The following is a 261,644-nucleotide window of genomic DNA, read 5'->3' as shown; positions in this document are numbered from 1 at the left end:
CTGCCCCAGCTGCAACAAAACATGTCTCTTCCATATCTACAGCCACAGCAGGCGCTGTGACCTTCCAACAGTGTGACTTCACTCCCAAAGGCGCACTCCTCCGTTGTCTCCCGAGACAGAAGGATACCAACAAGTACCATATATGGCAGAAACCGATTTCAATGCATTCATAGCATGAGGGGTGGGGGTGGGATCCTAAATTCCCCTGCGTAGACTGTTTGGTAAATCGTACATGTAATTTTGAAGTAGTGCATGGGAAAGCTTTTTAATTAAACTGCAGCCAACAATTGGAAACTCACAAGGGACTAGCAGCTTGATCTGATAATTAGAGTGGAAGCACACATTACTTTAGCAAACATGTATTCCCAAACTCATGCTTGTAAAAGTAAACACAGATGAGGAGGCAAATGGAACATTTCTAGAGAAGAATAGGGAAAAGGGGTGGGTACTTAATCCCTCTGGTACCCACCAATCCTGCTCTGTAAATGTACCCTCCTCCACCTAGGCTGCTTCCTCTCGGCCAACCTTCTTCTCATTTTAGAGCTTGGATGTTGAAAAGGCTTATTAAACATGGCCCAGGGAGGGCATTTTTCCAGTGAGAAGTTATGGTCATGAGAAGGGTTAAGCCCCCTCTTCCTCCTGGCTGACAGAGTACAATTCAGTTGCCCCGTTGTGCAGCCCTTGCCTGGTGACAAATAAGAACCAGACAAAAACCAGACATTCTTTGGCAAAATGAAATCTCTTACAATACAATCTGCGTCACATTTGCTCAGAATTAAGTCCCACTGTGTCCAGTGGGGTGTACTGTTTAGTGAGTGCGTCTAGGAATGCAGCGTGACACATCCAATGTTGTCGTCGCCGCTTGTTACCTAAAGGGACCCCAGATTGTGCAAACACAAACATATATACATTATACCATGGGGGCAAAGGGACATTTATATAAAATGTTAACAAGAGGGGGGGGGTCTTATTTCTTATCTGAAGCGCCACTGATGGTGCAAACCACCAACTGTTTTATTTTTGTGAGTGAGTGGGGGATGCTTTTGAAAACATGGATCAAAGTAGGCTGTTAGCTGGCCTGACCTGGCTTGATTAATCTCCCACTGGATAAGTGAGAGCTTTGAAAGTGCAGATTGTGCAGCTGCCAGAGGAGAGCTTAAGGGCCAAAGCATACCCTCCAACATTTCTCCTGTGAAAATAGGGGCACCCTATATTAATAATAATAATAATAATAATAATAATAATAATAATAATAATAATAATCTGCTCATCTGACTGGGTTGCCCCAGCCACTCAGGGCAGCTTCCAACATATATAAAAAAGTAATAAAACATTTTTAAAAACCTTCCCTGTACAGGGCTGCCCCGTAAAGGTTGTATTGTTACTTATCTCCTTGGCTCGGGGGGGGGGGGGTCACATAACTCCATACCCTCCAACACTTCTCCAATGAAAATAGGGACGTCCTAAGGAAAAGCAGGACATTCCGGGATCAAATCAGAAACCAGGACAGCTTCTGTAAATCTGGGAGTATCCCTGGAAAATAGGAACACTTGGGGGATCTGACAAAGCAGTGGTGTAGTGTGGGTTGTCAGTGTCCAGGGCCGCGTGGGACGGTATCTGCATCACGCAAAAGACCGTAGCTGCAGAGATAAGGAAAGAAGGGTCGTTCCATTGTCTGGAGAGAGCACTTCCTGGTTCGCATGGAGAAGCTGTTTTGAATGGAGCCCAGCAATAGAAGAAGCATGCAGCTGTATGGGGGAGCACCGGGTGTTGAAATTTTGTGCCCCTAACAATTTTGCGCCCAGAGCAACCGGGGACCCCCATGCTTTGCCACTTGGCCAAAGGACTAAACAGCTGGCTTGTGGCCTGGAGGTTCCCTGCCCCTGGTTTCAAAAGACCTAACCATAAAACAATATTCTCGGGTGAAACAGGACCGGAGCCTCTGCAACAAGATAGGCGTTTGGCAGGGGGCAGTATGTGGAGGCTGCGTTCTCCTATCAGCCACCATGGCTACGTCTCCAATTTTGCCATCAGTCAAACATGGAGCGTGATGTAAGTTAGCTACTTATTCCACATATACAGAGCAATGGCCTAAGGGAGCCAGCACCTGTTGGGTGGTTTTAAAAGGGCAATGGTTCTTACTCTGCTTACATAAAAGAGAGGGCGTGACAAAATAATTGCCTAGCATCAGAAACAATGCCGGAAGAACACTCAAATGATATCATACGTACAGTAATGTTATGCTTCCAGCACTGATATACATTGCAACAATAGCACACTTCATAAAAGCAGGAAGAGTTGCACAGCAACAGCACGGCTCCCAAATAACTGTGTTGTAAGAGTTGGGGGTCGGGAGCTGGATAGGGGAGGATTAATGGGGCCAGCATGACTGCAAATTTCCCTTGATAATCACTGGGAAAAATTGTCAGCCAGATCTTAAGTTAGGGAAATTACAGGTAAACGGTCCAAAAAGGCTAGAAAATTGTTAAAGAAAGTAAGTCTTTCTTCTGTTCCCCTCCCTCTTCCACCTAAGTAAGGGGCAAGCTAGGCATGTGTGGAAAAATTAATAACAGCATATTCAGAGGCAGACTACATTTTTGGAGAGAAAATGCAAAGAGGAAGCAAATGCTGGGGAAAACATCAACACTTTTTTGGAGGGGATGACCCTCTTTGGAGAGCTGAGAATTTTCTGCTGGCATATTTAAGCTGTGTGCTTCCATTTATGTTCACCCTTTATATTTGTAAAATATTACTAAATAGTTACACTTTACAAATGCTATAAAATGCCAGAAGCTTCCAGTGGCTTCCTTCCAAAGGAAGCCAAACAGGAATAAACATGCCTGGAACGTCTCACTACTCCGGGAAGTCATGGGTTACAATATGCTCAGAGTGCAATCTCTGTCACATGGACTAACAAAAAATATGCACTCATCAGGCTGTAGCAGAAGTAGTGCAACATGCACTGATGCACCCCAAAAGAAGCATCAGTTGTACAACAGGTGTGGGGGAGAGGAACTATGGAAATTGATATGTTGCCTTCATCCTAGCATTCAGACCCAACTCACCAGACTCAGTAGGGATAATTCAAAGAAGGTGTTACTTCTCATGATCAAATCCCAGAGTGGACACACCTTGGCAAATGGAATGTGTGAACTGGGTGGTTGCATGTTTAGTCAACATTTCCTGTGGTCTGTGAGGGAACAGGAGTGGTACCCTGTTTCTCATATTTTAAGACATACCCATAAAATAAGCCATAGCAGGATTTTTAAGCATTCAAGGAATATAAGCCATACCCCGAAAATAAGACATAGTGATAGGCGCAGCAGCAATGCCGGCTGCGGCAGGAGGAGGGAAAAAATAAGACATCCCTTGAAAATAAGCCATAGTGTGTTTTTTTGAGGAAAAAATAAATATAAGACATGTCTTATAATATGAGAAACACGGTATTGTATAGGCCAAGTGAATCCAGGACTTTGTACTTCCTTAGCAAGAGATACCCATCCAAAAACCATTGCGCTTGTGCATGTCTTCCTCAACTGAATGCTAGCTCTGAAAAATAAGACTCCTTGGCTCAGATTTATAGACACAAAGAGTTGGAAGGGACCCTGAGGATCATTCTAGTCCAATCCCCTGCAATGCAGGAATATGTAGTTGTCCTATACGGGGATCAAACCTGCAACCTTGGCATTATCAGCACCATGCTTTAACCAACTGAGCTATCTACGCTAACCTGGCCAGATGTAGCAGAGGATAAGACTCTTGCACATTTAATATTCATCCAGGTGAGATAAATTATCTCTTCTACACAACTATTAAAGGGACAGAAGCCCTGCCCCCTTTTGCATTTGCGTAGATCTTCTAATAATTACATCATCGATTAGACTGAAATCCTATCTCAGGCATCCCCAAACTGCGGCCCTCCAGATGTTTTGGCCTACAACTCCCATGATCCCTAGCTAACAGGACCAGTGGTTGGGGAAGATGGGAATTGTAGTCCAAAACATCTGGAGGGATGAAGTTTGGGGATGCCTGTCCTATCTTCTTCCTTGGTGATCACTCGTAACCAAGTAAAATTGTCTTCCATAAACATGGTTTTAACAATGAGTCCGTAAGTGACTGTGGAAGCCAATTCTGAATCCACACGTCCTTCCACAGTGGGGACATTGCTTTCCGGGCAGGAGTTGATCACAGTGTAGATTTGCCAAGAGTGCCTTCCTCTTAGCATGGTTACAGGTAGGTAGCCGTGTTGGTCTGGGTCGAAGTAAAATAAAAAAAATCCTTCAGTAGCACCTTAAAGACCAACTAAGTTTTTATTTTGGTATGAGCTTTCGTGTACATGCACACGAAAGCTCATACCAAAATAAAAACTTAGTTGGTCTTTAAGGTGCTACTGAAGGAATTTTTTTATTTTACTTCCTCTTAGCATGTTTCTCCCTTGCATCCTGAGATCGAGTGTCTTCAAAATCCATGACACCTTTGGTAAAGGCTGTTCTCCAACTGGAGCACTCGCAGGCCAGTGTTTCCCAGTTGTCAGTGTTTATACTACATTGTTTAGATTTGCCTTGAGACAGTCTTTAAACCTCTTTTGTTGACCACCAGCATTACGCTTTCCATTTTTAAGTTTGGAATAGAGTAGTTGTTTTGGAAGACGATCACCAGGCATTCGCACAACATGACCAGTCCAACGAAGTTGATGTTGAAGAATCATTGCTTCAACACTATGTACCAAGAGCAAACTTCAGTCTCCAAATGCAGATACCTTTGTAATTCAAATAACACCAACACAAGAGGGAGGTATTGGCAAGCTGGGGTTCGGACTCCTGGGTTTGCAGAAATACAAAATATTTTAGGGAAAAGCAAAATGTTGGAGATGGCAAAAACAGCCCAATGAGGACCAAGCATCCTCAGCTGTCACAGAATAGTGGCTGACTCTCTCTTTTGGGGGGGGAGGATGGGAAACTGGGGAGAGGGGGGTGCAATGGAAAGAAGGCCTGGGCAGCTGGAACGCTGAGCCGGTAGACTCTGCACTATAACTTTTTGTTGCAGCCAGGTCCCACTTGTAGAATATCTGACAACTTTGAAATACAATCATTCGGGAAGGTTAAAGATTTAGCACCTGACACTGCCACAAGTTTTAAACTAATTAATCCACAGGAGCACAAGATAATTAGAAACCAAAGAGTAGCAGGGCTATCCTGATGGGTGGTCGTTTTTAAATCAACTGTGGCAGAAGCTGGATAATTCTCAATAGATACATCATTATTTTTTAATGGCAAATGTGTCATCTCACAATTGCATGTCAAAAGTAAAATGAGTAGAAATTATGTCTGCCTGGCATTCTATGTTCTTTTGCATCATAGGCTTTATTATGTGTGATTTTGTGTTGAGCTGCAATTATGGCCACTGTGTTGACCCCTATCTTTAGGCTGCACACTGAGAGATATGTACCTCATGAAGAATGCCTTACAATACGCTGCAAACCACAATTATAATAATTTGCAAGGGTTGAGTGCTATGCCTTTTAATTAAAGCTACCAAAAACACTGTTTTCATCCTGTCCTGATGAATTAATCATTTTTTGCAACATTGTCTATATACAAGTAAAAAAAGACAGGGTGGTACTGAGCTTATCAAATCCAGACAAAAGATCTTCCACTTATTAATGAAGTAAATATTTGTTTGGGAGAAGTGAATTAAAAATCGAAACTGGCAAGCTGGATCAAACCAGAGGCCTTTGTAGCCATGCTCTCTCTTGTAACTTGCAGACAGGATTATTGCAATGCATTCTATATAGTGCTGCTCTCGTTACTATGCCATGTATTTCTGTGTTTTTATATTGAAAACTGTCCTGCGATCCTCAGCGGAAGGGCAGTATAGAACTTAAATAAATAAATGTAATAATAAATAAAAAAGATCCATCAGCAAGATGACAAAACCCACCTGTGTTTCCCTCAGTGTGGTGTAGTAGTTAAGAGCAGTAGACTTGTAATCTGGTGAACCGGGTTCGATTCCCCGCTCCTCCACATGCAGCTGCTGGGTGACCTTGGGCTAGTCACACTTCTCTGAAGTCTCTCAGCCCCACTCACCTCACAGAGTGTTTGTTGTGGGGGAGGAAGGGAAAGGAGATTATTAGGCACTTTGAGACTCCTTCGGGTAGTGATAAAGCGGGATATCAAATCCAAACTCTTCTCTTCTTCTTCTTCTTCTTCTTCTTCTTCTTCTTCTTCTTCTTCTTCTTCTTCTTCTTCTTCTTCTTCTTCTTCTCAGCATACAGTAATCAGAGAGAGTACTCCTGTACATGGAAGCACAATTAACTAGCTATTGAAGCTAACCAGTGTTGTGCAGAACTAAAAATGCCTGTGTTCACATGCCAAGGGAGGGTCTTCTGAACTTATGGACCCTGATTGTGGAACAAGTTGCCTAGGAAGAAGCGCCTGCCTCCTTTACTGCCTGCCTTTTGACAGGCAACAGAAACAATTAAGTTCAAAAAGCAATATTTCTAATTTGACCTGGTGGATATTTCCCCACCCCCCATTTATTGTTGGTTTTTATTTTATGATTAGTAATTATTATTCTGAGCAGACTGAAGGATTAGGGTAGCCAGATGTAAAAGAAATTGGGGGTTCTGCACCATTAGTAGTTGTGAAAAAGAAGGAATAGCTGCTGCAGCTGCTGAAAATTTTGTGGTCTGCTTGGAAGAATCAACACACTAAAAGCTTCTTTGTCCAAATGGGTCAGACACTACCAAAATATTCTCAGAAAATAAAAACTCCACCTGAAGTATGTAAGAATTGTCTTTTTGACTCACAGGAGAACCAGCACGATGTAGAGTGAGTTGTCTCCAACTGAGTTCTAATCAGAGTAAACCCATTGAAATTAATAGACCTACGTTAGTAACGCCCATAGGTCCACTCTGGGTAGAACTAACTTTGGATACAACCCTTTGTTTTGGACTGGGAGACTTAAGTCCAAATCAATACCCAGACTTGAGTATCACTAGTCCAGCAAGTTGATTCTGACAGTGTATAGCCAGATGCATCTAAGCACTCAAAAAGGGCATCAAAGGCGCTAGTCCCTCCCGTGTTTGGATCAAAGGTGCTAGTTCCTCACCACCTTGGATGCACAAAGTATGCCACGCCTGCACAAAGATCTATTTATAGCTATCCTGACTAATAAAATTAAGGAGAGCATTATCTACAGAGTTACAATGACATAGAGGGCACACTGAGTTTTGGACAACTAGGAGTCTCACATAACCAAAGCTCAAATGACAGCCGTTGCACTACTAACTTAGTGGAAAAAGCTGTTTACCCATGTTTTATTTATATAAACCAAGTAACAAACTCTCAGTAAGATTTATTATTTATAACGCATTGGTATACACAGACAACTCTCAGTTTCATTAAAGAATATCATGGGATTTGGGGTCTTTCTAGAAGCATTTTCTCCTGAAGGGTAAGAAATTTCAGTCAACTTGACACAAAACTGGATTTTTAGGAGCCATGCAGCTGTCCCATTGATGTTGAAACAATAAAATGTATTTGTAGGGCTTGCAGACTGCATACAGGTGAGGCTATGTACACATTTAATTGCTGCATATCTGTTTACTTACTGCTCTGAGGTAGATGATCAAACATCTCATGGGAGATATTGTTTTTCAGAGTTATTGATGCCCTTGAAAATACTATTAGCCTGCAAACATCACGAAATGCTATTACAGCACAAACTCTTATGCAGCGTATTTAAAATGAACAGGATTCAATTGGTTTAATCACACACACAAAAATGAAATGCATGCTTCTCCTTGGCATTCAATCTGCTAGACCAATTCTCGTTTTGTCTCACTTACCTTCAGTAAAACTGAGAATTAACAGACTCAGTATTTTATTTGCTTGGGGCGATCGCTGCCAGCTAAATCAAGTTGAAAGTAAGAAACAGGGCTCCATAATAATAATGCTCAATGTGACTTTCGTTTCAGGGCAGCTAATGATAGCTAAGAGACTGAGCTATGAACCACAAAGTATCTAGTGCTTTCCACAGTAAGGCATTTTTTAATTGTCTAGGCCAGGCATAGGCAAACTCAGCCCTCCAGATGTTTTGGGACTACAATTCCCATCATCCCTGACCACTGGTCCTGTTAACCAGGGATGATGGGAGTTGTAGTCCCTAAACATCTGGAGGGCCGAGTTTGCCTATGCCTGGCCTAGGCACTGTTCTCCTGCAATTTGCTGAAAGTGGAATTAACTCGGTGATATATTCTCCAGAAACTTCCCAGAAACCAGACCCTTCAAAAGAAAGAACAGGGAGCACTGGAAGGCAAGAGGTTGTCTGTCTGGGTTCTCTGAGTGCAGGAATTATGTACACTCTGAAGAAGCGTGTGAAACCAACCCCTTCATATCTGACCTCAGCCAGCCGTTCATTCGCTAGGTGCCCTTTGATCAGGAATCTGTGGCCCTTAATGTTGTTGTAGTTTAGTTCCTAACAGCAAAAGCCAGTGTGACCAATACTTGGGGAGAATGGGCAATGCTATCCACCAGCTACTGTAGCAGGGGTGAATTTTAGTAACCTCTCATAACATGACACCCAGTGCAAGGCCAAAATTTGGTACCCCCCCCCAAAAAAAAATAATCTTCTCAATTGTGGATCTTATCAATTTTGCCCCCCCCCCCCGGGCTCGGCTCCTTGTGCGTGGGAACTGCCAAAACCACCCTAGATCTGGTGCTGTCCATAGGCCTCCCAGGTATCAAATGCCTGCCTTAGGGAAACCATTCTCTTTGGGTAACCATTCCTTACCCAAAACATGGGAATAAAACAGGCCAACCTTAAAAGGTCACTTTTACAAATGACTGAAATCATACCTTGCAAGTACTTTACGGTTTTAAAGCATTTCACATGTACAACCTATTTCAAATGCAAAGGATCGTTAATAGGAATAGGCAAAATTCCCAGCCTAGGTGGGTTCAAGCTAGGTACCTGTCCCAGGTATTTAGCACAGGCGTCCAGTTCTGGTAGGTGGATGGGGGAGAAGAACGATCTCATGCCATGAGAAATTAGGAAAACAACTTAATTAATCCATCATTGCCTCAGGTTTGCCTTTGCAGGAGGTAGTTAGGTCCTAAGGTAATCTCACCTGCAGGAGGGCAAAAAAGAAACTCGGGAAATGCCTCTTTGGGGAAGAAGACTGTAGAAGAAATTTATTTATCCTCTCACAGGCAAAGTCCCTAGGCTGGATTCTCACCTGCCTGATTCCTGGCTTGGTTTGTGCTGACACAGATGTCAGCAAAATAACTTTGAGATGCCTGCCCACAAACAAGCAGCTGGGAGAAAAGGCAAGCAAGCAAGCAAGATGTTATGTGCAGGTGATGGGTACAAAAAAAAAAAAAGGTTACATAAGGAACTCCGCCCTGGCCCCTCGAGACACCAGCAGAGAAAAGGGACTGCGCAAAACCTCTGTCTAGAGAAATAAATCCATGGGCAAGTTTGTACTCTTGAACAAGGCACAAATTTGTGTGCATATAGTAAACACCTAAAGAAACAGGAAATGGCATTAAACAATGACAGGTAATAGAAAACACTGAAGATTGTGCCACCTCTTTATACAATTAGCAGCCTTCTCAGGTCTCTCTCGGCCTCAGGCACATAAACTGAGAACATGTGGGTTGTTGCTGCTTGAGTCCATTTCAATGCAGAACATTAGGATTCATGTCACCAGAGTGCGCAGGCCCCGCCACCGACTTTCTATAATAAATCTGTTTTATTATCTACAGAGAAGGGGGCCCTTGTTAGAAAAGAAGAAGAAGAACTGATATTGCCAACGCCCCCAAATAACTCTTTAGGGCTGTATTCGCTCATGTGCCTGGGGAAGAGGGAGAATAGAGAAAAGGTCAAAACAATGTTAATTTGCAGTGCGCATTATATAACAAAGAGCAATCTGTCTTATTATACAGAAAATTACACTGCATTGAAAAATATTGCCAGCATCATTCTGACATGGCAAACAAATCCAGAAATTTGGAGCATCGTGCAGTTTTTTTAACAAATCAATTTTGGGAGGGGGGGGGAAACGATCACAAAGTGCCACAAATTCTCCATTATTATGGTATTGCTCATCAGTCATATTGATATATGACTACATAGCCAAGGGCAGAGGACTCAAATTTGCTTTCAGGCTGTTTTACCATTAAGACCAAACTCGAAGTGTCATGGGAATTGCTTGACTGCAATAAACATGCAGTTTTTTTAAAAAAATGTAAAAAGGATGAGAGGAAGTTTGATCATAGAGAATGGAGATGAGGGCTTTAACTCTCTCAGTCCCTGAACCCCCCCCCCCAAAAAAAATCCTGACCCAAAAAAAAAAGTTTATCCCACTGCTTTATTTTCAAGAAAAATAGGTGCCGGAACTCACCATGAAGCTGTTACAATAAGTCAGTGGGCGACTCGGAGCAGTCCTGAACAGATGCCAGTTTGACACATGGACATCTTACTTGCCCCCAATGAACTGAATAGAATTGGAGAATTGCAGAGTTGGAAGGGACCCCAAGGGTCATCTAGTCCACCCCCCTGCAATGCAGGAATCTCAACTACAGTGTCCATGACAGATGACCACCCAGCCTCTGCTTAAAAACCTCCAAGGAGGGAGAGCCCACAACCTTCTGAGGTAAACCGTTTCAATGTCAAACAGCTCTTATTCTGAAGTGTGTGCATAAGAAGATTGCAGTCTGGCTGCATAGTTGCAAGCCTAAAACAACTACCCTTTTGGATGCAAGTTCTGTGGAAATGAACGAAGCTAACTTCAAAGTAAACATGGATAGGAAATGGGCTGCAATATGTTTAAAAAAAAAACCCAAAAGAAACACAGCCCATTATTAGATAAACTAACCAATAAACTGAAACTGACTCAGGGACAAATTGTTTAAACCAATTCATGAACCAATAACTTGTACATTGACCACCAATAATGAAACATGTGTTATAGATATTTTTCCACATTTATTATGCTATTTTTGTGATATACAAATGACATTGGGGGGGGGACTGGGACCATACACCATTTTTGCTAATTTCATTTACTATTTTGTTAAGAAAAAAATTGTTAAATGGTCTTTTTAAAGTTAATGAAGTGGGGCTGTGTAATATTTCTTGGTTGGAAATTTTCAAGAACTCAGCTAAAAGCCAGCCAGCAAACTACTGTACAGTACATAAATTCACCTTACATTTAATAGGTACCAATGGACACAGATCTTCCTTTAGACTGGTGGAGAGAAGGTGCAGGATGTTCTGAAAAGAACTCCACAAAACCAAAGTACCCAGTTTTAAGAGGTGTTTCCCCTTCCTTAAAACAAACAAACAAACAAACAAAACCTAAAGCACCACCACTACAAAATCAGTGTTTTGAGTGCTGTTGCCGAAAGAATTGCAGAAGGAAAGTTTATCTGAACAGACTCAGAAAACCCATTTCTAATCCCTCTCTGCTTATTAGGAAGAGCCCCCCCCTTCCCCCATGCCATGGAGAATTCGTCATTAGGCCAGGAGCCTGGGGACTCTTCCTTTACTACCATGGCAACTTATCTGCATCATCTACAATGCCCTGTGGATAGTCTTCCTCAAGTCCTAGTTTCAGCGAAAAACAGGGAGTCAAGATAACTCTAGTCATCTGTCTTTTGCATTAATACAAGTCTCATTCAGAGGGAGGGGAGGCTGAAGAGGATTAAAATCGACAACAAATTTGTCAAGAAGCATTATGTTTAGGGAAAAAAGAAGCCTTTTAGATAAGGCTCTGCAGGATTCCCTATACGCACAAGTACAACACAACTATAGATTTTTCTTTCTTCCTTTGAAAAAGGCTCATGAAAGGGTCTCCCTCTGCAAAGCTTTCAAACGAAACGGTGCTGGCTAGCTTGTTCAAACATCTCTGGCCGTTCGAAGTCACACAGAGAAATGGGCCCGTTTCTTAGCTACAGAACTGAAATGGTAGCTCCACAGGAAGGCCGTCAGAGATCATGAAGCACTTTCTTCCCTGCAGGTTTAAGAAGTCCGAATTTGGGTTTCTGTAGACATGTGGCGGTATTTGCAACTATTTTGCCTCACTCACTTCCCCCATTTTATTCAAGACCCATGAATTGGGGGCCTGTTTTGTCCACTAGCTTAAATGGAGGCAGAGAAGCTTTGTAGTAGTTAAAAGTGGATGGCAGACATTTTCTTCTCTGGTCATCCTATTAAGAATGTCACCTGACCTTAAAATGACATTTGTCACAGCTGATGGCCCACAACGGGCCATCTGCAAACTGGCAGTCCAGTCCAAAAGCAATCGATCCCTTTCCCAACAGCCCGCTGGGTGGAGAGAGGAAGAGAGGGAGCCAGGGGTGGCCCCCCACACTCTTGGCTTTGGCCTTGCCCACAGTCACCATGAGGCCCAAGGCAGATCACTCCTGAATGTATGTGGGCCTCTATTTTAAGAAAATGTTGCCCAGCCTTGAGCTAAGAGAGGCAGCTGCTTGAGGCTGTGCTTGCAGACCCTCCAAGTGTCCCTATTTTCCATGGGAAAGTTCCCGATTTACAGAAGCCATCCCAGTTTCTGATCTGACCCCAGAGTGTCCCGCTTTCCCTTAGGATGTTCCTATTTTCGTTGGAGAAATGTTGGAGGATATGGAGTTATGCGACCCCTGAGTCAAGGAGATAAGTAACTATACAACCTTTAGAAGACATCTGAAGGCAGCCCTGTAGTAGGAAACTTTTAAAAAATATGAATTTAATGTTATGCAGTAGGCTATTATGTGTTGGAAGCTACCCAGAGGTGCTGGGGCAACCCAGTCAGATGGGTGTGGTATAAATAATAAAATTGTTTTATTATGGTGGAATAAAGGTAAAGGTAAAGGGACCCCTGACCATTAGGTCCAGTCGTGACCGACTCTGGGGTTGCACGCTCATCTCGCGTTATTGGCTGAGGGAGCCGGCGTATAGCTTCCAGGTCATGTGGCCAGCATGACAAAGCCGCTTCTGGTGAAACCAGAGCAGCACACGGAAACGACGTTTACCTTCCTGCAGTAGCGGTTCCTATTTATCTACTTGCATTTTGATGTGCTTTCGAACTGCTAGGTTGGCAGGAGCTGGGACCAAGCAGCGGGAGCTCACCCCGTCACAGGGATTCGAACCGCCGACCTTCTGATCAGCAAGCCCTAGGCTCAGTGGTTTAACCCACAGCGGCAGGACATCCCTATTTTCATTGGCAAATGTTGGAGGGTAGGCAGCTGGACTGTGGCTTTGAGGTTCCGTCCTTGCTTTAAAAAGACCTAGATATCGTATACAATAGTCAGCAGGTAGCAAGGTACGTGTGTGGGGGACTACCCTGAGCCCCCTAACCTTGCCTGCTGCCCTCAGTCCTAGCAGCAAGATTCAAGAGCCAGTCCTGTCAGCTTCTATATGCTCAGTGGGACATGGGAGAGAGAAAGAGATTCCACCTTGTCCTTTGCCTTGCAGTCTATGATGGACCCTATTTGACTGTCAAGAGCCACTGTTTTCCACTAAGAATTCAAGGGAACATGACTGTTGAGATTGCCGATAAAGCCTGAGGCTTTCTTTGAACCACAGGACTGCTTTGACCAAAGCTATTGAAACTGAGGGCTTGCTGAAGGATCAAATGACACAAATACAGAGAGTTTATCATGCTTCTGGTTGACCACTTGCACAGGATATCGTGGCCCGTGGCCATCTTTCTTTCTTCAGGTAGGGTTCAAATGTGTACTTAACAGCATATTGAACAGCAAATGTGGGGATTTTCCCAGCATGGAGATGAATCACCAAGATGTGCTATCCTACGCATATTTAACACTGACCCGCTTCTGAGTGCAGACCCCTTTTTCATTTCGTGTGATAATATGGTTTATGCTCTACACAGGAAAGCCGCTCAATAAACTTCAGAGAAATGAGTCTTTTCTTCATTGTGCAGTTGGGTTTTTAAAATTCATCCTTTTGTGCTCCTAATTTGTCATAGGTGCACACACCCCCTTGCAGGAGCAGCAACAAAAGACCAGAATGATGACATAATAGATTCTGAACACCCTCCTCCATCCTCTAGCGAGAGAGGTTTGTTTTCTTCCTTAAGAATAAGCTGGTTGGTTAAAAATGAGACACGAGAGATGATACTGAGCTCTCCTCCACAACCACCCACACACATAGTTGGTTTTAATCACAGATGAATGTGCTTGCTGCAATGCTGCATGTTTGTGTAAGAAGAAATTGCTTCTTAGTAGCTGTAATAAAATAAGCCCTCACACCTTGTAAGGTGGGAAATAGGCTGCAAGGCAATGTATGTAATTCACGACTGCCCCAATGACACTGGAGTACTAAATCTGGACATTTGGAACGCCCAATCTGTAGAAGTTTTTATTTTAAAGGGAGGAGCCAGAGAGAAAATGCACTCCTTCCAGTGTTAAGTAGTGTTAGACAGGGCAGTGGGCTGTTGGTGAGGTCACTGAAATAAAAACTCTGTAATCAATTCCAGGTTTCTGATTTAAAATGCTTCATTAACTGATTCAGGAGAAATCAGCAGCTGTGCTGAAACAAAGGCAAACCATATTTGCTAACTAGTGCTTACACTTGATGTAGATCCTAAAACTATTTTCAAAAAACCTATGTATGAAAGCATAGTATCCTGTTGTGCACAAATGGCAGAGTTCTCCTTCTAGAAGGGAAACACTCAAAGAGCTTCATTAATGTGCGACTCCAAAATTCCAGATCCCCCAAACTGATGCCAAACTTTACTGCTGGTTTCATGCTGCGAACCCCACATTTTGTGCTGCCCCCCCCCACCGAGTAATTGAGACAGAAAATTGGGGTCACAAGTTAATGCCAAAAAAATCCAACCTTGTCCGATTGACTCTAAACAGGTGCCAAAGTTTTGAGCTCGTTTTGTGCTGCAAACCCAACGTTTTGTGCCACCCCAGAATCCAATCTTGTCTGATTGATTGCAAACTGCTGCCCAAGTGTTGTGCCAGTTTGGTGCCGTTTTGTTAATGAAGTCCAAGCAAAGCTTCTCCAGCCAAAGACAAAGACATGCCCATTCAAGGTTTTCCGCTTTTCATGCATACACACTGGTCGTGATACTGAACACGTTGAGAGCATTCACACATAATGTGTGCAGAAACTAGCATACAGCGCAAAGACAAAATTCACATTATTGCTCCACTCACTTTGGCCTCTGACCCCACCCACCACTGGCATGCGGGGCCCAGCAGGTTGCTTAGAAAAAAATGTGGCCCTCCAGTCCTGGCTTACCATGCCACCCAACCCTGGCTTGTGGTTTAGTTTTGGGCTTAGAGTTTCTGTTGGTCTGAAGGAGAAAGACCACAAGCCTGGGTTTGGATGGCATGCTGTAACGAAATAACCCTTGGATATACTGTATTTGGTCACAGCCTGGATGTATAAGGGTTAATGCATCTCCTACCCTGAGTTACGTCACATGCTTGTGGGGGCGGGGTTACGAACATTCTATGAGGAGAAAAAACGGCAGTTAGTGACAGTTGACAGTTGGGGAGAGAGAGGGAGATGAAGCAGGAGAGTGTGAGCGTGGGTGATGGTAGAATAGGTTTATAGAGTAGTGTTAGGTGAGGAATTAGTGAGGTTTGAAGTTATATGTTTAACAAGAACAGTTCCATTGAAACCACATGCTTGTACACATGAACCTTGAATGCAACCGTTAAGTTCATAAGACATTAAATGTTAAATTAAAGTTCCATCCGTACCATCGTCTGTGTGTTCTTTCCAGCAGAGGTATCTATTGCTCATCTGGTGGGGATACTCATTAAAAGGACAAAACCCCTTATCTAAGGCAGAAAGGATAGGTTGTTGTCCCTTGAGTGCACCGAGAGGAGGAGGAAAAGGGAGACTGGTTCAAGGGTGACACAAAGTTTCCTCAGGTGGGAGGAAAGCTTCGAGTGGGGGAAAAGCTCGAGTGAGGAGAACCCCTTACTGTTGTGTACATTAATAATAGTCTCGTATTTCCCCTCAGAGCTTAAAAGAAACCGTGCCACGTTTTGGGCTGGAAAAGCACTTTCATTTTACCTTTAAACTCCAAGCGTTGTGAGGGGGTTTATAAGGAGAATAACTGGGATAGTGGGAGGTGAACTTTACCTCAGGACATCCCCATTAAAGCCTTGCACAATCTGAGAAGTAGGTTGTACAATAAAGACGGAAAGTAGAGGACTTTCGTCACACATGCCAAGCCAAATCATGGCTTCACTCTTGAGCAACACAATAAAAGGAGTTACATGTAAACCAGCTCATTGTTGAGCTTCTGATGAGGTTATTCTGATGCTTCTGCTAAATGTGGAAGAGACTGCAGTAGCAAGTGCTGCTTTCCCCCCAGCCACGGCTGGCTTGCAGAATTCTGTACAGCCCTTCCAAACAGCCTTGCCAGTCATGCCATATTCATGGACTAATTCATGTGGCTGCTCTTAAAGGAAAAAGAAGTTTAAACTGCAGTTTCTGCTCAAAGCTGTAGCCAGGGGGCTGGTGGTTAATACTGCCATGCTTGTTTTATGTGATCTGCACTGGTTTCTGATTAGTTTCCAGGAGCTGGCTTTGACGTTTGAAGCACTTAAGTATTTTACTCATTTAAAACCCTTTATAATAAACCACCTTTCCAAATGATTCTCTGCCAAGGGCAGCTTTCTTATTAAAATTCTAAAACATATCATTTCTACCCCTCTCCCCCACACAAAAAAGCACATACCCATGTATCATAACGCAAAGCTGTTGAGGAAGAATAGGGTTATTTGCAGATGAAGTGATTGTTGTAAATTCCGTTCCTTTGGGTGACATTCCTGTACTACATTTTAAGAGAGTGCTGCTTAAAAAATTATTTGAAGCTGGCATTATTGCATGCACATCCTCAACCCCAGAGGCCCCCAAACTATGTTTTGGGTTCCTTAGATGGAAGGTGATTGTTGACAAGAGCTGCTCAGTGCGAAGAGTGCTCAAAGGAAGCTTGTACTGACCTCTACTGATTTATTGGAATAATTAAATTGGGGGAAATATTTTCCCCGTTGTAATTGATGTCAGGGATGGTCAGACTTCAAGCTTATTTTTTTTACTAGGACCCCTGGTATCCACCAACCTGAGCCAAGCCAAACATACCATTAGAATCAAATAATTCTAAGATTAGGAAACAGTATTTTTTTTATAAAAAAAATCTGAATTCAATCAAACTTACAGTACAGTGGTACCTCGGTTTATGAACACAATTGGTTCTGGAAGTCTGTTCATAAACTGAAGCGTTCATAAACTGAAGCGAACTTTCCCATTGAAAGTAATGGAAAGTGGATTAATCCGTTCCAGACGGGTCCGCGGAGTACTCAACCTGAAGCATACTTAACCCGAAGCATGGGTGTAATTGGTTCCGGAAGTCTGTTCATAAACTGAAGCGTTCATAAACTGAAGTGAACTTTCCCATTGAAAGTAATGGATAGTGGATTAATCCGTTCCAGATGGGTCCGCGGCGTTCGTAAACCAAAAATTCGTAAACTGAGGTGTTCATAAACCGAGGTTCCACTGTACTGTTTCCACACCAGCACCTGTTCTTTATGCCCCTGCCCCGCCACACTTTCTTCATTTCAGCAGAATAACTGGGAAGGGGGCGAAAAGCAATGCTGTTGTTTCCAAGTTGGGAGTCAGAAATCCTCATGATATACTTCAAGCCACCCACCCCTTTTCAACAGTACACATTCAATTCACACAAGCACTTTGGAAAAAAGCATGCAAGTATTCCTCTCTCGTGGGTCACGCCTCTCTAAAACTGATTTTACAACCTCTGTAGAAAAAAGGCACAAGTAAGTTATAAACACCAACATTTGTTTTGTTTTGTTTTGTTTTCTAAAATAGTACAATGCTGCATTTTATTTTTTTGAATTGCAAAAGTATAAAAAAACTCTTTAAAATTCATACAAACCATAATGAAACTCTAGAGAAAGATTATCTTTTCTGAAACATGTAGGAGAACAGTTGATATCAAAGTTAAGTTTGCAAGAAAAATGAGCACTCTCATTATTCCTTGCAGTTTCCAGGAGACGCCAGGAAAGGAAGAACAGGCTGAGCTTCACAAATTCGCAGCTGCTTCTCACTTGCATAAGGTATTTCTGAACATTCTGCAAAAGTTAAAATTCTATGAAACTAAAAAAAAAACACGAAAAAAACCTCTCTTGTTGTTGAGGATGTTCCTAGCCCAGCTTGTAGGCACATATTTAAAAATGGAAGGTAAAGAAGATGAGAAAGGAAGGGGGGAAATTGTTCTCTCTCCCTCCACTCCTAACTGCTTATGCATTGGCTTTGTTTTTTTTTTTTACAATCTATTTTTATTAATTTTCCAATTAAAATACAACTATATCACATCCATTATTCCAAATTATACAAATCCATATCAATTAAGCCGAATATTATACCAAATCATATACAATTTTGGAGTTCCCATGCTTCAAAAAATTGGGGTTTTCTCGCAACTGCTTACTGCCGTCTTTATTCTAAAGTCCAAATAGTCACTCATAATCCATGATAATCCCGATCTTCCCCTGCAGTCACTAAAATATTTTCTTCTTTCATCCATTCATCCGATTTTTCCACCGCTGCTGAAATAAGCATCAAATGAGATTTCCCATATATTCATTCTCCTGTGTGAGTTTTAATCAGTCCGGCCTCCCCCTAAATCCCCATAAATCCTCTTTGTCTGGAGTGCTTTCTTCTTGCGTAGGTCTTTCAACACAAAACAGCGCCATCTTGAAAAGCTCAGATCACTTTCGTTTTCTTCTCGACGTTTTTTTTGCAGACGATCATAGTAAAATTTACAGCTTTCCGGGCATAGGCACAGCTGTCACATTATGTAGAAACTCTGAACAGATTTATAGCTCTCCTTGCCCTATAGCTGAACTTAACTTCAGATCGCTGTTCAAATTCCAAGTGCGTCACACCTCATAAATCCAAACGCTTCCAGCCGCACTCCGATTGTCCAGTTGGAGGGGGGGCCCTCTCTTCAACAGTTTTACAGCTTCTAACCATATCATATCAATAGTTTTATAGAGTCTAACTCACACAGTTAAGTTCCATTTCTCATTTGTTCCAAACAAACAGGACATCACGTCCGGGAAGGTATAAAATAACTCGTAGAGTGTATGAAAGAATAAAGAAGACTCACTTCCCTTCTCGTGGCGTCCCAATCAATCTTTCTTGCCAATGATATACTCCCTCACTCCTCACGCTCAGCAGCGAAAATTCCTTGGCAATAAACAGAGCTTCTGCCCTTCCCTTTTGAAGCACGTCCATGAATTTAAGCCCAATTATCTTCTTTGATCATGGAGATCCCGCTACGCAGGTCGGTGTCCGGGGAGCTCCGCTCCTCCATAAGTGCTTTCAGCCCTGGCCCCCCCGCCCCTTGAACAGTCGGGGTGGGTTTAGGGGCATCTGCGGGCCTGCGGCCCCTCTCCGTAACCCCCGGAGAGGTGGGGAGGTTGCCATTTACTCCCCTAGCAACCGCCAAATTCCTTATGAAGGTCGGAAAGATGGAAAAAGGGTCAGCCATTCCTGCGACCGGAACCGGAACTCGCTTATGCATTGGCTTTGAAAGGTAGAACGACACATCTAACAATGGCAGGAGCTTTCAAAAGCTGGACTTTTGCCAAGCAACTGCAAAGCAGCAGAGGGAAGGTGCAATTTTAAATCGGGGAACAGGAAATAGGAAGACATGTTTTCCCCTTAATGCAACCAATATCCATCTAGGACACTGGTGGTGGTAGGGAAGAGTTACAGCGGAAAGTAGGAGATGAGCCAAAAAAACCTAAGCATCTACCCCTCCTACCACTTCTGAGTTGAATTGTGTCCTCTCCCAACCACTTTATGTACCAGCAGGGACATGGGACTCCCTGCCAGATATGTTGCTCCAGATTCTTTCCTGGTTGTGGAATTGACTCTATTCTACTTTAAGCTTCTTCGAGTACTTAAAAAAAAACACCCAACCCTAAATGACTATAAGCCGACTGCTAACCTTCTATCCAAGTTACTATAAGGGGGGAACCTTTGTTGGCAGGTTTCACCTTCCAATTTAATTTGTGTTTTTACATTTCAATACTCAAGTTATAAAATGTAAACAAAATACAACTCGAATCAAGGGAGGAATAAACCTCAGCTTAAAAATAATAATTATTATTATTAATTATTTTCTGCTTCTCTTCATCATCTTTCTTGAGGGCTTCTTGGGGTGCAGCTCTTCAAAAGTGTCCTCTTCGCATTTCACTTCACTGTCCAAGTCTTTGTCATGGTCAAACTCTAAAAAGAGGAGAGAGGAAGAATTGTTCAATTTTAAAGACAAAACAATGTGTCAAGGAATACTTACTAAGCTGCATGGGGGGGGGGTTTGTGGAGTCCCACAGAGCCTCTCTTCTTAACAGAGGGAAGGTGTTGTGAGCCGGAACCAATTCCCGCGCCCACAGGGGGGCGTAATCAAGCCCCCTGCACCTTTGAGCCTTGTGCCCACGTCACGCCCCCCCATCCGGCCAATCCGGCTGGGTGTGGGGTGTGGTTTTGCCATTTAAAACAGACACGAGCTCACAGGCTCCTCCTTCTTGTTCCTGGCTTCCTTGTATCACCCGCCTCCCTCCCTCTAGGTTTTGCTCCTGACCTTGCTATGGACTTTGGTTAGTCGCCTTGGTTGTCCAAGGTAGGAATTTTTTCCCACTTGGCAGATTGGCACAAGCCACTTGGTTTTTCGCCTACCTTGTAGCAAATCGTCACAACTTTGTGAGGTTTGTCCGTTAGGCACTGGAAAATGTGTTGTGTGTTGGAGGGGAGGTTGTGGCCATCACCTACCACTCCCCTTGACTTGTATTCCATTAAAGGAATCCGGCAGTCGTGGTTCCTGTCCGATGCCCAGGTGTGGCTAGGGCCATGGCACGACACACACACCCTGACTCTAGGGGAAAGCTGCCAGTTGATTTGCATCAACAAGCCCCCCCTTTTTTTTACAGGTTGTTAACCCTTTCATGACTCCCGGCAGAGCGGGCAGGAGTCAAATATAGTCTGTTTGATCCAGTGCCTAAGCCAATACCACTCACATTCTGTAACCAATAAAGTTGTGCCCTATTTTAGCCCATTAACCTAAATACTTGTGTCCATGTGTCTTATTTTATCTCCAAGCAGGGGTGGGGGCTCAACTCACAACCTTGTTGTTCACATTGTCATTGGCAAGTACACCAGAATGGCTGAAATTTCTATTGTATCCAAAACCTTTTTCAACATATGTAAGCCTTAAGCCATCAAAAGGAGGTAAAACTTGCACTCATTAGGTGTCACTTATGACATCTCCCTTTGCACGTGCCTTTGCACTTGTGAAAAAAAGCTGCTAGAACTTTATGGGGTTGCTTTTTTCCCTTCTTCACTAATGAAGCTGCTGGATCTCAACCTGTTTCTTCTCTGGTCGCTTAGCCCCCATTCCATGAGCTGCTCTGTGACAACGCATGAAAGATATACTTTCCCATTACTGTATCACCTAACGAGAAGAGCCAGTGAGCCTCTGTCAGAAAATAAAAGTGAGGATCCTAATCTCCTTTCTCAGCAAGTTCATCTTGACCCTGATTCAGAAAACACACAATTTGGGGTGGGTTGGCGGAAGGGTTGTGTGTGAAAATAATCCAACTTCAATAGGACACTTGAAGTTGATGCTTCTGTTTCAATGCCTTACTGCAGTGGTTTTCAACCAGTGTGGTGTGGCACCCTGGGTTGCCATGCTCAGGGGTACCACGGGCACCACTGGCCTTCGTCCCTCTTTCCTGCCCTCCCTCTTGATGCTCTCTTGCGTCTCTGCCTCCCAAAGGCTTGTATAGCTGTTTGTATAGCTATGTACAAAGTTTGTATAGCTGGCTACAAGCTCTGTAGGTGAATGGTGCCTCTGGAGCTGGCTAGGGGGTGCTGGTTGCCAGGAGCTGAGGTGGCCAAGGAGTAAGCAAGCAAGTGGGTGAGGGAGGGAGTCCAGCCTGCCAGCCCTTGGGGGCAGTGTGAGGAGGCACCTATCCTTGGGGCAAAGGTGGCAGCTCAGAGACCAGGGGTGGCGGTAGCAGCTGCCCAGAGGACTCGCAAGGAGAGGAAAGGAGGCTGAGAGAACATTCCCCAAGGGAGGGTGTTCAAAAAGGGTGACAGCCTGCCAGCTCAGCAGGCAAGGGGTGACTTAACAGGGGTCCTGAGCCCCACAGGGGTACCGCAGGAAGAATATAGTTGTTCAAGGGAGCTGTAGACTCAAAAATGTTGAAAACCTCTGCCATACTGAATGGCCCATGTGTCAATTCTAATTGCCAAAAGGAGGAGAAAGAAAATTTTACAACCACAAGATCAGATTATTATAAAGCGTGCTTTCTTTGTTGCATATTTTTGTTCCTGTAAACTGCCTTGTGTACACTAATATAGAAAGGGGGTATACAAATTAAAAGTGCAATGAAATGAACAGATGTAGTGATGGCCACCAACTTTGTTCAAGGGTGGATTAGACGAATTCATGGAGTTTAAAGCTATCAGTGGCCACTAGTCATGATAGCTTTATATAACCTCCAAGGGGAAAAAACAGCTGGAGAAAGGCGGCTGGTGCATTCATGTCCTAGTTGTGGGCTTCACATGGGCATCTGTTTGGCCACTGTGAGAACAAGATGTTGGGACTAGATGGGCCTTTGGTCTGACCCACTAAAGCTCTTCCTGCATCCTTAAAAAAAAGCAAGAAATTGATGAACTATTTCTCTTAGGCAACAGGGCCTCAGGTTCCCCCCAGGTAACAATCCAAAGCTATTTGCATCGAGTCTGAAGCTTGGCTCGCTCCCACATGGCCAACATAAGAAAAGGGGAGTGAGGATGATTGAAAAAAGCAAAAACAACACAAAGCAAGATCACCACGTGAGGGATCTGCTCCTGACAAGACACAAAATACAGGACGATACAGTGTTTATCTGGATAATGAATGGCAAGGGACAACTCCTGTAACTTAAACGGCTATGCATCTATTGAAATTCCTTTTTTTCCATGGCTATGGAAAGAACACAACTGTGCTCACTTTGGCAACTGGTCTTCAATTAAGACTGTATAGATCCGTTACACATGTAATGTGAAATGGCCCATGGGTTTGTGTTAAATAATTCCCTTTTCTTTGCTAGGAAGGCTTGCATCCCAGTTTCCCCCACTTTTTATGTGCAAGGTCTGCCATGCCATAGGACACATGTCCCTTCAGCAGTTGAGCAAGAAAGGAAGAATTTAGTCAAGGAAAGCTCCTGACCTAGCAATAAGCTTGCATAAATACTGAATCCACTATCTCAAATTACAAGTTCCATGCTAAGTAACTGAATGGGCTGCCAGCATGGTGTATCACTATTCTTACAAGCTCATCTCTAAACAATACAAGGTTCAGTTTTAACAGATGTAACATTATATAGTGAGCTGCATGTATTTAAAATTTAACACATACCTTCCTCCTTGAGTAGGCGGGACTCTGTTTCCTTCAGCCAATTAGAAGCTTTGTCTAAATTAGAATTCAAATTGCTAGCCAACTTGGACATGGTTTCTTCAGCTAACACATAAAACAGAAAGATGTAACCAATTAGGACCATGGGTGTAATGGGAAGGGGTAACACCCCATTTAACACTTATTATAGGAATGTAGGAAGGGACCCAGGTGGCGCTGTGGGTTAAACCACAGAGTCTAAGGCTTGCTGATCAGAAGGTCAGCGGTTCGAATCCCTGCAACGGGGTGATCTCCCGTTGCTCGGTCCCAGCTCCTGTCCACCTAGCAGTTCGAAAGCACATCAAAAAGTGCAAGTAGATAAATAGGGACCGCTCCAGCAGGAAGGTAAACGGCGTTTCCATGCGCTGCTCTGGTTTCGCCAGAAGCAGCCTTGTCATGCTGGCCACATGACCCGGAAGCTGTCTGCGGACAAACGCCGGCTCCCTTGGCCTATAGAGCGAGATGAGCGCCGCAACCCCAGAGTCAGACACGACTGGACCTGATGGTCAGGGGCCCCTTTACCTTTATAGGAATGTAGAAACAATGGACGTTTGGGATGGGGTGGGCAGGAAATCACTACTTGCGTTTGAAAGGGCAAGCCATTATTTAACTGTATATGTGCATGATGGCTAGTTACTTATGAAGTGCTAGGCATTAGATCTAACACTTCATTACTGGAGTGGACTGTTGCTGTTGAAAAATCACATCTGCATAGTGTGGGTTCTGCCAGAATTCACTAAATATTTTTTATGAATGACATTTCAGTATCATTCCCTGCAAAGGAAAACATTCCCTGACTGCTGCAATGATAAGACGTTGAAACAACTGAGATGCCTTACCATCAGCCCATGCCTTTCTCCTATAGATGTCCTCCACCATATCAGAAATCTTCTTAATAGCCGCTTGGATTCTATTTTGCATGAGATTAGATTGCTCATTGGATGCAAAGTGGCCTTTGATGCACGTGTTATCGGCAATACTTTCCATCACATCCACCCCCTTTCGGATTAATGGCTCCACCTTAATTCTGAAAAACTCAAAATACCTCTGGTAAGAGGCAAAATTATTTCCATGTTCGTCCAGGATGATGTGATTTTCAAAAGTTTCACCAGCAGCAAAAATTTCATTTCTGTCCATGTTCTCTTCCCAGTCTGCCTCAGTTGGCGTTGTCACTTCTGTGGGTTCTTTTTCAGAAGGTTCTGTCTGAGCAGCAAAGTTTGTAGGCCTTTGGATAAATTTGACTCCACAAAGGTCACACTGTGTTGGGTCAATGTCTGCTTTTTTGAAGACTCCCGATGTCATATCCGGGGATTCTTGCTTTGAAGAGGAAATCCTTTTCCATCTAATGCAACAGTAGACAAACAAGAAAAGGCCCCGCAGCTTCCGCTTGGCAGAAGCTTTTTGCTGTTGCTTCTGCTGCCTTATCAATGCTATATTGGCTAATGGGTCTTCTCTCTCTTCAATGTACATGTCCTTTTCAAGATCTATTTCTGCCTCTTCGAAATTCCTTGCCTGGCTCAGATATGCAAATCTGTCCAAGTCAGCAACCTTAAAATAGATACCTCTGACAGGTTTGTTGTTCTCATACTTAGTAATCCTTGTTCCTTTAGGGTCCCACCTCCAACAACAGTCCGCTAAAAACTCTGCATCTCGACAAAACAGCAGCTCCTTGAGGCCATCGACTACTTCTTTAACACTGGAATTCTCACTCATCAGATCCACAATCTTAATCAATCTTTCAGGCACCTTAGAAGGGTAGTCCCTTTTCAGTTCTGCAAGGTTTTCTCGGAGGGTGGGGAAATGTTTGGCTAAAAGATCTTTATATTTCCAACCAAGCACTTGATCAGCATTCACCCACATCACTAAGCAAAGCACCACAGTGCGCTCAGCTTCCCCAGACATGATGAAGCCAAGGTCACCAAAAGCATCAAAGAGTACATTGAAGTTTTCATACCCACACAGAACATTGGCTAAATATCTCAGGTGAAGCTTAAATTCATTTATGGCTTGCTTTGTGTCCTGTGGCTTATACTCTTGTATGACAGAAAAGGTGAAGGCGTCTTTATATCGGTCCCCTCTTGCGAATAAATAGTCCCAATAATGGAAGAGGGCAATATAACTCTTGGGAAGGCAGAGAGTCATGGTTTTGCAGAGGTGCATGAGGACAGCACAACACAGGATGAACTGAAATTCCAGCAAAGCCACAGTGTTCCCTATGCTTGGAATTAAAGGGTCAACACATTTCTTCACCAAGACATTCATGAAACGATAAAAAAACCACCTGCACTGCTCAAGGTTTCTGTGAATGTAAAGCGAGTCCATGGATTCCTGCAAGAGTCTGATGAAACACAAGTATGTGCTTTCAGCATTCCCTGCATATTTATCAGGCAGCAGCATTCCATATCTGCCCTCTATGCCTTTGGATCTCCCTCTCCCCCTTTCATCCGCCATCTTCAGTTCTCTATTATAGTCATCTTCTTCTTTGGAAAGGAGTCTCTCAAACTCTTCAGGGTAAGTGGAAGTAAAGGCAAAGACCTCCATCATTCTCAGCCACAGATCCGTCGATTCTCTCCTGTTCTGGGCCGTCTCGTTTCTAAATTCATACCGGATGCATTCTCTCAGAACCATCCTGCAAGGATTAGAATTTTTATGACTGAAGTGATAATGGCTCAGGATCTGTTTGCATGCCACTGGATTGTCAGATACCATCCTCAGGTGGAAATGCTTGGGAAATATTGCATTGATAAGAGATTTGCACAGTGCATACTTATCAGCGGTCAATAGCTCATCAATGGCATTGGGTTCATGAAGCAAATCTTTTGGGAACACTTGCTTGGCTTCTAACAGTAGCCCATTTATTGCAGCCAGGTGCATTTTACATTGAAATATAGATTTTATCTCGTGGCGTAACAGAGCGCTATGGAAGTCCTCACAGGTTTTGTCCTCACAATTCAAGCCTGCAATAAACTTTGTGCAAATATTTGGGAAGCTCAGACCATGTAAATGGTGAATAATGGCAGTAAGCCTATTCAACAAATGTTTATTCAGTGCAGATTTCACCTCTTCCAGGCTTACACTGAGCTGATCGCTTGTTCTCTTTTCTCTCTGGTTGTAACTCTCGGAGAAATGTTCTAGAATACAGCCGGCTTCGTTCTGGGAGACCTGACAATTTTTCCCGTCTATCAGCACAATTCCAAAGTATTCAAAACACGACTTCACCATTTCCTTCTCGGCATTGGTGCCTGCTTTTTTGAAAGCTTTGACCAGATTTAGAAGGGCTTCGATTCCATAGGATGTTAATTGCAAGATGGCCTCACTCTTGACATCACAGCTTGTTGCTCCAAACAGAGCTTCCACAGCGCCCGCACTGTGATTCACACGCAAAAACATTCCAAAGGCCTTCTCCAATGTATAGAAGTCTTTCTCTAAAAGTCCTATCAAGTAGGTAGTCTCTGCACTACCAGACTTTTGGTCTGTTCGCTGAAACAGATCCAAGGCTTCGCTCAAGATGACTCTTACATTCTCCACCTTACAAATGCCTGCTACACTAAGGCGAGCCGCAGCAAGCAGACACGATGCTCGGAACTCTTTTTGGTTAGTGAGCTTGGCTGCTTCCAGTACAAAGCCATGCTGCATCATCAACTTTGCAGCTTCTTCATCTTTGCCTTCCCTCTTCAACAGCTCAGCAGCTTCAGCAAAGCATTTGTGCGTTTTCAAAAACACAAGCTGGTCTTCAGTGTCAAGGTGAGACAGCACCTCCTTCATTTCACTCATCTTGTTTGTGCGCAGGTACTTGGCAGCAGCTTCCAAATAAAACTGGTTTGCTGTGTATGAAAGTTTGGAAATTGGCAGTCCTTCTTTTCTCATCATCTTTTGATATCTGAAACAGACATATGTAAGTAAATTTCAACAGAGAATTGGAAGTAGATGCACAACTTAACATCCAATGAGATGTTACCTAACCCTGCTACAAGTTGTTCTGGAGACTCAGAGCTTAATATGAAGTTGAGCAAGGTCTGAGCTAGCTGACAATATTTCCAATTTCCCTTTCTCCATATTACTGGTGTTTGGTTTCATTATTGGTGTATATTTTATATTATGGTTTATAGTCTGGCAAACGGTAATGAAATTGTCATGGCATTTGGCTAAAACAATCAACTCATTGGTTGAGTGACTGAATGATTTTCAAAGCGGATTTAAAAACAAAAAAAGTACTGGGCATTGTTTCTCTTTTTTTAAAAAAATCAGCACATTTACTTTTCTATTAGATCTTTGTATATGCACTGTGGAAATGGCTTAAACCAGGGGTCAGCAAACTTTTTCAGGGGGCTGGTCCACTGTCCCTCAGACCTTGTGCGGGGCCAGACTACATTTTTTTGGGGGGGGGGGGATGAATGAATTCCTATGCCCCACAAATAACCCAGAGATGCATTTTAAATAAAAGCACACATACTACTCATGTAAAAACACCAGGCAGGCCCCACAAATAACCCAGAGATTCATTTTAAATAAAAGGACACATTCTACTCATGTAAAAACATGCTGATTCCTGGACCATTCGCTGGCCTGATTTAGAAGGCAATTGGGCCGCATCCGCCCCGCCCCCCAGGCCTTAGTTTGCCTACCCCTGGCTTAAACTATATTTCAAAGTACAGTATTAACTTTTTCATAGGCTATTTAGATATGCGGTTCTAAACAGCATGCATTGCAACCCCAGGACACAAATCAGCAATCTTTTTTTAAAAAAACTGGCAAGGCAGAAGTAATGCAATTTTTAATGAAACAGGTTCTTAAAATACAGACCTTTCAACAGATTTTGCTGCTTCTTCATACAGCTCCTCGTGGCAACACATTTTAAGTGCTAGATCAAACTCTTGCATCTGCTCAAAACATCTGTATGCATCTTTGTAGTATTGTCCTCTTTTATAGTAATATGCCGCTTCTTTCACCTGTACAATGATGACACCACATAGATGCTTACATCAAGCATACAATAGCTAGCAACACCTCTCTAATTCTAGCAAATAGGGCTAGACTGACTGCAAGATGAAACAACTTGCTTATGCTAATAGGCTATCATCAAACATCAGATAGGAGTTTAGTTATCACCCGGAGTTCACTCAAGCACCACATATTTCAAGTGAATAAATACGCATTCAACAGCAAGTCACCAAGTGTACCACAACAAATGTAAAGGAAATCAAATCATGTGCGTGCGTGCATGTGTGATCTAGCTCTATCTGTGACAAATTTCTCCCTTTTAGCACTTCTCACAATAGAAAGGAAATTTATTTGTCTGTCCTCATCACACAACAACACAAGGGCCAGCTTAAAATATTTACTCATTCCTAGACTTTCACCACACTCTCTCCCCCCCACCCTCTGCTTCTCCATGGCTGACCTCAAATTAAGTCTCACCCACTTGCATAAAATTAAGGCTTCATATGCCCATATCCACAGAACACACATATTCTGTAGGGGCAACCAGGTGTACACCAAGCTAGGTTTCATATCTGCCTACCGACTATGCAAAAGTGAAGTAATATGAACAACAGAAAATATGAAATAAGAAGCCTTTTGCATGCAGAGTAGGTGTAGGATAAAATATACTGACCCAAACAGCTCTCCTGAGTCAAATGTCACTTCCATTAACTGTTAAAATAGCTCTCAATGCAATGCTTTGATGAGCAGAGATAAATCAACTTGGATTTCTTACTCCCTCATAGTGAAATACTAAAGAGCCCCCAAAAATAATTCGGACAATAAAAAATAAAGAAGTAGGGAAACCACATTTACCTTTCCTAATTTTTCATAAAGTTGTGCACAAAGCTGGTACTCTTTGGCATGGATTAGGCATTTGAGAGCCAAATTTGGTTCATCACATTCTAGGTAAGTTTTAGCCAGTTCCATATATTCCATTTGCTTCTCTCTGTTTATATATATATAGAGAGAGAAATAAAACAAAGCAATTTTGAAAAATAGGCAGCCAATTGATTCAAGGTATTTCATTCCATTAGCTATCTTAAAACATTAACAAGCTGAGACAGAAATAGATTCCAACATAAGGTCTTCATGCAGGCAAGAAATATAATAAACAGTGACTTCATTGCTCTAAAAGCAACCTCAAGTCTTCCTTTTGAATCAAGCCATGGTCTATGTTACATCCATCACAACTGTCTTTATTGGAAGCGAAAAGGAGTAAAGTAGTCATGACAAATTTGTTCCATTGGCTTCAAATGGAAGCTCTAAATATGGAAAGGCCAGGCAGCAGGAAATCTGATGGAGAAACTTTGTGGAATGATAATTGTAGGAAACAGAGCATCCTAGGAAGTAGCAGCATCCTAAAGAGCTGGGTGTGCACCCTAGAGTAAGGCAAGATATTTACTTTTTATAGCATCTAAGATAGGAAGCATAATACTGCCACAGATTCCCTATCACCGCCATGTTAATTTGCAATACGCAGATAGTTCTAGTGATTCTCTACTAGCAAGTGCAAAGAACAAAGCAAGATTCAACCTTGGGCTGCAAATCATGGTTTGCTTGGAGCGAAATGAAACAACTCTGGTTCAAATTAACACTAAACCAAGGATTGAGGTTTGTTGCTCCTGTGTGCTTAGTTGGGGGAGGGCAGTGTTTGCTGCAAACCAATGTTTACAGCGATGCATCAACTAACCTTTAATCCAAAACTTTCAAACAGATTTATGTTTTTTTTACGTCTAGAAAACATTTACCTGGGGTTCATTTTCTTTGACTGTACTTTAAGCACAGCGTCATGTGCCAAGGCTAGTTTTTCCTTCTCAGTTGCTCCTCCTTTTTGATAGCATTTAGCAGCCACCTGAAATAGGAAAATAACATTTATCTAGAGCACTGGCTGCTTCAAAGAGGAGCAGTGCTACCCACTTATTTGAATGGCAGACAACAGGCCAAGTAGGCTTGCTAATTGTTGGGTGTGTTGTTTGTTTTTAACCATCCTGTGCCTGTAACAGTATCTTGACCTGTGGCCATTTGAGATACCAGTGCTTCCCAAAAAAGCAGCGCTGCTAGAAGGCTTCACAAAATGACCGAACAGATGCTTGTAGGAAGCCCACAAGCAGATCGTTGCCCTTCTTCACTGTTGCTGCCCACCCCAAAAACAAAACTCAACATGGAGCTTCCATCTAGTCACCATAGCAAAGAGCCACGGATAGACCTCCATGAATTATCTGTTGAAAACCATCTAAGTGTCGGGGGGTCTCCAGGAGGCAGGACAGGCCCCCAGGCAAATGACATATACGTGCCAGCCCGTCTCTCCCTTCTTCGTGCCGTTCAGGAGATCCATCAATCTACTTCCCCGATGTGCTTCCGTAACTCATGTCTTGAGACGATGAGCACACATTGACTTAGCAGAGTCAATAACAGCAGAGCTAGGCTTGAGGTGTGAGTACTAAGCTACTTTTATTATATACAAATCAGGACAAAGGAAAGCATGGCTCCCCTCTCTCTCTTCTTCCTCAGAGAGAAGGAATACAACAGTACAACAAAGTGGAACAGTGTAAAAACAACATCCGCTCCCATGACTCCATCAGTGACGGAATGTAAACACAGACATGTGATAAAACAATCCCACATAACTGCACAGTGGGCGAATGGAATTCCAACACTAAGCAAGTATTGCTCTTTACATCTTGGAGCAGTGAACTTCATGTTAATTATAAACTGCGGAAAGATGCAGAATCAGAGTTGGGAAAGGATTTGAAAGGTCATTTGGCTCGTCCCACGTGGGAGGCGCTGTGGGTTAAACCACAGAGCCTAGGGCTTGCCAATCAGAAGGTCGGCGGTTCGAATCCCTGAGACCGGGTGAGCTCCCATTGCTCGGACCCACCTCCTGCCCACCTAGCAGTTCAAAATAAACAGGCACTACCCAGAATAGACACGGGTGGTGCTGTGGTCTAAACCACAGAGCCTAGGGCTTGCTGATCAGAAGGTTGGTGGTTCGAATCCCTGCGGCGGGGTGAGCTCCCATTGTTTGGTCCCTACTCCTGCCAACCTAGCAGTTCGAAAGCACATCAAAGCGGGAAGGTAAACGGCGTTTCCGTACACTGCTGTGGTTCACCAGAAGCGGCTTAGTCATGCTGGTCACATGACCTGTCCCTCGGCCAATAAAGCAAGATGAGCGCCACAACCCCAGAGTTGGACACGACTGGACCTAATGGTCAGAGGTACCTTTACCTTTACCTTTACGCTTCAAGAGCCACTGCGGCTACAGCATCCATGAGAGGTGGCCACCCAGCCTCTACTTAAAAACCTCTAAGGAAAGATAGTCCACCATATTCTGAGGCCATCTGCTTCACTCTCAACCCAAACATTTGCCCAATGTTGGCTTAAGGCGTAAATTGGAACATGCAATTAGTGTGCATGCAAAGAAATTGAGCAACTACGACAGAGTTAGATCCAAAGAAGTGTAAATGGAAGGAAAAAATGGAAGGAAAATAGCAACAAGCCCTGTTCCACAAACGTTGGCACAACAGCTTGATTTGGAGTTCACTCAGTGCTTTATGTAGCAGGGCAAGCTTCTACAGCAAAGAACAGCATCTTTGAATTTAGTTTCATTTCTTTGCACACAACTCTGTAACCCTTGCCCTTCCATAAGCATAAGCTGACTTCTGCATCTGGAAAAGCACATCTGGATTCATTCCTAAATGTACACGCAAACCTCTCAAGAACATTGGTGGTTTTTTAAAAAAATTCTTAATATAAAATCCAGGCTGCAAACAAAAAAGAAAAGAAGCTTCAATACACACTGCTTTTCTATATGAGAGAGAGAGAGAGAGAGAGAGTAAAGCACACCCAATATTTCAAGTGTACCAAAACAAGTTGAGCATGCTCTATAGCATTTGGTTAATTAAACTACTGGGTTAAAAAACAAAAGCAGCACTGGATCTACCCTTAATTCTTAAGCATTTCTCAAAATTGTGCCAATTCAGCTATGACACACTGGTACACGACAACAAAGACAAAATGTGAAATTAGTTCCACAATTATCGGTCTACATGCTACAGTATATAGCTTTCACTGAGTGACACTTTACCAATGAAAGCAACAAAAATAAGCCTTTGTGTTGCACTGCAAAAAGAAAAAGAAAGAAAAAACACCATTTTAAGTACAGCAAACATTAACAGGGCATACAGACTTAAACATAGTGACTCAACAGGATTTGCAGGTGTGTTCCCAGTTGTGAATGAGAGGGGCCAAACCCATCTGCAAAATTATTGAAAAGCATTTTAAAAAAATTAAATGAGGTTCTGCCCCACCCTGTAGAAGCCTGCCCCTCCCCAAAAAAGCTCTACAGGTACACGGGCTAGCATAATTCTATTCTGTATTGTTGTTTGTTTGTTTGTTTGTTTGCAATTTCACTTCTATGTTTCATTGCCAGAGTTAATGTATTTTTCCTAAAATGCCCTCCCTTTTAAGCAAGTCTGTGAACTTACCTTCCAACACTGATGCTTTGCATAATATTCTCCTTGCGCAATCCACTCTTCTGGAGTTGAAGTTTTAACAAACATGCTGTCATCGAAATCTAGGAGGCAAAACAAGGATGGAAGGAATTGTTACACTGTTAAAATTCTTGTGACATCAGCTCAGCTCACTTTTAATTCAGTCATCTGAGCAGTTCTCTTGACCGTAAGCCTGCTTTGGGGTGGAGAAAATGGGGCGTTGGTTCCCCAACTCACATCCCCTTCTCAAAATGGCCCTCTGACAAAGCTAACAGTTGACCACAGATATAAATGTTCTTGGATATGTGACAGCCTTAGCCAATCCTTTCCTAGTATGTTTAAATTCATTAATGTTGCAGTCAGTTGTGAGTTGGTTCCAAGGAACTCTTGAAGAGACAGAGATAAACTACCAGAGATATTAAGAAACCAGAGATATATTAGACACAGATCTTTTTAAGTCAGACTCCCCCCCCTCCCCCAACCTGATGTCTGCCAAATGTTGAATTACAACTTCCATCATCCTGACCTTTGGCCATATTGGTTGGGGAGGATGGATACTTCAGTTAAAAACAGGAAGGCTGTTTTTAAGCTCATTAAACTAGCCGTAACATTATTGAAGTCATTGGGAATTTCCTAAAATGTAGGCAATGAAAAACATTTAAGCATAAAATTCTCCTTCCTTAATTATTTGCACCTTCTATGCAAAAATCAAACGTTGATCATGAGGCAGTCTAGTTTGCAGAATTTTGTAGCATAGACCTTACCTTTATCTTCCTCTGTTTTGACAACCTGAACAAGTTCTCGCTTGATGAAATATCGAAATGCAGGCGCACGTCTGTCACTGTTTTCGTCAAAGATCCACAGATTGACTCTGGCCCTTGTAATAGCAGTATATAACTGCTTTAGCTCTCCATTAAGCATCTAGGAATACAATGTTGATATGGGCAAAAGGCTATCATAAAGAGCAGTGCTGCAGCTAAATACATTTGGACTAATGTTTCATCAAGAGAAATCAAACTGTATGGCGCCATGTTTGAAGACACGGAAATCAAAATAAATTTACTAGTGCGAACTAACATGCCATTAGATTGCCAAGCCAAGTGTGGCCTTTGGTTTAAACTCGCCCGTTTGGAATTCACTGCTTGTTTATAATACAATTATTTTCCCAGAAGTCTGAGAAATCAGCAGGTAACTTGGTGAGCATGTTCAAAACCTCATTATAGGCTTGAAGTTCACATATTAACCTGCCTGCCCGCCAATCAGCAATTTTTATGTGTAACCCAGGAAAGAAGGGCAATATATTGTAATGTTGTAGTTCTCTTGGACACTAAGATACTTAAGTGAAACTTGGAATGTACTTTTATAAGCACAATTTGTATCCAATTTAAGACAATGGATGAAAGATTAAAAATGCTTTACAATGCAAGATCTTCGGTTAGTCCTCAAAGATTGGGATGTCAACTATTTAGAGATTTGTATGTATTCTTTATTTATTCTACAGGCTGATTAAGAGACAAAACGGTCACAATGACTTATTTAAAAATAGGTTTAAAAATAGGAACATGATGATTGCTTCTGGTTTTATTTTGTATTCACCTTGTACATTTCTGGATTCAGAACAGGAAGTTTTCCTTGAGCATCAGCAACTTTCTCCAAGGGTGTTTCAATGACCATTTTGGTTTCTTCAGGTAAAGGAGAGGGAGGTTTGAAAGAAGAAATTATTTTCCATTCTTTGTAAGCCTAAAGGGGGGGGGGACAGAAAACCATAACTTTAATAGCACTACTGCACCCAGAAAGCTGTAACCAAGATTTCAATTTTACTTGCATTTGAAGTCAACCTCAGAAAGCAAAACAATCCAGAATCTTCAAATCAGTGAGCAAAAGCACACAGTGCAAGGGTTGTAGGGACAAAAAAAATCCCTTATCCAATCCCAGATATGAAAATGACTCCAGCTATAAGCTAAGTGGAACTCATTTGTCAAGTGTTCCCAAAACAATTTACTTGGGGTCAACGTCTTCACTGGTCCTGAATATATTCTATAAATTAAGATGTGCTGATATTGAAAGAGAAAAAAACATTTAGTACAAACAAGCACATGTTATTTGAAATCAAACCAGCAGATAAAAGAACATATTGTTATTAGGAGGAACAAGTCAACCTGGTCTATTTGAGTTGTTCAGCTCTCCCCTAAAGAGAAATGAATGGTATCCAGTCTTTCTCTCCCTGTATTTTACATACCTCTGAATCTGTGAAAAAGTTGTAAAGGAGCACATCATCAAATTCCAAGCCTTTTGCTTCGTAAATTGTTAGCACAAGAGCTAAACTAAGTTCCTCAGGGATCTTTTCCTTTGCTATTTCATTTGCTACAAGAATCACCTACAATCAAAACGGGAAACATTAGATCACCAAAACCATAGCAACCCATGAAGATAAGGCAACAAGTAGAAAGTTGCCTGAAGTTGAATCTAGGTCTTCAGATTCTGGTGATCGATAAGCCTAGACAGATACTATCACTGTGAGAAGAATAGCCTCATTTAGGTGCCTAGGTTATTGTAGTTATCCAGGAACAGTTTCCACACCTCCATCTGAAATTAGGGCTGTGGTCTTTTCTTGAAGATTCAGACCTGGTGCCCATAATTTACAAGTGCAATGTATTCTGATGCTCCCAAATGAATAAACAAGAAAAACAAGTAGACTTCTCAATTACTACAGAATACTTAGTTTTATTAACATTCTGAAAAGCTGTTCGAAGAACTCAAGACAGCACACTGTCACTTACAATAGTGAAAACAGCAATGTTCTGATCTGGTACAGAACATTATGTGCTGAGAAAAGCCTACCTGATGCGCTCCAAACTCTATCGGCTGTGTTTTTCTTTTGTTTCCTCTCAGCAGAATTGCCAGATCGCTAACACTGCAAGATTCCAAGACGGTGGGTTTGGGCCCATCAAAGAGGCCTGAATCCCTAGGAAGACGATCAAAGGATTCTGGGAAATAGTACTGAAGCAAGTCAACAACTCCTGAGGCCAAGTGGAGAATACCTGCAAATGATAATGAGCAAGTAGAATTGACCTATTAAAGTTGTCTTCTCTCGGGTGGGAAACAAAATTAAAGGGTAACTGAAAGAACAATGTTAATCTTGAAAAGTTAGCAAATGCCTAGCTCAAAACCGCAGCTGGGACACAAAGCTGTTTTACAGCTATGGCTTAAAAGCTGCTTCATCGAGGGTGGCCACATGAGGGGACAGAGAAGGGCAGAACATGGCCGAGTCATATATCCTCCTTCCACATTTCTGATAAACTCATGTTAAGGGGCAGAAAGGTGCACAGAAGTGGGTATCACGGAATCACCGCTTTTGACCCTAAGGAACCAACTCAAGCTGGTGCCAGTGCCCAATCCTGCACAGCAGCAGCTATGAGAATCAGTCACCAAAAGCCCCAACAGTTCTGTGAGAAGTCATGTGGGACTGATTTGGGTTACATCTACGCCATACATTTAAAACACTATTATACTACTTCAACAGTCATGGAGAATCTTTGGAACTGTACCTTGTTATGGGTGCTGGGAAATGTCACTCTGCAATGTCAGCATCCTTAAAAAAACCAAAAAAAAACCAAACCTATAGTCCTTGGGATTCTCCATGACTGTTAAAATAGTGCTATGTTGTCTGTGTCCCCTACAGAGAAAAGAGGTGGAGAACCATTGCTCCCAGTAAAGTCATGGCTGATCTGTTGCAAAGATGGGTAAGAGAAATCACACAGGTCAAACAGCAGGATTACAGGAAAATCCTCTGTAAAGCAGTGCTTCAGTATAAGACTGCAGAGGATATCTGTACAAACTAAACTAAATTCTCATTCAGCTTGAAAATTATTGTTTTGATTCTAGATCAGTGGTTCTCAGTCAGCAAAGTACTGTGGACCCTGTTTTTCAAAAGCCAAGCCATAAGCCCCCTACTTTTAAAAACGATGCTATTTTTATGGTAGTTTTTGTTATGTGAATGGTGTCACAGACCCTCTGGGTGGCTTACACAAACCCCCTGGGGTCCGCAGACCAACAATTGGGAACCACTGTTCTAGGTTGTTCAACTTGAATACTTTAAAGGAACTTTAGTTTCATGAAGTACAGCTATCCTCTCTTTTAAACCTCTGTCTCCTCAGCCCACCCAATGTAACATATGTATATAAATTTAAGATTTTGATACCTGAATGAGACCTGTAGTTCTGATAAAGCTGGTATATCCTTTTTGGTTTCCTAACAATACTCTGTTTCTTGTCAGCAGAGTTTTTGCTGGCATAGTGGAAAAGTGATTTCAAGTCACTGAAACGAAAAGCAACTCCTTGCATAATGCTCTGTGCTGTGTCGCCAGTCAGGAACATCGCATTCGGATCATCAATGGATTTCATTAACAATGCTAGCTCTGCCTGGGTGAAATCCTGTATTTCGTCCCCATAAAGCTCATGGATGCACCATGGTAGATCACTGAGCTTTAAGAGTCTTTGAGACAATTTGTGCAAGACATCTTCTTCATCAAAATAATTTCCTTGTGATCTTATTTGTTGGTAAAGGCTGAAGAGTTGATAAATTTCGCTACGGTCTTCTTTGAAGTTTGGGGATCTCTTCCGTCCTAGTTTTTTGTATTCCTCTTCTGTAAGTATGCCTTGGTGGCTGCTTAAAGCCTCAAAAGACCCTTTCAAGAAAGATTTTATTTCTTTCCAAACTAACGCTGGGTTGTAGGGGCATTTGCCTTTTACCATTTTGGGCCAGATTTCATTAGCAAATATACCGTAAGTCACAAAGACTCGAGGATCACTCTCTCTAATATGGACTTCTGCAACCTTTTCATCCTCATCATAATCTACTTCAATGTCAACGTCTTCCTCTTCCTCCTGCCAATTTGACATGGCGAGATCTTCTTTAGTAGACCATCCAGCAATGGTGCGCTTGAGACTTCCATCTTCATTTCTCAGAAAAAATGGTTCAGGCATAGAGGCATCAAGGAAGAGCAGCAATTGTCTGGATGTGAGGAAGAGAGGAAAATTTTCGTCTTTAACATCCTGAAGTCGGTGAACATTTGCTTCAAGGGGCTTGAAATGACTAGTTGCCTTTGAAGACTTGCTAAGCTCAATGAAGTTCCTCTGAACTTCTTGGCACAGAACATGGTTTTTAGTAACAAAGATCTGATGCAAGTGTTCCAGTTTGTCAGTTTCTTCTGCAGCAGGCTCCTCATCAGAGTCATATTGTAAATTCATTTCTGGGTCTCCTAGATTTGAACCCTGGTCGTCTTCATCCTGCTCTTGCTCATCTGTACTTAAAGATGTTTCCAGTTCAGATGAATCAGTGGGGTCGCTGCCTTCTTGCTTTTCACTATCTTCCTCCTCAGTACTGTTTTCAAAATGCATGTTAAATTTCAATCTGTGCCACGTCTGTCTGACCAGCAAGGGACCTCCAGCCAACTCTGCTTTCTCCCAGTAGGAATAAAACTTTTTCCAAAGCCTGTACAAGCAACAAGTAGTCTTCCCAGTTCCACTCCGTCCAATTAAGATGATTGGCTCCAATGGTCTGGGGTTCAAGTCAATGACTGCATATTCTAACTCGCCCACTCTGAAGGGGTATTCAACAGCAGTGGTCATGTCGCTGATGATATTAAGTGCCATGTTAGTACTGAAACTGTGAAATTTCATTATGTTGTATTCCGTTTCCACCGCACTAGCTGGGGGAAAGTATTCAGGCAGGACATGATCTTTTGACTTTTCTGGCTTAGTATCTTCAACATATATGCGAGGGATGCGCTTTTGTAAATTCAAGTTAGAAGAAATTGGAGTGGCATTGATACCTTTAAGCTTTTTCCTCAAAATACAGGACAGCCCACGATTGTATGCTTTACATATCTTTTCAACAGCAAGCTTAACGGCACGGTCCGCAGCAAGGTCAACAGCGCGGTCAATTGCGCGGTCAATGGCTCGGTTGAGTTTGCAGTGATCAAGCACAATGTCCCATATCCTAATGATTTCTGTGTAAACCCTCCCAGTTTTTTCTGTGGGATGTGTGGAATTCTCATTCTCTATTATCTTTTCCGCAGCCTCGCTACAGCGAGGAGAAAAGTCTATGGCAAGCTCCCAAAGCAGCCTGGCCCCTTTGTCCAACTTTGCCTCGTAGAGCTGAATGTCACCTTTCAAATGTTTCAGCCTCTTTTGTAAACCTTGGGTCCATTCACCATTTCCTAGCTGCTGAATTGCCAATACTACTTTCTTCTTCATATGGTGAGGGAAGCTTTTGTCTCCTAATTTCTTAAGCACCTCAGAGGTGCACTCAATTTCCCATGTCATATTATCAAAGTCCTGAAGGGACGTCTCAATTTCCTGAAGCTCTCTATTGACTTCAGCGTCCTCTTCCTCTTCTGCTGTGGCCTTCTCAAGCTCATTCTGTGCCTTCTCCCCCAATTCATCTTGGTCTGGGCCAGCATTATAAGCCTCGTGGGCACATGCCTGCCGGTCTTCACTCTTGTGATCTGCAATCCTATTCATAGAAGGTGGCTGCTTCACTACTTGGGATGCCTCTGAGTTCACTTTTGTTGAGACTTCATTCAGTTCAAGTCTTTGGATTAACTGTGTGATTGCTTGTACAAGGCAATCTCGCAGAGTCAATGGCTTACTGATATCTCTGAAAGATGAACTTTGAACTCCAGCAACTTCTGCCTCTTCCTCTTCATGGGAAACACCGCATAGATTAAGTTCTGTGTCTGGTGGCAGTTCTTCAGGCGGCATTTTGGATGACTGTGCAGCTGAAGAATGGGTTGAATTTTTGGACTCTGACTTGCCGCAAGCCAAAGTGGATTTCGGTATTTTAGTTTGATGCCCTGTTGCATCATGTCGGGACCTCTTCTTGTTCTCAGCCACAGCTTCATTCCAAGCTATAAGCATTGGATCATTTTTTTTAATTCTGTGACGCACATCTCTGCCAGATTTATTTTTTAAATTCAAGTTAATTTCAAACTTTGCAAGCAAGCCTAACATTTTCTTAACATGCTTTGTTAGGTTTTTCTGAAAAATAATGTGCATGACTGTGTTCCCATTCTTGTCTTGCCTATTGGGACTAAGATACGAAAATGTGGATGGATCTGAATCGTACAATTCTAGAAGGTGACTCAATAAATGTAAGCCGTTCTCATCTAGAGAGAGAGAAAAACCAAAATATACAAAATTAAATTTTGTATTTCCATTCACACAAGCCACAATAATATTTTAGATTAAAGTTGATCCTTTTTATCCCTACTGTACAATGCTCAAAGCAGTTCATAACAATCTCTGTTTCCATCCTTCAAGTTAACTTACTTCTAATGAGATGCTGCCTACAAGATGCAATAAAATTTCCTGGCCTGAGAGAAAGCTATGGAGGGCGAATATTTCATTCCAAGCGGAAGGAATTCTCCACAGCCTTGGAACACATTCAGAGTTCTGCAATTTCTTGATCTAGGGAGTGTTAGGTGACCTTTAAAAAAAATCCTTTTGACCCACCCACCTTAAGGAATATTTATTTCTTTTCGGAAGGGGGTGGGGTGGAAGAAGAGGAAGGGTGCTTCAAGAGCTGCACTCTGCATACACTACAGGTTGTCCCCGTGTCCCCATTTTACTCCCATCTGTCATCACCAGCATATAGATTCTCCACACAATGCTATGGTTCATTTGTTCCTAATTAACTTTGCTAAATCTCTCGGCTCTGTTGAATTGTATACTTAATTGTTCAGGTAAAGCTTCCAAATGAGGTAGCTGTACTCTAAGACAGGACAGAAAGGAGAATAAAAAGTGCCACATTGTGTGCTTTGATATTTGAAAGAACTAACGAATATTACACATAATGCAGGAGGTTTCATCAGCCTTTGTTCATGGAACCCCATGTTGCCTATTTCAGCTCTGGGTTCTTTGGCAGCGATTCTTCTTATGATTTGCTGCCCACAATTCTTCCCAGCAGAAATCGTGGGGGGCAGTATGGGGTAGTGGTTAGAGTGATGGACAAAGACCTAGGAAACCAGGGTTCAGATCCTCGCTCAGCCACACAGCTCACTGGTGACCTTGGGCCAGCCACTGCCTCTCAGCCTAATCTCCTGCCACAGGGTCATTGTGGGGATAAAAATGGGGAGGGGGCGACCTGTGCATGCCTCCTGGAGCTCTTTAGATAAGAGGTGGGGTATAATTGGAATAATAAATAAATATGGACTCTACACTGAGCTATGGGACATTCCCATCCCCCTTTCTGGTGGTTTTGCACACCACGCCACTGACTTTGCAATGGTGAGAGGACAGCAAGAGAAGCTGCCGTCAACACACTTGATGAAGGTTATAAACTATTTCAATAAACCACCACCAACAAAAATACCAAAGTCCTTACCTTTCTTATCAAAATAAATGGACAACGCAGCATGTAAAGGGGTATCGCCTTCTACCATGGATATATGGCGTGGATTTGCACCACAGCTCAGGAGCACATATGCCAGCTCAAAATCATTGCTCTTCAAACATTTCTGAAGTGGTTTTTCATGGCTTGCTCCACTCCCCTCAGGTGACGCTTTGGGAAATCATAATTACAAATACCAACATTACAAGCGCATGCTACCGGGGATCAGGGTAAACAGCAGCTGAATTTCAACAGTTCTAGAAAAGGCACAATGCATCCACAGAAGCTTGTGAGATTAACAACAAGGGTTTCACTAGGACTGCATGCAAGCTGCCCTTTGCCTACTAGCGTTTATGTTGGAGGGGAGAATGAGATGAAAGGGCAGCTTTCATAGCGCATCCCCATGATAAACAGGGCAGAGGTATGGAAGGCATAATGGGAGCCTCTCTCTTAATCTTAAGGCAGGCTTAATAAAAATGCGGCTCCCTTCTACGATTGGATTGAAGACTTACACAAACTTGCAACATATGAACAACTTGCATATAAACACAGACTTGTCATGGACAGATTCGATGATATTTGGAATCCACTCTTACAAATTCTGTAACAGGTTAAGATCTTGTGAAGTACAATAACAACTTTGCAAAATATACAGTTCTGGGTTCCCCCCCCCCTTTATTTCTCTGTTTCTTTCTCAAAGCAGCTCAAAAGCAAAGTTTATTTCCATGGGGGCACCGTGGGTTCTTAGCGCTCTGTACCACAGTAATTCCTAGCTTCTTAATGTTCCTGCAGCCATCTACAATCAAGTTAAACCCAAGGGTGGGTACATCACGCTTGCAACTGAGCTAGCCGTACCAAAGCAGCTCATAGCATCACAATTCAATATCGCTTGATTGTATCCCACACCATCAAGCCTCTGCCACCAATTTTGATAAAGCGCCATCTTATTATGAAACACAATACCACAGCTTTTATACGCCATAGTATAAATACACGGCACAAAAGGCTATTTGTAGTTACAGCCGTATCTTGGTTTTCGGACAGTCTAGTTCTCGAACGTTTTGGCTCCCGAACGATCGAAACCCGGAAGTGACTGTTCCGATTATTTAACGTTCTTTTGGAAGCCGAACGTCCGACGTGGGTTCCACAGCTTCCGATTGGCTGCAGGAGCTTCCTGCAGCCAATCAAAAGCCGCACTTTGGTTTTAAAATGTTTTGGAAGTCGAACGGAATTCCGCAACTGACTCCGTTCGACTTCCAAGGTACGACTGTATTTCAAAAAAAAAAAAAAGCAGAAGAGATAGACTGGCATTAGTTTAACTCAAGAACACAGAGATATTCAGATCTTCAAGGAAAGTTTGGTATCTGTGAATACTTACCTCCCCTCTGGATCAAGCATCTCACAAGATGTAGCCGCCGCCCATCTGACCTGTTCATATCTTTCAAGACAGTGCCAATGTCAACATCCGAAAGATTACAGTTCTTCATAAGGCAGTCTCCCAATGCCATATTCCCTGAGGTTTTTCGGGTCAGCAACAGCATAACTTCATGCCACTTTTGCTTCTCCAGCAACAGCTTTATGAAACTGCTGGCGCATGCAGGGGGAATGTCACAAACTATTTCTTCGGGAATTTCTGAAAGAAGTAAAAATAAGGCTGCCATTATGCCCAGCAAAATTAACAAGATCTTTGAAATACACTTGACTAAAAAAAAAAACAAGTTCCTTGGCACTTCGGATTTGAGTACTGCATGTCTAAAAGTGGGCAACCTGTTTCACGCAAACAACACCTCTTGAAGCCACCCCATGGTTTCGTTCCATCCAAGTTCCTTCATTCTCATTTGTTCCCTTCTTATTTTTCCTAGCTTTTTAAAAAGCCTTTTCTTCCTTTTGATGTAGTTTCCAGAAGAATTAAAAGAGGTAGCATTTTACCCTATTTTTTTCCTAGTTGTATGGAAGTTTCCCTCCAGCTGTCTGAGAACTGCTATGCTTCTGCTGGCATGTGTTTGTGGAGCACATTAATGACAGAGATACAGTGGACGCTCTGGATAAAAATGTAATTCGTTCCAGGGGTTTGTATGTACCCCGAAAAATCCGCAAGTAGAGGTGCTGCTTCTGCGCATGCACACACGGCGAAACCCTGAAAAATACACTTCCGGGTTTGCCGCATTCGCAACCCAAAAGTTACGTTACCCGAAGGTAACGTAACCCGAGAGTCCACTGTAAATTACTTTAACCCGTTTTCCATAAAAGTAGTCGGGGGGGGGGGGAGTGATGTATGTATCTCTTCTGGATACTATACTCACTGAATCAAACCTAATCAAACCCAGTGGGGCTTACTTCTGAGTAGGCCTGGATGTAAACTGGAAATTCTAATCTGATTTAGACATGGTGAAAATTTAAGGCGGCTCTTCGTTGTTCTAGAAAAATCCAAAACACTTTCACCTTTTGCTCTGTCCGTAACAAGTCACAGCTTCTATCTTATTTAAATGCCAACTGAATACGTTGACATACAAATTGTTGCTTAGCACAAGAAATGCATTAGAAAGATGGGCATTGATTGCCCTCCTCAAAATGCTTAACACAGCTGTGCATTAAAAAAGCTACAAGCCTAGGGAAGAAAAAAACTGAAAACCCCGTAAACCTGCAAAATAGCCAGTGTGACGTTTTAGTTCTCAATTTATTTAACACAGGAAGAAGGCAATGAAAATACATCAATTGTTTCCCCTTTTGTTTCTCAGAAAGATTCCATTGGTGCCTCCGATGTGCTACAAACTGTAGATCACAAACTAGTGCTAGGGTACATCAAACTTTCTGCCAGGCACTGAAAGGCTTCTAAGTGAGGCAAGAGCTACAGCACCCAATAACAAGTGCTTTCCTTTTGTTAATCCAATGATGCGATACAATTCTCTATGTTCCTCGACTCAGTTGGTTACCTTTCACAGAAAACCAGTTTTCACAGCATATTAAAATATCCAACTGGACAACTTTTGCCGCCTAGAGGACAATATAAATGCTTTGCAATAAAGACTTTCTATCTGATATGCTGATCCCTCTGGAGACCAAAAGTGGACATGCATCAGGACTACAGCTGTCAGTTTGGGGTTTTATGGAGCACATCAGGACAGGAAAACAAAGCAGTTAAAATGTCAGAATGTTCAAGTAGATAGCAAGCAGAGGATTGTATTTCACACTGCTCCTATGTAAAATATCCCCCAGTGTGCTAATTTCCTACAAACAGCAGCGGGGGGGCAAGAGGCGGCAAGACTTGAACAACTGCGAAAATAGGTTATTAAATGAAGCACATGAACGCTCAAGTTCTATAAATATTAAGTAGTTGTCTTTATAGCAAACGTTTTACTTGGTTTCCAAGTCATCCTTGTGTTTCGGAAATGATTCAAACATGTCCCTGGCATCTATCAGATACTGAGAATGAAACATGTTTACCTCTTACTGATTTCAGCAGGTTCAGGAGCCTCTGAACTTTTTCATGCCTCAATACTTTGATGTTATGAACTCTGTTTTCCGAACGACAAAACTTCACAAACTGCTCAAAAGCATCATGAAGCAAGGCAACGTTGTCTGCAGGGGGCGTGCATTCAGTCTGCTCTGTGGGGAACAACATTGAAAACCTTTCTGAGACATTTTCTCTCTCTCCTTTTTCAACGGGAACAGAGCTCATGAATTTGCAATCCATGAAAAGGAGATACAGGGCCGTCTCAAGCAGGTCGGGCGCCCTGGCGCTGTGGCGCGGAGATCGCTCCGGCGCCCCCGCCCTAGTGGGACTACCCCTAGAGCCCGACCTGAGGGGATATGAAGGAAAAAATCAATAGTAAAGTGGCCCAACATTTCTCCTTCCAATAGCCATTTATTTCCCCAAAGACCAGTGGTTTTCAAATTTTCCCATCATCCAAAATCTTCCGCTGTAACCATCTTGAAAGAGGCAGCTGTGACAACTTGGGATAATACCTCATGCATAAAATCATGCTTATAAAATCATGCCATATAAAAAGGGTTACATCTTTTAATTGCTGTGACATGGGACTTTTGTTGTTTTTCTCTGTAGAAAATTCTAGGAAACCTTCTTGGATAACTCTTTCTGTTAGACACATAACTCTTTTGTGTTGCCTATATAGTTGTGATGTATGGAAGTGAGAGCTGGACCATAAAGAAGGCCAAAGAATTGGTGCTTTTGAATTATGGTGCTGGAGGAGACTCTTGAGAGTCCCATGGACTGCAAGAAGATCAAACCTATCCATTCTTAAGGAAATCAGCCCTGAGTGCTCACTGGAAGGACAGATCCTGAAGCTGAGGCTCCAATACTTTGGCCACCTCGTGAGAAGAGAAGACTCCCTGGAAAAGACCCTGATGTTGGGAAAGATGGAGGGCACAAGGAGAAGGGGACGGCAGAGGACGAAATGGTTGGACAGTGTTCTTGAAGCTGCCAACATGAGTTTGACCAAACTGCGGGAGGCAGTGGAAGACAGGAGTGCCTGCTGTGCTGTGGTCCATGGGGTCACGAAGAGTCGGACACGACTAAACAACTAAACAACAAATACAGTGTTATGCACAACAAATACCTCTAGTTATGAACTTAATTCGTTCCAGAGGTCCATTCTTAACCTGAAACTGTTCTTAACAAGAGGCGTGCTTTCACTAATGGGGCCTCTTGCTGCCGCTGCACTGCCGGCACACAATTTCTGTTCTTATCCTGGGGCAAAGTTCTCAACTCGAGGGAACTCTTCCAGGTTAGCGGCGTTTGTAACCTGAGGTATTTGTAACTCGAGGTACCACTGCAGATAGTTGTTGGGCCTCAGCACTGGGCCCATAACCAAAGAACATGCCCTGGAATAGGACTGAGGAACCTGTGCCTCTCCAGTTGTTTTTAGACTCCCATCTGCCCCAGCCAGTGCTCAGAGATGACAGGAGTCTTGAAAAATCTGGAGGTCCATCCCTGCCCTAGAATATACCGCCAACACTTCTCAGCTGCTGTGAATTGTAGGAGTGAGCAAGATTCTTTCAGAGAAGAGTGTCTGGAGTCTTCTCTTTGAAGATGACCTGAAAAGTTTCAGAGGAACCCCAGAGTTTCCCAAAAGAGCTTCAGGGGAAAGCTCCATCACTAGCACATAACAACACACAATTAACCAAAACAACACTGCCACACAGCCCTGTTGCTCAACTGGTGAGGTATTAGTGCAGTAGCGGGCAATGCCAACACACACAAGCCCAAAGGACTGCACAAATCTCCTCGGCCTATGTATGCTTCTCTCACCTCTGCCTCAGTACTGATAGCTGTCCTAGTGTAGTAGCTTTGGGTTTCCAGTATCAAAGCCCAGTTTCAAAGCTTTGGCTACAAAAACACTTTGCGAAAACCTAACAGAAAACCATGGTTAGGGGTGGGCAGTTGGGACATGGATGAAATTATGGAGAGGAGCAGAATGACCATGACATCCAGTGCCTGAATAATGGTTAAGTGTTACGTCTACAGCAGGGTTTCCAGCTGTTTTTGGACTACAGTTCCTATCATCCCCAACCACTGGTCCTGCCATGAATGATGGGAGCTGTAGTCGAACAACAGATGGAGACCCAACCTAGAAAACAAAGAGGACACTTTTGTCAAGTGAGGGCTATTACTGAATTGAACAAGCAGGCCTGCCTCTGAAGTACCTGGTGACTCATCCCGGTGTAGATTACATCTTTCCATGTGCTTGCTGATTATATCTATAACCCTGAACTTCTTGTGTTTTTTCAAGATATCCATAGCAGACCTTGACTGGGCATCACAGATCTTTGGATCCACCCCAGCGTTTAGAAGCATCACAACATTTTCTATCAGATCTGAAATACAAAACAAATAAAAGGAATCTGCAATATTCTTGACTTGAATCACAACAGGCTTCACATCATGAGTTCAGCTTTGTGATTTGACCCTTGCAGAAAGGACTCTTGCAATAACTGATTGCAGCAATCCATGCTTGCCAGAAACATCAAAACACACCACTCATTCATTTACCCCGGTCTGTCACACAGGGAAAGGGGGATAACAAAAACTGCAAAAAGTTCCCAGGTCACCAATTTGGGCTGGGAAATATATGGTGGAGGATTCACATTTTGGGTGCCCACTAGACTGATAAATTTCAAAAGAAAAAGAAAATAAGAAGAGGAATATAGGTGCATTTTTCAAATGAAACAGATAGATGCTTAGTTTCTCCCCTTCAATCTCAAAAAGGATTGCAAAACAGGAAGCCAACAAGACACCTGCTTCCCCGCTTCCTCACAAGACTAGTGCAAAGCAATATGAATTGTTATTTCAAAAATACTGGGAGCACAAAATCATTGCTTTTCAATGGTGGCTCCAGTCTTATAGAACTCCTAGGTTTAGATGGCCCCATTGATTATGGGACCTTCTACGCCCTGAGCCATTGTTCTATTAGTGAAATACAGTCCTTCCTGAGCACGTCTTTTTCCCATTATTCATTCCCTTTCTGTGACAGCTGTGTATTTATTACTCATGTTATTCCAACTTTTTGGTCACCTAAGTGGCTCTGGGAAAATCTCTTCCATTAACACGATGGTGCTTGCTACTGCCAACCCACTTACCTAGGAGTAAGCCCCCCTGAACTCAATGGAGCTTATTTCTGAGTAGATCTACCTAGGATTGCACTGTAAATGAATTAGAAGCCTATTCTTGATGCTGGAACAGACACTTGTTTTCCCACTGCCACCTCGTGGGCAAAATAAAACTTGCAGAAACTATCATGCTACAATTCTAGAGATGGTCTCAAGGAAAGCTGATTCCTAGTTTGATTATTCTGTTCAAAATGCAGCAACACAAAAGCCAGTCTCTGATCAAAGCACAGTGTTAGCCCTTAGCCCTTTCTAGGCTTTCCGTAATGTATTGTATTGTCCAAAAACAAGGTTACCTAAACACACACACACACACACACACACACACACACACACACAACCATCCACTTACTTTTCAAAGGATATCCAGGTGAGAGGGATGCCACAACGTGGAGAACTGTGGCCCCCTCTTCATTTTGCTGGTTGATGAGATCCTTCAGTTCAGGCTTAGTATTCAATAACCATCGGAAAAGGTGATTTCCATCTAAATAATTAAAAAGAAGAAAAGCATATGACATCAATTTAAGATGAAGACTGTCCTTAACCTTTCCAGAATATATAAAAAGGATAGGAAAGTATCTATGCAATATAATTTATTTTAACTGCTTGGGTTTATCTAGTCTAGTTGGTGTATAGCAAAGAACCTTGCAGGGCAGGGATGGCCAATGTTCTTGGCACACGTGGCACAAATCAAGTCCAGAATATGAAATGGTGCCACTCTAGTTTGACGGTACAGTATTTTTGCTGCTCCTCCCTGCCTTGGGGTTCATTTTCTCTTTAAGTCCAGTTTACAGATTCACCAATATACTGAGCAGGGGAAAGTACCAGACTTTATAACATAGCTACTTCTACGCTGCCCCCAACAAGTGTCCCCCTGCCCAAAGGCTGGCCAGCCTATATTGTAGGTCAGACTTGAATAATGCCATCTCTCACCATGTTCATGGGACCATAGCTTTATGTTTTGCATATAAAATCCATCTCCAAATTACCTGCAGCACCATTCAGGACATCATTTATTTTTATTTATTTTTAAAGCACTTACTTGCTTTGATACAAAGCATGATGATAGCATGAAGAGGATAGGTTCCAACACTTCTTATATTTGCTCCAAGGGAGACAAGCCACTCCACCAGTTTGGGCACCCTTTCCATTTTTTCGTACTGGCCAAAGAGAACATACTTCTGGTTCAAGAGAAACAAAGAATAAATGTTTAAGGCTCTGGTCACTTGGTGCACATAAAATCCATCATCACTGCATTATGATAAAATCCCCACCACATAGAAATGTGGATGATTAGGCAGCCTAACTTGGATACAAATTTTATTTCTGTTGACAGTAATATTTTATTTAAGCACCATGTTTGCCTTAAATACCACGCCCACCCACAATTAAGGGAAATCAGACATGTCTGTTAAAGCAAGCTACCCTGTTTCTCATATTTTAAGACATACCCATAAAATAAGCCATAGCAGGATTTTTAAGCATTCACGGAATATAAGCCATACCCCGAAAATAAGACATAGTGATAGGCCCAGCAGCAATGCCGGCTGCGGCAGGAGGAGGAGGAAAAAAATAAGACATCCCTTGAAAATAAGCCATAGTGTGTTTTTTGAGCAAAAAATAAATATGTGTCTTATAATATGAGAAACACGGTGGTAATGGAGTTTAAAAGTTTGCTGGACTGCATGCAGGCTCCTCTTACACCCTTCAGTTTGTAAAACAGATATTGGTTACCTATGTTACCTGCCATTCATGCAAGCCCTCTGGTGAAATCCATTTCCTAATTCCATTCACCCAGGCCCCAGTAAAGGATTTCTACTGGAAGATTTCGACAAACCTCAAACAGCTCTCTTAGTGATAAATTGGTCACTTGCAGATTCCTTGGCAACCGGTCTTTCTCAGCAGCCAACAACAGGCAAGACTAGGGAGTGGGGGAAAAAGATTTTTTCGTTAGAACTTTAAATGCATTTAGACCTCACATCTTTTTCAGATCACAGCGACACCTGGTGCTTTTGCTAACAAGAGCAATTCTCTGAAACTATGGTATTCCAGTGACACTGGAAAGGATGAAAAGTATTACTTCAGTATACTTTTCAGTATTACTTCCTCAGAGATTGCTGGCATCAGCAGAAAGCTGAGAGTTAAGAACCACCGCATGTGTATTGGCTGAGCAGCGGGTATTTGCTTCCTTTTGCTTACAGATCAACACAGGTTACTATTGCATCAGGCTGCAAGAATGTAATAACCTAAACATCCATGAAACAGCGTTGGTATTGCTATGGGAAGTAAAGAAAGTGCTTTTTGCTGCACTATGACCTACCAACATGGAGAAAACTGCAGCGGTTGTCCTTTCCTACTCATGCTAAAAGTTTGGTTTACTGTTCTGTATGAATCTGACCTCATTGTTGGGTCTCACTTCAACCAAGCCACCAAGTTTTGTCCTTGGCTTGCCATTGTGGTTTGCTTGGAGTGAGACAGACCACCAGACAATGCTCAGACATAACACTAAGCCAAGCCACGGCTGAGCTCCCAGTAGCATGGCAGCAGGAGCAGAGAACGACTGCAATGGCTGTGATTTTCTCCCAATGCACCAATATGCTTGCCTATTCACAGCAAGCCATAGTTTAGCCTACTGTTCCCTACATGGTCAGTCTCTCTTTTTCCTTCTTTAAAAGGTGCAAGCAAAAATAATGAACACTACACCAAAAACTGTGCTAAGCTTACAAATTAAGGAAGCACACCTACAATTCACATCAGCTTATCCCAATTCTAAGCTGAGCTACGCAATCACAGGGCTGAACCATCGAAGCAGACAGAATCCAGAACCTGCGATCACCTACTGTTATATAGGTTTTGAAAAGCCAGCCTGAGCTCAGGAGGGGGAAAAAGATGTCATTATTTACAATGATAAGATGCCTACCTGCCACAGTCCTTTTCTGGCCAGCTTTTCAATCACTTGTTGCCAAACTGGTGGAACGAAATTATCGCTCACAATTTTTTTACAGACGGATAATAAATTTGGGGTAATAGTCCTTTCATCTAAAGGGGGGGAACGAGACAAGAGAGGCTTAAGTTTGCATAATCTTCATCATCATCATCATCATTTACAGTTTGTGCTCTTCCAACTTAGGAAATCCCCTCATGGCATCAACAAGGATGGGGAAATGCCATTACACAACAGAGAAAACAAACTGCAGAATCACCAATGCTCTCTCCCTAGGGCTCCCTTCAGCTGGTCTATACAAGCAACAGAACAAGGTAGGAAGTTGATGGCAGAGTGCTATAGTGGTAGAATGGACTGAATCATTTCAGCCTGCAAGTTTCAAATGCTCTATCACAGACCAAAATCTATACAAATACCATGGAAAACTAACGCAGTGGGGGGGGGCGTTGTTCTTTTCCTGCTCTTGGCTTTCTGTTTGCAATGAGTTTTCAACGTGGGGAAGCGCTGAAAAACATTGTCACCCACCTGCAGATATAGCAGGGGGCAATGCCAAATATGCAGAATCTGGGCATAGGGATTGGAGCACGTTGCGCGAAGGGAAACACCAGAAATTGTGCGTCTGAAAGCTCATTGCAAACATGATTCTTCCATCTGCTCCCTGAAGCTGCTTCTACGCAGCTAACTCCCTCGCTGGGTCAGGACAAAGATCTTGCCGTTTTAACCTAACGTTGCAGACATTTTACCCACCAGCCCGAGGTGACAAATCCATTTTGCAAAGGTTACACTATAATAATGACTGTGGACAATGACCTGGTTTGCACATCATTGGAAGCAATACTCTGAAACACATTATAAATGACTGCAAATGAGAAGCCCGCTGCTGCCCGCTGCTCAATTATGACCCACTTCACTTTGCTAAGCCTGTAAAAAAGACATGGACTGGTTGGCTTAGTGCTGGGTGCAAACCAGTGTAGTGGTTTGTTTATCTCTGAACAAAACAGATAAACAAGCCAAGTTTCTTTCTTGGTCTACTGCTTATAGGTTATTTGGAGAGAAATAAACTACAAGCGTTGGGTTTGCACATAATGCTACGGCATCCACTCCAGTTTCTTCCTCAGCTCAGCAAAGGGAGTACAGTAGTGAACCACTTGCATGTTGCTCATTGATGGTAATCCATAGTTTCTTTCAGACTATGGTTTACTGTGATTTGCAAATAAGGCCATTCATTTTAAGCACCCACCAGCCATCAGCTGCTCCCAATCCTGTCCTTGTTGTGACAGTTTAATGAAGACAAAATCTCATGTTATCACTTACCGTTAACGCTTGAGAAGATACCGACTATAAAGTCAGAAATTTGACCCACATCTGATGAACCATGGAGGTGGGCTAAACCTTCATAAAACATTTTAACAGCATCGAGAGGCTGTCTCAATTTAATCAGGGAGTAGCCAGCTCTATAGTACCCCTAAGAAAGAAAGAAAGAAAGAAAGAAAGAAAGAAAGAAAGAAAGAAAGAAAGAAAGAAAGAAAGATCCCAAGAGTCAGTCTTTCACTTCTGGAATATATGTGAAGGCTAACAGACATTTAATAGCAACATTTCAATATAAGAAAGGAATAAGCTAGTAGTAAATACATTTAAAATGGCAGGGTTTAAACAGAGGACACTTTTGCACCAAATACAACAGGCACTAGTCAGCTATATTTTACTCAGAATATACCCACAGATATTAACGAACATGATAAAATTAAACATTCATTTGTTTTATTAAACTATCTATGGCCTTCTAAAGTAACTATGGGGCGGTGATTGCTTTTGTTTGTTACTATGATGCTTTTAAAAAACTTGGATACAAATCTTATTTCTGTTGTCAGTAATATGTTATTTAAGCACCATGTTATGTATTTTCGTGTTTTTATATTGGAAACCATCCTGTGAGCCTCGGATGAAGGGTGGTGCAGAAAATAAATGTCTGAATGGGAACACAGTTCTGAGCCATCAGCTGCTCTGTAAATAAATTTATGTTCATATTAAGTTAAAGTGACTTGCAAGCCAAAACATGGAGCTTCCCAATACAACAAAATTTAACAACCAAATGCAAGTCCAAAGTTCTTCAAGCTTTAATCTCCTTTAATGTCAGTGCTCAGATCTTTGCATTTTTGGTCTTGAAATTTCTCTATTTCAGAGTGAAACCACACATTGCTTCAAAATATCTTATATTCAGAACTCTTAATCCTTATTTTAATTTTTAATTAAAAACAACAGCCCTGCAACCTAGGCTTAGAGAATCATAGAATTGTAGAGTTGGAAGGGACTACCAAGGTCATCTAGTCCAACCCCCTGCAATGCACGAATCTCATCCATGACAGATGGCCACTCAACCTCTGCATAGAGTACAGAATACCTTAACGTAAGTTGGATCCCACTGGAGGCTCTCTCTTGCTGAGCAGAAGGCTTCTCCCCATTTATTTAAGTTGTAGAAGGCATTTGATCGGTTGCAGAGTAAAACTGCCACATCTCGCGGATGAGAAACCCTAAAAGATGAGAATGTTAAATGTAGTTGCGTCAAGAGAAACAGCGTTATAGTTTTACAGAACACATGGACTGTGATTCCCCCACCTTCCTCTACACAGAAAGAGAGTAGAGGGGGGATTGTTATACCTTATGCATTCCCTTTATTAAATCCCAACAGAACCCTGCTATGAAAAGTTGAATAAAGAGTGTAAGGGGAAACGGCAAATAATTACTGCAAAGATCACAGATAGGAAGAGCTTACTTTGCTGCTTGGTGTAAATAAACCAGTACGTTTATTGCTTCGTCATACTTTCTGATGGCAAGAGAATAGTTTCCATTTTTGAAGTCTTGATTCCCTTGCGCTCTCAAGAGCTCGGCATAACCAAAGGGGTTCCCAAAGCTGAAGGGATCCATCCTGACATAAAGAGGAAATAAATATGCTCTGAGTGACAGCACAAAATATTTCCCTTACCCCACAGCACCAGAGGATTTTCAGTTACTTAAGCAACACCACATATATTTAAACACCAATAAAGTGTGTCTACTATCGATGATAAGCTGACGTATTATCAGGACTATTTGGACCAGTGTTTCCCAAACTTGGGTCGCCAGCTGTTTTTGGACTGCAACGCCCATCCTCCATGAACACTGGTCCTGCTAGCTAGGGATGATGGAGACCAAAGCAGGCTGGAGACCCAAGTTTTGGAAACACTGGATCTAGATCCAACATAAAAGGACACAACGCTTCATAGGAAGGAAGCCTTTTGTAGCAGGAGCTGAGCAGAAACCTGCCCTCTCCAACTTTGGTTTGTTTCACCTCTTATTTTAATTGCATCTGTCTTCTACCACCACCGCCCAAATTATTAAGGGCGTGGGAGAAGGAAACATTTTTATAAATACAATTTTAGAGGTCAAAAAGTTTGGCACGTAAGAAAAATCCCAAAGTCCATATTAATGTAATACTTTTATTAACCCAAAATATCACAAAGTAATGTACAGTACAATCCTTTGAGCTCTGCAGAACTCTCCCATCCAGATAGATGGTAAGCAAAGCAAGAAAAGCAAGAACATGGGGCAGGGAGACTCAAAGTGCCTAGCTGGTGATAAAACCTGTACTGTATCCCTGTCTGCATCTTGTAAGGTTCTTAAGACTGAGGATGCTATGCAAGTTTTAGGCTGCTTGGAATGAAAAGAGTAACAATGCGGTAATTTCCCCATCTCTGGGACTACAGAAAAAAGTTATTGCCCAGGTCTGTCTTCATCCTTAAGCAAAGCACAGAGATTCCTCCATAGTTTTCTTCCTGTTTTTGAGCTAAGGCAATCTTCATATTAGCAAAGGTGAAAATTAGTATTAGATGGTTTGCCAAGTCTAAAGAAACTAACGCGGAAAACTGTGCCTAGCCATTGAATGAAATGTTTCCTTGGAAAATAAAGCCCTGCTCTCAGATGGTATAACAAGCATCTTTCTTCAGTTTAGGATTCTGCTGTTAATACAACCAAATTCATTATTTTCCAATCACAACCAGTCTTTCCCTTACTGCCACCTCTGTAGCACCTAAAACACCTACCTGCTCTCTCCTCCTCCCGCCTTAAGACTCTTAGAAGGTGCAAACATAAATGCATAGCCCCCCCTTTCTCCTTCCCTACTTTTTTGCTGCGTTTACCATCTAGTCTGATAAAAAGAGTTCCAGAGTACTCAAAAGACTGCATGCTATTTTGCAATATTTTGGTTGGCCTAGTAAAGGCATTGCCTTAATATGAACTTTAGAGATGAAACATCAGTGTGAAAGGGTGGGGGGAGGGAGAGAAAACTCTGTCCTTTTATTTGCAGCAAAACATAGCATTTGGCTCCAACAGACTCCCTCACACTGTACAAGGAAATGGAAAACAATTTCTAAATTCAAAAAATATAATTTTTGCCTAGTGAGCATATGAACAGTGACCAAAACAGCCAGAACCACTCCAAAATAAACAAAAAAGTGATTAAAAGTACAGTAACTGACAAAAGGTGAAAACTGTATTCATTTACAAGTGAAAGTATGAGACAAAATAAACACAATGTATAAAAATGAGTGCATGAATAAATAAATAAATAAATAAATAATAAAGCAATTACAATGAACTAATAAAATATAAGGCTTTGCATTAGCTGCTTCAAGTATGTAAGAAAGCAGTTATTTTCTTAGCACCCCCTCCCTCCAGTCCAGTTAAAAGCAATAGTGTGTGCGCACGCACACACACACACACAATGTGCTTTATAAAGGTAATTAAAAAATACAAGAACAATTAAATGGGATTTAGCATATGTGTGTGTCTCTCTAATATTGGGATAGACTCAGGGGCTTTAGGGAATGATGTGTCCATATCTACCAGACCTGCTGTGGTCGATTGGTTTCCACTACAAGACTCCTGAGCAAAAATAATCCACAAGGATTAGAAAAAATCAAAACGCGATCAAAGAAGGAAAAACCCTAAGAAAAGCCAACATCTATGAGGCCACTTCAAAAGCACAGGCCTAGTCTAGTCTGTTTGCCTCCAAGGAACTGGCTGAGGCCGTAGCAAGAAAAATACGGTATCAATGGAGAAACACAAATGTGAGCTAAAAGTTGTAAGAGAGAGAGAGAGAGAGAGAGAGAGAGAGAGAGAGAAGGAAAGAAAGAAAGAAAGAGAAAGAAAGAAAGAGAGAAAGAAAGAAAAAGAAAGAGAGAGAGAGAATGAAAAAGAAAAAGAAAGAAAGAAAGAGAAAAAGAAAGAGAAAGAGAAAGAGAGAGAGAGAGAGAGAGAGAGAGAGAGAGAGAGAGAAAGTGAGAAAGAAAAAGAAAGAAAGAGAGAGAAAAAGAAAAAGAAAGAAAGAAAGAAAGAAAGAAAGAAAGAAAGAAAGAAAGAAAGAAAGAAAGAAAAAGAGAGAGAAGCACTCCAAAGTCTTTGTTTTTCCGTATTTTCCATAATACAACTCTTCTCATTTCTCCAGCTACGCTCCAAATTGTTCTCTTTTGTAACACTCCTGTACAATTTTACCCCTCATCAAAACGAGTCATTCTTAAATTTATGACTTGCACCAAGATTCTCTACCTTCTTTGGTTCTTCTTCACTTTCATCCCGAAATCTTTCAAGCTTCCTTATCAAAACCACAACACAAATTCCACCCAGCCTTGGAAGAACGACCTCGAAACCATCTGCTTTCTAGCTAAGATGGTTCCCTCCTTTCTCGGACTAATTGCCCAAAACAAAGGCTTCTCTCTCTCAATAGGGACAAAAATGTTGGTTAAGAAAAAATAATAATATTCTAACGCAACTACGGTAACATATCGTATAAAGGTACACACCTGGACAATTATCAGATAACGGTATCACTCACCACCACAGGCTTATAGTGCCCAGTTCAAATATTATACCCCTCTTTTCACACATACCCCATAATTTATAATTGGGATGTTTTTCCTTGAACAGATGCTTCCCATTTAACCAGAGATATAGTGTAACTTAAACTCTGAACAGGAAGCATGTAAAATCAAAAGGGACCCAAAGATGCAAAGGCATCAAAGTAATAAGATAGAGGAAACATTTGTGTAAAGGGTCAGAGAGATACATATTCTCCTTTTTCTTATTTTGAATTAGAATGGAGAGTAATCAGAATTTGCTCCTCCAGAGACTCCTTTGGTGCTGTTCCCAGAGAACTGTCAACCACACAGACACAAGTCAAAGTAAGTTATAGGGCTCATCTCTCTGTTTATCTCTTTTTAAAAAATAATAATTATATTTAAAGTTTTATACATTTCAATAATTTTACAATCATTTTACGTTTCAAAACTCGAATTCCTTTCCCCTTTCTGTGGTTCCTTAAATTTATGTTTCATATTTTCTGCATATTCCAAATTAACTTAATTTACTGATTTATTCATCTACTTTAAATATATGCTCTTATAAAACTGCAGGTTATTACAACAATCCTGCCAATGTTCTTATCGGTTTACAGTTTATTTGTAAATATTCAATAAACCATTTTCATCTATATATAGATATAAATGTAAAAAGGACATGTGGGTGTGTTTCCTCTTTTCACCAAAACCACTTAACCGATTGAGGTGAAATTGTGACACAACATCACATGCAAATGTCCGAAGGATATAGGAAAGTTTGCTAAGACAGATGTCACACCTCTGCCAGGCAAAACCCCCCCAAAAAAACCTGTTCCAGAACGCACTCAGCCAAAAGTGCATGCTGGGAAAAGAATCAGGTTACAAACCAGAGCCCTCTAGCAGCAGCTACACTGGTACTACACCTATAAAACCTTCTCTCTCAATAGCACCTTGGCTCCCGTTTACATACCTTTACAGACTAGGCCGAATGGATGTACTGACTCTCCTGGGAGGGAGTTGGGGGGGAGGGGATGGGATAGGTCAGGACACGGTGGGACCAGTCACAGGGATGAGCTGGGGGTGGAGGGAGAAGGGGGCATGATACATCATGGGTTGGGACAGAGGGGGGGGAATCACAGGGATGAGCCACAGCAACATGTGGCAGGGCCAGCTAGTTATTTTATAAAAAGTTTGCTATCTTGATTTCTTATTTTTCTGGTGAGTTTCACCATATCTCTCTGTTTATCTCAAAGCCTGTAGGGTACGAAGAAGGATCCAAGTATTTTAAGCGTCTCATGGTGCAATGATAACATCATTTCCACTCCTTCAGCCTTCAGCACCTGCAAGTTGATCATCATGGGTTCCTGAAACCATGCTTTGGTGCACACAGTATGTGGATCTGCTCCCTGTGCCCAGCACCACAGAAACCAGAACAGAAGGACCTAAGTAACTACTTGCCACTTGGCAAGTAGCAGGTTCAGTAAAGGCTCTCCTTAGAACTAGCTGCTGAAGGTGCATGGAAACATCTTGAGCTGTTTCCTTAAAAATAAAATAAAATCAGTCTGTCTTGGGAGCTACGTAGGAAGAGATTGTTGAAGTACCAGACACCAAAAATATATTGAAATGGTTGCTAAATTTATTTTTGTCTGCTCCCAGCAAATCAAGGGAAGGACAATCTAAATACTGTGCTTTCAGGATTTATCATAACAGAATGTCAGGCTGGAAAGCTAACAGAAACTTAAATCACCTTGCTAAAAAGTGCACGGTTGGGTGTGTTTTTTGCCAGCATACAAGAATAAATATCACTGGCCCACCTGTCTATGCTTACCTATGTTAGCTATTTGTGACCTAAACATGGAGGGGAGCCTTTGTAAAGTTTCCCTGCCTGTCTGAACCAGCTCTAAGAATGGTAAAACAATAATCTCTCCGCTTAATATGCCAATATACGAACAAGCATTTTCTTTACAAGCCACAATTAAACTAGGAAGCCTGTAATTAAACAGTGTTTCCATATTGTCCAAACCAAGAAACTATGGTTACCAACTTCAGAACAAGCCACACTATTAAAGGAAGGCTTGAAGTTGTGTATAATATCATGGCTTGTTCCAAAGCTGGCAACTATAGTTTCCAGCCTTGAATGGAAGGCTTTCTGGTTTGGTTGCTCATGCTACAAAAGGAGGAATGAAGGGACAAAAGACTAGCTTGTTTCTCAGCTTATCAAGGCGACATAGTATTCATCTGGTTATGGCCTTAGTCACCACAGATCATCAGGCTAGTGGCTATTTACAGGCCTGCTTCAAACTCTCAAACATGGAAATTAAAGTTCATTTGTGAGGTCAAGGAGGACCCTTGCAGATATTCCACTATCCTCTGGGAAACGGATGGCAGAACACAATTTGCCAGTAAAGGCTGGAAGAGAAGGAGACAGAGGCTGGAGAAGAACTGTGAGTGGGAAGAAACCAGAGGCCTTCTTAATGGGGATAGTCGGAGAGGAAATACCCAAGAAAGATGTTACATTTTTTCTGTATGCCACAACAGCAGCAAGAATATTATTAGCCAAGAATTGGAAAAATGAAGAGTTACCTACGATAGATGAATGGCAGAAGATGATGATAGAATTTATGGAGCTGGCAGAGCTAACCTGGAGACTCCGAGACCAGAGGGAAGAAGTGGTGGAAGAAGAGTAGAAAAAATTTAAAGAGTATTGAAGAAATAAACATATTATTGGAAAGAATTAAGAGAAGTTTAGGAGGTACAGGGAGGTTGTAGAAATAAAAAAAAGTTTAGATAAATATTGATATTGAGATGTAGTTATAAATAAATAGGAAGTGTGAGATGTTGTGTTATGATATAAGATTAGAAAAAGAATAGTTTTATGGTATATAAGGTATACGGATAAGATTTAGAAATTACTAAAGAGGATTTACAATGTAACGCAGTTGGAAGGGATATGAGGAAGTCACAGAATTAGAATAGATATAAATTGACGTTTTGGAATTTTTCTTTTTGTGTACGTGTGTTTTGTCTTTTTTTTTGTATTTGTAGTTTTTATATTTTGTATTTTTTGTATTCTGCATTTCTTGTATTTTGTATCTTTTGTATGTTCCGTTTTTGTGTTTTTTGATTGTTATAAAATAATAAATATATTTGAAGAAGAAGAAAGAACTGTGAGTGGAGGGGCACTTTTTTTTCATCCTTGGGACCCCCTGGCAAACTCACCAAACCTACTGCACCTGGAACCGGGTGTGGAGAGGGCAGGTGACTGTTGAATGGGACACAGCTGTGGGCAGCCTGAGGAAGCGCCATCCACCCCGGGGTTTGCCCATAAACAGCAAACCTAGAGGGGGAAACTAGGGTGATGCCCACAGCAACCCTTCTCCTAGCGGCACTTTTTGTGGCTGCACTGAGACCATGGGTGACAATTAGGGTGGGAAGGTGGAGTCTAGGGTGAAAGCAGGAAGCTGAGAGGAAGGGTGCTTCCAAAGGCAAAAGGACCAATAATTTGCTGATACATATTAGCAACACATTCATGTAACTTTTTCCTATGTTGCCTGTACAGTGGTACCTCTGGTTACGAATTTAATTCGTTCAGGGGTCCGTTCTTAACCTGAGGTACCACTTTAGCTAATGGGGCCTCCTGCTGCCGCCACGCCACCACCGCACAATTTTTGTTCTCATCCTGGGGCAAAGTTCTTAACCCGAGGTACTATTTCTGGGTTAGTGGAGTCTGTAACCCAAGGTATCACTGTATTTTTATAATATTTGCTACTCTTTAAGTTGTCATTAGTTGTTTTCTGTTTGCTCCTTATATTTTTTTTTTTAAAAAAATATCCCTCCCATGCTTCAAGCAAATCTGCAACCGTTCTCTTTCTCCAGTTGGACACTAAATCAAATCAGAAGAACCTTTATTAATCCAGAATGCGGCAGCCAGACTGGTGACTGGGAGCGGCCGCTGGGACCACATAACACCGGTCCTGAGAGATCTACATTGGCTCCCAGTACGTTTCCGAGCACAATTCAAAGTGTTGGTGCTGACCTTTAAAGCCCTAAACGGCCTCAGTCCTGTATACCTGAAGGAGCGTCTCCACCCCATTGTTCAGCCCGAACACTGAGGTCCAGCGCCCAGGGCCTTCTGACAGTTTCCTCACTGCAAGAAGCAAAGCTACAGGGAACCAGGCAGAGGGCCTTCTTGGTAGTGGCACCCGCCCTGTGGAACGCCCTCCCATCAGAGGTCAGAGAGATAAACAGCTACCTGACATTTAGAAAGAGTGGCGGGGGAGGGACCCGGCCAAATGTGCGGGGTATAAATATATTATTATTATTATTATTATTATTATTATTATTATTATTATTATTATTAGCAACTAGCCATGGCAACAAAATAAAATATACTGAAGATAGAGGCAAAAACTTAACTAGACAAAATACATTTTGGAAGGAGTTGGTCACTACACATTTTGGAGAAGAGATAGAATAAGCCTTCGCTTTTTCTAAGCCTTGCACTGCAAATGACAGTATTCGCAACTAATGCATTCTGAACTGACAAAGCTCAGTGACATAGCTGCCAAGTTATCCCTTTTTTAAAGGGATTTTCCCTTATGCTGAATAGGCTTCCTCGCGGGAAAAGGGAAAACTTGGCAGCTATGCAGTGAGGATTTTACCACACCCCCTTTCCAAACATTTGAACCACCCCCATTACACCCTTAGGACAGAGCAAAAGTTTGGACTAGATGTACTGAGACACACTGCTCTAGCTTTTGAGGTTTTGCAAAACATTAATACATCAAGCAACCCACCCACCTAAGTTAAAATACAAAATGACAACTGTCCACAGTCCTCATAAGGCAGCCGTAAGGTCAGGGGCAAGAAAGAGCTTCCACTACCCTTCCACTAACAACAAGATATATTGCCCCTCATCCCCTTCAACAGAAAATTAGTAGGAAAGGAGTGATGTGAAGGTCCTTTCCACATAAAAGAGTCTAAACAAAATTCATTTACATGGTCCAAAGTTTTCCATTTTGATGTTGCTAGTTTCATTCAATATATTTTGTATTTGTGATCCTCCGGGGGGCTTCTCCATAGCTCATACCGAAGCAGAGCCCAGTAAAAGATACAAGTTTATCTGATTCAGAAAGCAAGGTGTTTGGCCTGAATTTTGTAACTCGCCAGGAGTCACAACGAGGACATACCCTCCAACATTTCACCGATGAAAATAGGGACAGCCCATTACATAATGGTAATTTTATTATTTATACGCCACACATCTTACTGGGTTGCCCCAGCCACTCTGGGCAGCTTACAACATATGTAAAAACTTAATAAAACATTAAACATTAAAAACCTTCCCTATACAGGATTGCCTTCAGGTGGTTCGGGGGGGGGGTTCGGATAATTCCATACCCCCCCAACATTTCTCCAATGAAAATAGGCACAACCTAAGGAACAGAGGGACATTCCAGGATTAAATCAGAAACCAGTACGGCTTCTCTAAATCAGGGACGTCCCTGAGAAATAGGGACACTTGGAGTGTCTGCGAGGAAGCAGATCATGCCCTCTGTCCACCACATCCATGATTATACTGTCACTCTGATCTGTTTGTTTACACACAATTATGCATTTTACTCTGGCAGGCTTTTGTTCAGTTGTTTTATTTTTATTTTTAACTGTACAACCCTCTCCGAAGGAGGGTTTGAAAAATATTTCAGATGAACAAGCGGCAATAAAATTATGTGCCAGGGGAATGCAAATTCTGCATGAAGAAAAACTGGAATATAATTTAAGAAAACTTGCACAAACGGGATCCAAAGAACAGTACAACTAGCACCAGCCATCTATGTGGACCTTTGCCACATTTCTCAATCGTGTAGTTCTTCACGCTACATGGAAACTGAGATTTTCAAAAGCAGCTTGAGACACAGCAGTTCTTTATCTTACACAAGTCATTCTGCTCCTGTTGGTTATAGAGAACAGCTATGCAATATGAATTAAGTACTACAGTAATCCTGCTCTGTCTTCGGAGATTTCTTGGTTAGCCTTTATTTACTCACACGTTTAAGTGAGGCTAGCAGAAAGCTGAAACCTCTATTCTGTTCAATCATCCCACACAGAATTTGCATGAGAATTTTAAAGGAATTTAAGGGGAGGGAAGGAAAACATAAAAGGACCCAGGGCATAGTCAAAACTTCCCTTCTGGGCATGGACTGATGTAAGAAGCAGCAAAAATGAAGTTGGCCTAAGCTATGTTTGTTTGGAATAATTTTCTTACATTCCGGAAGCATTGTTTTTTTAAAAGAAATACATTTTCATAAATCACCTGTATATGAAGGGAAATTGATACATCACAGTATAAAGCAGTTAACATTGGTTTGCTTCAGGAAAAGGAAATATTATACAATAATCAAAAGACTATCTCAAAAATCTACAAACTGTTACAAAATGGACAATCAGAAAAAGAAGAAAAGGGAAATGCCATTAAGAAGTGGGAACAAGATTTAGGCCATACAATAGAATACAAAGAGTGGGAAAAATTATGGACGAAAACCATTAACCTCACAGCATGCTGTTTAATAAGAGAGAATTATATGCAAATGTATCATAGGTGGTACTTAGACCCAGAAAGGCTGGCTAAAATGAACAAAACACACAAAAATAAGTCCTGGAGGTGTATGAAACAAAACGGAACCTTTAATGTGGTGGACATGCCCGGAGATTGGGAAATTTTGGGGCATGATCCATGAAGAGATAAAGAAAATACTAAGAATTACTTATAGTAAAAGTCCAGAGGAATTCCTATTAGGAATATTAAATGATGATATTCCAAAAGAAGTTAAAATATTCTTATATGTGACATCAGCGGCAAGAATCCTGGTAGCTAAGTACTGGAAAAGGAAACAAATACCTACCAGGGAAGACTGTAAACTTTGTGAATACTTGGAGTTAGCTAAACCGACGGACATAAGAAGACAAAAACCAAAAAGTCTAGTGAAGAAGGAATGAGACTATTTGAATTTTTATTTTTTTTAAAAAAAAAAGGTTCAAGGGTAAATATCTGGTTGAGTTTAGAATGCCCTCGTGAATAGAAAGGGGAAGGAATATCGATAGATAGATAGATAGATAGATAGATAGATAGATATTAGGATTGAGATAAAACGGAAATACAGAAAGATATAACGAGACTGAAATTAAGTGTGAGGTCAGTGGAAGTCTTTATTTTATCAATTTGGTTATGTAACAATGAATATGGTATTGGGAATATGTCTGTCTTTCTTTTTTCTTTGTCCTTTATCTTCGTTTCTTTCCCTTTTTCTTTAATTTTCTTTCATTCTTAGTTTTGTGTTTTAATCTGTAAGATTTGGAATGGTTTCTTGTTCTGGCATATTGTTATGTTTTGTTGTTAAAATTAATAAATATTACTACAATAAAATAAAAACATTGGTTTGCTTCAGGCCTGTTGTTGACTAAAGGGTCAGTAAGGTAGATGGCTTCTGGACAGTGCTATCACACTTTAAACTAAAGCAATAAAGACAACCGTAACATTTTTCAAAATGCCCTTGCTTTAGATAAGAACAATCTGCCTGCAAACAACAAGTAGGAACAAAACTGTACGATTTTGCAATTCCATGCCAAAACTTAGATAATATTCAATCCCTGGAGAATCCAGCGAATGGTTACTAACATTGTTTGGCTTGACTGCTTGTTTTCCAATGCAGATTTTTACTGCTTAGTTATTGGCAACATTTTCCCCCCGCAGTAATGCCAAGGATTCCCAGTTGCTTCTATACGGGAACACATTGCTAATGAAATTATTAAAGAGCTAAACTAACTTGGTCTAAAAGAAGCCAACTCTCCAAACATGCACTCTAGTTTTTCAGCTGAAGTTTTATAACGGTGCTATAAAATGCAAATAAAAAAATTCCAAGTTCATCTTCGCTTGAAGAAAGGCTGTTCCAAATTCAAAACCAAAGCCCTTGAGAAAATCATATCCTAAGCAGAATTGACTGGCCTAAGCAGTCAATCTTTTTTGGAAACAGCTTTACTTGCAAATCTTTAAAAGTTGCCAGAAAGTTTCAGGTAACTGTTCTGAATGCAAGAAAAGCAGAGTGGGTTGGTTTTTTAAAAAATGTTGACTTGATAACAATCACACCACTACTATTTCTAGGCTGGTTAAAATTTTCACTATTAAAATAAATGTATACAAGGGGAAGGGGAACAACTTCTGCCTTACGATTTCAGAAAGGAGGATTAAGGGAAGCAAAACTCTTGCAAAATCTAAAGAGAAAGGAGAAGTTGCCTCTCTGCCCTGTTTTCCTCAAGGAAGAACATATGGCATGCAATGAATGGAATTGGTGGTGGATGTAACATTTAATTTCTAATGGACATGGTACAGACTAGCGACAGAATAACGTGGAACTGTATCTTTAATGACCACTTCATACGTCTCATAAAATGGGCTCGGGCCTACAGTAAAGGTGACAGCCTTTTTTTAAAAAAAAAAAGATTCCATGCTAGTTTTCAAAACGCCCTGCATCCTTCTTTGAAATCTGCATTTAGCATGCTATCAACTTCTCAGTTCTCAACAGACATTCAATGCCCCACCAACATCAAAGGCCAACTCAGAGGCCTCACAAAGTTGCACAGAAACCAGCTGCTGCGGATAGGCTAACAGGGGCGCTGCATTTTTCTTGGACCAGCTTCTGGTAGTTTGCAAGCACGAGGGTTGGTCGAAGCTCTCATATTAATTTTTTTATTTGCAGGACAACTACAGTGGTACCTCGGGTTAAGAACTTAATTCGTTCCAGAGGTCCGTTCTTAACCTGAAACTGTTCTTAACCTGAGGTACCACTTTAGCTAATGGCCCCTCCTGCTGCTGCCACACAATTTCTGTTCTCATCCTGGGGCAAAGTTCTTAACCCAGGGTACTACTTCCGGGTTAGCAGAGTCTGTAACCCGAGGTGTTTGCAACCCGAGGTACCACTGTATTCTGAAATAGCCAAGCCACCAACATTAGTCAAATGGGTCAGACGTCACCACCAACATTTGTGTGTCATTTTCCTACAAAGGATGTGTCCACACTTCCTTTTATTTACTCTGGTTCGGGAGAGCAGCCTACACACAAGTTGAACCGAAATACAATCCAAGTTGAAAGAAAGAACAGCCTAGGTCTGACATGCTCACATGTTCTCTCAAGTGCGATCCTAGTGTAAATAATACCCAGAGCTGCTCTCCCCCAGTGTGTGCCTTGGCAGGCAGGAGGCAAAAAAAATCTAACCCAGGCAGTGCAGGAAGTTATGTTTCTTACAACCTAAGCTGGTGATCAGTGAGGCAACCCCCAGGGCCTAATCTTTGGCTCACAGGATTATGTTGGACTCCAATTCCCATCAGTCCTGGCCAGTGGTCATGGATGATGGGAGCTGTAGTCCAACAAATATGTGAAAAGCAGCAGGTTTTAGCCACTCCAGCCCTGCAGAAACACCCAAAGAAACCTGTGGGACCATGCCACTTTGCTCTCTCCCAATTCCTTTGGTCCGCTTGTTGCTTGCTTGCCTTCTAGTTATACTCAAAACCCGACTCACTTCCCTGCCGCCCATGACTCACAGCTGTTGGCTGTGCATTTGCGCACAGAAATTAAACCAATTACCAGTGAGCTCCATGAAACTTAATCTCGAAAAGGATTGCACCCTGAGGCTCAGCCCTCACGCGAATCCTGCAACCATCCAAGGAGACGCAAGCCCCAAAAATTTCTTCCACCCTAATAAGGGGCGTGCAGGATTAGGGTTTACGTGGCAAAAATTTAAAAGTGACCGGGGGGGGGGGAGCCATGCAAACCAATTGCTTCTATTGCCCCAGGACAACACACCTGCGCAAGGAAAAGCTGCTTCCGATTTTTGGCTAGTTCGTTTGCTAAAAACAAAACATGCACCACACATGCATGCATACATACGCTTATGCAAAGACGCGCCTCTCCTTCTTTTCTTCCTGGACTAACCCGGCGGCCCCCCAGGCACTCCTCGCTGCTTTAAGGCGCGCGCGCCCGGCGAAAGCGGGAGCTGCAGCTCAGCTGCTGCGCATCAACAAAGCCAGCCATCCTGCAAAGGCGCGCGCGGGTGGGAGAAGAAGCGCAAGCCGCGGGCGAGCCCCGCCCCCGCGACGTCATTTCGGGGAAAGTGGCGCTTCCTTGGAGGCAGCGTTTCCTTGCTGCGAAAGCGAAAGCGAATATTAAGCTTTCCCAGATCCATCGCCGTTTCTCCGCCTTCAAGCGCAGCGCCTGGGTTGCTGTTGTTTAGTCGTGTCCAACTCTTCGTGACCCCATGGACCAGAGCACGCCAGGCACTCCTGTCTTCCACTATCTCCCGCAGTTTTGGTCAGACTCATGTTGGTGGCTTCGAGAACACTGTCCAACCATCTCGTCCTCTGTCGTCCCCTTCTCCCAGTGCCCTCAATCTTTCCCAGCATCAGGGTCTTTTCCATGGAGTCTTCTCTTCTCATTAGGTGGCCAAAGTATTGGAGCCTCAGCTTCAATATCTGTCCTTCCAGTGAGGACTCAGGGCTGATTTCCTTCAGAATGTATAGGTTTGATCTTCTTGCAGTCCATGGGACTCTCAAGAGTCTCCTCCAGCACCATAATTCAAAAGCATCCATTCTTCCGCGATCCACCTTCTTTATGGTCCAGCTCTCACTTCCATACATCACTACTGGTAAAACCATAGCTTTAACTATACGGACCTTTGTTGGCAAGGTGATGTCTCTGCTTTTTAATATGCTGTCTAGGTTTGTCATTGCTTTTCTCCCAAGAAGCAGGCTTCTTTTTATTTCGTGACTGTTGTCACCATCTGCAGTGATCATGGAACCCAAGAAAGTAAAACCTCTCACTGCTCCATTTCTTCCCCTTCGATTTGCCAGGAGGTGATGGGACCAGTGGCCATGATCTTAGTTTTTTCTTTGATGTTGATCTTCAGACCATATTTTGTGCTCTCCTCTTTTACCCTCATTAAAAGGTTCTTTAATTCCTCCTCACTTTCTGCCATCAAGGTTGTGTCATCAGCATATCTGAGGTTGTTGATATTTCTTCCGGCAATCTTAATTGCCGGAAGCGCCTGGGAGCTGGATGTAAAAAGTTGGTTTCTAGTTTGACCTTCCACCCATAAACCCACCCTGTCTTTTGCCCGTCTCTCTCATCCAAGGTTTCCTGTCTCAAAAGCAAATTGGATTATAGGACACAAGAGTGATTTTAACCTCTGGGAGAAACTTTGGGAAAGCGACTTGAAATCTACAGCATGTTATTCTTTGAAGGAGAATGATCTGAAAGTGATTCACAGATGGTCTCTTAACTCCGAGTGGGCTTGCTAAGGTTTCCAAGACAGAATCAGGTAGGTGCTGGAAGTGTAAAGAGGTAGAGGGAATGTTCTTTCACACGTGGTGGACATGTAAAGGAGTATTGGGAAATGATTTGTAATGAATTGAAAAAACTGTTTAAAATTACTTTGCCAAAAAAAACAACAACCCCAGAGTCCTTTCTGTTGGGGATAACCCAGACTGAAATCCCCAGGTGTCAGAAAAGGATATGTATATATGCAGCAACTTTGTTAGCCCCCAAATGGAAAATGAGTGAGGTCCCAACTAAAGAAGATTGGCAACTTAAGTTGACAGAATATGCACAACTTGCAGACTTAACATATAGAATAAGAGAATCAGAAGAACATACGTTTAAAGAAGATTGGGAAATGTTGGCAGCATTAACATAAATTCAACAGTGTAAATAATCTGTGATGGATGTAATAATGAAAAACTGGTATAGTTGTTGTAAAATATGCAGAGATATAAGAGATGCAAAATGAACCATGAAAAGTGACAAAGGGAAGCCACTGATATTTTAACTATGTATAATGTTTATTTGAATTTGTAAAACAAATTTTAATTAAAACAATTATACACACACATGTAAATTGCATTATAAGGTTTATATAATTAGGGCAAATGTCATAAGGCAGCATACAAAAGCCATACAGAAGCAATTTAAGGCAATATTTAGCCCCCTTTAAAATGAGGAGTGGGCAGTGAAGGCACAGGGGATAAAAATTGATGAAATGTGGATCTAATTAAAAGCTGATCTGAGAGTCAAAAAAAATTTATTAGGGTGATAGAAGAGGGCCTCTGGCCCTCAGTATCAATTAGGCCCAACATGGGTCCCCCAGTTGACTGTGATTGACTAAACCATGCCTACCTGCCCTACAAAGGGAGAAAATATTTAACTTTTTTATTAAAATCAGAAATCTAAAGTGATGGTCACTGGCAATAAGCCCCCCTGCTGCGGGGGTGTGCTTTCCCTTTTCTCCTTCTGCAGGAAACAGTTTGGATCCAAACTGCTTTCTCCAAACAGCGCTTTCTATGCTGAGGCAAAACAGGATGTTTGCAGGTTGGATCTCCAAACAGACTTCAAAGGGGCTTTCTGGAATCTCCATTGAATTTAGCAATTACAGTAAATCCCTTTGCAAAGCCCCAATGAACTCATTTTAAAGGCTCTTGCGTAACCACTGATAGGTTCAGTGACCCCTTTTGAACTCTGACCCCTTTTAATTACTTGATGTCATTGCAGTGGTACCTCGAGTTACAAACCCTTCAGGTTACAAACTCCGCTAAACTGGAAGAGTTACTTCGAGTTGAGAACTTTGCCCCAGGATGAGAACGGAAATTGTGTGCCGGCAGCCAGGGGCATAGCCAGGATCAAAATTAGGGGGTCAAGGGGCGGGGGCAAGGGGCGGGAGGGGAGGGGCCACAGCGGAAATGTGGGCGGGGCCACGGGGCCTGCGCCTCCCAGGTCTTCAGAGGAGGCGGCCCCAGGCTCCCGCTCCCGGCGCGAAGCTCCAGAGTCGCGCAGGGAACGTGAGCCTGGGGCCGCCTCCTCCGCGCCTCCCAGGTATTCACACCTGCGCCCCTCAGCCTTTGCTTCTAGAGGGGGGCAATTGCCCCCTCCTGCCCCCCTGCCTACGCCCATGCCGGCAGCGCAGCAGCAGCAAGAGGCCCCATTAGCAAAAGCACGCCTTTAATTAAGAACAGATTCAGGTTAAGAACGGACCTCCGGAACAAATTAAGCTCGTAATTAGAGGTACCACATACCAATTATTGTTAGTTTAGCGCTGCTGAATTCAACAAACACCATCAAGCATCCATGAAGGTCCAATGCTGGCTTTGATTTTTTTTAAAAAAACACACAAACCTGTTAACCTATTTGCAAAGCTAAGCAGCACCTACTATGGTTTCAAATTGGATGGGGGACCCATATGTTGAGATTCCAGAATTTGTACCACATGACCCCCAGTGTCCTTTCCAACTCTAGAATTCTGACATCAGAAATATCCAGCTTGTATCCTTTTGCTGGAAGGCTGAAAATGAAAATGTGTGCTTGGAAAGTATTTCAAACACCACCGTAGTGAGAAAAAATCACAACACACTTGGTTTTATTTTGAGAATATACTGATTATGCAATGGATTTACATGATTGGTGTGAGCACAGATAAAATGTTCTTTGTCGCATGAGAAATTCTGGGCATGTACTCAAAGGTGGGAAACTCCCACTCACGGGCTCTATTCCAAACTGGTATGAAGGTCTGGTCCTATTTCTGATCAGTACAGTAAAGTGGAAAAGATCCTTCTCTCTGCATTCAAGTCTTTGTCTCCTTTCTCTTGCTTTCAGTACTAGTGGGACTGAAGCCCTGATGGGGTGTTATGCCTGAACGGGAAATGTTTACTCACATAGGGGCCACAGGACCTCACTCCCCACATCCCCATACCTATTCCCCCACATGCTCTGTTCTTGACCTGCCTTTGTTGTGCAGGGAGAGTCTTAAAGAAGTTATCTGAGTGCGTTCACATGAATGCAAATATAAGTCTTTGCAGGATGGGAACCTCTGAGGAAATGTAGGGAAATCAAGCTGAAGCACAAGTTCTTCAAGTCGTATATCCATTTGCACTATCGGAGCATGTCCGACTTAACTGTTCTGTTCTTTTAATCATATTGCACATACTTATTACATTGTCCTGCCTTGTTTTTATCAGGCGTATAAAACAGCACAGTGAGTGCCTATATTTAACAAAGTATTAGCCAGTAGGCATTTGAACACGCCCCTCCATTGCTGAATTCCTTGGTTTATGATGCAGTGACTTTCTGCATAAATCCACACCTATATGGTGTTTCTACCCAAATGCTGTATGGCGTGAAATGCCTGAGTGACTTTTCATGCTGTTTCACAATGTCACACAAGTGTTTCCAGTAATTGGTCCCAGTACTCCCCCAAAGAAGAACTGGTACTAGCAGAGCCACCATCTGGATAGATGATAGATAGATAGATAGATAGATAGATAGATAGATAGATAGATGATAGATAGATAGATAGATAGATATAAACTTTATTTGCACATTAGCCGCTAACCATAGCAATAAGATCAGAGGTTTAAAGGTAAAGGGACCCCTGACCATTAGGTCCAGTCGTGACCGACTCTGGGGTTGCGCGCTCATCTCGCATTATTGGCCGAGGGAGCCGGCGTATAGCTTCCAGGTCATGAGGCCAGCATGACAAAGCCGCTTCTGGCAAACCAGAGCAGCACATGGAAACGCCGTTTACCTTCCCGCTGTAGCGGTTCCTATTCATCTACTTGCATTTTGACATGCTTTCGAACTGTTAGGTTGGCAGGAGCTGGGACCAAGCAACGGGAGCTCACCCCGTCACAGGGATTCGAGCCGCCGACCTTCTGATCAGCAAGCCCTAGGCTCAGTGGTTTAACCCACAGCGCCACCTGGGTCCACTAGGTCACTAGGTCAATGCAAATTATGGAAGTGATTCATGATCCTTTAGCCACAGATAAAATATTTGAGCCAATAGGTTTTCTTTCGGGGTTGTGGTTGTGGTTGTTTTAAGATGAGGAATGTTAGAAGTTGATCAAATAATATATCTTACTCTAATTGCCCCTGCAAATGTTTTGCAGCAGAAGCAAAAAGAGAAACCTTGTTGATACCCTTTGAAAGACAAGCCAGCACCTTCTCAGCTTCTCACCATTGTATCAAACCCTTTCAGCAAAGGTTTCTCATCTGGAGGAAACACCATATCCTCAATTTCACTTGGCCCATAGGAAATCACCGTATATTCAAATTCAGGATGCATTACTTCTGGCCATAGTGCAGGATCAGAAGTGCTGTTGATAGGTGTAGTATTTGGGGGGGTTCCTTCTCTTTTTCTCCGCAGAGCATGAGACTCTTAATCTCAGGACTGTGGGTTTTCTGCATCTCAGGGGTTTGGACTAGAATGACCCTCATGGTGCTTTCCAACAAATGAAGAATGCTGAAGGAATCCTACTACTTCTTGCTGAATAATCCAGAGAGTCTCCCCATCCTTCTGCGACCAGCTCCCTGCCGGGATCACTAGGCCTGTGCTGTATTGGTTTATTCAAATAAAGAGTTATCTTCACGGACACCGTGTTTGTTAATCCTCACCTACACCAGTCTCCAGTTACTGACACCATATAAGAAAGAATGAAGCACACCTATAATATCATTCTGCTTGATCCCAGGGCAAGGAAGAGCTGCAGGGGAGAAGGCGTCACATGTGCCCAAATGATGTTGTTTTGGGAACGGAGGGGAGAATCGCACTGCGACATAACAGCAGCTGTGGTTATCTGACTTGGAGTGGGAGAGAACCAAACAGGATGTGTCAGTATTGTTGCAACATCGCTTACTTTATTGGGGTAAAGGTTGCCCTTCTACGCTGCAGTATTGTTGCTGTGGGGAAAGGAACAGCCGGAACAGAACCAAAATGGCAATAGCTACTGTTCATGAGATGAAAGGCAAATGTGAACAGCAACAAGCTGCTCCTCAAACCTATGGAGAAGAAAATTACGGTAGAAACAGCAACACCTCTTTCCTTTTGAAGCACCTAAATTCATATATAAAATGCAGGATAGAAGTTAGAATCTGAAACTAGGACTGAGTGCATCAATCAACGAAAAGTTTTATATGATTAACCACAGAAGGTTTTTAATCACTGCAAACAAATTGCAGCTATGCTGGCTAAAATGTAAGGGTTAGTAATTATTTTTAAAATTATTTATATTTTTAAATTCCCTTGCCTTCTAACAAAAGGTTGATCTACACTACCTTCTGTGTCAGTTGGGATACTGCTGGGGGCAGGGGGGCAAGACACCATAGTCTCTGAGGCCCAGAACAGTGCTACAATCCCCTTGAACTACCAACTACTTCCTGAGTGGCCGGCAAACACCATTTCACGAAATGCAATTTTATATCCCCTGTATGGCTTGGAGTGTTCTCAGAGTTTGTGGCCATAACTCAGTGGCAGAACACCTGCTTGGCATACAGAACGCCCCAGGTTTATTCCCTGGCATCTCCAGGTAGAGCTAGGAGATCATGGAAAGCTGCTGTCAGTCATTGTAGGCAGTACTGAGGCAAGAGGGGTCTGTGGTGGTCTGACTCCATATAATGTATTCTCCGAAGTTCTTATATCTGCAGCAGAGCAGAGCCCTGCCTCATTACGGTTAATATTCTGTAAAACTGAATGGTTAATGTGTACCAATCTGTTGGCAAAACTGGATGGGGGAAGGGCACTCTAAAGCCAGCTCACCTGCCCTCTGTGCAGATCAAATGGTCCCACGTGGAAGCTGCTTAACAGGGCTGGACCTGAAAGGAGGCAGATAGGCTTATTGCCAAGCACTGCAGAGGAATCTACTGTGGCCGCGTGACCTCACACAGAAACAGAAACTTGCAAGTTTCCACACTTTGAATAAGGCAGCTGCTAAAAGAAACGAAACCTAGCTTTATTTACGTTGATAGGTCTAATCCTTAAACGAAACGGAGGTATCTTAAGTATTCGTAATAGTTTCTCCTCCCACTGAAAGCATGGGGTGGGGGAGGTCAACCCTTCAAGCTCTTGTTTACATTTGTGCTTTACATAATTTATTGTAATGCCTGGACTATTTGCCTTTATAGAATCATAGAATGGTGAGTTGGAAGGGCCCCCAAGGGTCATCTAGTACAACCCCCCTGCAGTGTCACAATCCTACCCACAGCCTTCATTTATACATTGTTCCTTCCTTCCTTCCTTCCTTCCTTCCTTCCTTCCTTCCTTCCTTCCTTCCTTCCTTCCTTCCTTCCTTCCTTCCTTCCTTCCTTCCTTCCTTCTTCTCCTTTCTTTCTTTCTTTCTTTCTTTCTTTCTTTCTTTCTTTCTTTCCTGATGATATACATATCCTCCCACCCAAGCTACCTATTTCACACAAAATGAAAAAAAGGTTAGGTTTAAAGGTCTTATTCAGACCTCAGGCTTCTCTGGGTTCCCCCACCAAACAAAACAAAGAGTAGTGCCTTTTTGGTGGTGGCACCTTCTCCTTGTAAATAATACCCTCCTCACAGAAGCAAGCCTGACACTTGCCTGTCACTGTAACATCCATACAGAGAGGGTTTATTAAGGAGTGGTTTTACCACCCCCTCTCATAAAGAAGTATGAACCACCTCCCTGGCCCAGCCTGCTGTCCCCTCCCTACTGGTTTTTAATCAGTCAAGAGGGGCAAGGGTCTAGAGTGCAAGTGGTCACCCTGACCGATCTGAGCACCTTGTCCACATCCTCGAGCCTTACCAACTGAAACTCGCCCAACACAGCAGGACTAGACTGTGCTCTGGGCACCCCATGAGATTCATCCGCTATCTCAGGGGATTCAAGATCTTGGTGGATACAAGCGATTTTATCCTCAAAATGCTTCGCAGACAAGTCACAGCGAGCTACCACTGATTCCAGCACCTCCTTTGGGCCAGATTGTAAAAGGCCCCGCACTCCCCAGAAGAGCTCTGCTGGATGGCATGAAGATGCAATGGAGGCAGGAAAGATCCAATTGAATGCAACCAAACACTGGTGAGGGGTCATTATTGAGCCTAGCTAGCCAGCGACGGAGCTTCATGCTCCGCCACCGGGGGCGGAGAGCAGGCGCGCTGCCCCAAGTGACGTGGTGTACGTTCTGGGGGCGGGGCACGCGTTTGGGGGGCGGGGCAGGCAGCGGTGATGGTGCCCCTAGTATCCCACTTGTGGGATTCCCATAAGCATCTGATCCAACGGGGCTCTTCTGTAAGCTCCATTGAACTCTGTGGAATGTACGTAATTCTACTCTATTACATGTATTTGAAATTTTATTGATTTCCATTAGCTCAGAGCATTCTCAGCCTCCTGTTACACCAGTGGACAGGATTGAGAGCAGTCCATGTTAGACCTAAGAGCTCCAGGTTATCATAGGGTCAGATTGAGGACAACCTCTTCCATCTCCTTTCCTACAAAAACCGTAGGTGTGCTCGCAGCCTTCCTCTGAGATGTGTTTCTGTTCCAGCTTCTCGCGTGGCTCTCTATACCCGCATTTCTTCCTCTTTCTCTGCAGCTTCCAAAGCAGGGGGGAGGGAACCCCTCCTTACTTCTGTACTTTCAGCTCTACCCTTCTGAAGTACAACTGAGCTTCATTCCAAACAGCTGGTGCAGTTGGCAGCCAAGCAACTCCTCTAGCCTCACCCAAAAAAACAAAAACAAAGGCAACTTAAAGCTGGTCAACTGTGGGGGAAATAAACCAGTCAAACGTGTCTGGGGGTTTCATTTTCATTTGAGGAAAACTGAAACATTGATATGCTTCAAAACTGAAAGCTGAGCAGCTACTACACGTCTTACAATATGTGTTGTGGTTGCAATTTCACAAGAAAACGGGTAATTTGTTTTTCTGACCATTTACACGTCTTTTTAGAGTGGGGAAGTTTTCACTGGTTTGCCAAGTGATTGCACAACAGTTCTGATTCACATTTACAGCAAAAAGAACAGGAACACTAAACAGGGAAACAATCCTATTTTTACTGTCTCTAGGGCAGGCACCCCCAAACTTCGGCCCTCCAGATGTTTTGGACTACAATTCCCATCATCCCTGACCACTGGTCCTCTTAGCTAGGGATCATGGGAGTTGTAGGCCAAAACATCTGGAGGGCCGCAGTTTGGGGATGCCTGCTGTAGGGCCATCCTAACTTTGGAACCTAACTGTCCACAAAGATCCATGGTCACCTTCAGAAGTTTATCTCTTTTATACAACATACAAACCAAATTCCTTCAAACTTAGCCTTCCTCACACTGTTACTCAGTTTTTCAAGGAACTTCATATTCCGAACCGAAGTTGTAGTCACAGTCCTGCTCTGACTTCCTGTTTCTCACAACTGCTAATCTTGCTGCCGCAGAAGGAAAATTGGCAAGTCTTCCTTTTATGGTATGGTATTGAAATAACAGGGGCCCAGGTTGCGCTGTGGGTTAAGCCACTGAGCCTAGGGCTTGCTGATCAGAAGGTTGGCGGTTCGAATCCCTGTGACGGGGTGAGCTCCCGTTGCTCGGTCCCAGCTCCTGCCAACCTAGCAGTTCGAATGCGCGTCAAAATGCAAGTAGATAAATAGGTACTGCTACAGCAGGAAGGCAAACGGCATTTCCGTGTGCTGCTCTGGTTCACCAGAAGCCGCTTTGTCATGCTGGCCACATGACCTGCACACTGTACGCCGGCTCCCTTGGCCAATAATGCGAGATGAGTGCCACAACCCCAGAGTCAGTCACGACTGGACCTAATGGTCAGGGGTCCCTTTACCTTTACCCTTATTGAAATAAAGGAAATTTATTATAGAAAGGAGCTTTATGTAAAAAAAAAAAAAGCTCCTTAGGGCTGTCCTAAACTATGGTTACCAGATCTTTTCAATGAATCCAGGGACACTTTTTTTTGAAGCTGAGTAGCAACAAGGAGTCAGTACAGTCATACCTTGGTTTAAGTACGCCTCGGTTTGAGTATTTTCAGTTAAAGTACTCCGCGGACCTGTCTGGAACGGATTACTCCACTTTCCATTACTTTCAATGGAAAAGTTCGCTTCAGGTTAAGTACGCTTCAGTTTAAGTACTCCACGGACCGTCTGGATCCTCGATCCCCTTCCCCCTTTTGTTTTGACAGATCAGGGGAGGCTCGGGAGTCACGGGCGGGCGGCTGTTGCCCAGGAGGGGCCAGCCTGGTAGTGCAGTTGGCTCTGGCTGGCTTCAGGAGATGCTCGCTGCCTTGGCGCATGAAAAATTGCAGGCGCCATGGAAGTGAGCAGCTCCTGAAGCCAGCCAGATCCAACTGCGCTAACAGGCTGGCTCCAAGCTGCTGAGGCTGCCGCTGCCATGTTTCCCGGGGACAGATTTGCAAATATGGGGACATTCCGGGGATGGAATTTGTCCGGGGACAGATTTGCATCCCCGGGGACTGTCCCCGGGAACTGGGGACGTCTGGTAACCCTACCCTAAACTTCTCTCCAGGACTTTTCCATACATGTGATTGGTGTCTAGCAATTTAAGCTTGTTGAAGGGCATGAGCAGAGGAGTGGAACAGTTCTGGAGATGAGTCCCTGGAGCAGATGACAAATCAAGTGTGTGCTCAGCCACCCAGGAGGTGAGACGAACACACACACACACAAACACACAAAGTATAACATAACAATATGCAAAAACTGTAGGAGAATCACAAGACACACCCACAGAGTCCTGGAAAATGCTAACAGTGTCTACTCAAAGATTGTTTCAGTGGTGATGCCCACCAACAGTCCACACTGATGGAGCCAATGAGGGGGGGCATGCATCACAAACAATGCAGGTGCCTACTTAGCACAGTACCTGAGCATCCCTACAGGCAGGAGTTCAGATGCCCTTTTGCTGCTCAAAACTTCTTCAAGCACAACACACACACAAGAGGAATTTGTTATTGGAATATCTCTCCTATTTTGTTTTGTTTATTTAATTATCAAAAGTTCACATACTTTCCCATCAACAATACCTTTAATTCCCATCACCCCCTCCATGATGTTATATGTTTATCCTTTAATGCTGCATATTTTAACTTAAAACACTTCCTATATACATCAGCCTCAATGTCTTTCTACTGTGCTCATATTTCAACTCCTACTCTTGTTTTTGTGCAATTATAATAGTTCTTTAGATATTCTACAAAGGGTTTCCAAGCCTCAAAGGATGTTTCATTGTTTTGATCTCTAATATTTGCTGTTAGTTTGCCAGATTGGCATAATCCATCATTTTAATAAGTCGTTCTTCCTTCATTAGAACGTCATCCTCTGAATTAATCTCTCCTGTTGCCCCTGACCTTTGGTCCTGCTCGCTGAGGATCATGTGAGGTTGTCCTCCAACATCATCCGGAAGGCTTGCTCATGCTCTCAACAAACAAAAGCTATGAATAGAAACAAAGCCAAAAGCAAACTGAAAAATGTCTGAAGATACCCTTTAGTGCAAAATTTCCTGCTTTTCTTGGCTTGCAGAAAGCGCAGTGGGGGGCATTTCACTGCTCAAACTCCTGTGTCCCACATGCCTTGGGCAGGGGTGGGGAGCCTGTTGCAGGAATTTACGTATAGGTGGGGGTGAGGGGTTTGCCCCTCCAGCAGATACCATGCACATGCACCCCACTACCAAAATCAGCACAATCACTTTTGTGACGCCTGTGATTTGTCCCCACAAAACACTTCATCACAGTTTCTTCCTATCTGTTCAAAGGGCCTCTGCTGCACAATACCAAATGTAACAATTCACTGATAAATGCACCTATGTACTGGCTCACAGGGAAAACTTCAGAAATTCATATAGACATGTGAGCTCAGCTACTCAGCAGCCCCTCTGCCTAAGTGACAATCCCTGGCATCCTGATACCTGAGTGCCATTCCAGAAATAACAAACCCAGGTGAAGACGAAAGGGTGTGGCTAACTTGGCTGGGCAACAGGAAAATGTAAATATCTCTTTTGTTTCACTTGATGGGTGTGTGGTGGAGGGCAAGTGGAGGAATGCTCAGATTACTGCCACCAGACCTCCCCTTTCATGATGTAACCATGATGTATTTGTGATGTAGTTTTTTTTGGGGGGTGTATCATGGGGATTAGCAGCTAATAAAAGTTTGGGTTCTCTTTTGTACGTGGCTTCCATCTTGTTTCACCTTGTGGCAGGTGGGAGTCCTGTCGCGACAGTCTTCAATAAAGACCAAGCCTACTGGCTGCTGTTTTGCTCTGGTATTACTGGCTGGTGACCTTGTTTTTTGTCCAAGGGAGCCCTCAGATTTCTCCGTTAACAGCCCTCAGACCAGGAGACCAGTTGTGGTCTCTCAGTCCGCTCTATTTGGCCCTCAGGTCTCTCTCCAGATGTCAGCGTCTGGTTGGATGCAGAGGAATAGTGGGAGGAACCAGCTGGGGAACCCCCAAGGGAAGAAGGCTCAGAGCCTGGCGATTGGTGGTGGGTCCACAATGAGTGGTCAGAGAGAAAAGAGGGAGAAGTATGGGGAGAGGAGGTGTCAGAAGCTGAAGAGATAACAGGGCTTAGTGAGCAGGGAGACTCTGTGGCAGATATAAGTCCAGAATCAGGGGCAGAAGATGAAGGTGGCAAGTCAGAGGACAGAGGTCAAGAGGCAGAGAGACACTACCAGCTACAGTGAAATGTTAGCTGAGGTTCAGAGTATGGCTGGTGGGGAAGCCACATATCAACCCTTTAAGGCATGCCTCCCTAGAAATGCAAAGGTTTGTCTCAGTCCTGCAGTGTTTGTTTAACTAACAAAGCTGAGCTCCTTCATGACAAACAAGCAAAACCGTACTTGAGATAAAGGCAAGCTGTAGCTGATAACAGAGCACCCTAAATGAGCTTACGCAAACTTCCTTATCACTTTCAGCAGGGATATACAGGTATATTATGAGGCATACAAAGGTAAGCCACCCTTCACCAAGCACAGTTCTGCAAATCGCAAACTTTACTGGAATTTATTAAAAACGATTACCAAGCACAAAGTGTCTTTTCCCAGGACAAATGCATGTACAGATGTTATGGTACATCTCGTATGCAGTCAGCCATGTGGCATCAAAACAGACTTGGAAAAATATGTTACATTACAGGTTATCCAGAGAGTACACTTCAATCTAAAGCAGGGGTAGTCAACATTTTTATACCTACTGCCCACTAATGCATCTTTCTTGATGGTAAAACTTTCTTACTGCTCACCAGTGCTTGATGGAAGGATTCAGCTTGTGCCATAGAACCCCTACCACCCACCTAGAATCCTGAAACACCCACTAGTGGGTGATAGGGACCAAGTTGACAACCCCTGATCTAAAGCATTAAGATAATTCCTACATAGCCTGCTGCTGCAGCTGAGATGGAAGCAAATATTATTGCACTGTGTTTAGCTGGAAGAAGAGGAGGAAGGGAGCTTCTTCTTCTTTGGCGATCACTCGTAGTCGAGTAAGATTGTCTTCCATAAACACGGTTTTTACAATGGGTCCGTAAGTGACTGTGGAGGCCAATTCTGGATCCACACGTCCTTCCACAGTGGGGACATTGGTTTCCAGGTGGGAGTTGATCACGGTGTGGATTTGCCAAGCATGCCTTCCTCTTAGCACGTTTATCCCTTGTGTCCTGAGATCAAGTTTTTTCAAAGCCCATGACACCTTTGGTAAAGGCTGTTCTCCAACTGGAGCGCTCGCAGGCCAGTGTTTCCCAGTTGTCAGTGTTTATACTACATTTTTAAAGATTTGCCTTGAGACAGTCTTTAAACCTCTTTTGTTGACCACCAGCATTACGCTTTCCATGTTTAAGTTCGGAATAGAGTAGTTGCTTTGGAAGACGATCATCAGGCATCTGTACAACATGACCAGACCAACAAAGTTGATGTTGAAGAATCATTGCTTCAACCCTGGTGATATTTGGGAGGGAGCAAGCTGGGGGTGGCGCCAGACTACATTTCCCAGCGTGCCTTCTGCTGTGCAATCTACTGGGAATTGTAGTATTTTCCGTCACTCCCTACCTTGCCCATAGACATATTAGAAGACAGGCATATTTTAGAAGATACATAGCTTCCAACCTACGGGAATTATTTTTAAAAGCTGTTCTTATTTTTATCTCAATAAAATTGAGTCCCTGTTAGGGAGAAAGCTGGGATAATAATAGCAGCAGCAGCAGCAGCAGCAGCAGCAGCAGCAGCAGCAGCAGCAGCAGCAGCAGCAGCAGCAGCAGCAGCAGCAGCAGCAGCAACAACAACAACATAAAGCTTTACTCATCAGACCAGTGTGCCAATACTGTAGTGAGTGACGTGCCTGTATGCAATTGAGCTTCGGGTTTGAGCTGAAAGGAAGCAATTTGAGTAAATTGACTGAGGGGTGTTTTATACAGGGGGAAGCAGGGCGGCTGCTGTTTTGTTCGAAAGAAGTGCATCTTAGGTTACTCCCCACCAAGGTATGGGGGAAGGGCCCCCACGTTTAATGTTTTGTTATGCTTTTATATATGTTGGAAGTTGCCCAGAGTGGCTGGGGTAACCCAGTCAGATGGGCGGGGTATAGATAGTATATTATAATTATAATCATGGTGAAATAGGACGTCCCTATTTTCATCGGAGAACGGTTGGGAGGCTACGCTTCCTGCAAAAAAAAAAAAGGGCGACAAAAGCACGCAGGAAATATATTGTTTCGTTTTGTTCTTAGTATTATTATTTCATTTTATATCGCACCTAAAACAGAGAGAACAAATCATAGCAAAAAAACAACAGCAGAAAACTACAAAACTGGCAGCCAGAATAACAAGCAGCTGCAAGTGGGTTAAATAACGACGTTCCAAGCAAAGACTTATTAGCGTCAACGGAGATCGCCAAAGCGAGTCCCGTGCATAGCTGCCAAGTTTTCCCTTTTCTCGCGAGGAAGCCTATTCAGCATAAGGGAAAATCCCTTTAAAAAAGGGATAACTTGGCAGCTATGGTCCCGTGGTTGCGCAGTGCGTGGGCCACTCTTCATTTTTGTTTCTCCTTTCGTTAAAAAAACAAACAAAACTCTATATCCTTTCCCTTTCGACGGAAACGCTTCTCTACAGGCGGAAGCAACTTTTCACCCCGGCAACCGGCCAACCTCGATTGACATGCTCGCGGACCAATCGGCTGCGCGCTGGAACCTTCGCGCGAGGCCGTTGAGGCGCGAGTTTGGCGGTTGAGGCGTCCGTTGCTCTGAGGGAGCGCTCGCCTCCGCACGGCTTTCCCCGGAGCTTCTTGGCAAGGGCGGCCCCTTCCTTTCTTCCGTCGGGCCAGCCCTGTCTCACAACCCCGGGGTAGCCGCCCGTCGTAGCCCCTTCGCCGTCGTTTCCCCAGTGGCCCCCGAGTCCCGCCGCCCCCGCCGCCCGCTTCCTCATGGCCTTGATGGCGGGTGTGATCCGCCGGCTGGACGAGGCTGTGGTGAACCGCATCGCGGCTGGAGAAGTCATCCAGAGACCCGCCAACGCCATCAAGGAGATGGTGGAGAACTGGTTGGTTGGTTAGTTTTCATATTTCTACGCCGCCTTTATCTTCCAAGGTGGTGCACATGGTTCCCCCCCCCTTGTTTCATCCTCACAACAACCCTGTGAGGTAGGTCAGGCTTAAGAAATGGCGACGGGCCCAACGTCACCTAGGGCGCTTGATGGCTGAGCGGGGGATTCGAACCCTGCTCTCCCGCGTCTCAGTTCAACGCTCTTAACCATGACGCCAGACAGGCAACGGTATAAAAGCAGACAGGCAACGGTATAAAAGCCCCAGGATACATGTGTGTATCCATCTGCTTCGTGGCAGGACGAACCTCCTGCACCGAGTCAGATCTCAGGTGTCCAGGGCGGAGCTGCTAGTTGGATTCCTGCGCCTTTGATTATAGGGGTTTGCCCGATTCTGAATCGTGGCAAGAAAGTAGTTAGAGTGGGTTTATCCTTATTACAATGATATCCTATTTGGGAGTGACGCGAGTCTAGACCAAAAAAGGTGTTTATAATCTTGTAAACTGCTTAGGGGTGTTTACAATCAAGTATTTAAATCTTGCTACCGGTAGATAAATAAAGGTATCCTCTGCTGTTCAGCACATATTGTTGACTTAACACTGCCCCCTATCATTCTTAACTTTAAGACATGTATGGGGAACCTGCCATCCCTGACCATTGGTCATGCTGGCTTGGGCTGATGGGAGTCATAGACCAACATTGGGAGGACCACAAGTTCTCCAACTCTGCTTTATGGTATCCCTAAAAGCACAGGCAAGACGTGCTAGTGCAGTCTTAGGGATATTTACTCTGTAGTTCAATGGGGCTTTCATTCAAGTAAGTGTGTTTAGGGTTGTAGCCTTGTAACAGCAAACATTTGCACACACTGAGCGACAACTTCCATTATGCTTATTTAAGATAAGTTTGTATTTCTCATGAAATGTTTAGTGTATTAATGGTAGGAGATTGAGAATGGGAGCCTAGAACTACTAGACTTTGTGCGTCCTAAAATTGTAGAGGAAGAAAGCCCCTAAAGTCATCATAATGAGCTCTAGAGCCTGATTGCTGAGAAATTTTACTTCTATGGGGTAAAATAAAATTCTGTACAGTTGACTGCTTTACAGAAAGCTAAGTAGGCATAAAAAGCAGGCACATAATGTGTTGCTGTCAAGGGAGTAGCTAAAACCACCCCTCAGGCTTATTCAGTAAGAAATGCAATCAAGGATTCCAGCAGGACAATACCCTTTATTAAATTTACTGCAGTAAAGGACAGTTTCATAAGTGATGGGTGCTGTACCGATTGCAGATTTCACACAGACTTTTATACAGCTTACACATGCTAAGTACATAACTAGTTCCACATTGCCCATTCCATGTCAGCCCTGCCATGACATCTTCATGTTCTATCAAGACCTCCTTACAAGTCATCACTAGTACAACAGACTGACCTTAGATCAGAACAGATCAGAACAGCAACAGCAAACAATAAACAGATTACACACAAAGATTAATGTTTAAACTAAAACATACAGCTTCTTTATCCTTGGTTCTAGTCTGCATAGTTGTAATATTGGTGAAAGTCTCTGTCTCTCTCTCTCTCTCTCTCTCGCCATACACACACACACACACATGGTTGCTATATACAGTGGTACCTCGACTTACGAGTGCCTCGACTTCCGAAGTCCGCTGACCCGGAAGTATTTTTGTCGCGCATGTGTTCTGTGCTGAGCATGCGCAAAATGGACGCTTCGACTTCTGAAGGTTTCGACTTCTGAAGAGCGCCACGGAACGGATTGCCTTCGGAAGTCGAGGTACCACTGTATATATATGGTTGCCATATTTCAAACAGTAAAATCCGGACAGGAAACTGGCAAAGTTGTTGAGCTTTTTTGGCATTATTGAATATGACTAAAGCAACAAGAATGCATATTTATACATTGAATCATCTAAAACATTAACATCTTTATTGCTAGGCCCATTTCTTATTCTTATTAGCTGATTTGCTACTACTTGCACTACACAGAGCCTGGTCCACAGTGGATAGATAGATAGATAGATAGATAGATAGATAGATAGATAGATAGATAGATACTTTATTGTCATTGTACTTTAAATAGTACAATGAAATTTAATGCCCTCCCTTAAAAACAAAACAAAAACAAAAATTCAACAACCCTTTCCCCAACACTGCATTAGCTATGCAAGAGCAAATATTCTCAGACATTGCCCAAAGCAAGGTCAGTCAATACTTTCATTACTTCCATTTCCTGTGTTTACTATTCTAGAGACTTTATGGTAACTTGGGGAGCAATAGAGAGGGGTACAAGCCATTTCCCCCTTCACATTGCTTTCCTACAGAGATAAGTGTTTGTGTTGGACTGATTTGGAATAGAAATAGAATTGAAATAGGCTGTGTTGTCTCTGTCACTGAGATTTATTTCTTGTATCTATAGTTTGGATGCCAAAGCTACCAGCATCCAGGTAACAGTGAAGGATGGTGGCTTAAAACTAATTCAAATCCAAGATAATGGTTGTGGAATTAGGGTAAGTAAATCTATTGGTCTTTCTAGAATGTAAACCTCATTTAAAACAATACAAACAATATTTGAGATAATTCTGGCTCATATCTGTCTTCCTTCTGCAGAGAGAAGACTTGGATATTGTGTGTGAGAGATTCACCACAAGTAAACTACAGACTTTTGAGGACCTAGCTAGTATTTCTACATATGGGTTTAGAGGCGAGGTATGTTGTTGACTTAAGTTTAAGAATGTTTATCATAGTGCATAAATTTTTTTGCCATTTCCCCCCTTTGCTCTTCTATTCCATCCAGGTTTATCAGTTCTGTAGAACACAGCTTGTCACCATTCAATAATTATATCTTTCAGTAACTTAAGGTGCACTGAAAGTTGGTTCAAATGTAATCAATGTGACTGTAATGCAGAACCATCCAGAAGGTGGCTGCAAGGGTTCAGTTGAGAACTGCCATTTGGACTGTATTGCACCAAACCTCTATCATAGGGATGGAAAGCCTGGTTTTAGGTAGGCAGTAAAGACAATTGTATTTAAATTGATTTGGGATTTTTTTGGGGGATCGTGATGTTATGCTGTCCTCTGCAGCCCTAAATTGTTGTTTATATTGTTATAGCAACCTTGTACCAGGCATTGCTCAGGAATTCTAAGAAACAAAAAAATCAGTTTTAAAATCAGTCCAGTTGGAAAAGGTTCAGTCTGTCATTTTGAGTCAAAATGATGTCTGATTGTGTCCAAATACAAGGATCTGTTCCTTGATCTCAGGAATCATCGTGCAAAATCTCATTACATCTTATGAGGTATGCAAATGCATAGCAAGCAAACAACTTTCAAAAATATATAGTAGATGAATTGGCTTTACGTTATGGGTTTTATCCTGTTTTCATTGTGTTGATTTTTTTGTATGTTACTTTGTTAAAGTAGGCTGAATAAATAAAACATTTTATTTGTACAGAATTTGTATCCAGCTATGCAGATCATTATAGTGAGGATTACAAATGCAGATAATTAGTTGGGATGTAATTAGTATGTTGTTACTGTGATTACTGAATGCTTATTTTGTACCAGTAAATAACTATGTACATTTGCATGTTACTGTTTGTTACTCAGTTTCTAAAACTTATTTTTTTCTCTTTCAGGCTCTGGCAAGTATAAGTCACGTTGCCCATGTGACTATAACAACTAAGACAGCTGATGGAAAGTGTGCCTACAGGTTGGTATATTCAAATATTTGTTTACTGTATTTATTCAGTCTTCAAATATAAACTTTTAGAAGATAAACAATGTCTCTAAAAACATTAAAAGCTATTCTTGGGAGAGTCTGCTTTGAGGACAAGGCACAAAGTGAAGAACCCTATACTCACTGAAGTGTTTTGTAGAACAGAGGCAGGCACAAGACTTCTTATTGTTTAAGAATAGAAACAACAAACCCCAAGAGAGAAATCAGCATTGTGCAATACATCACTTAGCCACAGGAGGTCACTCATTGCACCATTGATGCAAACAAAACCCTTTTTTAATGAGCGTCAAGTATGAGCAGAATTTTTCTGTTGCTGTTTGTAGAAATCATTTTAAAGATTTGTTATACACTGCGTTCTATATCCAGTGTAGATTATATGCAATTACAGGTTATAGCCATTCTATTCCCTCTCAATAGAATGTACAAATGTAGCAAAATCCCTAGAAAAGTTAAAGGTACTCTTTAGGTAACAGGAATCTGTCTTGTCTTATATTGAGACAAGATGGATGAAGCGATAACATGTTGTGCAATCTGATCCTATGTGTGTTAATTCCCACACTAGTCAACAGTACTTATTCTCAAGTAAGCTCTAAACACAGAGACTGTGTGTGTAAATTCATCTCATTTAGAAAGGAAGTCTAATGACATTTTTTGGGGTGGCTCAAGACAAGAGCATAAATAATAAAACAAAATTTGAATACAGTATCATGACTCAGAGCTACAGAACAATGGTAGAGGATCTGCTTTACTTGTAGAAGGTCCCAGGTTCAAATCCTAGCATCTCTAGGTAGGGCTGGAAAGACTTCCTGTCTAAAACATTGGAGAGCCACCACCGCTCAGTGTAGACAATACTGAAATAGACATACCAGTGACAGATTCTGTCTTCACTTAACTTTTAATGCCATAGAAATTGATGAAAACATTGCAAGTGGTGGTGATAGTTTAATGTCTCTTTCTAAAGCACTGCTGTCTTGAAAGAATCCTATGTGGACCAATCTAATAACTAATTGAAATAGTTGACCATTTGTTTTGCTTTGCTTTTAGGGCAAACTATTCTGATGGAAAATTGAAGGCTGCCCCCAAACCTTGTGCTGGAAACCAGGGAACTCAAATCACAGTGGGTTACTTGCTTTTTGAAATTTTTGCAACACTGCAGCAGATACATTCTTAGCTAATCCTAAACCCTGAAGCAGGAGATCTGTGTATTCCTTTGTGGAACTTTGTGGCACTAACATTATCTTGCTCAGTTGGTTAGAGTGTAGTGCTGATAATGCCAAGGTTGCAGGTTCAATCCCCACAAGGGACAGCTGCATACTCCTGCATTGCAGGGCGTTGGACTAGATGATCCTCAGGATCCCGACATTACAATTCTATGATTCTTGGAATAGCCTTATTCATAATACATGCATATTTGAGTACATAAAAAACTGGAATGTAACTATCTTAGTTACACATTCCTCTTGCATAAAACACTAATTACAGTGGTGCCTCGCTAGACGAATTTAATTCGTTCCACGGGTCTTTTCTTATAATGAAAAATTCGTCTAGCGAATCCCATGGGAATGCATTGAAATTTTTTTGAATTTTTTTTTGCCCATAGGAACACATTAATTGAATTTCAATGCATTCCTATGGGAAACCGCGATTTGCTAGACGGATTTTTCATAAAACGAATTCGTCTAGCGAGGCAACCTCCGCTCGAAAAATCCTTTCGTTAAGCGGAAATTTCGTTAAGCAGGGCATTCGTTAAGCGAGGCACCACTGTATTTACTGCTTTTAAAGCAGAACAGTTGCTTTGTAGCATCTTTCTAGATACATAATGCAACCATATGCACTTATAATAATAGTGATACTGAGGGTTCACTAATGGCATAAGTTTGAAGTGCATTTAATACAGGCAACTTCAATTTGTGCATGTTTGTGGTCCATGCAAATTTGTGCACGTTTGATGCTTTATTTGGGCTTCAACAATCACCTTTTAACTTTACTGAAATATATTGCAGGAACTCTTCTTCACAAGTGGTGTTTAGAAATGTATTTGTATTTCCAGAGAATGGTACTTTTTAATCAAGGGGGCAGGCAAGAGAGAAAGTCGTGTTTTAATTAATTAATTGATTAAAATTCTGCTTTTCCTCCAAGGAGTTTAAGGTGGTTTGTGTAGTTCTCCCTCTCCCCATTTTAGCCCCATAACCTGTGAGGTGGATTAGGCTGGGAGGCACTAAGTTGCTCAGAGTCACTTAGAAAGCTTCATGGCAGAGTAGGGACTTGGGCTCTGATCTCACTGGTCCTAGTCCAGCACTCTTAACAAATACCTTATGACTCCCATAATTTTGTAGCATTATAATTAAAATGGATTTGAATTTATCGTGCTTGTAAGTTGCATGGGAGAGCAAGATTGACCAGAGCATTTGAATTAAAAATAGGGCTTTCCTGTTTGTTAATATTCAGGTGTTCTCCTTCATGATAATGTCCTGCAGCAATAAAAGAATCCTACATTTAGAACTGGGCAGCTGCAGGGAACAGACTAAGGAGCAGGGAATGCAGCTTGTGGGGGCTCCTTCTCCCATCTGTCACGCAGTGAACACTGTGAGCTGACAATGGAAAACATATGTGAAGTGGTGCAGGCAAACCATGTGCACACCCCATGTACTTGGATGCAATTTTCTTTCCTTCTGCCAGCACAAAAGGGCATTGCAGAGTGATCCATGTTTCTGTTTTGAGTTTGCTTTAAACTGCCTGTTTGATTCTCTCTGCAGGTTGAGGATCTATTTTACAATGTAACCACTAGGAGAAAAGCTTTAAACAAGCCTAGTGAAGAATATGCAAAAATTATGGAAGTTGTTAGCAGGTAAATCCATTTTTAAAAGGAGCAGAAGCTCCACCTGCAAACCTTGTTTTATGTTAGATTTGGCATTTTTCTCCTTCTAGCCAGTAATGACATCTTTGATAAATGAGGAACTCAGAATAGCAAGAGGGATGCCTTTTTACTGATGTCAGTATACTGACACAAATACAACTTGACAATCTTTTATACTTGAGAAGAATCTACTGAAGCCAGTTTTACATTCACTTAACATTTGTGGCTGCTAACATTCATATGACAGTTGCAAAAGGCCTCCAGATTTGTTTGTGTGCAAATGTCTGAAAGAGACCGAAAGAAAGTGCAAATTCCATTGTACTTAGCAGCATGATGAGGTTCTTCTGCTCCCAGGGTTGTAAATCCAACAAAAGAAGAAAGCCAAGAGGGCCTTTGCCAAGATGGAAATGTGTGGCTTGGTCTTTTTGTTATGAGTCACATAGCTGACAGCAAATGATTTAGTATTCCCAAGTCAGATCTTGGTTAATTTTAGATGTTACCAGAGCTTTGTGGCTGCCTCCCAACTCCTCCTCTCTCTCTCCCAGTAACGTGATAAAATCAAATGTGTGCTGTGACATAATCACTCAGAGTTTCTTCACGTCATGTTCTGCTGGTTCTGGAGGCATGGAAATTGTGATGTCATGGTAGCCTATTTGTTTTACCACACTTTCACCAGGGGAGGGAAGAGGAGGTGGTTACATAGACAATATGGAAGCCACATGACTGCCGCTGACTAACTAAAAACGCATGTTCAGGTGTGAGAAAGCATAGTGAGTGAATGTGAGTAAAAGCCCTGTCCCCGAGAGGGGTATATAGCAGACAGGGTGATGTTTCATGTGCACTCCTGCCTCTTGTCCATGGATCCAATATTTGTGTGTTTAGGCAGATGCTTGAACAACCCTTATGAAATCAAATGCTGGTTTCTCTTGACTTGAAATGCTAAGAAGTTCAGTTAGTTTCCATACACTTCACTATCAGTTCATAAAGTATGCTAAAAAATCTTTGTCATTCACAGGACAGGGTCTTGTCAGTAGCCATAGTTATAAAACTCTGTTCAGCTATATTCAACAGGATATTAAAGCACCTTTCAACAGGACTTTCAACAGGACTTAAAGACCTCTGTTTTCACTGTTCTTAATGGCTAAAGGCTGTGACTGGCCTTGTGCATGCATTTGCTGATATTAGTTCATGCTGGCTTTAATGTTGTTTTGTACTGTTTTGAAATGTTGTTTTAATTTGGCTTTCAAGTTCAATTGTGGTTTGTTTGGGAATATTGTAGACTGAATTCAGAAACTTTGCTGGAAAAACAGTTATATTTTTTTAAAATACATAAATATAGACTTGTGTATTTTCTCTTCCCAGGTATGCTATTCACAACTCTGGCATCAGTTTTTCAGTTAAAAAGGTGAGTAAACTTTTGCTTCTTCAGTATTGCTAAATAGTGGTTATGGTAATATTATAGTGTCCAAACCATATTCCTTTATATATACATTTTTCTTAAAAAAATATGTAGCATGGTCAGTTAAAGAAATGAAGCTCAATATAGTTTTAAACATAAAGGGTGGTATTAAATGCTAGCCTTACTCAGAGTAGGCCCGTTGATGTTAATGGATATGACTAACTTAGGTTCATTAATTTCTATGTGTCTGCTCTGTGTAGGACTTTTTTTGAATGCAACCCAAAATCTAGAAATTCAGGTACAGGCGCAATGACCAATTAATGCACATCCAAAAGGCATGTGTGCTCAGCACCAGACCCGGAAGTGACCAAAAACTTCACAAAACAAGTCATTAAAACGGCAGAATGGGGGTGTAGCGGGACATAACATGGCAGGTTGTGCTTATAATGCACTCCACCAACACACACAGGGGCCAGGAATGGAACTCCCATGCGAAATGGTCATTAACTGTATTCTGTGGTGATCACAAATTTACCGAGGGCTCTTTTTTAAAAAAACTATGAAATTTCTTATTTCAAACATACCGTATCTGTTAGAATTCTCAAGGCTACACAATTTTGCACACTTACCTGGGATTAAGCTCCGCTGAATACAGTGAGTGATTCTGGTAAATTAATTGGCAATCAATATACAGTGGTACCTTGGGTTTACAAACTAAACGCGTTCCGGAAGTCCGTTCTTAAACCAAAGCGTTCTTAAACCAAGGTGTGCTTTCCCATAGCAGCGGGGGACTCAATTTACAAATGGAACACACTCAACAAGAAGTGGAAGATGTTCTGCTTCCAAGGCAAAGTTCACAAACCAAAACACCTTCCGGGTTTGCAGCGTTCTTAATCCAAGTTGTTCATAAATTAAGCTGTTCTTAAACCAAATTACCACTGTATAAACCAGCAAAACAAAAATAGTAAAACATCCTAACTTTGGAATGCTTAGTTTAAGTAGCAATGGAGATGAGATCAGACCCTTTTCAAAAGTTGAGTTTTTTTGACAAAGTATAACAAATGGCAATTTTATAACTGTGAAGGCTGTCTTGGAGACAAGAGGTAATAGAGGGAGGAGTGATGCTGCAGCTAGCCCCAGCTTCCTGGAAGAAAAGTGGGTGGGTGGGGAGAATTGGAGTAAAAATGGAAAAGCTGACAAGATGGATAGTTATACCTTTCTTTCCTTTTATGAGCTATCCAAACATGGTGGGGTGCAGGAATCCTTGGGGGAAATCCAAAATGAAGGCATGAAAAAAATTCTTTCCTCCGCTGTGGCAGATTTTACAAATCAGGCTACATGGGAGTACAGAAAAAGGGCATTCAAAGCTGGAGTTTTAGACAAAATCAGGCAACATTTATCTAAGCAAGGACACACTCAGAAGACTGGGGGGGGGACTTGTTGAGCTCAGTGGTTCAGAGGTAGTTATAATCTTGGATTACAAGACAAAAAGAATGCATGGTCCTGGGTGGCACAAAAGAAAGTCAGTTGTCTTGTTCCTGCTTAGTAAAAAAGTCTAGTTTTTAGGTAGTGTTGAAAGTACTACTTTTGAAGGACACGCTAAATCGTAGGCTCCCCAGAGGCTTCTTTCTCTCACTGAGGCTTCTTTCATTAGGTTGGACCGAAGGGGTGCCTGTGTCAATGCTTTTCCTTGTCCATTGGCTGGGAATGTAAAGTGCGCTATCTCCTGGTTTGTTAGATCCTTAATATTCCCCCCCCCCCCAAAAAAAAACTCCACACCTTACCAGTTCTCCTTCCTAGACAGAATGGCCTTTTGAACCCAGGTTCTCATGAGGAGATGCACAACAAGATGGCAAAATATTGTTCACTGGCAGTACAATTCAACTGTTTTGATAAATCCAATTTGTTTTGATAAATATAAATTTCCATTCAACATGCCTTTTAGGTTGCCTAAATATCTTCATATAATACATCAGAAACATTAGTAAATGCAAATCTAAATATTCTCTTTTTAGCAAGGTGATACAGTAGCAGATGTTAGAACACTGTCGAATGCTACAACCGTTGACAATATCCGCTCCGTCTTTGGAAATGCTGTTAGCAGGTACACTGATCTCAAAATTCAATTTAACTTAAGAATAAATCTCAAACACTTAATAATAGTAGCAGACAACCCCCCCTCCCCCGATTATGACAACAATTGTCTTGACATTAAATGCTGTGGGATACATTTGAGAGTACATTTTAACAGGCCCAGGAAAATTTCATATGGGAACAGTTCTAGTGTACATCGATTTTTCAGTATACTTCCTAAAGAAGATTGAGGAAAGCATAATCAAGAAAATCTAGAATTTGACACAGGGCAGCAGGAGGAGAGGGAAATGAAGACATAGTAAATGGTGAAGAATATGTTGTTATTTCAGATTGGCCTACCTACTTAGAATTGTAGAATCTTAGAACTGTAGAGTTGGAAGTGACACCGAGGGGCAACTAGTCCAACCCTCTGCAATGCTGGAATCAGCTAGATCATACATGACAAATTGCCATTCATCCTCAGTTTAAAAACCTCCAAGGAAGGAGAGTCCACTACCTATAATGGGAAGTCTGTTCCACTGTTGAACAGCTCTTACTATCGCAAAGTTCTTCCTGATATATAGTCGGAATCTGCTTTCTTGTTACTTAAATCTATTGGGTCAGGTCCTAGCCTCCGGAGCAGGAGAGAAAAAGTTTGCTCCATGTTACAGGTAGGTAGCCGTGTTGGTCTGAGTCGGAACAAAATAAAAAAAAATTCCTTCAGTAGCACCTTAAAGACCAACTAAGTTTTTATTTAGGTATGAGCTTTCGGGTGCATGCACGAAATCTCTGACAAAGTGTGCATGCACACGAAAGCTCATAGCTAAATAAAAACTTAGTTGGTCTTTAAGGTGCTACTGAAGGAATTTTTTTATTTTGTTTGCTCCAAGTGACAGCCCTTTAGATATTTGAAGCTGGCTATCATATCTCCTCTCAGTCACTACTTTACCAGGCTTAACATACCCAACCGTTCCTCATAAGGCTTGTTTTCCAGACCCCCAATTCCTTCATCCAAGTCATTAATAAACATATTGAACAACAACAGGCCTAGGACAGAACCCTGCAGCACCCCATTTGTCACTTTTTTCCAGAATGATGAGGAACAGTTAGGGAGCATTCTTTGGGTTCAGCCAGTCAACCAGCTGCAAAATCACCTGACTGCTATCTGGTCCAGTACACATTTTATCAACTCTCTGCAAGAATATTATGGGGGACTTTTGTCAAAAGCCTTATTGAATTCAAGGTACACTACGTTTACAGCATTCCCCTGATCCATCAAGCTTGTAACTCTATCCAAAGAGAGAGATGCGTCTGGCATGAGTTGTTTTTGGAGAAACCCATGCTTGTTCTTAGTAATCACAGCATCTCTAACAGTCTAGTCTACTTAACAGTATATGTAACAGCCTAGTATTGAGGCCAGGGGGCTGTGTCAAGGACTTCACAGAAAAGACAGCCTTTTAAAGGCTTTTGAACCAAGTTGGAGAAATAGTGATTTGAATAATTAAATATCTCTTAAACCACTGCTTAAACTGGCCTCTCAATGCATTTTCAGTTGTATTTGTAGAAAGAGCCTCTCTCCTGTCATTACAGTGGTACCTCTGGTTGAGAACTTAATTCGTTCCAGGTCCGTTCTTAACCTGAAACTGTTCTTAACCTGAGGTACCACTTTAGCTAATGGGGCCTCCCGCTGCTGCTGTGCTGCCGCAGCACAATTTCTGTTCTCATCCTGAAGCAAAGTTCTTAACCTTGAGGTACTATTTCTGGGTTAGCGGAGTCTGTAACCTGAAGCGTCTGTAACCTGAGGTACCACTGTACTCAGACAACATAGAGCAAATCAGCAGAACTGTTTGCTGCCTGTTGTTTAGGATTCCTGCCAACACTGGCATAAAGGTCAGTGTGAGACTTTCTAAATTTAGAAATGACAGATATAGCAATAGGGCTGAACAGTCAATACTTCCACCATGCTGGCAAAAGCAGTACTGAACAGAAGGCATTGCTTTTCTAATGAAAACTATACAGAATAGCTTTTTCATTGCTGAGTTCTGTTTACACAGCTGTGAATCACCCTCCCTTTTCTGTACAAAACATCTTGATCTGACCTTTGGTTTCTTAAATAATGTTGGTGAAGGCACCTGCAGTAAAAGTTAATGTTAAATCATTTCTAGGCTATGTTGGATAAAGTTGTCTTAGAAGGGAGAGGAAAATCACTCAATATATTAGTGAAGCTGCACTTGAACTATTGTTCCTTCTTTGTCAACATTGTGTTTAGATTACAGGTAGGTAGCCGTGTTGGTCTGGATCGAAGTAAAATAAAAAAATTCCTTCAGTAGCACCTTAAAGACCAACTAAGTTTTTATTTTGGTATGAGCTTTCGTGTGCATGCACACTTCTTCAGATTGTGTTTAGATGTTTAATTACAAGAATAGGGGTTCAGATAATAATCTATAACACCATTCCTCAACCTACTGCTTTCCAAATGTTTGTAGGACTGCCACTCCCAAGTGCTGGCTGGCGCTGATGGGAATTAAAGTCCATCTTCTGGGGGGTACCGGATTGGCAAAGGCTAATCTACAGCATGATTTGTTTAACTGGTTTGTTAACCATGGTTAAAATAAATCACAGTTCCCTGGCTTTGTATTTAACAGTCCAGTGGATATTAAGGTATATGCATTTGCAAAGTAAGGGGGAAGAGCAGAGAGCTTGCTAAGTCTTATGCTTGGTTTAGACCATCATCTGAACCAGGCCATAGAATGTGTACCTATGAAAAGGTAGTGGTGAATCTGGCCACTCTCCATAAATGGCATTACATTGCAGTAAAAGGAGAAAAGTAATTCTGATGAAGTAATTCTGAGGTGGTACAAATGTCCACCATTTAAAGAGGCAATATATATTGGTATCAATTTATTTTTGTACAATGAAATCTTACTCATTCCTGTGTTTGGGCCATTGTAACAACACAGTCTCTAATTAAGAGTAATTTGACAAACTATATGATGAATTTACTTAAATACAGATAATTATCTGTGTGGCATTCTGAAATTTGAATTTGGAAGAGATCAGGCCTTTGTACCCATAGCTGGGAGCAAGTTCCAGTGAACAAAGGGGGGCTGGCTTTTGAGTCAACATGTATAGGATTGCCCTATGAAAGACATAAAATAGCTTTAATAAGTATGTTCCATTGCTCCTTAATTTTTGGTCAGATTAGAGTTACTGAATAAATACATGGATATGAAGTTCATGAAGATTTGATTATGTCCTAGAGAAATGGTTTCTAAGAATACAGAAGGGGGAATTAATTACTTTTTAATTTTATCCAGAGAGTTGATTGAAGTGGGCTGTGAAGATGCAACATTGGCTTTTAAAATGAAGGGTTACGTAACCAATGCAAACTATTCAGTAAAGAAATGCATCTTCTTGCTTTTCATAAACCGTAAGTATCAAAAGTACACATTTCTCTGTGTTCTAGGGTATTGCAGGGGGTTGGATTAGATGATTCTTGGGGTTCCTTACAGTTCTATGATTCTATGAAATTTTCTGTAGTCTTAACAGTAACACTTTCTCTATTAAACAATGGTGGTGAGCCGTGCTTAACGTTGCTGACAGTGAAGTGCTGTCTAGAGAAAGAAGGGGTTGCTTTTGTCTCCTGGCTTTATTTCTTGATTTTATTATGTGTTTTAAAGGGTCAGGGATTACGCCCTAAACTCCCAAATTTTGCTGTTTTACTGCATTGTGCATATTAGTCACATTTGCTCTGCTTTGATAGTAAGGGTCATTTCAGACAGAGGAGCTTGTAAGGGTCAACCAAGCAGAATCGGCATGCCAGGCATTTCCAAGCCACATGGAAGCTGTGCTTTTGCAGCAAGAACTGCTGCTGCTGCTGTCCCAGTGCATCAGGTTCAGCTCAGATGGAAACAGTGAGACTAACCATTTGATGCTGCCAAACTCCTGTACTAAACAATACTGTTTCTTGAGGTGGTGGTAATTCTGTTTCCCCTCTGGTGCCCAGCAGCTGGGGCAAACTGCCATCTGGAAACCCACTCACTTACTTTGTCAGAATTTACGTGTTTTTCTGTATTTGTAAGAAACTGGGACTGGCATAGCTGAGAAACAGTTTCAGACAGGATGTTATAGTGGGGTAGGAAACTCAGGTGGGGGGGAATCACATCTGGGAACGAATGCTCTCTTTTGCTTTCAGATAGTTCATTAAAAAGCCTAGGCTCCAAGGAAGCTTAGTTTGGTCAGAATCAAGTATATACTTCAGAGTTACCGTAATGCTAAATACATAACTTCTGGTAAATGAGCCACCATAGTTGCTAGAGGGCCATGAAAATATGTGTCATGGTCTTTTTAGACTCATCTACCCAAGAGGTGCATTGGTTGTCAGATGTGAAATATATTGGCCTTATTTACAGTTCTCCTACCATATTTGAGTCTGAGTTCACACATAACTGCAAACTGACTTGCCAAAACCAGAATTACATTCAGACAGTGCCACTGTGTAAGGAAGAAACAATGAATTAAGTTGAGTATAGGACTACTGTACTCAAGGTCTTTGTAAGAAATATAAGCCCCTGTTTGACTTGCTTAACTTTCTACTTGATACAAAAAAGTAGACCTAAAATATTGCACCTCTCAGTGCTCCAGCTTTGTCTTCCAATGTAGGTATCCTGCTTGATTAGGGCAGGGCGGTTAATCTATTCTTTACACTTTCACTAGATAATCCTTTGCAGTACAGACATTAGCTGTTAATCCAGAGAAAGTGAAGTGCATTTAAGTGTCATTGAAATAATCGGTTCCAAGGCAATGTGTTTATTTATAAAGTAAACATATGTATGGGAAGGTTATTTTCCTCTGGTGGTCATGAACATGCAAAATTGCAGATACATTCTGAGGACTGTTGATGATAAAGTCACATTTGCTTTTTAAATTGTTACTATATATTTCCAGTTGGTTTAAGTACGCTTCGGTTTGAGTACTTTTAGTTTAAGTACTCCACGGACCCATCTGGAACGAATTAATCCACTTTCCATTACTTTCAATGGGAAAGTTTGCTTCAGGTTAAGTACGCTTCAGGTTAAGTACAGACTTCCGGAACCAATTGTGTACTTAAACCGAGGTACCAATGTATAAATAAAAAAGTGAAGGTCTAGACTGATCAGAGACAGGTGTAAAAGTTGTATTATACAGAAAGTAATGTATACTGTTTACCTGTCTCCCCTGATTTTTATGTTTTTCCTCCCTAGATCGACTGGTTGAGTCAAATGCTTTGCGAAAAGCAATAGAAACTGTATATGCGGCTTATTTACCTAAAAATACACATCCATTTTTATACATAAGGTAAAATGTTTTTTTCTATGTAGGGTCATGTGACCAGGAAAAAAAATAAAAATGCATCTAGGCTGCAATCATATGCACACAAGGAGTAAGCCCCACTAAACACAGTGAGCCTCACTTTTGAGTAAAAATAGTTAAAAAATTCCTTCCAGTAGCACTAAGTAGCACCAACTAAGTTTCTCATTGGTCTCTAAGGTGCTACTGGAAGGAATTTTTTTTTTTGTTTCAACTACGTCAGACCAACACAGCTACCTACCTGTAACGAGTAAAAATGGGTAAGATTTTGTTTAACCTCAGTTAAATAAAATTAGCGTTGCTAAGCAGTGATTGCTATTATTTGTTTTTATTTTTTAAAAAACCCAAGTACAAATCTAGAGTTAAGGTGCAGGCATCCGCAAACTTCAGCCCTCCAGATGTTTTGGACTACAATTCCCATCATCCCTGACCACTGGTCCTCTTAGCTAGGGATCATGGGAGTTGTAGGCCAAAACATCTGGAGGGCCGCAGTTTGGGGATGCCTGGTTAAGAGCAATGAAAACAGTGGAAACAGTTTATCATTACCCAAACATGCATGTACATCAAAAATATTCCTAATGTCATTGCACTATGAGTACTAAGTCATATTTTAGTTTTTTTAATTTCCAGGTGATACAAAAGGTAAATAATCATCAGCTCAATAATAAATAAGAGGCTTGAAATGTTATTATGAGTTTTTAAAACTCAGAAGCAGTACAAACAAGGATCCAATCTCTGAGAAACACAGAGCACCCTAAACTTTGTGGCTGTGGCACTCACTCTAACAAATCTGCTGAATTGCCGTTCTTTTGATTAATTTAGCATGGTGTTCTCAAAATGTCTTGCAGCCTAGAAATAAACCCTCAGAACGTAGATGTGAATGTGCATCCCACAAAGCATGAAGTTCATTTCCTTCATGAAGACAGCATCTTGGAGAGTGTACAGCAACACATAGAGAGCAAATTGTTGGGCTCTAACTCATCAAGGGTATATTTTACACAGGTGAGTGAATCTCTGAGCATGCCACCAAAAAGGAAAAAGCTAACCAGTCTGCTTTGTTGGTGGTTGCGAGAGTGAGTGCTCTGCATTCAGGATTTGGATTTCTTTTGTCCAATGAAATGTTTTGGAAAAGCTGGACTTAACAATACAAAATGTCATTTTTAGGTGTGTTCTTTAATATAGATTAGTGGTTTATACAAAAAAGGGTCCAAGGACAGACCAGTGCTTCACACAAAGAGATAGAGTGGCCTAGAAATCAGTTGAACCGACAGAGGTTTCATGCCAAGCAAATATGGAATATACTGATGGTGGGACATTTGAAAACCACTGATAAAGGGCATTAACATGATTCTATCTGACAGAAAGGGGATAATGGACAGAATCAATGTTAAGTAGCCAGTTGTGATTCACTTTATATGTGCAAATGGGATAAAGATTTCTCTATTCATTTGATCTTCAACTAGAAGGCAGTACTTGTAGAATAATACAATTGTAGATTTGGAAGGGACCCCAAAGGTCATCTAGGCCAATCCCCTCCAATGCTTTTGTTAGAGCCTTGTAAAGAGCAGGCTGTTACGTTTGGCATAATCTGTAATGGCTACTCCACACAGGTAGATTATGTTATAGTTGCAGCTATGTGATGCCCGTGAATTGTGCTTATCTGGCTCTCCAACTAGCTTAGAAGGAGACTTGTACAGTTCCAGTGATACTGAATTGCTTCTCTTTCATCTCTACAAGACATTGCTGCCAGGTGCTACTGCCTCTTCCGCCGATGTTGTTAAATCAGCAAGTTCTTCAACTAATCAAGGGGGAGGCAAGGTCTGTGCCCATCAGATGGTCCGTACTGATTCCCGGGAACAGAAACTGGATGCTTTTCTTCAGCCAGCAAATAAACCCAAGCCTTCTGAACTTTCTGCAGTGACACCCCAGGATAACAACAACAAGCAAAGTTGCAAGGGAACTGGACTACAAGATGCTGAGATGGAAGATTGCAGTGACTTGAATTCAAGAGATCAAGCTGTGGAAATTGCAGAAGGGTCAACAGAAAGCCAGCCAGCACCTCCTGAAGCTCTACCTGCTAGGTATGAGTGATCTCTGTGGAATAGCATTTCTAAGTTAACTACCGTTGATGAGAACTTGGCACCGTCTTCTCCCTCCTCTTTGCTAGGTGATGCTCCTGAATCCGAGCACTTTTCTGTCTTTGATGTTCTTTTTGAAAAAAAGGCTTGCCCCTAGACTGAAATACGAAATGTTTTCTTTTTATTTCTCTTTAACACATTTATCACCTCTTTTTGGAAATAATAGCACTAAATAAAAACCACACAAACTATCCTCTGTAAAACACTTGGAAATGTTAAAACCAATAGCAGAGTGAAACAATAAATACATCTAGTTAATAAAAAGGACCAGCATAATAGGTCACCTTGGCATCCCAGATTAAGACTGGGTCTAGAAGCACTCACTAGCATCTGTTTCTGCCTGTGGCCAAATTTTTCTGGCATAGTTTGGCTCCATAAGACTAGGGCAGATTTTCTGGTAAACGTAGCCTTTGAGTGTGAAATATATTTTTGAATCTGCTTAACCAAATAGCTGTTTAATTACTCCAGAGTTAATCACAGCACTCTGCTTTGACTTGTATAAACGTCAAATACAACAAAATGCATTTCCTTTTCATATTCCAGAAAGAGGCAGCGAACAAAATGTGATGTGGAAATGGAAGAACAGCAAAAACAGGAAATGACTGCTGCTTGCGTTCCAAGAAGGAGAATTGTGAACCTAACTAGCATAGCAACCCTTCAAGAGGAAATTAGTAATCGGGCACATGCAAGTATGCATGTTCTGCTATTGCCGTTGTGTTTCATGTGCAGATTTAGACCCACTAAGAATAATGTAACTTGCATTACAGGATTTATAAAAACTATCTCCTATGACAGGAATGCTCTTTATTTTTATTTTTTTTACTATACTATGAAGTATTAAATTGCACTCAAGGCTAATACTCTGCTAAAAAATCAGCCTGGAAAATCAAAGCTTTATATACTTCAGCTAGAGATGTAGGGATTGGGGGGGGGATTCTGAACAGCACAGAAAGGGTCAGAGTTCATGGAGACTAGGTTGCTGCAATTTGTTGATACTGTTTTGGAAATTGTCACTCATGAAGTAGGCATTGATTGAGAACACTGTTGCCAGCTGCTCATGACCCATTACGTAAGCAGTTCAGAAGAATGGAGCAGAATTCTGCTCTCAGGTCTTGTAAATATTTATTTTGAAGGAAACAAAATAGCTTGCAAATTCTTTATGTGGGTGGCTTCCTTTCAGCTGCTGCTTGTATTGTTCAGGGCAAAATTCTTCTGTAATAGAAGCAGCTAAAGTTTAACTGGCGTTAAATTAATTAATAGTTGTATTATGAAGTGGAAGTACTATGGATCCAGTACTCTTTCCTTCATTTTAGTACCTGGACACAGGTAGTTAACACCAATAGGCTACCTATAGTCTGGCAGCTAGGTCTGGAAAAATATGGACTGGCACCCAGTGTTCTAATTTGCCAGCTCAGCTGGTTGGAGGCCACTGAGTTTTAAAGAAAGCTTAAATGGATTAATACATTGGTTAAAATGAAGTTTTTGGATTTAAACAATCTTATAAGCTGCTTGAAAGTCAGTTCCTGGTTTGTGGAATGGGCTTCTTGAGATTTTTGGCAGGGTAGCAAGTTCAATACTCTCAGTAACTGTGTTAACTATTTGGAGTACTTTGGACTATATTGGCTTGAATTCCAAAAGAGGTCTGATATAACTGCTTTGTAAATTGCCAAAATATTTATTGGAGGAGACTACTAACTTCTAACACTTGAAAATTAGTGCACACGGGAGCATGTAAGTTTGCAGGAGGAAGCATATTTCAAGGAATTTCACAGAAGGAAAGTACATGCAACTTTACAAACAGCATGGGCAGTGATTAAACCTCTTTCCAAAATGCATTTTTTCTGAGTAAAAAGGATTAGACTGCAATTGGGTTACGTATAATACTTTACATATTTTAGTAAATTGAATAGTTGAGTTCTTAAAGGGAAAGATATTCTTCTGTTGTACTAAACACAAGTGATTTGGGTTATTTCAGATCTTCAAGAGATGCTACATGATCATTCCTTTGTTGGATGTGTTAACCCTCAGTGGGCATTGGTGCAGTATCAGACAAAACTGTATCTGCTCAGTACCACAAAACTCAGGTAACAGAACAAACTTAAATATATTGTTTTAGTCAAAACAAATAGTATTCAGTAGCTTGAGATAGGAAGAAAATAATAATCAGTGAGTCCATTATTCCAAATGGAGTGGTGTGGGCTGTGCTGTAGTTTTTAACATTTTAGTACTTTTGAGTCACTGCCCAAAAATAACAGGAACACATGGACAGCTGCAGCCGTGGAGGAACAGTGAGTGAAATCATAGGTAATTAGGACCCTGAAGATAATTGTCTGGATTCTAGTCATCAGAGGAAAAAGAGTTGATGAACCTTTCAGAAAGGCTGGAGAGAGAGAAACTATATATATAGGAAGTAGAAAACAGAGAGGGTAATATGATTGGAATCTGTTCCTAGAAAACCAAAGAGTGGTTGATGTCAAAGGCAGCTGTGGGTGCAGCTGGGTTATGTTGGCCTCACCCTGTTCTGTAGTTTGAGGTCATTGCATCTGCTGACCTAAGAGATGGTAAGATAACTTTATAATGTATATTGTGAACTGCTTTGAGTTTTATAAATGGAAATGGGTATGGCAGTTTTTAAAGTGATAAACTTTCTAACTTTATTTGTAACATAATTGTGTTTGCCTTTTATGATTACTTATATATATCTTGCTTTCTTATACCATCTCCCCTTTATTAATACTTTTAATGTTCTTACGTTTCACAAGGATTGTAGTCAGTGATGTGTTCTTGCCCTTTAATTAATATTGGAATACATAGGAAGCTGCTTTCTACAGAAGCATTAGTACATCTAGTTCGGTATTGCCTGCATTGAGTGGCAGCAGCTCACCAGACTTGTCAGTCTTTCCCAGCTCCTGCCTGGAGATGCCAGGAATTTAACCTGAGATCTTCTGTATGAAAAGCAGCTGCTCTGCCACTGAGCTACAGCCTTTCCCCCTGCATCTGTTCCACTACTGGGAAGCTTATCTGTTTTATTACAACAATACTGGATATTTTATCTTAACTGCTGTGCTCTAGAAAAATACATACTTCCCACTTGTAGCTAAAACCCAAAGATTTTAGTTGCCATTGGAATTCCATATTAAGGCTTCCTATTCATTGACAGTATTACAGAGTGGACCATGAGCAAATAGCAAACTCTTTGTTTTTCCTTTCTCAAAGTCAAGAAATGTTCTATCAGATCCTTATCTATGACTTCGGAAACTTTGGAGTTTTAAGATTGTCAGTAAGTATACACTTAAGTTATCTTATATATAACTTACTAAGATATTGGGTAGAGCAATCCTACCCAATATCTGGTGGTGGTGCAGGGAGGTTTGTGGTGCAGCCACTTCTGCATCCAGAGCCCTAATATAGTCCTTATTTCATACCAAAACATTTTAGCTGTCAGTGATTTCAAAGATTATCATGGGGCAACAAAATTATTTTGATTAGCCAATGGAAAAAATCCTAACTAAATTGAATGGCTTGGGCTGTTGACACGTTTGCCCCTGAGCGCCCTCTCCCACTTGGTACAGCCTGCTTGGCTCTGTGATACACTTCAGAGCTTAGGGCGAGGAAGCAAGTTGGGAGATGGTTTGAAGGCAAGTGAAAGAAAACTCCAAAGGAATGCAACTGAACACTGGTGAGGGCTCATCATTGAGCCTACTTAGTGGCAGTGAAGGCAGCAATACTTTGCTGCTTTCATTGCATCCTTAATATGCTGTCCAGCAGAGCCTTTCCAGGTAGTGTGGGGTCTTTTACAGTCTGATCCGAAGGAGGTGACAGAACCTAAAATAGCTTGCTGTGACTTTGTTTACAAAGCATTTTGAGGATAAAATCACTTTCATCCGCGAGGACCTTGACTTCATTGTTACAGCAGATGAATCTCAAAAGGTGTCCAGGGCACCGTCTAGTCCTGTTGCATTGAATGAGTATCAGTTAGTAAGGCTTGAGGACGTGGACAAGGTGCTTGGATTGTTCACTTGCGCTCTGGACTCTTGCCTGCTCTTAGCTGATAAAAGCTAGCAAGGAAGGGACAGCTGGCTGGGCCAGGGAGCTGATCAATGCTTCCATTCAAGAGGGGGTGGGTTCCTGCCTGATTGAAGGAGGCACTGGTTAAACCACTCCCTGTATTTGGAAAATTAATTACTGGCCAGTTGCCAGTCTCCTCTACTTGGGCAAGGTTCTTGAGCACATGGTCACGGACCAGATCCAAGTGCTTTGTCTGAGTTAGGGGTTGTTGGCTCCACTTTGCTGTGGTTCCAGTCCTACTTGGGTAGACGTGTCCAGAGGGTGGTGCTTTGAGGAGCCCTGTGGAGCCTTCACTGTAAGGTTCCCCACGGTTTGATTTTATCCCCTTTGCTATTTACAGTAACAATGAAACTTCTTTACATCTGCAGGCAGTGGATGTGCTGGACTGTTGTCTTGCCTCAGTAATGGACTAGATGAGAGCCAACAAACTGAAGCTCAATCCAAACAAACTAAAACACTGTTAGTAGGTGGTTCCCTAGACCGGATGGATGGGAGGTGGCATCCTCGATAGGGTTACAGTCCTTTTAAAGAAGCAGATACTTCTCCATCCCCCAAGCTGTATGTAATTGTGGAAAAGTCAGTTGGGTGCATGAATGACAGGTAATGATTTGTGCTATTTTATTTTATTTTGGCAAATGTAGGAACCAGCTCCACTCTATGATTTAGCTATGCTAGCCTTGGAGAATGATGAAAGTGGTTGGACAGAAGATGATGGTCCAAAGGAAGGCCTTGCTGAATACATTGTTGACTTTCTAACGAAGAAGAGTGCCATGCTGAAAGACTATTTCTCTCTTGAAATTGATGAAGTAACTGCCTTTTTTTAATCCTAGGGTGGTTTAGTCGTTAGCTGCTATACTGTGCATTTTACAATATCCATTGAGTACAGAGCAAGAATGAATTATCAGATGATCTTAAGAAGATAGGAACAAGTACTGTAATGCACCTACAAGCAACAGCTTCACTCATTTCATGCAAACCAAAAAGTATTCCGTTAAATATTGCTTCCTATTATGTCTGAACCAGGAAACTATGCCTTAATGCTAGGATAATAGTGGTTGAATCTTAACTACTGTTTCCCAGTATGGAGGTAACACAGAGCTATTGTTCTGTAAATTCTTCCACATGTCTTCACTTGCAGTATATTGGCTGGACATGCGAAAATAAGACTTGATCGTATCTGATTATTCATATGAGTAATGATCACCTGAATGCTGTCAATAGAGAAACTATATAAATAGCAGTTTTGGGCCACTGGGGAGGAGTGGGGATACAAAAGCTACAGGAAAGCAATAAATTTATTATTACCAAACAGAAAGGCAGAAAGTAGTAGTATGTCACACCAGCTGAGTCAAAATCTTTTTTTTATGTATGAATTTTGTTTCACCTTGTTAAAGGATACAGATAAATAAAACGGGATACTATGCTAGTTCCAAAGAACAGAAAATACAAAAAATGTCACAAGCAGACAGCAGGTAGATTTTGCCAGGTTCCTTGGCTTAGGAACCAAATATTTATGTGTACATAGGAGAATGACCATTAAAATAATGGAGAAACGTTCTGTTTACAGATGGGAAATCTTACAGGACTACCACTTCTGATAGATAATTACGTCCCTCCACTGGAAGGGCTGCCTATGTTTGTCCTTCGTTTGGCCACAGAGGTATGTCAATATTCAGCACATATAATTATTTCATTTTGACTAATGCAGTTGGGTCAGTCTTAGGTACTTGCTTAGTAACATTCCTTTTTCTCACAGAAACTCATTTTTTGTTCAGTCTAAAATGAAACTCAAGTGCTTATACAAGCTGCAAAAAAAAGTTAACAGTTCAGCATTAAGTAGATTTTCTGTCCTGATCAGTTGAGCCAATACTAGTCGCCTACAAGAGTGCTGCGGAAAACCTCCCCCGATGTGACTGGTCTTTGCCTGCCCTGTAACATTTATAATTTGATGTATAACTTTTGACCACCATATTGTGAGTCTACCCATCCATCTGCAACAGATGCCAGGAAGGTGGTACAAGACCACCACCACAAATCCTTTAAAATATTATGTGCCATGTGAGAATCAGATACCATGGTGTTCCTTTATTTGTGGTGGCTTGTCAGCTTAGGTCAGTGTTCTCTATTAAAAACCCCTCACAAGAATGCTGTACTTTATAAAGGTACTAGAAATTTACAATAAGAAAACAGATAAAGATTGGGATTGAGTTATATAAATGCTGCATATAGTGTATGCTCCCTCTTCAATGTAAATATCTTAATCTTTGCAAATCTTAAGACTACAGTTTGGATATTTGAGCACTTAACTTTCCCCCGGAAAGGAGAGCAACTCAATATTTTAGCACACATAAGACACTACTTGGTTGCTGCCAGAATACCATTTTTGTCCCTTAACAAACTACTGTTAAAACTGAAAGCTGTTAAAAAGATAGGATGAAATCCAATTACAGAAGCAAAACAGGTTTCTGAGTGTGTAAATGAACACCCCCCTCCAACTCCACATTGGGTTTTCCTATGTAGAAATAGCTGCAACTGGATATGTATCTGCTGTAGGCTTACTTTATTTATTGAAGTTACATTTTCTTTTCCAGGTAAACTGGGATGAAGAAAAGGAATGTTTTGATACTTTGAGTAAAGAATGTGCCATGTTCTACTCCATTAGAAAACAGTATATAATGGAAGAATCTGATCTTACTACTCAACAGGTACAGTCTTCATTTGTTATTTTTCACTGTAGCAAAACTAAATTTTGAAATCTTACATTTAGGGATGGGAATGGAAAGAGTGAGTTGAAGGCAAGAGGAGTTGAAGAGAGAACTACCTTCCTCATGAAACCAAAGCTACTTAGGCCAACTGAGTGGCACAAGTACAGCCTTTGTGGCAGCCACCTTTCCCCCTCAATGGGGGAATTTTTAGAAAATGTGGGTAACGGATAGATGCTGAATCTCTCACTGCCAATCCTGGGGAGAGCACTATGAGCTCTGAGGGCACCTTGTATGGAGATATATAAATGCTGCTACCAAACCCTGTTAACTTTTAGGTTAATAAAAGTTGGATCAGGTTAATAAAAGTAGCATCTCTAATAGGTAAAGATCCTTACATGGCAGAGCTTTGCCCTAAGTCTAAGGCCGAGGGAGCTGGCGTTTGTCCGCAGACAGCATTGACTAAACTGCTTCTGGCGCAACGGGACACCGTGATGAGTGCCAGAGCACATGGAAATTTACCTTCCCACTGCAGTGGTACCTATTATCTACTCGGGCTGCTATGCTTTCAAACTGCTAGGTTAGCAGAAGCTGGGACAGAGCAACGGGAGCTCAATCCGTCACGCCAACCTTCTGATTGGCAAGCCCAAGAGGCTCAGTGGTTTAGACCACAGCACCACCTTCTCCCTTTTAGAAAGGACAGCAAGCACTGTGAATGCCACAGATTTCAGTCTATATTCATCCTTAGTTATAAGCCAAGTGCTACCTGAGGGGGTGGAGATCCTTCACTGACACAGTCATTGCTGTCAGCAGAATGTTCAAACAAGGGTTCCAAACAGAAAAGTATGGATGTCATCAGAAAGAGTGACGCTCAGAAGTGGAACAGCTGTTGCCAGAATGGTGGCACATAAGAATGAATAATCCTTTCAGAAGAATTAAGCCTCATGTTAACAATGCATGACTCTGACCATTACTTCTTTTGGTAGAAATTTCGCAAGCTGAATGAGCAGGAGATAGGGAAACAAATAAATACATAGAACTCTAAAAGGAGGTAATGCATTAGCCACAGAATTATTGAACACAACATTAGTAATTACTAAACCTAAGTCAAACTGCTTTATTTAAACTTCTTTGCAGGCTGAAGACTCTGGAGCTGGTATGAGATCATGGAAATGGACAGTAGAACATGTGCTTTATAAAGTTCTTCGGACATACCTTTTGCCTCCTAAAAACTTCACAGAAGATGGCAGCGTTTTGCAACTTGCTAATTTACCAGACTTGTACAAAGTGTTTGAAAGATGCTGAACGCAGATATATGTAGATCAGTACCTATTACACAGCTTTCCCTGCAGTGGTGCTAAGCAGCAAGCTGTTATCACTGAGAATTGAAGAAGTGACTGAATTGCAGACCAGGAAGTGTTCAGCTTTACAAGATGTCAAAATACGCAACTTTTGTACAGGATGACTAGCAAATACCAAAGTTTCCACCTGTGGCTGAAAAGTGGACAAGGTAGCCAGGTCAGAGATCTGTAGACAAAGGTACGGAGCCCTCTTCACTTTATCTTATGAACTAATAATGAATTAGGTAGGTCCATTTGGGGATGGATTGGATAAATATAAAAATCTGACAACAGTATCCTTAAATGCTAGTCATCCAGGACTATAAGAGGTTACCATATTCAAATTGAGGAACTAGCATCTTTGCTTCTGAATGCAAGAAACAAGGTGAGGCAGCAGTAAATGCTCAAAGCACCTATCTATATAGGGGCTAGATAACAGCAGTCTAATGTTTCTGTGACTCCAGGCTCCTGGGAAAACAAACTGGTCAATTAATCTAGGTGAGCCCAAGAACAATGTAACAAGCCCTAGACATTTGGCAAATCTGCAACTGTTGATTGAACACACTTAAGCCTCTGTTATAAAAAGGTTAGCCACGGTCAATTGCAAAGTAAGGTAGCTAACCTGTGTTACAATTTCATAATGCAGTGAAGCTGTTTGTGTCACACATTTGTTTTTAAGTTAACATTGCAAATACTTAACACAATGAAAAGTTGCTAACTAAAGTAAAAACATACCCAGACACATTCAATGTTCATTTTGTTAAGCAAATTGTCCATTTAATGTTTGTATCCTTCACCACATTTTTCCTACCCACCCAGTGTTCCACTCCACGCTTCAGCAGCTGCCAACACCAGGTTTACAATGTACAGCAAAACGTAAGTCACCACTCTTACATAAAGAGTAGTTACGAATAGTATTTTAGGAAGTCTAACTCAGGTTGTGCATCACCCATGCAATAAAGCAAATTTTATACAGTCATTTCTATTTTATATAAATTTAAATATTTTACAAAAGTGTTTTCCATCAAAATGTATAAAGTTTAGCAAACATAGAACCCCCAAAGGTATCTTAAAATAAATGTTATGATTCCAAAGGTTATCTTAATCATTGAAGTCTACATTGCACCATATAGAAGGCACTTGTGCCATGTGATGTCTTCAGCACATAATTGGTTAATTTGTAATGCAGTATTCACTTGAATTCATGCAGTTGTCTCCAAGCACCAAGCATTATTAAAGCAGTGGAAGAAAGTTTCAATGAATACATTTGATTTCACAATTGTGAAATAACAGCATTGGGCTCCAGCAGACTCTAGAATTAAGCTGCAAAACTCATTCGCATAAAAGTTCAAAGTTTTTTTTCATCCACTCGTTACAAAATATTTGCCACTTAATTATGAAACTAAAACTCATTGAACAACTCAATGTTCAAAGTTTATGCCAAAGAAAGTCTGTATTAAAACAAGCTAGGGACAAGTTTTCAAGGAGCAGTGCAATTTTTTAAACTAACTTTCTATTGTTGAGATAGGAGTGCAGTTCTGTTTGCCTTCATTTTCTCCAACCGTTTTACTAAGTGGCTGTTGGTCATCTCCATCTCTTCTATCCTATCCAATGCTGTTCTTAACTGAAAAGAAAAAGCCAATACTTTGTAAGTGCAACAGTTTTGAGAGGACTAAAGAATTTTAAAGCAAGCCAATATAGTTTCAAAAAACAAAGGAAAAGCGAAAACTTTAGTGGAGCTTTGGTGCAGTTTAAAAACATGTTTACACAATGAAAGTCCCGATGCCATGTAGTTACTCGAAAACAACCCCTTCTACAAACAGAATTTCCACTCTGCCAGTTTGACTAAATTAGGTAATTTGAATCCAGAAAAGGGTAGGTGGGTAAACTGGATCTAAAGCAATTATGTAGAACCTGAAAGGATATCTTAACCGCAAGGAGGGGCATAGAGGTAAGTGCAGAACCTTCCATTTGCCTCATCACTTCTCCAAACTATGATTGATTATGGTATCAAACCCCAGCAGAGAGGAAAATAATAATAATAATAATAATAATAATAATAATAATAATAATAATAATAATTTATTCATAACCCAGCCACTCTGGGTGGCTTCCAACAGAAATATTAAAATACAATAATTTATTAAACATTAAAAGCTTCCCTAAACAGGGCTGCCTTCAGATGTCCTGTAAAAGTCTGGTAGTTGTTTTTCTCTTTGACATCTGGTGGGAGGGGTAAGTCCCCTAAGAAGGGAAAGGGAGCACAGGCACTTTCTCTATTAACATTGGGACACATTCCCCCAATTTCTCAATTCATTAGAGCACACACAGGTTTAAAAAAGTAATCTGTTGTGATTTTCAGTCTATAGTATTTTTTCCACCAGAGAACCTCCTAGCTATTGTTTGCTAACAAGCCATCGTACATGAGTATGCAGTAATGACATACTGATTTTGAAGCACATTTACTGATTTTGAAGCACATTCATCTTCTGATTTGTAAATGATTGGACATCTCCCATGCTAAGAAACCTCAATCCCTCAGTGCCAAATGAGCAAAGCCCTAGAAATCACTCTCTCATACTGGTAGTTAAAAGGACAGAAATCTGCTGTTCCAGCCATCTCATCCTGTAAGGTACTCTAGAATGTTGCTGCAGCCTTTATTGACCATGAAACAGCACAATCTCTGCTTCTCACACAACTAGTCAAATTGGAACACGGTGGAGGGATGGTTGCAAGCTGACACAGTACCTCATTGAGCCAGATGCACTGGTCATGGCAGGCGTTGGGAGGGGGGTTGTTAATCCAAGTCTGGAGGAGAGCTTCCCCTCAATTGTAGTGGTAAGCCCAAGTTTCTGGCTGCTTATCTGGGCATTTACTTACTAGCAAACGAGACGAGGGTACAAGAGGACAATTTCTAAACCAAGTCAATAAATCACGGCCAAAGCAGGCAAAAATGAAAGATTCAAATTGTTGTCAGACAATTAATTAAAGCTGTTTGCAAATATTAGAGGTGGAGAAATAAATAATCAGGCTCCCTTCCCATCTTGACTATATTATGTGAGGCAGAGAGAATAGAAGCTGAGCAGGTAGGAGCAGAACTGGGTGGAGTATCCTAAAAGTTTTTGATGACTGACTTGTAGAGCCAGTGGAAGGGGCAACCCATCTCTGGAAACCCATAATTCCAGTTCCAGTGCTACAGCAAGCTGCTCTCCTGACATCTCCCCACAAGGAGGAATTGAGTCCTACTTCCTACAGAACATAGGGAAGTATACTGCAACAGCAGAAGATCTCTCTATATAGTTCCTCAGTAACCTCGGTAACTTTTTTTTAATGTAACAGTCCAAAAAATCCCACATGACAATCTGTGCTCACCATTCCCGTAGAGACAGTCAACAGGAACAAAATTTTAAAGACTTAGATATAAAAATAGCCTCATCCCATCTTAAATGTCATTGCCTCCTATATTTAAATTCTAAGAACTTTTTTACACTGTGTGAAAGAGACAATTACCTCTCGCTGAAGTTTTCTCTTTTCTGCTTTGAGTTCATCTTCTACCTTTTCTGCATTCTCAGCAGCAGTTTTATATCTTACTACTTGTCCTTCAAGTCTTACAACCTAAAAGACCAAACAGGTTTAAAGCAATGATTCACTCATGTTCCTGTATACAGGGAATGCCCCCTTTATCTGTGACCTAAAAGGGCATGAAACTTGTCACCTTTACTGCCTTCCTTGAGGCAGCCAACTCACATTGTTGTATTCAAACTATCATGTCTCAGCTTCATCAGCCGACTTTTGAACAAGCCTACTTGACATCTTCATGCGAGTGAACAAGGCAGGAAGTCTTCAGTTAAACTATGGCTCCCTATTGGGTCAAACATGCCAGAATATTAAGCCAACAGCTTAATATCTTGGCTTGTTCACAGTGAAGTAATGATGGTCTGAATGTGGTCAATATTTGCTGAATAGAATAATGCTTCAAGAATCTTACAGGATACCAATGAATTTATGTGAACGGTGAGACTAGGCTCAACTCTACCAAGCACTTTTATAATAATAATTTTATTATTTGTACCCCACCCATCCATGTGGCTTGTCCCAGCCACTCTGAGCAACTTCCCACAAATATAAAAGCATCAAACATTTTTTAAAAATCACTTTTACAAGGCTGTAAAAGCATTATTTTTAAAATGTGTATCTGTTCCCCACAAATTTTCACGTGCACTATATAGCTGTGTTTTCATTTTGTTAGCTTAGAATACAAGTGGCTATTTTCTTGCAAAGTTCACACCCACCAACTCATTTATATACCAAATAGCTCTGGTCCTCTGAAAGGATGACACTCAAGTTCAGGGACAAATTCTCTATAGGAGCATGAAGCCCTCAGGATAATTTGCCACATTGGCTCTACTGTATTATGACGTGGAGACATTGTTTCTGCAGTCCATTATATAAGAGGATAATACATGTATGTGGTATCAATAAAAGTTTAGGAAATATGTATAACGAAAAGGTACCTACATTTTGTTCCAGAGTAGTTATGTCTTGTTCAGCTTTTGAAAGCTTAAACTTGAATTCACTTATTTGTCTGTTGGCATCTCCTAGACACAAGAAAATTAAGCATTTAATGTCTGTCAACTGAACATTTAAATCAAATGTCAGTGAAGATTATATTTTTCTGCTTTGGCTAAAAAAGGAAAGGAAATGTTGGGTGTACCTGTACAATTTGTTATTTGATGAAAGGATAGCACATAGTACATAAAATAGACGACTTTGAGGAGTGAATTTCCTGTGGGTTTTTATCCCTCAAAATCTAAGGAGCTCAAGAGTTGTAGCCATTCATTTTATTGAAATAAAACACAGCATCCCTGGTTAATGGGCTCTTCGTTTTTAGCATAGTGATGGGTTGGCGATTAGAAAATATAGTCAACTGGTTACATAATGATCAAGAATATTTAAAATATTAGATGTTTCCTATGGTGATGGGTTTGTCCTTGCTTGCTGAAGGGGGCTTGTGGGTGGAGTATAAACAGTCTTACGGAGGTTTGAGGGTAAACTTCTTTAAGACCTGATCTGAGAAAAGTTGTAACAGGCTACCCTTTTGTAGAAATTACTCTGGAGACTTTCTTTCCTAAATCATACCTCATCCAGCATGTGCTGTAAGTCCTGCTAAAGGATGATACTTTCAGAGAGAATGAATGGGGATGGTAGTAAAATAAATTTTACTGAGAGTAGACCCACCTTAGTTGTGTTCATCAATTTCAATAGGTCTGCTCTGAGTAAAATGTAGTTAAAAGCCACCCAAGGAGCCCTCATTGGTACTAGTTCTTAAATGAAATATTCCCTCAACTGTAGTCTTCTGTTAAACCTCCTGAACCACTGTAGATCTTCGCGCTTTAAACCCTATCTCATTTAAGGTATATCATATATCATATCATATCAGGTCCAAGTGCATTGTGGGGAGTGTGCACTAAAGTAAAATGAAAAGGGATGTTTCCTAACATGGTGAAATGATTTTGAATACAAATAAACATTTTCAAATTCAAATGGCTAGATTACACTCCAAATCTACTAAAAGTACTTAGCACTGTATAATTTCACTAGGGTCCAAAGTTTACTTCATTCAACAATTCATAGAATTGTGTTTTCATAAAATTCAACCACCTGCAATACAGAAATCTTTTGCCCCCTTGGAGCTTGAACCCACGATGCTAAGATTAAGTCTCATGTTTCACCAACTGAGCTGTACCTACTATATATGAAGAGATGGGTACAGATGACAATATACGCAACAGACATGAAAGATCTCTCTCTCTCTCTCTCTCTCTCTCTCTCACACACACACACACACATACATACACACCGTATGTACACATTGTAGGAAATTCACTGCCTTCTGTGGGTTTAGGGTGTCCATATATGAACAACTGCAATCTTCATATTCCTAATGTAGATAAAATGTACAGTCATACCTCGGGTTTAAGTATGCCTCGGTTTGAGTATTTTCAGTTTAAGTACTCCGCGGACCTGTCTGGAACGGATTAATCCACTTTCCATTACTTTCAATGGGAAAGTTCGCTTCAGGTTAAGTACATACTTCTGGAACCAATTACACTCATACCTCGGGTTAAGTACGCTTCAGGTTGAGTACTCCGCAGACCCGTCTGGAACAGATTAATCCACTTTCCATTATTTTCAATGGGAAAGTTTGCTTCAGGTTCAGCACAGACTTCCGGAACCAATTGGGTTTGTAAACCGAGGTACCACTGTAATGTGTGATGCAGGCTTGACTTAAAAGCCATTGGAAGATGAAATTCAACTTGCATATCTCAACTGTTCAGTAATTCATTACTGACTAATAATCTCATTCTACAAAATACGTTTATATTTGCTTCTGTCTACTACATCATTTTGTTGAACAAAAATCCAAAAATTTTGTGGAAAATGAGGAGAGGTTCTTGGTCCCACTCTTGAGCAATGGGTTCCCTGCTTGAGCCATGGGGCCACAAGCTCTGCAAACCTCTAGACCAGGGGTTGTCAACCAGGTCCCTACTGCCCACTAGTGGGCGTTTCAGGATTCTAGGTGGGCGATAGGGGGTTCTACAGCAAAAGCTGAATCCTCCTTCCATCGAGCACTGGTGGGTGGTAAGGAAATTTGACCATCAAGAAAGATGCATTAGTGGGCGGTAGGTATAAAAAGGTTGACTACCCTTTCTCTAGATGTTTCTGAAATGCTGTTCTGCACACATGCAGATCCCATATGTGTAACTGCAGAGAAACCACAAAGACTAACAGGGATTGAACTATGCTACAAACAATCTAAGTGTTCCTACTCTCATTAAATTTTCTCAAAATCTGTGTAGCAGCTTAAGCAAGAACATTAATCCAACAAATTCCAGGAATTTAAACCAAGGTCGCCTTATGCTTCTATCTACTGTTATTTTACTGTATTCTATATATTCTATGGGACATGGGTGGCGCTGTGGTCTAAGCCACAGAGCCTAGAGCAGGGGTCCCCAGACTTACCGCGCGGCGGGCTGGTGCCCGCCGCGCCGACCGCACGGTGGGCTGGAGGGTAGGGGAGTGCGCGCGCAGCGGGCCGGAGGGCGGGGGAGTGCGCGCCCGTGCGCATGCGCACACGCACACGGGCGGTAAAAAAATCACCGAAAATCGCTTGTGCGCATGCGTATGGGCCTCCCCCGACCCGGAAGTGCACCAGAAATGACCTCTTCCGGGTCGGGAGAGGCCCGTACACATGCGCACAAGCGATTTTTGGCGATTTTTTGGCGATTTTTTAGATTGTCGCTGCGCCGCGCGCCGTGAGAGCGGGCGGCGGGGGTCGTCGCGGGCCGGATTGGAAGGCCGATTGGGCCGCATCCGGCCCGGGGGCCGTAGTTTGGGGACCCCTGGCCTAGAGCTTGCCGATCAGAAGGTCGGCGGTTCGAATCCCTGTGACGGGGTGAGCTCCCGTTGCTTGGTCCCTGCTCCTGCCCACCACCTAGCAGTTCGAAAGCACATCAAAGTGCAAGTAGATAAATAGGTACCGCTCCAGCGGGAAGGTAAACGGTGTTTCCGTGTGCTGCTCTGGTTCGCCAGAAGCTGCTTAGTCATGCTGGCCACATGACCCGGAAGCTGTCTGCAGACAAACGCCGGCTCCCTCGGCCAGTAAAGTGAGATGAGCGTCGCAACCCCAAAGTCTTTTGCAACTGGACCTAACTGTCAGGGGTCACTTTACCTTTACCTATATACTATATTTTGCTATTTATGTGGGAAGTGGCAACAGAAAAACATTCAGGCATGAATGTTCCTACCATGTGCTCTTCAAAAGTAGAAATGCCATACGGAATTGAAGGATGAAAATATACATACTCTGCATTTCAATAAACTGCAAATCTGAACCGTTTTCCAATCCCGTTAAATTAGTATTCGTGCCATAATTTCCAGAGGATTTCTGCCGTTCTTCCTCCAACTGTAATTTCATTTTTTTAATCTGAAATGAAAATATAGCATTCTGTGTGTAGTTCAATATTATATCTATTTATACCTGATAAGGTGTATTACAGTACTGGCATTTACAACCATTTTTCTTTTTATGGCCATTGTATGCTGCTCCCAGAAGCAGTTCATAGTAACTATTTTCAACCTAAAATAATGGCACAGTATGTGTCGGAACAAGGTTATTAGAATGCTACTGCTATTCCAAGAGAATAGCAACTTAGTTGTGGATATGTATGAAGGGTGGACTTCTTTAAATAATAATAGTATCACAGGTTTCCACCAGTAGCACCTTAAGTGACCAACATTCAGCAACAAGGAAATATTGAGAACAGTTTTACAATGGGGTGGAAGGAGAGAATCCTAGTGATAGACAAATGCTACAAGCACTTCTAATTTCAGGGTTGTTGTTTGCTTAAGTATATATTTTCTAGTTTAAGTATCAGGGTTTGGGGTACATAGTTCTCATGACATTAAGATTGTAACATTAATTTATTCTTTGGAGCATGAGGCAAAGCTATGGAAGTAGATGCAATCCCTGAAGTCTGCAAGAAACATTAAGCAATTCAATGTAGTGAAGTTTTTCAGTAGCAAGCAGTGTTGCTCAAGCACAGCAAGGGCCTGGTACTGTTTTCTAACTTCCCCCAAATTGAAAAGAGTCTTGAGTCTGAGCTATTCAATCACTTTTCGGTTGCAGGAAGGGGAGAGAGACTTTACCTGTGACAATAACTCTTCCTTTTCTTCTGCTAGCTTTCGTAGCCTAACATCTAAAAGAAACAAATAATTCAGTTAGAAAATTCCAATTCCTTCCATTGGAAGCTTAGCAAAACAAAAAAGGTTAAAAGGAAGAACTCTCTTGGATGAACAGAATTTCATTTGAAATTTCATCAAGAAACAGCAAGATCTGTAAGAAGAACTTCAAACAGTGTAAAATTGTGTATTAAGTTCTAAATTGAATGATACTTATTTGGAACTAAGAGACTTGCTTTCAAGAATGAAGGATTGGGCATACTACAATTGAATAGCAAATAAACTAACAATTCCATATTTGGTACTTTTCACATGCCTGCTGAAAGTATGGCAATGACTCTTTTTTAAGACATAGTGCTGTAATGTCCACTAACAAATATTCGATGGAGTATAACTGTTGCTTTTTGCACACAATTTGAATTCTGACACTTCCATATGATACTGCTTTATTTATCTTCTTAGTAAGCTATATAGGTGCATTACAATGCATCTATAAATACCATGATATCTCTGAACAGATTCCAAGACTGCTGCAACTACAGTATGTAATTCACACAGAACTAATAGTTCCATCTATTCAAAGACAAGTAAAACTCTGACTGTGGAAGGGGGCCTAAGTTACTCCTCCTTATCTATACATATTGAAAATGAAATTCAACATTCTGAAGAAAGTGGTTCTCTGTAAATTTACCTAGTGGTCCTTCTCCTGCGGATTCCAAGACCTGAGCAGCTTCTTGCGATACAACTGTTATTGAACCAACTACTGGTTCATGGTTGACATCACCATTTGGAGTGCCATCTGGGATGATAACTAATCCATGCTTCTGGAAAAACACAAGATTAACAGTCTCTAAGAGAAAGCTTACGTTTATTGGTGAACGCTTTGTTCAATAGAAGAAGCACCACTGCTCCTGTTCATGCTTTAGCTTCAGTGGAAAAGTGGCATGCTCAAGTAATGCTATGTCCCTCTCCAACACACTGACTATGGCTTCATCCAGCAGTCAACATTGCCAAGTGCTGCTACAGCTAACGTACCTCTCCTGTCTTCATTGTTTCCTTCAGGTCAGCCAGCTCATCTCTGAGCTCATCCCGCTCAATCCTAATGCAGTCAAAGTACTCTTTCTGTCTCTCTAGGGCCTGGGTGCAGGCAGGTAGCAGAAAGGAACAGCATAGAGAGAGAATGTGCGATAGGTAAGAAAGATTTCTTGCAAATAAAAGATAATTAGCTGAACAAAAAGTGAGGCAAAAAGGAGAAAAGAAAGTCGTGCACAGTCCTGTGTTTGCCACAGAAGTTCATGCTTGGCATAAATATCCACCACCACCCCGACATTACAAAAGACCTGGGAAATGCTAAAAAAATCTCAGCGATTCCATGTTACGTGCTAAACTATAAATACAATTCATGTCTATTTTCATAAAGTAACCTTAGGCTTTCTGCCTAGTGCTTGTGCCAAGCTGAATGAGTCCAACAATCCCATAGTTCCAAAAAACATTTGGATTTTGAAAGATCAGTGATAAAGCATGTTTAATTTTTGCAACCTATTCAAGCATAACACTTTGTGCAAGCAAACACAGCCAATTGTGTTGTAGGAGGATACAGTGAGCTGTACTGATTTTTTTTTTTAAAAAAAAGGATCTGGGACTTTTGGTAGCAGTCCTAGAAAACCCTATCCGTTACACTAGAGATGGGGCACTTGTGGCCCTCCAGCTCTTGCTGGATGCCTAAACAGCATGCTCAATGATCAAGGATGGAGGAAATCCAAGAACACCTAAAGGGCCATGGGCACCCATTCCTGCAATACAATACAACTTTTTCAACAGGAAACGAGCAGTGGCTTTTTATGGGAAGATATTGATATATGAAAGAAATGAACCTGTATTGTGCCTGCTCAGAGGTTAAGTTTCCTCTAGAGGGGAAAAATGGGCACTAGGCCTTCCCTCACCATGAGGAGAAGTTAATACCCAAATGAGAGATTTTTTCAGGTACTTGAATGCAGAATTTCCTATAAATTTGGGAGATCAGGATCCTGTTTGTTAGTAATCTACTTTGGATCCATTTATGGAATCTCATTTTAAAATATTTTTACATGTAGAAAAGGTAGTTCACAAGATCTGATCCATGGAAACAATCCTAGAGAGAAAATAGTGTCCAACAGACTCTAAATCTGTTTAGAGTCTGTTTAGACCCTAGCAAAATAAAAAAATTCCTTCAGTAGCACCTTAAAGGCCAACTAAGTTTATATTTTGGTATGAGCTTTCGTGTGCATGCACACTTGTTTAGACCCTGGCAGCTTTCGATTATGCTATAGGCCAGTTTTTCTACTAAAGTCGTACCTTGGTTCTCGAGCGCCTTGGTATTCATATGTTTTGGCTCCTGAATACCGAAAACCTGGAAGTAAGTGTTCGGTTTGCAAACGTTTTTGGAAGCCGAATGTCCGATACGGCTTCCGCTTGAGTGCAGGAAGCTCCTGCAGCCAACTGGAAGCTGTGCCTTGGTTTTGGAATGCTTTCGGGAGCCAAATGGGCTCCCGTAACGGATTAAGTTTGAGAACTTGGGTTACACTGTACTAACAAGTTCTAACACTTCTCAAATTTATAGTGTCAGTCTCAGAATCTCTAATACCACACAATCGTATACACCCATTTTGCATATTACTTGCATGAAGGGGTATCATGGATGTCTGCAGGGGAAGCAGGTGCTGTGAACCATGCAGATGCACAGCACCTTTTCCTACACATGACGCCTTCTTATATGATTCGTATGTGAATGGGGTACAGTTTAAATGAAATCAGTGGGTATTAAGTTACAAGTCCAATTGACTTCAATGACCTTTAACTTCTTCTGGACTAATACCTATGTGTGTGCCCAACCAAGCAAAATTGTTTTTATGCCCTATCTGAATGCTTTAGGTTTTTCTGAGGCTGTCTCAAAGCTCTATTTTTAATCAGTGCAACGAAAGGTCTAGAACAGGCCTATCATCCAAATCCAAAATAACTGTACTAGAATCTAGCTATAACACTGGAATTAAATCACTGCAGTGCTTGACTATGTTTATCTTTATGTTCTAAATCTGCTAATTCATGAAGTTTTAGGTTCAAGCTGCAGGTCTTATTTATTTACTCTCAAATATTCAGCATGAAATACTTTTATCTGCAACACCCAATTCAACACTGGAACCATCAACAATCCTGTTGCCAACTTATACCAGTCTATTCCTAATCACTCTTCACCTCAGTATTCATCTCATACCCCAATTTTTTTATCTTTCCAATTAACTGTTTCCTGGAGGTCAAACACCTCTTTGGTTATAGATTCTATTCTCTGTTGCATGCGTTGGTTCTCCTGCAGTAAACACAGGGGAAAGAATAAAAGAAAGGAAAAGACAAGTAAAGGAAATTACAAGGAGATACGAGGAAGTCAGTAAGGCAAGTCAATGAAACACAGAAGATGAAGGTTTTGTGAATAATAGTTTGGCTAAGAGGTTCTCTCCGCTTTGTTAAATAAAACAATGAATAAGATCTATATTACATCGAAGTACACCATACAGCTCACATTGATTACATTGGAACCACAAGTTTAGGCATAAATCTATGTTGCCATTCAGCTTTAAAGCAACTACTAAGCCCAACAAACCAAATTTAATTTTACTCAAACATTACTGAAAGGACTTCTGCTTAAATACTAAAACTATATTTGCTACCTAGTTCACAACAGCATAGCATAGCATACCTAAACAAAAATACTGTTTAAGCAACAGATGGACAGTACCAACTCATAGGGCTGAAAAGCTCATTGACAAAAGTCATTGATGAGCCAGACATTCAACGTGCTCCCAAACAGGGCACATGTGACACATTGCTTTTTGTCTGATGGTGTCATGACTTCTTTTGATCCCAGCACACTGCTCTAGCTCTTTATAAACCGGCATCCAAGTGCCAGAAACAGCACATGCTGCAGTCTTTCCTGAATGAAAGCATTTTAGACAACAGAAAAAGCAGATTTTATCTTGAATGCAAGTTATTTGCCAAGTATGAACATGTACCTCTATTAGTTCATCTCTCTGGCGAAGACCCTCTTTAAGTTCATCCATCTTATGCTGCAGAACGGTGCACATATGTTTCTGCCTTTCCAATTCCTGTATTAAGGAAATATAAATTAAGCAGCTGAAAAGTCCAAGCATATTATATATTAGTTAATGAAATAATGATAGGAACATTAATAGTATAATTATTTGCTATTTAATTGGGCTTATTCACAAAAATGGACTTAGCTTATATGAGTATAGATTTGTTTTAGCTGCTCTGTCTGTTCTCCAACACTACTCTCTAAGGGGTGGGCTGACTCCTGAAATAGGTGGGCTATTTCCCAAAAGTGGAAATCACAGGAGATACCAACGATTGAGGAGTGGCAAACAAAGATGATGGACTATGCTGAACTGGCAAATTTTACCTGCGGGATCCGAAACCAGGGAGAGACAAAGTTCCAGAGGGAATGGAGTAAATTTATTGACTATGTAGAGAAGAACTGTAGAAGTTTGAAGACACTAATTCTACGATGTGAACTTGTTAACTTCTACAAAAAGGAACTGCAAGATGAGACGAGCAATAAAGCTGAATGGCGGGAGGGAGGGAAGTCACAAGCTCGGCAGAGCGAAAGGATTGAGAAGGGCGAATTTAAGATGAAATGTAATTTGTTTTGTTTATTTGGAAAATTTAATAAACACTAAACCACTGAGCCTAGGGCTTGCTGATCAGAAGGTCGGCGGTTCGAATCCCTGTGATGGGGTGAGCTCCCGTTGCATGGTCCCAGCTCCTGCCAACCTAGCAGTTCGAAAGCACATCAAAATGCAAGTAGATAAATAGGAACCGCTATAGCGGGAAGGTAAACAGTGTTTCCATGTGCTGCTCTGGTTTGCCAGAAGCAGCTTTGTCATGCTGGCCACATGACCTGGAAGCTATACGCCGGCTCCCTCGGCCAATAATGCGAGATGAGCGCGCAACCCCAGAGTCGGTCACGACTGGACCTAATGGTCAGGGGTCCCTTTACCTTTTATTTAAAAAGAAGAAGAAAAGAAATAGGTGGGCTATTTTTAAATTTTATTTATTATTGGTGAATATTCTGGATCCAGAATTTTAAAAAGCAAGAGTACACACTCAGAATCTCTTTGCAGTAGAATGATCCCAAGCTTAAGAACTTAAGTGGTGCCCTGCTGGCTCAGATTAAGGCTCATGTAGGTCCCACAGTGGCCAGCCAGATCTCTTTGGAAAACCACAAATAGGCCATTTGTGACCCTACTACCTACTTGTTCCCAGTAATCAGACAGAACAACTATCAATGAAGATGTTTCATTTTGAATTATTATAGTTAATAGCCATTAACCTCTGCCTGGCATTTGTTTAATCCTTTTTGAAGCCAGAGCATCATGATTTTCTAAATTCCAATTCTTAAGAGGAAACAAGGAAGCAACTTGCCTATAGCTATGTCCACAGGCATTCTCCATTATGCTTCCTAACCAAAGGAAAGCAAAGCAAAAGCAGTGCAGTTAAGATAACTGACCAGTACAACTTATGCCTACCCTTAACTGGGAGCCTAATAACTTTCAGGAGCTAGATCAGGCATCCCCAAACTCGGACCTCTAGATGTCTTGGGACCACAACTCCCATCATCCCTGACCACTCGCACTGTTAGCTAGGGATGATGGAAGTTGTAGTCCCAAAACATCTGGAGGGCTGAGTTTGGGGATACCTGAGCTAGATGGTTTACTGGCAGATCTCAGTCTACCTCAGTCACCTCTACAGTCAAGACACCGCACTAAACAAATGGCTTGGATGCCTCTTCAAGAAGATGCTCTAGTGAGCCTGTGAAGTCTTCATCAACCTGTTGCCCTCATGATGTTTTGGAACACAGCTCCCATCTAGTCTAAAACATTTGGTGGGTATCTGGTTAGAGAAGTTTGAAGAAAGCATGATAATCAAGTTATGCACTTAGCTGCAAGTAAATCTCTTTACTGATGCAGTTACTGTGTCTTAAGCCTCTGCTTGCAGCTAAGGACCAGAGCAACTTTCAACTTTGCAGACAACTGGTTGCTGCCTTTTGAAAAGAACCTCTCATTCTGAAAACTATTGGTCAATGTAGCCAATTAGTTTAACAGAGGCCAGACTGCTGGTAATTCAAAGGAATAGAAAGTAACTAACCTAAGATTAAACAAGCAATGACCTGGATTACCCCAGGATAAGTTATTGCCTAAATAAGCCTGAAAATGGTTGAATGCAAACCAATCTATTTGTAAACTGCAGAAAAACATTCAATGGTCTTAAAAATCATTACATTTTCCTACTTGTGAGCCCATCAACAAAATTAACCTTGTAAAGTTTTCATCTTCATTAAAATTACAGAGACCAAGTTGTTTAACAAATTACAGGCGTGCAGAAACATACTCTTAAGCTTCTTAATATTTAGCTATTAATGCAAATTCGTTATTAGTAATACAGAAAATACAAATACCTTTGTCTTATCTTCATTTTCTCTGTAATATTCTGCTAACTGCTCCTCTCTTTCCTCAATGACATCCTTTAGAGTATCCACTTGATAGATTAAGTTATTTTTCTCATTATCCAGTTGGGCATTAGAAACCATTGCTTTTTTAAATTTCTCCTCAACTTCAGCAAGTGACTCCTAGATACATAATGTAAGATCTTATTAAACTTAATTTTACTCAACTTACCATATTAAACATTAGAAATACATAATACAATTTCCCTAAAATAGCAAACAGACTTATGTTTTATATTTCACGGACTCAACTATCTTTAACAGAACCCAATAATAAATCTGCAGAAGTCAAATAAATAGGTACCTATAGAAAAATGTTAATCACATAACTTATTTTTCTCTTATTCTTCTAGCAGAATGCCAGTAAGCCAAGCAATTGTTTTACACATGAAAGCCTTTAAAAAAGCATTTACAGAGAGGTAGTTGTGTTAATCTGCTCAGAAAACAGCAAAAGTCTTGTGGCACTTTAGACTAACAATGCACTTCGGCGTAAACCTTTATGGGCTAGAGCAGGGGTCCCCAGACTTACCGGGCTTCGGGCCGGTGCCCGCCGCGCTGATCGCGCGGAGGGTAGGGGAGTGCGCGCGCAGCGGGCCGGAGGGCGGGGGAGTGCGCGCCCGTGCGCATGCGCACACGGTCGGAAAAATATTGCCGAAAATCGCTTGTGCGCATGCGTATGGGCCCCCCCGACCCGGAAGTGCATCGGAAATGACCGCTTCTGGGTCGGGAGAGGCCCATACACATGCGCACAAAGGATTTTCGGCGATTTTTTCATTCAAGATGAAACGGTAACTTTAAAAAAAAGGAGTTGCTGCTAACATACTTTGGATGGCCTAGTACACAGAAGTACATAAATTTGTAAATTAAAAGACAATAGTATTTAAACAACCATCTCCAAAACTACCTGTCAAGAACCTGTGAATTTACACCGTTGATGGCAGTGAAGGAGGAGTAACGTCTAAAGATGACAGATCAGGCAAACAAACTCAAGCATTTTGACAGACTACGTTAAACGACTTCAAAGGGAAAATGGAGGCTGGATAAAAAAGCAGGAGCAGATCTACTCAAGTCCCAGATAGCATGTAGTATCTTGGAGGGGGAGATTGGGTGTTAAGCTTTCCTAGCTTCAGAGCTGTATCTTTCCAGCTACATTGCTATAAAATACGTGGGTTTGGGGGTAAGAGCATGGGAAGACTGGGGGGGCATTATTTACAACCCTGAGGCCTAAACAGCATTACAGGGCTCCTTTTGCAGGATGGTTGGAGCCCTGAACAGGAGTAACCCACTCGGGGGGTTGAGTTTGCACTTCAACATTATGCTACAGGTCTCACTGGTCATCTAACTATAAATAAGAAGTTTTTAAGGCATTAACAATGTAATTTATGGGTGAAGCACAATTATGCCCATCTGCTAGTGAAATGAAACTTGTCATTTCTCGCATCCAGCCCCTGCAGACCCAAATCTGCTTGAGGGTTTCCCAATCCACTGGGGCAGATTTTGGGGACACATGTGGTGTTGGAGGAAGGAGAGAATGGAGAAGCACAATTACACTACACTGGATCTTGACTTGTACCTTTATATGAAATATTGTAAAATCCCAAAAATGCAATAAACATCAGCTTTAAAGCAGTCTCAATATAATCAGTTCATGTCTACCTTTATTCACTCTCCAAAAAATGGGGAGGGGTGAATACTAGCATACACTCGGGGAAATAAACTTCTAAATCAGTCAGTTTTTGAAAATGGTATTTCCTTCTAAAACATACAATTATTTCATTTTTACATGCATGCTTTCCTGTGAAGTACAGAACATTAAACTATATTGTGGTGCATTGCAATATTACCTTCACTTCAAAACCGACTTCTACAAAAGTGCCAAATGAAATGCAGAATAGGACAAGCCCTGCCCCAAAGCATTTTTGCTCTAAACAGACAAGCAGACAGTGTGGGAAAGCATGAACAATTATGGCTAAAAGCATCATGTTAGTTCTCTGAACTTTCCTCTTTTGCAAGGTGTGTACACACCATAATTATTTAATGGGTGTATCTATTCAGGGATGACATATTTTTACGTGTGATTAGCTAGAAAGTGGATGGGAAAGGAAGAGAATAATGCAGATGGGAGGCAAGTAAGGTAGAAAAACTTGCAAAAATACAGTGGAAGGAACTGGCCTGAGTTGGCAAATCAGTGTCATAATTTATTTCAAAACACACAACTATGTCTCAAAATTGGTACTACTTTTTATACCAACATGGTCAATTTATAGTTTCAGTTCCAATAGGTTTTTCAGAAGCTTACTACAATTTTGTGACATTTTGGTTGGTCCTAATAAAGGTATTGCCAACTGTACATTTTCAGCCCCCCCCCTTACAAATGAATATAGTTACATTTGCTTTTTATAGATATGATTTATATAGCACCAAACAATGAAGCCAGTACAGACAAGGGTAAGGTGTAAAAGAAGATAATTATATCACCAAAATTAAAAGATAAAAGCAAACAAGTGGATATGCTAGCTATTATATTTTCACCTCTTTGGAACCCAACCATTGACTATCAGTTACTCTGCATGAGAGATCATGAAAAACCTTAAACTGCAATAGGATTTATATTATAGGCAAAATTTCCAGTTACCTGCACTTTTGGTTGAAGTTTCCACAATGGTCCACTTTGGACATCACAGTAAACCACAATTAATGGTTTGTTGTGAATGCAGAAATCACTTCTACTTTACTACTCCCCTAGTGCATATAGGAACAACAAGCCACGATGCCTGGCTCAGTGTTACATCCAAATGGGTGGAATGGGAGACTAAGTTTGTTTTGCCTAGACACACCACAAACAGCCAAGGACAAATCCTGGCTTTATATCATGGCATGTTTTGACCTAAACTACAGCCCTTGGTTCAGATGTAATGCTAATTCAGGATTTATGGTTTGTTGCTCCTGCTAGGGAAGGAACAGAGCTGAAGCCAGCAGTGTGTTCATGATAAAATTGTGATATGTAAATGTTGCCATTTATTGTCAAGCCATACAGTAGCTCCTGCAGTAGAGAGATTCCAATATCTAAAGTGGTAACTGGGATGATTAGTGAAAATGGAAAACATTTTTACACAAAGTAGTTGTTAAGGTTCACAGAACCAGGGAAAGGGCTCACATTCTATACCAGCTTGTAGAAATATCTTTAACTTGAGCCAATTGGCTAGGTTACCCAAAATTCTTTGGGAGTATAGTAAGCTTTCTAAGAAGACATTTAGGTTTGACCTTTGTATGTTTTCTAGTGAAAAGGAATTCCATAACTGAGAGGAGCCTCTATAAATGTTTGAATAGGAATTGCCTCTGCAATTTTTAATCCAAGCTGGTAATCCACGTGAGGCAAAAAGATATATAGGATCATTCCAAAGTTTTCTGTGTTTGCTTAAATGGATCACACCAAAGTTTTCTGTGTTTGCTTTTAGCATGCCAAAAATAAAATAATAAATTGTACTTTTATGTTTTTACAGTCTATGAAAGTGGGAGTTTAAATAATTATTTCTTGGAATAAATTTCGGGTCCAATATTATTATTATTTTGAAACTCAGCTGCGCCCCCCCCCCCCAGTCCCTAATCATACTATTGGTAATATCCAGTTGCTAATTAAAAAAATAAAATGGAACTGCAAACAATACAAAAGCATCTGCTAAACTTCCTATATTATTTACTTTAGTGGAACAGAAAGTTCACTGCCTTTTTCACATACACATTAAACACTTAAACATACGGGGGGGATCATTGGCAGATACATATATATATTAAAATATGAACCAATTTTTAGTTTGTACGTTAGGCAAGATCTTTTAAAAAGTGAGGTGTTAGTAAAGCTCTGTTAGTGAAACTGGCAAAAACTTAATTGCTGACATATTACCATAGAGAATGCATGCTTGGGAGAAACCCTGCTATACCTTTAGTTCTTTAAGTCCCTGCATGTATCTCCCTTCTACATCTTGTATCTGGTCCTTAAGATCATAGATATCCTGCAGGACATAGGAATGAACCATTGCATAAGAACATTGCAAAGAACTTACTATTGAACTCTGTGATTAAAGCCCAGGAATTTAGATTAGTGTGTGTTTCACTTGAACAAATTAAATTACTGCTGTATTCTTAATTTTCTAACTTGACTGACATATGTGGATTTTTAATTCAGTGGTTTCTACAAAGCTAAAAAATGGAGGAAATAATGTATAATGTTTGTAAATTGAAATGTTTTATTACCCAAATCTCACACCCTCGAAGTATCATACCATCTAATTTCAAACATAAAAGGCACCACAATCTTATCTTGGATACTATACTGAAAAGATATACCCATCAATATGAACTAAAATCTTTACAGCTAAACAATTACAGCCATTTCTAAACAGTACAAATAATTCCCTACTTCTTTCAGACTGCTAAGGGATGGTTAAGAATAAGAAGCCTGATCTTGGAAAATTAATAAAAATATTTTTTAAAAAAAAAAAGAATAAGAAGCCTGATCAATAGGTGATGTTTTAAATGCTGAACTCCTACATTTAGCACTAATTACACAGATGAAACCTCCAGAAGTCTGAGCAATGTGCCGGACATGCTCCTTGCCTCCCCCTCTTCTCTTCCCATGTAACCAAGAGTAAGACTGCTGCGGAGTTTAGTTTCTTTTTCAAACAGCATTGGCATAGTGTTATGTATAAACAAAAGTGCCTGGTATGTTATTAATTTTATATCCCACACAGTCCTGCAGCAAGCATTTTGTAATCAAAGGAAAATTTAAAAACCCAAACCCCTGATTGCTTTTAAAAAGGTGCTTTGATTCTGTTTTGTAGTCTTATTCAATGTCTATTTCTTCCTCTCCAAATGAAGGAGGATAACCTTTTATTTTTAGCCTATGAAAGTCTGCTCACCCGCAATTCACTTAAGGAGGTATCAGGATCCACTAGACTGCTAGTATCTCCACTTCCTCGTCTAGATGAGTTTCCACTCAAAGGAGTTGCTGAATTGCGAGACGCTGGCTAAAGAAAGAAAAACATGGCATAAAAGCTCCCATACATTTCAAGAGCTTTCCCCAACACACTATGAAGTTCAGATTTCAACATTCAAGTGTCTCTCCACTTACACACATTCGAGTTGTGTGTGACCGTGTCTATGTGTGGGGCCAGGAAATAATTAAATAAATCAAATTAAACTCTGAAAAGATGCAAAAAATGGCAAAACCGGCCTCCAAAGAAGAGGAAAAGTGCAAAAATGGCGTGAAAAGAGCAGGAAAACAGCTAGCAATCCCAAAAGCCTTTACAACTGCAAGCCGGATACTTTGAGGTACTGCTTTATCCTCTTGTCGTTGTTTCTACATCATCCTCCAGTGATGAGGAAGATTGAGTCATCACTGCCACCATTCATGCCAGTCTGAGAAGTGATGTTCGTTTTTTCAAGGGTTTCCAGAGGTTTAGGAGTTTACAGGTGTTTTAGATGGCATTCCCCACTATATACGATTTCACATATAGGTGTGGTACATGGGAATGTAACCCCTGTGTAAATGGGGAGATGCCTGTACTAAAAACTTCCAAACGAGTTTATCAGTCTTTTCAAGGAAATATATTCTCTAAGTTCCCATATAGTTCAGTCTATCCAAATGTCCTTTTTCATCAAACAGCTCTTACAGGAGCAGAACTTATTTTAAAATTATCTTCTTACAAATGGGTTATAGATCTGGCACAACATTATTTGTAATCTTCTCCAGTCTGGTGCCCTCTAGATATTTTGGACTGCGTATCCAATCAGACCCAATGATCACAGCTGATGTAGATGATACACCATATCCTGTCAAACAAATACTTGAAAAAATATAATGAAGACAATCAGCAACACACAGGAGGTTGGAGAATCTCCAGATATCCTACCATGTTTTTTTGAATTGGCATCAATATGCAGACTTTGGTATGTTTTAAAGTTGTTCAAATATCTTTAAACACTCACCCTTGTATACAAGTCAGAATATGGCCTGTCACTCTTTTCTTCCAGCTGAAAAAAAGAAAAGTGTTAATAATATTAAATTTGAATCATTTCTTTGAATTAGAAATCTGAGTAACTGGGACCCCTTTTTCATCCATGTCAATACAAAGCTGAAACAGTATTACACAATGAAAGTTTCCTTCTTCCTTTTCCTCCACCTGACTATTGCATTTGCATTTAACAAAACTTCAGAATCAACAGCTCCGCACAAGGTAGTATCAGTCCTACAAATTAACACAATGCCTTATTGACAATAAGTTGCTTCTTAGGCTAGCCTTTTGTCAAGCCAAGCACACAAAGTAAATTCAATGAATATAATTTCAGTAATGGTTGTGTGGTTGTTGTTTTTTTTGAAAAAAGTCTATTGACTACCGGAAATTCACTAAGTAATATATTTTAAACATGTAAGCTTTACTAATTTATGAACATTTTTCTCCATTTCTGCTTTCCAAAATAAAAGTTTAGTAGTAAATGGGTTAAGAAAAGTTTTTCATTATTTGCAATTGCTACCAGGACAGACAACATAAACAATGCTATTTCATTAGTAATCTGTTGTACGAATTATGAACAGGAAGCATAATTTATGAAAAACTAGGGCTCACTGATCAGAAAGTCGGCAGTTCGAATCCCCACGATGAGGTGAGCTCCCATTGCTCGGTCCCTGCTGTTGCCCACCTAGCAGTTCGAAAGCTGTACGCCCCCCCCCCCGGCCAGTAAAGCAAGATGAGCGCCACAACCCCAGAGTCATCTGCGGCTGGACCTAATGGTCAGGGGTCCCTTTACCTTTACCTTTATATATGGTTTTAATTCATGGTACTCTAGTTCAGGGATTGCTGCTAACCCAGCACCCAGAGACACAATGGCACCTGCAAAGGCCTTCCACAAAGGCCTCTGACTCTGAGTTTTCGTTTTAAAAAGATTTTAACCCTCTCAGAAAGTTATGAAGCAAAACATCATGATTTAGCTCCATAAATTTTCTTCACATGTTCAAATATTTATTATCATTATCAAAAGTTCATTCTTTCCCTGCTTTCTAAAGGAGCCCAGGGCAGCAAACACTATCTGGAAAGTTAACTAACTATCAAGGCTAGCAGGTATTAATGGCAGGCTGCAAGAATATGCAATTTTCTTGTAATGCTGAGCTGGTCAGGTTTGAATGTCTTTCTCCACGTCTAGCATGCTATGATGCATTTTGAATGACTGTAGCGACTGCACCTCCAGTTTCTATAGCCAGCAGAATGTTAACAGTATCTCAAAGTATTTATCCAATTTCTTGAATCTCTAGGTACTGGAAACAGGGAACCAAGCTACTAGCTAGCAACTGTAACCAACCACTCAATGTCACTTCATCTCTAAAAATGGTGTTTGCAATCAAACTTTCAGTTGTGGCACAAAATCTCAAAAAGAATTAGAATGTGACTTATAGCTTTTGTAAATAGCTTTCCAGTGAGCTTACGCAGTCTAATGAAAACAAAGAAAGTGAGGTTTTCTTTTTACAGTGGTGGACATCTGGGTGACGTCATTACGGCTGAAGGAGTGGCTGAGGATAACCAACCAAATGAAATTATCTGTATATACTTATCACTAAATTTGCAGCTAATTCCCAAAATTAGATATACATTACATTCTGAACAAATGAAAATATATTTGCCTTTGTAAACCATCATTTAGCACAAGAGTTTGAATCATTCGCCCAAAAGCCAGTGTACCTATTATAGCTGCCTTGGGTATTTTATGAAAAGACAGACCAGGATTTAAGCAGGGATGGCCCTACAACTCCCATCATTCCTGACCATTGCCATTGCCGACTGGGAATGATGGGAGCTGCAGCGTAACATCTGGGGAACCATTGTTCCACATCCATGATCTGAAGGACCACACACACACAAGCCCTCTTAAGCCTCCCACTTCAATGCTTTCCAAAAATCTGTCACTGAAGTGGCCATTTCATGAATTTTGACTGCTACCAGAAAAGCAGGAGAGGGGAGGGCGAGGGAGGAGGGGGGAGAAGGATGGGAGAGAGAAAGTGAAAGAGAATCAGAAGCACAGTGCACAAAGCTCTCTTGATCCTAGCCAGGATTTATGTATGAGCAATAGCAGATACTAGGCCATGACTGGCGAATGATTTATCATTATCTCACTTTATCGCAGGTATCATGAATCTAAGTGCTATATGCCTGTCATTTTCTTTGGGGGGAGGTACTAGCAGACTTCTCTTGCACCATCTGGTTTGCTATGCCAGCTTGATTAAATTAGTGAGAGGATCTGGTTTTTCACTTTCTCAGGCAGTATCAGTCTTCTCCCAGCTCCTTTAAGAGGTAGTTTATAAACAAGAGGAAGAACTGGAATTCTTGAGATCAGAAGCAGATCAGAGAATGTCCTTTCTCATTCTAGTCCTTCCCTTCTCATGTACAAATTGGCCCTACCAACCTAGACTTAATCATCATTAAGGAATTAAACACTGAGCTCAACCACAATCAATGCTAATCAGGTTTCATTAACAGCAATCAGAGTATCAAGTGCCAAAGTAAAAAACACTTGAGTAAATTATCAGAGTGTTGTGTCAACATTTGCCCTATATATATTATTTTATTTATTCTAAGTACTTTTATGACACCTTTCAGAGCAAAGCCTTCCTAAGGCATCTTAGAAAAGATAACTAGTTTTAAAAACGTTAACAGGATAATTTGGCTTCATGTACATAGTAGGGGTTCACTGCTGTAGCTGTATCTAGGCATGATGGAGGGGTGCCTAAGTGCTGCTTCCCCTTCCTTTGATGGCAGTTGGTATAGGAGGAGGAAGGCTCAGCTGAAGTCACACCTGAGAAGCATAGCCTTAAAGTGATGCCTTTGTCAATTTTTGGCTATGATTCATGTTGTGTACCTTCTTCCCTACAGAAACCTGTCAAGGGGAGGGGCATGTACCATAATAAATGAAAACCAGGTTGCATAGAAGTTGGAATTTACAGAAATCTCTTTAGAGATATTTTTTGTGATCCAAATGCAAATGAACTTACAAGCAGGAATGCTATAGTTCAAACTTTTTCTGTTTTTAAACCATGCAGTCATTTATAGGGTTGTAATGAATATCATGCATGTCTGTTACATAGCATCGGACAACTTGTTATTGGAATTTGAATATACCGGTATATAATTATATTCAAATTCCAATAGTGCCATTAAAAAATTAAAGTGCCATTAAAAATTATAGTACTATTTACAAATGTATGTAATTAAGACAATCTATAATTAAGAACAGTTTTGCATGCAAATTTAGACCTTGGTATACAGATATTAAAGTTAAACACTCTGCAACATGATCAAGTTAAATGGAGTTTCTTTTTAAAAGACGAAGACCATGCAAGTTGGATTCTATATTTTAAATAAGTCTTATATATGTAATATTCTGCACAGCTAGCAACATTTTATACTAAAATCAGCAAGCATTACTAGAATATTAGTACATTTACAAAAGAAAAAGGACAGTCATTAGTAAACCTACAGTGATAACATCAGCACATTATCAAACACTCACACTGTTCATGTCTGGAATGCTGACATCATCCAACTCAGAAACAATGCTTCCCCTACGATTAGAGCGGCTAAAATAATCAGCTGCAGTTTCACTATGATCAGAAAAATCAGTTGACTTTGATGACAAACACAACAGATGGAGAGAGAAATGGTAGAATAATACATCTCAGATACATGAAATAAAATGTGGGTATGTTAATCTTATTTGCCAAAATTGTTTTAGATGAGATTTTTCTTTGAAGAGTGAGATCTCTCTCCTTTCTGACTGGGAAAACCTTAAGGAAATTTATATTTTATTTTTATGGTTTTCAAATTCTGTTCTGTGGAACCCAGGGGTTTCACACTGAAAAACAGCTTAATCACAATCACCAACCTTCTCACAATGCCATGCATTCACATATATTTGTTTCTCATGAGATTAACTCCTTATGTAGTTTCAAGCAGATGACAACCTGAGGACATCTGGGACGAGAACATGATGGAATTTGATGGTACTATCACATGTATGAATTAATTTCAATCTCATCAGCTTCAGAGTTTTAAAGGATAAGAGGAGAATGGTATCATTACTGAATCTGGACAGGGTCATAAGTCATCTTTCTCATACACCCTAATAGCTTTTATCCTTTCTTTGGCATCAAACCTATGCCCTTACAAACCTAACCAACTCACATTGCACCTGCTCCAGCATCTATTGGTCCTCCCTACTGGTCTTCAAAACACCTTCCTAGCCTAGCGTAAGGGTGGAAGAAGAATATAGTTCTCATTGGAGCAATACATTTAAAGCTAGTATCTCATTGTCACATTCAGGGGCATTTTAAGAATGCTGCTGAGTATCAAGCTAGTGTTTTTGTAAGTATAATTAACAGCAAGATATTTAACTCACACATTTTACCTTCACTACAAAAAGTCTCTTGTTAGAGAACTAATTATAAGACACATTACAAAAAATGCAGGTTTTGAATCATGTGTTTCCACTACACAGGAAGAGTATATAGAATAACTATCCAGTATATCAAGAGAGTTCCAATTTATTATGGGCAATGCCACTGCCATATCAGACACAGTTTTATACCCTAGCCAAAAACCACCAGCTCACAATTAGAAAAGCTCTCTCCAAAATATTTAAAGTGTTAGACTGTGAAAAGAAAATTAAATTTAAATAAAATTGTGTGGAATATCATATTTTTGACTAATATATTAAACAGTATAAAAAATCTTAGGGAGAATAACATTAGGACTGTGTATAGATGGGACTTCACACCTCTCATATTAAATATACAACTATTCAAGAAATATGCCCGCACTGCACAGAATTCACTTCTGTTTGGATGGAGGTCTTGGTCACTAATTAGTAAACAATCTACTACACTCAATGATATCCAACTGATTTGTCTTCAGAGTTGACTCTTTAATATTAATAGACTTCAGTAACTAAAATCTATTAATTTCAAAGGGTCTGCTTTGAGTACAACAATTGGATATAAGCTATTATATCCAGTCATCTTTGAGACAGGATATTTAAATGACCGGAAATCTACAACTCAGCAAAACGTAACCAACTTATTGCTGTTTAAATAAAAATCATTTACAAATGGAAGAGAACTGAACCACTTCTTAAAGCCTGAGTAGAGAGAATTTGGAATACTCTAGGTAAAACTGATGCCTTTAGTGACATTTATATGAGGTTGTGAAGGAGTAGTCAGTATTAATAATTTTTACTTCAACTTTAATCAGTTTATCCAGTACTGAGAAAGGCATTTTAACCAAAATATTCCCTTGGGAAATTTATTACTTTAAGACAGGCATCCCCAAACTGCGGCCCTCCAGATGTTTTGGCCTACAACTCCCATGATCCTAGCTAACAGGACCAGTGGTCAGGGATGATGGGAATTGTAGTCCAAAACATCTGGAGGGCGGATGTTTGGGGATGCCTGCTTTAAGATATAGAAGGAAAGTAAATTCATTTATTAATGAACACAGGAGTAACTAGTGTGAAACCTCAGATGTTGTGAAACTACAGTTCCCATTATCCCTGACCACAGGCATTGGTGGCTGAGGCTGTGGTATTTATAGTTAAACAGCATCTGAAGGGTACCACATTGGCCAGCCACAAGCTGATTATTTTCATTCATGCCTCATTTCCCATAAAATATCTCAAGGTCATTTCACAACAACCCTCTACGTTTTTGTAAACCACTTTGAGGGTTTTGCTTTGTTTTTGTTGTTTAAATTTTAATAACTTTTAATAAAAATAAAAATAAAAACCATTACAGAGATGGGGTTCCAGCCTGGGTTCAATAGGATTCTGCAGGTTTTAGAACAGTGGTGGGGAACCCCCAGCCAACAGGCCTAATTAGGGCTACCAAGTCTCCCTATTCGGCCCATGACACCTATGGCATGCCTTGGCCCAAACAGCAGCATGCAATTCAGCCTTAAGAGATAATAAAACAGAACATGACTACTTCCAGCTCATATGAGCACACAACGTGAAGAGTGACACCTAGCTTACTCAACTCACTCTAGGACAGGCATCCCCAAACTTTGGCCCTCCAGATGTTTGGGACTAAAGTTCCCATCTTCCCCGACCACTGGTCCTGTTAGCTAGGGATCATGGGAGTTGTAGGCCAAAACATCTGGAAGGCTGCAGTTTGTGGATGCCTGATCTAGGACCTGTGATACTTCATGCAACAGAGTTCATAACAGCAGAACAAAAAGCACAACCAGACAGCCCTGCTCACCACACTATCCCTCCTGCCTCGAACAGCACGATCAGAGGATGCAATGCTCCCTGCTTCATCATCTGTAAACTATAAGGTTCAAAGACAAGTAATTAACTACGGTAACTTATTGTTGGATAAACATTTTTTGGATTAAGTAACATTCGATGTTAATGACTCATATCATAGGGCACACTAAAAATGTGCAAACCGATGGAACATGCTGAAAGAGGAAAAAAAAGTATTTTAATGCTGCCTTGAGGACACCACTATTGATAGTGAAATGCTCATCTTTGGGACAAGTGGGAAGGCATGTGGAGGGTAGCAAAAGGATCCAAGGGGGAGTGAAGCAGTCCAACGCTGTGCAAACACATTAGGTCCCCAGCAGAATGACAGTCAGTGGGAGCTGAACTACACAATTTTCGGGTAAAGCACAAGTTTTGTGCACAGAATCTTCACTGATGGGAATACAGCATATGAAAAATATTTGCTTAGAACACAAATAAAAAGTGGAAGGGTTAATTTGGGGACATGTTTTGCTAATTTTGTTCCCTACGTCTATGGCCCAAGTCACTGAGAATTAAGTACAATAAGTCATAAAGATTAAAACTAATTCACATTTTAAATGTAAGTAATCTGCCTTTTGGGTGTCAAATCCAAAGCAGAATTCATAAAGCTCTCAGAATCATGAACTCCAAAGATCATCAAGCTTGACACTGTAATTTGAAATGACCAAAATACTGGAAGGCCCCAGTGATTCACTTCTGCCTGACAAAGTGGAAAGTCATAGATAGTGTAAATTGTGGACAATTAAACACTTTGGTCATAATCTTTCCCTGCACAGATGCCACATCCAGGCATAGATAGATTCCAATTAGATATAATGGGAAGCCAGAGCATTAGAAGGATTATGAAGCCCTATCATGCTTTCCATATTCTCATCTGGTCCTCCCAAGGGGTGGGGAACCACTGGTTATTGAGCCTACTAAGACCCACCAGGCCTCCTCACTTTGGCCATGCCACAGCCACCTCTACTACACTTGACATCATGTATTACATCAGTTGTGGGGCAGGTAAGTTATGATATTGGGGGGGGGGGGGTTGCAGGTACATGCTGATTGTCAGGGCTTCAAAAGTACAGCCGAGCTTTCTGCAAGCATCATCAATCGGCTGTTTGTCAGTGACTGAAGACAGTTCTGCACCAGCAACTATCAGCTGATTGTTGGTGCCTTCAAAGTGCAGTCCAGAAAATAAGCTTGGGTCAGATTCACTAAGCCAAACTTCGAATCCATTTCTCTGCAAAGAGTAGCATTTCCCCCTCTGTAGACTTCAGAAGGGGCTGTCTCTCTGTAAGTCTGATCAGCAGGTATAGCAGCCCCTTCAAATTTTGACATCAGTTACCTGACATCATTATATCAAAGGTGGTGGTCCCACTCACCTGTCAAAGCTGGCCTACAGAGGAGTGGGACTGGCAGGATCTAGTTTCTTATTCCTGTTCTACATTGACAAAGGGGCAGTGCTTAATGGAAAGGCTGAAACACTCTTTCTGGTCACCATAGATCTCCTAGCAAACAGACTCAAGTACTAAGAGGATACAGGTAGAAGAAGACATGGTAGGCTGTGTCTGCTTCAACTGTTGTACAGAAACACATTAAACTGTGCTCCCCCCCCTAGCATTATGGTAATTCTGAGAGGCATCCTGCTGAGGTATATGAATTTTTCATATTCCACATTCAAAGACATAATATACAGAACTAAATAACAACATAAAATCACTGAATGGCAGTCAGAAAAATGCTTATATTTCTGATTAACCTTTTAATATCTTGCTTCTGTCAAGTCAAACTCCACAACCCATGCATTTATGAGTAAGGTGATTCACACAAATGGTTAAAGAGAAGAGCATTAGTCAACGTTGAAAAACTCTAATGCGTGCAGAAAACTTCTCACCACTGGACTACTTCGTGCTGAACTTGCTCTTGAAGAGTAACAACTGTATTCTGAAGGCTAAAAACAAGGTTGCAAAGGGAAGGAAAATATTTGGTTTTTCAGCTACTTATCTTCACAGAAAAGTATTTTGTAAAAACCAAAAGAAAGCCCTGCAGACTTACTGTATGATAACTATATGGGTTATAGAATCCATCACCACTTAACGATGCCTAAAGAACAGAGAAAATTGTGTTTGCATTTACAGTATTGCAGAATGAAGAGTATTCATGTGGCCTGTAAGCATTGCTGCTATGCAGACAAACATCACCATTAGCAGAAGTACACATGCTTCTTTCACTAAAAACTGAAGCATAATGTTATTAAATTCTAACCCTCCAGGCACATTTAAAATACTGCTTGGAATATATACTATATGGTAGCAATAATATTTACATGTTCTTTGACATATACAATGGAATAGGTTATTTCTTTCGACTTCCATTTATCAAGGGCTCTTGCCAGCCCAAAGCTATAAAGTTCTAAGCCAGTGGTCCCCAACCTGCAGCCCATGGGCTGGAAGCAGCTCACAGAGGCAGTTTAACTGGCGCACGAGCAGCCCCCGAACCAAGCCACCTGCTAGGCGAGTCCCCGCGCACTGAGCTAAACCAGCGCAGCGCAGGGACTCTCTTCAGTGGCTCCAGTAATTGCTTCTGCGCATACCCAGATGCCAGTAATCGCTTCTGCGCATGCCCAGACGCTGAAAATTGCTTCTACGCAGATGCGCTTTCCGGCGTCTGGGCACGCGCAGAAGCAATTTCCGGCGCAGGCGGACATGCACAATGCGCTTTCCAGCGTCGCACTGTGCCAGTCCAGCCCACAGAGGATCTCTGCGGGAGTGATCCGGCCCATGCCCGTTGAGCCTTGCCGATTCCTGTTCTAAGCACTGCAAACATAGGAATTGGTTGTTGTAGTTTTAAGCAATAAATCATCCATGTAGTTGAGTTTTTATTCCAGTTAATCCACTTTAAGAGATGCAATTGTTCTAACCTAACCCACCATTGTAAAACAGCACAAATACATAAAGCATCTTATCCACTTGCTGAAAACCTCTGAAGATTCTGCATCCAAAAGCAGCTTTTTCTAGAAAGTTTGTGAATTTAATACACAAGCTCAAGCACTAGCAATGTGTTTATTACCCATGCAATGCTAACAGGTTTACCAATAAACCAGAAGCTTGCCTGATTTTTAAGAAGCACAAACAGTGTAGATTTCATGCTACACTGCAGAAAAATAGCAATTATAACCAGGGCAGCTTAATTTTCTCTAACACCTTCCTATTAACTTCAGTTTACTACTTGCTTCCAGAAAGGCAGGCAGTACGGCAGAGGTCATTGCTTGTTTTAAGCAATATACTCCACATGGTTTGGATGCAGCCACATGGAGCAAGTGGATGTAAGTTGACAGAAGCAAATTTTCTGGCAATGATTTGCAGAAATAATTTTTTCAGCATATCGCTCCCATTCCAGTCAACTACCTTAGCCCATACAATATTTTCCTCAGTTGTTTGGGCCTCTCCTTTCTTCATCACCCTGTTTCTCATGTTGTACATTCTTATTACTTTCCCTACTCCTCTGACAGCAACCAGGTACAGAAATCTAGCAAATGAAGCATTTTCCATTTATTTTCATCCCCAGAAAGCCTTCACTTCATTTATGAATAACAGGTTTCCTTTATAGGCACTGGAGAGGTCCAGTTAAAAAACCTGTGGCAATTCTACTAGTTGTATAATATTTTCATCAGATACTTATTTTTTCAGTCTATTTTCTCCTCTCTCTTTTTTTTTTTTTTGGCTACCCTGCATTCCTAACTGTTAACTTGCTTAATCCTGAAACTTCCTGGTGAGCTTTACAGTCCTTGGTCTTTTGACCTTATCCATACAGTTTCGCAAAGGCCTGTGTGAAAAATATTAACCTGATTGATCTTGAGTTTCAGCTCAAAAGCAGGATTGATGCTGACAATTATCCACAGCAGACAGACTGTTAGTAAATGCTCCACATAACAGATAATTACTAGGGAAGGCTTGTTCAGTTTCAGTCACAATATTTTTTCCAAAATATACATTGAACCTTCTAAAATAAATTCTTGGTGAATAGAGCTCTTTGCTTTGTACTTTATAAGATACAAATTTGCACAGTGTCTAGAGTTAACTTGTTTGATGATCGCAAATGAACTGAAGTTGCTGGTATATAAGCACTGATCATAGATGAGAGCTCTGTGTATTTGCAGGACAACTACTATCCTGTACGATTTGCCACTGAAAGAAAGGCATGACCTGAGATTTGAAAACCTACACTGCACACAAGCTTTGCCTTCCTTCAATATGATTTTCAGATATTCTCCATCTTAATATTCTTGCATGCTTAACCTAATGTTTTCTGCAATAGAACACACAATGTTTTCAAGCCAAAGGACCCACAGAATGCAAGCTTAAGACAACCATGCAGATCTGCATACAAACCAAACTGGCACTTCTTATCAAACCAGTGTTTACATCTGGAGACACCTATAGAGGAGAGCATTATTTTTAGATTTACAGAACCTTATTAATTCCTAAATGTAGACTATTCTATCACACACTACTAACCCTGTAATTCTTAGTTGTTGCCAAAGGATCACTGTATAGAGAAGATGACTGTGACAAAAATAAGACATCGTATTACATTTAATACCATACAAATGAAACATACTGTTCATAAAATGCATGTTAGTATTTTAATAAAGTGACAACATAAAGTGAAAGGGGATTCAAAACTAGCAGGATGTCATCAGACCAAACATTCAATTTAATTAATTTTCAGCACAAATAGCTTTAGAATGGTTACCCAGAGTTCCAAAATCTGTCAACTGCACTGTGGCAACATATACATAAGTTAAAAACAGTTACATCAGAAAAGGTTTAGTGGACGCAAGCCAGAATTCAACCGCCTAGCATTACTTCTAACCCATAATTTGATTCTCATAGCAGTTATGTATGTAAAATATACGAAGAGTCGGACATGACTGAATGACTAAAAAAAAACAACAAAAAATGTAAAACAAAAGAGAGCAGTTGATTTGGAAATCACACAAGTCCTCAAAATTGAGTTGTTAATCCAAACACCAAAAATCAAGCAGGGCTTTTCTGTTAGACTAGAGCATGGCAGCTAACATTGCAATAACTCTTGTCTAAATAAGATTGTTTAGTAAAATAAAATAAGTCACACAAACCCGAGGATGGTAGGTAGAAAGTGGTTTGCTATGCCTAAGGCTGCTGTAGTTTCGTTGGTCATGGTAAAATCCACTCTGTCAAAAATATATTACAAAGTTGTAAAAAAGTATTCAAATTCAAACATGTAAGGAAAGATTGATGTTTACTGCAGTATTCAAGTCATATGACAAGTTGTGGTGCTCTGAAGCACCAATATATATTCAATTTTGCATGAGCAAGCAGCTGTTTATATATCAATGTGCTCTATGTCACACAATGATCCTCATACTGTACATAGTTTTTAGGCCCAAATGCAGCTAAATGTATACATTAGACTCTACTATTTTTATCCCTTTTTTAAAGAGTGGACAAGAATGGTATCCACTGGTGTCCCCTCCATGAAAGTTGAGCATCTGACAGAAAAATGGAGAAGCTGGCAATTTCCCCTTCCCCTAATGCTCAACCACCATACCCCTCTAAATGTGTTCTGGAGGGGTTTGGGAACTTGTCAAAAACTGCCTCCCTCTTCATTTGCTGATGGACGTCTTATTTTTTAAAATTATTATTAAATTTCAATACTGCCCTTCATCAAACGATCACAGGGCAGTTTGCAATATATCAACAAACAAACAAAAACCTATAGCAACAAACAAAAACAGTACCCACTCTCCACAGTTTAAAAGGCCATAAAGGTAAAGTTACCCCTGAACGTTAGGTCCAGTCGCGGACAACTCTGGGGTTGCGTGCTCACCTCACTCTATAGGCAGAGGGAGCCGGTGTTTGTCCACAGACAACTTCCGGGTCATGTGGCCAGCATGACTAAGCCGTTTCTGGTGAACCAGAACAGCGCACAGAAATGTCGTTTACCTTCCCGCCGGAGCGGTACCTATTTATCTACTTGCACTTTGATGTGCTTTCGAACTGCTAGGTGGGCAGGAGCTGGGACCGAACAACGGGAGCTCACCCCATTGTGGGGATTCGAACCGCCAACCTTCCGATAGGCAAGCCCTAGGCTCAATGGTTTAGACCACAGTGCCACCCGCGTCCCTCCTTAAATGGCCAGACTGTTTAAATAGCCAAAGGCCTTGGGAAAAGAGGAATGTTTTTGCTTTACACCTAAAGGTATGTAATAAAGGGACCAGGAGAGCCTCCCTGAGAAGAGCATTCCATAAACAGGAAGCCATTGCAGAAAAGGCCCATTTTTGTGTTGCCCGTCCTCTGGACCTTTCGTGATGATGATCACACTAAACCATGGTTTAGTACAATGCATGAATGTGGGCAGAAAGTACTGAGAACATCATTTAATTAGAATGAAAGTAGAACTACTTATTGCAAGGTTCTTATAAGACTAAATAGCAACTTATGCCTGCTTCATGAGAAGCCAAGCTTTATAATCAGTGACCATCCATAAAACAAGTTGTCCTAAAAGTCTACAAACTTGTTTGTCCTAAAAGTCCACAAACATAAGTGTTCTCAAACTTTGTACAAATGTTTTCTTAGAAATCCAGACATTTAAACTGTGTTGCAATAATTCATTTAAGTGGTTTCATATGTCTACTTCAATTCAAATATCCAACCTTATATAGGCTGTTCCTCAATGAAATCTGAAGCACTCATTACTGGGAGGCTTAACAGATTCCTGTGCCCACTGAGAACAGATACAGAACTAGAAACAAAACTTTTTCATGAGGGTCAATAATTCAAAACATTTCAGAAAAACCTCAAACAGAAAAAATCCAAGTGGAGAGAAGTTAGCTTAGTACAGGCATCCCCAAAGTGCGGCCCTCCAGATGTTTTGGCCTACAACTCCCATGATCCCTAGCTAACAGGACCAGTGGTCAGGGATGGTGGGAATTGTAGTCCAAAACATCTGGATGGCCAAAGTTTGGGGATGCCTGGCTTAGTAGGTAAACTTCTTTACCATTCCCGATGTCAACCACCCTGTTGCTTCAGGCTTTTCATGCTTCCATTGCATAATGCTGGAAGAGTCTGCACAGTAAGCAAGATCTCTTTTTAACATAGATGAAGTACCTTATACAACCAATATACCAAATATGTGGGGGAATAATGTATAGAGAAACCATGAAGAGGTAAAATTATAGCAATCCCTAATTGAAAACACTAACCAAAAGATCTTTATTAGAGCTAGAAGACTTCTTCCCACCATAAGAGTCTCCATGAGCATGGCTCTGTTGAGTAAAGATTTAGAAAGTTACCATCAAAGGAGCAGTAGTATCCACAGAAACAATTCTAAACCACCCATGTGATAGTTCAAAAACAATGTAAAATGAAACTTTATTAACCACTGATCTATCCAATGAGAAAAAAAGAAAAGGAAATTAAACAAAATGGTCTGGCAGAAACAGCACATAGATTAGACTTGTACTCTGCAACATACTGAATTTACTTATTTTACCATTTTTGCATTGCTCAGAACTTTGCTTTGACATGCATTTATATGATTCAGCACAGGGTGTAAACACAGAAATCACAGATGACATTAGTTTTCATTCTTTTTAATGATATGCAGAAAGCCATTGGCAGAAGTGATACAAGTTTGAACACAAACGCAAGAGCTGAAACAAAAGAACCTCTCACAAATACAAACCATTAAGCATAATTAAAATTAGTATGCAGAGATAAAGATGTGTTCCTATTTCTATTATCCTTCACACACTGCTATTTGACAGATGTTCTATACATAATGCAATCTGCAATAGGCCTCCAAAAATGTGATGAAATTTAGACAAAAATGTGTGGTTTCGTGTAACACTGGCTTTAAGCTAGTGGAAGTGCTACTACTTGCAAAGGGCTCTCTAGTAGAAGAATTGCAAAAATGGGGTGTCTTGCCCTGTACAAATGGAAGTGTTTCAGCTAGCCTAAAGCCATCTCACGTTTTTGTCTCTCATTTCTCTTCTCCCGCCCAGGGCTCACGTAAATGCTCAAGTTAAATGTCTTGAACTTCTAAGACCAAATATTTTATTAAAATTGAAATATTGAGGGGGGTCCTCCAACATTGTACTAGAGTTTTCCTTTCTCTGCTCCCCTCCCCTCTGTAGTTCCCAGCAACCTCTTCATGTCATCTGGAAGGTTGGGATCCTCTGAAAGTGATTGGGGTGGGGTGGGGCTTCAGGGGGAGACAAGGCGGGGGGAGATTTGTTTGTGACAGCAGAAGTCTGCTGCACAAGTGACTGGCAGTGGCAACAATCAGATAACACCCTTTGCCACCAGTATTCATCATCAGTATGCACAAAGTGCTATGTGAACAAACCACAGCATGCTCATCAATACTACGCACCACAAGATCTCTTCGCCTGGAAGTACTTGCTCTGCTCCTGTGTGACCCAGTGGCATCCAAGGAGGTGCTCTTAAGAACCAAATTGTAAAAGACAAGTATGTGTGCAGTTTTCTTTCCTTAGCTATTGATAACTTAGTCATTTAACATTGACTATATTAATTTTCAATTGACAAAAGGGAAACATTTGTTCAACTTTGACATTCAGGTTCTAACCCTTAGAATACTAGCATTCAATGTTCTTCTGACCAGAGGATTCAGTTTCTGTTCCCATCCAGAGTTACAAATCTACATAGGGATACAGACCCAATGTTGAGTTTATGATGGCAGCCCAGGTAAGCACCAATGCAGATATAACACTTCACCACATTTAAAGCAAGTTACCTTGATTGAAGAATCCACCGAAATCAATGGGCTTAAGTTAGTCGTGACTAACTCAAGTCCTTCCATTTCAATGGGCCTACTCAGACTATGATTTAGTAAGATACCACCAGCTTTCTTTGCAGCTTTAAAATATTCTGTATCAATTCCATAAAAATTAAAATTTTGGTTGAAATGAGAAATCAAAGAAACAATCTGCATGAGCATAACAGAATGCTTTATGAACTTGATCTAAGGCAAAATAGGAGTACTAACCCTGTGGCTACCAGTAGTTCGAGTGGACACCAAGTCACCAGCACCCTAATTACAAAATTAAATAAAAAATGAAGTGCTACATTTAAAAATGAACAAAAATGAAAAAAGAAAGGAAGGAAGAAAAACAGATCTGATAGGTTAGTACAAACCAGGTATGACCGCCGGCTGGACCTGTGTGAATCCCTAGCCTTCTCTGAATCTTCCTAAGAAAGGAAACACCAGATGATGCTACTTAAGAAAAGGAGGAAAAGAAAGAAGACCAAAAACAACACAGCTAAAAAAAATTCACAAAAATTACCCAGAAACAACAGAAAGTACTGATTTACTGTTCACATCAGACACCCATTCTTCCTAATTTTCAATGTGTTATTAGTTCACTTAAATATCTCAGATTACTCAATAAATTACGGTAACAAAACAGTTATCATTAGGGTTGCAACCAGTTTTTTTTTAATACGAAAACCAAGCATGTAAATATTTATGAAGCAAAATGTTTAATTTGTTTATAGATGGTGTACATGTAAGTCACAGCAGGCATCTTGGAAGAGGTATTCTTATAAGACAGAGCTTTCCAAACTGTGTGCCGTGACATGTTAGTGCGTCGGCAGCAGTGTGTAGGTGTGTTGCACAAACGCTCTCCGCATTCCTCCCAGGGCTGGAAAGAAGGGGTTATTTTAACCTTCAGTTTGCTAGTAAAATTGAATTACTGTGTCATGAAATGATGCATGAAATGAAGTGTGTCACCAACATAAAAAGTTTGGAAAGTTCTGTTCTAAGAGAATGGAAATATTATTTAAGATTATGTTTGCCATTTGTGTAAGCACCAGTTTTAATATTTTTTAAATAAAGGTTTGTTGTCCAATTCTCAATCCCATTTTTACCCATTTAAACACCAATTAATCCAACTGATTTATCCATAAAACGATTTGATCCATCTTGCATGATAGTCTTAATTGCTGGTTTGCAATAGTCACCTATGCAACTAGAAAAGGTGAACATATACTTTGGACATTTGGCAGTCTGCAGTTAACCAGGAGATGGGCCTCCATATGTTGTTGGATTCACTCTTCCAAACCAACACAGTCAATGGTTGTGACTATAGTTCAAAAACATCTGGGACACTCACCATCCCTTCAGTAAGCCATTGCAAGTACTCCGCCATTTCCCTTAGAGAAATAGCTGAAGACTGCTTTTTGCACAATAATGTGTTTATTTTTTACATTTTTATCTGGCTAATTCTCCAAAGATATTAGGGTAGTGTCCATGGTTCTCCATCCTTTCACCTCCCACCCTCCCCCTTTATCATCAACCCATTGTGATATAGGTTGCATTGACATACAGTGACTCGCTTAAGGTCACCTGGTGAGTGAGAATTTGAACCTGGGTCTCCACAGTCCTGGTTAGTGTTAACTATTGCAGCATACTTCCTCCAAATTATTACATATAATTATATAATACATGCATCAACAAGATTGTATGGTTGTTCAACAGCAATAAAAGCAAAATTCCCAATCACAGCAACAACATTGTTCAATTCAAAACCCTACAAATATCATAATGTGCCAAAAACAGATTTCTATAGTACTATAACCACAGAAGGAACACCACAAGACACATTCTATCAATGGATTAGTTTTTAAAAACCCTCTTACAGGTTATAGGGGAAATTAGACTTTTTAAAAAATTAAGCCTCTAAATTGTGTCAGTGTGTATGCTTATACAGATATATACCAGCTTTCCCCCATAATAGCACAATGAAACAAGTGTCTTCCTAGTGCACTTATTACATGATAATGGTAGCAGTTCTGAACTTAATATCACTTAGCCTTTATAAAGACTTTCTCTTTCAGATTAATACTTAAATAGCTTCTGTAGCTATCTATGCACTACAGTGGTACCTCGCAAGATGAAATTAATTCGTTCCACGAGTCGTTTCGTGTTGCAATAATTTCTTCTTGCAAAGCGCGGTTTCCCATAGGAATGCATTGAAATTTAATTCATGCGTTCCTATGGGGGGAAAAGAAGTGCCCCCCCCCAAGGAGTCGACTCACCCGCCACGGCCAGAAGTCTTCAAGGCTCTGGGGAGGGGGAAGCAGGAGGAGGGCCAGGGGTCTCCTCCTGCTGCAGCCTCTCCTCCTTCAGGCGCTGACGCTGTTCCAAGGGCCGCCTGGCGAGGGCCGCCTGGCGAGCCCTGCTGCTACTCCTGCCAGATCCCGCCAGCCCACTGGGGAGGAGCCGCGGATCCTGCCAGCCCACCGGGAAGGAGCCGCGGAGGCCGGCATGGCCGCCGAGGAGGGCAAGGCCGGAGCCGCAGAGGCCGCCATGAGCGCCGTGCCACCGCAGGAGGCAGAAGTGGCGGCCGTGGACGTCACTGGCGGAGTCCTAAAGGTAAGCGGCAGCAGCTTCCCTTTCCGTCACAAGGCTGCTTCGTCTTGCGAAGCACAGCCATAGATGGTTTCGTTTTGCGAGTCGTCCAAAAAATTGCAAAACGCTTTCATTTTGCGATTTTTTCGTTGCGCCAGGCGTTCGTCTTGCGGGGTACCACTGTACTTTATTTTGGGACACAGGAACAGCCAAAAATGTTTGTATGAATTACATATTTGCAAACACTTTTGTCCAGTGAAGAGCAACAAGTATTACTGACAGATATCTGCCATCTACATGGAGAAAACATCTTACAATTCAACATGGTACAATTTGGAAAACAATATGAATTGAGAGTGAAAGTAAGGGGAAAGCTTGTCTATGCCCAAACTTGCTCAGGAGAGTTCCCAACCCCCAACAAAGACTGTTTAGGGTGCAGGACACTGAGTGCAGGACACAGAGAATCTTTTTGCAGAAGAGGTCTTTGGCCTGCACAATCTTTGGATCTAGCCCATAATATCCAGAAAAATGGATTTTGTATTTCAGGTACTGAGAAAATGTGTTTTTCCAAAAAAATATCATTCATTCTAAGTTTAACTCAGTTGGTAGAACATGAGACTCTTAATCTCAGGGATGTGATTTTGAGCCCCATGTTAGGCAAAAAGATTCCTGCATTGCAGAGGCTTGAACTAGTTGACCTTCGTGGTCCCTTCCAGCTCTACAATTCTATAATTCTACTTATTGATACATTTTGGGAAGAATCCTCAAATGAAGAAAGGCCAAGGAAATGTTGGGACCTCATTGTCTTTTTAATTCATATAAAATGGACAGTGTTATTAGTGATATGAAATTATTTCCCTTAGGTTTCCATTTATTCAGTACTGGAATGATAAAAATAACTAAGGACACAACCAAGCCAAAGTTAAATATTTGTAAATCCCACAGTTGGGAGACACGTCATTTTGATACTCGAATTTCACACACTGTACAAAATATTAGTAAATAAACACATCAATCATGTTAGTTTTCCAAGTGCAAAATACCACACAACAGGCAATCCTGGCCTACCATCCACCTTTGGATATGTCCCCATTTTCTATCATAAGAACGTCGAGAAAGCTACAAAAAGGTAAAGAACATCTTATTTCTTCGCAAGAATAAACATTTCCAAAAAGAAAATTTGCGCATTACATATATTTTATTTTGTTTCTACCATAACTGTTTATTTTATTTATATTTTGGATTTTAAAAAATACCTGTTTTTTGCATTTGTCTTTTACTGACAATGTTATGTCCCCCCCCCTTTTTATAGAATGCTTACAGGTTCTACTTACAATCAAGCAGAACAGAATACAGTGGTACCTCTAGTTGCGGACTCTAGTTGCTGTTCGCAACCCGAAAATCCGCAACATGAAGCGAATGCAACTAGAGGTATGACTGTAGAATAGAACAGAATAGAGCTTAAAACCACCAAAGAAGCCCTTAATCAGGGCCTAACTTTTATTTTACGTTCGTTTTTGCATAGATTCTTTATCTAAATGTGATGGTAGAATTGTCACTATTTTCACCCAAAATTGTTTAAAATCACCAATGTAATTAATTATATCGTAATCAATTATCTAAAGAAACACTGCCTATACTTCACATGTTTCTTCACTCAAGTTCTGAAAGCTCATTACACAAAAGTATTTGCAACCGAGGACTCTGTTGCCTTTTTGGTGTCCTCTTCCAACAAGTGTTATAAGTACAGTAGAGACTTTTCTCTATAAATCACATGAGATTTACTGAACAGTATATTTTGCAATAAAAGTTCCCTTTGAAATCATTTACGTTAAGTTTTTAAGTTGAAGACAGTCAAAATGTTTAGGGACAATATTTATTAAAGCTTTTTGCTTGTGTGCAGATTCCCCCATTTTGCCAAATTATAACTGAAATTAAAACTGTTCACTATCCGTTATTCATCCAGAGTCACTTTCATTCACTAAGAATACATTCTGCAATTTATCTGAAGAAATCTGGCCTCACTTCAAGCACATGCCATGATACAGTGCTGAATACAGAAATATAAAAATATTTTAAAATCATCTGAGGCAGGAACAAATATAGACAATTGTAGAAGTTAGCCAAACCAAACCAAAAACAAAAATTGCAGTTGATGGCCACATTCCCTTTTCCCTGGAAAACTGGCAAATGTAAGTTAAGCTGCATGGCTGATAATGCAACATACATGTTTTATTCTTAAATGTAAAGATTCTGAAACCTAAAGCAGAACTCTTTAATTTCCCACAGTACAATGAAGTCAGAAATATGGTTGTATGATGAAAACCTGGCCAAAATAAAGTAATGCCTCTGCCTGAATTTTGCTGATTCCATATGCCCACTGCAGTACTGTATCACACCCAAGCCTACGAAATGGGGGAAGAGGAGCCTGAACAGTCATCTGCTCATGGAAAATTTGGATTCAAAGCAGCTTGACTTTGCCACTTTTCTTGCTATTCTGCAACAGCATAACTCCCAAGAACTTAAGAGACTCAACATTGTTTCAGTTTTGACAGAAACACCATCATATTTTTAAAGCTGATCTTAGAGGCTTGTTGCAAGTCTGGTTTATGTGTTAAGTTTTCCAACTCCTAGGCATTAGTTGTCAATATTCCTAGTCCATCGAAAACATTTCCAAGTAGTACTCAAGACACCAAATTTCATGTTCACTGGCCATTCAGTCTGACACATATACAACATCTTATGTTTTCCTTTATAAGTGCAACACAACCTTAATATTCAAGCTGAGCTTGAGGTCTGAATGATGTTCTACCAACTGAAAAGAAAATCACCCCAGCTTTCAGAGTGATGCTCATGATGTCTAACAATGTCAAAGTAAGGGATTACTTAATGTTATTTACTCTGATACACTGTTCTTAATTTAAGATTACCATAATTTTGTTCTATATTTAATTGCTCCATTACCTCTTTCTGTTGTCGTTCCAATTCTCTCATGCGTATATCCCTTGCTTCCGCTCGTGCTGCACGTTTGGCTGCAAGCCGTGCTTCTGCCTGTTAAATTGAAAGAAATTTCATTTAAAAATGAAGTAGTCAAATTTGATTCAATAATACTTTTATTAAATGTGAGCAGACTACATTTTAAGTGACTAATGGTCAAATATATCATTTTCAAAATAATATACAGTACTTGGTGATACAGAACTGCAAACACAGTTTAAGAAATAACTTTACAAGAATGAATGTAAGGTGCACCTACTAAGCAAAATGTGAATGTGTGAATTCTTGTTTTCAAGATGCTTACAGTAAGATAGTAGTTTTACTAACCTCTCTAGCAATATGACCCAAAGCTTCATCTTCTGCAGAAAACCTATCTTTCACAGGAGTTCTTTTCCTTCCTGATCCAGGAGTTCCCATGATTAAATATGCTCTCAGTAATTTTCTTGCAAGATTTGGTTAGATCCAAGTGCTCAGATCTGAAATAAAGTGAAAATATTATCAGGATCAATGTTTAAAATACATACATATTTTCATACCTTGAAATTAGTTGCCAATAATTAGTTTATTCTGCTTATTGGTAGTAATCATGGAAAAATGAAAAAATCACCACAATGTTTCACGATCTTATTTTCATGACAAGATTTATGAATGGATTGGCTGCATTCACTTTGCAATAATTAGGAAATGAAGAAAAATCAAGATATATATGGGGTGTTGGGGGGGGGGGGGAACAAGACTGATACACTTGGACAAGTCTCTTCTTCACTAGCAGACACTCAATATTTTACTTATCTAGCCCATGCCATTTCTCTGCCTGACTCAATTCCTCCTCCATAAATATTTTCTTATTTTTTTAACTTATTAATTGCAATTTTCTGCCTTTTTACTTCGATGTCCGAGACTGATTAAATGTTGTCACATATAAACTGTCCTAAATCACACTGAATTAAAAATAAAATAAAATCCTTCCAGTAGCACCTTAGAGACCAACTAAGTTTGTCATAGGTATGAGCTTTCGTGTGCATGCACACTTCACTGAAACAGAAGTCACCAGACCCTATGTATAGTCAGAGGGTGGGGAGGGGTATTACTCAGAAGGGTGGTGGGAATGGGTGATTGGCTGATAGGAGTGGTAAACCTGTAGATGACTGTTAACGACTGTTAATGACTGCAATTGGTCTTGCAGGAAAAAGCAAGGGGGTAGGTGCTAAAGAAAGCTTTATCATGTATAATGAGATAAGAATCCAGTGTCCTTATTCAGACCAGGTCTGTCCATGGTTTTAAGCTTGATAATGAGTTGCAATTCAGCAACTTCTCTTTCCAGTCTGTTTCTGAAATTTTTCTGTTTTTTTTAAATTTATATTTAAATTTATATTTTTATTTTTGTTTTGACTGCGTCAGACCCACACAGCTATCTACCTGTAACTCACACTGAATTCAATATTTATTTCAAGTCTGCAAGCCTAATACCAGAAAGTACATGAGATGGACAACTAACATTTGCCATGTTCCAAAGAAAGCAAACAAATAGCAACATGGAAATTTCTCTGAAACAACTGTATTTTAGGACCAACATCTATGTGTTATGCTCAGATAATGTTCAATGATTAAAATTACCATTACTTTTTAATTAAGCTGTAGCAGAAATTAAATAAAGCTCAACAATATTCTGTACTAAAATGATCTAGAGTTCACTGGGAAACAACAAAACTAAAAATGTTTTGTTTTGGAAGCACACCTATTGATACAAGGGGGCATACCTACTGATGGAAGAAAAGCATTACTAGTCTTGACATCAGAACCAATACTTCCAATATATGACACATACAGGGCAGTATCCTTTCTTCCACCATATTCTTCCATCCCCCTCATGAATACCCTGCTCCAAATGAACACTTTTGTCCCACTGCTACACTCTCCTGCTTAACTGCAGGAGCGCATTTCTAATTTTAAAGTATTAAATCAATCATTAACAATTAAATAATTAATAGACACTTATTACATTTATATGCCTCCTTTATCTTCCAAGGATCTCAAGGTGGTTACATGGTTCTCCTCCTTCCCATTTCATCCTCACACAACCCTGTGAGGCAGGTTAGCCTAAGAAATGGTGACTGGTCCAAGTCATTCAGTGAGCTTCACGTGAGTGGGGAAACCTAGTCTCTCGGGTCCTGGTCTAACACTCTATTAAACCACACTAATAATAATAATAATTTATTATTTATACCCTGCCCATCTGGCTGGGTTTCCCCAGCCACTCTGGGCGGCTTCCAACAGACATTAAAATACAATAATCTATTAAACATTAAAAGCTTCCCTAAACAGGGCTGCCTTCAGATGTCTCCTAAAAGTCTGGTAGTTGTTTATCTCTTTGACACCTGGTGGGAGGGCGTTCCACAGGGTGGGTGTCACTACTGAGAAGGCCCTCTGCCTGGTTCCCTGTAGCTTGGCTTCTCGTAGTGAGGGAACTGCCAGAAGGCTCTCGGCGCTGGACCTCAGTGTCCGGGCAGAACAATGGGGTGGAGGCGCTCCTTCAGGTATACTGGACCGAGGCCGTTTAGGGCTTTAAAGGTCAGCACCTATACTTTGAATTGTGCTTGGAAACATAGTACTGGGAGCCAATGTAGGTCTTTCAAGGCCGGTGTTATGTGGTCTCGGTGGCTGCTCCCAGTCACTAGTCTAGCCGCCACATCCTGGATTAATTGCAGTTTCCAGGTCACCTTCAAAGGTAGCCCCACGTAAAGCGCATTGAAGTAGTCCAAGCGGGAGATAACCAGAGCATGCACCACTCTGGCAAGACAGTCTGCGGGCATCTAGGGTCTCAGCCTACTTATCAGATGGAGCTGGTAAACAGCTGCCCTGGACACAGAATTGACCTGCGCCTCCATGGACAGCTGTGAGTCCAAAATGACTTCCAGGCTGCGCACCTGGTCCTTCAGGGGCACAGTTACCCCAGGAGTCCTCCACACCTGCCCGCCTCCTATCCCCCAAGAACAGTACTTCTGTCTAGTCAGGATTCAACCTCAATCTGTTAGCCACCATCCGTCCTCCAACCGCCTCCAGGCACTCACACAGGACCTTCACCGCCTTCACTGGTTCTGATTTGAAAGAGAGGTAGAGCTGGGTATCATCCGCATACTGATGAACACCCAGCCCAAACCCCCTGATGATCTCTCCCAGTGGCTGCATGTAGATGTTAAAAAGCATGGGGGAGAGGACAGAACCCTGAGGCACCCCACAGGTGAGAGCCCAGGGGTCTGAACACTCATCCCCCACCACCACTTTCTGAACATGGCCCAGGAGAAAGGAGCGGAACCACTGTATAACAGTGCCCTCAGCTCCCAACCCCTCTAGGCGGTCCAGAAGGATGTTATGGTCGATGGTGTCAAAAGCCGCTGAGAGATCCAGCAGGACTAGAAAACAGCTCTCACCTTTGTCCCTAGCCCGCCAGAGATCATCAACCAGTGCGACCAAGGCAGTTTCAGTCCCATGATGAGGCCTGAATCCAGACTGGAAGGGATCCAAATGGTCCGCTTCTTCCAGGCGTGCCTGGAGTTGTTCAGCAACCACTTACTGCCTTAGAAGGCAGTAAGTTACACAGAGCTTATTGAGAAATGCTTAAAAAGATATTTTCAGTCAAATTTCAGAAGATATTAAAGGCAGCTCCTAGTGAATTAGGCTGCAATCCTAATCCCATTTACCTGGGAATAAGCCTCATCTTCAAGGATAGACCCACATACAGCATGCTGTAGTAATCTGGGAAATTACCAGTGAATTGGTTACTGAAACCAAGCTAACCTGGTTGAAAGATGGCTGTAGGTGGCAAAGGCTGGCACTACTTGAGCCACCAGTGGCAGGTTAGACTCAAGGAACACCACTCAGAATACACACCTGCTCCTTCAAGAGGAGTGCTATTCTATCCAGAACAGGCCACCTCCCTAATTCCCAGACATTAGAAACTAAAGACACACAGCTTCAGTTTCCTGGCCCTCACCCAGCCCAGTCCAGCATTTGCACAGCCACTCCTGATTCAGATGAATAGAGAGACCGAGCTGGGTATCATTTGCATATTGGCTGACACTTACTCCAGATGACATCCCCTCAGTCACTACATACAGATGTTAAATGGTATAGGAGACAATGTATTGAGGACAGGTGGTCGGTTTTCTTAGCCATGGCACACATAATCACTAAAAGACTGACGAACTACATATTCCACAACAGCATCTGACAAAGTCTGTATTTCTAGCATGCAATAACAACAATTTTTTTATTATTTATATGGGTTGCCCTAGCCGCGGTGGGCGGCTCTGGGTTGCCCTAGCCACGCTGGGCGGCTCCCAGCAAAATATTACTTGAAGATAAAATCAAATATCTAGGTTGCCACTTCTTCCACCTTTAATACCGCTATGACCCACAGTCATTACTGAAGTCTTAGCTGTATGAGATCATAACACAAATGCTATCTCATAGCACAAAACAATTGTTTTATCAACTTCTTCAGAGACAAAGCATCTATTATTTGTGGGAAGGGAAAGATGAGAATGAAAGATGAGAATGAAAGTAAGAGATCAACAGCAGTCAAACTATGATTTGCATGAAATACCAGGATCAAACTCTGCAAGCTCATGCAAAATGTATCTTAACCCAAAGGGTTTCCAGCTTTTTGAGTCCATGGCTCCCTTAACTAACTAAATTCTTTCTGCGGCACCCCTGTGGGGCTCAGGAGCCCAGTTATGTCACCCCTTGTCAGTAAAGCCGGCAGCCTCTCACCCCTGTTTGAACACCCTCCCTTGTGGAGTGTTCCCTCAGCCTTCTATCTGCTCCCCTCTCCTTGGGAGTCCTCTGGGCAGCCACAACTGCCACCCCTGATCTCTGAGCTGCCCCACCCACCCCAGAGAGATTCCTCCTCACACTGCCCCACAAAGGCGTGGGAAACCCCCCTTGCCCAGCTCGAGACACCATTCACCTGAGGAGCTTGTAGCCAGGGCTGCTGCAACAAACAGCTGTGCAAGCCTTTGGGAGGCAGAGATGAGATAATGCATCAGAGGGAGGGAAGAAAAGAGGGACAGAAGACAGTGCTGCCCATAGCACCCCAGGGTACCATGGCACGCTGGTTGGAAACAACTGTCTTAACCATTCAGATACTGAGGCAAATTATGCTGTCTCAAACTAGGATTAAGCAGCAGGACATCACTACTTGCAAGAGACGGGAGTGTGTAAGCCCAAGGCTCGTTCACATCTGAACACATGGCTTCTACAAATTAGCACACAAATTAAATATATCAACTCAGTTTCATTTTTTTCTCAACTTCAACTTCCAAAAATGCTGGCTTTGTGAAGATCTTGTAACCACCCAAAGGCAGAGAGCAAAGGATATATCACTCTCAACCTCATCTAGTACCATCTGCTCTGATGCCTGAGCCTGTGCCAACAGAATGTGTATCAAGTGCATACAACACATTGAAGTATATTGGTTAAGAATGTACTATAAATATACAAGACATAACTTTGCTTTTTTTTAAAGGCACATATGGTCTTTAAAATCCACCTAGACAGGAATAAAGTGATATAGTACGTGCAGCTTCTCCTTCAAAGAAGCTTGGGACCAAATTATGTTACCATACAGCTACACGTAACACTGATTCAACACAATCTTGTCCTTTGAAATGTTTCCTCTGCCAAAGGGCCAGAACTGAACCAATGTTGCGTGCCACTATAAATGCAGTTTGGGCTTTAAACAGCATAACCACAATATGAGGATTTCAATGTTAGAAACAGTTTTTAAAATAAATTACAACAACAGGAATAGGGTTGGTCCTAAAAATATGCCTCCTGAGTGTCAAATGTCAGGGTAAAGAGATGCATCTTCAGCATATGGTGCTAGTCACACCTCTGCGGGAAGGGAAATTCCACAACATAGGATCTGCTACAAAGAATGAAGATGCTGGAACTTCAAAAAGCCCTCTACTCATTATCTAAATACCTGAGGGGGTCTTTACAGAAGGTGGCCTTTTAGGTATTTGAGGCCTAAGTGGTTTAGGGCTGTAAACACTAATGTGAGCACCTTAAACCAGGCCCAACTCACTTGCAATGACTGATTTCTATGTAAGATCATGAGATCAGCTGCCTTTGGACCTCCCTCAACTGTCACCTATCTGCTGACTGTTATAAAAACTAGCCTGCTTTGTTCCTTCTTCCCCCTTTCCTCACCTATCATGTATTTTAGATTATAAACTGAGAGCTAGGACTGTCTTACTGCTGATCTTGTAAGTCACGCTGGAAACCTTTTTTTGAATAAAGACTGGGGCAGAAAATAAAAAGGTAAAAGAAAAAAACAGGCACTACCCAGAATAGACGCAGGTGGAGCTATGGTCTAAACCACAGAGCCTAGGGCTTGCTGATCGGAAGGTCGGTGGTTCGAATCCCTGCGATGGGGTGAGCTCCCATTGTTCGGTCCCTACTCCTGCCAACCTAGCAGTTCGAAAGCATGTCAAGGTGCAAGTAGATAAATAGGTACCACCAGAAGTTTGCCAGAAGTGGCTTAGTCATGTTGGCCACATGACCCGGAAGCTGTCTGCAGACAAACGCCGGCTCCCTCGGCCAGTAAAGCGAGATGAGCGCCGCAACCCCAGAGTCAACCGCAACTGGTCAGGGGTCATTTTCCCTACCCAGAATAGTATCAGCCAGCAGGGAACAGCCACTCAGCTCCCTTAAAAAAAAAAAAGATATACCGGTATAATATCTGAGTCCTCAGGCAGATGGCTTTAGGGAAGAAAAGTGTAACTAAAAACAGATTTTCACAGCAGTGAGATATATCAACAAGTGAGTCAGACCACAAGTCCATCTAGTCAAGAGGGGGGAAGCTTTTCCAACCAAAGAATCACATTCCATCAGAGATAACCTTTTAGGGGCTGCATGCCAGGGGTGGGTTGTGCTAGAGGCAAAAGCAGATGAGACAATTAATGTGGCCCATTTTTTATAGGCTACATTCCAGCCACACAAAAGCAGTTTCTACATCACCACCCCAATCTCTCCAATCCCCAAGCTTTATCACAATTCAAGAACACATTCCAGTCAGGCAAACACACTCAAGGAGGGCATGTAATGGGACTGGTGAGAGTTGTAGGGAGGAATCGCACAGGCCATATAGAGGTGGGCTGCACCTATCCCCAATACAGCTCAATATTATCTGCTCTGTTTAGCAATGTCTCTCCAAATCCTGGTATTTCCCAGCCCTGGTACTTTTTAAGAGGAGATGACAGGAGCTGTACTTGAGGCGTTAAGTTTGCAGTGTATACTGTCTAAGAATGCTGCAAAATGATGTTTGGAAATTCAGAAAGGTTACTGAATAATTTAAAAAAATCTGATTTTTGGCTGATTAACATTCCATGGCTTTTAAAATGTATTTCTGGGAAGGTTACTGATTTGCTTTTTTTAAAATGTATTTTGTATTTTCATTTTATATTCTTCTGATGTGAACCACCCTGAGATCTTTGGATGAAGAGTGGTATACAAATTTAAATTAAGTAATTGATGATGATGATGATGATGATGATGGAAAGAAAAAGAAAAATACAAAAAGCACTTCTGTATTGATACCAATATTATATAAATAGGCTATAAACTTGTTGTTGCCTATATCTGGTTTCGCCTGCCTCCAATGTTTCCCTCTCTGCCAGAATGGATGAATGCTGAGATGTTTGTGAAACATCTAGTGTCTCTAAATTAGAATGTTGATGTAACTTACATAAGGGAAAGATCAATAGATATGGATATAGCTTTAGAGTAAGTATTTCCACTGCTGTAGCATTTTCATTCTTGTAACATTTATTTCCTTTCTTGGTGCAATGTAATGAGCTGTTAATTACTTTTAAACTCCTAGAAGTGGAATAGCTAAACCTTTTTGGCCTTAAGACCACACTGATGGTTGACCAACTCTCTAAAGACTGCATGGGCATGTTCAGAATGATCAATGCACACTTCCCATCCCACACTCACATACATAGACAGGTAGGTACACATTCATAGTGCAGTAACAGACAGAGAAAAGAGCATTTTCCCCCTTTCCATCACAACACTGAACTAAGAGAGGAACTTCTCTTTCCTCCACATACCTTGTAAAGGAGTGCCTTCTCCCCCTGGTGCAGTGTCACTGCAACAAGGGCTTCGAGCTCAGAAAATAGGAAGCTAAGCTCCAAAGGATTCTTGCAACAGCACAGCACCAGAGGGAGAAAAAGCTCCTTTGCAAGGCAGATTGAAGCAGAAGCACCCAATTCTTTTGAGGGCTGGCAGCCCCACTGTATATCACAGTGAAATAGGAGCAGAAAGGGGCACAGAGTTGAAGGAAGAAGGGAACAAAAGCAAAGTCCTCACAATACTTGAGAAAAGGGGAGAAAATTCAATGGCACTTCAAGGGGAGAAGGCATAGGCTAATTAAGCCTGAAAAGGCAATGGGACAGAATGAATGTTATGTACTGTACTATACCAATTTTACTAACCAGTCAAATCTTTGGTTAGTTACAAATGATTACAGAAAGTGTTGCACCACATCTCTTCTTCTACCCAATTGAACAAAGTTTGATTGGCAGATAGTTTGGGGGGGCAGAGAAGAGTGGGATAGACTCCTCATCCCCTGTGAATCCCAATTATGAACAATATGGCTAGTTGGCAAATGAATGACCATGAGCTCAATGGCTAGTGCTCCAGGCTGCCTTTTCACCAGGCCAAGGTCTAGGCCAGCTGCAATTCTCCCACCCCAAGGACACAATCTAAAGCAGGCATGTCCAAAGTCCGTTTCGGGAGCCTAATCCGGCCTGCCAGTCGATTTAATCTGGTCCCCCTGGCAGTATATGTCCTGGGGTAAAATCCTTAAAAAATCTCAACAACTTTGGAGTAAAATTATAAAGCTCAACAACTTCAATCCTAAAATAAGCTCAACAACTATGGTCGGCCCTCACGTGTTCACTTCATCAAATCTGGCCCTCTTTGAAAAAAGTTTGGATACCCCTGATCTAAAGTCACTGTAGATCTAAAGTCACTGTACAGTGGTGCCTCGCTAGACGAATTTAATTTGTTCCATGGGTCTTTTCTTATAACAAAAAAATTAATCTAGCGAATCCCATAGGAATGCATTGAATTTTTTTTGGAATTTTTTTGCCCATAGGAACACATTAATTGAATTTCAATGCATTCCTATGGGAAACCGCGATTCGCTAGACGAAAACGAATTCGTCTAGCGAGGCAACCTCCGCTAGAAAAAACCTTTCGTTAAGCGAAAATTTCGTTAAGCAGGGCATTCGTTAAGCGAGGCACCACTGTAGTACTTATAGTAATGGAAGGTAGTCTCTACATTATTAGAGGTCAGGTCTCTATATTCTATTCCAGCCTTCCAGCTGCAGGGCTGTAAGTTTTAATTCTAAACTTTCACTAGGCCTTTTAACTCTCTCCTGCAGTATCTATGAAGGCCATTAATAATACAACTTTAAAGCTCCAACATTTCTAGCTATTGGTCTTACATGCCACTGACACAATGCAAGCTTTAACCAAGTTCTCAACTGGGTCACTGCTGTTGCACCCGGCTCTCTGCCCACTCTGCCTAACATTAAAAAGGCATGCAGGTAGAGATGAGAAATAATAATAAGTGCACAGCCAGATGAACTTTCATCCAAGTGCCAAAAGTCAGGGGTGTGAGAAGGGATTAAATAGCCACAATGGCCCAATGAGAACTGGTGAACTGGCTGCCCCAAAGCAATATTTTGTGCCATAGGAATGGAATCAGCAACTGAATTGTCTTTTATAAGATAACTTTGGCATCCTTCTATGTAATAAGATGGGTTAGAAATCTTATAGTTCCATTTTTTAAAACTCTAAAGGTTCGGCATTTTAACTTGTATTATGTGGCTATTTTGTCACTTATTTGAAGTGACAAAATAGCCACATAATACAAGTTAAAATGTCAAACCTTTAGAGTTTGGCAGAAAAACTTAAGTTTTATGCCTCCTGATTATTAGTATTTTTTTTTTACCATGTAACAAAAATGAACATATACTCTTCCTCATCTTGCATTCTGTGGTACATTAAATGAATATTCTCAAAGTCTAGCCATAGTCCACCATTAGAGACATTGCTTTTCATTCTATAACTTACTGAAATATTTTTAAATAACCATAGCACCAATATTAATTTATTGGGCTTCTCCCTGAATCATAGGCCTGTAACAGTAGCATAGCATCCTGTTACTTTGTATACACTAACTAGAGAAAAAGTCATAATGAAAATCAAATCATTCGCTTGCAGTGCTGCCAAAGATTGTTCTACAACTGGAAACTACCACAACTCCAGTCATCTTTCATGACTCACAATGAGCTGACTCAATATGCTCAGAAGTTCTTGACTTTAGAACACTCTGTGACTTAAAGTGGAAAAAAATTCAGTCTCCGTGTTATCTCAAGTCTCATTAGATAAGAAAAATACCACCACCTATTTCAGTAAGTTTGTGTTTACATCACAAATTTCATTCAAATATCATACAGCTGAAGTTACTGGAACTATCTGTGGAATTATTTTGTACCAGACAGAGTATTATTCCTGAGGAAAACTTCCCAAGCTGGTTTTTTTTTTAAAAAAAGGAACTATAATTAATACACAGACTGAGAACATAGAGTAACCAGAAGAGTGATGTTTTTGGTATCTATTCTGTACCATGATCCACACAACAATTCTTAAACCACAGATAGACACATTTTTATAAAAGTTAACTCTTTAGTCCTATTATAAGGTTCAAGGTACAGCATGGTGAAAATTACGGAAATTTGCAGATTTTAGCAAGACAGGAATTAAATTTCCAGGATAAAAATTAGCATCTAATTAAATTAATATGGCAGTTCACAGTGCTTAACATAATTATGTGCTGGACATCTACTTCGCTGGCTGTATGTGTGGTAACAAGTGCTTTTCTGGGTAACCTTGAGCACTTCCAGAAAAAAAAGCACTGCTGGTAACCATGAAGCACTTTGGATCATTGATGAACATACCACAAATAATTCCGTTTCAACTGAATAGTTATAGCTATTTCCCCTCTTATTATACAAATTCATATATCACTTAATATAAAACTACCAAAGTAATATACAGCTTAAGAATACAATTTATCATAAAAGCAATGTACAAATAAAATAAATATTGATCAATGAAACATATAGCTGGAGTCATACTTCAGAAAAGCCTATGTGAACAAAAAGTCCTCTTTGAGCAATAGCACAAATTTTCCCAAGGAAAAGGGTACTTGACTCTTTTCCCCCATAGCAAAAGAATAATGTAGAAAAAGAAGACAACAGTAGACAGTGCCTTCCTCACACTCTTGAGGAAAATAATTTTAATGCTTCCCCACTTTCCCCCTTCTTTAATAGCAGGCCTCAATAAACAGAGGAACAAGAGAGATATGACTACATACCAGTACAATGTAAAGAGTGGGATAAATACACAATGTGAGGGCAGGAGACACCTCTGCCCAGCTCTTTACAAGAGTTTCAGGGCACTTGATGCCATTCTGACATCACACAAGCACACCCTTGATACTCTCAACTCATTAATCTGAAAGAAATAGTTCTCCACTCACTGTCAGTATTAGAGACTGCAGCTCCCATTTCAACTATCAGCACATTCATCTTACTGAAATCTTGTATTTGTAGAACATGTATGTGTACCTAGTGTATAAACTGTAGGCCCTGTGTTACAACAAAACCCATCTACTCAAAGGGTGGAAAAAATCCCAGTCCCTTTCCCACAACAGAGTAGAACTGGGGATTAAAAACAATTGAAGGGTAATTAATCTTCGTTAAGTGATCTTGAATATACGCCCTGACAAGGTATTTAAACAATGCATAAAAGGGTAATGAACATGGATTAACTGACAAGTCCATACTTCAATATTACCACTGTGCCAGCACACTTAAAAGTACTTTCTAAAATGTTAAGAGACAGAATCAGTTACTTATGTCCTACTGAAATCAATGTGAAACTTTAGCTGGGACTCAAGCGCAACTAACCTACTCTGCATCCAACCCATTGAGATTATTGGGATTTGCCTCTGCATAACCAGTTTAAGATCGCAAAAGTGAGGAAATTTCCCTTTGTAAAACTGTGTCCACAGATCTAAAGAACTCTTACATCTCAATCCTAGACATCTTTACGGAGTGTAATTTAGATGCTATACTCAGCAGGAGCTGGGATCTATTTTTTGCCTATGGGAGGTTAAAGATCTACAACAGAGACCCAGAAATTTCATTCACCACGATGGAGGGGGCGGCTCCTCCCTTGCCTACAAGGACAGCTGAGGCTGCACCACCTGGAAGGGACACCCAGATTCATCTAGTCCACCCCCTGCCATGCAGGAACCTTTTGCCCAACGTGGGGCTCGAACCTACCACAATAATATTAAGAGTCTCATCCAGCGCTTCTCAAACCTGGGTCGCTGGCTGTTGTTGGACTACAACTCCCATCATCCTAGCTAGCAGCACCAGCGGTCAGGGGTGATGCGAATTGTAGTCCAACCACAGCCAGGGGACCCATGGGTGAGATTCTTCGGGCGGCTTCGAAGCCCACGTTAGGCGAAAGGTTTCTACGTGAAAGGGGGTCGGACTAGATGACCCTGGGTGTCCTTTTCCAACCAGAGACCGCAACGAATCAGCCTCACGGCCTCGCCTCGTCAGGAACGCCGGGAGTTCCCTGCGCGACGGCCAGCCTTCTTCCCTTCCTCGCCCCGCCGCCTTCCGGCATGCCCAGGGCCACCGTCGGGATCCCCACCCATCCCTTCGGGCAACGGAGCCCGCCCGGCCGCCCCAAAGCTGCCTGATTCCCTCACCAGAAGCCGCCTCCGTCCGGAAGGGTCAGCGAGGGCGACGACGGGCCGCCAAGCCAAGCCAAGCCGGCAAGGGCGGGGCAGTCGAGGAGGGCCCGCAGCTCCCGAAAGCGGAGAGGCGCGGGACGGGGCGCCCGCCGGAGCTCAGCTCAGCCTGAGGGAGTCTTTGGGCGCGCGACGCCGACTCGGAACGGCGGTTGCCGGGTGGCGGTTGGGCTCCTTCGCCTCGCGCCGGCGGTTGGGTTCGAATGGCCCTCAGGATTCCGAGGAGGGCGCGAGCGACCGCTCTCTTAAGCCCCGCCCCCTCGCGGCTGTTCTTCTTCTTCTTCTTCCTATTGGTTTTGTTTTTTGTTACGGCCGCCGTCGCCGCGCGCTCGGATTGTCACCGCCGGCGACCCGACAGCTCGGGCAGCTGCAAGCGCGGAGGGCTTTCGCCACACACAGGCGGCGACGCGCATGCGTTACTCCCTGAGCAGATCAGGAGTAGGAGGAGTCTCAGGAGGCAAACGCGTGCGCAGAAGTGGCGGCGGCGAGAGGCGTGGTTTGCTGCTGCTTTGTAGGACGCGGCCGGAGATTGATTGCGGCTCCGCGGGAGGGAGGCAAGAGCTTTGCTGCCCGCTGGTTACGGCGAGCCTTACGGCAGGGTCACACGCAGCAGCTGGCACACATATCACCATCATGATTCTTACTATCCCATGTATTTATACCCCATCTTTTATACTGGTGAGGAATCGAGGCGGCTCACAGATAAAATAAGAACAGCTAAAACATGGGTAGGATCATTAAAAAAAAGAATCAAACATTTATAGGTGTAGTTACAGGTAGGTAGCCGTGTTGGTCTGAGTCGAAGCAAAATAAAAAAATTCCTTCAGTAGCACCTCAAAGACCAACCAAGTTTATATTTTGGTATGAGCTTTCGTGTGCATGCGTATCTGAAGAAGTGTGCATGCACACGAAAGCTCATACTAAAATATAAACTTGGTTGGTCTTTGAGGTGCTACTGAAGGATTTTTTTTATTTATAGGTGTAGTTACAGGTAGGTAGCCGTGTTGGTCTGACGCAGTCAAAACAAAATAAAAAAAATCCTTCCAGTAGCAGCTTAGAGACCAACTAAGTTAGCCATAGGTATGAGCTTTCGTATGATTTGAACCTGTGGCAACAATTTTGGAAAATAAACTTAAAATTCACTGTTAGTTATGCACTAAAATATAATTATTTAAAAATGATCCACAGGTGGTAGTTGACACCAAGCAAACTAGCCAAAATGTCTATATCTAAAGATGACCTATGCTGGAAGTGCAAAGAAACAACCAGCACATTTTATCATTCATGTTAGTCTTGTAGAATAATAAAAGAATTTTGGGAGATGGTATATACGGTAACAAACTTAAGAAAATGTTTAGAAGAACGTCTCCCAAAAACTCAGAAGCCCTCCTTCTGGGATTAATAACAACAGAAGTCCCCCAAAAATGTACATGACCACAGCTGCCTGTGAGGAAACCAAAGTGAGAGAAGGGACTCATTCAAGAATGGATTAAACATATTCAGCCAGCCGAAATGCAAATTTAGCATCTAATTAGGAATGCTATCTTGCAAATAATTCTTAGCATTTAATCCAGGGGTGAGGGACCTCAGGCTCCAGGGCCAAGCGCAGCCTGCTTGGAACGAAGTACTAAGCAACCGTACAAATGTAACATTTAAATATGTTGCTTATGTCATTGTCATTAGAGCTAGTCTCACATATCAGATCACCCAAGGTGAGAGATGGAACCAGAGTGGGGGAAAGTATAATAAGCAGTGCTCTTTTTCTGGGGGTATGCAGGGGTATCAGGGGACGCAGGTGGCGCTGTGGGTTAAACCAGTGGTCCTCAACCCCCGGGCCATGGACCGGTACCGGTCCATGGATTAATTGGTACCGGGCCACCCACGGAACATTAAATACAATTAAAATTATTAAATCAAAACAATCTAAATAAAATATAAGCAATCAACGTCCCCCCCTCAGCGGGCCGCAGTAAAATTATCAAACGTTGACTGGTCCGCGGCAATAAAAAGGTTGGGGAGCCCTGGGTTAAACCACTGAGCCTAGGGCTTGCCGATCGGAAGGTTGGCAGTTCAAATCCCTGCGATGGGGTGAGCTCCCGCCGCTCGGTCCCAGACTCCCAGCTCCTGCCAACCTAGCAGTTCGAAAGCACGTCAAAGTGCAAGTAGATAAATAGGTACCGCAACAGCGGGAAGGTCAGATCGTGAAGCTGAGGCTCCAATACTTTGGCCACCTCATGAGAAGAGAAGACTCCCTGGAAAAGACGCTGATGCTGGGAAAGATGGAGGGCACTAGGAGAAGGGGACGACAGAGGATGAGATGGCTGGACAGTGTTCTCGAAGCTACGAACATGAGTTTGACCAAACTGCGGGAGGCAGTAGAAGACAGGAGTGCTCTGGTCCATGGGGTCACGAAGAGTTGGACACGACTAAACGACTAAACAACAACAACAACACAGCGGGAAGGTAAACGGCGTTTCCATGTGCTGCTCTGGTTCGCCAGAAGCGGCTTTGTCATGCTGACCACATGACCTGGAAGCTGTACACCGGCTCCCTCGGCAAATAACGCGAAATGAGCGCCGCAACCCCAGAGTCGGTCACGACTGGACCTAATGGTCAGGGGGCCCTTTACCTTTTACCTTTTATGCAGAGGTATGCATACACCTAAACATTTTGTGAATCTTTGTACTTTTGTCCATTTACTGTATTTATTTTCCCCAATTTGAACTATAAAATGGTGAATTTCTTGAGTCAAAATGAGGGTGCCCCTAAGCATTTTTTCAAGAAAAAAAGCACGGGTAATAAGGCAGGGGTGGAAGAAATGCTTCAACCTGAGGGGAAGCTGCCAAGGGCCAAAGCGGGTGAAACAACTGAAGTAACGCTTACCTTTGCACAGTCACAGTCCACGCAAAAGTCAAGAGCTTTAAGGAATGAGAGACAGTCATCACAGCTCAAGGAGGCACTCCAACCACAAGGAGTTGCGTGGAATGAGGCTGGTGAGGGGAGAAGGGGTGTGGCCGAGGGAGAATTCCTAGGGTCAGATCCAGAGGCTGGGAGGGGTGCATTCAGCTCCAAGCTGGAGGTTCCCTACTGCTGGTATGTCTCAGAGTCATTTTGGTGGAAGCACATGGCAGTGTTTAGCACAGGGGGATGTGTGTGTAAAAGGGAGGCCATTGGGGTCTTGGGACTGGAAACCCAGCAAGCAGATTTTACGGTAAATCATTTGGATGCGTGATGTACCTGTTTTGTATTTTAATGTTGTTATGTATGTGAAACTAATTGTCTTTTGCAAGCTCCAAGGTGGCATAAGAGCATATAAATAAATATGCTCTCACCAGCAGAAACTGAGCCAATAAATGGCATCACTCAGCCAATATGCGTCTTTGCCAGAAACGTGATATTTAAAGCCGGCAGCCAGCCTGTCATCCTCACAATTTGGTGGTATGATATTTCTTCCAATTCCCTGGAAGTGAATAAAGATCCAAGAACATAGGATTACCCTGTTAAACTCCAGGTGACCTAGGAAATACCAGGACAAATCGCCAAGCTGTATCATTTGCTCATCTATACCACAAGATGGACGGAGTCAAAACAGCTGGACAGAGAAGCAGGTCTGTAAGTGTTTCTGTTTATAGAAGCTTATCTATGTTTAACAGAGTGGTCTGATTATGAAAGTATTTGGCCCAGGCATTATAACCCCTGCATCTTTCTCATTGACTTTATTTTTCCCATTTGATGGTGGTGGATGGTGTTGTGAGATGGCATTCATTGTCCCCTTCTTCCTGGATCCCTTTATGCAGGGCAGTTGGTGGCAGATGGCCTGGTGGCAGGGGTAAAATGTTTAGACACAGACAACCACAGTTCTAAAGCACGCCAGTGCAAGTAGATAAATAGGTACCACTGCAGTGGGAAGGTAAACGGCGTTTCCATGCGCTCAGGCACTCATCACAGTCCTTCATGCGCCAGTAGCGGTTTAGTCCTGCTGGCCACATGACTCGGAAAACTGTCCGTGGACAAACGCTGGCTCTCTCAGCCTGAAAGCAAGATGAGTGCCACAAACCCATAGTCCCCTTTGACTGGACTTAACCATCTAGGGGTCCTTTACTGTACCTTATTTTTATATTGGATACCGCATGCAATTTTCTGAAAGCAAGAGTTTGCTGTGCAATCTGCAGAATTTTCTGCCGCCAGACCCTAGTTAGCAGGGCCTTTAGTGAGCAGAGGGAAGTTGGTCACAGGGGATAACAGCAAATTTTATTCAATGCTGGGGAATGTTCCTTGCATTTAGTCCCATAGGGAGCATGAACCATTCAAAGAAAATAGGCAGTCACTGATTACAAGAGCTCTGTTTTTAAACATCAAAGTCTAATAGAACTATTGGCCGCCTGTTTTAATACTATAAGCTGCCTAGATATTTTTTGTTGTTTTGGGGCGCTGTACATTTTCTTGTTTGTTAATGTTATACAATTTAAACCCTGTTTTTCAGCCAAAAAAGGCTAGGAGTGGCTTGCAAATCACTACAGGCAAGACTGTTCCTGCCCTCAGGCTTACAATTTAAAAGATTTAAAAGATGTGACACAAAAGGAAGATTGATTGGGAGGAAGGAGTGAACTCAAGTGCCAACTCTTAGTTTCAAGGTCTTCTAATGATCAGTTGGAAAGGAAACAGCTGAAGGAGAGTCAGAACCAAAAGGTGCTGGTCTCAGTTGCACCCCTGAAGTAGCTCTGCATCCCTCCCCTTTCATAGCTGGATGGAAGGGCTGCTCATATTGTAAACATGATGGCACTTTGAGCTTCTGTTAGGAATTTCACAACCATTTTTACTTGTGGTAAAGGAAAGAGCAAGCTGCTACTTTGCTCATCGTGCAATATTATCAGTGCACATTGTTTACAACACCACTTGCTTTTCTGTGGAAAGAGACTGCAATCTCACAAATCTAGAAGTAATGACTCATCCACAGTATTAAGCAAGAGGAACAGCTGCATCACTAAACCAAAGAGCCCTTTCAAGTTTAAGTGGTTAAAGCAAGGGAATCTGCACCAAAGATCTGGTTATTTTTATGTTTCAGGTATATTTCAGGGAGGTGTAAAGACCAGCCCAGAAAACTTTGAGGCTTTGATTATTGCTGAGAAGGTCTCTCTTTTTTTCTGAGTTGGTTTAAAGCAGGCATGGCCAAACTTGGCCTGCCAGATGTTTTGGGACTACAATTCCCAAGATCCCCGACCACTGGTCCTGTTAGCTAGGGATCATGGGAGTTGTAGTCCCAAAACATCTGGAGGGCCAAGTTTGGCCATGCCTGGCTTAAAGCATGAATTCTTCAAGGATGCAAAGTATGGTATCTCTGGGGACTTACAGCAAAATCACAGAGGTAATGTCTTTAGTTAAGTTTGTACCTATCTCCAATGAACTGGCATAGCTTGCCAAATTGTGTTTGTTCCATATTATATGTGGCACATGTTCTTTTTTAATGACACAGCAAAAATGTTCCTCAATTCAGAGCACACAGGAGGGGTGTGTGTGTGTGTGGGTGTGTGTAAGAATTAAAAGAACATTTGTTTAAGTCCCTGGGAAGCAATACACAGTAACTTAAGAATCCCTAATACAGTGATATTGTCTTATGCAGTATATTAAAGCTGTTTAGTTGAGATGTGTGTGTGTGTTTTTAATGCTGTCTAGACAATATGGGAATATTGAGGCTGGAAATTAAAGCAAATTAACAAGAGTTTATTAAATCAGAGAAATGTAAAGAAAACAAAAGGGTGTTTTCATTTCCTATAGTTGATTTAATTAGGTGGTACTCAACTGAGTCATACTCTGAGTAGAGACACTCAAATCAGTGGACTACCAATGAGTATGACTAATGTTGGATGATGACTAATGTTGGAAATGATCCATTGGGATTTTAATTTGCTGTAAGACAGCCTTAAGAATGTATGTGTATCAACAAATAAACATGCACAATACAACAATTGTGTGACTGTGAAATCTATGGGCACAATTCAAAAGTTGCAAACACATTTGGGAAATGGGAAGTAGAGTTAGGAAATGCCTGTGAGGTAAGGTCTATGGGGCATAGTTCAAAGTTCAAATATCATAGGGATTTCTCTGTTCACTGAAGAGAGATAGGAATGTCCCTCAAAGACAGAGTGCTTCACAGATGGACTGAAAGCACACCCACACCATACATGTTAAAGCACATGGTTTCAACCAGATAATTCTGGGAACTGTAGTTTATGCTTTACAGTACTATAAATCCCAGCACCCTTGACAAGCTATAGTTTCCAGAATTCTTTGGGGAAAGAATGTAAATGTATTGTGCGGATGTTACTATGGAAACCCACCTTGTTTTGTTTTACATTACAGCCTAAGGGAAGCAATTGTTTTAGACCAGGGTTTCCCAAACTTGTGTCTCCAACTGTTTTGGGACTACAATCCCCATCATCCCTGACCACTGGTCCTGATAGCTACGGATGATGGGAGTTGTAGTCAAAAAACAACTGGAGACCCAAGTTTGGGAAACCCTGTTTTAGACTCTCCAGGACAGAGACTTGCCACTGTATTTTCACCTTACACAGCATACAAACGTGGTATCTGAAGAAGTGTGCATGCACACGAAAGCTCATACCAAAGTAAAAACTTAGTTGGTCTTTAAGGTGCCACTGAAGGAATTTTTTTTATTTTGTTTCGACTACGTCAGACCAACACGGCTACCTACCTGTAACATAGTCATATGTGGTGTTATAGGCCTGGATCTAAAAAACCAGCAACTGATTCTGCAGGCCGAGACTTGAACAGCATAGATCCCATGCCACATAGCAAGTCATTTCTGAAAATGACAGGTTTCAAAAGCAATTTTAATAGGGCATGGGACCTTGCTCAAAGAAAACAAAGGTGGGGGAACCCCACTTGGTGTGAACAACCCCTGTGGTGTTCCCAAAGAATCTAGATTGGATCCAATTCCATTTTGTTTTCTATTTATACATTTACAGGTGAAATATTATTCCTGGTTACATTTTACAGGGTTGGGCATCATTTGTTTTTATCCTCAAGAAAGAGCAACAGTGGTTGTATCACTACTACTGTATAAGTAGTTTACAACTGCTGCTATTGTTTTTGAAGGGTAAGCAAATTGTTTTATTCCCTTCTCTTCCTAAAGTATAGCTGCAGCTCTTCACATTCAGATTTTCTATAGGCAAATTGTAAGTCATTGGGGTTTTTTTTGCGGGGGAAGGGGTTATTTGGAATGGAATATTTACAGTGGTGCATTTATTTTCAAAAAGCCGATTCATAAATGCTAGGGCTATCCTGACCCTTTCTTTCCTTCTTTCTTTCTTTCTTTCTTTCTTTCTTTCTTTCTTTCTTTCTTTCTTTCTTTCTTATATGCAGCTTGGCTGCATTTGGCAATGGAGTGCATTCATTTTGATGGTTTTATGGAAGCTTGCTCAATGTGGCTCAAGACAGGGCTGGCCCTGATGAATCCTAGTTTGTTGAGATACCTGTGTCCTTTACAATCAGTAACAATCTGGCTTAACTTTTAATGGACTTTTGAATGAAATCCTAAATCCACTTAATAGGGAATAAGCCTATGGGACAAACTAAGACCAACTTTTGAATAAACATGACACTGTAAGACACACAGGCAGATAGAAACCAGCATTGATAGAGGGGAAGTTGCTTGTCTTGTTAATGAATGAGTAGCTGGGTGCTTTTTAGAAGCGCTGACTGTGTGCAAGTATCTCACAAACAAGGCTAGACTATTTTATGCAGTCTCACAGTCAACCAACAAATTCTTTTCCCCCAGTAGCTGCTGTAACCCAATCAATGATGCTGATGCACAAGCAGAACTCGCGCTGCTGGCAATGAACAAAAAAGCCATGCTCTTCTATTATTCCAAACACAATGGATAGGGGAATCAATGTTAGTTGTTCTAGCAAGTATAGAAAGATCAATGGGCTAGCTTTTTCTTTACTCTTAATAAGTACTGAAAAGAGAATACCAATTGCAACCACCACAGAAGTGACTTCTACACATTCCCCTTGAGATATTTGACCTGGATTGATAGTTGGAGCAAACTCATCATATTAAATGTTGTGCTACGATAATTTTGAAAGTTGTATGCAGATAGAGATGTGTGACAACCCTTTGCTCTACGTTTTTTGTGTTTCTGCCCTCCGTTATCTCCTTCTCCTTCCCCTCCTCCTCTTCAGTCCGGCTGAACTCAACGTGACTTACGTAAGTGTATACATTTATAGGACTGTACTGTCAGTAGCGTAAGAGCATAATTCTAATCATGTCTTTTCAGAAGTCATATTTAATTTGATGGGGTTTACTCCAGGTAAATGGATTCAGGATTCATCCTAAATTACTTACCATTGATATTCCTCCTTCCTCAATATGACACATCATGCTGATACTATCTGTGATATTGTGCATCATAAGCCATTACATATGAACATTCAAAGGAAACTCCTAAAAAAGAGAAATGATCTCAAGGGATACGCTTGCCTTGCTTCTCTCAAGCACCAATTTTCTAGTTCACCTCGCCTTCTGGGCTGCATGTTGCTGCTTGCCACTTTGGTGAGCATCCCTTCCTTTCTCACACTGTGAATGTTTGACATTCACTCTAATCAGACTCCCCGAAGGAAGGGTGGCGGTTTCACTTGCTCATCAGGTACAAAGCTATGGGGACATGATGTGACTGGGATATATGAATCTCAAAATTATTTTGGAACAAATTGTTTGCCCATTGTGCAGAACAGGAGGAAAAGGCCCCAAAGGCCAGATATTTTTGTTCCACGAATTCCCACAATGCAGTCTGAGGCGCTCCACATACCATATATTCAAGGTACATACCCCTCCCCCCCGCACCCTTGAAAAAAAGAATCCTGGGAACTGTAGTTTACCCCTAACAGGACAGCACCTGTAACAAAATACAGTTCCCAAGATGCTTTGGAAGGGAGATGTGCTGTAAATGTAAGGTGTATGTACTCCAAAGGGGTGTGTGTGATTGCCCCATCATTTCCATTCAGGTAACAAAGTTTTTAGAGGCTTGGGATGCTATTGTACATGTGTACAGTGGAACCTCGGTTTACGGCTACCTCTGTTGATGAATGCCTCCGTTTACGAATGACAGGGACCTGGAAGTGTTTACATCTGGGTTCCGCGGCGCTCGGATGTGCAGAAGCGATCTCCTCAGCTCGTGCATGCACAGAAGCGATCTGCGCAGCGTGTGCGTGCACAGAAGTGCTCTATCAGCACTTCGTGCATGCGCAGAAGCATGCCTTCGGTGAGCGAACGCCTCTGCGGAACAGATTGCGTTCACAAACCGAGGTACCACTGTATAGGCTTCTTAGCATCATAGGAAAGCAAGGAGGGCTTTGCTCCAGTGAGCTTCTACAGAAACCTCCAGTGCCCATTCCTAGGCTGTGCAATGATGTGACATGGGTTCCCCTTGTTCCCCTCATGATTCCTGCTCTCCTCATGGTGATATTCTCTGGTCTGCTTTGAGGTTTCTAAGACACAGTGCACACTAGTTTGGGGCAGACCCTACCTCAGGATGCTAATCCTATAGCATTGGGGGCCAGGATACTGGAGGCCCTGCTCCTTGCAGCTGTTGCAGCAGAGAAAGTGCTTCCCTTGCAGAGGATGAATGTGGTGGATAACAGAACATGGACACTTTCCTCTGTCTCAGTTCCTATCTACCCTGACACCGGAATGTTGTTATTTGGGCTGTTGGGGGGGGGGAGTTGCTTGTCTTAGCCTAGCAGTGGTTAGCAGGACCAAGCCCTCTAGAAATCTCAACTGTGGAGGTCATCTAGCTGGAATTTCCAGGTGATTATTAAGCAACTTAGTTTAGGGCCAGATATTTGAACTGTCACCATCCCTGACTACTGCACAAGTTGCCTGGGACTGATGGGATTCAGAGTCCAACATCTGGAGGGTCACCACTTCCACTGCTGCCCCAGGGTATAGGACAGTGATGGGCAACCTTTTGAGCTTGGTGTGTCAAAAATTGCCAAAAAACCTTGGGTGGTGTGTCACTTTGAGAAAAAAACCATAATTTCGCAATATTTATAGTTTAAATAACAAAAATGTATAATTGTAATATATAACTGTATTTAATAAACCAATAACTAATTACTTAACCAAACCAAACCAAACACCCCTTATTTATCACAAAGTGCCCAGAGTTGTTGAGCTTTTTGGAGGTTTTTTTTTGGGGGGGTGCAAAAGTTGCTTTGCTTTTTTGGGGGGGTGCCCCAAAGCTGCTGCGCTTTTTGGGGTGGAAAGAGAACAGAAATAAATGACGAATAATACCTTCGCTGGAACTAACACGCAGCACCAACATAGTCTGCCAAAGCGCCAAAAAACCCAGCATAGAACAGGTTAAAAAACGAACGCTGTTACACCCATAATCTGCCAAAGCGCCAGAAAAAAAGCACAGAAAGGGTTAAAAAACCAATCTCTGGCTACCAGCAGCAACAACAAAAAAGGATCCGGGTTTTAACAGCAGAGACAAGCTCTAGCAGAGACAAGCTGTAGGAGGAGCAGGAGAACAAATGGGGAAAAAACAACAGCGTGAATGGGCCGATGGAGCGCGTGCCAGCAGTGAGGGCTCTGCGTGTCACGTCTGACACGCGTGTCATAGGTTCGCCATCACTGGTATAGGACATGGGCCATTTAACCTCTGGTGATGTTAGATTTACATTGCAATTCTACCTGCCGTTCTTCTTCTTTAACCATTTTATCTGTTGTTTTTTGTGTTAATAATTTTGTTGTTTGGGTATTGTTAGCCACCCTTGGAACTATTCGCATTGAAAATCTTTCAAGTATAGCTGCAATTCTAACCCCATTTACCTTGGAGTAAGCCCAACTGAATTCAGCAGGACTTAATTCTGAGAAGACATGGTTAGGACTGTGCTGTAAGTAAGTAAAAGGAGAACTCCAGGACTGTGTGAGAATAATTTAAAAGGAAAGGATTGCACAAGGCAGGATAGTTTGATTGACATAAACTTTATTGCAAGTGATGATGCAAGAACTTCATTTTCACATCAGGGCTCTTTGCAAGCTGACTGGCTGAAGACAGAATGCCTTATTGGTTGTTAAACTGGATCTTGCTCATAGATGCAACCCCCATTCTTTTTCATTCCAGCTGCAGCAGCAGCAAGGGCAGGAAATATCTCATCAGGGATAATTATGGAATTAACCAGCAACAATTATGATGGTCTTTTTCTGGAAGGGCTGCAGTACATTTAGGCACAACCTCCGGACCCAGTTAGATGCACCAGGCCTCCCTATTTGACGCACAATGTGGGTTGTCCCAAACCACAACATGTCACATGACCTCAGGTGCCAACTTCAACAGGAAGAAACAGGAGTGCACTCTTGAGTGTGCCCTTGTTTCTTCCCTGCCAGCCACTGCTGGAATCCGATGCATTTTTAAAATCCAAGGCCTTTTCCTGTCACCCTGAACTGCTGAAGAAAACGGTGCAGAATTCAAGCAGTGAAATATACAAGCAGGAAAGAATCAGCAGAATGGACTAGCTGTGCCTTCAATGCTTCCTTTGCAGATGCAGGCTTAAATCTGAATCACTTGACATCATACAAGGGCAGCTGATTGAAAGGTGAGCAGCCCTATCCACCTGTCGAGAGTGGCCGTTGGATAGTGTGATGGACTGGTTGGGTGCAGAGGAATGGAGAGAGGAACCAACTGGGGAACCGACCAAGGGCAGAAGGCTCAGAGCCCAGGGAGTGGTGGTGAGACAACAGTGAGTGGGCAGAGGGAGAAGACTGGGCAGAGGTAACAGCGCTTAAGTGAGCTGGGAGAGTTGGTGGCAAAGAGAAGACCAGAATCAGGGGCAGAGGGTGAAGCAGGTCAAGAGGCAGAGACGAGTCAGGCTGTGAAAAGTCACGAGTGTCTCCCCCTCCTGCTGTAACAAGCTCACCTCCCCACTTGTCTCTCAGAACCAGAAGAGAGCTGGAACAGGTAGAGCAATGGCAGGCTACATGCAGGCATGGCCCCCAAATGCTTGGAAAAAGCCCTGGGGAGGAGGGGACTTAAGACAGCTGTGGGGAAGTGGGGACTTTCAGTCTTGGCAACTGTTTTCACAAGGCAAGACTTAGGTACTGTACTGGGGATGAGCTGCTGTGCTCATTAGGCCTGACATTCCATCAAGTATATGAAGACTGTCTTCTTGCTAACAAAGAGTTAACTCCGACTCTGAATGGTGTGATTTACTGCTGGCTCACTTTGACAGGGTGGTCCAGTTATGGATGTAGCTAATCAAGAGGGCGAAGTTGTACAGGCGCAGCCTTCCATGACTTTGTTGGATGTATGCCTTTGAGACACCTCTTAAAAATACATGAAACACCCTCTCGCAAACAGTTGCTTTAACAATAGAGGAGATAATTGCCTATCCATCATTTCCCCTCTTCTAGCTTGGCATAAGAAGCTACTTTGCTGCACTTAGTGACAATTCCTAAATAGTCATTACATGCTGCATAGTTACAGTCTCACTTAAAATGATAGGGCTTCTTGGGCCCTGAACGTTCATTACTGCTTTCCGTATTTTAAAACTTGCAAGAAGTGATTTGCATTGCCAATCCCTCAACCTTCAGAAATAAGCAAGATTAAAGTGTTGCCTTTGAATATTTCTGACATTTCCTAGCTGCAAAACCATAGTGGTTGTTTTCCTTTTTTTTAAAGATGAAAGATTACTAGTTTCCATTCTTTAAATAACAACCTATTTCAGAAAGCCCAACCCTGAGAACATTTCAGAGTCTGAGCTTTGGGGAGGGTTCCCAGTTCTGCTCAGTGGGAGAACACATGCCTTGAATGCACAAGGAGTCCCAAATCAATCCCTGGCATGCCCAGTTCAAAGATCTCAGGTATCAGGGCTGGGAAATATACCAGTACCTTCCCTGAGCTGGCAGTTCCAGGCAAAGTGGTTGGTCAGATTTAGTGCAAGATAGTTTTGTATGTTTCAAAAGGGGTGTCCACATGTTACATTCTATGGATGTACCATCTGTGTGCCTATGTACAAAAATAGCTGAGCTGCACACTTGTGCCGTTATTCTCATGTAGCATTCAATCAGTGTACAGTCTGTGTACCCGTGTACCCAGTAGATGAGCTGTTTCAAATCCTTCACACAAACACTTTCACATGTGCATAGAAAGCTTGTTCCTGTGTCCATTGTAACATATGAACAAACCTTACATGGCAGTGAAGTCCTTTGCATGGCAGTGAGAAGGAAGTCCCATTAAACTCAGTGGGTACCGGATGAAAGCCTTATAGTGCTCTATATGTTCCTACTCAGAAGTAAGCCCCACTGACTCAGAAGCAAGCCCCACAGCTCAACAACATCTGGAGGGCCTCATCCCTGCCATAAACACACGGGGCCAAGAAGTCTGTGCTGTTTTTAGGATCCATATAATTCTCTTCCTTGAACTGTTTGTGGGTTTTTTTTTGTCTGAGGATGGCGATCCAGATCCTTGTTTCTCTTTGATGGGCAGCACAAGTAAACAAATTTAGATTTTGTCAATTCACTGCTGTCAAAAACTTAAATAGAAAAAAATAAACAAACCAAAAGCCACAGTAGGGTAACACTAAAATACTGCATTCCGATGTGGCAGAAAGTTCCGGGCAGCTGTTACAGACTTTTATTTGCAGGACAGAACACTTGGAAGTATGTTTGTAATTCCTTTGGAGCAGTTATGCACCCACTGAGACCACTTTTCCTCAGGAATTACCACTTTGTGCACTCACCTAGCTGTATGTGTGTATGCCTGTGTTTTTATATATTCTCATTGACATGCAAATTATTATTGTTATTGTTATTAAGTCAACCAGGATTGATCTCTCTCTCTCTCTCTCTCTCTCTCTCTCTCTCTCTCTCTCTCTCTCTCTCCTGGTCGATAATAATGCTATCAAGTCATTAATTACATTTGTTAGTTGTCTAACATCGAGCAGTCTCTAAGTCACTTACAACCAAATATTTTAAAATTACATTTCTCTAATCAATCACCATCATCATCTTATTTGTACCCTGCCCATTTGGCTGGGTTTCCCAAGCCACTCTGGGTGGCTTACAGCATAAATCAAAACATAATAAAACATCAAACAATAAAAACTTCCCAGTACAGGGCTGCCTTCAGATGTCTTCTAAAAGTTGTATAGTCTGGCATCTGAAGGGTGTTTCACAGAGAGGGTGCAACTACCAAAAAGGTCCTCTGGCTGGTTCCCTGTAACTTTGCTTCTCGCAGTGAGGGAACCAGCAGAGGACCCTCAACGTTGGACCTCAGTGTCCAGTGGGGATGGAGACACTCCTTCAGGTATACTGGGCTAAGGCCATTTAGGGCTTTAAAGGTCAGCACCAACACTTTGAATTGTGCTCAGAAGCATACTGGAAGCCAATGAAGATCCTTTAGGACTGGTGTTATATGGTCCTGGTGGCCACTCCCGGTCACCAGTCTAGCTCCAAGTCACCTTGAAAGGTAGCCCTACATAGACCACATCACAGTAGTCCAATTGGGAGATAACCAGAGCATGGACCACTCTGGTGAGACAGTCTGCGGGAAGGTAGGGTCTCAGCCTGCGTACCAGGTGGAGCTGGTAGACAGCTGCCCTGGACACAGAATTGACTTGCGCCTCCATGGACAGCTGTGAGTCCAAAATGATTCCCAGGCTGCGCACCTCTGCATTGTCAAAAACTACCCAGAAATGTATTTTGCAGCCCAATCTGATGATGCTTTCATAGGTGGTGGTGAGGGTGATTAAAGATGGCCCACATTGTGTGTATGAGTTTGGCCTCTTCCATGTGCCCATCCTACCTTTAAAAACCATTTCCCTGTCAAGTAAAGCTGTGGACAAGAAAGTTTGTCACCCCTCGTTTAAAAGTTAGTAGTGCAGATTGCGCTCAGCGCCTGCCAGGCTGGATTCAAGCCATGCTTGCTTTGAAAATTGTACATTTATTTAATGAGATTTATTAACCACCCTTCACCCAGGGTGGGTTTAAGCAATAAAATAAGCAATTACAAGACAAACAGAATATCTACAACCATAAAACAAGGACCAAAACAATGTATAAAACCATTAAAAGCAATGCCATATATAAAAACAATACAAGCATTTAAAGACAATTCCACACGTTAAAAATTGTACATGCCCACACCCCTGTTAGAGCTGTTGTGTTACAAGGTTGAGTCCTTTGCAGGGGGGGGGGGGGAGGCATCGTTTAGTGAGTTTCTGTGTTTCTGATGTTGCAATATTATTCCACAAAGAGCAGGTTTTGCTGCTGCTGCTGAACTACTAACTATTCTGTATTTTGCAACAAGTCATGCATTTAAATACACGGCTTCCTAATCTCTGATCCAGATCATCCACTGTGCTACTTTACTAGTGTAGCTGCACAGATGGAAACCAATCAGATTTTCTCCCAGACAGCTGGCAGAAAGCTATAAAATGGGGTGGGGTTTTCTCTCTCTGGGGTCTTCTGATGCCAGCAACGTGAGGAAGGAGAGGAGGAGAGGATGTGGCTTGCTGTACACTGTCCCAGAGCTATTTTGGGCCTGTCAGTCATCTCCTGGGAGCTGTGGCAGCTTGGCATATATTACAGTATGTTGGAAAACTGGTTAGCAGCAGAAGCCAGGAAACAGAAGGGCTGAAAGGATTGTATGGGAAATGGGCTGGGGCCATGCCGTGCTGATTGGCAGAAACTCAAGGGTGAAGGGATTAGGCTAGTAATCTTGCTTTTCTTCTTCTTCAGGGAGATGTATTTCTAAACATTTGTGTCATCCGTGCAGGAGACCATTGTGAGGATTTTGAGGGCGAATTGTCTTCAATTTCGGAAGATTTTTTTTTAAAAAAATGTAGACATATGCGAATTGTCTTCAATTTCGGAAGATTTTTTTTTAAAAAAAATGTAGACATATGCGAATTGTCTTCAATTTCGGAAGATTTTTTTTTAAAAAAATGAAGACATATGCAATGCTAAGGGGTGGGGAATGAAAATGTCATTTACAACTCTTTAAATAACTAAAATTGGGACTCGGAATAAAATGTTGCAGTACCAAGCTCTCCTATTCACTTTGCCAGCCATGCCCACTTCTACAGTGCTCCATTCCGTCAACTCTCCCACACCCAGGTTCCTATCCCCCTTCCCACAGATAGGCAGCATGTTGTGTCCACTGAGCAGGCTCAGTCCTCAGTGCAATGTTTTTGGGGTTCCCCTTTAGACCCCCCCAAATATTTTGTGTACTTCTGCTGATTTCCCCCTCATGCATGGGTGGTGCTGTTTTGACTACATAAACAAAGGGCCAACACTTGCCCAGGAACTCTGGCAACAGAGGGAATAAGAGGGACCTGCAACAAAGGGTTGCAGCATGAAATGCTCTTCTTCAGCATGGTCTAGACCATTCCCCTTCCTTCCTGGTTTCCCTCCCCTGTCACCTGATCAATTAGCATTCCGTACCCACTGAGCATGCTCAGTCCTATGTCCTCCCCCAGTACATTTTCAAAAAATAATAATCTGTACTTCTGCAAAGCTTTCCCCGACCATGCTGATACCGCCCCCTTGTGTATGGATGATGTCATTTTGCCTGCATAAATATCTACTCAGTTAATTAAATTATCTACTAATTCACATAATGATTTTATATAATCTGGGAGGGATGCATTTGAGGGGAAATCCTCCACATTTGTCTCCACAAGTGGACTCTCCCCTCATGAATTTTGGTAAAAAATATCTGTTGACAAAGGTTGTCCTAAGGTAAAATTTTACCACGAGAAACTCTGGGGTTTGGGATTGTTCTCCCCGTCCCTCCATGATTATTGGTTGATAAACTATAAACTATAAAAATGATTTTTAAAAAAAGGTTTTCAATTGGAAGAATCCAAATTGGAAACACTGCTATTGAATTCGAGTTCAAAAAATCTTTCAAAGATGTATAATCTGTTGCTGGAGTGGCAAACAAAAGATGAGTTAACGAAATCAGCAATGGTCGAATGGGCCAAAGATGTTGGACATAATATAATGATGGAGGATTGGGAAAGATTGTGGAAAAAATCTATTAAATTTACTGCATGTAATGTATTGAAAGAAAATGTTATGAAAATGATGTATAGATGGTATTTAACCCCAGTAAAATTAGCCAAAATGTATCACACATATAACAATAAGTGTTGGAAATGTAATGCAGTGGAAGGAACCTTTTACCATATGTGGTGGACTTGTCCCAGGATAAAGGACTTCTGGAAAATTTTTTTATAATGAATTGAAAAAAGTGTTGAAAAACAATTTTATAAAGAAACCAGAGGCCTTTCTATTGGGACTAGTCGGGAGTGAAATACCGAAAAAAGATACTACATTTTTCTTATATGCCACAACAGCAGCGAGAATCTTGATAGCGAAATATTGGAAGACGAAAGAAATACCGACGGAGGAAGAATGGCAGATGAAGATGATGGAATACATGGAATTAGCCGACCTGACCGGGAGACTTCGAGACCAGCGAGAAAAAACGGTGGAAGAAGATTGGAAGAGTTTTAAAGACTATTTGAAAAAGAATAATATAGAAATAGAATAACAAGAAAGGGTTCCTGATAGATACAGGGAGCTGTAGCTTACGAAAATAGATTTGTGTTGAAGGAAAATTGTAATATCTATTAAGGTTATGGATGGAGTAAGGTATAAATATATGGAATCAAAGTTAAAAAGGAATATGAAGTAGAAATTGCTAACAGATTAATATGTTATGAATCGCAGTAAGGAGGAACCGAGGAAGTCAAACACAATGATTAGAGACGAAGTTGAGATCATGAAAATTTTTGTTTGTGTGTGTATTTTGTTTTGTTTGTGCTTAATTAAAAAATAAAAAAAATGGAAAAAAAAGATAAACTATAACTGTGCCAAATTTCATCATTCTAGCTTGTCTGGAAGATTAGCAAGATACTATTCCCTCCTCTAGTAGCAAATGAATATTCTTAGACAAGTGGCAATTGCAGGGAATTCTCAGCAGGCTTGGAATCAGGAGGCAGGGAGCAGTCTAATTCTTTTTCTCCCTGCCACAGTTCTCCATGCCCTGCCCCCGCAAAACCACCCCAAAAAAACAGGACTCTGTAGCTGCTATTTGCATTTCAAGGAAAGGTCCCACGGGCACTAATGGAGGCTTCCTTTGAATGCAAATAGTAGCTTCTTGGGGGACTGTGGCAGTGGTGTAGCGTGGGTTGCCAGCGTCCACGACTGTGCAGAGAAGTGGATGAGTGGGATGGAGAAAGGCAGTTGAATGCACATGCACACTCTGTCCAACAGCATTCTTGTCCCCCAAGAGACCACAGCCGCAGAGATAAAGAGTCCTTCTGTCATCTAGAGAGGTCACTTCCTGGTTTGCATGGAGAAGCAGTTTTCAACGGAGCCCAATGACCTAAGTGTGCAGAGGCAGCACCAGGCGTTGAAATGTGAAGCCCTTAACAATTTTGTGCCCAGGGCAACCATCCCTGTGGCTCTCCCATGCTATGCCACTGGACTGTAGTAGGACCAATAAACAACTCAGGAATCCGGACCAGAAGATAAGCAGACCAGAAAATAAGTCAAGACCAGAAGATAAGCCAGGAAGCCGGCTCAAATAATCAGTCAGGATCACACCCAGAGCTTAGGCAGACTTTGGCTGTGTACACATTACCATTTAATCTGACTCCAGTGTGCCACTCCCACTGATGGTGTTTCAAGACTTGTATGCATGACACTGGCCACAATCCGTATCTGTCTCACATTTCCTTCAGAAATACTGCATTTTCCTTCAGAGCAGCTTGCATTTGATTTTAAAAGCTGAAATGCACACACGAGACAGCTGTTGCACATGTGCAGATGATGGCTTGTTGAACAGGAAGTGTGTGTGTGCACATGCATGAACAGGGAAACCAAACAGATAAATTGCATCAAGTGAAGACATCCCAATCCCATCTCCACTATGTGCCTCAAGGGCCAAAAAGGGAGGTGCTATTATCACCACCAATCAGCTATAATATGTTGTTGTTTAGTCGTTTAGTTGTGTCCGACTCTTTGTGACCCCATGGACCAAAGCACACCAGGCACTCCTGTCTTCCACTGTCTCCCACAGTTTGGTCAGACTTATGTTGGTCGCTTCAAGAACAGTGTCCAACCATCTCGTCCTCTGTTGTCCCCTTCTCCTTGTGCCCTCAATCGTTCCCAGCATCAGGGTCTTTTCCAGGGAGTCTTCTCTTCTCATGAGGTGGCCAAAGTATTGGAGCCTCAGCTTCACGATCTGTCCTTCCACTCAGGCCTGATTTCCTTCAGGATGAATAGGTTTGATATTCTTGCAGTCCATGGGCCTCTCAAGAGTCTCCTCCAGCACCATAATTCAAAAGCATCAATTCTTCAGCAATCAGCCTTCGTTATGATCCAGCTCTCACTTCCATGCATCACTACTGGGAAAACCATAGCTTTAACTATACGGACCTTCGTTGGCATGGTGGTCCCTGCTTTTTAATATGCTGTCTAGGTTTGTCAGTGCTTTTCTCCCAAGAAGCAGGCGTCTTTTAATTTTGTGACTGCTGTCACCATCTGCAGTAATCAAGGAGCCCAAAAAGGTAAAATCTTTTACTGCCTCCATTTCTTCCCCTTCTATTTGCCAGGAGGTGACGGGACCAGTGGCCATGATCTTGGTTTTTTTGATGTAGAGCTTCAGACCATATTTTGCGCTCTCCTCTTTCACCCTCATTAAAAGGTTCTTTAATTCCTCCTCACTTTCTGCCATCAAGGTTGTGTCATCTGCATATCTGAGGTTGTTGATATTTCTTCCGGCAATCTTAATTCCAGTTTGGGATTCATCCAGTCCAGCCTTTCGCATGATGAATTCTGCTTATAAGTTAAATAAGCAGGGAGACAATATACAGCCTTGTCGTACTTCTTTCCCAATTTTGAACCAATCAGTTATTCCATATCCAGTTCTAACTGTAGCTTCTTGTCCCACATAGAGATTTCTCAGGAGACAGATGAGGTGATCAGGCACTCCCATTTCTTTAAGAACTTGCCATAGCTATAATATAATACTTCTTAATTATGATAATTCATTGTGCCACTGGCCAGATTTTGACCCCAAAGATTTCTGCCCCCAAAAGACAACACCCAAGATCAGTGATGGGCAACCTTTTGAGCTTGGTGTGTCAAAATTCGCCAAAAAAACGAGCATAACTTGGGTGGTGGGTCACATAATTTCGTGCTATTTATAGTTTAAATAACAAATTGTAATATATAACTGTATTTAATAAACCAAAAACTAATTATTTAACCCAACCCAATCAAAAAACCCTTCTTTATCACAAAGTGCCCAGAGTTGTTGAGCTTTTTGGGGGGAGCTGCTGACCAAGGTTTTGGAGGTTTTTTTGGGGTGTGTGTGTGCAAAAGTTGCTTTGCTTTTTGGGGGGATGCCCCAAAGCTGCTGCACTTTTTTTTGGGGGGGGGAGAGAAATAAATGATGAATAATACCTTCGCTGGAACTAACACGCAGCACCGACATAGTCTGCCAAAGCGCCAGAAAAAAACAGCACAGAAAGGGTTAAAAACCAATCTCCGGGTTTTAACAGTGGAGACAAGCTCTAGCGGAGACAAGCTGTAGGAGGACTGGGAGAACAAATGGGGGGGGAATGGGCCAATGGGGTGCGTGCCAGCAGTGAGGGTTCTGCGTGTCACGTCTGACACGCGTGTCATAGGTTCGCCATCACTGCCCAATATATTATGCCCAAGTGGTTCAGCTTGCAGAAGAGAGGCTCCCCCCTCATTGCTGCATCGCAATCTCATGCAACATGATCTGACTCTTTCTTTCGCCCCACAAACTTCAGAAAGGCCAGTGTTGCTCAGTCCATTCCCCCAAAGGACACAGTACCCTGTCAAAATCCCAAAGAAACCAACTTCCAATTTCCATAATGAAAGATATGGAAATTTCCCAGAGTGGGACACATTTAAAATACCCCCCACTACAGGTGAGCAGAAGCCTTCTAGACTCCTTCCCACACAGAAATACCCAGTAGTCAGCCCAGATGGGTGAAGTCGGCACATTAAGAATCTGCTACCTGCAGGTCAGCTGTTCAGACAGATTTCTCCAGCTCCTGACACATGGCCTGTTTATTTTAGACAGCAAAATGGCTAAGGTCATCCCTGGACATTTAGTATAAATGGAATGACTAGGAATAGCTCGTCGTTACGGGCTTTAAATATGGTGTGCTCCAAACAGTATGCATTAGGGATTATGGAAGGTAACAGTTGACCCTTTAACAACAGAATTCAAGTAGCGCTTGCCAGTAGTAACACACTTTCATAAATGTTTATCTACCGTAGTTCAGTGAATTATCTGTTGATCGGTAAACTGCCTCCCACTATAACACACATGGGGAACCTTTGACCCGCCACATGTTCCTACAATAAACTACAATTCCCATCACCCCTGGCTGTTGGCTATGCTTTCTGGAGCTGAGAAGTATAGTTTAGCAACATCAGGCTGGGGGTGGGTGTGATGAAAATTTCTCCACACCTGCACTATAACATCGTTTCTAGACACCCTGTTCATGGAGCATTCATCCTGATTTGTTTGCAGGGAGATAATGTCAAATCAAGCAAATGCCAGTACTGTATTGTTATTCTATCAAAAAATTCTGGTTTTGGGGAGGGGTGAAGCATAAAAGTTTCAAACTAACTTAGTGGGAGAAGGAGAGCCAAGAGCAGAGACTCATCCAGAGACACAGAAGGCAGCCTCTGCTCAAGGCAGGTTCTTCTGCCGCATCTTTGCATAAGGAACGCTCAAGGCAATGAATCCCACAAAGCTTTGTCTGCTGTTGCTGCTGCCGCAAGTGGTGAACCACCAAACTGCAATGTATAAGAACATTGACAGCTGCAATGAGCCAAAAAGGAAGTGGTGTGCACTCCTTGCAGAAACGATAAAGCCACGCAGCCTTACTGTTTGTGTTATTTCCCCCTGAGCTGCAACTTGTTTTATTCCACTCGGCCAGCCAGTGGTGACCAGTGAAAACTAAAATTAGAATTCTGCCCAAGGGATACAGAAGTACAATGTTATCTTAATATTTTCCATTATGCTACGGCACCAGGATGAATCATCTAAACTGGATAGCCAATTGGCAACCCAGGACTAAATCAAGCTCTCTGGCCCTTAGCATAGTTCCCTTCCCTGCTGTTATGGACCTCAGGCATTTGCTGCCAAAGGAGCTGAAACAGAGAGTGATCTTCAACTTCTGCCCAGCAGACACTTTGGCAAAACCTTCCCATTAATAATTCTTATCAAAATTTAGGTGATCCAGCTTGAAGCCAGTCTCTCCACTGAGCAATAGGTCAAACGTTGAAGGAATGTCTCCTAAAGCCTTTCTAGCTATCCAGCCTAGTGGGAGGTTGCTTGATAGCAGATAGGCAGGAAATAAATATCTGATGTCAGTATGAGAGATTATGAAGTGGATAAAGCTGTAATTAGAGCCCCCAAGCGAAAGCAAGGAAAAGCAGCGCTGCAATGAACCTTGCAGAAGGGCTGAACACCAGCAACTTAAGTGGAAATTCTCAATCTGTCAAGCTTGTTTTTAGCCAAACCATTTTGAGATCTTAAGCAACAATCACAAGTGACACAAACTTTTCACTCAATCTGCTTTACATTTTGATTCCCACCCCTTTCAATGCACTATTTATTTATTTTTGCAAGTTGCAAAACTAGATACACAGGCAATTTTAAAATAATGTTCTGTTTCCTCACTGCACTTTGTAGTTTAATCTGGCCTTCTTACTTTGCAGTGGTGTTGGCATCTCAGCTCTTTCAATAGATTGCCATGCCCTGAAGTAAGATAAACTTACTTTATCAGTGTCAAAGGTTTATGACATCATAAGCATATATTTGACACGTGTGATACTTTCTGTTTAAATGGTGTTTTCTCCCAATACTTCTGTAGTGTACCCTGTTTTAACCTTTGATTATTTCTTTTCCTTATTTTAGGGCTGCCTTCCCAGTACTTCAGACTGGGGCAGATCTTCCAGATGTTGGTGCAGTAAAGCGCCCATCTGTGTGGAGAGCCAGTGTGGTGTAGTGGTTAAGAGTGTTGGACTAGGACCTGATAGAGCAGGGTTCGAATCCTACTCAGCCATGAAGCTCACTGGGTGACCTTGGGCCAGTCACCATCTCTTAGCCTAACCTACCTCACAGAGTTGTTGTGAGGATGAACCTGGGAGGAGAACCGTATACACCACCTTGAGCTCCTTGGAAGAAAAAAGTGGCATATAAATGTAGTAACAAAAATTAAAATAAAACCACCCCTAACTATTGGCCACCCTGGATGGGGTTGATGGAACTGGAGTCCAGCAACATCTTCTATTAGGTGTCCTATGTGGTAAACCGTGCTGTGGTCTCTGGATGTAGGGTGGTACAGTATATAAATTTAATAAATAACAACATCTATAGGGACACAGGCTCCTAATCCCTGCTACATACCTTAATTATGCTTTAGTTATGGGCACGAAGGTATTTCACCAGGAAACGGCAAGACCTTTCTACAATATTTTAAGGCCTGGACTTTTGACACATTCAGAGTAAGTAGGACCTGCTGTAACTACATGTTTCAGTACGTAGTGTTCCTGTTCACGTGCCTAGCTAGCCACACCCTTTTCTAGTATGCTTCATACATACCCCCCCCCCCACGTTTGCTTGTTTGGGGCTGTTTTTTGGTCCTCCCCTGGAATTAGGATTCCCCCCCCCATACCCTTTCTTTTTTTACTTCTACAAATGTTGGGGTTCCCTCAAGCTCGCTGATACCTCCTGCTTGCGTGGTGCTGGTCCCACAGTGGTGACTTAAGATGAACACTCTGAGAATTATATATTATATATTTTGTGATTTTATATTTTGATTTTATTCTGTGAACCACCCTGAGACCTCCGGGTAAAGGCAAAGGTAATATTTTTTTAAATATTGCATTAGCGTGTATATTATTTTTCTGCAGTCGATATGACCATGATGGTCATAGAATGGTAGAGTTGGAAGGTACCTAAGAGCATAGCTGCCAAGTTCTCCCTTTTTTAAAGGGAAATTCCATTATGGTGAATAGGCTTCCTCGCGAGAAAAGGGAAAACTTGGCAGCTATGCCTAAGAGTCACCTAGTCTAACCCTCTGCAATGCAGGAATCCTGCCTTTATTTATTATATGAAGGATCATATGCTGCAGCAAGCATACCAAGAAGCTGGGTCTTTCTAATTTACAAAAGACTCCCATCGATGAGATGATTTTGTAAAAATAAAAAATTACAAAGACAGAGGAGCCAAAGCTGAATCTTTGCTGCAAACACCAATGTTCTACTCACACATTGCCATCTAGTGGTCATTGTCACTAACAGCACCAGTTAGTGGTCACCTATAACCTTGAGCAGGCGTCCCCAAACTCGGCCCTCCAGATGTTTTGGGACTACAGTTCCCATCATCCCTGACCAATGGTCCTGTTAGCTAGGGATGATGGGAGTTGTAGACCTAAAACATCTGGAGGGCCGAGTTTGGGGGTGCCTGCCCTTGAGCATACAAAAAGAAAAAATACCCTTTAATGGTAGAAACCAAAACAAAGCTACTCACTTTTAAGGGCCTGATCAGAACCTAACACAGGCATAGGCAAACTCGGCCCTCCAGATGTCTTGGGACTACAGCTCCCATTATCCCTAGCTAACAGGATCAGTGGTCAGGGATGATGGGAATTTTAGTCCAAAACATCTGGAGGGCCGAAGTTTGGGGATGCCTGCTCTACAGAGACACAAAAATGCCAGGAGAAATGTAAGCAGCTGCCTGATTCAAAGTCAGAATTTTGCTCCATCTAGTTCAGAATTGGCTACACTGACTGGAAAGTTATCCTGGGTTTCAGGCAGCAGTTTATCCCAACCTTACTTGTGAGGTCCTGGGAACTGAACCAAAGATCTTTTATACAGAAGGCAGATGATCTGCCACTGGACTACATTCTTCCCAAAGCTATGAACCTTTCACAAATGGCCAGTCCCAAAACTAGATGGAGAAATGCACCCCCATTTAGTTTTTATAATTGCTATAATTTAATAGAATTAGATAAGGGTGTCTTGTAAAATTGTCCCCAAAAGGAAACAGGCTCATATATTGAAATGTGTGGCCTCCATACCTGAGGACCCCTTTTAAAGGAAGGTTATCTTTCAGATTGATTTCTTAGCGTGAAGAATGTTGTATTTGGGAATGCTGCTCGTTCTTTTTAGCTTGCTCATATTTGTGTTGGACAGGTTGCTGGAGGATGAGTTGCTGTCAAATCTGTACATTTCCCATGGGTCATTGTAATTGTGCATCTGAAAAGCTATACTGAGAATTGCATGAATAATACATGCCACTTTCCCAGGGAGTGAGTCTCTTGACTCAGAAAGCTATCACCCATTATTTCAGCATCAGATTAAGGCTGGCAGGCAGCCTTCTATAGATTGTTTTTAAAAGCTACTTGCTAGAAAAATGACTGAAGAAGTGTTTCTTGTGGTGTTATTCTAAAGAAAATTTCATTTGCAGCTTAGCCATTCACCTAGAGATGACATTAAAACTTTGCATGTTTTAAGCTTTTGAACCTGAATGAAATGAATAATGTACAGAAAGCTCCAGTGATGAGGATGGAAAAGAAAAACAACACCATGAAGTCTAATCCAGTGTTTCTCAACCAGTGTGCCTCCAGATGTTTTGGGACTACAACTCCCATCATCCCTAGCTAGCAAGACCAGTGGTCAGGAATGATGGGAGTTGTAGTCCCAAAACATCTGGAGGCACACTGGTTGAGAAACACTGATCTAATCGGTCAAGCGGTTTCGGTGAAAAGTGGAGACACGCAAACATGGTCGGTTTACATTTTTATATATATAGAAAAAGAAAAAGATGCTTCAGGTTGTTTGACAATCTTACTTTATTTTAAAAAACAAAACTGGTCTCTGTTATTTAAAGCCATTTACACAGTTTAGGCTATGTATGACAATATTTCTGTTTCCTTACTGCCACTTAACTGTAAATATTTAAGGCAGGCATCCCCAAACTTCGGCCCTCCAGATGTTTTGGACTACAATTCCCATCTTCCCTGACCACTGGTCCTGTTAGCTAGGGATCATGGGAGTTGTAGGCCAAAACATCTGGAGGGCCGCAATTTTTAAGGCATGGATGGGGATTCTGTGGCTGGCTCTCCAGATGTTGTTAGTTAAACCCGCAACTCCCACCAGTCCCTCCCAGAATGACCCACACCAAATGCGTTCTCACTATTCCGTATGAAGGCGGCACAAACTCCTTTCTCTTCCCATGCCATGTGCCACCGCAGTCATACCTCGCTCTAAGTACGCTTCGGTTTGAGTACTTTCAGTTTAAGTACTCCGTGGACCTGTCTGGAATGGATTAATCCACTTTCCATTACTTTCAATGGGAAAATTCAGGTTAAGTTCGCTTCAGGTTAAGTACAGACTTCCGGAACCAATTGTGTACTTAAACCTAGGTACCACTGTATTCACAAACCGCTTTGTCCTGCAATATGGCAGGCGCCGAGCATCCCTCCCCATGCATCAGGCGAAAGAAAGCGGGCGTAAGGAAAAGTCCGGATCAGGCCCCATTCCACCTGCTGGAATTACACTTCCGAGCTGCCAAACCTTTCGGCGGCCGAGGCGAATCGAACTGCAAGGGCGCAGGAACAAGCGCTTGGGCTTGTCGCGTCGTTCCGGAGGAAATTTGGGCCTCTCCCTTCGCCATAGCCAACCCATCCCATTCCACCCCCCCTCCCCATTACGCTTTCGGAACCACGTCGGCTGCGCATGCGTGCTGGCCCTGCTTACTCACCTGCCGCCGGAGCTAGGAGGGAGCCCAGCGAAGAGGCCGGGCGAGGCGGGGAGGGGCGGGGGTGGGCAGCAGGGTCAACGAAAGTGGCGTCAGCGGCCATTACGCCCCTCCTTCTCCACCTCGCGCCGCCTTGAGCAGGGGCGGAGGGGATAGGAGCTGCCGTGAGGGAAACCTGAGGGGAAAAGACGTTACCCGCCTCCGCCGACCCCACCTGGGCCCTGGAAGAAGCCGAGCGCCCGGCGCCGAGGGGGGCTTCCCGCCCGCACATTTCACCTCAGACCGGCCAAGAGCTCTTCTTCCCGCGCTGCCATGTTCAAGAAGCTGAAGCAGAAGATCAGCGAGGAGCAGCAGGCGCCGGCGCCGGCGGCGACGCGGAGTCCCGGCGGCCGAGGCCCCGGCCTGGCCCAGGTAAGGCGGCGGCGGCGGCCTTGCGTTGCTCGACTTCTTTCCCTGCGAGGGTCTTCCCCCCCCCCGCCCCTGCGTGGCCCTGACGTCAAGCGGGAGCGCGCCTCCCGCCCCCTCCCGACCTCCGCTGCCTTTGAGGCTGCTGAGGGAGGCGGGGGCCGCGACGTGTTTGTTTGTTTGTTTGTTAGTGTGTGTGCGTGCGTGCGTGAGGAGGAGGGCTGTCTCTCACCACTGCGGCCTGATTCATGCTCGCACCTCGCTCGCCTCGTTGGGTGCGGGCAGCCGTACTTCCACGCAGGTGCAGCGTACACAGGACAGCAGCCTCCGTGACCTATCCCGAGCCGATAACGTCTCTGACACTCTGTACTTGGGATTTCCCCCCTCCCCAAGTACAGGATGGACCTGAATATTCTGTTTAGGATTGTACCCTAGACCAGTGTTTCTCAACCTTTTTTGGGCCAAGGCACACTTGTTCCATGAAAAAAATCACGAGGCACACCACCATTAAAAAAGTTAAAAAATTTAACTCTGTGCCGCCCTATATTGACTATATAATTATGACTGTAAGAAACACTTGCCAATTGCCAGGCGCCTCACCTTCTGCAGGTGCTCCTCGCCGAAGAGGCCGCTCACTCCCTCGTAGACGCTGCTGGCTGCCCTCCGGAGGCTGTTCTGCTTGTCTGCCCGCGGCCTCGTGCCGACCAAGCCCCGGGCGCCGCCAGCAAGAGCAGCGAGAGCGAGACAAACAGCAGCAGCAGCACCCGCCGGCCGCCTCTCACGTCCGAGGCCGTGGTGGTGGCTGTTGAGAGCTGCGCTCGCCCCGCATCGTGACTTGGCTGGATTAAGTTCCGGCGGCCGCCAGGCACGTGACAATGCAAATCGCCCTTCTCGTCGCTGCACGTCGCGGCACACCAGCCAGCGTCTCACGGCACACTAGTGCAGCGTTTCTCAACCGCTGTTCCGCGGCACACTAGTGTGCCGCGAGACGCTGGCTGGTGTGCCGCGAGTGCGGCAACGAGAAGGGCGATTTGGGGAGAAGGGCAATCCCCAAAGCGAAGAAGACCTCAGGCCTGGCAGCTAGGCCTCTTCCCCACTCGCACCCCGCGCCGTCTCCTAGCAACCGGCTGTCAGCGGCGCTGATTGGCCGGCGCGGCTCCCGCCGCCATTTTCAAACGGCGCTCTTTTTTTTTTGCCGAGGCAGCCGGGCGGCCCTCCTCCCTCAGCCGCCGCCATTAACCATTCTCGTCCCGGGCTTAAGCGGAGGCGAGTCTGGTCTCGCCCGGCATGGAGAGCGGCCCTCTGGCTGAGAAGCCCCCTCTGAGGAGGAAGGGGAGGCGGCGGCAGCAGCAGCAAGCGGCGAGGCCCGCCGCCGCGGGGGGAGCGCCTGTGAGGCGCAGCGACGGCGGCGCGCTTCTATTCGAGACCACTGGAGGGACCCGGCAGGCCTCCTCCTCCTCAACCGCCTCCTCCTGCGGGTGGTAAGTGCCCCCTCCCACCCCTGCCCTGGGTCCTTAGGGTGAGGGGCGGGTGACGAATAAATTCATGGTAATAGGAATAATAGTAATCGACGAGGGGGGGGCAGGAGGTGTGAGGTGCTGGGGGTGTTGACCCCCTCCCCAACATTATTCGCTTCAAAAGGAGGGGGGCGTAAGAGCCTTCAGCCCCCTACCCGTCACAGGGACGATCCGATTGCATCGCCACCACCACAATCATTATTGATTACAGTACTATTAAACCCCAGGCCCAGTTTTCTCCCCGAAAAGGGGAGGGCGGCACAGAGTTGGTGTGCCTCATGATTTTTTTCATGGAACAAGTGTGCCGTGACCCAAAAAAGGTTGAGAAACACTGCACTAGTGTGCCGCGGAACAGCGGTTGAGAAACGCTGGCCTAGACTTAACAGGTAGTAAGGGGTCTGTCTGTCTGTCTGTCTGTCTGTCTCTGTGTGTGTGTGTGTGTGTGTGTGTGTGTGTGTGTGTGTGTATTTTTTTTTGTGTGTGTATGTATACCACCGGTAAATCTGCCAACCTAGCAGTTCGAAAGCACATCAAAGTGCAAGTAGATAAATAGGTACCGCTACTGCAGGAGGGTTAATGGCGTTACCATGCGCTGCTCTGGTTCGCCAGAAGCGGCTTATTCATGCTGGCCACATGACCTGGAAGCTGTATGCCAGCTCCCTCGGCCACACACACACACACACACACAAATTCATATACATATTACATCTATATAGATATACATGTGTGTGTGTGAGAGAGAGAGAGAGAGAGAATCATAGAATTGTAAAGTTGGAAAAGAACCCAGGGTCATCTAGTCCAACCCCCTGCAATGCAGGAATCTCGACTAGCTCATACATGATAGTTGGCCATCCAACCGCTGCTTAAAAACCTCCAAGGGAGGAGAGTCCACAACCTCTGGTGGGAGTCTGTTCCACAGTTGAACAGGTCTTCCTGTCAGAAAGTTCTTCCTGATATTGAGTTGGAATTTCCCTTCTTGTAACTTGACATCATTGGTTCGGGTCCTAGCCTCAGAGCAGGAGAAGACAAGCTTTCTCCATCCTCTGTGTGACAGCCCTTTAGATAGTTGAAGATGGTTATTTAGTCTCCTGTCAGGCTTCTCTTCACCTGGCTAAACATACCCAATTCTCTCAAACGTATATAAAGCCCTGTTGGTTACAATTATATTTGTGCCTAGTCCATGCCTTAAAGGACCAAACGCAGCACATCCTCTGTCTGCACCTTCTTCTCTTTTCATTTTAAAAATCAGAGCCTGCTAGTAGCACTATATTTCATTCTGTTAGCTCTTTGCTGTACAAAGAGTTCATTCCAGCCCCAAGCCCTTCAAAGACAGAACATCCAGTGCACAGAAATTTCTTTTTACATAGACAATTGCGGAGGATGTCTTGATATAATCTCTGGTGGCAGGAGCAGTGAGTGCTTGAAAGAGGCGGAGCCAGTTGCTGCAATCCCTGCTGGGAATCTGGCAAAGGTGGAGCAGGATATGAAGAACTGTAACTGATTTTGTGGAACAGATTGACATGTTTAGCTTTTCACGTGATTAAGTTCAAAGACATAAAAGAGTAAATATGGGTGTGCTTATAGTGTACTAATTAGGTATTTGTACTAATCAGGTTTTTGTGCTCATTGAACTTTCATTGCAACATTAAGCAGCATACTACATGGTCTATATATGCAGAATAATGAGGTGTTTAAAGTGATGAGATGGGAGACTGGATTACAGAATTGCATCAGTTTCTGGTGGAGAGTACTCTTTTGAATGCTTGTCCATATCTTAAAGATAAATCTCATCCACAATCTTGAAGAATAGCTCATCAGGGAGAGATTTGTGTTGGCCTTTTTGCTACTGTACTGATTTGTAGGGAGCTTTTCCATGTAGGGTTGTATTTAAAATGTGATCACCACTTGCTGTCTGAACTGATACAGTCAGTTCTACTAGCATAATGCATAACCACTTTATTCTGCTGCATGTTGTGTATCTTTAGTAAATTTCTGCCCCATGTTTTAGCAGTGCCCTTGTGGTGACCGAATAAAAAGAAAAAATACAAGCACAATATAGAATAAAACAGTGTAGCTGCAGGAGATAATGATGGCTGATTAAAATAGCATGAACTGATTTTTGAAAGGTTTTAGAAAAGAAAAAGTTTTTTCTTGGTGCCAAAATTACATCATGGAGAGAGAATTCCAGAAGCTGAATCCAAGAAGGCCCTGTCCCTGATTGCCATTCACTTTGCCTCCGAAGCCATGGGCACCTGAAGAATGGCTTCCAACGAAAATTTAAAGCATAGGCGGGTATTTGACAGGATGGGCATTATTTGACAGGATGGATGGCCCATACATCTAGATTGTTACTTGCTGTGTTCCTCTTGAATGAAATTGCTGATCAGTTAGTTTTGGTCTGTTTGGCACTATTTTTTTCAGTTTCAGGGTTATGGCCTAAAATCTTGAAATCCTTATTATTGCAACTTGGTGGCAGGTACCCAAACTAATGGATGCATGTAACACTGCTTATGGTCAGATTGCTTGTGTGTAGGGACTAGCAGTTCTTCATTACTGTTACTTCTTTTGCAGGGATCCTCTGCATCTTCACCATCAACTTCCAGGAGTAGAACATCTTCACTTGAAGAGCAAAATGATGAAGGCACTTTAACACCCAACAGAGAGGTAGGTGGAAACCTGTTGCCTGAAAAAGGGTGCACCCCAAAATAATCAACCACGAGAAAAGTAAAAATAGTACAGCAAAAATCAATGAAACGTTAAGAAAATTACATGTTAAAAATATATTCGTCAAAGGGTAAGTCTATCACACAAATTGTAGAATAGAGGGATTGCAGAGTTGGAAGGGACCTCAAGGGTCATCCAGTCAACCCCCATGTGATGCAGGAATGAAGAAGAGACATAAACAATGCAAGATGATGAGCACCCAAACTTGAGAATAGGATTACACTGTTAAGGGGTTGAAGTACAGGGGCTCCTAAAACAATCTGGAGCTTGTTTTCTCTTTTAATTTTGTATCCTTAGTTTGTTTAAGAGGATGACTATTCCAAGTACAGTACATATTTATCATTTCTGTCTGTATTGCACACCACTCTGAAGGAAATTAACTAATTCTGTTATGGACATTTTATTACTTACCATTGAACAAATAATTTCTTGTGAAGGGGAGAAAAAGTCATGTTTCATTAACACTGTTTCTTAGGGGCCAGGATGGAAGCTGTGAAAGAATGGAGTGTGCAAGTGTGTGATCCACTTGCTGCTGCACATTTTCTTAGTCATGTCTTTACTAGAGGAGTTAGAGAAGAGGGACAGAGCAGGGTGTTGAAACAAGGGAGCAATTCAATTCTTTCCCAATTTCCACTGGAGGGGAGGATGCAACAGAAAAGGGGAAATTCAAGATTGATCAGTGTGCGCACACTTGAGGAAGAATCCTCATTTCTTACATGGGCTGCTGATTATCCTGTCTTTATTCCTGTTCATTTGTAGAGTGACAGTCAAGTTGCCAAACCTTACTTTCATACACTTGATTTTGAATAATTATTAGTGAATAGAGCAAAGGGCAGCTTTTGCTAGTTAGAGTAGAGTCAGTTTATCAGTTTTGTGACTAGCAGTCTGATACCATCAGATTTAGTTAGCAAGCAGACTTTAGTTAAGTCTATATTAATTTGGCAGATGACACATTGCCATCTTTTCTGCAACCCACTATTCTTCTTGACATATTTTTTCTTTTGGCGAATACTGCACAGAACAGGGGTCAGCCTGAATTTAGTATTCAGCATGATTACACATAATTTGTTAGTGCATTCAGCCTTGATGCATATAGCCAGAGCGGTTTAGAATAGCCTTTGCCAGCCTGGTGCTCTTCGGATGCCTTGTGCTACCACCTGCCCCAAACAGATGTGCTGGCTGAGGCTGGCAGGAATTGTAGTTCAAATCTGGAGGGCATTAGGTTGTTGAAAGCTGGTTTATAGACATGTACTATTCCTGAGTTATTGTGTATATTATAGTTGAAAGGTTTGTTTACAACTTACTTTACTAGGTTAGAGAAGTAAAGGGAAAATCCTGTGATTATAACGTCATGTGAGGCTTCCCCTTCTTTTCTCTGCTGCATTTTGCTATGTATATGCACATATTGCTGTCATCATTCATTTAAATAATTTGGAGTGGAATAAAATACATTGGGTAGTGCATGTTTAAAAGTAGATCTTTGCTCGTCATACCTTCCTAAAACATGGATGATAATTAGTGAATTCTTGGAATCATAATTTAGACTATTGCTGTGGTAGTCTGTCATCCAGAGCTCTTTCCCCATTAAGTATTGACTTGTAAATATTGTGACCATCCACATATATGTAGATGATGCTTAAATATGTAGATGATACTTGACAATACATACTTATTTTCATTTTAAAAACTCTAAAATAAGGCTTAACAGTTTCTGTTGTTTATTCTCTCATGTCTGTATACATGCATACATCTTGGCTGGTTTGAGTGCTCTGTTCCACTTTCAGTGTGTCCTACTCAATAACTTTCCTTGGTGCTAGTGATACATACTTTTGCAGTTTTTGTAAGCATTTTGCACAAACATTCTGAATTCAAACTGCAACATGCTTTTGTGTTCCTTCCCTTTACCTTATTACCATGTTTTATTTTTCATTTCCTTGCTTTTTGCAATGAATGACACAGCTGCTAGCTGGGATGATATCAGAGCCTGCTTTTCTTTCTGAGTATACTGTCTTTGCTTTGGATCCCACCAAACGACATAAGCCACAGAGTGAAAGTGTGGTGAGTCCCTGCCCCGTTCTGTCCCTCATAGTGACACCCTGACTTGGACAAGAGGATATTATAGGGAAGAATCAGTGCTTCTTTTGGTTTATAGCCTCACTAAAGCATACTGAGTGCCATATTGCTAACCCTGCACTAAAATTCAGGGCATATTTCTGCTTAATCAAGAGTTAAGCAAACCAAGTTATATTGATAACATCAGCTTAATTTAACATATAAATTAACATTGCTTTGCTTTCAGGCATTAATCACAAAATACCTTTGTAGTATAGGTGATAATTTTAGTGGGTGGTTCTTTTAATTTTTTAAAAAGCTTTGCCATCTTTTTCTTTATAGTAACAGACCTGATCTTAAATTATTATTTTTTGCCTGGTATCCTTGAGAGTATTGAGGAACAATTACCGGTATTTTCTGGTTCTAGTTCTGTGAAGAATAATGTTTTGCACTTGCTCAGAGAGAGGTTACAGAATGAGGACAAGCAGAAGGATGAAGAGTAAGAACATGAGAAATGAAATTGTTGCTCCCTGATGAACAAAGAGTTCCTTTTGCTAATTTGTTCCATATTCTTTTTTGACCCTGTTACAAATGATGGATGATTGAGAATAGAAACCTCCCTTGGAAATTAATCATTCCACCGCGATCCTTATGACACCATCTTCAGTTGGTGCTTCATAAAATTAGAACAAGCAGATGAGGCCAAAATTAGGTTTGGTATTTTAGGCCAGCTTGCTCTGCTGCCTTCTAGTAACTTAACTTCAAATTGCTTAAAAGAACACACTATGATGGTATTTGGACATAGCATCCACAATATTTGCATACTGTTGGAATGAAGTGTGTATAATAGAGGAGAAATGCTTCCCGTAGGTTGCTTTGCCTTTTCATTGTTGAGCTGGTGTCACCTGCAGCGGACAGTTCCATTTTTTAAAAAAATGTTTATAATTGTAAGTAGGCTGTGTATTACATTCTCCCAGGGACATCCATTGATACTATGAAGCCTGTAAGCTCCTTTTTATATTAAAGTTCTTGCATCTGTCTGGGACTAAATTAACTATGCAGCTGAGATGGCACTGAAAACAAGTATTGGCTGGGGCACAGAGGAAGCAAAGTTCATGCAAGCGGTGTGTGTGAGAGAGCTTTGTTCCACATATTTAGATTTAATAAATAAATCACATAATTATCCCAACCTAAATGGATTTTCTCTTATGTAAATCCCATTTTCTTTGACAGAGTTGTTTAAGTAAGCATGTTTAGGATTATGGCCTTATTTTAATTTCCAGTTTGTTTGAGTTACAATTTGTATGTGAGAAGTGCCTTTAAGTAATCACATGACATGGGTCCAGCAGTGGTTGGTGATGAGCTGAGCTGCTTGTTTGGAGTGGCACTTACTTCCCCTCTGCTGCCGCCTTTGCAAATCTATTGGTAAGCTGGTTCAGGGCAGACTGATTCAGTATGAGAATGCCATTGTTTATGCACAAAAGTCCTGAAGCAAACGGGTAGCATTGATTACACCTCAGTGAGTTGCTCATTGCTTTATGTTCTGGGTAGGTTTTGAATTAGTTTAGAATAATGGAATCCCCCTGGCACTTTTTGAGAACACACTACAATAAGGCAGGGATAAGGAAGATGATCCAGCTGGCAGGCCGAATCCAGAACCTCAGCTGGCCACATTGACAGAAGGAAGAGGCTGCCCATCTGTCAATTACCTGACATTATGTGACATCCAGTGATCCAAAATCCAAGCTGTGGGAGCAAGCAGGAGCTAAGAGTGCACACTAAGAGCACTAAGAGTGGAGATAAAATTTGCTTCTCTGATAATAAAAGGTAGCACTACAAGCTTATCTGTTATAGTCTTGACAGTGCTAAAATCTGGGTTAATCCTTTTTGAAGAGCAGGCATAGGCTTATTTCTGATCTTAGTGTTGTCCTTCCAGGCAGATACTTCTCTCAGATCTTAGTGATAATAGCTGTCTTTCTTTTTTGTTAGTCTTGGATAAGAGACCAACCTACTTTGGCTAGTTCACACTTAACACTAAGCCAGACCATGGCTGAGCATGATTGTGTGAGCATGTGAGTATTTATAGCAGAAATTATAGCAGAAGACCTCCTGTGGTCTTCCTACTGCTGTGCTGTGCAAAGTTGAGCCATGGTCTGGCTTAGCATCACCCCGTCACAGGGATTCGAACCACCAATCTTCTGATCAGCAAGCCCTAGGCTCTGTGGTTTAACCCACAGCACCACCTGCGTATGCAATAAACATTGCATAGTTTATGCTAAATGTTCATTATAGTAAGTAAACATTTTTATATCTGAAGAATGCTGGGCAACTTGTAACAATCTCTGTAAAATAAGTTTGGATTTGAGAGCAATCACATTAATAGCTTCATTTTGAAAAATCTTTTCACCCTAAAAATGCATTTTCCAAAGAAATGGTTGAAATCACAACATTGAAAAGGTGTAAGTACTAATCTTCATAGTTATTTTAATGGGATTTTTGTGTATTCTGTATAAGACTGATGTTGTTATCAGCAAACTTTATTTCCCCCCATTTAGTTCTACCCTGTCATCTCTGAAGACTTGTATAGGGAATGATAATAATCCAAAGTTGTATGAAGTAGAATGTTTTCATGTAGGGATTTTGCTGGTCATTCAGGAGACCTCAGAATCAGAACCAGACCTGTGCTTGTCAATTAGCTTTTGAGATTCTTCTTAAGGAATACATCTTCTTATAAATTCTCTATATTTTTTATTGTTGTGTTGTTTCAATTTGCATGAATGCATCTTAATAAGCAGTTGCAACGTAAAAGTACTAATTTACTAAAAAAAAGTAGATTGCCATGTATATTTATATACTGCAGAATTGCTACTTAAGACATTGTGTTCTAATTTTTTTCTTGAAATGTTTATTTTTTCAACTTTTAGAATGTATCTAAGCAAGCAACATCCAGCACTAATAATAATGAAAGTGAACCATCTTCCCCACAGGTATGTATGTATATTTGTAGCTATTGACTAACTTCTAGCTTGTGTCTGCAATGTCTTGGTACTAAAGCAGAGACAGCCAAATAAGCATGATGCCTGAGCCTCATAGTGTCTTAGGAAATACATTATTTTTATGCTTCTTCTATTTTACTGTCTCATCAAACTTGCCCAATTCAATATAAGCTATATTTTACCACTTCTGGAAATGATCTGTTTGTTACATAAATAAATCAAAATTTATTCATACACTGATGGAGTACTTGTATTCCATCAAAGAAAATGATTTACTTTTGGAAGTAAATTTATACTGGCAGCGTAACACTTTACATGTGTGCCAGTATGTTTTGTTTGGTGTCTTTTAAGAAAATGTGGTCTAGAAACTCAGGCAACGTCTTGTGTATTTACAGCCTAGTGATGTCCAGTCTTTTGCACAGAAGATTCAGATTCGAGTTCCTTCGATGGAATCATTGTTTCGAAGCCCCTTAAAGGAAACTTTGTTCCGATCCTCTTCTAAAGAGTCTTTAGTACGGACTTCTTCAAGAGATTCACTGAACAAACTGGACTTTGATTCTCCTGGTCCCACATTTGATCCACCATCTGATGTAGAAAGTGAAGCAGAAGAATTGCCCGGAAATGTAGACAGCCTTCCCAAGGAACAGCTGCTGCAGCGGTTGCGCAGGATGGAACGAAGTTTAGGCAGCTACAGAGGAAAATACTCAGAGGTAGGAACATACTTGAGTTTTTTAGTGAGCCATGTGAAAAGCTAATGTGGGAAGAACTAACTGAAGGTGAAACAATCATTCGTTAACAGAAATTTAGGGCATTCCCCACCACCACCCTGCAGCCTCCTTTGTCCTCCCTGTCCCTCAACCCTCTGAAGCAGATTTAGGGTGTGCTTTGATGTATATTAAAAGGTAAAGGGGCCCCTGACCATCAGGTCCAGTCATGTCTGACTCTGGGGTTGCGGCGCTCATCTCGCTCTATAGGCCGAGGGAGCCAGCGTTTGTCCGCAGACAGCTTCCGGGTCATGTGGCCAGCATGACAAAGCTGCATCTGGCGAACCAGAGCAGCGCACGGAAACACCGTTTACCTTCCCGCCGGAGCGGTCCCTATTTATCTACTTGCACTTTGATGTGCTTTTGAACTGCTAGGTGGGCAGGAGCTGGGACCGAGCAACGGGAGCTCACCCCATTGCAGGGATTCGAACCGCTGACCTTCTGATGAGCAAGCCCTAGACTCTGTGGCTTAACTCACAGCGCCACCTGGGTCCCATTGATGTATATTATAGTATAGTAAATTCAAAGTGTGGTGTTGAACATTTTTCATAGGGTATGAGAAACAATAAAGATCAATGACCTGGCTAAAGCACATTGGGTTTCACAGTAAACAGTTTGTATAGAGTTTGTCTTCATTGTCAGCTGTGTTTTACACTTTTCAGCTGGTCACTGCCTATCAAGCTGTGCAAAGAGAAAAGAAAAAACTGCAGGTAAGAAAAAAAAGAAAGGATATTCCCCGAACATTTTTCATAGCCTTTTCTTTTGCCTGGCGACATTTTTAAGGGTGTACTGTAACTTTAAATTGTGCCCAGTATGCAACAGAGAGTCTTTAAATATGGATGTAATCCACATAAGTATTCCTTTCCCCTGATGTGATCATTTCCCTGGAGTCTCCTTCAGTCAAGGCTACCCGAAAACCAGATTCCCTGCAGCCCTAAAGGCTGTTATTTCTGGCCTAAAATTATTTTGCCACTGATCATAGCCCTCACAAAAACCACCTGACCAGAGACAGAGCAGTGATGACAAAGGCGAGTGGGAATTAGAATTGCAGTAATGTGCCTGTCTGTTTTAGGAATTTAGGAATTGTTAATAGGAACAATATTTTGCAAAGCTTGCGGTCTTCAGGAATTAAAGGAGATAGCACAAAATTAAACTGGAGCAAGGATTTCCAAGGAGGGAAATGTTGGAGGGATAAGGAAATTAATTCTAAAGGAATTACAAACTGCTTGGTGCTTAATTTACATCTAGACATTTCAGATTTGTATTTTTGGGGGAAATATAGCTCTTGAACTGGAGCTTGATTTGTAGTGGCAATGCAAAGCAGAAATTGTTGCTCACATGTAGCTTTTATGTGTACAGTATTTAAAAAAATCATCTTTCTCTGTTTGTTTTTAGGGAATATTGAGCCAGAGTCAGGATAAAGCACTTCGCAGAATTGGTGAACTGCGGGAGGTAATACTTAATTCCAGTTGTGCATGTAATCTTACAACAAAAAATCTGAGAATTGAGTTCACGTGATTAGCTATGTGACAGTAATAAAGTGCAGTAATAAAGAGTATTCCAGTGGTCTGCATAGGCCTTATGCAGATTTTTACAAAAAGCAACTACACTAATATCTTAGCGGTAATTCTCAGTGAATGGACACTTTCTGAAAAATTTAGAACACACAGTAGAATAATAATTGAGGCAATCAAAACAAAAACTAGTTTTGGTATATTACAAAAACTAATACATATACCTTGTAAAAGCAAATCAAATCAAATATTTATGGTATAGGTATAGAAAACATAATGTGTAAAATAGTGAAACCACAATGACAAAGAGGCCATTCACTGAATAAGATCACTATGAAAAAAAGCTAACAATAAGGTAAATAATAAATTAAAGTATAACAGCGCAACCCTGGCTTCAAATAAGCTTCTTCTTCTTTCAGGTACAAATAATCTAGTTACTGTTTTCAAAGGTAGTATTGCAATACAAAAACTGGTTAATAATAATAATAATAATAATAATAATAATTATTATTATTATTATTATTTTATTATTTATACCCCGCTCATCTGGCCGGGTTCCCCCAGCCACTCTGGGCGGCTTCCAACAAAATATTAAAATACAGAAATCCATCAAACATTAAAGGTTCCCTAAACAGGGCTGCCTTAAGATGCCTTCTAAAGGTCTGGTAATTGTTATTCTCTTTGACCTCTGGTGGGAGGGCATTCCACAGGGTGGGCGCCACTACCGAGAAGGCCCTCTGCCTGGTTCCCTGTAACTTGGCTTCTCGTAGCGAGGGAACCGCCAGAAGGCCCTCGGCGCTGGATCTCAGTGTCCGGGCAGAACGATGGGGGAGGAGACGCTCCTTCAGGTATACTGGTTAGTGCTTGTCTGTTTAAGGTCAAATATACAATTGTTTAGCCCAGTCTAGTTGGGGTATTATGCATTTTTTGGGGGGAAATTGTAACATGATCTCCCAAATTAATTGCCAGGAGACAGAACTTATGGCCATGAGGAAAGGGAATTTGAAATATGTTTTCCTTGTTATTTCAGATGTATTCCCTAGAATCTAGATTGTACGTCTTGCCATTTTCACAATTAATGTTCATTTAAAGAACCATTTACTTAATTACTCCCCACTACCAATACTGGTTTTATGGCCAGTTATCAGGGATGGTGGGAGTTATAGCCCCACAACAACCAAAGGGCCACGGGTTAGCCACCCCTGCTTTGCAGTGTTAGGGTTATCTCCAATGGTGTCACTGATTTTGACAGTAAGTTTTCAGTCAGCAGAATGGGTAGGGAAGCAGTTTCCTAGAGGTGTACTCTAGGGAAGGGGCAAGAGGCTGAAAAACTCTTCCTCCTCCTTTTTGTGGATGAAAGACTTAGCGTCAGCTGAGATACAATCCTCAGACTCTACAAATACTGCAAAGCCAGAAATCTGTGAGTTGTTGCCTACTTCTATTCATTTTTCTGTTATGTAAATTAAGTTGCCAATCTCTGTTCTACTGTACAAACATTTGTTTGCAACTGCTTAATAAAGATGAAGTGTTCTAGCACATCATTTTGTACGCTAAAGCCCACTAATTTATTGGGACGAAGTACTTGTGAGTGCTGCAGGATTTGCCGCATTGCTTCTTGCAAATGCATATAAATAAATCTACTTTTTATTGTGCTTTCTACCAACTGAAGAACCATTCTTTAAAGAATGATGTGTTCTGTTACTACTTAATAAATGTGAAATAAAAGTAGCAGAGTTAATGCTAGCTTTGCTAAAGGCTACAACACAGACCTCAGTTACGAACACATAAAGGTTATACACAACCGTAACTGGCTATAATAAAATGCATGAACTAATACAGAATGAATAAAGAAATTTTAGTTATAATGTACGTAGGAACAACCTCTGTCAAAGGCGAGGGCTTTTTCCTAAATACAGTGCTTGTATTCAATGGTGCCAGGTTCAGCAAACAAGCACTGTCCTTAGGAAAAAGCCCATCTTGGGCGAAACAGGGAATATACCCGGGAACTTTGTTTTTCCTAAGGACAGTGCTTATTTGCTGACCCTGGCACTATTGAATACATCTACTGCCATCTCATGGACCTGGGCTCATCACGCCCTTTTCCCAACTGGATCTACGAGTACCTGGTCTATACCTGCTGTACCTCTTCTCTTGGGGTACTCCTTGATTATCTTATTTGTTTGGACTGTGACCCTTAATAACACTTTAAGTTTGGGGTTGTGCCCTCGCCTTTGACAGAGGTTGTTCCTACGTACATTATAACTAAAATTTCTTTATTCATTCTGTATTAGTTCATGCATTTTATTATAGCCAGTTACGGTTGTGTATAAGCTTTGCTAAAGGTCCATGAACATTGGTTATTTGATTTTATCAGGTAACATTGCAATGAGCTGGGATTTTCTGTTTGTTTGAGTGAGCAAATGAACACTTATTCAAAACAGCAGGGGACTCTCTATTGCCTGAACACTTTGCTCTGTTCCAGTGAAGCTGCAGCATCATTTGACATAACTGTAGTAAATGTAGATATTTATAGTTCAGGGTATTTAGAAATCAAAATAATGATCAATGTGTTTAAAATGGGAAAATGACATCAATCACTACATAGAAAAGAGTACCACAGCAGTTGTCAATATTCCTAGCTATTGGTTGACTTCAGGATGTAATCTGCAGTTGAAACTAGTATGACACATTCTGCATGGAAACTGTCGCAGTGATGTCACTGGGTTCCACCTGGTTATGTTCAAGTAGGTTGCCATAGCGTCAGTGAACTCCTAAGGTCAGGAAGTGTGCAAGTGTTAACCAATCTGGTCTGGGGTAATTTTAGGTGGCTGATGTTTTTAGATCAACGATAAGACAAATGATTTTAGGAGATGACTTGGCAAATACAAGAAGATGTCTTCAGATATTGCCAAGGCCTTCCCCAATTCTGTTCAGCAATCCTTGTGGAAGCATGTATAGCAGTTCTGTGCAGCAGTATTTATGCCTTTTAATCCTCCTTTTTGGATTACAAGAAATTGGCCCTCTTTTTTGCCATGTGGAGTTTTTATGCAGGTATGTGTATATTTTGCAAATAGTGACTTGATATTATAACATGGTTTTTAAGCATAGAATCCATAGCATTTCTTTCTATAAACACTCACATTTTATGAGCAATCAGCAAGAAACTAGACCTTCTAGCTATTCTGTTTATCACTTTTTCAGAATGCTGAAAAAGATTTCTCTACAGTCTTGTCAACTAGTCACAGAAAAAATTGGCCTAGCTATGAGTTGTTGTTAGTTTTTTGTGTGTTTACCATCGGCTCGCTGTGCAGGAATTAACAGGTGACATGGGGCTGTTAAAAGGAGAGTTAAAAGGGTGCTTCATAAGTTGGCAACCCTATGAACTTCATTAGGAATTAGTATGAGCTGTTTCACATTTCTCCACTGTTTGAGTGGCAAAAATATTACTGGCTGCAGTCATGAATTTGTCACAAGAAAATCATTACCTATATGCATTATCTGGGAGGGGATTGTAAACATTGAAGTCAAAAGGAAATAAATGCAGAAATTTGCAGTGATAGTTACAATATGAACAGTGGTCATTCACAAAAAGCAAAACGAAATGAAAACCAGTTGTTGATAGTAGAGTCATTCTGGCATTGGTTGTCAACTAACACCATTTCAATTTCTTACCAGACCCTCAACCATACTTAGGGACTACTGTAAGTTGTTTAGGGCTTGAAACACTAATGTGAACACCTTGAAATGGGCCTGGAAACAGGCAACCAGTGAAGCTGCTTCATATGAGTTTTGAATTGAACCTCAGCCAGTAATCCGGCTGTTGTATATTTTAGATCAGCTGAACTTTCCATGTCATCTTCAAGGGCAGCCCCAGGTAGAAGCAGTAATCCAGTCTTGAAGTTATCAGAGCATGGAGTATGTGGCAAGATCTCTGTCCAAAAGGAGCCATAGCGGACAAACTAGACATAGCTGGAAAAAAGCACTCCTAGCTACTGAGGTCGTCTGATGGCAATGCTAGATCCAGGAATGCCCCCAAGCTACAGATCTAATTGTTTCAGGCGAGTGCAACCCTGTCCAGAAAAGGCAACCTCCTGGACTTGAGACCTTAGAACACATCAGACCTCTGTTTTTGCATAATTCATGTTCAGTTCTTCAGCCAACATCCAGCCCATCACTATCTCCAAGCACGGGTTTAGTACTTCACCTTCCTCTCCCAGGTAGGTGTAGAAAAAGTAGAACAAACAGAGACTTGGGTGTTATCTGTGTATTGGTGACAATTCACTCCAAATCTGATTTCAACACACAGCAGTTGCATATAGATATTGAATAGCATGGGGGACAAGATAGAGCCCTGTGGGACACTACAGGAAATCTCCCTGTCTGAATGGAGTGCTTGACCACCCTTCTTACAATGTAGGGATAGCCCCCTGATTAAGCTGTTTTATTATTTTCAATTAGAAATATTTGCAAAATGTATGTTCTATTTAAGGAACTCCAGATGGATCAACAGGCCAAAAAACATCTTCAGGAAGAGTTCGATGCATCTTTAGAAGAAAAGGATCAACTCATCAGTGTCCTGCAGACTCAGGTGTCTATGTTTGATCAATAGAGATGCTTCCAAAGTACCCTGGAAGAACAGTTAGTTGTCTTTTCTTACACACTGAGTGTACTAGCTTTGCCAAGAGATATCATAATCTTTCATTCTGTCTAAATTACCTGTGTTTCATTCTTTCTAAGTCAGTTTCCCAATTGTTTTGTTGAGAGAGGAAAATCGAGGGTGGAGAAAACTGCTGCTTGGTCTGCATTTTGAACCAAAATTTACACTAGCTGGACGAATGCATAGTTGGGGATGTAATTGTCCTTCAGATTTTAAACATATCAGGATCTTACTGTCATAAGCGTGCAGATCTCATGGAGGGGATCTTGAGGAGGAATGGGAGGAGTTGGACCTAGATGTTACTAGGAGAGTCCTAGCAGGATGGGAGAGGTGAAATTTGGGACCCCAAGAAGTGTCTGAAATGGGAAGGGGTGGATCCATGGGAGGGGCCAAGCAGGTTGACAGAGGAGTGTTCCGTCCCTGTGACATCACACCTCTAGTCAGATACCTCCTGCACCCAGTGCTACCTCCTGTCACTCCCCTTAGAGTTGTTCCTCTGCGTCTCAGCTGAGGCCCCCTCTCATCTGACCTTGCCTTCCTCCTCTGCCTGCTTCTGTCTCGCTCTCCAATATGCCTGCAATGGGCCAGCAGCTATTCAGAAGTCTGACATTATGCTGTGGTTCACCTGTCAGCAGTCAAGTGAACATTTTTATTATATGTTAAGAAATGTCAGACAGTAGCTGAATAAACAATTATATTACTTTGTTGTTTTTGCAGGTATCATTACTGAAACAACGATTGCAAAATGGCCAAATAAGTATTGAGTTACCTGATCCAAATGTTCAGACTCAACCACAAGTTCAGAGTCCAACAGAAGATTTAAACACAGAGAATGCTGTGCAACCAGAGAGTCCTGGTAGGTTGGTGTATTAGAAGAAGACTGTAAATATCATGAAAATAAGACATCAGCAATCTTGTGCTTTCATCAATTTCTACTAAATAACTATGTTTCCTAATACAGATTTCCAGTACAGTGTTGGTAGGGCTTTACAGCTGCATTTTAGATTGTTGATAAAATATTGATGTTAAGATCTCTTATTGAACATGCAGGGGATTTTAAGTACTTCCAGACGATATTACTATGAGAGCACTACAATAGTATTCTTCATTTATTTAGTTTACATTGGCCAGTATCCAGTGCCCTTGTTCCATTAGAATTTATGCTTGTACAACAGAAATTCCTTTTCCCCTTGCATGCACTCCTTTCTCTCTGGGAGGAGGTGCAAGATGGCGCCAAGGTAAGATGTGCTTATCAGAGCTCCGCATATTCCCTTTCATTTACATGCCAGGGGTTTGCTTTGTTTGCTTCTCTCTCCCCCCCTTTTATTCTTTTTAAAATTCCTCCTATCTAAGGCAAGGTTGTTTTGTGTGTTCCGGCAACCCCAAATCTGCTCCAGAGGGTAGGAAGACCCTTTAGACAAGATTTAGGGAAAATACGGGGGAAGGAGAGTGTTGTGCAAGCAGAAATTATTGCAATAACAGAACCAATGACTTAGTGCTGTTTTGGATATAAACTTTACTTACCTCACACCTTTCTTCAGTCATGGTATTCAAGCATTTTTTGTCCGGGCAATTATATTGCCCAAACATAATTTTCTGTTTGATGTAGGCGGTGATGGGGATTCTGCTAAAACCCTAGAAGCTCTTACTCAGCGAGTGAAACGTCAAGAGAACTTGCTCCATCGATGTAAAGAAACAATCCGCTCATATAAAGAGCGCTCAGCACAGCTAACCAATGAAAAAGAGGCACTTCAGGAACAACTGGATGAGAGACTTCAGGAACTAGAGAAAATAAAGGTACTGAACAATCACTTTGTGTATCAATTCACGCAAGGTCAAAAATTTCTTTGCTTAACTGATAAAACAAAGATGCCAGATGTCACATCCCGAAACATATTGTAAAATTCCTGAATGCCTAACGTAAGGGCAAGACATGGTGTTGATTCTATTAAATGGAATACAATAATAATAATAATAATAATAATAATAATAATAATAATAATAATAATAATAATAGATGTAGACTATATGTCAGAACCTTCCAGAACTGCATATCTTAAACTACACATTTCTAATTGTGTGTGCCTATTAACGTAACTTAATTAGACTTCAAAGTAGGTTTGTTCGGTTTTTTATTTTTGTATAACCATGCAGTGATGTTTTTGTTCAGGAAGGGGAAACATATGGTCCTCTAAATGTTGAGCAGAGTGAGATATTTCATGCACAGTTGGGAGCAAGGCTGTAGTCCTTGTTAAAATAGGAGGAACTGGGCATATTTTACTCTTGATTTTATTTTATTTTTAATCTAGTGTATGCCTGAAAATAAAAATTTTAAGTGAGTTTTATAGTAGCCTCCACATTATTCCTTAAGAAACTCTAGGAGCCTTTTTGGGCAAAGAGCATGGTATAAATATTTTGAGTAAAGCTTGTACCCTCAAAGTCTGTAATGTCTGATATCAGTATAACTTCAACAAGGAAACAAGTATTTTCAGCCTCTTCCCAATGTAACCAGCATTTATAAGGAGCAAAAAGGTATCTTAATGCAGGGGATTCCCAGAGTTGTGTGTGTTGATGTTCTCCAGTGGGGAGCTGAATAGTAGTATATATTCAAGTAAGAAATACAGGCTACTCCTTATTTCCCTGGGAGTTGCATTCCAGGTCATTGCGTGTGTTGGCAGGGTACGTGTAAGCCTGGACCGTTTTATCCCCTTCTCGGGCTGAAAGTGGTGTGTGCATCAGCAGTCACATGCAAAATGGTCGTTCCCTGTACTCAAATGTGAAGCCTTGGTGGGTGAGGGGAAGAGAGTTATTGGAAGATGGGTACACTGCTTATATTTTAACCTGTCTCCTAGGATCTTCATATGGCTGAGAAGACCAAACTGATCACTCAGTTACGTGACGCCAAGAACTTGATAGAACAGCTAGAGCAAGATAAAGTAAGCAATATAGATTATTTAAAAATTCCTAAAATATTGTACGAATAGTGCTAATTCAGGCATAAAAATTGCATGTAATTTATTTTGTCAACTGTCTTGAAAATAATTGCTAAAATGAGGATATATGAGAGAGTGACAGAGAGAGAATTGGATCCAGAGTTTGTCTTCTGTGAACAGAGCAACTCCTTCCACCCACGGAAGGCTTTAGATCCAGGGGCAGAATCCTTTTCTTGGAAGGAAGGGGAGGTAACTTTTGCCAGTTCCCTTCTCCCCCTGCAGCTGTCACCTCCAACACTGGTCTAGAGACTGTTCCAGCAGGAAACCTCCAGAGCAGATTGCATCTCTTCTCTTCTGCTGGCAGGAGCAAAGTCTGCTGTTTGCTCTTCTTCATGGTCTTTGACTTGTCATAGATATGGGGCTGTGCATGCACACAATCAGAGTCTGAGGGTTGTTTTTTTAAGTTCCACCAGTAATCTCCAGATCCTCTTTCCCTCCCCTTGGTTATAGTTGCTATATATTTGTCACAATGCTTCTGCACTTTCTTCTAATGCTACAAAGAGGTGGGAAAGTTGCATAACAATAACTATGTCTTGTTTCTGAGTGTGTGTATGTATGTATCCCACACAGCACCCTCCTTATCTGTAATTACCCATTTTATAGGGCATGGTAATAGCAGAAACCAAACGGCAAATGCATGAAACATTGGAAATGAAGGAAGAAGAAATTGCCCAGTTGCGTACTCGCGTCAAGCAGGTGGTTATGCAAGGTGAAGAGTTAAAAGAACAGAAGGAAAAGTCTGAAAAAGCTGGTAAGAAGTTGTGATTGTTTCTTATCCAAGCAGGAAATGTTTCTTTGGCATCATTTGTTTGCACTTTGTCACTAACTGTCACAACAATCCCATTTCCCTGACCATCAAAATTAACATCACTGTTTTGACTAATGGTAGTGAATATAGGGGTGTCCATGTGGTTTTCAGAAGACCCTGTTGGTGCTTTGTGGAACTTGGTGGAAACCTGCAGCCATCTTTGCTCTACTCCTTCCTTCATTGCTTGTACAAAAATGAAAGAGGCAAATAAGTTGGCAGATAAAACAGTTCCAACATTCCTCATTTATAACATAAACACATTAGGGGGAAAATGCTCAACCCTATCATGGAATCAAAGCTGGCTAGGATGGTCCACATAGATTTAAGCCACCTCATTTTGAATAATGTGCTTCTGCAGTGCCTTACAAGTTGAAGGAGTTAGATCAGTAAGTTTCACAGCAAGTCCGGTGATGAGAAGCCACCTTTCTTCTAAATTCCACGTAGCAGCTAACACTTTTGGCATTCAGTAGTAGTCATACTAATAGCTTAAGCATGAAGTCACATGTTATGAAAAAGAGACACACCATTCCTGCTAGTTAGTCTGACCTAGATGATGAATTTCTTCCCAGTAATAAGCATGATGTAGACACTGAATGTGGGGACAGTGGGAGAATCTGTCTTTTGAGACCTGGTGCAGAATATCTGCAAGCCATGTTTTTCAAATTTGGAAGCAGCCTTATGAATGCACTTTCTTGCCTTCTCCATCCAGAGCACTTTACCTCTTCCCTTCTCTTCCCAGTGTTAACCATGGTTATGCATTATATGTCCACCGAAGCTATGGATAATGCCAAATCACATTTCTATAACCATGGATTGCAACCACTTCAAACCATGCTTTTCGACTCAGTTTTACAAAGTAATTATGGTCATACCTCGGGTTACAGACGCTTTAGGTTGCGTCTTTTCAGGTTGCGCACCGTGTGAACCTGGAAGTACCCGAACGGGTTACTTCTGGGTTTCGGCGCTCGCGTGTGTGCAAAAACACCAAATCACAACCTGTGGGTTGCGAACGCTGCGGATTGCAAACGTGCCTCCCACATGGATCACGTTTGCAACCCAAGCGTCCACTGTATTGATAGCGCAGGAGAAATTGCTCATGGGAGGAGATAATGTGCAGCCATGAGGATGGCTCATGTTTGCAGCAGTGCAGTTTTATGCCTGTATTTTCTGTGTTCTTAGTCACTCCACACATCCAACATCCTATCTCTTCTCACTTCTCTTCTCACTTGTTAAACAGAAATAGTTTATTGTGGGGAAAATGGCAGATAAACAGAACGAAATGCAAAATGTTAGCTTTTACAAATTTTTCGTTTTGATATAAAACGTTAGATAATACTTTACATAGTTATTACATCTATTTAATATTAAGGATAGGTAATATTTGATATGCTTGTATTTCTAAGTTGTTGAGAGACACAAAGATACTGCTTTAAGCCACAGTCCTACTTATTTTGATTTTTGTGAGTCAGTAGGTAGGATTGCGTTACCAGTGTTCAAATGTGATGGACAAGTCATTGCAACAGGTCTTGTAATAAATATATATAATAAAATATGCTTGGAATGCTAAACTTTGAAACTAAATGAAATAAAACCATAACAGTTCAGTCCATGTCAGTTTATTATTGCAGCTTTTCATTCTGTAATAATGAAAGTATTGTGTTAAAATCTCACTAAGCATCTTATTTTTGTGCATCCACACATGCCAATAAGTGAATCATGGTGCCTTTCCCAAGCCTTGTATGAACAGGATTGGGGTAAGGGATCTCTTACTTAATATCACTCAACTGCTGCTTGCAGAGGGCTTTAGAAAGTAAATTCTGTGCTTCTCAGGCAATACCTAAAGTGAGTGCCTTCAGTTCAATGCAATTAAATCTCTTTAACGCTTTAGAATATTTGTTTACAGCTCTTGGAAATCGGTTATGTTATAATAACTTGTACATTAATTTCTCATAATTCAAACTTCAGCATTATACCAGTATTAAATATTCCGCACAAAACATTGTGAGGGTTCGCCAGTGTTTGGCCATGTAAAACAACCATTTCAAATAAATCCTTGTAATTGTTTTCCTTCTTTGCATAAAAGCTGTTTCATTCATAGACAAGAAACTCTTTTATATATTCAGGTGCTTATTCAAAATCATTATTGGTGCAGGTTGCCTAAATGTAAGAGAATGTTGTTTTGACTAGATGATTTTTTTTGTTACAGTTCTGCGCTTCCATTTCTTGCATACTTGTTGAAACAGACTAAATGAGTATTTCCTAGTCTGCATAATTTGGTTCCATGCTGCTTTCTCCTGCTTTCACCACTAGATAGCGCCATAAGTTGAAGACATCAGTTAATATGGCATGAAAGACTTAAAAGAAAGAGGTAAAGATAGCTTTTATTGCACCAACTCTAGTTGTTTATGAAAATTTGTTGCAAGCTTTTGAACCACACCTAGGTATTTCATCAGAGCAAAAGCAAGGAGTTGGCTTATGGCTGGCACTTAACTTTTTTTAAAAAAAATGAAGAGTGTTTTAAAAATAATTGCAAATTGTGCTCATCATTTTCCTTCACCAGTTCCAGTAGAGAAAAAGGATATGCTGTTGATTTCACAGAATACCACTCTGTGGCTCATAATGATGCAACACACTCTTGTATATTGCTGCCTTCATCTTTTTTGACACAACATCAATTCAATTGCCAACATTCTGCAGCCTGGTAGTGTTTCTTTTATCCCTTAGAATCCCACAGAGCGTAGTCAAATGTGATATTTTCCACTGAAACACTCTGAGCCATGAGCTATCTCTTTGTCCAGCAAAAGTCAATTGAACTTTCTCTGAATCTTTATTTGTTAGTGCAAGGTGAGAAGCTAGGCTTTCATGTATTAAAACAGATAATTTATACTTTATCTTAAATCCCCTATGACTGATGGAGAACCTGTGTGCTCAGCTTGTGTTCAACAGCTTGATAACTTGCTTTAAAACAGAGTTGGACCAGTAAAAGATACCATTCTTCTATAGCTGATTATTTCATAGACCATTTTGTGGAAACCCACAAAATGCATTTTTGAGAATATGAATGTAAGCTTGCTAGCTCAGGTGAAGCTCAACCCTTCCTTTCACTCCTCTTCCTTATCACAAACTCCTTTTAAAAAGTGATGACAGTTTTCACAAACAGCAGATTAGGTGATAAGCATGGGTTTCCACTGCACAGCTTTCTACTGTGGAGAGAGGGGCAGTGAGGTTTTTTTTCCCTACTGAAGTCAGTGGTTTGGATTTAGTCTGAGAGGTAGTTGTACTTAACTTTTTGTAGCAATTTCAATAAGGACTATTTCCTGTTGAACTAATGGGACTTGGGTTGTGACTAACCCTTTTCATTGATTGCAATAAGGACCAAGTGTAGTTAAATTAAAAGTACATCTTTTAATTTTTTTTAAAAAAACCACTGCTGTTCTCACCTGCAGTCTGAAGGAGCACAGTCAAGAACTCTGGCTTACCATCTCATCTATTGTTTGTGGCTCGTAGTTTCAATTGCATTGGTGGCATTGCTTAGGAATGCCTTCAGCATTTGCCTTGAGAAACATTCATGTTTGCCTCAGGATAGTGAAAGCTACAATGTGATCAGTTCAGTGGAAGTGATTTATCATTGTGTACTTAGATTCATAGAAACCTAGAATTGTAGAGTTGGATGGGAACCAAAGCGTCATCTTGTCCAACCTTGTGCAATGCCCGGAATCACAGCTAAATAATCATTGACAAATTGCCATCCAACCTCTGTTTAAAAACCTCCAATGAAGGGGGAGCCCATCAACTTTGGAAGTACCCCATTCCACTGTCAAACAGCTCTTGCTTAGATTTCTTGTCAAGTGCAAATTGCAGAATATGCTTGCACATTGATTTCTTTGAAACAGCTATGCTAGTATAGTGGGGACGGAAACCCACCTCTGTTTTACAATTTGGTTTTATAGCTTTGGTTTAACCAGAGACTCACTGAGTGAGTAAAAGGTGAACATGGACACTTGTGTAACTTCATGAGTATACACAATCATTTGCAGCTAGCTGGCACCTACCTGCCCCTTGTATTAGAATTAGCTACCTCAAATAGTAATGTTGTGTTTCTGCTTATGTTAGGATGCCTGAGATGCATAAAATTTTACTTTTAGAGAACAGAATGTGTTTCTGTGAAGTGCTGCTTCCTTGTGTTTTCATGCTTGCCTAGCTTTCTTCCTGGTGTCGTGTGTTTGTATTTATGGTAATGCAGCTGCATGTTGCTGGGTTTCTGCATTTGAGTAGTCATTCCTAGTCTTTACTGGAAAGTTTCTGTTCTTCTTGCCTGTGGGCCTGAATGTGTGTTTCTTTTTCACCCACTTTACATTTCAAAAAGCTAAAAATAAATAAATAAAAATGGCCTGTGCATTTATGAACTCTGCCTTTTAGAAAGTTTGACATCTTTAGACATATTAAATTCTGATTTATTGCACTATGAGATTTCATTGTTCATCCTCCATCAGAGCTTAAGGGGAAAAGTGTGTGTTGCAGTTGACATGCTGCTGCCACCCAAAATAGCATTCTCATGTTGAATCATTTCACTTTCCCCTTATAAAATTTAGCACAATCCTATGAGTGTCTACTCAGTAGTAAGACCCACTGAATTCAGTGGAGCTTACACCCAAGTATGCAGCCTTGACAATGTTGTGACACTGCGCTAGACATTTGCAACCATAGCCCAGTAACAGGCAATGCTACTGCATATAGATAATTCACTAAAAGAGAGAGAAGATGGGCGGTGCCATATTTTAAAATAAAGTAGTGTTAATGTTTGGATTATATGGCAGTTCCTAAATTTGTCCGTTACTATCGTACAAGTATATTTTTATCTATGTATGTAAATACTTTGTGCTGAATTACAATGCACATACATTTCAGTACAATGAGATTGATAAATACATTCTAAACTGTGCTGGAAGGCACATGTGGCCAAATCTCATGCTAATGTGGTAGAGGCTTCATAAAGGGAGTTAACGGCATCATTTTTCTATTGCAAAGTGTCTTTATGGAAGAGTCCCCCCATGTAGAGGAATGTAAATTGCTTTTTTAACAATTTAACTAATGTGGCAACCTGATTTTTTTTTCACTCCTTGAGGATTTTACTATGCCAAAACAACAACATTGATATAAAATTCTTCAGTCATATCATTCAGTCATAACATTTTTTAATTTTAAAATTATTTTTTCATGTATTTAAAATAATCGTCATTCCACTTTTCTATCTTAAAAAATCAAGGCAGCTAAGACAACAACTAAATTTGCATAAAAGGAAGACTAAGACGATACCAGCATATAGTCATATGCATTGTAAATAATCAGCAAGTTGCAATATTAATTATGAACTGCCCAGACTTGGTTCACATATAACACTATGCCAAACTCTGGCTTAGGTTGACATGAGCAAGCTTGCCGATGCACAAAGCAAAAAGATCAGCTGTTTTGCTTCCATCCTGTTACTGCGGTAATACTGAGAGCTAAATCACCATTTGGCTTAGCATTTTTTGTGAATCCAGGCTTATGGTTTGTCTCACTCCAAATAAACTATTTGCTTATCACTCGTTGTTTGTTTGGAGACGACAAACCCTGGCTCGGATTTGCAGGTAATGCCAAAGCAAACCATGACTTGGATTCTGGTACTGCAAGAGGCTCAGAGGAGGAACGAAGTGGCTGTGATTTTTGCTTTGTGCACCAACATTGGTTGTTCTCACTTAGCCATGGTTAGATTTAGTGTTATTTGCAGGTGAAATGTGTTCTGACCTGTCTTCTAGAGAGCTAAAACAAGGACATCAATTGAGCTGTAATAAAGTTTAAAGAAACTGTATTAAAGTTAAATGGCAGTATAGTTATTCACGGTTCTAATGCAAAGAAGCTGCTCTTAAGATTACATGAGTGCAGGCATTCCAGACATTCTTATAGACTCCTGAGAATTGCTATGCAGTCGAGTGAAAAGGGAATTTCTTTTGAATTAGCTCTTCTATACAATATTATTGTTCAATTTATTTTAAGGGTTGAGAGGTTTGACACCAAGCAGGAAGCAGAGCCTAGTCCCTTGATTTCTGAGTTTTATTTTGTTGACATGATACTAAATGTTTGCCTTTCCAGGCTGACTTCATGATTTCTCTTTAGCTAGGTTATTCAGTGAGACTATGGCCTACATATGGTAATTTTACTTTGTCTAGAGTTTCTGCGATGTTAAACCATACATATAACCTCTTCTTTTTCTTGTTTTCTGCAGCATTTGAAGAGCTTGAGAAGGCTCTCAGTGCAGCCCAAAGGACTGAAGAAGCACGCAAGAAACTGCAAGCAGAAATGGATGAAAGGATCAAGGCTGTAGAAAAGGCAAGCGAGGAAGAGCGTGTGAGCCTCCAACAGGAATTAACAAGGGTGAAGCAGGAGGTGGTTAATATTATGAAGGTAAATGGCTAAATCTTCTGTAAAGTAAACTGCAGAGATAAGGTAACAATTCACTTTGAAATCAGAATATATCATGTTAATAGTGGCAGAGTTCAATCTCCCCTTGTTGGGGTGTGCCTGAATAAAAGTGCAGTATACTAAGTATCTGATAATAAATCAGTCCTGCAGCTTTACACTGTTCCATTAAAGCCTTGATTTACACACAAAAGAATTTGTGAGTTTAATCGTGCTACTTTCTCTGCTGCTTTAATCATGCTACTTTCTCTGCTGCTTTCTCCTAAATACAGATAAGAATTGCTTGAATCTCTGTAAGGAAGAAAGGGTATATGGATTCTGTAGTATTGTGTTGAACCTGGCTGCTAGGCAACACTCAGAAATATATGACTAAGGTTGTAATGCTATACAGTGGTACCTCTACTTACGAATTTAATGCGTTCCGAATGCACATTTGTAAGTCAAAAAAAATTGTAAGTCGAATCCCATAGGAATGCATTGGGAGAAAAAAATTCGTAAGTAGAAAAAAATCCTATCTAAACCGCATCCAAGATGGCGGACGGAGCTCCATTCGTAAGTAGAAACATTCGTAAGTAGAGTTATTCATAAGTAGAGGTACCACTGTACATACTTATCTGGGAGTTAACTCTATTGTATGCATCTGTTACTTCTGAGTAAATATTAATAGGATTGCACTGTTTGGCTGTCGTTCTATGCATGTATTCTTTGAAGTAAGGCTCATTGGATTCAGTGGGACTTCTGAGTAAGCATAATTAGAATTGTACTCTTGAAGGCCTATTAAGAACTGAATGGGAAGATGTGAGTCATTCATAGTGCAATTTTCTGCCTCTTTGAGGTGAATGGGACTTATTCCTTAGTAAATGTATATAGAATTGCAGATGTGAACTGGAACCCTTTTGGATCTTTTTTTTATTTTTTAAGCACCAAATAGCATTTCTTGCAAGAAAGCAATCTGTCTAGTCACATTTTTGTTCTTTATTTCACTTCTCTTTGATCAATAATATAGAAGCACCTTTGTTTCTTGGGTAACATCAGACGTGTGCCTTTCAAATTTGCAGAAATCTTCAGAAGAACGGATTACCGAACTAGAAAAGTTACATAAAAGGGAATTGGCTAGCAAAGAACAGATATTAAATGATAGATTACGGGCTCAAGACCAGGCGTTTCAGGAACAAATGAAAACAGCTCTTGTAAGTGTCTCTTAAGAGCCAGATGGGTCTGGTGTGTGTATACGTGTGTTTGTGATGATGAATAAAGCTAAGTATGAATAGGGGAACTTGGTGCATAAAGATGCATTTGGATGTATATCTGGGAATCTACAGACCAAGGGAATAATAACACCTATTTATTTAAAATATATACATATATGCACACCACCCTTCAGCAATTTCTAAAATAAAATGCAGTAAGTTCATGTTAATCAAAAACACAAAAATGCATTAAAAAGTTTGGGAGAATAGAATGTTGGTGCCTGGTGTCAAAAGGATAACAATGTAAGTAAATGGTAGGCCTCCGTAGGAGAGGAATTCTACAAATGGGATCCCACCACTGAGAAGGTCATCGCCTTTCTTACCTCAGAAAGTTGGGGCGCTTGGAGGAGAGCCTCCAAAAATGACCTCGATATACTGAGAAATTGGTATGGGACCAGTGTCCTAAACTCTAGAAGGCTTTAAAGATGAGCACTAGTATTTTCAGTTGTGCTTGGAAGCTAGCAAGAAGCTAGTGCTTTCAGTATTGACGGGATAACTACTGATTTGTCCCAGTTCAATAGTCAGGACATTGTGTACTTTGAACAAACTCCAGTTTTTTAATAGTTTTCAAGGGTAACTGCACATGCAGTGCATTACAGCAACCAATCCTAGATGTTCTAGACCAGGCACCTCCAAACTGTGGCCCTCCAGATGTTTTGGCCTACAACTCCCATGATCCCTAGCTAACAGGACCAGTGGTCAGGGATGATGGGAATTGTAGTCCTAAACATCCGGAGGGCCGAAGTTTGGGGATGCCTGTTCTAGACATTACATAAAGAGGAACTTCTGAACTTTTGACACGTTTTGGAGAGTTTGCCTATCTGTTCTAAATGCTTCCTTTTTCTTTCTCCCCCACCCCCTTTTAGGTAGTTTGCTTGGTTTAAACATATACCTGAAACATAATGTATGGAAGTGGGTTTCCAGATAAGAGTTTCCAGACAGAACTTGTCCATATTTCATTGTGTTGTGTAACTGAAAAAGCAGTCTTTTTTCACCTTTACTCAAGTGTTTGCAAATGCACATATTATTAGTAAGCTGTGTTTGGTTGAAGGCTCCCTGTATACCATGGAACAAATGTGCTTGCATCCCTATGGATGGATAGGTAGAGTCAGGGAATTATGCTGAGGAAAGGTTACAGAGTTTTGACATGGGAGCTTTTCCCTTAGACCCTGTTACTGTTGGCCATGCACATATGTAAGGTTAGATAAGGACTAATAGAGTAATTCTAAATCTAAATTATTGCTGCTATTTCTTCGTTTTCTGCACACAGAAACTTCACTTTCAGATTCTTTACAGTTACATGAAAAATAGAAAATTATAAGGTTCTTCATGGATTTTTAATTGGTTTGTGTGATATCCACTTTTTTTAAAAAAATGTATGAGCAAGAATTTTAAAGTAGCTAATACTCCTAGTGCTGCTGATAGATCAGTGACTTTATGGTACTTTCTTTTTAAAAAAAGTCATAATTCTTGAAACAGGAAAAGTGCCGGAGTGAACACCTACAGACTACACAAGAAAAAGAACAACAGGAATCGTTAGCCCTAGAAGAACTGGAATTGCAGAAAAAAGCAATTCAGTTGGAATGTGACAAAAAACTAGAGGACATGCAGCAAGAAATAGAAACCTTCAAAACCGTGAGTAAAAGATTTGGAACATTTGACTGCTTTTTTATATTGCACAAACCTAAAATGTAAACTGCATATGAGGGGTATACATACCTACAATTGCGTCTAATGGGAGAAATTTGGGGAGGGTGCTTGGCCCCAAAGGACATGGCTGTTTATTATTATTATTATTATTATTATTATTATTATTATTATTATTATTTACATTTTATTATTTATATGCCACCCATCTGATTGGGTTGCCCCAGCCACTCTGGGCGACTCCCAACATAATTTATAATTTTAAAAACACAATGCGATTCATGAGAAAGATTGTGAAATCAGTTGAGGCAGACAACAAAGGGGGCAGAAACTGTGATTTGAGCCTAACATAGTGTCTCTAAATAGATATGTTGCAGCAGGAGGAGAATAACCTAACCTCATATTCCCCTGTTGCATCTTTCCTTGCCTTCCTCTTCCACATCCCTTGGTGGTCATAGAAACAACATAGGAGGCATATGATATACATCCTTACATTACATTAATTATCAGGATTCATGTTTGGGAGTCAGGTACACAACTTTCTTTTTGTACAAGCTACTGCTTTGTTTGGTGCCCTTTTCCAGGAGCTTTAAATGCTTCGGTAGGTGATTGTGACCTTTCCCCTCTAATTCAAGAGTAGCCAGTCACTTAGTTCCTAGAACCTGTATACTGTACCTTGTAACCAAGGTACGTGTGCCCTAGGCCATGTGGAGACATAATGTCAAAAGCATTGTGTAAGTCTGTTGTGCTGATTTTAATCTGTCAGGCATCCTGTGCAGTCGATAATGTCATGCCTCTTATGCCTTTATGTACAATTGTGGGTGATTTTACAGGGAGATGGGAGGAAAGAGCCAAATACTGCATTGTGGTACTTAACTGACCATCACTGGCTCAGTCTAACGCCAAAGTTAGCTCTTTTGAGGAAATATTTTGTTAAGGACTTTCTTATCTTAGTCATACTTTGAAGATTCAAATTGTTCTTGTTATTATTCATTGTGATGGAATTTGAGAACCCCCTTGCTCTTGTATCTTTATTCCACTTTAATGAGAAAAAGTATGTAGTAGTTCTGGAAGTTTTCCTCAGCTTTGGGTCCAGTAATATTTCCCCATTCTCCTTCTGTACATCAAGGCTATATAAAATTGGCACTTATTGAGGGTGCGATCCAGCCAAAGTTCAGTACTTTGGAGTTCTATTGATTAAAATGGGAGGCAGCGGAGCATATGTTTAACATTCCCATCAATGGGATTTGAAAGTACTTAATTTTGGATGGATTATGTCATAATGTTTTGAAATGTATAGCTCATAGTAATAATTTCATTGAAGTATTTATCTTCAAGTAGAAGTCAGTCACAGAAAAAGGGATTGATGATATTTTTCAACCAATCTTTTAAACAGAGAATTCTAGAATTGGAAAGTTCCCTTCCAAAGTGTTCGCAGAATGACAACCAGTTGGAGGAACTGACTGCTCAAATAGAATCAGAAAAGAACAGGCACAATAAAGAAATCACTGCCATGGTTGAAAAACATAGAGAAGAACTTGAGGATGTGAAACGGCAAGAACAACAAGTTTGGACAGAAAAACTTGATACATTAACACTGCAGAAGCAGTCGGAAATGGAGAAATTGAAAATGCAGCTTGATGAAGTGACTAAAGTATTGAAAGAGAAAGAGACTCAATTTCATGGCCATATAGAAGAGATGAATGAAAAAACTTTAGAAAAGCTTGATGTGAAACAAACTGAGCTAGAAGCACTCTCTTCTGAGTTATCAGACACACTAAAAATTCGTCAAGATCTTGAACAGTGTTTGTCGAAATTAAAAGATGATGCAGATAAAGCAAAGCTAGAGTTTGAGGCAAAGCTGGAGCAAGAGAAGAATCATCATAAGGAACAAGTTAAAACTATCTTTAAAGATAAGGAAGTCATGGAGAAAACATTCAAAGATGAAATTAGTCAACTCAAGCTACTCTTGGAAGAAAAAGAGAAATGCCAAGTGGAATTGGAAGAGCATTTGAAAACACTGAAGGAATCTCTTGGAAAGGCTGAAATTGAATGCAAAGAAAAGTCTACTGAACTAGATGGCCTTTTTCAGTCCAATGAGAACATGGCCAGAGAACAAGCAAGCATTTATGAGCAAAAGTTAATAGATTTGCAGCAAAAGCTGGTAAATGTGGAAGCTGAAAAATCACGTCTTGGTGAACAGATTGTAAAAACCGAAGCTGAACTGAATGAACTCAAAGCTGAATTAAAGTTTCGGATATCTGACGTACATGATCTGAAATGTGAACTTGATGAGCAAAAGAAAGAAAATATGCAGAAAGTGTCATCTCTGACAGAACAGCATGAATCACAGTTAAGAGATCTCAGAGAAGAGGTAAATCAGGCAAAGAGTCATTTTACTGACAAGGAAAATGAGCTTGAGCAAACAAAGGGGCTATTGAATCAACAAATTGAGAAAGTTGGACAGCAGCTATCAGCCAAAGAGGCAGAAATTAGCGCTTTAAAGAGTGAATATGAAATTAAATTTAAGCAACAAGAGACCCAAATGGAGAAAGTTAAAGAAAAAGGAAAGGAAATGCAGGAGAGATTCAAGAAGAAACTTTCAGAGCAGGAAGCAAAACTCAAAAAGGAGATGGAGAATAAACAGTTGGAATTTAGTCAGAAAGAGAAGCAATTCAATTTAAAAATGTTGGAAATGGCCCATGCCAGTTCAACAGGAATTGATGATGCTGTATCAAAACTGGAGAAGAATCAGAAAGAACAACTAGAAAGCCTGCTTGAAGCTCACAAACAAGAACTAGAAGAAGTTGTCCAAATGTGGGAGAAGAAGCTGAGTCAGCTGGCTGAAGAACTTGGAGAAAAGCATGAAATGGAATTGCAAGAAAAAGATCAAGAAGTAGGAGACCTGAAACAGAAACTGGCCACCTTCAGTGTTGAAAGGGAGGACAGAAATGCAGATATTACTCGGTTAAAGAATGAACAGACAGAGAGGGACAAATTGTTGAATGAGTTGCAAGAACAGCTACAGCAAACATTAGCTCAAGTCACTGTTTTGACGCAAAGAGAAACTGATTTTAAAAAGCAACTTGAGAAACTAGAGGATGACCTTAGTTTGTCTCTGAAGGAGAAGATAGAAGTCCAGGAACAGCTAAGTGAAGTAAAAGCAGTAGGAGAAAAAGAGAATAACAAAGTTGGTGAGCTGGCAGAGAAGTTGAAAACATATGATGAACAACTCAAGGCTCTCAAATTGTCACATTCTAAAGAGTGTGAAGATTATGAGAAAAAACTGGAGGACAAACACTTGGAGCTTCAACAAAAAAAAGTGGAATTTGAGAAGCTTGCAAGGGATATAGCTACACAACTAGAGGGTTACCAGCAGAAAGCAGAATCTTTCCTAGAAGTAAAAATCGCTGAACTGCTTGAGAAATGCAATGAAAAAATTTCTTCTGCAATTTCTAGAGTTGTACACTGTCACAATTGCACAACAAAAATTAAAGAAACAATATTAATTAAAATCACTAAAATTCCTGACCTAGAAGCTCAACTTAAACAAATAAGAGAGAGTCATGATACTTTAACCCACTGTTTCAAAGAATCAAAACAACACTTGCAAGAAAAGGAAAACTTGATAATGTCTATGAAAGTGGATGTTGACAGACTCGAAACAGAAAAAGAGCAATTGCAAAAAGAAGGAGGACACCAGCAGGAAGCAGCAACAGAGAAAGAAACTTTCATCACACAATTGAAGAAAGAATTGTCTGAGCATATTAATGCTGTCACTTCTCTGAAGAAGGAGCTAAATGAAAAGAAGGCAAACATCACTGATCTTAACAAGCTTGTCAGTCAGCTTGAAATCGACAAATCTGAAAAAGATGCTGCCACAACTCTGTTAAACAAGCAACACAAAGAAAATCGACTTCAGCTGTTGAATGAGGTGCAAGAATTGTCTTCCAGAATTGAAACACTGAGTCAAGAAAAAGCAACTGCTCTTGAACAGGTAGACCACTGGATGAACAAGTTGTCGGAGTGGAAGAAGAAAGCCCAGTCAAGATTTACACAGAATCATAACACGATTAAAGAATTACAAAACAAAGTTGAACTCGGTAATAACCATGCTATTGAAAAAGAAGAGGAATTGAATAAAATGAAGGAAGTTTGTGATAAGCAAACCAAGCACATAGAGCATTTGAAAGGCTTACTGGAACAAAAGCAGATTGGAAGAGAAAAACAAGAGTCTGATTTGGTAGCCGAGTTAAAAATCCATACAGCAAGAATTGCTGAGCTTGAAGAACACATCACTCGGAAAACAGCAGAAAATGATTCCTTAATGGATGAACTCAAAAGGCACAATGAGCAGAACAATGAGCAAAAAGAGCTGGCACAAGAGCTTCAACAAACTCGGGTGGCAGTTATTCAAAAGGATAAAATGCTTAAGGAGATGGAACAAGAAGTACTACTTTTTCAAAAGAAAATGCAGACCATGGAAGTTGACCTTGGGGGAAAATCAAAAGAATTTGAAGAAACAAAAGTGGCTTTAATGAAAAGCAAAGAGGAAGAATTAAAGTCTTTGGAAGAGAGGCTTACTTCAGAAACCACTGCTAAAATAGGAGACCTGAAAAAAAAGGCTGAACAAAAAATTGTTTCTATTAGGAAGCAACTGACATCTCAAATGGAAGAAAGGGAACAGCAATATAGACAAGACATGGAACAGCAGTTAAAGCAAAAATTGCAAGACAAAGAAGACAAGATTACGTATTTAGAAGACAAAATTAGATCAATCAACTCTGAGTTAGAAAAGGAGATGATACAGAAGGTAGAAACCATAAAGGTTTCCACAGAACAAGACAAAGTATGTGCATTAGGGAACATGCAACAGATGTATGAATTAAAAATAGATGGTTTACAAAAAGATTTATTGGAAAAGGAGAGACAGCTAAAGAAGTATGACGAGGAACAAAAAGCAAGTAGTGTTTCAAAGCTAGAGGCTCAGTATCAACAAGAAGAACTCTGTAAAAAGGAGCAAGAAGACCACTGGCTCATTGAAAAGCTTCAACAAACACTTGAGGAGCAAATTAAGAAACATGCAGCTATCCAAGAAGAATTGAAAACCAAAGAACAAAAAGAGCAAAATATGGAGGATATGATTAAAGACTTGCAGGAAAAGCTGCAAGAAAAGGAGGGAGAGAGGCAGACTTTGCAACAAAAGATGCACAGTTTGGATGAAGCTTTAACAAAAGAGAGAGAACTGAACAGAATTGAGATGGGAGCTACTATTTCAAAACATGATGAAAATTTGCAGGGACTCCAACAGCAGCTGGAGGAAAGAAATGGCCTTATAAAAGACTTGAAAGAAAGCACAGAAGAAAAGAGTAGATCAGTCCTTGAGCTTCAGAAACTGCTTGATGATCTGCACATCGAGCAAAAGGATTTGCAAGCTAAAGTGGAGGAGACTGAGCGGGAGAAACAGAAACTTGCCAAAGATGTGAGTAGGCTACAGAAGGATTTACGCATCCTGCGGAAGGAACATCAGCAGGAGCTGGAGATAATGAAAAAAGAATCAGTAGAAGAAATGGAACAAAAAATAAAGTAAGTTCTAGCAGTAGTCCATAAAATTTCCAGTAAGCACTTGCATGAGCAGTAACACTGTATAAAATAATAAAAGTTGACATTACATAACGTTACGTCCAAACAATAACTGCTTGATACATGAAACCTCTATTATTCATAATCAGCATTGGCAAAATAAATCCTTCAAATTCATAGCAAATCACATGGAAAACTAGACCTTGGTTGCATTTGGGTAATCGTAACTCCAGTTTAAAAGCCTCAAGTGAACCTTGTACTCTGCCCTCAGTACACAAGCTCCTTAATTCATCATCCCTTTGTCTCACTGTAATAATCAAACCAAGAAGTCTCTAACCATACTTTCCTGTCAGGGAGCTCCCAGAGGGTCCGAGGGAGGCCAGATCAGGCTGCAGGGGAGGAAGAAGGGGGGTGGTCAGAAAGGTGGGGAGAGGGCTCAGCGATGGTAGCGAAGAGCCCTTGCACTGCCTTCAACAGGAGGGTTCAGAAGGGGAGACAGTTTCCGGCGCCCTATCTGCGCAGAGGGGTCAAGCGCAAAGAGGGTAGGCAGAGAATGGGGGTGTCCAAGTTCTTCTGTTGGGCTCGTAACAGGAAGGGGCCACTCCCAGATTCTGCGAGTGACTGAGATGGACGTGTTTTAGTTAGCTCTGCACTGTACATAGTATGCACAATAAACCTGTAAAAAGCCAGGTTGGATTCCAGCGTCGTTACTCGTGAGTAACCACCTCACGCCCATTACATTTCCCATTTATCCCAAATGAATATTCTGGCTTGTTCCAAAGCTGGTAACCATGATTTCCTGGTTTGGATGCAGCTGGAAACTTAGTCGTTTCCTGGTTTCATTTCACATGCCTCAAAGGGGAAGATTGCTGGGTCTACATAGTTCTACATTGTTCTAAAAGCCTTAGGACAGGCTTCCTCAACCTCAGTCCTCCAAATGTTTTGAGACTACAATTCCCATCATCCCTGACCACTGGTCCTGATAGCTAGGGATCATGGCAGTTGTAGGCCAAAAACATCTGGAGGGCCAAGGTTGAGGAAACCTGCCTTAGGAGTTTGCAGGTCAAATCTCAGGTTATGTTTACATGGTGTAATTAAATTATTTCATTTGCCCTAACAAAATTAATTGGATTTGTACAAGCTGCACTTGGAGCAAATCCTCCTTTTTATAGCCTTATCTGGACACATGTTTCAATTATCATAGGTAGATGAAATTTTATCCTCAGTACGTTTTCACAAAAAGTCTATTTGGTAACATTTTTCTTAATGAATTATTTTCCTCTTTTCAGTAACTATTGTCTCAATCATACAAATACAAATGTAAAGAAAAACTGTTAGTGAAACCCATTTATTTTCACGCAATCGTATGCTTGGGCAAGCTCTCAAATCTCTCTGTTGGAAATTAATATGCTTTACTTTTGAACTGCCAACTCCGCCCTAGAAAATCTGGACTTCTTATTTTGCTGTTCCTTCATAGATATGAACAGGAGGACATTGAACTGAAGCACAACTCGACATTAAAGCAGTTGATGAGGGAATTCAATACCCAGATGGCACAAAAGGACCAAGAAATAGAAACTGCCATAAAAGAAACAATCAGTGAGTTGGAACAGTATCTTGTGTTGATTTTAAATGGCTATATCTCTTGTAAATTCAACCATCAGATCCATTCCTATAGGATCAATTTAGAAGAAGGAACATTCATAGAGAGAACAGTCAGGGGCATGATAACAAGCCTTAAATTCCCCTCTATTCTAGCCCTAGATTTGAATGTTCATGTAATACTGTATCTTTTGGTGTGTGTGTGTGTGTGTGTGTGTGTGTGTATTTAATGTAAATATATTAATTTTGCATATATATCTGATAATAAATTGTGCCAATAGGCTAACAAGTATGAAGTTCAGATAGGTTGAAAGTACCATAACATCTGTTTAGTTTTTTTAAAGTAAGAATTAGGCATTCAGTGACTCTGTATAGGAGTGGGGAGTTCCAACTGTACTAATAGCTTTAAAAAATAAAAGTAGAGAAAGAAGAGGTGATAGATAAGCAGTTAAACCTTTGAGTGAAGTTTATTTCATTGCTTACTACTCAAAGCATAATCTTGCCCTAGTGATTTTAACATGATACTGGCTTGTTTGACCCAACCTACTCTAGTGTGAAAGAAGACACCTTGTATGCCAAAAATAAGAAAAAGAATATGTTATCAATTATCTTTTGGCATGTCGACATCACATTAGATTCTAATAGCGTTTTTAAAATGAATTCTTCTTTAGAGCTGCTTCTTTTACTGTAGTATTCATTTTTTTTAATGTATCTAGAATGTATTGCTGCTAATTCAGTTATAATAGCAGCCCAGTTAAAATGAGATATATAAACACTGTTGACCATTTTTCACAGGTAAAGCTCAGGAGGTTGAATCTGAACTGATAGAAAGTCATCACGCAGAGATAACTCAGTTACATAAAAAATTGCTAGGAAAGGATGATGACCTACAAAGGACAGTGAAAAAGTATGAAGAAATCCTTGAGGTATATATGGTATTGCTTGTTTTTGTGTTTCTAAAAGTCAGAGTGCAGTTTCATCCAGTATTTGTGTATAATTCAGTACTTTTGCAGTTAACGTTCTTGTAGCTAAAGCTGATGGAAGCCAGATTGTTTCCTAATTGTGAAGTACGGTATATAAAGTAATGGTTTTATTTATTTATTTTGTTCTGAAGACTCGAGAAGAAGAAATGTCAGAAAAAGTAAATGAGCTTCAGAACCAGTTGGAGAAATTGCAGGAGGAGTACAAACAAAGACTGGCAGATGAAGAAAGCTGGAACAGTGGTGAAGTAAGTTAGAAAACATTATTTTACAAATTTTTAACTTAGGAATTTATTGTGGTTCTTAGCTTGTATCTTAGTTTACCTTCAGAGTTTTAATAGAAATATTTTGTCAGACTTTAGAGTATTTTAACCTTCTTCTAACAATTAGCAAAGGGGCTTGGCTGTTTTTTTTAAATCCTTTATTGCCACAGTTCTCTCTCACATTTGAAGCAATTGCTGTTCTATGCTACAGAGGCAAATAATATTAACTGTGGAAACTGATATATTCTTACTAAGATATCTTAGTTTTATTTCAGTAGTAAATCAGTTAGTAATATATACAGTTGGTTCAAGACTAAGTTAGTTGCACTTGGTTTCCTTCGAAATTAGTGAGATTGGAAAATAAGTGACAGCATTCAACGAAGCTTTACTCAGAGTTGACCCATTGAATTTAATGAATATAACTAAGTTAGGTTGATTAATTTCATTGGGTCTACCCTGAGTAAGACATAGTTGAATACCACCCAAGCGCTTGTGTGACGCATGTGATTAGAACCACATCACATATGTGCAGCTAGCTGTGGTTATGGAGGCTAAACACGATACGTTCAGGTGCTGATGTGGTCTTGCTGCTTATCTGGAGGTGCTAGTAAGGAGCAGGATTCCAGCCCCACAATAAGAGACTACCTTCAACCTGTTCCCAACAACTGATGGTGCTCTATTCCCAGGAAATGCTACAATCAGAATTGGAGGGCTCGGTGGTGCAAGCTTGCAGATTGGCTTGGAGTTTGCCTACCATAAGTATGTCCGTTCCAAAGGGATGGATAAGTACGTGACAGCTTTGCCATTTCTGAGAAGTCATTCATCCAGCTATTTTATGCTGCGAGTTCACTGTTCGGCTGTTGAAACCCAGTGTTCAATCACCCTAAATGGAGAGTGTAAAAGCTCCGGAGCTACAACCAATGTGTCAAGTGCTTCCGGCTAATTATTGCCTATGAATTGGTTGGTACCACATACCACCTACTGTAGTAGTGCAGGGAGAATGAATAGCTTTGGGACCGACTCCTAACAGGCAAATAAAAATCAAGTTCTGTATGTGCCTAACCCTCCCCCTTCAATCATTTGGTTGAAACTCTCATCTCCTGAGATGAGGAGAGTCGGCATCCTGGGGTGAAAAAATATTTCACACCTTTTATTACTCTCATTTGAAACTGCGTGTTCAGATTGCCCTTTACCCATATATTATATAGATGTTGTGTTTTATCCTTTTGAATAGTGGGATTACAATTTAGTGTCACAGTTTAACCAAAAGTTGTAGTTTCTTTGATAATGCCCTTTTGCAACAATTTATGTAGACTCATTTCTCATTAATGTAAAATGGGCTGTAAGTTCATGTAATGACCGTGGGAGTTTAGCATAAAATTAAACCTCTGCTACAAGAAAAAACACAGTCTTTCTTCATGGCTCTTAACTAATAGAGATTATGATGAAAGCAAATTGTTCACAAGAAAACATGTATATTATTTAGGAATTCATTTAATAGTTACTGAAGTCTCTCTTTTGAATAGTTTCTTTGTACTACTTAGCTTAGTCACACCCAAAATACAGCTAGATATAAATCTATTTTAATTATTTGTGCTCCTCAAAACTGCTTTTATGTGATAAAAAAATTGCAAGACAAATTTCGTCGTACCAAATAGTAATATATACCACCTCAAATTTTGCAATAAGGTTATGAATCAGAGAAATAAATAATGGAGAGTTAATCAGGAATTAATGGCAAGTCATATGGATGAAAAATATCCTGCAGTGTTTTTTGTTTTATTTTGTTATATTTTGTGAAGCAAAAACATTTTATTAAATGTTCATTTTTCTGTTTTAGGTAACAATAGCTGAACTTCAGGTAAGATTAGCTTCATCTTTACCAGTAGCATAATGTCAAGTTTTCTTTTGATGAAAAGTAATAAATTAAGTGTTTGTAGCGCACATTTTCATATATGTTTCTGGTTGTGTTTCAGGCCCAGCTAGCCCAGAAGACAACACTTGTCAGTGATTCAAAGCTGAAAGAACAGGAATTCATAGAACAGGTAAGGATCTGATAAAAGAAGAAGAAGAAGGAACTTTAGCTCTTGGGTACATTAAAGCATTTTCTAGGTATAATTCGAAAAGGTTATAAAAGGCTACCTGGGCTGCAACCCTATATCCCATTTCATGGAAGTAGGCCTTATTGAACTTACTTTTGAGTAAACATGCATAGTATAGTGCCGTTAAACACAGATTCAGTCTGCTCATAATCACCAGGCTATTAAAAGTGCAACACTCTAAAGCCCTAAAAGGAATCCGTTTGCAACAATCAAAAGCAAGTATGAAGAAATCCTTGAGGTATATATGGTATTGCTTGTAGACACATAATGCATTTGTTCAAGGAAACTGGTTCCAAGCTGCTGAGGGCTTTATATACCAATAGTAGCACCTTGGGTCAGGGTGACATGCCTATTTCTCTTGTACCATTCCAATTTCTAACCCACAGTGGGAAGCACCGCTGTCTGTGTGTCCTCCAAGTGGTGACCCCAAAGGGAGATGTTCTTTGATGTCCCCCACTTTGGGATGAATCCCCCCATGGTTTACTCCACCACATGAAGCTGATTCTGTTCTTATCAGCCAAGCCGGAGACAATGCTTTGATCCAAAGCAGGCATCCCCAAACTTCGGCCCTCCAGATGTTTTGGACTACAATTCCCATCATCCCTGACCACTGGTCCTGTTAGCTAGGGATCATGGGAGTTGTAGGCCAAAACATCTGGAGGGCTGCAGTTTGGGGATGCCTGATCCAAAGCAACACTCAATTCAGAACAGAACCAGTTGCAACCATCAGTTGCAATAAGCAAAAATGCTCTTTCTGCAAACAGAAAAAAACAGTAAGACTATGAAACTGAAGTGGTCAGATAACAAGCACTCATACTGGATGAGAGGACAGTCCGGTCAAGGGTCAGTATAGTGCTAACCAGCCCCTCTCTGCTCCCCAGGTCTACTTTTATCAGATCTTGAATTAGACAGAACGTTAGGCAGACAGAAAACCCTAATCTTTGCTAATTTTTCCCAACATCTGAAGGCAGCCCTGTTTAGGGAAGCTTTTAATGTTTAATAGATTATTGTATTTTAATATTCTGTTGGAAGCCGCCCAGAGTGGCTGGGGAAACCCAGCCAGATGGGCAGGGTATAAATAATAAATTATTATTATTATTATTATTATTATGCACACTAACAAATATTTACATGATAAGTTTAAGTGAGATAGATAGATAGATAGATAGATAGATAGATAGATAGATAGATAAGATAATATTTAACACCCTAAGTTGTCACCAGTAGTGGGTCGGGACAGACGGACAGGGTTTGGTAACTGCTTTCTTGTACATTCAATACACTTCAAAGTTGAAACATATTCCGAGTCATCTCAGTTATGTTTTTTTATCCTCCTCATCCATCACTTTATTCTTAGATTCATACACTACAAGACCAGTTGAAAAATTACGAGAAGAATATGTATGTCACAACAGTTGCATCGCCTTACAGAGGTGAGGAATGTTTTGTCTTGGCACTGAGCTACAGAATAAAGCCTAAGGGAATACTTGCAAACCTAACTAGGGCTGCAAATATATGTACTCTTACCTGGGAGTAAACCCCATTGAGCTATCTAAATTTAGGGTGATAGATAAATTTAGGGCCAAAAGTTAGTCTTCAGACTTTTATGGTTGCCTGTCAGGTATGGAAGGCCTTGTTAACACTTGTTAATAGTCTCTCACTTCCATATGCCACTTTGCGTTGAACTGAGCTATACAGATTTTGCCATGTATCTAGATCCCTTCCTGTACAGTTGACCCTATAAGTTTGCATATATCAGATGAAAGATGTTATGCTGAAATATAGTTCAGTAGGACAATTCCGAATCTTTTTACACAAATACATATTTTTAAAAATGAAGTGATTTTGCATGACCTGTAAATGTAAGATTAGTTGCGTTCCAATGTCCACCTCATGGGTCACATGCAATACAGTCATACCTTGACATCCGAATGCTTCGACTTCCGAAGGTTTCGACTTCCGAAGTCGACAACCCCAGAAGTCTTTTCACTGCGCGCGCCCAGCACATGCGGTCTGTGCATGCTCACAAGTGCAAAATCGCGCTTTGCGCATGCGCACAAGCAGCGCTTCGACATCTGGAAACCTCGACTTACAAAGACGGCCGCGGAACGAATCGTCTTCGTAAGAAAAATAGCTACATTGAAATCACGAATAAAACATAGTTCATATTTTCAGTCATTTTCATTCCAATTGCTTACATATCCTGAGGACTAGACCTTCAAAGCAGTAAATCGACATGTGTTGTAGTAATACAGTTCCTGATGCAGATTATGGTTTATTCTTTAATTTTAATGTTTTGTTGTCCTTTAGTATAAAGGATACACTCATGGAAAATGAGTGTGACATGTAAGCATGTTTGCCACATGTATTATGTGTGCAAGTGAACAACATGGAGAATATCAAAATTGAGGTATAACCAGTAGCTAACATTTTGATACATGTGTAGTTCATACTTTTCCAGAAATCAGGTATTGAAGACATGTTTTAGATCTCCTCAAATCTTGGGATTACTGATGCCTGCTGCAATGTCAGCAAGCCAAAGTACAAATACGGTATGACTGAGAGTTGGGCTGTAGGTATTTTCATACTGCAATCTCATACTGGAGGAGGATGCTTTAGTTTAACAATCCTCTAATTTTAGTAAGGGATTTCCAGTGGTAGCCATGAGTGTTTGCTGAATTCCATCAGCAATTATGTTTGTCAATAAAAAGTTAAAATCCACACGTAACTAGGAAAGTAAAATCTGCTACTTTTGGACTTTGAGTTTATGTGAACATAAATGGAAAAATAAGAGTCATAGCTTAATCTCCAAGAATGTAGATATTTTCCTCTTACCCTCTGAAAGCTAGTCTAATGGCATAGTTAGAATGCTTCTGCTTTCTATATTGTGTTTTTATGAAGAAAACATTTTAAGATATCAGTGACCATGCAAAAATATGAAAACAATGTTGCTAAGAAACATAAACAGGAATAGATTAGAAGTTTTAGGAGAAACACTTGTAAGAGATTTGTTAATACAATATATTGCAAATATTTTTTCCAGCTTTGTCCTTCAACATTTGATGCAAAACTTGGACATGCATGCACACTCACACAGTTGTCTCAAAGGCTGTCTGGGTCCTGTAGGGTTTGCTTTCTAAACTGTCATATCTCCATGTTGGGGGCGGGGCAGTGGAGCAAAGGATCAAGTTGTAATCAGCAGCAGCCAAAGATGCAAATGACTTTGATACAGGTCACACAGTTCTACAAAGGAATGCTTTAAATTCCAAAGCAGTGAGGTGATGGTGGTCCAATGAGATGGCTTTTCCAGGCTGGTGGAGCCAGATTTGCTGAGAGAGAGAGAGCACGCTTGTTTGTAGTCTAGATGGCATCCTTGTAGAATATTGATCCTTGATAAAAATGTGGTCATGGTGATACAAGAGATAAGATGGTTAGATCTGGTTGGGCCCTATCCTCAGTGGTTACACAGGGTTTGATAATGCAGGTTTCTCACCTTCCTCATTGTGACCTTAAAGCAGGAGGGGGTCACCCACAAACAGGTGGACAGGATCACCTAACTGTCAATCACCTGACGACATAATGACATCATGTGAATGGCACCTGTCCAAATTGGTGTTTGGGGAACACACCTTCAAAAGAGCTTTTTGTAACTACTGATCAAGTGATTGTGGTTACATGGAACTCCTTTGAATTCTGTTTGGAGTGAGAGGTTTGGATCAAACTGCTTCTATCAACTGGAACCTTTTTCTCTGTGGAGAGAAACCACTTCCTCCAAACAGAGAAAGCTAGCCTCTTCAGCTGCACTAGTGCAGCTGACCTCAGTGGATCTCCCTGTCTGTTCCAATCAGCCCTACTTACCATGGGACAATGAGAAGCAATCTTTGAACTCCTTCCTTTGTAGCCATGTCCATGTTTGCCTCACACCTGATGTTACATATGATGTTGGGCAGGTGAGGGAGCGTGTTGTGGGCTATGGCCTTGCAGGACAAGTTGGGTACTGTGCTAGGTCTAAGGTTCCCTGGTGCTACCTTAAAGGATTTATCCCGATCCCTATACATTCCATTGTTTTGGCAGCTACTTCTAACATCAGGCAGGAGCTATTGGCCATAGGAGAGGAAAAGGCAATCATGAATCTCTGGAAGGGATAGCGCTTACGTTAGGAGGTTTGTGTACTCAACTGATCCTACTTTTGAAGGGTTTGTTTGTTTAGAGCATTTGTATTCTGCTCTTCCGCTGAAAATCTCCCAGAGTGGCTTACATACCGTATTTTTCGCTCCATAAGACACTTTTTCTCTCCCAAAAAGGGAGGGGAAAAGTCCATGCGTCCTATGGAGCGAATGCGAGAGCCAGAGCCCTGTCAAAGGCCAGAGCCCGCACAAAACCAGAGGCCACGCCAGAGCCACGCCTAGGACAATTAAAGAAAGCAAAATATTTTTTTCTTGTTTTCTTCCTCTAAAAAACTAGGTGCATCCTATGGTCAGGTGCTTCCTATGGAGCGAAAAATACAGTAAATCAGTTCAAACAAGACAGTCCTTTCCCTCAGGCTTACAATCTAAGCCTTACAATCTAAAAGACATGACACGAAAGAAAAATGGGATGGAGGGGGCGGGGGGGTTGAATTCAGATGTTGATTCTTTAAGCTAAATAGTAATTCTTACTGACCAGCTGGGACAGAAACAGTTCAGGGACTGGAAGAGCCATCTTTCCCACTGAGGCACAAATTGAGAAGCATGCTACCAAGAAGTGGCTTGAGCAGTAGTCATCTGCCTCTGCCTGGCGACATATTTGAGGGAGAGGGTAAGTTAGTGTCTTGAGTACAGAGGCCAGAGTTAAGAACTACCGGTAGCTGCTCAATCCACTTGTTAAAATGTAAAATGCTCTTTACAAAACCAGTATAATCCGGGTAAGTGGTAATCATTATGTTTGTATGTTACAGTTTGGTCAGGAGAAATAAGCATGCCGATGGTAGCGCATTGTGTAAAATGACAATTGTATAAAACACTGTTTCCTATCTGTGCAGATGGCAACCTCTGCCATTCAGATGTCTCTCTTTTTGGAGAACCGACGGAGTTTGAATACTTAAGGAAGGTGTTGTTCGAGTACATGATGGGCCGTGAGACAAAGGTATCCCCCATGTTCAAGGCACATGTTTATCAAGTTAACAGTCACTTTGAGGAAGAAGCAGAACTGCACAGGTTGTAGTATTATTATGCTCTCACGGGATGAGCCAGTTCTTGCTCACAGCTACCTTGAATAGAGGCAAGATGGTATGACACAGGGTATCTCCTATTTATGAAGAGTTATATTTATGTTTAATGTATTTGTTATTAAAGCTGTTTAGTTGTACCCTATCATGGTTTCAGAATTGATGATGGGTAGGTTATAAATCTCCTAACTAAATAATACTTTCAAACAGGACCACTCTCAATGGATATTATACTCCGCAGACCATGGTGGGCAGAAGACAAATCAGGATCTACTAATGGATATTTGGGCAGCTTGCAGTAGATTGGCAAGGGTTTCCAACTCTCAACTGTCATAACAATAGCAACAGCTAAAAATCTCCCCTGCCCCCAAAATTAGCTTAATGAATAAGAATACTGGGCAGGAGTGAGGAACAGGAACAGTTTTTTATGTGAAATGACTTGCTACTTGCTTCATAAATTTATGAACTGAACATGCGCTCAGAGGCACATGTACAGTGGTACCTCTACTTACGAATTTAATGCGCTCTGAACGCACATTCGTAAATCGAAAAAAATTGTAAGTCGAATCCCATAGGAATGCATTGGGAGAAAAAAAACGTAAGTAGAAGCAACCCTATCTAAAAATTCGTAAGTAGAAAAAATCCTATCTAAACCGCATCCAAGATGGCGGACGGAGCTCCATTCGTAAGTAGAAACATTCATAAGTAGAGGTACCACTGTATATGTGTGTATGTGTGTGTGTCCCCAACTGGCTGAGCCACTATTTTGTACCTGAACACCTGCTTCTGCTTGGTTGATCTCAAGGTTCTCGCTAGCATAAAACAAAAGTAGGCCCCAAGTATGCCCACTCCTTTAGGTTTCATAGGCTCCACTTTGCAAATGTGATGAAGCTATTGTCCTCAAGCTTCCCTCTTCCTCCTGTGACGTAGGACTCATGTAATCCTATTTCCCCACAAACTTCATTTCCATCTCCTCCATGGAACCATAGCTCCTTCCTGTCCCCCATCCCCTTCCAAGTGAGATTCCAGACTACCTCCCCTGCAGTTTTGTCACTTACCTATCCCTGGATCTGATTCAGGTTTAAACCTTCAGCTACATCTTTCAGCAAGTTCCCAACCTTCGGTCACAATCAATTTGCATGGGCCAGGCATCTGGGAGAAATAATGAGCAGCAGTAAATTCATTAACTTAGTGTGGAGAGGGAAGATGTGTATCCAGCAGCAGTCAGTGGGGCAGCACAGGCAGGGCGGCATTGTGCACTTGGGCTGCTAACAGCAAGCCACTTCCAAGAGGGTGAGGACTGAGGAGTAGTGCAGCAACAGAGCCAATCTGATGGTCCTGCTGCTGTGCCTGCCCTGCCCTGCGCTGAGCTCTTCACATTGCAGTCGTCTCCCTCTCAGCAAGCAGCAGCAACGCTCTCCATTGGGAAGCCAGGTGCACAGCACTGCCCTGCTGGAGTTAAAATTTCAGATAACAAATCACTCCGCAACATAGTTCAGTCACCATCTTCTTAGATCTTTTTTTATTAAAATAATAATAATTTCCTTTGATTCTGCTGCAGACAGAAGCTGTTTTTCATTTACAAACAGGGCCTTCAGCAAATAATACCATATAGCAGAGTCACCAGCACTTTCTTGCTCGTGAAACTGTTTACTATATATTTCTTGCTATGAGGCCATCTATACTACATTATTTTTTTCTCCTTCCAAGAAATAGCAGTGGGAAAGAATGTTAAGAGTCTTCCTTTTAAGTTGAACTTTGTTTTCAGTGGATAGCATATGAGTAAATATAGGCTTTATCTAGACTTCTGCAACCAACTATTTCAAAAACATTAAAGCCTAGTAATGAAATACTGAATTTATTGTTGTTTGGAACTGGTAAAGGTAAAAGTAAACGGACCCCTGACCATTAGGTCCAGTCGCGGACGACTCTGGGGTTGCGGCACTCATCTCGCTTTATTGGCCCTAGGGAGCCGGCGTACAGCTTCCGGGTCATGTGGCCAGCATGACTTAGCCGCTTCTGGCAAAGCAGAGCAGTGCACGGAAACGCTGTTTACCTCCCCGGCGGAGCGGTACCTATTTATCTACTTGCACTTCATGCTTTTGAACTGCTAGGTTGGCAGGAGCATGGACCAAGCAATGGGACCTCACCCCGTCACGAGGATTCAAACCACCACTCGTGTCCTTTGGAACTTGTACTCAGCCTTATTTTAAATCTGATCGTTTTGGAATCCATTTCTGTATCATTTATTCTGCCCAAAAGCACTTGAGGAATTTTAAGTCACAGGTAATGTTAGATTACAGACTCTTGGTGTAGTGCAACTATTTTAAAATCTTAGCCTTAGGTTGCCACAGATTTTTATGAAAGACACAAGTATTCTTTATGCATTCCTATGCTTTCATAAGGACTACAACAAATACAGTGTTTTTATAAATAAATGAAACTGCTGTTTAGCAGATCATATTATTATCATGCCCGTTACTTTGTTCACTTCTTTTTCAGACAATGGCAAAGGTTATAACCTCAGTGCTGAAATTCCCTGCTGACCAAGCACAGAAGATCTTGGATCGAGAAGATGCACGGGCATTGGTAAGCCATAGTAAGATACTAAATAAAAGTGGCTTCTCAGGTGTGTCTACTGTCATGTAACATTAAAGCCCTTTGATTTGGTCATCTAACTTTCCCACAGAAGGATTTTGTATCTGGAAGTAAGGATTTCACACTGGGCAGAAGAACTCTTAGTGATAGCAATAAGAACCTTAATATTGGAAGACCCTGAGTGCTGATTGTGATGACAAAAAATCTCCTGTTATGTCTACACCAGCACTTTGCTTGATATATCTGTCTTCCAGTTGGACTACAATACAAGTCAGGGAAACCTATAAATGTCAGTGTTAATAGGGAAGAAGTCCACAACAATTTTACTCATCTGTGCAAAAGCCTACTTAACATGCCACCTTGGGAACTGTGATGTTGAAAAGCAGGTGCTTTTCAATTAAAGTAATTTAATAAATCCTATAATATTGATTTCAGCTTAGGAAGGTGATAAATGCCCACAATCATAGGACTATCTAGGCATTAGGTTTATCATTCTGTTTGTTTTTATTATTAAACACTCGGGTTCAATGTAGAAATTGCTGAAGGGAAAATTTGCCATATAAAACCAAGATGCATTCATGGATCTTGGACACATGAAGTGCGGGTCATGATTGTCAATTATGTCTTTTCTTTTCTTCTTTTTGTTTGCTCAGAGGATGCTGCTATCTGTTTTCGCTCACAAAATACATTGGTCCCAGAGCAAAACAGCTTAAATAGGGTTTCTCCCTTTTTCTACATATTCAGCTCACAATTTAAGCAGCAGTTATATGTGATGGGAAATAAATATGAAATAAACTTAATAGTCTGCCAGCATCCCATTCAAAATTATTTACCTTTTGTGGCTACCATTGGTTTGTTCTAAAACTGTGTATGAGTACCATTTGAAGACCATGACAAAGGTACAAAGTAGAGGAAACAAAAAGGCTTAAAATTCTGTACAATTCAGTTTTGTGGGAAAACTATTTGAGCGGAGGCACACTATATTTTGTGGGATTCTGTTTGAAATTTGAAACATTGTCATCAGTTTGTTTTCATGTTTGGCTACTTTCATATCCTGCTTTAATACATACTAATACTTGTGCTTTTCTGTTGTCTGTATAATTTTGCATGCAGTTGTTAGATGAGTTGGGGGAAATAGAATACGGTGGTACCTGTGGTTATGAACGCTTCTGGTTATGAAAGCTTCTCGTTACGAGCTCCGCTAACCTAGAAGTAGCTGCTCCTGGTTGCGAACTTTGCCCCAGGATGCGAACGGAAATCGTGCGCCAAAGGCGTGCACACAGCAGGAGGCCCCATTAGCAAAAGCACGCCTCAGGATAAGAACAGTTTCAGCTTAAGAACGGACCTCTGGATCGAATTAAGTTCGTAACCAGAGGTACCGCTGTGCCAGGCCCAATATTTCATGTTGTGTCTATCAAAATAAAGTCACATGTGTTCCTACCCTGTAGTCCTATTTTGATACTAGCAGCTTTAGTAGAAATTAGTAGACCTTTGCCTGAGCCACCTGAAGGAAAAAGTAGCAAGAAACAACAATGAGGCATCCTAGGCTTAAAAGCAAACTTCTGCAGGTTCGTGGATTGTGCATGTGCATTGCATGAAGCGGGCAACACTTGGCTCTAGTTTACCCTGGAGATCAATGCCAACGTTAGCTTCCATTGCTGTTTTTACACTTCACCCCGTATGTCAAACTCTGTACAGAGCAGAGAAATGGCAAGGCTAATCATTGGCATCTCATTTGCTATGTCCACAAGTTTGACAGTGTGGGAATAGATGTCTAACATGTCTAAACTCACATTGCTTTTATTAACACAGTAACCCACTTAAGCTGTTCTTTTCCTGGCTTTGTAGTTCACCTCACCTCGCAGTGGCATCTTCTGAATAAGCCATCAATCAGTGCTTTTAGTTAGCATGTGGGTGAGTGTTGCCTGGTACATACAATATTTGGTTTTGCCTAGTACATACAATGTTTATTAATAATAGTGAGTGATATCTTAAGGCACCCCTTTTTAGGGAAGCTTTTAATGTTTGATGGATTTCTGTATTTTAATATTTTGTTGGAAGCCGCCCAGAGTGGCTGGGGGAACCCGGCCAGATGGGCGGGGTATAAATAATAAATTATTATTATATTATTATGATATCCACTGTTGTACAGAGTAAACCCACTGAAATATGTAGACTTAAGTACATTCACTTCACTAGTATGACAAGCTTTGGCTACCACCCAGTAATAACTTGTCCTTCCCACTAACAAGCATGCCAAACATTTGTTCTTATCATATTTATTTTGCACTTGTAATGAGGACTTCTTAATCACATAACTTTTTTTGTGATCTTGGACAAATTTAAGATTATTTTGAAGAACATGTTCACAGCTTCACACATCTGGTGCATAAGATTAGAACAACATAAGCTTATGATACAAGTTGCACTGATTTTGGCTCACTTTACCTTGTGTACTAATTGTTGATATACTGCAGACCAAATATACTAGATGTAGTATATTGGATTGGATCTCCCGGCATCTTTTATTTTATTTTAATAGCAACAGCAGTACCCTGTTGCACGTTTCCAATGTCATGTTTAGTTTGACCTTTATTTGCCTTCAATGTTCAAAATGTAATAAGGAATGAAAAAACTAAAGTTCCAAGCCAGAAAAATTCAGTAATAGGTTTATTATTCAAAATTGATTGTACTAGTCGTTCACAACTGTCAGGAAGGGCTAGTTATCCCCTTTTTTCTTGCTGCCTGTGAATTCTACATCTGTTTTGAATTCACAAGAAGCTAACAAAATCAAGTTATCAATTGCTTTGGAAGGAAATCTGAAAATGTGAAGCAAGCTGTCTGCAGAAAGTCCCAGTGCTGTAGAAGTGGGAAGTTTATCCTCTGTATTTTTACATGTTTTGCTTTGCATAGCCCCCAACTACTGAATTCCCACATAAATCTAGGTTCTTCAGAATTTAAATAATTATTTAAAGTCAAGCGTACAAAATGTGAATATGCAGAAGTTCGTTTTGGAAATACAAATTTATTTAACTTAGATTACATAATACAGAGGCCAAGGAGCTTGCAGAGGACAAATTATTTTGACCATAATACAGTGGTACCTCGACATCCGAACGACTCGACTTCTGAAGTCGACAAACCCGGAAGTCTTTTCGCCGCACGCACGTTCGGCACACGCACAAAACGGGCGCTTCGACAACAGAAGACTTCGACTTACGAAGAGCGCCGCGGAACGGATCGTCTTCGTAAGTCGAGGTACCACTGTATATGCTTCAATATATTTATACTGGGTAACATGCATGGAAATTACTCAAGATAATATGAAGCACTTGTGAATGAAATGTGATCAGCTACATTGGCCATTTCAGGGTAGACTAAAACAACAAAACATTAAAATCACATGTGTGGTCAAGTGAGCCAAAGGAAAAGCTGTTTCGAAGATATCTCAACCCCACATTTTAACTGAAATAAAACTGAGGTTATAAGGGATACATGCGCATATAATAGTAGTAGTAGTAGTAGTAGTAACAACAACAACTACAACTACAACAACAGGATAGATAGAGTGAGTGTGTGTGTGTCTTCCCTCCATCCACTGTTCTGGATATATTGCTCCATGCCCCATAGTACATTGTGCCTAGCCAAGACCCTTGCAGTCTTTCTGTCATGCCATTGTGCCGTTTCCATTCACTTACTAAGGGCGGGGGGCACTGGATCTGGCTGGTGGGCCAAATGTAAACTACTTTTTTTAAAATAAAAAAATTCCTTCAGTAGCACCTTAAAGACCAACTAAGTTTTTATTTTGGTATGAGCTTTCGTGTGCATGCACACTTCTTCAGATACTTTTTTTAAACTGTGGGATAGTTGGTTTTTTAAATTGCCTCTTAAACCTCTTATGCCTTTCTGTATCATAAATTATTTCATTGCTTTGCTTTTACTTGCGCTTTTATTTATTTTTTCATATCATCCCTCCCTTCCAGTCCTGGCTGCGATCGTCCTCTTGAAGAACTTGCAACACATGCACTTTGTAGCAGATGACGCTCCTTTGAAATCTGATCATATCTCCATGCTAGCTCTATGAAGAATGGACAGGAGAAGAACTACTACTATTCATTGCCCCACGTGAAATGAGCATAATTAAGAACAATGATGGGTTGTGGGCTGGGCATGAATGTAATCAAACAGTTGTCTTGAAAGATTGCCTTATCTGGTGATGGAGTGCTTATATTGAACACAGTTTTCTATTTTGGTTTAGAATATTTTTTAATAAATGTTTTGCCTCACTGCAATACAGATCTCACAGGATCTCAAATTAATGGTTTGACTGCCCTATTTATTTTTAACAGTTTTATCATCTGAAATAATTGTGCAATACACTTTGAGTGGGTAGGAGGCCTTGGTGATGTTCTTGGTAAATTAAACCTCTTTCGACTTTTTCCTCCCTCACAATTTGATCTGTTGATTGTTTGCTAAAGGTAATTTCTTTCAAGCACTTGCTTTATAATGAATCCGAAATGCAGTACCTCATTTGTTTATGCCTAGCTTTTGTACTTATATTTTGTGGGGAATAAATTTACACTCCTGTAAATTGTAAATAGTTACTACTTACTTGTATCATAAGCTGATCTCTGACTGTTGGCAGTGCTAATCTTGCAGAGCTGGGAGAGAATAAAACTTCTATTTACTGTACAATGCTGCAGACTGATGTACTTTTTAATAGCAAATGTTACTGTCTAATGATTGCTGTGATCTTATTCAGTAATGTAGGTGAACTACCCATAAAGCCCAATCCCCTGCTTCTGAAACAAAAATGTAAGCTAGTGATACTTTTTGGAGTTCTAAAATTGAGAACAGCCTAACTCAGGAGTCAAAAAACTTTGGCCTTCCAGATGTTGGCCAACTCCCATCAGCCCTAGCAAGCATGGCTAGTTGCCAGGGATGATATTCAGCAACATCTGGAGGGCAAAGGTTCCTCCTGCCTGGTCTGATAAGCAGAAAATGCATGATAGTGTCATTCACAAGCTCAGTAAGTAACTTGCTGGAATGCAGTTGCAGAGTTTCACAAAACTCACAGGTTCTGGCCAGAAAACAATTTTAAAAGCCAGGTATAAAACTTATGGTAGACATACATGAATATTTCCCCCCAGAATTCTCATTTTCATCTCACAACAGGCCTGGTAGCTTGCTTTTCATATAAAACCAATTTTCAGTGTGGGATCCATGGACGATTAAGACACATTGGAGTGGATAAGCTGAAGTGGCACCCATGGTTGAGTCTTTCTTGAGTCACATGGGAAAGTCAAAACAAACTCATTGTAAGGAAAATGGAAATCCACAAGCAGTGTGGTCTGAAAGAATGTGAAATCATTTCTTTCTGCTTGGGTGATAACAATTTTGTGTAAGACAGAATGTTATCTGCATCTTGGATATGGAATGGCATTTATTAGATGAATCCATTGACCATTGCAGCATCAAGTATTTAGGCATCGTATTTGAGCAGCAGTGATGCTGAACGGGAATAAAAAGTTGATTTTATTTGAGCAATCTAAGTGTGTTAAAGAAACATTCCTACTGAAACTGCTAGTTCCAATATCTAAACAGGAGAAGGTTGAGCACAGCTTTAGTTTTTAACATTTAGGGCAATCTCATTGCAAATGTGGAATGAATACAGTATAACCTTGGCTTTACTTCTGGCTCTTCTCAAATTCTAAATCTTCCAACATTTAGACATGAATAAAAACTGTCCTGTGAACCTTAGACTTTCTAACTATGGTGATGTACATTGCATTTTGAATACTGAAAAGTCTGAGGTTGTGGAAATTTCAGTTTGTTTTTTTTAATGGTCTTTAGTCTTCAGGAGTTCACAGCACACACACTTCAGACAGTGAGATACACAGAGGGGATGAGCTCCTTTTGCTTTTCTGTTTCCATTAGGCATCCCCATCCCCTTTCCCCATGCAAATCCATGTTGATAAAACCTGAAATTGTGTAGACAGCCATTTATTACAAGCAAAACAAATACTGTATTGGCCCAAATATAAGCCACATTTTCCCCCAAATTCTGACCGCGAAAAGTTAAGTGTGGCTTAAATTTGCGACCTTAGAAAAATTGGCTTTTACAATATCACTGTGGAAACAGACATACGGTAAAACTAAATCGGTTTTATTGCCGATTTGCAAGCTTGAGACTCTTGTGCAATTAACCCGTAGGATTTTCTTCTACATTTGCCATTTATGGGTGTTTGTGCCTGAGGAATTGTAGGAATTGAAGAGCAATTTGCAATTTTAGCCATTCTACGGTAACTTTCGTGGGTTTGCAAGATCAAAGGCTTAATTTGGCTTGGAGTTACAATTCTACCAACTGCAGCGATTTTCAGCCTGCAACCCAATTTTAAGGGAGCGGCTTATATTCAAGTACTGTATTGTCTTTCTTTTTTTTGAACTTTAAAGGTGTGGCTTATTTGTGGATGCGGCTTATATTCGGGCCAATACGGTAATAGAAATGTATGTAACTTACACAATTTGATCCTGGTACAAGCTTTTGATTTCCCTTGTGTTGTTTCTAGTTTGCTTTGGCAAAGAGTTTTGTTTCCTTAGAACAAAATGTTCCTATCCCTCTTCAGTAGCATTGCTTGAGGAGTTTTTTCTTAAAGTCCCAGTCCCTAAATGTGTGACCAATCTTTGTTTGCATACAGTACTTTCTAAGCCAGCAGCAGCTCTTACTGTATATCCTACCAGATGAGCTGTCCTTGTCAACTGGAGGGGGATCTAGAGAATTTCAGAAGCAGGTATCCGATGTAGCATGAGGGGCAGCGGCTGCTGGTGGACCTTTGAGAACCCAGGAAGGCCTTTCCCAATACATCTGCACAATTACTTGTTTGCACCAATGGAGGTTGTTAGGGTAACAGCACATGAATTGTAGTTCCTTTTAAAAAAGTAATTATCCCTCTCTTTGGCTTTTCCATGTTTGACCATATATGGAAGAACTCAACCTACAGAAAATTGGCTAATATATAACAACAGACCTCACACTCCTCCACACTTTGTCAAATGAGTCCTGTTCTTTCCCATCTTGCCTTTTAGGGCTTTTAAAAGTTTGCACCAGTCATCTTTAGATATAGCTAAATATACACATTTCAAGACTGGAGTTGACATATACGGTATAGGTCACATTACTACAAATTCCCACACCTGCAGTCTTTTACTCTTGACATAAACTTTTGTTTTCAGCGTCTTGCACTTAGGAAGCCAAAATCTACCTTTCTTTCTCCCCCCCCCCTTGAGAAGTGGAATTTATTCTCATTCCCACAAGATACTAGTGAAGAGGGGTGGTTTTTTTGCCAAATGTTGAAATGAAACTTAGGGCTACGTACAAATTATTTGTGAATAACATTGGAAGGGATTCCCTTCTCCTTCAGCTTGCCTGATATTAGCCATAAAGGAGCAGTGATTTGATTAGTGGACAAATCTAATTGGGACTGAGAGCCTCTTAATTTCAATCCTAATTGCAGATATTGATAAGTGCCCAAGAGTACTGCTGTTGCCTTCTTTAAAAAAAAGGTGTGTGTTAAAAATGCAGCAAGACGTGGCTGGTCTGAGTGAGTGTTAATTCTTCATGTTATTCTGAAATGACATTCCTCCCAGCGGATGTAGACTGCTACCCAACTCTAGCCTTCAAGCTGACATGTGGGAGAGGGCATCTAACACAAATCCCCCACTTGCTCTTCTGTTACATATTTTCCTCTTTACTCAGTTCAATATATTTTGATACATTTTTTGAGATTTTTTGTTGTTGTTGTTTAGTCGTTTAGTCATGTCCGACTTTTCGTGACCCTATGGACCAGAGCACGCCAGGCACTCCTGTCTTCCACTGCCTCCCGCAGTTTGGTCAGACTCACGTTGGTGGCTTCGAGAACACTGTCATTTTTTTTGAGATTATCACGGAATAATCCCTCCTTTCCATGTTGCAAACTGACAGCTAAAGTAGGCAGGGAGGATAATCCTTCCAAGGACTCATATTGCTCACTGGTCCTCATGCAGTCCAGGAGAAAGGACCAATGGGAGGAGCGCAGAGAGAAGACATGCTATGGTGCATGTGTAACAGCGAACCAGACACTTTCATCTGCCCCAGCTGCAGTAAAACATGTCTCTCCTGTATCAGACTCCACAGCCACAGCAGGCACTGTAACTCTCAAAGGGTTTGACCTTGACCCTGATGGCACACTCGTCCATTGCCTCTTGAGACAGACAGATGCCGATGTCCAGTCCACTACAGTGGTTTTCAACTAGTGTGCCCGTGTGACGAACCTCGCTTCTCTATTACTAACAGTGTGCTGAAGGAATTCAGTTGAGGATCACAGGAACCCCTATTCCTTCTTTCTCCCAAATAAACTCCCTGTTTATATATGGGTTTGCTAGTACATAGAGTACAATTCCAGCTTTCCAAATAACGTGGCTCTGTATCCTTAAAAACTCCAGGCAAATTTTACAGGAACAATCTTGTGCCCTCAGTAAGGTTTCCCTCTCAACTCAGGTTCACCTCAGCAGCTGTTTGCCTCAGCACTTTAGCTACTTCAAGGCACTCTTTCCCTTCACTTGCCTCCTCTGTGCGTGACTTTGAGATGCAAACTATCCACCTGCTCCTCAGGCTTAGTTTTTTCTCCCCTCTTCAGTCACCACCCTTTTGAGTTTAGATACGTTGCTGGAATAAGGAGGAACATCCAATTTGACACAACATAGATGAAAGCTTTATTTAACTGGAGAACATGTGCTGTCACTCAAGGTAGGAGATGTATTAACCCTTTCCTACTAGGGTAAGTTCGTCACATGCCGCACCCTGGGTTGCCTTGAATGATGGCCAGGGGTGCCGCGGGGAACACTGGCCTCTCCCTCTTTCCTTCCCTCCCTCCTCTTGCATCTCAACCTCCCAAAGGCTTGCACAGCTGTTTGTTGCAGCAGCCCTGGCTATAAGCTTTGCAGGCAAATGTTGCCTCTGGGAGGCACCTCTCTTTGGGGCGGGGTAGGTGGGTGGGTGGGTGGATGGACGGGCAGCTGAGAGACTAGGGGCGGCAGCAGCGGCTGCTCAGAGGGCTCCCAAGTAGAGGGGAGAGGAGAGGAGGCTGAGGGAACACTCCACAAGGGAGGGTGTTCGAAAAGGGGTGAGAGGCTGCCAGCTCTGCAGGCAAGGGGTGACATAACTGCCCGCCTGAGGCCCAGAGGGGTGCTGCATGCAGAAAGATAGTTGGTCAAAGGAGCTGTGGACTCAAAAAGGTTGAAAACCTCTGCACTACAGCATTAAGGCACTGGTTCAGGGTTGGCACAGTCTCTTTGGATTCAAATACTATTGAGAAATGGGATGCAGGTGGCTCTGTGGTTTAGACCACAGAGCTTGCCAATCAGAAGGTCGGTGATTTGAATCCCCATGACGGGGTGAGCTCCCGTTGTTCGGTCCCAGCTCCTGCCAACCTAGCAGTTCGAAAGCACGTCAAAAGTGCAAGTAGATAAATAGGAACCGCTACAGCGGGAAGGTAAACAGCGTTTCCGTGCACTGCTCTGGTTTGCCCGAAGCGGCTTTGTCATGCTGGCCACATGACCCGGAAGCTGTATGCCGGCTCCCTCGGCCAATAACGCGAGATGAGCGCCACAAACCCCGGGGTGGTCCGCGACTGGACCTAATGGTCAGGGGTCCCTTTACCTTTACATTCCCTATCAAGCTAGGAGGGGGAGAATGTACAGTATATGCATCTCAAAACAAATTTTACAACATTTTAAAGCTTGGAACAGTAATTTGTCCATGCAGCAAACTGGACTTTGTCTGTTAGATATCAGGTACTTAATGGCCCTCAAAATTGTGTTCTTTTATGCTAGGTTTGCTGTATCTCGTTGCATTGATCTGCTGTATCTGAATTGCTACCTTTTGTAGAAAGATGCTGTGCTGAAGAAAAATGTGCATTTGAATGGGAAAGCAATACGCTTCCTGATTTATAAAAGGCTGAATAGCAGACAACAAAAATAAAAAGTCTGACACATTAAAAATGTCATATACTGTATATCCTTGCTTAGTTGCAGAACAGCTCCTGGCCATCAGCCTGGCATGGGGGAGTTGTGCTGCATCGTCTTGCGACTCTCTACAGTGGTACCTCTAGTTACGAACTTAATTCGTTCCGGAGGTCCGTTCTTAACCTGAAACTGTTCTTAACTAGAGGCATGTTTTCGCCAATGGGGCCTCTTGCTGCCGCTGCGCCGCCGGCACATGATTTCCATTCTCATCCTGGGGAAAGTTCTCAACTTGAGGTAACTCTTCCAGGTTAGCCGAGTTTGTAACTTGAAGCGTTTGTAACCTGAGCCGTTTATAACTTGAGGTAGCGCTGTAAATTGATGGGGCCCATGCTTTATTTTAACCCAAGACTGATTGTTTATAATCCAGTAAATATGTCTTATTTTGACCCCTTTCATACCTCATCAAGGCGTGTTTACCTTAATCTCTAGCTGGGTGATGTTCTTCCTTGAACTGGCAATGATGAGTCTGCTAGGTAAGGTAAGGTAAGGTAAGGTACCTTGATGAGTGGACTATCAAAGACACATCAATAGCTCTTCTCTCGTTGGATCCTCACACAGTTTTGAGAAGGAGGAGGAAGAGGGCGCCATGGCTCTATGATGACCCCCAACAGTAAAGTAATAAGGAAGCAACAACGGCAAAGAACAGGGAATTCATTAACTTAAAACTTTGGCCATTTTAAATATGGATTTAGTTATGAGCATTGTGAACAAGATAGAGCGAGGGGAAGGGAGGAGGGCAGGCAGGCAAAATTGGAAGAGGAATATTTGGCTGAGTTTTCAGGGTTAACTTAAAACAGCAGATCTACATGTGTCTGTTTTGTGGGATCTCTATCTTTTCAGGCAGCCCCTTGGGCCTGCGTTAATTTGTGTTAAGGGGGGGGGGAGGAATAGTTTTGGCAAGGTGGTAAATACTTGCAACTTGCGTTCTCGCTTGCCATTAGCCAACCAGGAGGTTTGATTCATTTCGCCTTGTTGCATCATTTTTTAAGGCAGAAGTCAGACCAAAGCACAAAGGAAAGTTCCCACAGCCATATCAGAGAAGAAGGATGTTCTGTGCATAAGGATTCTCTAGTGAAAGTCGCTGAAGTGAAAGCATGTCATTACTCTGGGATTATCGCTTTATTAATCAACTGTAAGAGGGAGGCATGGCACTTGTCTACATTGTGAAGTTTCTGGTTTGTGTCACCTCTAGTTTAGACAATTGCAGCCTCCCCCTCCAATTGTTGGACTTCAGTCAGTTCAGGCTCTGCTAAGCTTATCTTCCATCAGCCTCTTAAGTTCATGCGCTGACCCCTTGTCACGGTCCACATCGATTTTGTACACATCTATTCGTTTTAATGCATGCCATCCTTTTGTCCCTGGCTTGGCCTCCTCCCTTGTTTCCTATTATGCTCCATCTTTCAAAAGGCCCTGGATTCATATACCAGGTAAGAGGCAGCAGGTAATTATTAAAGGTAAAGGGACCCCTGACGATTAGCTCCAGTCGTGACTGACTCTGGGGTTGCGCGCTCATCTCGCATTATTGGCCGGGGGAGCCGGTGTACAACTTCCAGGTCATGTGGCCAGCATGACAAAGCCGCTTCTGGCGAACCAGTGCAGCACACGGAAACACCGTTTACCTTCCCGCTGTAGCGGTACCTATTTATCTACTTGCACTTTGACGTGCTTTCGAACTGCTAGGTTGGCAGGAGCAGGGACCGAGCAATGGGAGCTCACCCCATCGCGGGGATTCGAACCGCCGACCTTCTGATCAGCAAGCCCTAGGCTCTGTGGTTTAACCCACAGTGCCACCTGTGCCCCTTACCCCTTTATTAGGTCTCCTATATATTGCACACATAAAAAGCTGGGAAACAAAAAGACCCATGCACACACATGCAAGGTTCTTCCAAACACATGGGTTTTGTTGTTTCTGGGGGGACTTTGTTAGACTGGTTTGGTTTGGTTGCTTTTGGTGGTTTCTGCTTTCTCATTTTACTTCAGATTGGCAGCTTCTGTCGCTCAGTAGAATGCCACTCTTGAGAGTCACCTAGACTTTGAGGTGGACTGTGACATTTCAGTGGAAGTCTGGCAACCTATTGCACTTGCGATAGGCTTCACCTCTCCATTAATTGAGTCAGTTTTCATGCCTCTTAAAGCAGGGGCATAGCCTGGGAGGCAGGGGGGCATAGCCTCTGGTGCACAATTTATAGGGGATGCAAACCAGCCCCCCCAACAGGATCCCCGTCCTGCCCTGCCTGCTGCCAGGGGTCTCACCAAAAATCTGACATTATCCAATTCACTCAAAAATGATGCCGAACAGCTGCAAATTCCCCTCTGCAAAGTTTGGCGGTGCAAAAAACACGTTTTATCATAGACCAAAAAAAAATAAGCCCTAACCCATAGAAAAACCTTTTCCCCGAAAATGTGGGGTCACAATTTCACCAAAAATCTGACGTTATCCAATTCACTCAACAAAGGTGCCAAACTGTTGCAAATTCTCCCTTGAAAGGTTTGGTGGTGGAACAGAAGGGTTTGTATCATAGGCCAAAAAATCTGCCGTCGATGCTTTAACCAGTGCGGTCACAATTTGTCTGAAAAAAAACCTAACCCTGGGCTTACTGTTGCATCCCTGGCCCCCTCACTGAATGGCTGCCTGGTCAGTGCATAGCTGCCAAGTTTTCCCTTTTCTCGCGAGGAAGCCTATTCAGCATAAGGGAAAATCCCTTTAAAAAAGGGATAACTTGGCAGCTATGGGTCAGTGTCGGGGGGATTTGCCCACCAATGGCTGCACTGGCCGGCTGGCCGGACTCCTCTGTGTGCAGGTGGGCAGGCAGCACAGTAAATTTTGCATGCACAATTTATGTGGAACACATCTCAACTGAAATTATATTTTTGGATTTGCGGGTTGGGGGCGTGGAGTTTGGGATCTCTCTAATGTGACAAATAAAGGCTATCACTGATCTGAACTTTTCATACAACTGGCACATTATAGTTAACATATGTAAGAATAAACACCAAAAGAGCTAGTTAATCAACAGCAGATGTCTGACAAATTCCCCACTGTTTGAAAGCTGAACGGTAGAGTGGACCTTTCAGTAAGGCATCCAGATTCACTGTGTCATCATCTGGGTCTCTGGCTATTCATACCAGGAGAGAAAGCTGGTGAAACAGAGGCTATTGCGTAGAGTTGGGGAACACTCTTAAGCCTCAGGGGCCACACCCTAGTGGCTGGTGGGACCAGAAGACAAAAGGAAACGGAGCAGAGGAAGCAATTCTTACACTTGTACAAATCGGGTCCTCCCTAACAAGAGGGCACGTGTTGCGGTGTGGCCTGTCAACCAAACCCTGTGTTGTGGGGGGGGGGGAACGGTTGGATGGCCACAACACCCTATTGGAGGTCCCTTGATGCTGGGTGCAATTAGACCAATGGGATGCCAGCTAAATTCCATCGAGGGACCTCTATATAAGCCCATGCACGTGTCCCTGAGCTTCCTCTTTGGGGCCAGTGCATCGGAACACCCGCCCATCTCTCTCTATATTTAGGCCTTGTGCTTGACCTTGCTAGGCTGCCGTGTGTCGTCTGTCATTGGGACAGGGGCACGGCAGGAATTTTCCCCACTTGGCTGATTGGCTGGTGCCATTTGGGTTTCGCCTGCCACGTAGCAAATCGTCACAACTTTTAAGGTTGTGGATAGGCTCTGGTCCAGGTGATAGGGGTGGCAGAATGGTCTGGCCATCCCTATGCGATGGGTATTCCGTTAAAGGAATCCAGGGGCTCATTGGTCTACTTACAGGCCTGAGGCTCCCCACCCCGTCTCTAGTGGTTTATGTGAATTGGTGCACCTACATCATTAATGGGATTTACGTATTGCAACTGGCCTGTCTTACCAACATGACTCTTTCAACTGCTTAACATAGCAGGGGGAAAATGCTCTGGACTGCAAGTGTATAAGTGAGCATCTAATGTCCAGCACATAAGGCATTCTGCCAAGGTTATTGCTTAGACCACTTATGTTTTGCGTGTCACAATTTTGTGTGTCATAGTTTTCAGGCATCTAGTGCTGTCAGTAGATAATAATTAAGTGCTTTCTGTTCTGCATGATGAAAAGTTCTGCCTAATTTAGTAGACTAAATTATTCTGCACATAGAACTTGGTACACATAAAATAAAAATAAAATAGAAAAATTCATTCCAGTAGCACCTTAGAGACCAACTAAGTTTGTCATTGGTATGAGCTTTCGTGTGCATGCACACTTCTTCAGATACACAAAATAAGTGTGCATGCACACTTATTTTTATTTTGTTTCGACGGCAGACCAACACGGCTACCTACCTGCAACTAAATCTGTACACATAGGTAGTCCTGAACATCACACGAATAAAATGATGTGAAATGTCCAATTCTTTTAATTGCAGTGGCTTGAAGAAGTCCTATGTCTCTCACAATGGCTACACATTTACACATTATGTTTGATTTCTCTGTGTGGTGGAAACGACTAGCATTTGCAGAAATAGTGTATTGCAATCCATTTCTGAAGGGTATAATTTAAGGAATTCCATCACTTTGAGCTTTATTATTATTATTATTATTATTATTATTATTATTATTAAATGATATATTTGAGGAGATTTGTGAGGAGGTCTGTGAAACCATCTTACAAAGGTTGTTATCTAGGTGATTGTTTAAAAAATGCTTGTGCTTTGGATAAAATGCTTAAGTGGTTCGGTTTTATTATTGTATAGATTTTAGCTGTAATCCAGCATGGAGTATGTTTAAAGTCATCAACATTGTATCGGATTGTAGAGGAGATATGGTTTTAAAATCTCTGCACTACTTTTAAAAAGGCAGCGTTGTTGTTTATTTGTGTCCAACTAAATAACACAAAAAATACCAGATCAGCTTTTGATGGCAAAGGGTTTTGTTTTAATCAATTGACATAAATGTTCAATTCTCCACATCCACTGCTAGAGAGGTGTCAATGTGAACTAGTTCACTAGTAATGCTAATCAAGGATGGCTTAATATAATAAAGATAAAGTCTCAGAGGGAATATGGTGCTATTGATTTCATTGGGTCTGCTTCATAAATAAGTAGCTCCAAAGCAGGTCAGCCTCTTCTGCTTTTAGTTCCACAGATATCTCAGTGTTTTACCCAGCAATATGGAAAGCTAAACCACACAGAGTTTTCTTTTTTAAAATTGCAATCAAGCAGTATATATAAAATGGAAAGAGTATGGGGTGTTTATTGGGTTAGGAGTAGGAATGATGGAGAATTCTGTTGGATATGGAGTAAGAAACAGAATTTCCTGCAATTTGCATGCTTATCAGGAACAAAAACCACACTAGTGGATATTCACTACATCTGCCAAATGTTAACATAAATAATTATGTTGTTTTCTGCATTGTTTTTGAAGTTTCCCGTACATAGAAATGAATGATATACTTTCTGGCATAGCTGATAGGGAAATGAATGGCATAGGGTTTTCGTGGGAGCTGAACTGTATCAGATAGGATAAATTGCTGATTGTGATGAACTCAGGACGGGATGGAAATTGCTGCCCTCTTATGCTGCTTACAGCTTTACATCATTTTATCTCGTCTTGACTTTTTAAATTCTTAAATTGGTGCTTTTTCTCCTTATATTGGTTATTGACTGTAATAAAACAACTTGCACTTGTACTCTAGTGAGGATAAATTCCCATGTCAATGTACGTATTCCTGGATGACACATCGAATGGTCCCATGGCTGTTACCGTTTGTAGGCAGGAATCGGAGCAGCCAGGTATAAAATATCTCCACCTCTCCAACAGCTTTTCATCCGCTTGGTGAGTCTTGTGCGGGGGCCAGCAAACTTTTTCAGCAGGGGTCCAGTCCACTGTCCCTCAGACCTTTTGGGGGCCGGACTATATTTTGAAAAAAATAAATAAAAATGAACGAATTCCTATGCCCCACAAATAACCCAGAGATGCATTTTAAATAAAATGACACATTCTACTCATGTAAAAACACGCTGATTCCTGGACCGCCCAGGGGCCGGATTTAGAAGGCGGTTGGGCCAGATCTGGCCCCTGGGCCTTAGGTTGCCTACCCATGGCCTTGTGCAATCTGGTGATCAACCTCACACACAGGATTATGCATCAGGCACTCGGAATCCACCTGCCTTTACAGATGGATTTAATACCAAGGTGCAGAAAGCTGCTGGGGCACATGCCGCCCATAGGGTGGGGCGAGCCGGGGCAGGGCGTGCTGCCGGAACTGTGCGACCTCCCGATGGGAGGGAGGCCAAGTTGCTGGGTCTTTTGGTGGTGGATGGCAGGGCTAGCCTGCGCAGCCTCATGACTGCCCTTGTGTGTTCTTTCAATGCATGGAAACACTGAACCTCCCTACAGATTACCCTCCTTGTGGAATACGAACAAAATAAGAGCCAGCCCTCTCCATTATGAATTTGTCTAGTCTTTTAAAGCCATGCAGGTTGGTAACTACGAGTTTCGCAATTTCATTTATTTATTTTTATTTATTTTAAAATTTCTATACCGCTTTATATTTTTAAGAAAAATCTCAAAGCGGTTTACAGCATATTAAATCAATAAAACATAAATAAAACCATCTGAAGAAAGTCAAATATAGAGTATACAGCCAAAGCAACATAACAGAAAACCATAGCTGTCAACTTCTCCCTTTTTAAAAAGAGAAATTCCCTTATGCTGAATAGGCTTCCTCGCGAGAAAAGGGAAAACTTGACAGCTATGGAAAACTAAAATATTATCTTAAAGATTTCAAAATAAAACAAATACTACTAACTGCACGAAGAAGTATTTTTTTTACCTGACCCGACTCTTCCAGCATTCAGCTTCATTGAAGTTCAAGTGTTATGAACGAGCAAGAAAAACATTTGAATGCCTATCCTAGGGAGATTCACCTGGTGCCTTCTCTCTCTTTCTCTCTCTCTCTGCCTTTAGAATCATAGAATTATACAATTGGAAGGGACTCTGAGCATCATCAAGTAGTCCAACCCCCCTGCAATGCAGGAATATGCAGCTATGGCATATACAGTCATACCTCGGTTTAAGTATGCCTTGGTTTGAGTACTTTCAGTTTAAGTACTCCGCGGACTTGTATGGAACCGATTAATCCACTTTCCATTACTTTCAATGGGAAAGTTCGCTTCAGGTTAAGTACGCTTCCGGTTAAGTACGCTTCAGGTTAAGTACAGACTTCCGGAACCAATTGTGTACTTAAACCGAGGTACCACTGTACAGGGATTGAACCTGCAACCTTGGTCTTATCAGACCCATGATCTAAGCAACTGGCTTCAGGAAAGACTTTTTAATTTAAGAAAGCCTTTGCAACGTGAGCCAGATGACATTAAGTGCTTCCATTTTTCACTTTGTTATTTATTAAATATGTCATGCTGGTTTTTTTTTATGAGATGGCTCTGCCTATTTAATTAACACTGTGAATGTTAGCCGGGCTTCCTTGGCAGAATTTGCCGGGGACCAAATGGTGGGATGTACCTTTCAACATAAATATGCCAAGTACATCTGATAGGACAAACATTTAATTCTAAATGGAATTTTGTTCATTTCCTTGGATACAAATGGATGACAGCAACCACTCTAGAAAAATGTGTGCACATCCTATGATCACTCATGATCTCTGTAAATTCAGATTGGCACTGTTTGGATAGTAAGTGGGGTAAAGGGAGGGCCCATCTACTTCCTAACAGCAACAGCTAAATGATGGCTGAGCTCGAGGCCTGTGTAATTTCTGCTAAGGAAAGGGAAAGTCTTCCCTAGCTGTAGTAGCTGTGTGGTGATAAGGTGGGCAGAGCATATTGTTGTACAGTGCAGCAGTTGCAATACTGTGTTGCCTTCCCAGGACATCCATCTACCCCAAAAGGTAGACACCGCATGCCCTTCTGAATGGGTTGGACATTTGAATGAGTGTACACAATATATCCATGTATATACACACAACATTTGCCTTTCGGTACAGAGGAGCAATAAATCATGGGGCAAGTTTTCCCCCATTCCACGAACAGGGATATCTGCATTCCCTAAGCCGCTTCTTAAATAGAGGGTTGTTTTTGTTTTGTTTTTTGGAAGAGTAGCAATTCTTCAACACAGCTGAAAATCCTTAAGTAGGGTACTTTAGAAAAGAATCTTGGACGCTTGAGGTGTGATTGATTTTTGTGATGGAACTGAGAAAAATGCTGCTGAAGCATTACATATGATTGAAAAGCTTAGAGGAAGATGGGGTATACTTAAATGATTATTACCTCCTGTTCTGGTTTAAAAAGGCAGTCTTTGACTGGGCTTTGAACTTGAAGGTGGCGGAGGAGAAAAATCCTTTGGGACTTAAATTAATTTTAAACTATGTGTCCCCAGTGAAACCACCCAAGAAGCATACATTATTATTTACTACATTTCTATACTGCCATTCATCTGAGGATCAGAGTGTGGTTCACAATGCAAAAAACACAAAAATACAGAACATAGTAACAAACAAACCAATACATGCCCCCTGTTTAAAAGGCCACAGATTGTCTATTTGGCTAAAGGCCTTGGAGAAGAGGAATTATTTTGCCTGGTGCCTAAAGACATGTAACGAAGGTGCCAGGCGAGCCTCCCTGGGGAGAGCATTCCTTATGTGGGGAAGCCACCACAGAAAAGGCCCTTTCTCATCTTGCTGCCCTCTGGACCTCTCGCAGAGGAGGCACACGGCGATATCAACTAGCAATAATTGTGCCTCGGATTAACCTCATTGGTTACAATATTGCCATAAAGGTGGACCAGCAAATATTTGATACCCGAAAACTGCATTATCAACTATATATGATTTTATTTAAAAAAATACCCCCCTACTTGGTCAAGAGCAGGGAATGAAATGCCGCTTTATTTTGACAAGGGTTTACTTTCTGAACAATTACAAAATAAATTCCATGGCACATTAAACTTGATCCTGCAAGTTGTGCAGTGTTTAAGAGGAAGAAGTCTGTAATATCTTCTACTTCATGGGAAACGGTTAAGGTGAACTACTTTACGATATGCAATTTTAAGTGCTATGTTTCATGAACAGTCATGTGAAATATGGTTATGTTTTAAAACTAATAAAACTTTGTGAATGCAAATCAGAAAACCAAAATCTATATGAATATACACATCCCCATTGAAATGGTCTTTTCTGTTTGAATTGTCCTTTAAAAAATGATACCTCGTTTAGGACGTGTGTGTGTGTGTGTGTGTGTGTGTTTAATTTCAGTACTGAAACCTAAATTGTTCAGCTGTAAGAAAACATTGGTGATTTAAACCTTGTAAAAGTGAAGTTCTTGCAGAAGGTAGCTGGGGTATTGATGTTGTTTCGATTGTTGTTATTTTTGCTTATTTCCTGGAAATGTGTGCTAGATACAATTCTTTCTCTTTTTAGATTATTTATCTCAATGACCCAGAGCCAGCCAGCCTCCCAGACTTGCCAGCTTGGGGATTTAGCTAGAAAGCCTCAGAGCATTGGTATTTCCAGATGCAACGTCTTTGGCACTGGATTGCATTGTCATCTGTGGAATTTGCCTAATCATTTCATATCGACTTCCCTTCTAATGGGATTATTTCACACAGAGGGAATAGCTCAGTCACTGAACTTGTGGAAATTCTGGTGATATAACATACGTGGCATTCACACTATCGTTTACTTTGTTGTTGTTGTTTAGTCGTTTAGTCGTGCCCGACTCTTTGTGACCCCATGGACCATAGCATGCCAGGCACTCCTGTCTTCCACTGCCTCCCGCAGTTTGGTCAAACTCATGTTCGTAGCTTCGAGAACACTGTCCAACCATCTCATCCTCTGTCGTCCCCTTCTCCTTGTGTCCTCAATCTTTCCCAACATCAGGGTCTTTTCCAGGGAGTCTTCTCTTCTCATGAGGTGGCCAAAGTATTGGAGCCCCAGCTTCACGCTCTGTCCTTCCAGTGAGCACTCAGGGCTGATTTCCTTCAGAATGGATAGGTTTGATCTTCTTGCAGTCCATTGGACTCTCAAGAGTCTCCTCCAGCACCATAATTCAAAAGCATCAATTCTTTGACAATCAGCCTTCTTTGTGGTCCAGCTCTCACTTCCATACATCACTACTGAGAAAACCATAGCTTTAACTATACAGACCTATGTTGGCAAGGTGATGTCTCTTCTTTTCCCCCAAGAAGCAGGCGTCTTTTAATTTCATGACTGCTGTCACCATCAGCACTGATCATGGAACCCAAGAAAGTAAAATCTCTCACTGTTTAAAGTAAAATTGTTTACTTTAGGACATTGCAAAAAAATGCAAAAATCTTCGTGTTGACCATTCTTTGTAATTGGCAAGCAGTTTAAATTTTGTTAGATGCCCTTATCCGTGATGAGACCCCAATGGTCTGCCTCTTGTTTAAATCAGAACAAATCAAAATGACGGGTTGGAGAATTTTGGACTGTGATTTTTCAGCTAGAAAAAGCAGCTTTGAGCGGAGAGAAAGCGGGGGGGGGGGGGGGGGAGAAGTGGAAATATTGAACTTTCATTCTTTTACATAGCATTTGTGAAAGGTTTTTACCTCAGCATCATGTGGGTAGGTTCTTTTTTAACATTAATTTTTATTAGATTTTCCAAAAAATTTACAAATTTACTTCACATATGATATACTACTCACTTATATTTTTCTGTTTGACTTGCTACCCCTCCCACGCTGATGTTTTCATTCTTAACCATAATTGCTGCATTATACTTGTTACAACACCCTAACTCCATCATAACATCATTTAAATTTTTTTTCCTGTCGCTCATGTCTCAAATCCTGCACACAATTTCCTATTGCGAAAATATCTCGATAGATAGTCCCCCAAAGGCCTCCAATTTTCCATAAACAGTTCATCATTTTGATCTCTTAGTTTTACAGTCAATTTCGCCATTTCAGCACAATCCGTCCTTTTTAATTCTTCTGCTGGAGTCTCTTCCATCTTCCCATTTCTGCGCATATAAGATTCTAGCTGCAGTTGTTGAGTCCATGAAAAGATTAGTCGGCTTCTTTGAAACTTTCATCCTAATTATCCCTAGCAAAAAAGGGCTTTTTTGGAATCACCAGTTTAAACATCTTTTTAAATTCACGATGGATGGAGGTAGCTTCTTTTTCCTATTCATTTATTTGTTTTTGTTGGTGGTGTGAAGGAGGCAACCAACCATGCCATGTGGGCCATGCCAACTTGAACAAAATATTATTATTATTTTTTGGGGGGTGAGGAAGGGCAAATAAGCTCCGCCCCACATAATCCATCACATGACACACACCAATTTAATAGCAATAACCAGGGCCATTCCCCCCCCCCCAAGCCGGAACTTTCCAGAACTCAGTTCTGGCAACTGTCAGGTGGGCACCAATGCCATTCTGAGAGAAAGAGGGAGGTGCTCATGGTGAGTTCTGGCGCCTCCTTTTATAGAAAAATAGGCACACGTTTAAAGAAGATTGGAAAATGTTTATTGGATATATGGGTGGAAATTGTGTGCATTTGAAAACGCTGGTAGCATTAAGATAAATTCAACAGTGCAAATAAGCTCTGGTGGAGGTAAGCATGGAATACTGAATGGTTTGGTTTATGTAAAATATGCAGGAATGTATGGTATGCCAATCAAACTATGGAAAGAGAAGAAGGGAAGCCAATGATTTAAGGTTGTTTAAATGAATAATTTAAAATGTAAATTGGAATAAATATATATAATATGCCCATCAAGTTGGGGGGTGGCCCCCTCAAATATTTTATTGGGGCACGTAGCCAGGATTTACCGTATGTTAGGGGGCAGGCTTTATGTTGGGTGTGTGTGTGTGACAGAACCTCAATTAGTTAAGTATTTTCAGTGCTTTTTTTCTTAAAAAAATGTTTAGGGGTACTCTAATTTTGACTCAAGAAAATCACCATTTTATAGTTCCAACCGGGGAAAATAGTTCCCCCAGAAAAAGCACTGATGTATTTTTATTCATTTACTTGGCTGGGGGGCGGCGGCTGCCCCTCGGTCCTAATAATAATAATAATAATAATAATAAATTATTTATACCCCACCCATCTGGCTGGGTTTTCCCCGCCACTCTGGGCGGCTTCCAACAGAAATATTAGAATACGCTAATTTCTTAAAGATTAAAAGCTTCCCTAAACAGGGCTGCCTTCAGATGCCCTCTAAAAGTCTGGTAGTTGTTTTACTTTTTGACATCTGGTGGGAGGGCGTGCCCCGGGCCCCCACGTAGCTAACTTTCTTATTTTTTGATTTTTTAAAAAAGACGCGCATTTCTCCTCAGGCGCGCAAGGAGGGCTGCCGAGCGCGAGAGCCGTCGCCAGAGGGCGCTGCGCCTCCGGCTTGGCCGCCGGGCGGGGAGAAGGCTGGCTCCGCCGCGCGCGCCTGCGATTGGCGCCCAGCGGCGGCGCTCAAAAGCCCCTCGCTCGCTCCGGGACGCGGCCAGAAGAGTCCGCGCGCTCCAGCTCCAGCGTCCTGCCGCCGCCGCCGCCGCCGCCCTTGCAAACTCCCGCGGGGAACTGCCTGCCTGCCTCCCGGGGACTCGCCTTTGGATGGTCTTGGTTTGCAGGGGCTGCGTGGATGCGCCAAGCCGAGCGCTGCTCGCTCCGCCTTTCCGCTCTCGGGCCCGGGTCGCGGGGCTTCTACTGCTGCTGCCGGTCCTCTTCCTCTTCTTCCCCGGCGACAGCGAGAGCAGGCGGCGCCCGACGGAGAGAGAGCAAGAAGAGGCGCGCTTTCTCCGCCGGAGAATGGCTGCTGCATCCCGCGGGGCGCGCAAGCGGGGCGCGTGTCAAGTGCTGGTGGCGACGCTGTGCGTGGCGCTGGTCTACTCCTATAACCTCGACCTGGACCACCCCGTGATTTTCCAAGGACCCAACAACTCTTTCTTCGGCTACTCCGTGCTGGAGCATTACTATGACAATACGCGATGGTGAGTAAGGGGAGAAGGGTGGGGACCCCTCCTCTGGCTGTGCTTCGCCTCTCCCACCCCCTTCCAGAATCAGTGAATCGGAAGGGACCCCAAGGGTCATCCAGTCCAGCCCTCTGTGATACAGTACAGGAATCTTTTTTCTCCAACGTGGGGATCGAACCGGCAACCCCTGAGATCAAGAGTATCATGCTCTACCAACTGAGCTAAAGTTTATTTCCAATCTTCTAAGACCCACTCAACCTCCTGAAGACTCTCGCCCCCCTTTCTTCCTCTTAAAGTGCCTAATTTGTAGAATCATAAAAGATTAGAGTTGGAAGGGACCCAAGGGTCATCTAGTCCAACCCCCTGCAATTCAGGAATCTCAGCCAAAGCATTCATCAGGAATCTCAGCCAAAGCATTCATGACAGATGACCACCCACCCTCTGCTTAAAACCCTCCAAGGAAGGAGAGGCCACAACCTCCTGAGGGAGGCCTGGTCCACTGCCAAACAGCTCTTAGCTTTTAGCTCTCTGATGGTCTTACCCCTTCTGCCCATTGCCCTCTAGAACTTTGTATGCTGAAAGCCTGCTTTGTGATAAGAAAGTGGCCCTCTGCATGCACTCAGAGGCTTAGAATTGAGGATTGGAGGGGATCTTTGAAGGCCAGCTAGTCAACCCTCCTGGACCATGCAGACAGTCCAGTGCTTGGGCACCCCCAACAGAGCCTGTTCCATTCTTGACCCTTGCAGTCAAGAATTAAGGATTTTCTCTTAACGTTTGTCCAGAATCTGCCTCTTCCCACAGCTGAAACCCATTAGCTCTAGTCTTGCCCTCTAGGGCAGCAGAGAGCAAATCTTTGCTCTCTTCTGTTTGACAGCCCTTCAAGTAACTGAAAAGTATGGTGCTGTTTC

The 261,644-nt window shown here is 41.5% G+C and overlaps 4 protein-coding genes and 1 pseudogene across 58 annotated transcripts; 2 read left to right on the top strand and 3 right to left on the bottom strand.

The window, feature by feature from the left end:
- Positions 1 to 17,845: 17,845 nt before the first annotated feature.
- Positions 17,846 to 66,958, bottom strand: TRANK1 (tetratricopeptide repeat and ankyrin repeat containing 1). Its single transcript, XM_060280601.2, has 26 exons — positions 66,758 to 66,958; positions 53,721 to 53,873; positions 53,349 to 53,478; positions 52,262 to 52,412; positions 50,924 to 51,042; positions 49,841 to 49,924; positions 49,046 to 49,184; positions 48,356 to 48,487; positions 47,044 to 47,214; positions 44,824 to 44,985; positions 42,758 to 43,012; positions 41,374 to 41,550; positions 37,190 to 40,156; positions 35,830 to 36,029; positions 35,228 to 35,365; positions 34,585 to 34,728; positions 33,753 to 33,909; positions 32,983 to 33,071; positions 30,247 to 30,350; positions 29,312 to 29,444; positions 28,319 to 28,464; positions 24,355 to 27,395; positions 23,480 to 23,581; positions 20,138 to 20,307; positions 19,586 to 20,075; positions 17,846 to 18,304 (listed from the first exon to the last, which is right to left on the bottom strand). The coding sequence occupies exons 2-24, from the start codon at positions 53,870 to 53,872 to the stop codon at positions 20,195 to 20,197; spliced, it is 9,006 nt and encodes a 3,001-aa protein (XP_060136584.2). The 5' UTR covers position 53,873; positions 66,758 to 66,958; the 3' UTR covers positions 17,846 to 18,304; positions 19,586 to 20,075; positions 20,138 to 20,194.
- A 14,769-nt stretch (positions 66,959 to 81,727) lies between these two features.
- Positions 81,728 to 108,940, top strand: MLH1 (mutL homolog 1). Of its 6 annotated transcripts, none has more exons than XM_035128784.3 (20): positions 81,728 to 82,171; positions 84,604 to 84,694; positions 84,795 to 84,893; positions 85,820 to 85,893; positions 86,965 to 87,037; positions 88,677 to 88,768; positions 90,140 to 90,182; positions 92,192 to 92,280; positions 95,567 to 95,679; positions 97,493 to 97,586; positions 98,447 to 98,600; positions 99,336 to 99,679; positions 100,280 to 100,425; positions 101,712 to 101,820; positions 102,953 to 103,016; positions 104,446 to 104,610; positions 105,372 to 105,464; positions 106,396 to 106,509; positions 107,644 to 108,045; positions 108,666 to 108,940. In XM_035128784.3, the coding sequence occupies exons 1-19, from the start codon at positions 82,056 to 82,058 to the stop codon at positions 107,809 to 107,811; spliced, it is 2,241 nt and encodes a 746-aa protein (XP_034984675.1). In that variant the 5' UTR covers positions 81,728 to 82,055; the 3' UTR covers positions 107,812 to 108,045; positions 108,666 to 108,940. The 6 variants fall into 6 exon arrangements, with proteins under 6 accessions (XP_034984675.1, XP_088509929.1, XP_034984681.1 ...); XM_035128786.3 differs by having other exon boundaries at positions 81,871 to 82,179; XM_035128790.3 differs by lacking the exon at positions 88,677 to 88,768 and having other exon boundaries at positions 81,848 to 82,171.
- On the bottom strand, positions 108,598 to 190,099 carry LRRFIP2 (LRR binding FLII interacting protein 2). 45 transcript variants are annotated; one of them, XM_088653807.1, is made up of 28 exons: positions 189,921 to 190,046; positions 150,214 to 150,362; positions 149,854 to 149,940; positions 147,958 to 148,008; positions 144,675 to 144,728; positions 144,526 to 144,570; positions 143,893 to 143,961; positions 142,721 to 142,783; positions 140,615 to 140,689; positions 139,992 to 140,039; positions 139,866 to 139,910; positions 137,530 to 137,577; positions 137,369 to 137,425; positions 135,440 to 135,508; positions 132,700 to 132,813; positions 129,130 to 129,174; positions 128,061 to 128,168; positions 127,083 to 127,154; positions 123,094 to 123,264; positions 120,632 to 120,724; positions 119,839 to 119,931; positions 117,624 to 117,725; positions 117,280 to 117,412; positions 116,556 to 116,605; positions 115,713 to 115,833; positions 112,365 to 112,444; positions 111,357 to 111,461; positions 108,598 to 109,470 (listed from the first exon to the last, which is right to left on the bottom strand). In XM_088653807.1, exons 2-28 carry the CDS (start codon positions 150,301 to 150,303, stop codon positions 109,360 to 109,362), a joined length of 2,199 nt encoding a protein of 732 aa, XP_088509933.1. In that variant the 5' UTR covers positions 150,304 to 150,362; positions 189,921 to 190,046; the 3' UTR covers positions 108,598 to 109,359. The 45 variants fall into 45 exon arrangements, with proteins under 45 accessions (XP_088509933.1, XP_088509948.1, XP_034984682.1 ...); XM_088653822.1 differs by having other exon boundaries at positions 147,965 to 148,008; XM_035128791.3 differs by lacking the exon at positions 189,921 to 190,046 and adding an exon at positions 162,752 to 163,188.
- On the top strand, positions 189,653 to 242,459 carry GOLGA4 (golgin A4). 6 transcript variants are annotated; one of them, XM_035128783.3, is made up of 26 exons: positions 189,653 to 190,055; positions 194,138 to 194,230; positions 196,250 to 196,348; positions 199,267 to 199,329; positions 199,734 to 200,048; positions 200,765 to 200,812; positions 201,498 to 201,554; positions 206,106 to 206,204; positions 206,991 to 207,129; positions 207,883 to 208,070; positions 209,126 to 209,209; positions 209,870 to 210,017; positions 216,340 to 216,518; positions 217,592 to 217,723; positions 219,263 to 219,418; positions 220,827 to 225,016; positions 226,491 to 226,612; positions 227,411 to 227,541; positions 227,730 to 227,843; positions 229,699 to 229,719; positions 229,835 to 229,903; positions 231,318 to 231,393; positions 234,981 to 235,084; positions 237,669 to 237,755; positions 239,613 to 239,678; positions 241,748 to 242,459. In XM_035128783.3, exons 1-25 carry the CDS (start codon positions 189,957 to 189,959, stop codon positions 239,640 to 239,642), a joined length of 6,843 nt encoding a protein of 2,280 aa, XP_034984674.3. In that variant the 5' UTR covers positions 189,653 to 189,956; the 3' UTR covers positions 239,643 to 239,678; positions 241,748 to 242,459. The 6 variants fall into 6 exon arrangements, with proteins under 6 accessions (XP_034984674.3, XP_088509928.1, XP_034984669.3 ...); XM_088653802.1 differs by lacking the exon at positions 196,250 to 196,348 and having other exon boundaries at positions 206,115 to 206,204; XM_035128778.3 differs by lacking the exon at positions 196,250 to 196,348.
- Positions 242,460 to 256,528: 14,069 nt separating this feature from the next.
- LOC148684198 (U4 spliceosomal RNA) lies at positions 256,529 to 256,592 on the bottom strand (annotated as a pseudogene).
- Between the last annotated feature and the right edge of the window lie 5,052 nt (positions 256,593 to 261,644).

This window comes from Zootoca vivipara, chromosome 11 (assembly GCF_965207765.1).
Source record: "Zootoca vivipara chromosome 11, rZooViv2.hap1.1, whole genome shotgun sequence".
In the NCBI taxonomy this organism is placed as follows: Eukaryota; Metazoa; Chordata; class Lepidosauria; order Squamata; family Lacertidae; genus Zootoca; species Zootoca vivipara.
This window is presented reverse-complemented; position numbering and strand designations above follow the sequence as displayed.

What these genes read in the sequence shown, in the direction of transcription:
- TRANK1 (XM_060280601.2), bottom strand. Translation starts at nt 53,872, where the DNA reads ATGGATCCCTTCAGCTTTGGGAACCCCTTTGGTTATGCCGAGCTCTTG. An exon ending in TATTTACACCAAGCAGCAAA is followed by an intron (nt 53,479 to 53,720) that starts GTAAGCTCTTCC and finishes CTCATCTTTTAG; the next exon opens with GGTTTCTCATCCGCGAGATG. An exon ending in CAAAACAGAGGAAGATAAAG is followed by an intron (nt 33,072 to 33,752) that starts GTAAGGTCTATG and finishes TTTGCCTCCTAG; the next exon opens with ATTTCGATGACAGCATGTTT.
- MLH1 (XM_035128784.3), top strand. Translation starts at nt 82,056, where the DNA reads ATGGCCTTGATGGCGGGTGTGATCCGCCGGCTGGACGAGGCTGTGGTG. An exon ending in TCAGTTTTTCAGTTAAAAAG is followed by an intron (nt 90,183 to 92,191) that starts GTGAGTAAACTT and finishes TTCTCTTTTTAG; the next exon opens with CAAGGTGATACAGTAGCAGA. An exon ending in CTTCTTGCTTTTCATAAACC is followed by an intron (nt 95,680 to 97,492) that starts GTAAGTATCAAA and finishes TTTCCTCCCTAG; the next exon opens with ATCGACTGGTTGAGTCAAAT.
- LRRFIP2 (XM_088653807.1), bottom strand. Translation starts at nt 150,303, where the DNA reads ATGGGAACTCCTGGATCAGGAAGGAAAAGAACTCCTGTGAAAGATAGG. An exon ending in CGCAGGAGAAGGACCACTAG is followed by an intron (nt 116,606 to 117,279) that starts GTAAATTTACAG and finishes TGTTTCTTTTAG; the next exon opens with ATGTTAGGCTACGAAAGCTA. An exon ending in AGGAAGAGTTATTGTCACAG is followed by an intron (nt 115,834 to 116,555) that starts GTAAAGTCTCTC and finishes TTTTCATTTCAG; the next exon opens with ATTAAAAAAATGAAATTACA.
- GOLGA4 (XM_035128783.3), top strand. Translation starts at nt 189,957, where the DNA reads ATGTTCAAGAAGCTGAAGCAGAAGATCAGCGAGGAGCAGCAGGCGCCG. An exon ending in AAATAGAAACCTTCAAAACC is followed by an intron (nt 219,419 to 220,826) that starts GTGAGTAAAAGA and finishes TCTTTTAAACAG; the next exon opens with AGAATTCTAGAATTGGAAAG. An exon ending in AACAGGAATTCATAGAACAG is followed by an intron (nt 229,904 to 231,317) that starts GTAAGGATCTGA and finishes CTTTATTCTTAG; the next exon opens with ATTCATACACTACAAGACCA.